This window comes from Haliotis rufescens, unplaced genomic scaffold (genome assembly GCF_023055435.1).
Source record: "Haliotis rufescens isolate VD_foot unplaced genomic scaffold, xgHalRufe1.0.p SCAF_20, whole genome shotgun sequence".
NCBI lineage: Eukaryota > Metazoa > Mollusca > Gastropoda > Lepetellida > Haliotidae > Haliotis > Haliotis rufescens.
In genome coordinates, this window is record NW_025963891.1 from 19,149,769 (window position 1) to 19,438,126 (window position 288,358).

Here is a 288,358-nt window from a genome sequence, read left to right on the forward strand (position 1 = left end):
CAGTGGTAAACATCTCAAACCTGCATCACTTCAGGCTTTCCTCACACATCAAATTGACATGCTGTAACGTAACTGAAATACTGTTAAAGCGACGTTAAACCCAAACTCACTCACTCATTTTGTTTAATCCTTGTTAATAGAGTCTGTGACTTTTTTCCACTTGTCCAAAGCCCAGGTCAAGTAAAATTGCTTTTGGTCCTGTGAGTTTAACTAGGAAAGGTTCATCATTAACCAGGGCAGTCGGGTAGCCTAGTGGTTAAAGTGTTCGCTCGTCACGCCGAAGACCTGGGTTCGATTCTACATTCTGTACATGGGTACAATGTGTGATGCCCATTTCTGGTGTCCCCCGCTGTGATATTGCTTGAATATTGCTAAAAGCGGCGTAAAACCATACTCACTCACTCATGCATGAACCATGTTAACCCGTGACATCTACTGAAAATGTAGAAAATAATGTTGAAAGATTTGGGCTCGTAGACTCAAAGGTCTTTTTGGCTGTTAATATAACCGTAACTTTTACTTTTTTGGAAGAAATGTTTTGATACTGTTAACAATCAACTAAGGATTCAAAATAAAACTGAGAGTCATCTAAAGATTCTGCTGTACATTTGCCTAATTGGCAGACTGCTCATTGAAATGTGGACTTTATTTTTTCAGATGGATAAATAACATTTCATCATTCAATATTTAATAATACTATATTTAATATCCTGATATTAAAACCCTTGCTGAATTTGAATATCCTGATTGTGATGAAATTGATAATTTAAAATGACCATGCTTGTCGTAAGAAGTGACTCACGGGATCGGGTGGTCAGGCTCACTGACTTGGTTGATGCATGTCATCGCATCCCAATTGCACAGATCGATGCTCATGATGTCAATCACCTGATTGTCTGATCCAGACTTGATTATTTACAGACCGCCGTCATATAGCGGTAATATTGATGAGTGCGGCATTAAACAACAAAAAAACAAAAAAACAAACATTGTTGAATAATGATTAGATGAATATCTGCTGATCGTGGAGTCATGGCCTTCAGTGTATTTATGGGCAGTTGTGATAGCTTGATACATTTAATTACCTGTCATAATAATATTTATGGATATGTAGCTATTTTTATTTTGTCAATTCATGATCTGCCACCATAACCATATGATTGTTATCATTATTACTTTACTGTTGGATTTATTGTGACTTTCAGTGTTAACATGATCAGGGGGCGGTCGGGTAGCCTAGTGGTTAAAGCGTTCGCTCGTCACGCCGAAGACCCCGGGTCGAATCCCGACATAGGTACAATGTGTGAAGCCCATTTCTGGTGTCCCCCGCCGTGATATTGCTGGAATATTGCTAAAAGCGGCGTAAAACCAAACTCACTCACTCACTCACTAACATGATCAGTCAGAATCATGAAAACACCTTCAAGACATGGGGACAAAATGAAGTTTGAAGTTTGTGTCTGAAGTATTAATTGCAGAAAACTTTTGAAGGTGATGTCTTGAAAAGTATGTTAGAGTGAAATAGAAATACAGAACTTAATCATGCTGAGTTTCGAACATGAGTATCAAGGAGGTGATGTGATTCTGTTCATGACATTGATATACTTTGGACTCTTTTATGACTGATGTTTGGAAAGATTATTCCACATTTGTGAAATGTCAGGTCAGCTGTTTAAAAACCTAGTTTAACCGAGTTAAAAAAGAGGCTGACCGATACAGCTTTAGCCTGTGGTCAAGTTCTGTCGGAAGTGTAAGCTGAGCTAAAGGACTGAATGGACTGGTGAGATTAGTTTTAGGATTGTATGATATTTTGCAGTTATTCCAATTTGTGAAAAAATATTTGAACATGCCCCTCCACACCCCACCCCACCCACTATTGTGTTAAATTTAGGTGACACCCCAATCTTTTGCTGTCATTTTGTCATGACACATCCTTCCCCAATCCCACCAGCCCATGACCAGTCCCTAATAGCCATCTATGGTAACACTAACGTTGACTGAAAGTGATGCAGAGAGCTTTGCTAGGGCAAGTAGACTCCTATGTTCTGGGCAGACTACATTATCATTTGTATTACGGTATTTTTCCAGTGAACATCAGTAGAAGATTGATAAACATCCATGGTTTGCTTATGATAAGTTATTGGGCAACCAGTACACAACGTGTACCAGGCAGGGCTCAATTTAAGGAACTGATTTCACTTGCACCAGGTGCATTGTGACACGAAAACCTAGTAGCACCAGATAAAACCAGGTTGCACCCCGTCCCATAAATTTACATGATTTGAAATATAGACATGACAGATGCATAAACTTGTCTAATTAAATAATATCTCAGATCTTGGTTCGATAACGTTAAGTCCAAGAAATCATGACAAATTACACATAACACAAGGATAGGTGATGTAGTTTGGTACATGAAGCTTGGAGGTATTGAGTATGTTAAAAGGTTGCTGTTCAGGGGTAGAAACTAATATATTTTGTCCACTAGTCCTTATAATGATAACATGTAGCAAGACCCTTGAAAATGGCAAATTTCTACTAGTCCTTATGATACCTTAACTATTGGGCAGTTTGGCAAGGACTACAGGACTAGTGCCAATTTCTAACACTGCTGTTGTGTGGAAGAGTGTCACAGACAAATTTAATTATTTATTCTTGCACTTGGTGTATTTAGACATAAATATTAGGCTGCACTTTTCAATAATAGGTTTCTCTGGTGCATGTTCTATATAGTTGAATTGAGCCCTGCCAGGTATAGTAACAGTAACCATGGTAACAGTATGGCATACCTGTGTTACTTATGTTTTATATTCTCATCCTGCTCCATTCATCACATCATCAGTTGTCTTGGTGTGGTTTTATACAATATATGTTCTCTGAGGACACGACTGATTGGTTTAAATCAAAGTTACGACCATGGTCACAGGCTGTTGGAATTTATTGGAAAAGAAATATCTTCATAATATATATGTATTCAAGAAGTGATTTGACTTTCGTCTGTTGTACAGAAAGGTTGGATTTACTTTTACAACTGGGTGTGGTCCATAAGATATTGTGTCACCTCAGAAATGAGGTATTTTTCATCATCTTGTATTGTTGTATCAGTACACACAGACACGACCACTGGGTTGAGCTTGAGGTAAGAGCTTTTAGGAGTCCTATAAAATGTGTAAACTCTGTAATATTGTATTTTATGGTGGTTGCTATGGCTACTGATCATCTTGAAATGAAAACTGTTCTAATTCAAAGGTAACTTGTGTTTATCTGCATGGTTTTAGTTTTTCATTATGGTTGGGAAGAACATTTCCATTAAATTGTTGTTAAGTTTTGAAAATCTTTGATGTGGTGGCTTCATGCTTCTCACAAGAATAAATATAAAACTAATTATGTTTTATTCTTTGTCATTTATATGTGACATGAAAGTTACTACATTCAAGTTTGATGTCGGAACGTCACAAGTAAACTGATCGGATCAAGGGACACAACTCTTGTCAAAGTATTAATCAGAATGTTTCCGAGGTGGAGAGCAAACTACTAAATAATCGTGTTCTCATTTTATAACCGTGAAGTTTTGAAACAAATTGTTTGTTTTGTCTATTGAAAGGCTGTATTGGAGAAACAAAAAGGACTGAGATTTAAAGAGAAAAAGCATCTGCTTTGCATGGCCAGATTACCTTACTTCCTCTGAGATCTGTATCCATCAGTCTCGACTTTGAACCATGAAGTCATGACGACACAGAAATAGCGACTTCGACAAGCCCATTTTGGAACTAACTAAAGTTCAAGGACTTTAGGTCTGTGCTGGCGTAAATCGTACGTTTTTAATAGGCTACCTTCGTACATGTTAAGGAGGGAATATAGCTTAAACCAATCATGTGAAGTATTGAAGTGCGCCTGTGCATCATCGGGCATCTCCAGTTGTCAAACAATCCAATCACAGTTCACAGGTCACGTTTCTGTATTTTTTCTTGATTGACGTTACCAAACTGAATATGGAAATCGAAGCGTACGTAAAATACCTGCGTGAATCCATGCCATTTGAGGTGATATGGGGTTTACGTCGCGTTGAAGATTATTGCACAGTATGCGTGCCCAATCCGGTCTAATGCCGGTTTTATAGTTCTGCTCTACTTAGGTACCATGCTGCAGTTAACATGGATACCACACACGCAGTATAGGGACTCAGAGCCGACCAGTTTTTATCCCCTTACTGCCAAGAGCCGGCCAGGGTAACAAGTAAATGTTTTAACGTGGTTTGGTATGACGCAGCCGGAGATCGAACCAACGTCCTTCCGCTCTCCTGGCAGGTGCCCAATCCATTAGACCACGGAGACCAGGTCAGACCGAACCCGTGTTAATAAGGTTGCCCAGGACAGCCACATACTGTGGTGAAGTGAGGTGAAATGGGGTTTAACGTCGCGTCCAAGATTATTGCACTTATATAGCGACGTGCATGCACGTGTATGTGTGGCTGCTTGTACTAGTCTGGACTGATGCCGATTTATAGTGCTAGCCCACTGAGATACCATGCCGCAGTTTAACATGAATACCCCACTCAGACACAGTATACTGACTCCGAGCCGACCAGTCCTTGTTTTAGCCCCTTAATGCCGAGCGCTAGACAGGGTAACAACAAGTACATACTGTTATGTCATTCAGGATAAATGTGTACTACTGCAGCATGCTCTTAACAGCAGCAATTCCAGGATTGCGAAGGATGTCTGATCAGACAGTGTGAACCGCAGGTTAGGCAGGTCTCCGAGTCAAGCGGCCAGTCAGAGGTTTTGTCTTGACCCAACAATATCGATAACTGTCGGTGGTGATCAGAGTATGGGCTAACCAACGACGGGGAACTGTGTGGTTCGGTGTCATGGTCTATGCTGCATCAAACTCACGAGAGAGTAAAGGTGTACCAAAATGGCCATGGACGTTTTCCCGCCAACTGCATAGTGGAGTTCGACGGAATTGGCGATGGGAGCGTAATGGTGGGAGCGTAATGGTGTGGGCGGTTATCTCCAACACTGGTAGAACAAATCTGGTGCAGCTGAACGTTGTTCCCATTATGAATCATGCTAACGTCATCCTTCACGACGACAATGTTTGACGCCATAGAGCAAGAAGAACAGCAGAATCCCTACGGAACCACAATGTACATGTCCTCGCGTGGCCCTCTCAATCACCAGATTGCGACAGCAATATCTCAACCACAGACACTGCAATAGCCCGTACACTCACTACAGGCCGAGTGGGCTAACATTCCCCGTCAATACTCTCAATGACCCAAGGGCGGTCGGGTAGCCTAGAGGTTAAAGCGTTCGCTCATCACGCCGAAGACTCGGGTTCGATTCCAGACATGGGTGCAATGTGTGAAGCCCATTTCTGATGTCCCCAGCCGTGATATCGATTTTGCTTGAATATTGCTAAAAGCGGCCTACTATCAGATTCACTCACTAACTCACTCTCATTGACCCCAGCCGTTGTCTAGTGGTAGAGCGTCCGCTTGGATAGCAGAATGTCGGGGCTTCGATGCTGGCCGCGTCATACCAAAATACGTCAAAAGATGGTACTTGTTGTTACCCTGTCTCGCGCTCAACATTTAGGGGCTAAAACAAGGCCTCGGAACTTACTGTGTCTGATTTGGCTATCCATGTTAAACTTAACTGGGCATGATGATATCTCAGTGGGCTAGGACTTTAAAATCAGTATTAGCCTGGACTAGTACAAGCAGCCACACAACCACACACGTGCATGCACGTCGCTATATAAGTGAAATGATTTTGGACGCGACGTAAAACCCAATTTCACCTCACCAATACTCTCATTTCGTCCACAGGTGGTGCCAGTAGTGGGGCGGTTAGGGCTGGATTTTAGTCAAAATTGTGCACTTTGGGTTAAAAGCACCAAACTTCGCACACTTATACATTGAACCATTCCGAACATTTCTGGATATTGATCCACCTCAGCAGCGCCCCCTGGTGGCTGAAAATCCAAGCTGGCCGCCAATTCGGCTGAAGTCTCTACTGATGTCAATCTATGCTCAATGTATCATAAATATCTGGTCAAATTCAGTAATTTATTGAGGGTAAGTTAAAAGAATGATGTATATAATTAAAATTCATTATGCGACGCCCTCTTGTGGCGACGGAAATCCAAGATGGCCGCCAAAATGACTTAATTTTCAGAAATTGTCAAATATCTGTTAACAAGAACAATATTATTTGTTCAATTTAATTCAATTTGGCCTTAAAACAATTAAACAAAATGTTTGACTGAATGTTTTAGCTTTTGGTAATACAATTCTTTTACCTGAAATTACGTTTAAATATTACACATTGTTCTTTATTAACTAATGAAAAAAGAACATGGAATGATGAATACATAGATCCATTTAATTATGTTTGACAATGTTGACAAAGTGTCTAGAATGATTGAAGAATTTGAATACGTCAGAGGGAATAAAGAAAATGACAAACATCATGAACCAGCAGCAGCTATACAGAGGACATTTGCAAAGGAAGTTTCATCACTTGTAAATGACATAAACAACATGGAATATCCTTTCAGTGAGGACAGTGGTGATCTGTTGACGCTAGATACCAGGACATTGTGGAATCTGATGTAGTGGAGACGATCAGAAACGGATGCAAAGTAGGCCGGGAGCATTTTGAAAGCTTTGAGCGGTTTGTCATTCTAATGTATGACAGAACTAGTGTGATTTGGAACGTCAATGAAGCCAGACAACATCTGTTTTCAAGAAGATCTAGGCCAATTGAAAACATTCCTCCCACACAGGCAGCTCTAAAACAGCACACGATGCGTGCAACTTTTCAGGGTGGACATGTATGGGGTCAGGTGCTTGATAAGTCCCCCACATTGCCGAGTCCTGCCAACTGGGGATGGAAGAGGACATGTAGTAACACATGGATTCTCCACTGGACAACACTTGGTCAGACACAAGGGCGGTGTTATGAACTTATACACTGCACCTGTAGGAAGTCTTGCACTTGCCTTTGTAAATGCTACAAAGCCGGACTCAAGTGCACTGCTCTGTGCCACTGTGAAGGGAACTGTTTCTGTAATTGAATTATGGAACTGTGAACAGATGCATTGAACTGATATTCTTGGTCATATCTGATATAAGTAAGTTTGATATCATATGTTTGGGTTCATGGAAATAATATCAATAGTACTTACACATACATTCCATATAAGATTTGAATCCATTTCTACATGATTATGTGCATTTCATAGCAAGGATATATACATAGTCAGTTTCTCTTATCATATATATCTTGGATGATCTAATATAATGGAAATAGTTCACATGCAATTCATTAGTGAAAATATACCTTCTTTAAATTGTTTTCTGAAACATTGCATTTGTAGATACTAGGAAGAATATTTCTTATATTTTGAGCCATAATACTAATAGATCATAAGAGAGTACAGATATAGGTTCTTATACTGCTATTTAAAATGTGTTTTTCGACGTTTTATCAACTTATCCAAGGCCAAAAAGCAAAATGTGAATTAAAGTATTTCAATGTACGCAGTAGAAATGGACAATTTCTGAAAATTAAGTCATTTTGGCGGCCATCTTGTATTTCCGTCACCATCAGGGGGCGCCCCATAATGGATTTAAGTTAGATACCCGCAATGAATTACTGAATTTGACCAGATATTTATGACACATTCAACATAGATTGACATCAGTTGAGACTTCAGCCGAGTTGGCGGCCATCTTGGATTTTCAGCCACCAGGGGGCGCTGCTGAGGTGGATCCATATCCAGAAATGTTCGGAAGTTTGGTGCTTTTAACCCAAAGTGCACAATTTTTGCCTTAACCGCCCAACTACAGGCAGTACTTGATGATAATGGTGGACCTTTGAGGTTGACATTTGCCATTTTCTGTGTAACGTCTTGATACTAGACACGTCAAGTTTTCGCATTTGCAGTAAACTTCCCACTATGAAATCTGGTTATGTAGCCGGATACAATTCCAAAGAAGTTACTTCAGGTAAGTTTAAGTACTCCAGTTATCATAAGAAGTGAGTTAACACGCGATCCATTGAACCGCACATAAAATATGGCACTCGTCTCCAGAAATACAAGGCAAAAGACTCTGGACTCTTCGGGACAGTTAATGACCACATCTATTATAGCCGTGTATTTGATTAAACGTAGCTTACCCATAAGCTGCTTATTGCGAGTGAAGCACATCTGACCTAAACTGAACTATATTAAAATAATGATTCCTGACAATGTAAACAGGTTTGGCTTGGCAATCGCGGTTCGGTCATTCCACCGCGGCACTGATGTTGGTTGTACAACTGTTGGTTATACAAGTGTTGGTCACATGCCGACGGAAGTATGGTTGTTGTCGCGGACTCCGAGATGTAAAGCTGGGGTGGCCTAAAGCCACACACCGTCGCAGCGGTGACTCAGCATAACACCACTGCCACAGGCTAATTTGCATATCACGTGACCGGACTTTTCTCTTGTTTGTAAACAAACGCGCTTTTTCAGAAATCAGTTTAGAACGGACTAATGCAAGCATTTGGGGGCGCTTTACATATTGTTTTGCATAACTATATAGATATGCTACTACAACTGCGACAGTGAGTTGCATGACAATATATATTTATGCATCAAAGTGACCGTGTCGCTAGCTCTCCGTTGGGCTTCGATGACAGCACGTGGAGCCGTACAACCAATGTAAACATAGGATAACTACGCAAAAAGAAGTAGATTTTTACGTATTTGCATACTTTCTCAATGAAAGTTAACCATTCTTTGACATTTGTTTTTGAAAATGTGTAGACTTGTCAAACATGAAACGGATGAAAAGCATATGCAATATCTTGAATGGACTGTGAAAGATGTGACGAATCGTCACATGGCGCTGGCCTGTGGCAGAGGTACTATGCTGGCTGGCTGCCGGCCACATGGAACTCTGGGTAGGAGAGTGGCCTAAAGCGTCAGCTCGCTTTGCGGGTTGCGTGTTGGACAGGTTACGCTGGTCGTGGGTTCGAATCTCAGATTCATCTCGAATGTGATCTGTGCGCATTGTTTTCACCAAAGCGGAAACGGCTCGAACCGTGACACTTTAAGCTTCTCTCCCACACTGAACTGACACCCCGTAATATACTAAACATGGTGCCGTTGTACAAAACAACCTTAGCGCTGTGACTGTCGTAAGTCTATTTAAGGTATGCTAAGATCGCTTTGTACAAAGGCACCGTAGGATGGCAGGGTGTTTCTTTTATCAACAAAATACATACGGAGTATTTGCTGTGAAACTTTAGAATCAATATATTTTTATATACAATATTTTGACATGACAAATGCTTCTCCGTTACGATGTGTGACTTGTCTATCGTGAAGATTCCGAATGTGCCATTGATGTGTTTGCCAACCCAATTTGGAACGCTTGATGCCAAGCCTCTATAAGAGGTATTCAGCCTCTATAAGAGGTATTCCGGCCGCCGCAATGCAGTCCGCTGGATGCCATCAAATGTTTACCTGATACACGGATGCCAATATTTTAATGTTGAAATATAGTTTTCGTCTCTTTTCTTGCAGACAGTGACAAATAAATAGCATATTTTGCCCAAAGCTTGTGTGTACACATTGTCATGCATTCTGTGTGAAAATCCCAGTCTGATTTACTTGTACCAGCTGTGAACACCGACATGACTCTTAAATTTATGCATAGATCTTAAATTGGAAGCCAAGACAAATTAATTGGTATGCCGAATGCCAAAAACCCTTTGATTAATGACATGCCCCTCCCCCCTCCACCCCCCACGCACTCTGAGAAACGCTCCTACGTGTTCAAAGTGGCGTTAACCGAGACTCGCCCGTTCCCCCCTGAAAAAGGTTTGATCCTCATCGCTTTCCTTTGCTTTGCACACACAACTTTATTTGAAATATACGCAGTCATCACATTGTATAAACATCTTATTTTAGCTATTTGACTATTGGAAACACCAAGAAATGGCATCACACATTTGTCTTCATGTCAAGTGGCCACGCTCGCCCGTTCCTTACAATTAGTTCTCCTCCTACAGGCGATAAACGCGTATTACACTTCTCAACAATGACTTCGTGCCACAGCAAACACCGTTGCCTGGCAACGTGCAATAGAAGTAGCAGTCCCAACCAATTGTACTATATTCATACTTTTTTTATTCTTTATATGTAAGGCGGGAGACACGAAGGGTATCTAAGAGTTGTTTCCGACAAGCCAGCGGCGAGTTAATGTCCCTGGAGGCTCTATAGAGTTGCTGTATCTGCCCGGCAATTCTTGGTCTCACTCTTAATGTCATGAGTGTCTGCAGTAGTGTTGGTACTATTTGACATATGACACTTTCTGCGGTAGGTTATTACTTCTTGATAAACGCCACTTTATCATGTAACAATTCAGCTTTTGATTTCGCTAGGGGCATATATTGTTTCAGTCACTGTTTTCTCCGAGAGGCGACGATCGATTTGTTCCAGAACACGTTTTTGCAAGACAGTCAGTATGTCAAGCAAAACAATATTTTCTTTTGTTTGTTTGTTGTTTAACGCCGCACTCCGCAATATTCAAGCGATATGACGGCGGTCTGTAACTAATCGAGTCTGGACAAGACAATCCAGCGATTGACACCATGACCATCGATTCAAGCAATTGTTAGACATGATGAATCACTCACTGTAAACATGCATTTAACTTTGTATCCAGCTGTAACTCCCCCAGAGCTATGTATACTACTTAAAAGAAGTTATTACTATTAGCTATTACTTCATACCCAATCCTTCATGTCATAGCAGATCAACTGGTGTAATATGAAAGAATCAAGTGTTCTTTAACTTCTTTTTGAGTAGAATAAATATTTGGCGAAGCTTGACAAAGACATGCACTCAATCAGTTCAGCTGATGCATTCAGCTCAGTTCTATGGCGCCATGTTGCATCTGTGTGGTCACATGGTACAGTGACATTGTACAGCTCCAGGTCCGACACACTGATTTGTACTGCTGGGAGGTTTGTGTCGCCATATTATGGTCATACCAAGTAGTTAGCGTAAACCTCGGACGTAAACTAAATATCTAAGAGATCGTGTGGTTATTATATCTCATGTCTGTCTTGCCTGTCACATGGTGTGATCCATGTGTGCCTAGCCGTGTGTTACCAGATCACAAGTAACCAATGTTTGTATAGCTGTGTTACTTGATCCTCAGTAACTCATGTTAGTCTAGCAGTGTTATATGATTCTCAGTAACTCATGTTTGTCTAGCCGTGTGTTATTTGATCCTTAGTAACCCATGTTTGTCTAGCCGTGTGTTACTAGATCCTCAGTAACTCATGTTAGTCTGGCAGTGTTACTTGATCCTCAGTAACCCATGTTTGTCTAGCCGTGTGTTATTTGATCCTCAGTAACCCATGTTTGTCTAGCCGTGTGTTACTAGATCCTCAGTAACCCATGTTTGTCTAGCAGTGTTATTTGATCCTCAGTAACTCATGTTTGTCTAGCCGTGTGTTACTAGATCCTCAGTAACCCATGTTTGTCTAGCCGTGTGTTATATGATTCTCAGTAACTCATGTTTGTCTAGCCGTGTGTTATATGATCCTCAGTAACCCATGTTTGTCTAGCCGTGTGTTATATGATCCTCAGTAACCCATGTTTGTCTAGCCGTGTGTTATATGATCCTCAGTAACCCATGTTTGTCTAGCCGTGTGTTATATGATCCTCAGTAACCCATGTTTGTCTAGCCGTGTGTTACTAGATCCTCAGTAACCCATGTTTGTCTAGCAGTGTTATTTGATCCTCAGTAACTCATGTTTGTCTAGCCGTGTGTTACTAGATCCTCAGTAACTCATGTTTGTCTAGCCGTGTGTTATATGATTCTCAGTAACTCATGTTTGTCTAGCCGTGTGTTATATGATCCTCAGTAACCCATGTTTGTCTAGCCGTGTGTTACTAGATCCTCAGTAACTCATGTTAGTCTGGCAGTGTTACTTGATCCTCAGTAACCCATGTTTGTCTAGCCGTGTGTTATTTGATCCTCAGTAACCCATGTTTGTCTAGCCGTGTGTTACTAGATCCTCAGTAACCCATGTTTGTCTAGCAGTGTTATTTGATCCTCAGTAACTCATGTTTGTCTAGCCGTGTGTTATATGATCCTCAGTAACCCATGTTTGTCTAGCCGTGTGTTACTAGATCCTCAGTAACCCATGTTTGTCTAGCAGTGTTATTTGATCCTCAGTAACTCATGTTTGTCTAGCCGTGTGTTACTAGATCCTCAGTAACTCATGTTTGTCTAGCCGTGTGTTATATGATTCTCAGTAACTCATGTTTGTCTAGCCGTGTGTTATATGATCCTCAGTAACCCATGTTTGTCTAGCCGTGTGTTACTAGATCCTCAGTAACTCATGTTAGTCTGGCAGTGTTACTTGATCCTCAGTAACCCATGTTTGTCTAGCCGTGTGTTATTTGATCCTCAGTAACCCATGTTTGTCTAGCCGTGTGTTACTAGATCCTCAGTAACCCATGTTTGTCTAGCAGTGTTATTTGATCCTCAGTAACTCATGTTTGTCTAGCCGTGTGTTATATGATCATCAGTAACCCATGTTTGTCTAGCCGTGTGTTACTTGATCCTCAGTAACCCATGTTTGTCTAGCCGTGTGTTACTTGATCCTCAGTAACCCATGTTTGTCTAGCCGTGTGTTATATGATTCTCAGTAACTCATGTTTGTCTAGCCGTGTGTTATTTGATCCTCAGTAACACATGTTTGTCTAGCCGTGTGTTATATGATCCTCAGTAACTCATGTTAGTCTAGCAGTGTTATTTGATCCTCAGTAACTCATGTTTGTCTAGCCGTGTGTTACTTGATCCTCAGTAACCCATGTTTGTCTAGCCGTGTGTTATTTGATCCTTAGTAACCCATGTTTGTCTAGCCGTGTGTTACTTGATCCTCAGTAACCCATGTTTGTCTAGCCGTGTGTTATATGATTCTCAGTAACCCATGTTTGTCTAGCCGTGTGTTACTTGATCCTCAGTAACCCATGTTTGTCTAGCCGTGTGTTATATGATTCTCAGTAACTCATGTTTGTCTAGCCGTGTGTTACTTGATCCTCAGTAACCCATGTTTGTCTAGCCGTGTGTTATTTGATCCTCAGTAACCCATGTTTGTCTAGCCGTGTGTTACTTGATCCTCAGTAACCCATGTTTGTCTAGCCGTGTGTTATATGATTCTCAGTAACCCATGTTTGTCTAGCCGTGTGTTACTTGATCCTCAGTAACCCATGTTTGTCTAGCCGTGTGTTACTTGATCCTCAGTAACCCATGTTTGTCTAGCCGTGTGTTATTTGATCCTCAGTAACCCATGTTTGTCTAGCCGTGTGTTACTTGATCCTCAGTAACCCATGTTTGTCTAGCCGTGTGTTATATGATTCTCAGTAACCCATGTTTGTCTAGCCGTGTGTTACTTGATCCTCAGTAACCCATGTTTGTCTAGCCGTGTGTTATTTGATCCTCAGTAACTCATGTTTGTGTCTAGCCGTGTGTTATTTGACCCTCAGCAACCCATGTTTGTCTAGCCGTGTGTTATTTGACCCTCAGTAACTCATGTTTGGCTAGCCGTGTGTTACTAGATCCCAAGTAACCCATGTTTGTCTAGCCGTGTGTTACTAGATCCCAAGTCACCAATGTTTGTCTAGCAGTGTGTCACTAGATCCTCAGTAACCCATGTCTGTCTAGCCATGTGTTACCAGATCCCAAGTCACCATTGTTTGTCTAGCAGTGTTTTACTAAGTCCTCAGTAACCCATGTTTGTCTAGTAGTGTGTTACTAGATCCAAAGTAACCCGTGTTTGTCTAGTAGAATGTTACTAGATCCCATTTACCCCATGTTTGGCTAGCAGTGTGTTACTAGATCCCAAGTCACCCATGTTTGTCTGGCTGTGTGTTACCAGATCCTCAGTAACCAATGTCTGTCTAGCCGTGTTACTAGATCCTCAGTAACCCATGTTTGTCTAGCAGCAAGCAAGGAGATGATATCATATACGTCTTTCTCCATATGAAACCATATCAGGAATCGAACCAAGGCCTTCAGCATGACGAACAAAGGCACTCCCATCCGAGCTACCCCGACGCCTTTACTTTATTCTGATCTGTAGACAAACTGACAATAATAGATCTTACGAAAATACATATTTTAATCCATTAAGTACATGCAATATATCACAATTTGAACAAATAGTGTAGCTGCTATGGCGATCGCTCACGTATTAAGCCAGCAAATTACGTTAGAAGCCCATAACAGGTCGGCATGTTTGCAGCTATCAAATATTTACGATAAAGTCAATTGTCATTAATGTCATCCTGCGCGGACAACAGAGCGTGTGTCATCCACCCTTATCAAGGATATTATTATATCTGTATCATATGACACATACCCTGGACCCATTCGCTAACATACCTTTGATTTGAGTCGGTTTCGAAGTACACGGCCCCAAAATTCAATTACACAGGAGAAATCTGTGGAAAGTTAATGACGGGAGGGAGGGATATAATGACGTCACATCCCATGGTAAACGGTGAGGTGAGGTGAAATGGGGTTTAACGTCGCGTCCAAGATTATTGCATTTACATAACGACGTGCATGCACGTGTGTGTGTGTGTGTGTGTGTGTGTGTGTGTGTGTGTGTGTGTGTGTGTGTGTGTGCTTGTACTAGTCCGGATTGATGCCGAGCGCCAGACAGGGTATCAATAAGTACCCTCTTTTAACGCCTTTTAGTATGAGCTCCAGACAGGGTAACAACAAGTACCATCTTTTAACGTCTTTTGGTATGACGCGGCCGGTGCTCTACCACTAGACCACGGAGGCGGTCCCATGGTAAATGGACAAGGGCATGTGTCATAAAGGTATAGGATATATATAATAATATACTTGATGGGTGGATGAGTGCTGCAGGGCATCTTAAATCCAGCACTGCTAACACAAGGCTTCAGAACATTTGATCCTCAATAAGACACACATGTAGTTTATGAGCCGCGGTCTGAAGCAATTTAGCAACCGCGCTGCGCCTGTAACATCCTCGGCACACAAGGGTATCTGATCCACTGCCCGTTTCATGCTCTAGCCATAAGTACATAGACAGGCGCTTTTGTTTCTGAAACATAAGTGTCTGGAACTACAGACGATCGCCTGGAGCAAGAAGATGAGAGCCAACATCATTTCTTTTTTCAGTGATTGGAGGTTACGATAATCTTAACGCAAGCACATCATATACTACCCACTTGCGATAGGGATTCTAAACTATTTCATAGTAGGAATACCCCAACCAAACGTTGAGCGATATATACACCTGGGTTACGAGGATGCGATTGGGGTGATGTATGACAAACTATTGCGTTCCTGACATACGGCCATCCATTCGCGACAGCCACGCCATTGCCAACAACCGAACAGATTAAGAACAGAGACAAATGGTGGTGACTTGCCAGTCATTACATCACATGGCATTATTGCAGGTGACACGTCGGAACCCGAAGGTTTCTTTACACTGCTGTCGGAAATGACTTGACAGAAAGCTATATATAATAGGGTTTGCAATATTGTTTACGTAAGGGCTGTTGTACGCCAGTTCATATAATTTCCTTTCCCATGATTCATAAACACGTTTGTTTGTCTGGATCGCCCGTATCAATAACAAAATTAGGTGCGGCAAATAGCTGACGATGAAAACCATGGTGACAATGAAAAATATTTTCGTGACATGTTCACTCGGCGCGAATGACCTTTTCTCGCCCTGTTCGTCCAAAATACGGTCGTCAAAACTGCGGCGTTTCTCAGTCTGAACACGAAGCTTCTTGCAGATCATGGTGTAGAAGACGATGAGGAATATAAGTATCAGAGCGAAGGCGGCAAACAGAGACACATTTAAAGCTATGGCAGAAGGCGAGGCCTTCAGCTCCTCTTCCGCTCGGCACACGGTCAGGTTGATGAGACGATTGTTCCAGTTGAGCTCAATGGTCTGTGGCCCGGTCACCATAGTGGTCAAGGAACTAACGCTAAGGGCCACAGTAATGGCTATTGCACACAGGATTCTTGCTAAACGGGGCTCTATTGCTCGACCAAGAGGTTGGCATATCTTCCTGTATCGTTCAACAGCTATCAGAAGCAGGACTGTTCCGGAGGACACGCTTGTGGCGTATGCAAAGTAATGGGCGGTTTTGCACGCCGTGAACATGTCGATTGATGAAAGGTTAGGAACCGTTTTAACCACAACGTCGATCGGCATCGTCACAACGCAGCTCATCAGATCCAGAACTGCCAGAACCTTCACAAAGAACGAGAACGTGGTTGGTTTACACTTAAAGTGTTGAATACAGAACACAAGGGTATTTCCGAGAATCCCAATCGTCATAAACAGACTTACAACAACTCCATTGAAAAATCGTGGATTTTGCTTCAAGCTAGTGTACACCATTGTGGTGTTGATGTCCGTAGGGCTTAACGTTGTGTACGTGTCGTTCACAGAGTTGTCCATCTTGTGTAGTGCTAGAGCGCCGACGGGTGTGATTGTCTCGCCACTCACTGACATCGTTGATACAGTACCATCCATCTTAATGTGACTCCTTGGTTATATACTATCATCCTCAGTGTCCTGGATGCATGGATGCGTCTGAAATACACAAATACAACGTCATGCAGATGATAATGATTTTCATAGCTTCATTGTGAACATTATTTTTCTATTCCTAAAAGCACTAATTACAAACAATACAGATGACAACCTCTGAACATCCACGCAACAGGAATGTAATGTGCTCGAGTTGCTGAGTATAAAGCCATCCTATGTATAGAAAGGCTTTCATGACACTTACGACAATCCAACCGGAGTAGAATAGGTCTTCAGCAAACTCGCTTGTCGTAAAAGGCGACTATGCTCGTCGTAAGAGGCGACTAACGGGATCGGGTGGTCAGGCACGCTGACTTGGTTGATGCATGTAATCGTATCCCGGTGCTCATGATGTTAATCACTAGATTGTCTGGTCCAAACTCGATTATTTACAGACCGCCGTCATATAGCTGGAATATTGCTGAGCGCGGCGTTAAACAACAAACAAACGAACAAACGAACACCAATGCACAATAGACTTCTGAAATTACTAGGTGATTTTGGGTTAACGCCGCTTTGAACAGTGTTTTTAGTACCACGGCGTGTCAGCTTGATGAGGGCGTAAACCCCGGAGAGATACGTAATAGTTATCAAAACCTTGAGGTTCGAGTTATATGACAGTCGTGTACGTGCAAAATTGTTCGCGGAAGTGTACAAGGCCCGTACTCGAGTGTCCATCCAACTTGAACCTCAAGGTCCATGGGAGTAACTATTTTACACAATGGCTGGGAAGAATAACCTTTCATGTTCATCTGTTGGAGCATATGAATGAATACCTGGGTACATAATCGGGGCGAACCGGGATTCGAACCCACAATCATAGGTTTCTGGCGTGCCCAAGGGACGCAACTCTGCACAGCGAATCGCGGCGTTGAGCCACCCGTACTGAAATGAACCTTTAGAGAACGCTACTTATGGTAAACACACTGAGCTCTGTATTGATGCTTGGGGCTGTATAGATTTATGGATTTATAGTTATGTAAGTACCTTACAATATACATTAAATTCAATAACTTTATAACATTGATTTGGTTTCAGCCTACACAATTCAAACCTTCACAAGTGGATTTGGAGTTCACCAAGCTTACACACACTAATACCAAATGCCAGACACTGCAAACAAACAGTTTTTGACTGTAGACGTAGTTTTAGTGCGTAAGGATTAATAAATCAAGCGACAGGTCAGTCTATGCACATTAGTTCCGCCTGTAGCAGGCTCTCGCGGTCTTGGAACGTCCGAGCACGACATAGCAGGAGCAGGTTACTGTAGGCATTAAGGACGCGTGTAAGTGTGTGGCTGTCGCAAACCCCATACTTCAACAATACTTGTCGTAGAGCTACCATTTTCTTGTACAACTGGGCTGCCTTCTACACAATACACTTATCAATGCTTGTCGTAGAGCTACCATTGCCTTGTACAACTGGGCTGCCTTCTACACAATACGCTTCTCAATGCTTGTCGTAGAGCTACCATTGCCTTGTACAACTGGGCTGCCTTCTACACAATACGCTTCTCAATGCTTGTCGTAGAGCTACCATTTCCTTGTACAACTGGGCTGCCTTCTACACAATACGCTTCTCAATGCTTGTCGTAGAGCTACCATTTCCTTGTACAACTTGGCTGCCTTCTACACAATACGCTTCTAAATGCTTGCCGTAGAGCTACCATTGCCTTGTACAACTGTGCTGCCTTCTACACAATACGCTTCTCAATGCTCGTCGTAGAGCTACCATTTCCTTGTAAAACTTGGCTGCCTTCTACACTACGATACAGACATACTAGCTACAGCCGTGTAAGTGACGCAGTAAGATCTCTTAGGCAAATCGACTGCGGACACGAGACTTTCGCATTCGTTAAACATAGAGTTTCCAGGTGTTCTGTATTGTTTAATAGGCAATACTTGGAAGTTGACGGATGACAAAGTAGACAAATTTTATGGATAACAACTTTTTTAATTACTGTAAAGGCGACGTGTGGGTATAGAACCTTATACCGTGATCTCGCAAGACAGGTCCTATGCTCTTGTCTGACAACGGTTTAAAGATCTATAACAATACGTCGCCTGTACAATACGCACTATTCTTAATTTGACAGATGAGTATTTATTTGACAACGTACCATATAGTATTTAAGAAACTATGAACAATAATTGGCATGTGCCTGTTTGATCATATGTGAGTAACTAAGACTAATCCAGCCTTTGAGGTATGTGGTCAAATGCTAGTCAACACGTCCATTCACCTTATTGTGAGTGATAGGTATGAAACCTCTGAAAACGAACGCCGGAGTAAGAACCTGTTTGCAGGGCATTTCAAAGGAAATATCTTCCTTCTAACCAATGTCCATGTCAAATCTTGAGTCACAACAGCCACAGGGGTAAATTACTTGATAGGCATGACTTATAGGTTGTCGGATGACAAAGTAGACACAATTTATGAATTACGACTTTTTTAATTCCTGTAAAGGCGGCGTTTCGGTATAGATCCTTATACCGTTGTCAATAAAGGCAGGGGAGTTGGGGTAGTTTAGTGGTTAAACCGTTCCATCTTCACACCGAAGGCCAAGATTAATGACGTTACCAGACATCCCACGCCGTTGTATTGCTGGCATGCTGATAAAACCAGCACAAAAACACACTCACTCACTCACAGCGACCACATATAAAGTCATTTCTCAGACAGAACTAAGTAATAACTCCTATATAGGAATATTATCAATGAAATATAAACACGGTCCAGACAGAGACCATTAGGTGTACACATGTTGGAAATCCTAAATCAATATTTTGAGAATTTGTTCCGGTAAATATACAAAACACATTACTGTGCCGTACCATAACAATACTAAGCCGCCCACACAGGTCCTATAGTAACATGACATTAGGTGACCACACATTGAAATCGTGAATAGATATGTTGACGCATTTGTGTCGGGTAAATATATAAAACGTATATTACAGTACCGTGTCAAAGCAGCATTTAACGCCACCCACACGAGTCTATACATGAAGGTATACCGTATACAGGATCTCAATGAAGTCCCATCACGCCATGACGCACAGCTAAGCGGGTTATCTGGATCTGGTAAATTATTGTGTTTATATTAATGCAATTGTAAATGCCCTGTTTATATCGATTTTTGACATACTAAACCGGACCTTTTCAGAAAAAAACAGTCTGCCCCGGATAAATATAAAACGTAAACGCAAGATAATTATCAGTCTCAATTATCTGCCGAAGCAGATTCCAGTGGGCGTAAAAGGCATAGCGTGAACATTATCCTGACTTACCCTATGTTCGAACAGGTAAGATGGCATTGCTGATATTTCAAGTGAGTGTGAGTGAATATGGTTTTACGCCGCTTTTAGCAATATTCCAGCAATATCACGGCGGGGGACACCAGAAATGGGCTTCACACATTGTACCCATGTCGGGAATCGAACCCGGGTCTTCGGCGTGACGAGCGAACGCTTTAACCACTAGGCTACCCGACCGCCCCCGATATTTCAAGAGATGGGTGAATCAAAACTCAAATTCTGCTTCACAACAGTAGGTAATGTCTTCAACAATAAAATTCAGCTACGTTCCGAAAAAAAAACACTTATCGATTAAAGGCGTGACCTCCTTTGTCTCGTCTGTAAACTTCTGCTGCTCTCGAGTGACGTCACCTATTTTCGAACATCTGATTGGTTTGGCATTTTAGCGGGGTTTTCATGAATGAACACACGCAGAATGCACAACATAATTCTTGCAGGTCTTCATTACAACTTAAAAATAATTGAATGTTTGAAACCTATTAACAAAATATGAATATTTGTCAAATTAAGTGTTCACACTATTCTACTCTTCCTCTTCATCATGACACGGGCATCAATGTCTGAATGATGACGGACTGTTCTGAGAGGTGTACAGTACTTCACATGAACTCAATGTTGACAGGCCGAACGTGTTCTTAAGTCGCCAACTTTGATGACGTCACGCCTCTCGTTATAATGAGACAAATCAATATCATATACGGCTGTTCGAAAATAGGGTATTCGACCTTATATGAATGGATCACTGGAAATCAGTGATGACACCATGTGTTCGCGAAAACTAAATAAAAATATCTTGTGTTTTGGCCTTAAAAGTCACTGAAAAAGCTTTTATATCCTTTCACAAGAATGTTTGTGTATATTAAAATACCTATATTTCGAGCAAATGTTATACTGAAGGGCATCCGTCTACACAAGAAAAGACCCTGGTGTCTTCTAATCTTTCATCATTCTCTAACAGCAATTGTATTTCAGGGTTATTGTCTCTGTCCTGTGATCATCGGCTCTGCGTCTACGGTTGCCTATTTAACCAAATTTATAGCCAACTACAAAGTCATTGCTTGTCTTTCAACCGCGGAAATTGAAGTGATTGAGTCGCTACTTTCAGCAAGTGTAGTGCCTTTAATCTGTCAGTGCCAAGATACCTTTGGGGACAGTTCTTTCTGCCTGTCTGGCATGGCTATAAAAGCTGATCGCAAGGTCAAAGCCTCGATTTAATGGCATCTGCGGTACAGTCAACATAACATGTTCTCAACAACCCTGCCTGTCTTTTAACTCACTCGAGTACTGAGTCACAGTTTACTTATTATTCAGTCATATTGTATTTCTGTCAAAAGTTCTTTGACATAATTGTTAATTCGCCCTTCTCCTTCCTGATTGCCTTAATAATGGCAGCAGAGTACAGACAGAATCTGTACCGGACTAGACGGTGAGTCACCGAATTTCTATATTCTACTGTAAGAACGTCGTTCTTAAAGAACACATACGTTTAAACGAATCCATTCTTCAAAGGATTGATTCGTGTTTACACATGGGCTAATTTATCAGGTTCATGTACTTTTAGCACTTTCCTGCACACATCCACAGTCGTATATCTTTGTGGTCATGAAGACAGGGAGTGAGGTTGGTTTTATGCCGCTTTGAACATTATTTCAGATTGATTACCGTGTCAGCTTCATGCGGGATTACAGCCCGAAGTGATGCAGGTTTTAGACGTTTATCACTTTGGTGAAACCCACGAGCACGGGTATGGTGCTGACACACTTGAAACATTATCAGGGCGAATCATGAAGATAAGAACAAACAAGTCGCCCGGGAAACCAGTACAGCTGACCCCGACCATCTGAAGTGGGCAGCCCGCGGAGCCTGAAGTTTAACCTGAAGCAAATATCGCCAAAACGTTGTCGTATGTTTGTTGTTTAACGTCGCACTCAGCAGTATTCCAGATATATGAAGGCGGTCTGTAAATAATCGAGTCTGGACCGGACAATCCAGCAATTGACATTATGAGCATCGGTCTACGCAAATGGGATACGATGACATGCTTCAACCAAGTCCGTAACCACCCGAACCCGTTATGTCAAGCATGGGTTGCTGAAGACCAATTGTAACCCGGATCATCATCACCCAAAAGTTTGTAGCTAACCAGAATGATATAAACAGTTCACTGATTTGTTATATTTTTTTCATTAGAATGACTTAATTAATTTATCTGATGCATTGGAAGAAGAATCTAATTTGAAAAAACCCATTAGAACCATGACTAAAATGTATCGTATTCAGTGATCGCTCTTGAATTCACTTCCCTTACTAAATTGGAATTGAATCCTTGACATATCAGTTCTTGTTTGCGTATCTCTAAATGCAGTGATTAATTGCGCGAGTTCAGGATCTACGTCCTCCCATCTGTTCCAGGGATGTTCTGATGAAGGTGTTCGGGTTACGACAAACCGCATTTCCCCAAAGACAAATACTGCAACCAGATCTCGCACCGTCTTGCATGACTGCAAAAATGCATGAATATTCAGCTTGGACATTCTTTTTAGGAAGCAATTCCTATTCACCTGACATGTGCGAAATTAAACACGCGTGATGCATTTGAAGGAGACACGCTTGCAGTGCTTTCGACAAAGTACATGAAATGGGTTTGGGAAACGAGACAATCTCCGCGGAAGCCTCCTTAGTGTACCCGTGACTAACTGGAACTTCCTTTGTGTTTCGGTCTTCTATCAGTTAATATGAGTGAGGAGTTACCTGTCTCTGGGCACATGTGTATCCATGTGATTAATTTTTTTCATCCAAAACTGGGGTGCGTTGCAAAGTGCCAATCGCTTGCAAGCGATGTACAGCGATTCGCCAGTGCGCTAACTTTCAGCCGCTTGCAAGCGAAACATTAGCTAGCTGAGGTCGCTTCGTTCTCAAACCAAAATGTCGGCTGACATTGACAGCGGAACAGGAAATTCTTGATTGGATCAACGAGAAAATGAGCAAAGGCAGCTAACACCCCACCATCACCAGTCTGCTCCACATCTTCAAAGTAGTCATAATTTTCATCAGCTAGCCATCGAGCCTCTTCTATTACGTTCTTCATTGCGCCGCTATTTTGAAAGAGTGCGCAAGCACTTCGAATTGTTGCAGAACCCAGGATGAGCGATTAATTTGCTTTCTCTAAGCGATTCGTGGCTTGCACCGCGCCCCTGACTCCAGCAAGAGATATCGCTTCGGTGAGATCATTGAAATTGCATCACAATGCTTTGCAGACCTTGGTCACTATTGGTCCATGAGCCATGCCCAATGCCCCAAAATTTTATAGAGCGGTACCACCTTGGGTGGCAAAATCTCAGTATGATATTTTGAAAGTCATATATCCATAGATGAAAAAAACCTTTGAAAGCAATCCGGGACTCACAGCTTAGTGGTAGTAATCACCACATAAAGGGGAGTCGAATCCACGGGACCAGATTTCAGGGTAGGGGAAACCAGAAAGTGGAATAACTTTACCAGCAATAGTCATATGGTGAATTATGACCACTCAAAATGTTGGTAACCTGATGCTCTACATGTTGGTATGTAATATAGGACTAATACAGTAAAAATGTAGGTCACCAGAGGTCAAAAGGTCACAACATTTGACCTCAGCTTAAAATATTACCACCTGTCAGAAAATAAACTGCACATACCACTACAATGGGATTTTCTTAACCCAAATGGGCTATGATTGAAGCCAAGAAGTACTCAAGTCTGTTAAAAGTCTGAAAAATTGAAATTTATTATCTTTTGTGGTGTGGTAAAGAACGATTTTTGATGCATTTTATGACAAATGTCGTTTTGCGCTAAAGATTTGTATGAAGATGGACTTCTTGAAATATGTCATTATGTTTTGATAAAACAATACTCCTATTGCTAATAGTCATGTCCTATATGTATTTAGATGATGGTAAAGTTACATTTTGATGCAATATGGTTACCACTAATCCAAGAAGAATGACATCTAGTACCATATATGAACTAGGTTTCAACCTGAATATATTACAAAATATAACCCAAAAGGAAGCATCTGGACCTTTATTCTGCAAAAGAAAAGACAAACTTAATGTTTTCAACTAAAGTTGAGTTTTGAGACAATGACTGCTCGCTTTCGATGACCCCCTTATAAGAACAAGAACAGGGATGTGAGCAAGAAGCATTATGTGAGCATAGAATTATTTTTCTATAGCAAAACAGTTGCTAATATTTAACTCTACTTAACATATAGGAAAGTTTAAATGATCAAATGCACATTTTCCGAGTCACATTACTAAAGATTCTTGAAAAGGAATCCAAGCAGTGTCGTCTGCCTTATAAGGGATATAACTCTCATCTATCGTTTTTCAAAAGGGAGCAGTTAATGTTTTTGGAGTCGCTGATGAAGGGAATTTCAATCGCTCTGGCTATACACTAAGCCTGGAAAGACGCAACAGCCAAATTTAGTGCTGCTGCTGCTTCAACAGACTGTTTCGTGCGACCTTGACCAAACATATACTCAAATTGAAGAGTATCCATATGATACCTGATGAGAAAAGCAAACCTTCGGATTATCCTGACAAACATTGACTGAGCTAGTCAGAGAAAACCAGAAGTTGAAGGAAAAGCTCCTAGCTGCCAAGCAAGACACTTCTCATTTTGATAAAATGATGATGAATGTATTTGTTATGCTTAGAAATGAAGTCAAGGGATAAGATGTTACAATGCCTTGGCCAACAGTATCAACAGAAATGAAAAATGCATCTGCCTACATTCCTGCATCATTAAACCTCTTCTTGAAAACGCTTTTAACTTGAGACAATGACACATCAATTTTGGTATCAGACCATATTCGCAGACTATAGAGTAGAACATTGTTATGGCAAAATGTGTGTCAAGGTGAAACCCCTAAAACAAATCCTGCTGCCATATGTTGCAAAGTTACTCACTGGGTGTGTGGAACTAATTCGCACTCTGAACCGAATTGTACATGGCGTTTCATACTCCCAAAGTGAAGAGATTGACACATCAGTCTGTCTTCATAAATTGTCACTGAGCGAAGAAAGTGTTACACAGGATGCATACAACCAAATGTTCAAGTAACATTGGCGTTTGATAACATCGACTGACTTGAAGAGACACTACGTTGAGGAGAGACATCACACTAAGTGACTTGAATCGACGTGCAGCAAAAGGTGAGTGGTCCACAGCATTTGAAGGATGGACTGAATGAACCAACACAGAAGCATGGAACTATCAAGGTTGTCAAGTCGCAGCTTCCTCTCTACAATGCTTGTGTATGAGCTGGTCCGCCACCTGATTACATTGAAGTAGACGATATGGAACTGAAACAGGAAGTGAACAAGGAAACCCTACTATGGATGATAACTCGGATGATGCTGGATGATAAATAAAATCTCACCTGAGTGTCTTTTGATATCAAATAGACCAAGACTCGTTGATAAAAGTGGAAAAAAACGTTTTCCCACTTTTATCAACTCGTGTTGATATATTTGATATCAAAAGACACTCGCTGGAGATTCTCTATATATTAGCACCACATGTCTGTTTTGTTTGTTTGTTGTTTAAGGACGCACTCAGAAATATTCCAGGTATATGACGTCGATTTGTAAAAAAATGACATCACGGATCTCCATGCGGGTTCATCTGCCGGTCGAAATATGGAAGAATGTCACTACTCAAGCATATGTCTTAAAGTACTTAAGAATTAACACAATACTGATCTTCATTTAAACACTAAGTATTCCGATCAACTACACCAGTGAGTACACACATTGTACCCATGTGGGGAATCGAACCCGGGTCTTCGGCGTGACGAGCGAACGCTTAAACCACTATAATTATTTGTTACTTAAGTAACTACACTATCCGTCCCACACTGAGGCAACCCGTTTCACCTCAGTGTTTGAGTTGACAGGATGCCTAGTGGGATGCTTTTTCACAGAAGTCGGAAATAGTTTTCGGACTGTACCAGACAACCAATGTTCGAAGGTATGAGCACCGACCCAACATAACAACATTACACACAAACAATTAAATCACAGTCCAAATCCTGTTTCACACCCATACAAAAAGCCCATACAGTGGGTCAAGATGGTGTTACTGTAGACGCCCCATTAGCCTTGGATACAGGAGTACAGGTATGTGTAACCTGTAAAATACAGCTGAGGGCAGAACCTTTGAAGGCTGCACCCATTACTCAGAAGCTAACGTCACTTAACTCAGCTCTCAATGTTTCCAGATGGTGTCAGTGTCGTTACTGATTTCTAAAATCTCTGATTTATAGATAGGAGTATACGAGTGGACATGAGGCAGCTCCTTGATTGTGTCAAACTGTCTGACCAAACCCAGACCTCTTCACGAGTCCGCTGGAAGCCCCCACGCTGCGCCTAATGTACAGTGTATTTAATGAACGCCTTTGGTGAAATGTCCGAGCTTGTCCCTTCCCATTAGATAAACGCAAGGTGAATAATTCCTCGCACACTTTCGTGTGTGTGTGTGTGTGTGTGTGTGTGTGTGTGTGTGTGTGTGTGTGTGTGTCCTTTGGTAGGTTGCAAGAAAGAAAGAGAATCATTCAGAAAAGTTGGGGCAACATGGGAACATTTATTTCCATTCCTATTGGATCATAATTAGAAACTCTGTGCCACTTTCTTCTTCTTAATTCCGACCCTGTAGCATGGACGACTAGGATGCCAAGAACACAACCCCTTTAATAAAGACAATTACATATTTAACATCTACAACTGCAGCATAGACGAGGGCCCCCTTAACACCAACTCAGCAGCACAGCGAACCAGGTAGAAAACAAAAACTAGAACGCACCAACATCTTGCTTCCAGTTTTCATTTTCAATCTTGATTCCTTATTTAGTATTCAGGGGCGGTTGGGTAGCCTAGTGCTTGAAGCGTTCGCTCATCACGCCGAAGACCCGGGTTCGATTCCCGACATGGGTACAATGTGTGAAGCCCATTTCTGGTGTCCCCCGCCGTGATATGGCTGGAATATTGCTAAAAGCGGCGTAAAACCATACTCACTATTCAGTATTCACTATGGATGAACTACAGTTAACCTTACAGTATCATTGATGGACTAAGGAAACAATATAAATATAGTTCATGTTTTTTTAGACCAGAGATGCACATTCTGCAGCGCACATTGACAGACGAGCCTGACGGACGATCCATGGTCCTCTGTTGTTATACGCGGAACAGCTGAAAATAGCCATGCCCGGATAAGGGGCGCGGTTACCTAGACTAATTGGGTCTACAACACTAGTTGGGTATCCAAACAGTTAAAACAATCGGTGATTGATTCGTAGCTTCAGTGCTTCAATGCAGCTATCATAATTGCTCAAGGTTCATGGAGTGCATTCATCACAATGGCATACAACCCTCTACACCTGGATGACCTGGATAATGATGCCTTGCCGTGGCTGATATACGAGTGCTTTACCATAGAGACCCTTTCATCTACCTCCACCAACAGTGTATTCATGTAGCCACTGCACTGCACTGCACAGCACAGCACGAAGACAATGGTTCACTGTTGACATGTAGTGACCATAGGCGGATCCAGAGGTGTGTATGTGTGTGTGTGTGCGTGTGCGTGTGTGCGTGTGCGTGTGTGTGTGTGTGTGTGTGTGTGTGTGTGTGTGTGTGTGTGTGTGTGTGTGTGTGCCCTTTTAAAACCAAATGTAGCATCTTGCCGGCAGTAAAATTACCTTAGAGGGGATGTTGATAATTTGGACCCCTCCCTTTAAAAACAATGCTGGGTCCGCCCTTGGCGATGCTCACTCTACAGAACGGATGGTGGACCCCCCCCCCCCCCCCCCCCCCCCCCAACCCTTTTGAAACGAAATGTAGTACATGATCCTGTAGGCAGTAGATTTATTCGATGATTTGGACCCCTCCCTTTTAAAATTGCTTGATCCGCCCTTGACGATCCCCGCTCTACACAACAAGAGGACAATGGTTCACTAGTGATCTACACACCAAGCAGACCATCATTGTACCACATACAGTGAAATCCTATTAGTCAGGACCCTGCCATCCGGACCCCTCCTCATAAACCTTTACCGTTGGCACCGGTACTGTTCGGATTAAAGAGGTTTCACTGTAGTTGTGTCTCAACGTTGCCATGTGTAGTGTTACCACAGTGCCCCACCCAGTAAAGATCCGGGTTAGAATTGGTTTTCAACACCAATGCATATCGTAAGAAGCGACCAACAGGATCGGGTGGTCAAGATCGAGACTTGGTTGATGTATGTCATCGTATTCCAATTGCGTAGACCGAGGTTCGTGTCAATCACTGCAATGTCAAGGCCAGATTGGATTAATTAATTACTGACCGCTGGAATATTGCTGAGTGCTGGTTAAGCAACAATAAAGCAAAACCTCTGCACCATCGACTGTCACACTCTAATTACACAGTGAGCGCAAGCACATTAATGATTGACATTTCTGTTATTGCCATGACAGAGAGTCACTGTCTAAGCTATACGTTGTTGCCGAGGCATGGAGACTACAGGTTATTCTATACGATGATGGTGCTTCATGTTGAATACACTTCAGTTGACATACATTTCTTATAACAACACACAAGATGAATAGACATTGGACATATATGTATATTTATCAGTAATGTATATAATATATATATGTTGACTCAAAGAAATTGAATATAATCATTGCATTGTACTTTTATTTGATGAATAATGTAAAAGCATGTTGAACTAGATATGGATTTTGTAAGCGTGAGTGTGAACCTTGAATCAGAGCCAGGATCAGTTGGCGATGGTGTTGATATATAGTCTCTGTAGAGAGCAGCCTTTCAGGCCGTGTTGGAACATACATCAACATCCACGCATACATTTTCGCGTCCTTTGTTAACAAGACCCGAGCACAAGATGGCCGCGTTAACCAATTGGGACAGGTAATATGTATGCCACATCGTCATATAGACTACTCTACCCCACATTGTTACTCTACCCATCCCTACTCTACCCATCCCTACTCCGTCCTACTCTACCCTTCCCATCCCTACTCCACCCTACTCTACCCATCCCTACTCCATCCTACTCTACGCTACTCATCCCTACCTCACCCTACCCTTCCCATTCCTACTCCACCCTACTCTACCCTTCCCATCCCTACTCCACTCACCTTTCCCATCCCTACTCCACCCTACCCATCCCTACTCCACCCTTCCCATCCCTACTCCACCCTACCCTTCCCATCCCTACTCCACCCTACCCATCCCTACTCCACCCTTCCCATCCCTACTCCACCCTACTCTACCCTTCCCATCCCTACTCCACCCTACCCTACCCATCCCTACTCCACCCTTCCCATCCCTACTCCACCCTACCCATCCCTACTCCACCCTGCCCATCCCTACTCCACCCTACTCTACCCTTCCCATCCCTACTCCACCCTACCCTACCCATCCCTACTCCACCCTTCCCATCCCTACTCCACCCTACCCATCCCTACTCCACCCTACCCTACGCTACCCATCCCTACTCCACCCTTCCCATCCCTACTCCACCCTACCCTTCCCATCCCTACCCATCCCTACTCCACCCTACCCTACGCTACCCATCCCTACTCCACCCTACCCTTCCCATCCCTACTCCACCCTACCCTACGCTACCCATCCCTACTCCATCCTACTCTACGCCACCCATCCCTACTCCACCCTAAACATCCCTACTCCATCCTACTCTACGCCAACCTTCCCTGCTCCACCCTACCCATCCCTACTCCACCCCACTCTACGCAACCCATCCCTATTTCACCCATCCCTACTCCCCTCTACCCATCCCTACCCAATGAACAACTCAATCCAAACACACCCCAAGCAAGTTGGCATGCCATTCATTTTAACGTCATTGAAGTATAACCTGTTTCTTTACCACGTCAATCAATGTGTCACTAATCTCCTGCATTACACAGTAATACACTCAATAAACATAACTGCAACTCTGAATACGACAGTACCACAAACACACACGACATCTTAACATACTATACCGTATTTACGTCCCTCGATAACGCCATACAGACAGTACAACTATATTACCTTACTGCAGTAATTCCGGTACACCATCATACAGCTGAAAATCCTCATCACAATAACAAAACCAAACACGCTGCCAATTAATTCTTAATACGACGGCACGAGGGATAGTCCGACCACGTCAATGATATCAAACGTGACATTTACTTACCTAGTACATACAGACGTACCCTCCACACGACATCGTCGCCGGTGTAAGATCCATCACAACGTATGTCCGACAGCGGCAGATCCTCACCGATCAATGAGCTGTGGACCAAGAAGACAGAGGTTATGTTATAGACTGCTTCATCACGACTTCATGGAGACAGGACCCCCGTCACATGCCACTGGATGTTTCAACAGCTTAACACTCATCCATTACAGCCCGGATCGATTTGCCATGTGTATTCATTCAATGGATATGCTTCTCATTATCATGACGGCAAGTTTTAGTTCATACTACATCGTAACATGTTTGTTATTGCTGGTTCTTTAAAACAAATACATCATGTCAAATCCAAGCGTTTCATTCGTCACTTAACAATTTCAGTACGCTTAGTTTCGCCTGCATGAGGTATTTTTCACAACTTTTCAAATTAGTTAAGAGTTAACTTTTCAGCAAAAAATAAGGAAAGTTAAAACCTGCGAAACCTCTCAGAATGCGAGATAAATTGGTAAAAAGGCACTTCCTCCAACTGAATATTGACAAATCTGATAATGACGTGATTTAGGGATTGGTCGTGTTTCCCCAAAGTAATGACATTGGGAGGCACATGTGTTTCACCCCAAGATTAAGACTTAGGTCCTTTATTGATTGTGGGAAGCTCTGTACGGAAGCTGGCAGGAAACATTTATGTCTTGAAAGTTGCTAACATTCCTGGACCAATGCTTAAAGCACATTCATCCAACGTGTAATTGGCGTTAATGACTTTGGGAACATACATTAATGGCTGATTTCACAAATCGTCTTGTCGTCAAGTTGTACGAATAGTTTATGAAGCAATAATAAAACACGCTGTCTTGATTATGATTACTAATACAGTAATTGGTGGAGTCCGAATCGTGCAATTTGGCAACGTTTTATTTCTGATTAAACGTTAATGGGGGCTTTATGATGAAGTTGATTTCCTTTCAAGAAAGGTGATAAACATTTCTTTTCAACAACAGAACGGCTTGTAGGTTTTGTTTGGAAGATATCTAACGAAATAAACAGGTCATTAAAATAGAATCGTAGGGTAAAATTCATCGCTGTCGTGGGAATGATTGTAGCAGGAGAGAGTGTCACGATGGGGGACATCAAGAACGGGTCTCACACATTGTACCCATGTGTTTGTTTGATTGTTATTTAATGCCGCACTCAGCAATATTCCTCTGTACTCATGTGAGGTTTCGAACCAGTGTGTTCGGTGCGACGAACGGAAGACCACTAAGCTATCCCAACACCCGATTGAAATGAGTGATTGAGTGAGGATGGTTTTACGCCGCTTTTAGCAATATTCCAGCAATATCACGGCGGGGGACACCAGAAATGGGCTTCACACATTGTACCCATGTCGGGAATCGAACCCGGGTCTTCGGCGTGACGAGCGAACGCTTTAACCACTAGGCTACCCGACCGCCCCCGATTTAAATGAGGAACAGTTTACATTGCAGACAGTATGTCATCGTTCCCTAATGCGTGGACCGTTGGTCTTGGGTCAACCACTTGTTTGTCTTGATCTTCATATCGTCATGAAGCAGTCATCCTGATAACTGTCGTAAAACATCAATTTTCCCATATACAGAGTAGCGTCCCTTAATCGTGCAAGGATCCTACAAAAATGGGTTGGAATCCCAGAATCGCCCTGATTATGGTTAGAACCAAAGTGGTAAACGAGCTGCATCACCTCGGGTTTACCATGACCATTAAGCGGACACGCTGTGATTACAGAAATACTGTTCAAAGAGGCGTTAACCTCAACTGATGTAATCACTCAAATCGTGTGGGCATCGACCACGGTCGTTGAGTTACGATGACATATAATTTCAACCAGGTCAAACTGTGACTCACCCTATATGGTCCATTATCAAGTGATGTTATGTTCAATAGCAACTGACATCCGATACTCGTTTTGATTTCTTTTACTCAAGCAGGAAGCACGCCGAACTTGACACGTTCGTCAAAACAACTCACCATTAGCAATCATAGTTTGTCATAAAGGTAAAACAATAAGCTAAAAGGTTTTGATTTGGATAAGCATGGCCATTATCCATTCATTTAATAAAATGCTTTATATATTTCACACATCGCGACCCTCCGGCATATACACTAAGCTACAAGAAAATTTATGAACCGATTTAAAAGAAACAGTTGGCAATACGAGACGATTCTTAACATGCAGGTTTAATTTCTGCAAAACAATGATTTTCCTAAGTATAACGTACGTTTGACATTTGTATTCCGACACTACCGCCTCCGTGGTCTAGTGGTAGAGCATACGCACCGAAAGCGGGAGGTCGGGGGTTCGAAACCCGGCCGCGGCATACCAAAAGACATAAAAGATGGTACTTGTTGTTACCCTGTCTGGCGCTCGGCATTAAGGGGCAAAAACAAGGACTGGTCGGCTCGGAGTCAGAATACTGTGTCTGAGTGGGTATTCATGTTCAACTGCGGCATGGTATCTCAGTTGGCTAGCATTATAAATCGGCATCCGTCCGGACTAGTACAAGCAGCCACACACATACACACACACACACACACACACACACGTGCATGTACGTCGCTATGTACGTGCAATAATCTTGGACGCGACGTTAAACCCGATTTCACCTCACCCTACCTCACCTTTATTCCGACAAAGATAGATCACAAATACAGATAGATAGAATCAAATGTCGCGCAGACGTCTTGCACGGCAAAACAACAAGGCAAGTACAATTGTATGTTGACATAAGCAGATAATTACGGTTTGTCTGACCTGTCGGAACTTCCTCATGGAACCTGACACACTGAGTAGCAGCTTCTATCGTAATGCCCTATACGATGACAACTTCCGGGTCTCTGCCGGCCCTGACGTCAAGAACTAGAGAACGTACAACCTGGGGCAAGACATCCTAGACAATTACTTCCCATTTCCAGGTTTGTTGTCGGAAAAAGCAACGGACGTTGCCGAGACAATCAAAGTACAGGGCCATTTGAATATGACGTCTATCCCACAGAATAACCAGTCTCGATTTTCCACCATCACTGATTCCATTGGGCGTATGACATGCTTCAGCCAAGTCAGCGAGCCTGACCACACCAAAGGCGACTAACGGGATCGGGTGGTCAGCCCGCTGACTTGGTTGGTGTTTGTCATCGATACCAATTGCGTGGATCGATGCCCATGATGTCAATCTCTGGATTGTCTGTTCCAGACTCGATTATTTCCAGACCGGCGTCATATAGCTGGAATATTGCTGAGTGTGGCGTTAAACAACAAACAAACAACCAACCAACCAAACAAACCATTGGGCGTAAAAGCAACAGAGGGGTGAAAATTATATGAATGGAACACTGAAAACTAGTTGACCTCAGGTGTTCGTGAAAAGGGCAAGCATATTCCTGCCCTGGTGTCCTCCAATAACGCAGACCGCTTGCAGTCACAATTATAATGGTCAGGTGCACAACCAATCTCTTGCCTCTTACCTGTTGCAATTATAATGGTATGATCCACTCACAGAATTAAAAAAGTTTCGCTTGAGATTTTTACATTTGTTGACCATTATATAGAAAAGGCATTAGTCCTAATACACTGAATGCATACCCTAGTATACATACATTCTGTATACATGTGTACAATTCATCCTAATTTAAGTATATGTTCCCAGGCATCGAGACACTCAACCAGAGTTTTCGGGCCATTTCTCAACTGTTCCTTTAGTTTGAACAGTCGGGTTTCAGTCTCTTTCCAATAGTCAACTTTCCCTCCATGTCGAGCAATATTCCAGCAGCTCCAGCCATTTCACAACTTTTGAGATATAATCAAGCATGCTCTTTCTACCAAGATTTCAAAGAGCGTCAAACGAATTTTGCTCAGAAGTTGTTTGATCAAGGTTACAGTAAAGCTTTCAAAAAGTGCTATGGTGGACATATGGAGGACATTTCCTAATTTGACGCATCAGGGACAAAAATGATGTCCATGCAATTTCCCTATTTTAACTTGTACCATATCTTCCTCCATTTTTTTTTCAGCGAACAATTTACTTGCCTGTGCATGTGTTTGTGACTGGTGCCACCGGTGGCGCAGGATACGCTAACCTTTTCATAATCACCTGGTATCATCATTTAATAGTGATTCATAAACACATGCTCATGATATAGTCGGAATCGTACAATCGACTCTTTGTAGTATTTCAATTGGATATAGAACGCTCGCTTTTGTTGTTTTATTTGTATTCTATATTCCTGAAAAGGGGCAGCTCTAAAGTCTGATTGACTTTGGCTCTTTCTGATATCTCTATCTTCTTGATGTGTTCCACAAATCTGTACACGTCTGTACGCTACTGCTGCATGGAACGGTTCGGTCTTGAATGGAAGCCTTCCAGAACCGTCCTTGGTCCAATAGTAGAGTGGTGGTTCCAGATGTTCATTGTAATGCGAGCGTCATCATCTACCCACGTTGATACGACATTGGGGGGCACGGGTGGCCCAGTCGTCTAAGGCACCGCGATTCGCTGTGCAGAGTTGCGTCCCTTGGGCACGCCAGAAACCTATGATTGTGGGTTCGAATCCCGGTTCGCCCTAATTATGTTTCTAGGTTTGTCAGCACCATACCCGTGCTCGTGGGTTTCACCGAAGTGGTAAACGTCTAAGACCTGCATCACTTCGGACTTTCCTCCCACATTAAGCTGTCACGCCGTGATATAACTGGAATACTGTTAAAAGCGGCGTTAAACCCAACTCACTCACTCACTCACTGATACGACATTGTCGTTCATGGTGTCATTTATGAGAAGCCAGTAGATGTTTGAGTTGCCAGGCTAAGCTATTCGAAAGCTGGGATTGTCTATTAAATAATTGGGTGAGACAAGCATCTGTTATTTAATCAACTTTACTTCTTGGTCTGCCTTATCAGCTCTGCATTTTGGGAGGTCTGCGTTATGGCAGGGAACTGTTGAAATAATAGCATGTCCAAATTCGGATTTCGTCAGTGAGTGAATATTGTTTGATGGCACTATCAGCAATAAGCCAGCTTTATCACGGCGAACTGTAAATAATAGAGTTCACACGAAGAAGACAAACCAATGGTTGATATTAAGTACAACGTCCAATGTGTGGGGATACGATGACAAGCAGCCATCCAAGATTTCGTAAAAAAGGTAATAGTTAAATAATGAAGTGAGGAAATGTAAACGTCAAAGCCAGAGACCAAACATCCGACGAAACACACGCCATTAGGCGCCAAAGGCAAAACAGCTGACCACCGAAAATCAGCGATGTCACCAGGTGCTCGCGTAAAGGCCAACATTTCCTGTCCCAGCGGCAGAATCCGGCATCAAAACAATCCTCGTTAAAAAGTCTGTGTTTGTTGCACGACATCGCATACAAACGAGACCAACCAGCATACTCCATGACGTTTCCAACGACTACAAAACGACAATTTTCTTGAAAAACCACCATGACCTATTTTCTGCATTATATGACGTCAAGGATCTATCTCACAAACGATATTACACACTTAAGAAACTTTTTAGCACTAACACACCCTATTGAAGAAACGCTTTTCAGAATAAATATCATTTCGCATATTGGCTACACGAATACCAGTGCTATGTGCTGGTCACACGACGTTTCTGTGTGATAGCGCGGTAACAATATCATATTCGCAAGATCCGCTTCAGCAAATCATAAAGCATAAGTTGTGATAAAATCATGTCATAATGTTATTATCTAAAAAATCATCAGGTTTCCGATGGTTCTGTGGATAGTAAAATGTAATACACACATTTTACACAGCATGCAGACCATTAAAACCATTCACTCAGTCTACCTGTAATGTTCCAGGCGTCAATACATTTATCCTCCAGGGTTCCGTCTGGGTCTATGAGTAAACACAGCAAGGTTCTGACTAACCTTGTTAATGCTGGCGTATGGGTACTGAAGGGATGGATTTAATACAGGTGCTTTAAATTCATGCAGGCAACTCGACTGATGCTGCAAGGAACTACAGTCCTAGACATTTCATCTACCAAGCAAACCGGGATCAGGCTGGCAATTTACGTCAAATAATCCCGAAAGACTGTGTTCAGCTGGTGGGACGTGGAAGGAGTGTTATAGAGGCGATAGTGTTGATGCTATATTTATCAACTTCTTTATTTATTAATGTACAGCTGCCATATGGAACAGCTAGCATTGTGGAAAATGCTTCAAACGATGAAGCACATGTCAAATGTATTTGACAACCATGTTTACATTTTCTAGTCATCTGTTAGACTTGACATTTTCACTTGTGGCTAAGCCATTCTCAGGTCAATGGATGAGAAAAACATGTAACTGACAAGACGACATCAATATCCTCTATTCGCTATAAACTAGACAACGATATACTAAGTTTTACAAGTGACATAACAAAGACGATGCCTCCTGTTTGCAGGTTTACAGGAATAGATTGATTGATTGATTGTTGTTTAACGCCGCACTCAGCCATATTCCAGCTTTATGACAGCGGTCTGTAAATAATCGTGTTTGGACCAGACAACCATGTGATTGACATCATGAGCATCGATCCACCTAATTGGGATACGTTGACATGCATCAACCAAGTCAGCGAGCCTGATCACCCGATCCCGTTAGTCGCCTCTTATGACAAGCATAGTCGCCTTTCACGGCAAGCATGGGTTGCTGAAGACGTATTCTACCCCGGATCTTCTCGGGTCTCAGGAATAGGTGTTCTGTCGGGTTCCCTCAGAATGATGTTTACATGAGTTCTGTAAGGCAACCACTCCACCCTCCTACACTAGGTCAATGGACTTGATGCTCATAGAAACGTGTTGTGCTTGTATACACCCGTGTGTTATAACATCCCAGCTTTGTATATGGGTCGTATATGTACTGGGCGTACTCTTACTCAGGTTGTATTCAGGTTGTATTCAAGTTGTGTTATTGGTGTTTTTGCATATTCATATTGGACTGTATGGGAATAAATAGAAACATGTTAATAAAACGTATCTTTCATCTTTGTCAGGAGAGAGTAACTATATCTCCAGTGAGGGAACATGTTATGTTTCATTAATGGGGAAGTATAAACTCTGACATTGAGATGAGGTAAGGTCCTTTAACAATATTTTATGAGGAGTTTGAATAATTTAACAGGCATTATTGTCAATGTAGGATTGCCCCCCCCCCCCCCAAAAAAAAAAAAAAAAATTAAAAAAAGAAGAAAATATATATTTTTAAAAATAATAACATATGCTGTTAAAGACAAACTGCGTTCTTTAGGACATTTTATATTATATTTTAAGTCATTGATGTTTGTATTGAAAAAAGTTAAAAATTCAGACTAATACAAAGACACTGAATGAACGTGCGACACAGATTACTTGAAATGTAAAAATAATAAAAATAAAATATGCTGTCAAAGACAAACTGCGTTCTTTAGGATATTTTATATCATATTTTTAAGTCATTGTTGTTATTATTGAAAATAGTTCAAAATTCAGACTAATACAAAGACACTGAATGAACGTGCGACACAAATTACTTGAAATGTAAAAAAAATAAAAATAAAATATGCTGTCAAAGACAAACTGCGTTCTTTAGGATATTTTATATCATATTTTTAAGTCATTGATGTTTGTATTGAAAGATGTTCAAAATTCAGACTAATACAAAGACATGGATTGAACGTGCGACACAAATTACTTGAAATGTAATGTTTTAGAAATGTAGTTAATTGAACACTTTCGTTAAATTTGGACATGCTGGGTTTAATTTTTCCCCAGCAAGTCATTGACTGACCAAACACCTAATGTTTTTTTCAATCTCACAAACACGTAAACCCCAAATGTGTTCAATACCTGTTAAGGACGATGTCCCGTTATGAGGCGCTACCTTCCATGGACAGGTATTGATTTATAGCATGAGTAGCTTTATCAGGAATCTAAGAGGATTTCCATTTTCGATTACTCTTGTAAAACATTTTTGGGACTAATTTGAGTTTGATGAGAACGATTTACAAACGTTTTTACTGTCGAACGAAAAGTAATAAATAGCATTCCATCTAGCAGTTGTCACGAGGACGGTAAACATCTGACATAGCTTCGAGGGCTGAAGTCTTTATCCTTTGTAAATGTGACACACTTTAATCTCCTTTGTTGCAAAATGTTAGCTATCAGATTTTTATGATCTTGAAAACGTCGCGTCCAAGATTATTGCACTTATATAGCGACGTGCATGCATGTGTGTGTGTGGCTGCTTGTACTAGTCCGGACTGATGCCGATTTATAGTGCTAGCTGACTGAGATACCTTCCGCAGTTTAACATGAATACCCCATTGAGACACAGTATACTGACACCGAGCCGACCAGTCCTTGTTTTAGCCCCTTAATGCCGAGCGCCAGACAGGGTAACAACAAGTACCATCTTTTAACGTCTTTTGGTATGACGCGGCCGGGGATCGAACCCCGGACCTTCCGCTCTCCGGGCGGACGCTCTACCACTAGATCACGGAGGCGGTCTCTTGAAAATTAGATAGTGCACAAAGTAATAAATGTAGGAATGTTTCAAAGTATTTTCCAGGTTTAATCGCTGCTCTCCTAAATAAAAACGATAAAACCCTTTCCACATTCATAAGAAATGTCATGAGCATGTGTTTATGAATCAACACTATCAAATAGTGATGATGCAAGGTGTTCGCAAAAAGGTGCAGCGGTTATGTTCCCTTACCGATGTGAAACCACAAACTGTCCTACTGGTGTGCATGAACATAGGCGCAGAATAGCCACATCACCATATCATCTTCCTGTCCACCTATTTAAATGTCCCAGCTACGTGTCTGCTTACCTACGTAAGGATTTGTTGATTGGAAAGCTTGTTCTTTCACACCGCTGACCCACCAATATGAAGTTTCTTCTTCCTGACACATTTACAAGATATTTGTAACGGTAAACCTACCCACCTAAAATCATGAATATGACCAGATTGGAACACATCAAGTTTATATCAGCGTATGGTTTGTGTCTATGGTGACTGAGCTCCCAATTATTCAACAATTATTCACCGAATTCAAGCCTGAACGAGAAAGCCATGAAGATGATCAGACATCTGGAAGACCATTCGAAGTCATCACTGATTAAATGATTGCTTGAATAGAGGTCTTGATGATGCAGTATCGACGTATTAATATAGAAGAAACAGCCAAAGAGTGTACAATCTGTCAACGGTAATTCATGAGTATTTTGGAATGTTAAGGGAATAAGGCGGGTCGTAAACTCCGAGGAATGGATCATGAGGATCAATCTTTCATGCACGGCTTGTCACAGGTGATGAGACAAGGAATCACCACTGACATCCTGAATCCAAACAGGGTACAGGTGATGAGACAAGGATTCGCCACTGACATCCTGAATCCCAATAGGTTACAGGTGATGAGACAAGGAATCACCACTGACATCCTGAATCCCAACAGCGTTCTATGCAGTGGAAGCACCATGCGTCCCACCGACAAAGACGTTCCGTTGGCAGGCTCGATGTTGGCAAATGTTTTCTTGCATCCAACAGGAAGTTTGTTTGTTTGTTTGTTGTTTAACGCCGCACTCGACAATATTCCAGCTATATGACGGCAGTCTGTAAAATAATCGAGTCTGGACCAGACAATCCAGTGATTGACATCATGAGCATCGATCCACGCAATTGGGATTGATGACATGCATCAGTCAAGTCAGCGAGCCTGACCACCCGATCCAGTTAGTTGCCTCTTACGGCAAGCAGAGTCGCCTTTTACGACAAGCATAGTCGCCTCTTACGACAAGCATAGTCTTATGCCTGACAGTATTGCCTGCTGATCAAGCTATCAAAGAAAAACGGAGATGAATGTTGACAGGTGGAGTACTGCTTCTCCTTCACAACGCACCAGTGCACAACTCGAGGATTGCTCAAGCTGCCATCTGAATCTGTGGTGCCGAGCACCTTAACCACTCACACAACAGTCTAGGCCTGTTACTTTCCGTTACGAAAATTGAAAGCATACTTTCGTGGTAACCGGTTTGAAGATGATGGAAGTCTTAAGGTCTCAACATAAGGGTGTTTCATGGACCAGTCAGAATACAGTTTTGCTGATGTAAGTATCTTTAAGGTGAAATAGGCCAAAAACTTTCAGTTTGAGGTGATTATATTGAAAAGTGGTGCAGACATATATGGACTAGGTAACCTCCTTTGACGTGGCCTGTTCCTTGTGTCTTCTACTTCTGTGCCCTACTTCACATTCGTTCGCCTACCGATGTTTCCTTTCTGCTACTCAGCCTACATTATTGTTATCACCTACCTGGGTGTTCCACAACACACACCCTCTGTGCGTCCCCGAGTTACTTGTGCTCCCTTCACATGTAATCACCTACCCGGGTGTCCTTCTTTCTAAGAATCAGCCTACATTACTGTTCCACAACAAGACGTCCTCTATGCGCATCCCCTAGCGAAATATCCTCCTTTGACATGTAACCACCTGCCTCGATGTCCTTCTTTCTACAAGACAGCCTACACTATTGTCCCGAGTTCCATGTCCATCACCGTCAATCCTCTCACCGTTTGCTGCGATGACCCCTATCTCTTTAGTCCCGCATTTCCCCAACACCCAGCTAACCTTCAACCTTCTAACATGCCTATGTACCGCCCCGTCTATACCTGAATCAGTTACCATTATCTACAATTCCTCAGTAACAGGCATTAGCCATCCTGAGTGCCTTGGTCAGGACGTACGACATGGCACCAGACTATCCGTGTCCATGGAACCCCATGTCAGAGACTGGAATCAGTCAACGACTGAATTAACATTGAAATCTAATTTGTGGGTGGCTGTGGATACTCTTAGTCTCACTGAAACATTCCACACCTAGTTTATGCCAAGCTTGTCATCAGAAAACGCGATATAATTAAATCAACAAGAGAAAGGTTGACATCAACGTAACTGGCCTGTCTGCATCTGACACATGATTGCTACATTCCATGCAGGGTCCTACATATGAATAATTAACAAGCTCCTGCGCATGCGTTATGAGAATCGCGTATCTTTATATTAGATTGAAATTATTTACATAAACATGTAAAATTAGAAGTTGTAAAGTTTCCGGAAAGAGCAGGCTGAAGGTTATATTTCATTATATTTGTCTCTGGTGCTGAGAAGACATGTAAATTAAATCTTGTCACTGCGGCTCATGCCTAACTCCCCAGTGATATTTACAACGTGTTGAGGCGTAATGAAGATTTATATATTTTGTGTATAATGCCTATAAGTCTGTGTCCGAGAAAGAGCAAACCTATTTGTATAATTGGTGCAAACGGCACTGATAAAACGAAGGACGCATAGAGAGTACCAATAACGTGAAGCTTTCCTTTTCAATCTGATGTCGCGCCAAGTTTTAGTCAGAAGCATCCAATTAGTTCTCAGCGAGAAATCGGAAAGCCTGTATAATTAGCACGACCTTCATTTGTCGAACTAGAATATATTGATGTATACGCTTTCAGGAATCAAATAAACAAAGTTCTTTACACGTTAAGCAGTTTGTATTCCAAGCACACAATCGCGTCAGTGGGCCTGTAGTTACTATGTGGCAAGATTAGCATGTCTGAATACGCCCTGACTCCTTGTTAATTATTGAAACATCCTTAATTCCATCCACTCCACTGAAGACCACACATGTCATTAAGACAGCTTTAAGTAACGACTACATCAGTCTTAAGTGACACTGATGTAACGACATCTCCCAAAACGACACGACTGCAGCATACCCAATAATCTTCACAGATCGTCTTGCCCTCGGCCGTGGTTAACATCCTCTTAGGTTGATGGGTCACCAGTGGTTTAGACGTCCCCTGGGACCTGGCAATCACTGAGACCATGCTGTCTGTGACGGCTGGAGTTACCACCAGTTGCTCTGACGGAACCACGTGTGTTTCAGGGAGACATCGTCGTTGCGGTGCTCCACATAGTTCCTCCTATTCTTTTGAGTAGTTGAGAGGAGATGGGAGGATGTATATGCGGGTTGTGTCGTGGCAGTTATATAACTGTACATTTTGTACATGTTTCCACGAGATTATGAAACAGTGTCCTGCGTAAGTGTGCTGACCATGTTTTCAACATAATTCCTAAACACCGCCTCCGTGGTCTTGTGGTAGGGCGTCCATCCGGAAAGCGGGGGGTTCGGGGTTCGATCTCCGGCCGCGTCATACCAAAAGACGTTAAAAGATGGTACTTGTTGTTACCCTGTCTGGCGCTCGGCATTAAGGGGCTAAAAATAGGACTTGTCAACTCGGAGTCAGTATAATGTGTCTAAATACAAATTGCAAACAACCTGAAGCTGAATCAGTTATACGGACTTGCGCTTCCTTATGGATACGAGAATATGATATACACCATACCAAATTACCACGTAAAGTTATTAACGTTAAGATTGTTTTAAGGCTGGACTTGAAGACAGTTCTTGTTCATGCGTATGTAAAACTGCCACTTTTTGCATTTAGTATGTAATTCATACATGTTGGTTGTTCAAGTAGATGTATAACGTATACTCATTATTTGTATTGTTGTGAAAGAGGAACAAACAGGCGGGCAAGAGAAATTATACACTTGGAAATTGGATTTGACCAAAAGTCAAACGTTATCAAACCGTTACTTGGCTAAAAACAGTCGCCGAAACACTCCAAAACACAACCAGGATAGCATATAAAATACATCACCATCGGACCCGTGAAGATCCGGGATAGAATAGGTCTTCAGCAACCCATGCTTGCTGTAAAAGGCGACTATGCTTGTCGTAAGAGGCGACTAACGGGATCGGGTGGTCAGGCTCGCTGACTTGGTTGATGCATGAGATCAATCCTAATTGCGTGGATCGATGCTCATGATGTCAATCACTGGATTATCTCGTCCAGACTCGATTATTTGCAGACCGCCGTCATATAGAGGAAATATTGCAGACAACCAACCAACCAACCAACCAACCAACCAACCAACCAACCATCAACCAATCACCATCGAATAACCATTTCTTGTTCATTTATAGCCATCATCCAAGATGGTGTAACCTTTCTTTTGACGGCAGTGTACATGAAACGGTTATTGAGGAGACACATATAAAGGTTGGTGAAAATAGACAATTGTATTTACCACTTTGTTTCATCTTCTGACACAAAAGGAAACAGCAGGCCTTGACGTCATGTCGGGATACTTCAGGTACAGTTCCTGGAACAATACAGTCCCAGGAAACGACATTATAGAGAAGCAATGTCGTTATAGCGAGTGACTGGATAATGTAAGTAACTGAGCGAATGGACGACCATACACGTGGTGTACTTGAGTTAAAAGGCGCTATCTGTTCTGGCCTTGTACCTATCCGATGCCCACGGTAATTACATTTCACACCCAGAACGACGAGGGAATTAGTGCCCGTATTTCCTCTCTGGGTACAACACACACGTTCCATAATATATGAATGTACCAACTTTAACAATGCTTAACAATCACCTATATGCTGGAACGTTCAGTCTTTGTCATGAATGTACTACCTTTATAGGTGAATGTGTGTATAAACGGGACACTGAAGTATTGAAAGATAACCCCATTTAGATGTCCGACACCTGTCTAAACCAACAATGTAAAGATTCCAGTTCAAAGAACGGAAGGAAATCCCCTCATGTTGAAGCACGCTCTGGTTCGTTGTTTGTCTTGAGTTACATCCAAACACGTACCTTTAAAACTCTGATGCAAAGCCGTGACCAGACATCTTGTTTGTTTTCGACACAAAGGATGAAGGAGCAATCCCTTCACGCAACTAAATCTCACCTCCCGTCACGCGGGATCAGCCATGTCACCCGAGTAGGCAACTTTCCCGATACTATCTGCCTCCTTGTCAGAGGCCAGTATTACTGCTAGAACGTATAATCAACTGACGTCCGTTCTTGTTATGCAATTCCGTTCAGCTATGACTCTATAGCTATAAGGTCTTAATATAACTATACTGTGTCTGATACTGCAGTAATCTAGGCTTGCCAAACATTATGGACTTGCATACGTTGTATTTTATATATTTGTTTCAGGGTCTGTATGATAGACAAGAGGGATTGGCTGAACACTCATTTACAAGAGCCCCTCCCCAATGCTGTAGGAAGACAAAATAACGAAACTTGGCAATTGTAATCAGCTAAATTTGTTGAAAGAATAACATTTGAATGCAGGTAATCCACAGTGATGATTCAGACTTGTACAGCTATGGTTCATCAGACTTAAACATCATTGTTGAGATTTAAGATTCCTGATTGAGACTGCTACAGTCACAGTTCCAGAGTGAATGTTCAGACATGGTTCAGACAAGAATCTGGACATGGAGCAGTGTGAATCTGGACATGGAGCAGAGTGAATCCGGACATGGAGCAGGGTGAACCTGGACATGGAGCAGAGTGAATCTGGACATGGAGTAGTGTGAATCTGGACATGGAGCAGTGTGAATCTGGACATGGAGCAGAGTGAATCTGGACATGGATCAGAGTGAATCTGGACATGGAGCAGGGTGAACCTGGACATGGAGCAGTGTGAATCCGGACATGGAGCAATGTGAATCTGGACATGGAGTAGTGTGAATCCGGACATGGAGCAGTGTGAATCCGGACATGGAGCTGTGTGAATCTGGACATGGAGTAGTGTGAATCTGGACATGGAGCAGGTTGAATCCGGACATGGAGTAGTGTGAATCTGGACATGGAGCAGTGTGAATCTGGACATGGAGCAGAGTGAATCTGGACATGGAGCAGTGTGAACCCGGACATGGAGCAGTGTGGACCTGGACATGGAGCAGTGTGGACCTGGACATGGAGCAGTGTGGACCTGGACATGGAACAGTGTGAACCCGGACATGGAGCTGTGTGAATCTGGACATGGAGCAGTGTGAATCTGGACATGGAGCAGTGTGGACCTGGACATGGAGCAGGGTGAACCTGGACATGGAGCAGTGTGGACCCGGATATGGAGCAGTGTGAATCTGGACATGGAGCTGTGTGAATCTGGACATGGAGCTGTGTGAATCTGGACATGGAGCAGTGTGAATCTGGACATGGAGCTGTGTGAATCTGGACATGGAGCAGTGTGGACCTGGACCTGGAGCTGTGTGAATCTGGACATGGAGCAGTGTGAATCTGGACATGGAGCAGTGTGGACCCGGATATGGAGCAGTGTGAATCTGGACATGGAGCAGAGTGAACCTGGACATGGAGCAGTGTGAACCTGGACATGGAGCAGTGTGAATCTGGACATGGAGCAGTGTGAATCTGGACATGGAACAGTGTGAACCCGGACATGGAGCTGTGTGAATCTGGACATGGAGCAGTGTGAATCTGGACATGGAGCTGTGTGAATCTGGACATGGAGCAGTGTGAATCTGGACATGGAGCAGTGTGAATCTGGACATGGAGCAGTGTGGACCTGGACATGGAACAGTGTGAACCCGGACATGGAGCTGTGTGAACCTGGACATGGAGTAGTGTGAATCTGGACATGGAGCAGTGTGAATCTGGACATGGAGCTGTGTGAATCTGGACATGGAGCAGTGTGAATCTGGACATGGAGCAGTGTGGACCTGGACATGGAACAGTGTGAACCCGGACATGGAGCTGTGTGAATCTGGACATGGAGCAGTGTGAATCTGGACATGGAGCTGTGTGAATCTGGACATGGAGCAGTGTGAATCTGGACATGGAGCTGTGTGAATCTGGACATGGAGCTGTGTGAATCTGGACATGGAGCCGTGTGAATCTGGACATGGAGCTGTGTGAATCTGGACATGGAGCAGTGTGAATCTGGACATGGAGCAGTGTGGACCCGGATATGGAGCAGTGTGAATCTGGACATGGAGCAGAGTGAACCTGGACATGGAGCAGTGTGAACCTGGACATGGAGCAGTGTGAATCTGGACATGGAGCAGAGTGAACCTGGACATGGAGCAGTGTGAACCTGGACATGGAGCAGTGTGAATCTGGACATGGAGCAGTGTGGACCTGGACATGGAACAGTGTGAACCCGGACATGGAGCTGTGTGAATCTGGACATGGAGCAGTGTGAATCTGGACATGGAGCAGTGTGAATCTGGACATGGAGCAGTGTGAACCTGGACATGGAGCAGTGTGAATCTGGACATGGAGCAGTGTGAATCTGGACATGGAGCAGTGTGAATCTGGACATGGAGCAGTGTGAATCTGGACATGGAGCAGTGTGAATCTGGACATGGAGCTGTGTGAATCTGGACATGGAGCAGTGTGAATCTGGACATGTCTCTTTATGTACCTCTGGCTATGAGTTGGTTAATGAGTCGAATGTTAATCAATCGATAACGGAACGATAACAAATTTATATTCATCATATAAAATTTGGTATTATGCATTACCCTTGGTAAAATAAATCGTATGATACGTCAAAGCATGCATATATAATGTTACAGTAAGAAGCTTAAGCTCATTACCAAAATGGCTTAAAAGACCCCAAAAGAAACATTAGCGAAATGAGATGTGATGGACAAAAACACACAATCGCATGACACTGAGCCATCCAACCTCTGAAGCTGATACAAAATCTGGAGCTCCCGGGGAACACAGATACGAAGTTGGATGATTGCAAATTGCACGGCACAGTTTCACATTTACTCCCTCCCTTCAGAAAACTATTACAAAAGCTCGATTCAATCTGGATCAGATTCAAACAAAAACACTTATTGATTCATGTGATAGAATCTGCCATAAAACGCTATCCTTGCCCCTTCTGATGCGGACAGTTGCAGGATCGCAATTTTTAATACCGTTGGCATGGTGAGAGTCGTATGGGAATTTTGGACAAAAAACTGAATTTCTAAACACAGTGGCAAGATTTGCAGGAACATTGGCGGGTCAGCAACTCCAACTCCGAGTATTATTCCTGACATCGGATCACGTAACGGTATTGGTACTATTGATGATCTGTGTGGGCGTCAGTTATGATTGGGTGGCTCTTTCCTCATTTACCGTTATCGAGTTGGACATTTGACATCGACCTATAACCTAGCGAATTATTAATTCATGTGTCATTTGACAGTAATAATCAGTCTAGTGTTGAAGTAAAATAATTTTATTGCAATGGCCGGAAGCCATAGTATCTGAATTATTCGTATACCAGGAATAATATGATTACACAATGACATTTAGAAAGTGGTCAAATGTAACAAATGTTATATTTGGGATAACGAATGTGTGTTCGAATCCCGGATGGGACTCAACCATAAAAAGTACAAGAATTTGTACTTTACTAAGAAAGTTTTATCCCAAATATATATATTTGAACAGGAATAATGTATGTTCTAATATCTTGAAATTAAAGTTGCTAATTTTACTACTTATTATATGACCATAAGCGTATCACTTTTGTAATATTATTGCCGGTTAAGTTTTACGTATTGAACAATTTGACGTGTAACCGTTTGAGGCTTCCCGCGGTTTTGCTATTTCGATCGCGAAAACAATATGTTGATCCATAATAGTCAAACAGCCAGACATGGGGCATTTATGATATACGTATCCATTCAATGTCTTATTTTGGTTTACTATAAATAACGATGCATTGATGTGACGATCAGCTCACACACGATTTCACCGAAACTAATGTCAACAATATTGAATCAATTTTTGAATAAAATAGATTACAAACATAAGAGCATATGTACACTGACATTGTTTTTTTTTATAACCAGTGAGTGAAATAACAGGGTTAAATTGTACTTCAGTACCGATTTGTTGACATGCTCTTTCCTGTGTTACGTGTTCACGACGGCGGTCTGTGAGTAATCGAGTCTGGACCAGGCAATCCAGTGAGTGATATCATGAGCATCGATTCACACAATTTGGATATGATGACAATCATCAACCAAGTCAGCGAGCCTGACCACCCGATCACGTTAGTCGCCTCTTCTGACAAGCATAGTCGCCGTTTACACATCCCACAAGTCCAGAACCATCCCTTATGGTTGAGCAGTGCATAGGTGGCCAAGTCGTCTGAAGCGCCGCGATTCGCTGTGCAGAGCTGCGTCCCTTGCATACCAGAAACCTATGATCTGGGTTCAGATCCCGGTTCGCCTCGATTGTCTTTCCAGGTTTGTCAGCACCATACCCGTGACTCGTGGGTTTCACAAAAGTGGAGAACGTATGAGACCTACATAACTCCGGGACTTCCTCCCACCTGAAGCTGGCACGACGTGATATAACTGGAATACTGACTTTTACCCTTTCAAATAGATACCCGTTTCAGATGTTAATTTAAAAAGTAAATATAAAACGTCAACGCCAGAGAATAACCAGTCCCGATTATCCAACCAAACAGTCTCCATAGGGCGTAAAAGGCAAAATAGCGGTGAAAATGATAAGAATAGATCGCTGAAAATCAATGATGACACTAGCGAAATATTTCCTATTTGTGTTTCTTTGTTCATATTCAAACAAATGTACACTTACTGTTGGCAGATTTTATATCATGAGTAAAAACATGTCCATCAATCCATCTGAAATGCAATTTGAAAACATTATGTCAATATGAAACTTACCGCTTACTTCGCCTCTGTCTTATTATCAACCTCTCCACGTTTCTCGAGCTGTCACTGAACCACACACCTATCCTCTCAACTTTTCCCCACTATGTTCTAAGAAACCAGGAAACTTTTAGAACATGCGGGAACGTGTTGGTTGTACGACAGTGTACATTCAAGAGCCGTCATGCAAAACGAATCAAACGAGGACACATTCAAAAGGAAGCGTCTCCAGATATCTGTCTCCGCCAGAACGAAGAAGTCCAACAAATCAGCAAGCTTCTAAAGTTGATGTGGGAGGACAGTTAGTCATGTTCATGACGAGTAACCAAGCTGAATTAGGTTGACGCATCCGTACACCTCCGTCATGATGAAATACTAACGATTTTCAGAACCGACTCGCAAGACCCTTCAAGATTTGATTTAAAGTATAAACAAATCATCACAGCATTAACGAGAGGTTACATTTGCCAGCAAGTAGGTTTGGAAGCCCACGACAAGACAACTTTCATGTGGAACTGACTGAGATACCGCGGCTGTGTTTATGGCAGATACAAACAGGCTTTCCAATATAATGCAAGCGAGCCATGTGTCTGCATCACTGACGCATAGTGATGGTGGCACCAGGTTCACGCGTGATTCACATAGTGTGGAGATTGAATAGGCCAGTCTTGGTGGTCCATATGCCCTCTTTAAATTACCACCTGTATAAAGATGTTTGAAGAGTCGACCCATGATACACGTACCACTTGAACGCTTCATTGTTTGATGAATGTTGCATTTGACCGTAGCTTAGGGGGGCGTTTCGGCCCATAGAGGGGGCATTTCAGTACATTCACATCGTATACGAGGTCGTGGGCTCAAGATACAGGGGTTAAATACATTACAAGACCTCGAGGGTCATATCCGAATTACATCTGATTGGTTTAATGCATGTTCACCTTCATTATAAAGTTAGGTGTTTTGAGTCCATGGTGTTGGATTTCTGATTTCACTGTCTTATCATACGAAAAAGGATGTTTTGACTTAATGGCTCCTGCTCAAATCAGGTTTAATTATCATGCGCTTGGGTCATTAGGTGCTATTTGATTTATCTCTGAGTAATATTTAAAGCTACTTCGCTCTTTGTTTACTGGAGACAATCGGCGTCTGTTGCAATCCTCCAAAGTATATTCTGGCCACGTATCAGCGTTTGATGCTGTTTTCGAATGTCTATTCTGGCCACTTAGCAGGGTCTGTTGCCGTCCCCGAATGTCTATTCTGGCCACGTATCAGCGTCTGTTGCGGTCCCCGAATGTCTATTCTGGCCACGTATCAGCGTCTGTGCCGTCACTGAATGTCTATTCTGGCCACGTATCAGCGTCTGTTGCCGTCACTGAATGTCTATTCTGGCCACGTATCAGCGTCTGTTGCCGTCACTGAATGTCTATTCTGGCCACGTATCAGCGTATGTTGCGGTCCCCGAATGTCTATTCTGGCCACGTATCAGCGTCTGTTGCGGTCCCCGAATGTCTATTCTGGCCACGTATCAGCGTCTGTGCCGTCACTGAATGTCTATTCTGGCCACGTATCAGCGTATGTTGCCGTCACTGAATGTCTATTCTGGCCACGTATCAGCGTCTGTTGCCGTCACTGAATGTCTATTCTGGCCACGTATCAGCGTATGTTGCGGTCCCCGAATGTCTATTCTGGCCACGTATCAGCGTCTGTTGCGGTCCCCGAATGTCTATTCTGGCCACGTATCAGCGTCTGTGCCGTCACTGAATGTCTATTCTGGCCACGTATCAGCGTATGTTGCCGTCACTGAATGTCTATTCTGGCCACGTATCAACGTCTGTTGCCGTCACTGAATGTCTATTCTGGCCACGTATCAGCGTATGTTGCGGTCCCCGAATGTCTATTCTGGCCACGTATCAGCTTCTGTTGCCGTCACCGAAGCTCTATTCTGACCACTATCAGCTTCTATTGCGGTCACCGAAGGTCTATTCGGGACACGTATCAGCGTCTGTGGCCGTCCCCGAATGTCTATTCTGGACACTCATCAGCTTCTATTGCGGTCCCTGAATGTCTATTCTGGCCACTATCAGCTTCTATTGCGGTCACCGAATGTCTATTCTGGGAACATATCAACGTCTGTTGCAGTCCCCGAAGGTCTATTCTGACCACTATCAGCGTCTGTTGCCGTCACCGAAGCTCTATTCTGACCACTATCAGCTTCTATTGCGGTCAACGAATGTCTATTCGGGACACGTATCCGTCCGTCGTCCGTCGTTGCCAACTAACACGATCAAGATATATCACCATCGTTGCGTTATAAAGGAGCAACAAGCAGACTGTATGAATTCATCGAAATTGAAGATATCACAAATCGAACTTCATAAAGTGCCCATACATGTCCAGTGATGACCTCACATCAGTTACTGTTTAACATTTAACCCTTGTTTGACATGCAATAAATCATCAAAATGTGATCAATGATTGGGTAAATACTCCCCATGGCGTCCCCGACATCGACTTCAGCTTGTGGGGCACTATACACACACCATGCCCAAGCTATAACGCTGATTGCAGTGGTAATTCAACATACTGTAACAGATTACCTCGTTACCGTCAATATACACCCGCCATGAAGACAAGAGAATCACTCGATGTGCAGGAGCAAGCAGCCGCAGATTGAAAGTGCTATCACGTTTGATAAGAAACGTTGATAAAGTGAGAAGGGTACTCTGGTATTAGTTGGATCCAATGAAGTTGATGGGAGAATTGTTTTTAGTGCAAGTCCACAAGGCACCCCGAGGGCAGCGGTGTTGGTCACTGATTTACAATAATCAGGAATCGATCTCGGAACCTTCATGCGCGGGGGCAATTATCATTAACAAGTTGGCGGAATTCACAGACCACTTCGAGATATTACTCCCAAAATAGACGGTACTATGAGTCTGAGAGATAAGAGTGCAATATCTAATACTCACACTTTCTCGATTCTCCTGCGCATTCTTGAATACTGTTTCTAGTAGTCGAATGCATGGGAAAGTCATAATCATCGAAATAAGCAAATAACGGTTTGGCGAAATCCATGTCGTCGGTCCAATGAAACAACATTGAAACTGAATAAAGATCCTCGCACTTCGTGAATATCCCATTACCCGCGATGTTATTTCCTGAATTCAGTGACGTGATACAAAAGTTGACACAATTTATAGATAACAACTTCATTAATTACTGTAAAGGCAACGTTTTAATTAAAGAAGTGGTTAACCATAAATTGTGTCTACTTTGTCTTCCGTCAACTTCTAAGTAATACCTATCAAACAATTCAACATGATACCACTTGAAAGAGAATTAAACCGTGAAACAGATCACAAATTATTGAATTTGTTAAACATGCCAAACTACAACTACGTACGAGTATGTGCAATAGATACTTGTTGGTACATGCGTAGGATAACAAAGAAGGAATCCAATCCCACCAAATCAACATGATATATAATCCTCTGTACTTTTATAATTTAAACAACATCCCTTCCAACAGCTGCATACCGTTCCATACATTACTTGGAATTGAATAAATCAACACACAGTCTTTCTTCAGGCAGTGTTTAACTTCAATGCGAAAATGTAATTGTTTACGAGCTAAAACACACATCACTTGTGAGACAGCTGTCGCTGTTCTGAATACACCCTTCAGTGTTTTATTTGTGGATTGCGTGTACATCGATCTGTTAAAAGCTCACGTCTTACCATTTGATGTATACGTTTGTAGTAAATGATTAGGGAGTCAAGACCTCAAACATTGAAGCAATATTGATAGATCGAGTTCGGGCTTAGAGACAAAGTAATAGTATTATTTACTGTAAACAGGTTTAGTTGTCAGAAATATTGCCTTAATGAGAAAGAAAGTGCACGTTCTGTCTGTTCTAGCAATGTGTTGCTTAAACTGAACATGAAAATGCCATGTGAAGTTTACTGAAAAAACAAAATGCGAAATGTTGGACGTCTTCACTGATAACATCTTTGTAAACTTTGGGGGTAAGACATTCAGGCAAGAAGGCGACATCCACATTGGCACCAATGGTGCCCCTCTTCGTGCTGATCTGTTTCTTATTGCATATGAATCGGAAGTTCTGCTCGTCTTGGCAAAGTCAAAACTAGGCAATCTGACCAAGAAAGTTCACTTAAGCTTCAGGTACATCGATGATCTCATATCGTTCAATAACCATCAAATAGCCAATTTCTTTCCACGGATTTATCGACCTGAACCAGAAAAAAAGGTGACCAGTGGGACCGCCCAGTCTGTTTCACATTTAGATTTGTGCATAAAGATTCAGAGTGACACAAGAATGTATCACAAGGGAGGTCTTCAACTTTCTAATAGTCAACTTATTTTTTCCCTTTATGTCAGCAATATTCCTGCAGCTCCAGCCTTTGGTAACATTTCGCAACTTCTGGGTACAATCGAGCATGCTCTTTCAGACAAGATTTCAAATAGCGTCATACGATTCTTGCTCAGAAGTTGTTTGATCATAATAAGGTTACAACATTCAAGGCCTCAGTAAAGTTTTTGAAATACTTTAGAGTAGACATGTGGAGATCATTTCAAAATTTGACATTCCAGTGATAACAATGATGTTCGATGCAATTTCCTATTTTGACTTGTACCATATGTTCCCTTGTTTTTTTCACGTGAACAACTGATTTTCCTTTGCATGTGTTTGTGACGGGTGGCACCGGTGTGGCAGGATACGCTCACCTTATCGCGAACACCTGGTGTCATCACTTTTTGATAGTGATTCATAAACACGTGCTCAAGATATTTTCGGAATCGTACAAAGGACTTTGTTGCATTGTCGCTCTTTGAATAATTTTACCAAAGGGCGACAATGCGACACAGCAACAAATGTCTCTTCTAGGATTCCATAGTTAAAGGCGCCATTGTCGTTATGCGATGAAATATGAGCTTTACTGAGGAGACCAAAGAAACAAGAGACCGGACATGCAATATATCAATTCATCGTGTTGATTTATTTTTTGGTAAATGTGTTTTTATTAACGAAGCTTGTTTTCAAATTGGTAAAGCTTGAACCGAAGTTTGCCTTACAACAGTTTGTGTTATTATTAAGTTGTATGTTGCAGTGTATACCGTCAACACCAGTTAGTCATTAATTACGGTTTCTGTCATAGCTGCACTCAATTGTTAACAGGTAGAATAACATTTATTCCATGAAATAAGGATTGAATATCATCTAATTAAATATTGGGTGGGTGAAATAGGATTTAACGTCACGTTAAAGATAATTAACTTATATAGCGACGTACATGCACCTGTCTGTGCGCGCGCCTGTGCTAGTCCGGAGTAATCCCGGTTTTAAAGTGCTTTCCCACTGAGATAACATGCCAACAATGTGTCAGTGCGTGTGCGTTTGCGTGTGTGCGTGCGCTAGTACTAGTCCGGACTAATACTTATCATATACCGTGCCATAGTTTAACATGGATACCCCACTCTGACACAACATATTGACCAGTCCTTGTTTTGTCCCCTCAATGCCAAGCTACAGGTAGGGTGACGACAACTCTCTCTCATGGGGGTAAGAAGGGGAAAGCAATGAGATTGGAATTGTCTAACAAAATATGCCCAAGGGCATGTAAGAGATAGTATACATACAACACAAGTTTGTGATTAGTGAGTGAGTGAGTGAGTATGGTTTTACGCCGCTTTTAGCAATATTCCAGCAATATCACGGCGGGGGACACCAGAAATGGGCTTCACACATTGTACCCATGTCGGGAATCGAACCCGGGTCTTCGGCGTGACGAGCTAACGCTTTAACCACTAGGCTACCCGACCGCCCCAGTTTGTGATTAAAAAAACTTGTGTCATAGCACGCCCGTCTTTTTACGTGAATGACATCAACCCAAGTTAGTCATTCAAAACAGTTTCTAAGTAAGGTACAGAATCTCGTACTTTGGGGGGTTAAAGTGTGCTGGCGATTAGGTGACTCACTCTGTCAGTGTGGGTTCGAATCCCGGACGGGACTCAACCCCCAAAAAGTACGAGAATCTGTACTTTACTAAGAAAGCGTTATCCCAAATATAACATTTGTTACATTTGACCACTTTCTTAAATGGCATTGTGTATTCATTCAAAACAGGTCTGTAACTATAAACGCCATAACCATTGAGACCAAAAGAACATGAGAAACTCGTGATAGAACAAACAAACATGATCGTCTTCATGCTATCTACTTATTCTAGGTACCTCCGTGTAACAGACCCAAGGACTGCAGACGGTCGAACCCTGAATCCACAGGTGACTCAATTAAGACACAAAGAAAGCCTGCCTACCTTTTACAACTCGCCCGCGCCGCTCCCCGACTACTAATATGATATTGTAACGGTTACTGTTTGTTGGAATAAAAGCCGGATTCTATCGTCTGCTCGTTAATTGGCAGACGATATCACACTTCTCGAGGCCACGCGCTCTACGAGATTACCACGTGACGTAAATAAGCGGAACAGCAGGGTGGAGTTCATAAGTGCATGTTGATCCCAAGGGCCAGTTCACCTTGAAGAGTCTTAGGCTAATTGGGATTTACTTACAAAAACAGGGATTTGAATGATATTTGTGACAGGATTTTAGGAACTAACAAGTTGTAAGTGTGGCATATGTTCATGTGTAGTGTGGAGACATTCACCCCTAAACCTAAAGTGTACATAAAAATATAGCTAAGAAAATGTACTTTTTCTAATGTAATGTAGGATTCGACAAAAATATACATGTCAGTCTTTTAATAAATATTTCTATTTATTTTCAATTTCTTACAAACACTTTTGAAAATATCAACAGTTTCATAAAAAAACATAATATCACCATTAACGTTTTCAAACCATTTTCAACCATTACCTTGAAACGTTCAATCTGCCTTGACCGACATCCCATTCTATGTTATTTGTACGTTGTGTTCTGTCTGTTTATGAGGTTCTAATTTGGATAATTGGTCGGCTCTTGTGTTGGTTTTGGTGCAGCTTGTGGTACTTGTATAATGATAAACGTATATCATATATCGTCCCATAGTTAATAACAATCCTATACTTTATTTGTATTTCATATACGAAAATAAACAAATTGGTGATGATAACGTCACCATGACTAACGTTCTACTAATTAATCCACAATGCAGAATCATTAGAGGAGAGGCAGAAGGGTAGTGGATCAGCACTGACCAACACGGACCAGCACGGACTAACACGGACCAGCACATACCAGTACGGACTAACACGGACAAGCACCGACCAACACGGACCAGAACTGATCGTGATCATGCATGAAGACTCCATTGCACTTCCCATATACATGCATTTTATCAAGTATTTTGTTTGCCGCACTCAGCAATATTCCAGCTATATAGCGTCGGTCTGTAAATAATCGTGTCTGGACCACACAATCCAGTGATTGGCATCATGAGCATCGATGACATGCATCAACCAAAACAGTGAGTCTGACCACCCGATCCCGTTAGTTGCCTCTTACGACAAGCATAGTCGCCTTTTACCTCAAGAATTGGTTCCTGAAGACTGATTCCACCCCGGTCTTTCACGGGTCTGGTGTATTTGTATTTATCTTGAGCACTTGAATGTTACCCGTGAAGATCCTGGTTAGAATTGTTCTTCAGGAACCCTTGCTGTTGGTAAGAGGTAATAAAAGAGACTAAGTTGTCAGGATCGCTTTCTTGGTTGATGGATGTCATCGTATCTTAATTGATTACCGCAAGCCTCAGGCTGTCAATCACTGGATTGTCGTTCTCGAAACTCGATTATTCACTGACCGACTTCATTATATAGCAGAAATATTGCGGCGTTAAGCATCAAAGAAAAAGGGTTAACTTGTGTTCGAAATCCCACACCTGTTTTATTTTTCAAAATGCTGTATCCGCGATTTGATGTCTTCTGAACTTTGATGTTTTAACCATTGGCATCATACCAGCTTCCTACTCTAGGAGACGTGCCTGCTGTCATCTTCATCGCGAAGCCACTCACTCACCTTATGGAACACTTCTCATCATCTCTATTTGATAGTGATTCATACACTCATGCTCATTATCTTGCCGAATCGTGCAACGGATGCTGCTTTTATTTCTGATGATTATGGAAAGGCTTTTTACGTTTTTTCATATTGTGGTATTAAAATCAACATCAAACAACAAACTCTAGAAATACTTAAGGAAAGCTAGTCATGATTGTATCATTATATTACGTCACATAATGATCAAGCCAGTATCTTGGGGTATTGAACCCCCGGAGCTTAGGCATTTAGTCTCGCTGCTGGTTAATCGCCATAGTAAAGATGATTCAATTTGGAAAGTTCCTCCTTTTAGATTTTGTTGGAACTTTGATATGATATTAAGGGGGGCTTGTTAAATATGGATCAACGAAAACATTCTGTTGCAATTTGTGGTTGGTCTATTGTTGTTTTGACCGGAATGGTAGTGCCTTCTATTGTTTAGCATTCCTGCTGTACACATCTGAAACTGATGTGTGTGTATTGTTGGCAGGGTTTGAGGAGCGGTTGAGTGGCCCTCTGGTCCCATCATAACGACAGCAGGGTCGAGCCTCGCCATAGGTGTAGGAGGTGTGGTAGCATGGTGTTCCCGTGTGATGGCATGGGATGGGTTTTGAGTTCGATGTGGTAGCGATTGTGAGTGTCAGTGGGATTTGGGTTGTCAGTGTGGGTGTGGGTGTGGGTGTGGGTGTGGGTGTGGAATTTTGGTTTGGTTGTGGGGGTTGGTATGGTTGTGGAAGTTGGTGTGGTTGTGGGGACTGGTGGGGTATATGGGGTTTGTGTGGTGTTTGGTTGTCAGTGTGGGTGTGCAATTTTGGTTTGGTTGTGGGGGTTGGTATGGTTGTGGGGGTTGGTATGGTTGTGGGGACTGGTGTGGTATTGGGGGTTTGTGTGGTGTTTGATTGTCAGTGTGGGTGAGGGTGTGGGTGTGGGTGTGGGTGTGGGTGTGCAATTTTGGTGTTGTTGTCGGGGTGGTCGTGGTCTTGGGTATGGGTGTGGTGTGGGGAGGTCGTGGTCTTGGGTATGGGTGTGGTGTGGTGCGGGGAGATCGTGGTCATGGGTGTGGTGTGGTGTGGGGAAATCGTGGTCTTGGGTATGGGTGTGGTGTGGTGTGGGGAGGTCGTGGTCTTGGGTATGGGTGTGGTGTGGTGTGGGGAGGTCGTGGTCTTGCTTTTGGGTGTGGTGTGGTGTGGGGAGATCGTGGTCTTGGGTATGGGTGTGGTGTGGTGCGGGGAGATCGTGGTCTTGCTTTTGGGTGTGGTGCGGGGAGGTCGTGGTCTTGCTTTTGGGTGTGGTGTGGTGCGGGGAGATCGTGGTCTTGGGTATGGGTGTGGTGTGGTGCGGGGAGATCGTGGTCTTGCTTTTGGGTGTGGTGTGGTGCGGGGAGATCGTGGTCTTGGGTATGGGTGTGGTGTGGTGCGGGGAGATTGTGGTCTTGCTTTTGGGTGTGGTGTGGTGTGGTGTGGTGTGGGGAGGTCGTGGTCTTGGGTATGGGTGTGGTGTGGTGCGGGGAGATCGTGGTCTTGCTTTTGGGTGTGGTGTGGTGCGGGGAGGTCGTGGTCTTGGGTATGGGTGTGGTGTGGTGCGGGGAGATCGTGGTCTTGCTTTTGGGTGTGGTGTGGTGTGGTGTGGGGAGGTCGTGGTCTTGGGTATGGGTGTGGTGTGGTGCGGGGAGATCGTGGTCTTGCTATTGGGTGTGGTGTGGTGCGGGGAGGTCGTGGTCTTGGGTATGGGTGTGGTGTGGTGTGGGGAGGTCGTGGTCTTGGGTATGGGTGTGGTGCGGGGAGATCGTGGTCTTGGGTATGGGTGTGGTGTGGTGTGGGGAGGTCGTGGTCTTGGGTATGGGTGTGGTGTGGTGTGGGGAGGTCGTGGTCTTGCTTTTGGGTGTGGTGTGGTGCGGGGAGATCGTGGTCTTGGGTATGGGTGTGGTTTGGTGTGGGGAGGTCGTGGTCTTGGGTATGGGTGTGGTGTGGTGTGGGGAGGTCGTGGTCTTGGGTATGGGTGTGGTGTGGTGTGGGGAGGTCGTGGTCTTGGGTATGGGTGTGGTGTGGTGTGGGGAGGTCGTGGTCTTGGGTATGGGTGTGGTGCGGGGAGATCGTGGTCTTGGGTATGGGTGTGGTGTGGTGTGGGGAGGTCGTGGTCTTGGGTATGGGTGTGGTGTGGTGTGGTGTGGGGAGGTCGTGGTCTTGGGTATGGGTGTGGTGTGGTGCGGGGAGGTCGTGGTCTTGGGTATGGGTGTGGTGCGGGGAGATCGTGGTCTTGGGTATGGGTGTGGTGTGGTGCGGGGAGATCGTGGTCTTGCTTTTGGGTGTGGTGTGGTGTGGGGAGGTCGTGGTCTTGGGTATGGGTGTGGTGTGGTGTGGGGAGGTCGTGGTCTTGGGTATGGGTGTGGTTTGGTGTGGGGAGGTCGTGGTCTTGGGTATGGGTGTGGTGCGGGGAGATCGTGGTCTTGGGTATGGGTGTGGTGTGGTGTGGGGAGGTCGTGGTCTTGGGTATGGGTGTGGTGTGGTGTGGTGCGGGGAGGTCGTGGTCTTGGGTATGGGTGTGGTGTGGTGTGGGGAGGTCGTGGTCTTGCTTTTGGGTGTGGTGTGGTGCGGGGAGATCGTGGTCTTGGGTATGGGTGTGGTGTGGTGTGGGGAGGTCGTGGTCTTGGGTATGGGTGTGGTGTGGTGTGGGGAGATCGTGGTCTTAGGTATGGGTGTGGTGTGGTGCGGGGAGATCGTGGTCTTGCTTTTGGGTGTGGTGTGGTGCGGGGAGATCGTGGTCTTGGGTATGGGTGTGGTGTGGTGCGGGGAGATCGTGGTCTTGGGTATGGGTGTGGTGTGGTGCGGGGAGATCGTGGTCTTGGGTATGGGTGTGGTGTGGTGTGGGGAGATCGTGGTCTTGGGTATGGGTGTGGTGTGGTGCGGGGAGATCGTGGTCTTGGGTATGGGTGTGGTGTGGTGTGGGGAGGTCGTGGTCTTGGGTATGGGTGTGGTGTGGTGCGGGGAGGTCGCGGTGTGGGTATGGCTGAAGTTATGTATCACATCACCTCCCACCCCCATGAACCGTACCCTGCTTCCTGTTCCGTATTTGTACAGTCGTCGTCAAACACACAGAGAGCTGCGTTCCTTCAGATTACTGATGCATTTATCTCCAGTTCATTCGGAGACAAAATAGGTATGTGTTTCCTGAAACGCAATGAATGAATACCTACAAAAGATCCGGGTTCACTGACACATCCGGGCATGCCACCTGTCCAGCTCACTTCTGCAGTCAGGGCAGTTTGTTACTGACATAGTGTCCCAGCATATAACCCATATCTTCAATCATTGAATACAGTCAGTCCGCCGTCAGCTGTACACGTATTAGGGTTGGAAATGCTTTATTCAGCCAGGACCAGAAATCATTGTATCGATTCTAAGCCAATATAAGATAGCTACGCGATAAATCGCAAAGAACGATAAAGAACGAAGCGTGGTTTATTTCACGATAAAACGTTATTCTATCATGACGTCATTTCTGAAGATTCGAGCATGCGCTCGCAACTTGATGACGTCGTATATATGACGACGTTACTTGAGAGGGGAGTGTCTAGCGAGTAGTTTCCCATAGATGTAGTTGGGCAACGCAGATAAAAGCGAAGGCCGAACCATCGCATCCAAAAGCAGGAGAGATATGACAATCTCTATTGGAGAAATGATACAGGTAATCGACGTGAGGATTGTGAGAATATGCGGGAAATACCCACCTGTGCACAAAATGGACTTGTCCGACGTTGCCGAAATCGGATTCTATTGAGGGAGTCATTGATTATTCTTCCTGCAATGTTTTATTGTACGATGAACAACTCCCACTCGTCGTTTATTTCTTAAATAACATGGTATTAGTGTCGAAAATAAACGAGTTAAAGTTTACAACGCCGCGATAATTCAGTCATATCACGGCGAGTCGTCAACGAAGTAGGGGCGATGATGTTGCCTAGTGGTTAAAGCGTTCGCTCGTCACGCCGAAGACCCGGGTTCGATTCGCCAAACCGGTACAATGTGCCAAGCCAATTTCTGGCGTCCCCCGTCGTGATATTGCTGGAATATTTCTAAAAGAGGCGTAAAAAGGGCAAGCACACTCGTCCACGACGTCGAGAAACAACTGCACAAAATCAGGTGTGCCATACATTGTAACAATCTATCGACTGCCATGGTGTACTGGGGACCTTAACATCTCATGTGATTACGTTGATTCCTTGGTCGTACGTTCATTTATGCAACTTGAGCCAAACCAGTTACTAGTAATTACATTTTGTTTATACACCCCGTTATTTTCCATTTCCACGTAATAATTTTCTTCAATAAAAATATTTTGATTTACCTCAGAAAAATAATTGATTATTTTCGGTGTAAACACTCGTCATGCTACCCTCCACCATTGGTATATAACTAGGGAAATATCTAAAACATCGCGTAACAAAACACAGGTGCGGTATAGCGATACCAATTTTGAACGGTGTCGTGAAGCCATACCTGTCAAATGAAGCCCCGTGGTGCTAGTTTCGTTTCGATGGCTAATCAACACTTAACAGCGTCAATGACGTGAGAAGAATAGTTTCAATCAGGTCCAGACTTAATGTGGGCGAGAGAAAGTGTAAACAAGTTACATAACCCCTGCCGAAACACTATTTGACTGAAATTCTGTCTTGTACCACGTTTTGTTCCCCATATGTGGGAACCGTACACATATACGTGACAGTCTCTGGATGGACATTATAGACTGTAGTCCTGTAGAAGTGAGCGTGGGGTCTCCACAGTAAAAATGACTGTGATCTGTGTGTTCTCTGCTCTCGTGCAGACCTCCACTTCCTCTGCCAGAAGATAGATACAATAAACTATGCAAAGACTGTAATACAGCACCTTTCAGCATTCGCATCAACTCCTGAACTTTAAAACATGTATCTAGTCCTCTAAATATTTTTCCATACCTTGCCCTGCATATTGTACTCTCCTTTGGAGGAATAAAAACTTATATATGACAGCGGTACAGCGTCTCGTGCACACACCTACCTGACCCCATAGAGCTTATATACTGAAGTGAAGATCGCGAGATGCCCTGACTATCGAACAGGCTTGACTTGCCGAAAATTTCCATTTTTCAGACAGAACGTAAAAACCCGTCTTCCCGAGTTAACCGAGTGTAAAAGATCATCAAGATCAGTCACACATACTATATGTCGTCAAGGTATGTGGGTATAGCTCCCCAGAATCTCATATTTGTTATCAGAGTTGATTATAATAGGGATCTAAGCCCCGTTCCAAAAAGCGATCTTAGCAGTAAGATGCTCGTAAGCCTAGGATGTTATAGTATGGCAGTTACGATCAAATTCGTGCTAAGATCACTTTGTGGAACGGAGCCTAGGTGTTCAGACTTCGTCTTAATGCCAGTAGATCTGTGAAGATCTGGGGTAGAAAAGGTCTTCAGCAACCCATACTTGCCGTGAAAGGCCACTATGCTTGTCGTAAGAGGCGACTCACGGAATAGGGTGGTCAGACTCGCTGACTTGGTTGATCCATGTCATCGCATCCCAGTTGCGTGGATCGATGCTAATAATGTCAATCTCTCCAGACTCTATTAGTTACAGACCACCGTAATATGACTGGAATATATTGCTGAGTGAGGCGGTCTGCAGTCTCCCACCCCACCCCCACCCCCCCCCCACCCCCCACCCCCACCCCCACCACCACCCCCACACACCCCCATCCCCCGTTTTCGTGTACGCTTAAGGTATCATCAAACCGAAGGGCATTTACACTGCATGGATTGTAGACTAGCTTAATGTCGACAAGTTCACGCAGATAAACAACCTCTTTAATACAATTGAGGCGACCTTTCCGTGTATATTCTAACACATTCAAGCAAGTGATGTAATTGTCCCCGATTGTAGTTATGAAGTTGTTTATTCATTAATTCTAAATAAACTCTATGCCATCAACGACGTTACCACTGCAGGAACTAGAGACCAACTTTATGTCATCAAGCATGATCCTTGGAGTAAATAAAAGCGACAAAACCCTTTCCATAATCATAAGAAAGTTCTGATAAAAGCAGAGTCGACTATACGATTCTGACTATATCATGAACATGTGTTTATTAATCACTATCAAACAGTAATGATACCAGGTGTTCGCGAAAAGGTGTGCGTATCTTGCCTCACCACAGACACCCTTCACAAACACATGCAAATGCAAGTCAATTTTTCACCTGAAAAAAACACGGGAACATATGATACAAGTCAAAAAAGGAAATGCATCGGGCATAATCTTTTGTCACAAATAAAGAATTCTTCCAATATCCACGCCAATGATACTGTTCATGAAACACTCATGACGCTAATGTATTTTGACAATTTGAAGCCGAAATACCATGAAATGGGAGATAATCACCGATTTTGCTCTCTGTCCATTATAATAATAATCATCCCATCGTGGGTCAACACAGCCCGTGGTTGTCGTAATGAAAAACGTGTCCATTAGGTATATGAGAAAACAATATGGACATGCGCCTAAACAGAAGTTGCTGTCACTGAACGGGAGATGCATTCATACCTCCATCATGGAAGCACATTAACGGAGTCAGTGCGGAGGTAATTATAGAGAGCAACGGGAAGACTCTATTGTGACAATATTTTATAAAACCCGGTCTTACCAATATTATATTGACTTTCACCAGTGCCACTCTGCCAAAGTAAGATCTACTTATAGCATGAGATTAATACCCCTGGGCTGTACTAGTCAGGGACTCCTCCATCCTTATTAGGAGTGACGTCAGGTTGGCCAATCGCTGAACCAGATAATGTAATGTCGACATCTGATTGATTTTATCTTTATTGTGTTTTATTAAAGGATTTGTCTGCTAAGGGGTAATCAGAAAGCCAACGAGGTGTAATCTGTATGATATTGCCGTACTAATGTAATTTAAAATCATATATTGGACTGAGGGTATTTCTTAGGAGGCACAGTAATTAACAAATAACCTGAAAACATGTATTATTTATGGTTCGGAAAAAAAGATGTATTACAAAGTTGTATCATTTTGGGGAAAAGTGAAAGCTTTTCATATTATTTATATTATTTATATTATTCATATTATTTATATCATGTATATTATTTATATGCAACAGAACATAACAACCTTGCTGAGAAAAGAAGTTTTTGCTAAATAGAAAATAGGTTAAATATCCAATTCACAAAATATTCTTTCAATGTAAACAAATGTCGGACAAATACTACATGATTTCCAATACCACTATATTTATCCAAAGAATTGTGCGCTGAGAATATTGAAACTACCTCTATCCATCAACACAGACATGGACGTCACACGGGACAGAAATTACACTTTCACTAACCTCTCCATGAAAATATAACTTAATAAAATCCCAACATTTTTTGTTCTGTCTGTTTTTTATTCCAAAGAATGTATTGCACACCGATTGGGGACATGATGTTTCATCAATATTTGATGGGGACTCGGTGTCTATAATTAACACTGTACTATATTCAGTTGCTGGTCATTCTACAACAGACTTGAAGCTAAATTTGATACAATGTATTACTCATTAGGTAATAAAAACTGAGCAGGTTTTAGCAAGCCATTTGTGTCGTTTATTATTATATTGACATTTAAATATTTATGCGTTTGTCAACACTTGGGGCAACGTAGAATGATCGATTCATACCTCGGAAACATTATTGTCTACCACAGGCCTGGTTCCATGACGGGTCTTGTCCCTGGAGGTAGGTGGTTGAAGTCTGTTTGGCAGTGGGATTAGCTGGTACAATTTCCAATATCATGTAACGCTTCCTATTACAGCATCACAGTGTTCAGCTCCACCAGGAATCCAACATAAATACGAGGGCTGGTCAAAATGTTCTGAGCCAAACAAACAAAACAAACAATTGTGAAGGTGTTTTTAATTTTATTTCTCAACATAATCTCACTGTTTTTCAATACACTTCTCGTGTCGATAGTGAAGCTTTTCAATTCCATTCAGGAAACAGTTTTCTGAAGCAACCGTGAAAAACCCATTTACGGCAGCTTTGAGGCTATTGTTGTCATCATAGCGCTTTCCACGAAGGTGTTGTTTCTGTTTAGGAAACAGGTGGAACTCACTCGGTGCCATGTTGGCATGAGGAAGTTCTTCGAACCCACATTGTCGCACAGCAGCCTTTGCAAGTCTAGAGGTGTGAGGAGAGGCATTGTCATGATAACATAGAACTACAGCAGTCAGCATTCCTCGCCGCTTTTCTTTGATAGAATCTCTCAGGCGATGAAGCAAATCAGCATAGTAGGCACCGGTAATCACCTTTTGACTTTCTAAGTAATCAATAAAGATCACATCCTTTGCATCACAGATTACAATGGGCATAACTTTCTTCACTGATCTTGAAGACTTGAATTTCTTTGGTGCCGGAGAAGTGGAATTTTGCTATTCCATGGATGGACGTTTTGACTCGGGATAGATCCATGTTTCATCACCCGTTAGTAATCTCTTCTTGATTTTGACGAAATCCTCATCAATTAGCGCTAAACGTTCTCTGGCAATGTCAGCTCTGGACACCAAACGAGCAGATATCTTATTCATCTGTAAATGTTCATGAATAATAGTTCCAATGGATCAGTGGCTTAGACATGTGTTTTCCTTAAGCTCAGCAATGATAATATGTCTACTTGATAGTATAAGTTTTTCTATCTCCTTGATTGAATCTTCACTGATGGAAGTTGAGGGACGTCCAGACCTAGGGTCATCATCAAGGCTTGTTCTCCCAGCCTTAAACATAGCTGCCCAATGTTTCACAGTGGAAGAGCTCGGGCACTTCTCCCCATACACTTGTGACATGCGGTCCTGAATTTTTGGGGAGTACTTTTCTCTAAAGTCAAAAACTTGATGAGTGCTCGGTACTCGTTCTTTTCCATTTCTTTGTCCATTTGGACTCCAATCATGTTCAAGTGGCCGTCACTAATATACATATGGCCTAAACAGACCAAATGCACTTACAATGAACAACTCAAACAATGTACTACATTGACTAGTTCACTTTGATATGGCCCATAGTTGAAAGCTAGTCAGACTTTGAACTTTTGACCAGCCCTCGTAATATGGCAATAAGAATGGAACCATTTTGATTAACAGCAGTTCAATAGCCTGGACAACTGATTTAATATTATTAACACTTGTGTAGTAACAGACAGTTGGTCTGATACTATTTTTAATCATCATTGAGATGGTGGATTAGTTTACGACGCTTTAAATATTATTTCAATCGTGCCATGGCGTGTCATTTTAATGGTGAGAAATGTATCACAGGTCACAGAAACCACTCATGGTCAGCGGATCCTGGCACAGTTAAGGGTCGCAACTCTACACAGGGATGTATTGAGCTTTAGACTCCTGGATAACTCTTGGTAATAGGTCATTGACAGCTGGATCAGATACCACAAGGAAGGTGTTCGGCCTCTGTGAAAAGCCAGATCAAAGAACTATATATCCTTGTTGTCGTCCAAAGCCTCTACTGAGATTGTCCTGAATACCTCCGTACAGCAACCAGATCTCAAAGCCAGATAACATTCTTGTTATCATCCAAAGCCTCTGCTGAGACTGTCGTGAATGCCTCCGCACAGCTACCAGATCTCAGAGCCAGATAACATCCTTGTTTCAATTCAAGGGCTCTCCTGAGATTGTCGTGAGGTAACCCACTGCCGCTAGAACAGTTCCATAGTACTACACCTACGTGGAACCATAGCCATGTTAAAAAAGCTTGGTGATTCCGGGAAATGCCAGGATTTCAGGATCAGTTCCTGAATGGTTATTTTCATCCACCTTATAAGGACAATGGTTCTGTGGATATGAATTAGACAATACACTGCCTCGTGGTATTTACTGACAGTTTGGTAAAGCTCATATCGTGCCATTATTCCGGCGCTTGTCCTTTGATCTCGGACGTGCAATATGTACCTTTCTTGAAGTGGTTACCTTCTGTGAACTTTCAATTCAGCACCGAAATCGGCAAACCTCCCAAACAAATTGAAAATGGGGGAAAGCGCCCAAAATTCGTCACCACTCCTAAGATAGGGGTGGTGTGTACCATGCATTCAGTCATCAAAAACTGACTTCAGAATCATATCGTATTATCCATTGGTTAATGGTTATCGTTATCGTTTACGCAGTGAACTTCATCACAGCGTTAGGGGTATATATCTGTGTACATATGAGTAAATGTGCCATTGGGATTGAAATTATGCGAGGGACAGGATATGTTTTGGTCACTGCTACAAAACACAGTTTTTCGGTGAAAGGACAATCCTGCAATTAAAGTTATTTCTCTTTACACTTTTTCAGGACACCCAGCATATTTAGCTGACGATTTTTTAAAAGTTTTATTTTTATGTTTTCCATTTGTTTCTGGACAACCCACGCCTTGATATGAAATGGCTCGCCTTTAAACTAAATGTCAAACTGTATGTCTGGTATCAAGCCAACATGCAACACTTATATTTACTGTAAGATTCATATCCTTGTCCCTAAGGCTTTGACCCGTGAAGATCCAGGGTAGAATAGATCTTCAGCAACCCATGCTTGCCGTTAAAAGGCGACTATGCTTGTCGTAAAAGGCGACTAACAGGATCGGGTGGTCAGGCTCGCTGACTTGGTTGATGCATGTCATCGTATCCCAGTATCCCAGATCGATGCTCATGATGTCAATCGATTGATTGTCTGGTCCCGACTCAATTATTTACAGACCGCCGTCATATAGCTGGAATATTGCTGAGTGCGGCGTTAAACAACAACAAAAACAACAACATAAGGCTATACGCTATTGGCTTATATTTTCACGCGAAATACAATGGAACACAATGCCAGTTTTGAATGTTCACCAGCATAATGCAAACATTAGCACCAACTGCACTTCGCCTTAAACAGTCCGGCGACAGAACAACTCAATGGTGGATAACAATTTTCAACGTATCCAAAACAAAAGAATCCTAATGTCAAAACCCCAGGACGAAACACACTCACCTCTGCACCAACCTGGGGAACACAGTATTGAAACAACCAATGGCTTCATCCTCGCTTACCCACTGTAATATATCTCAATGTTACTATGCTGAACACCCTGGACCAATTCATTGCCATTTCTTCCTATTGAGCCCAACGTTAAAATAAATGTCAAATCAAATTACTCTCACGAGCGAAACAAATTCTGTGCTAAGTTAGTGATAGGAGCAGTGGAGGTGGATAAATCAGTTCTTTAATGAAGGTATCGTGGCGAATGGGTCTAGGATATCTATTATAATAGAGTGGACACTATTACACTGAATTATACAATACGTTATGTAATTTTTATTAGTTTTCGTTACTCCATGTGTGCGGTTAGATCCAAATCTTCCTCACAATGGCTATTACTTGTTCAAAACGGGAAGGTCAGACAGCCTGTTATGTTCTTGATGGCTTTTATATTCAAGGATTATATAAGACATTCGAAATGATAGATTAACTGAAGCATTTACCATATAGTATGGATGAAGTACTGCTCCACCATTACACATGATAGCTATTTGTTCTTAATGATACTATAAACTTACCATGATTACGGAGATTGGACAGACTATAGACTCGACAGTAAATCACCTCCATTGAATATCTTGCTAATGCATATGGAACATTCTATGGAATAACACTTAAAGAAGCGCTTGTCAATCTTGGATGCTGACCTACTGAAAAATATGCTGATGCGGAATAGTTGTTGTTTCAATTTGTAAAAGCACAGCTGGTGGTTTGGTGATGTTATTTCCCATGTGCAAGCGTCTGACATTGGACAGCGGCCTTTACGAACAGTTGTAGCATGGAACGTAGCATGGCTAATTTACTAGATCTACTTACTAGATTAGTGACTTTTCGTATGGCAGTCATGAAAGCATTTCGCCATTTATTAGGAATGATCGTGACATATATGATTATTTAATACACAAACGTCTTAGGCCTTTATTGTCCCGATGTGCAGTTTAAAACCGTAATTAATGATGCTTGTAAAAATAAGTTTTCTTCATTCGGACATGTCTGCTTAAGGGGCATTAAATCATCAAGGATTAAGTCCTTATGACATAAGGACTTAATCCTTGAGGTTTTAATGTTGTATACAATGTTGGCGTCGTGGTTCAAGCGTTCGCTCGCCACGCCGAAGACCCGGGGTGGATTCACTCACCCTTATTTAAACCATTCGACACGCTGGACGATGCTTCTTCTAAGTTGGATATTACAGTAAACCATTGAACCATTATGTGATCTCCGACCTTCCGTGTAAAATTACTTCAAGACAATACTACCGATTGGACTGTCCTATTTAGGTTCAGTATATTTTTTTCGCAAAGGTCAATGTTGTATCTCGGTATAAAGATTATTAAAGTCGAAAACAAATTATAGACCAGTTTTAAAAACAGCATTTTCTTGAGTTTCAACAATTCAATAGTTGTAATTATCCTTTGACGACACTTAGGCTACACCGTTCATGAGCAATGAGTCAAATGTTTGATTTCGTGAAATTAAAGATCTTTTTCATGCGTGTGTCCTTTCAGTTTCATTCGACAAAAGTCCATTTGATATGAACTAGCAACCGGCGGAGTCGTACCACTTCATATTCAATAACAGGTTCCCGTTTTTAGATGTCATTTTTATTCTGACTACTTGACAACCAATGCCGTGCAGAAAATAACGTATTTTCAAATGTTTCTTTTCAGAACATCAATACTTGTAAATAGTGAAGAAATAATTAACACTTGGCGCCATAAACACCTCCTTTTCTTTTGACCACTTTCTCGAATGATTTTCTCAAGAAGAAAATGACAGGATTGAAATAAATTGATTTATTACACATTCAAATATATACATTAAGTCCAAGATTGAAGAAGTTGATTTTACATAATGGGCAAGAACAACGTAATTGTTGTTTGAGGGCGTTTGGCTGATTGCTGTGAAAGTTTTTCTGTAGTCGTTATTTTCCTGTAATTTCAACGAAATTATACGCGTACAAAACATCAAACATCGAATAGCAAAGGAGTATTCTGAATGTATGATTACTATTTGACAAGTAGAAACAATTTCCATCCAATGTGAATTTCGTGATGAAGGTTCACATATCCAGATTGTTGGTTTTGGTGAAAATTGATAAAAATGTGTACTATGAAAGCTTAATATACTCGATATCGTTCGAATTGGTGTGACTTTAATTGTACTGATATAAGGCCTACATCCATATAATTTTCATATACATGTTCATCACACTTGCGTCTCCAGGACTTGCCATATATGAAAGTAAAGACAGGGAAGTTGTCATGACAACACGCTCAGGATGCCGTCACCTAAAGATGTAATGTAAAAGGAAATCGGCGGGGATATTCCTGACGTATGACATTATGGGGAGATACATTATTGGTTTGAAATATTTATTCTTAAACTTCAAGCAATGACAATATCATGGACATTGTGCCAAGTGAAGGAATAACACATTTCGTTGTGAAAACAGTTTAGTATGAAAAACCGAAGTATTTTAGTATTAATGTATTATTTGCAACATTACACAGAATCAGATACCGATGCACTATTATGTCTGATTTTATTAATTATTAATTTATAAATAGAATAACAAGCTTGTAGCTGGATTTGACATAATGCATTTAGTTACAGTAACAGCAGCAGCAGCAGCAGCAGCATGAAACTGTTTCCAGCTCAGCGTGGTCATTGGCATTAGTAGGATATTCATAGGTTCTTTCACTTCGATGACAAAGCATTCCCCATCCGGGCTTTGCATGGTGATTAAAATGAAAGGAAAGTGTTCGTATAATAGCTTTCAAATCAGAAATGTTATATCCCATGTTATGGTTGTAGAAGGTTGGATTCAGTGTTCCTCGATCTAAATCCATTCATTTGACTATGTTTTAGTATTTGTGTTGTGTGACAGACAATATAGTAGGCCTTAACGTTAACAATATACTTCAATAATGTATTGGTAAAATAAGAGTGAGTGAGTATGGTTTTACGCCGCTTTTAGCAATATTCCAGCAATATCACAGCGGGGGACACCAGACATGGGCTTCACACATTGTACCCCAGTCGGGAATCGAACCCGGGTCTTCGGCGTGACGAGCAAACGCTTTAACCACTAGGCTACCCCACCACCACGGTAAAATAGGATTTAAAACTGTTAAATGATCCTAAACAACGGTTCTGCAATTATGTTTTCTGGAAAATTCCGAGGGCGTTCCAGGAATGTGGAAGTTGTCCGAAAGTGTTAACGTCATTTCTTGAATAGTCTAGTGTTAAACGTCTAAAAGGTCGTTCTTGCGCTTATGAACGTCAGTTTTTCGCTCACTGGCCTCTCCCCAATGAAAAGTTGTAAATGGTGTAAACTTCACATTGAAAAAAAACCCAAAACTTTTAAACGGCTAGTACGACGTCACTGATGGGATACGTCGTGCATGGAAAGCGGCTGTAGTGCCTCAATTGTATGCCAACTAACCCTAGAACGGACACAGCTTTGTGAAAGGGACATGTCACGATGTAAGTGGATGTGCCAATGCAGCTGGCTGCTACAGTGAGTGAGTGAGTATGGTTTTGCGCCGCTTTTAGCAATATTCCAGCAATATCACAGCGGGGGACACCAGAAATGGGCTTCACACATTGTACCCATGTCGGGAATCGAACCCGGGTCTTCGGCGTGACGAGCGAACGCTTTAACCACAAGGCTACCCGACCGCCCCTGGCTGCTACAAGAGGTTGGATGAATAGTCCACTCACGTTAAGATGGCCGACAGCCGTCGTCCTACGGTTTCCATACGGCAGCATAAGATTCTAATAGCTTTCAGCACCTTGACATGTCATACAGTCAAATTATGATCAAGGACGCAACCACGAAACATGAAATTTGTTAGACGTCCTTCCCGGTGAGGATACGTTTTGATATTCACAAAGCTTCTTGCTATGAAGTAAGATACAGTGAACTCATGCATTGCGTCCTTCTCTCTGTGATTGCGGGTTGGTTGACAAGGGAACTGATAGGTTTTAATGAATACAGTCTGATCTGCTCTTTGATGTTAACTGAGACGATTGTTCATCAAAAGATCAAGAGAAACAGACAGTATTGCATTCGGAGTACAGTGTCTATTTCTTCACTTCATTTCAGATCGTGAACAGTGAGATCAGAGTATTAACACTTCCACGCGAAATCTTTATGATCAGCAATACCTTCCATTAGCTGGGAAGGGCAACAATTACGATCAAACTGATGGCTGTCAGTTTGACTTGGTCTTCACTTGTGTGGGTACCTCACGTTCCTTACCACACATGGGGAGTTTTTAGAAATGTAATTACTACAGAGCTGGGAATCTTAGTAATTAAACGTTGAGAGAAGAAACAACAATGAACCCTTTTCCTCTACCAGAAGGTGTCATTTTACTTCTTGGCTTAACTTATAATTCTTTTAATTTCATAGTAATTTTAAAATTTACTATCGTGGCACTATTTATAGCCTGGAATATATTTGAATTATTGATAACGATCGTGTGGTACACTTGTGTAGTAATCAAATGATCTCAGATGAAATCTTTTTGGTCATTCTTCCTCTATAAATCTTGATAGAAATGTGAATAAAAGAAGCAAAACCCTTTCAAATTTATAATAAATCTCTGCTAAAAGCCGAGGCCGTCTCCACATACACCACACCACACTACATACACACACACGCCGCACTCTGCAAATATTCCAGCTATATGATGGCGGTCTGTAATTAATCGAGTCTGGACCAGACAATCCAGTGATTGACATCATGAGCATCGATCTACGTAATTTGGATACGATGACAAACATCAACCAAGTCAGCGAGCCTGACTATCCGATCCGAACAAGCATAGTCGCCTTTTAAGGCAAGAAAGGGTTGCGGAAGATCTATTCTAACCCGGATCTTCACGGGTGCATAATAATATGTGGAAAGCAACATGATGAAGGTTATTTATTTTTCATGAAATCACACTATTTCAAAAGCTTTTACAATTGTTTGAAATAAGACCTTCCCTAACCACCATTTGACTTTTGTGGCCAGATTCATTGCAATAGAGTAGACTGCATCAGGTCGCTGACACATTATCTGTATGCAGCAAATATTGACACCGGAAGTGAATCGGGAAATGCACTCAGGTCCGTCATCAGGTCACGATCGGGGATATCCGGTATTTAGTGTTGGCCAGAAATAGCGTGTTCTACAAACAAAAATTAGGATGTAATTTTGACAGTTTATTATGTCCTGTCATAGTTTCTTCATTGTCCAAATAAATCTTGACAATGACGACTTTGAGGTGAAGAGTTGAAGTTATTGATTTCGACTTCTTTATTGTGAGACTTTCAATACAAAGTGTCACCGTGCTGCGCGGGTTCTCTCTTATCAAGCAAGTTTTTTAATAGAATATTAAGCAAGTCTTATTCAACAAAGGTACTAGCCGAAAGCACACAAGGAAAGAATGATAATTGCCACAACACATTTTAATTTGCCGGTGAACATAAATCTTAACATTACTACGTATCTTAACGTGACCTTATGAAAATGTTTCAGACATGGTTTCTTCTTTGTTTTATATAACAAAAATTTTCATGTGTCTCGGGGGTCACGGGTGCCCCAGTCGTCTAAGGCGCCGCGATTCGCTGTGCAGAGTTGCGTCCCTTGGGCACGCCAGAAACCTATGATTGTGTTTTCAAATCCCGGTTCGCCCGGATTATGTTTCTAGGTGCTCGTGGGTTTCACTGAACTGGTAAACGTCTGAGACCTGCATCACTTCGGGCTTTCCTCACACATTAAGCTGACACGTCGCGATATAACTGCGTTAAAGTCACTCACTCATGTGCCTCGTTTTGATAATAATTTCACATGATAATACCAAACATATATATATAACCTGATATAACCAGGTGATGGGAATGCTAATAGCATACAATGTAGGTGCAAGGTGTATGTAGAATATTCCTGTTAACGTTTCAAATGGTCGACCTGCTCTACCATTAACAGTGAGTGAGTGAGTTGGGTTTAACGCCGCTTGTAACATTATTCCAGTTATATCACGGCGGTCTACCATTAACAGACGGCTTGACGATAATATCAAGCTAAAATGATTTCTGTGTTAACACCATCAGCAAACAAGCAATAGCAATTACCAGAAGTTATTTGTTCTGTGATTATGTGGTCAAGGACGATGACGAACGGTCAAGGCCGTTACTAACGGAATATGCCGATCACGACTGCGCGTCCTTCGCTTCTCATAAATCAGTAACAATTGAATCACTCAGTTCTCTAAACCTTGTCAGACATTGGTCCAAACTAATGTTTATGATTATCTAATGGTTTTCTTGAAACACACGTAGTTGCAGCCCATGCAGTTTTATTGCAATCAATACACCATGTAATCAAATCAATAAAAGCAATATTCTACCTGCCCTGGGGCAACGTTAGAGGCCTGTAACGACTGTGTCGTTAATGATGTTGCCACCTAGCACTAATCACATATGGGTCTGTATGAGTGTAGATTGTTCAACAACAAAGGAGGCTTTTCCAATCACCAAATATGCACAATAGACTGAATCAGTCAAACGTTTTCATTTGTAGATATGATACTACCCCAATACTGATAGGATCTGGATTTAAAGCTTAATGTCATTTTTTTATATTTTATTGGAATTACATGTATATTTCATCAGAATGGTATAAAATTTCGCTATGCAGGAACACCATATGTTTGGGAACATAATCATTGGAATCAATGATTGTTGACAATCAAGGTGTCCCCCCCCCCCCCCCCCCCCTCAATTGGGTTACTGGTTCTTTAATTTGAACATGTATGGTATAGAAAAGATTAAATGATACATCTCTTCAGAAAACAATAACAATTTTTCGACGGAGGCTAGAGCCATGTCGATTATACTGTAATAATTCCAGAAAGATGCGGTAAGTCTCATGTGTTTTTGTTCACGTTTATTAATTTGCAAGAGGCTTTCTTCTTTTGAACAAAGATGATCACAAAGGTGAATAACGCGCTGATCACGCACAGACCCGCCATGCGGATTGTAATTATCCACAGAAAGATGACACTTGTAGGAGAAGACGTCAAAAACGTTTTAACTTCGCCACTCCAGAAGCTGGGTATTCGGGAGATTCTCCCATGACCTGTACACCTTATAATCAAAGCCAGGAGGACAAACGCAGGTTAAAGGAAAACGCGAAAACTTTCCAAATTGCTTTGAAAGACCATCAGAATCAATCTTCGAAAACAGAACTTGAGGAAATATTGTTTTGATGCAAAATATGACGTGTGCGATAATACTATCTGCATATTTTAAATGGACAAATCGACGATAAATGGCTTCAACAAGTAATGATTTATCATTTAATTCTGTCCGTACTTAATAGGATTTGTGCAACAAATTCCTCGGGGATACACGGGACCACTTCAAGGCAATGATGTATGAGTGTTGGTAATCCAGAAGTCGGTATATGTTCGTGATCGACATTCATGTTTGATATCAGAATCCGTGACCTCATGTCATTTTCAGAACTCTGGTTTCCCGTCGGCCATTGATACTGAGATGGGTATAGTTTAGCGTCTAATGGCATAATGATATAAGCGGAAAGATGGACCACCTCGAGCTGTGATGCCTTTATCTCCAGTAGTGGTGTTTTCAGGCTGAGTGGGACGGGCAGCACTAATGAAATTATTCACAAGGCTAATGGGTGAACGGACGTGTCTGGGCTTTCTACTTCAAACCAGCTGGCATTTTTTCTTACAAATCTCAAGAAATTAGAACGGTGGGATATGGGTGCCTTGGGAACCTCCACAGAGAGGATCATTACTATGAAGATGAATGACAGAGTTGCCGAGTAGAGAATTTGATGCCGACTGACTTTGGTATTGGTGTTTCAGAACACGTTTCCTTATACTTCCGTAGGTTTACAAAGGGTTTTGTTAGTCTTCTTATTAACGATGATGGTAACAAGGACTTTAGTCATCAGTTGAGTTGTGAAGGTAGGGAAATCAGATCTTTCGTACTGAGGGTTAGTGAGAATCAGCAACTAACACAACCCAGGTGTTATCACATCCAATACATCGCCACCCTGATCGGTGGACAAGTGGGACAACGATTGTCAGGACACCATTACTGATGTTTAATTCAAATCTGATCTGAAATTGAAACAAACATGGTATATGTTGACCTAACTTGGGTCATACTCACAGATCTACACCCAACAAACTACACAACAAAATGGAAGCCATCAGCTTGGTAATTGTACATTTAAGAATTAATGTTGAATGATGACACGAAATGTGTCTTAATAGTGATACTTCGCCGTCTTATTTCGATTTGTTCCTGTGGAAGATCCAGAGACAGCTCTGGCCCATGATATGACTACTGCCCTACAAATCATATCATCCCAGCATATAGCCACTCCATCACCGCCAGACGGGTCTTCCCATGTACATCTGCGATGCAGCGAAAACACAACCACGCAACCTTCACTGGTTCCTGTTTGGCGTGAAGAATGATGTATTGCTCACTAGAGAGCGTATGGTGTACGAAAAACCTTTGGGACAAAAATGCAACAAAGCCCTTTCCATATTCATAAGAAACCTCAGTACGATTCCGAATACATTATGAACACGTGTAGATGAATCTCTATCAAATGGTGATGATACCAGGTTTTCGCGGTAATGGTGAGCATGTCCTTTCCCCCCTTTCTCCACCCCACTGTGGCTACCGTCACAAACACATAAAAAGGCAAGTCAATTATTCACCTAAAAATCCCCGGAAACATATATAGTACAAGTCAAAATTAAAATAGGGGGCATAATTTTGGTGACTCATAGGTTCGTCACAGTCAACATATATCAACGGGTTATGCACACGGATAGCTGCAAATATGCAAACACTGAAATTGTGAAAAGCACTTTCACGTTTCGCATATATCAGGTGCGAGGGACGGTCTTCATCAGTACTTGTCATCGACTGCTCGCTGTGACATTGGAAGAACGGCCGCCATCGAGGAACACAATTGTACATCAATATTAACTGATAGATTTGCTGCACTTCGTGCGGTATTTGCTTCCAACCTTTGTAGCTTTTGTTCACATAACGACCAGGTGTCAGCATGTTGTCATGTTGGTTTGACATTTCGGAAAAATGAATCACAACCTCTCGCATCCCCATTGTATTGTTACCGTAGTGTTGTCAACCTTGACCGCTTGTAATTGAATATCACAGTTTCTCAGGAAATGACACCATTGGTGTTGCTTTGTTCATGAATAAACAATGACCCTTCTCAAGGTCGCTCATGACAACAGTTTTGATGACTTGGAATTGAATTTATCGTGAAGGGACACATGTTAAATTTGAAATATTGCAATTATTTTTATATATTGTATATAGGAAACAGGTGCAACAAATGGCATTTATTCCGAAGTGCGATTGTATCGATCATTAGGAAAATGGCAATCCCAACAGGGTCATAGGCTAAAATTAGATTCGTGGGAATACATCTATAAAAGAATACGTAACTGCATATCATACTTTTGGCGAAACCGCATTATAAGTGGTTCATATTGGGAAAAGGAGGTCTCCCGCTTATTTCGATCGGGAGCTATCGCCGTTGTTTTCGTATCTGCGAAAAATGGCGTCGATCACGCTGAACGTTGTCGTTAGTCCAACTATTAATTGGCCATCTTATCCTTAAAGTAAACCGTAATCGTAATTAAATGTTTTAATACATTATATATTTATCTTTCCATCCTTAGCTTGCAGTAAATTAAATACGGTACTTGCAAATGAAACTAATTACTCGTAGATATTAGTTTTCGCCAAATGTGGGCCCACTCTATTTTCTGAATAGAGAAGACTGCAGGTGGGCCTACGTCTTAGTAAGTCGATATCTGTCATTTGTTGAGTGTCATATGCACATCTTCTTCGGTGGGTTTTGTGCATTGTTCTCAAATGCGGGCCGACTTTCCCCCGTCATATATGGTGATCAAACCAAGTGGGCCACATTTGTATTGGACGGCAGAAAAGCTTCATTAGGTTGGCATAGTGCTGATAATCAATTTCTAAATGTGGGCAGACTTTTTGCCGTCATAGTGATTGCAACGGGAGGGACCAGGTTTATAAATCGCGATGTTCCATTTACTGATAACCAATGTTGGCTTACATTGTTCCAGTCATATGTGGTGATCGAAACAAGTGGGACCACATTTGTGTATCGCTCAGCTTCATTAGGTTGCTTAATTAGTGGCCCCAGTCGTCTAAGGCGCCGCGATTCGCTGTGCAGAGTTGCGTCCCTTGGGCACGCCAGAAACCTATGATTGTGGGTTCGAATCCCGGTTCGCCCCGATTATGTTTCTAGGTTTGTCAGCACCATACCCGTGCTCGTGGGTTTCACCGAAGTGGTAAACGTCTGAGACCTGCAACACTTTGGGCTTTCCTCCCACATTAAGGTGACACGCCGTGATATAACTGGAATACTGTTAAAAGCGGCGTTAAATCCAACTCACTCACTCACTCTTCTTAATTGATTGGAAATGTCTTTATAAATAAACTAGAGTGGCGTTAACAAAGCGATAGGTACACAGTCTTTGAAGTTTGAGTTACGCCATTTGGTATAGCTGATCACTCTCGTTCTGAACTAAAGTCGTGAAGATCTGGGGTAGAATAGGTCTCCAACAACCCTTGCTTGCCGTAAAAGGTGACTATGCCTTTTTACCCCGCTTCAAAGCAAAGAGCTGCACGCTTTTCCCGAGCCACGTGACATGGCGCAATCTGATCTCAGGTCAATCCAGCAACTGTTTTCTATCAATTTGGAATTTATTTGAATTAATTTATAAATGAGTGACGCCGTACAGTAGACAACACACAAAAATCAAATGACAGTAGAATTAACTCCTTTATATTTGTTTAAATCTTTCAAATAGCGTTTCTCAATATAGCGTTTCTTAAAACAGTGGAGTGAGTGAGTTGGGTTTAACGCCGCTTTTAACATTATTTCAGTTATATCACGGCGTGTCAGCTTAATGTGGGAGGAAAGCCCGAAGTGATGCAGGTCTCGGACGTTTACCACGTCGGTGAAACCCACGGGCACGGGTATGGTGCTGACAAACCTAGAAACATAATCGGGGCGAATCAGGGCGAACCGGGATTCGAACCCACAATCATAGGTTTCTGGCGTGCCCAAGGGACACAACACTGCACAGCGAATCGCGGCGCCTTAGACGACTGGACCGACCACCCGTGTCCCCTAAAACAATGGAAAGCATGCACAGTTGCACAACCCGTTAACGGACATCATCGGTGAACAGCGAAATTGGGAGAAATATGCGGCGCGAACAACCACAGCAAATCCTGTACTATAAAATGCCCATATAAAACACATCATCACACTCAATTATACTTACCTCACTTCGAAATGCTAATATTTGCATTTACACACACTCACAGCTGTTATAACACGGTTTTCACAGAATTTCCCAGGGTGAACATTTTCATGATTTTTTAATATAAATAAATTGCATGTGATTCCGTGGCATTACATTGTTACCCAGACAATTGTTTTCCTTTCTCAAGAAATTAGAACGGTGGGATATGGGTGCCTTGGGAACCTCCACAGAGAGGATCATTACTATGAAGATGAATGACAGAGTTGCCGAGTAGAGAATTTGATGCCGACTGACTTTGGTATTGGTGTTTCAGAACACGTTTCCTTATACTTCCGTAGGTTTACAAAGGGTTTTGTTAGTCTTCTTATTAACGATGATGGTAACAAGGACTTTAGTCATCAGTTGAGTTGTGAAGGTAGGGAAATCAGATCTTTCGTACTGAGGGTTAGTGAGAATCAGCAACTAACACAACCCAGGTGTTATCACATCCAATACATCGCCACCCTGATCGGTGGACAAGTGGGACAACGATTGTCAGGACACCATTACTGATGTTTAATTCAAATCTGATCTGAAATTGAAACAAACATGGTATATGTTGACCTAACTTGGGTCATACTCACAGATCTACACCCAACAAACTACACAACAAAATGGAAGCCATCAGCTTGGTAATTGTACATTTAAGAATTAATGTTGAATGATGACACGAAATGTGTCTTAATAGTGATACTTCGCCGTCTTATTTCGATTTGTTCCTGTGGAAGATCCAGAGACAGCTCTGGCCCATGATATGACTACTGCCCTACAAATCATATCATCCCAGCATATAGCCACTCCATCACCGCCAGACGGGTCTTCCCATGTACATCTGCGATGCAGCGAAAACACAACCACGCAACCTTCACTGGTTCCTGTTTGGCGTGAAGAATGATGTATTGCTCACTAGAGAGCGTATGGTGTACGAAAAACCTTTGGGACAAAAATGCAACAAAGCCCTTTCCATATTCATAAGAAACCTCAGTACGATTCCGAATACATTATGAACACGTGTAGATGAATCTCTATCAAATGGTGATGATACCAGGTTTTCGCGGTAATGGTGAGCATGTCCTTTCCCCCCTTTCTCCACCCCCCTGTGGCTCCCGTCACAAACACATACAAAGGCAAGTCAATTATTCACCTAAAAATCCCCGGAAACATATATAGTACAAGTCAAAATTAAAATAGGGGGCATAATTTTGGTGACTCATAGGTTCGTCACAGTCAACATATATCAACGGGTTATGCACACGGATAGCTGCAAATATGCAAACACTGAAATTGTGAAAAGCACTTTCACGTTTCGCATATATCAGGTGCGAGGGACGGTCTTCATCAGTACTTGTCATCGACTGCTCGCTGTGACATTGGAAGAACGGCCGCCATCGAGGAACACAATTGTACATCAATATTAACTGATAGATTTGCTGCACTTCGTGCGGTATTTGCTTCCAACCTTTGTAGCTTTTGTTCACATAACGACCAGGTGTCAGCATGTTGTCATGTTGGTTTGACATTTCGGAAAAATGAATCACAACCTCTCGCATCCCCATTGTATTGTTACCGTAGTGTTGTCAACCTTGACCGCTTGTAATTGAATATCACAGTTTCTCAGGAAATGACACCATTGGTGTTGCTTTGTTCATGAATAAACAATGACCCTTCTCAAGGTCGCTCATGACAACAGTTTTGATGACTTGGAATTGAATTTATCGTGAAGGGACACATGTTAAATTTGAAATATTGCAATTATTTTTATATATTGTATATAGGAAACAGGTGCAACAAATGGCATTTATTCCGAAGTGCGATTGTATCGATCATTAGGAAAATGGCAATCCCAACAGGGTCATAGGCTAAAATTAGATTCGTGGGAATACATCTATAAAAGAATACGTAACTGCATATCATACTTTTGGCGAAACCGCATTATAAGTGGTTCATATTGGGAAAAGGAGGTCTCCCGCTTATTTCGATCGGGAGCTATCGCCGTTGTTTTCGTATCTGCGAAAAATGGCGTCAATCACGCTGAACGTTGTCGTTAGTCCAACTATTAATTGGCCATCTTATCCTTAAAGTAAACCGTAATCGTAATTAAATGTTTTAATACATTATATATTTATCTTTCCATCCTTAGCTTGCAGTAAATTAAATACGGTACTTGCAAATGAAACTAATTACTCGTAGATATTAGTTTTCGCCAAATGTGGGCCCACTCTATTTTCTGAATAGAGAAGACTGCAGGTGGGCCTACGTCTTAGTAAGTCGATATCTGTCATTTGTTGAGTGTCATATGCACATCTTCTTCGGTGGGTTTTGTGCATTGTTCTCAAATGCGGGCCGACTTTCCCCCGTCATATATGGTGATCAAACCAAGTGGGCCACATTTGTATTGGACGGCAGAAAAGCTTCATTAGGTTGGCATAGTGCTGATAATCAATTTCTAAATGTGGGCAGACTTTTTGCCGTCATAGTGATTGCAACGGGAGGGACCAGGTTTATAAATCGCGATGTTCCATTTACTGATAACCAATGTTGGCTTACATTGTTCCAGTCATATGTGGTGATCGAAACAAGTGGGACCACATTTGTGTATCGCTCAGCTTCATTAGGTTGCTTAATTAGTGGCCCCAGTCGTCTAAGGCGCCGCGATTCGCTGTGCAGAGTTGCGTCCCTTGGGCACGCCAGAAACCTATGATTGTGGGTTCGAATCCCGGTTCGCCCCGATTATGTTTCTAGGTTTGTCAGCACCATACCCGTGCTCGTGGGTTTCACCGAAGTGGTAAACGTCTGAGACCTGCAACACTTTGGGCTTTCCTCCCACATTAAGGTGACACGCCGTGATATAACTGGAATACTGTTAAAAGCGGCGTTAAATCCAACTCACTCACTCACTCTTCTTAATTGATTGGAAATGTCTTTATAAATAAACTAGAGTGGCGTTAACAAAGCGATAGGTACACAGTCTTTGAAGTTTGAGTTACGCCATTTGGTATAGCTGATCACTCTCGTTCTGAACTAAAGTCGTGAAGATCTGGGGTAGAATAGGTCTCCAACAACCCTTGCTTGCCGTAAAAGGTGACTATGCCTGTCGTAAGAGGCGACTAACAGAGTCGGGTGGTCTAGCTCGCTGACTTGGTTGATACATGGCATCTTATCCCAATTGCGTGGATCGATGCTCATGATGTCAATCGCTGGATTGTCTGGATCAGACTAGAATATTTACAGGCCGCCGTCATATAGCTGGAATATCGCTGAGTACGGCGTTAAACAACAAACCAAACCAAAACAGTTTTGCAAAAATAGTTAGATCTACTATGCAAGAAACTTACTTCATATTAAATTTGAGAGCCAATACCACTCAATCTACTTTTTCAAGTATAACACATCAATCTAATCATAAAAATCGGTGGCGATATTGACCTGAAAATTAAGTCTACACTTGAATCAAACTCGGACATGAAACAAGCCTGTGACCTTAAACCTTCCCGGGAACTTATGAATATTAATGACCCCACGACCTAGTTTTGCTAGGTGTTAAGTCAAAATTCACCGTTAGTCCCCCCCCCCCCCCCCCCCCTTGGAGGGTAATAAATTTCTCAGCGGGGAAATAAGTCTCTTGTACCTCGCCACGAGCACTACAGGCTGCAGAATAAATCCTTTTTACCCAGCTTCAAAGCAAAGAGCTGCACGCTTTTCCCGAGCCACGTGACATAGCACAATCTGATCTCAGGTCAATCCAGCAACTGTTTTCTATCAATTTGGAATTTATTTGAATTAATTTATAAATGAGTGACGCCGTACAGTAGACAACACACAAAAATCAAATGACAGTAGAATTAACTCCTTTATATTTGTTTAAATCTTTCAAATAGCGTTTCTCAATATAGCGTTTCTTAAAACAGTGGAGTGAGTGAGTTGGGTTTAACGCCGCTTTTAACATTATTTCAGTTATATCACGGCGTGTCAGCTTAATGTGGGAGGAAAGCCCGAAGTGATGCAGGTCTCGGACGTTTACCACGTCGGTGAAACCCACGGGCACGGGTATGGTGCTGACAAACCTAGAAACATAATCGGGGCGAATCAGGGCGAACCGGGATTCGAACCCACAGTCATAGGTTTCTGGCGTGCCCAAGGGACACAACACTGCACAGCGAATCGCGGCGCCTTAGACGACTGGACCGACCACCCGTGTCCCCTAAAACAATGGAAAGCATGCACAGTTGCACAACCCGTTAACGGACATCATCGGTGAACAGCGAAATTGGGAGAAATATGCGGCGCGAACAACCAAAGCAAATCCTGTACTATAAAATGCCCATAAAAAACACATCATCACACTCAATTATACTTACCTCACTTCGAAATGTTAATATTTGCATTTACACACACTCACAGCTGTTACAAACGGTTTTCACAGAATTTCCCAGGGTGAACATTTTCATGATTTTTTAATATAAATAAATTGCATGTGATTCCGTGGCATTACATTGTAACCCAGACAATTGTTTTCCTTTCCACAAACCCAAAATCATTACTGGACTACTTTCGTAGACTGTGTTGCAATATTGTTCTGAACCATGTCATGGATTCGAATTGTTGTCTACATTGTTTTTGTGTTAATGCTTAAATAAGCTGAGTGTTTGTTTGTTTGATGTTTAACGCCGCACTCAGCAATATACCAGCTACATGACGGCGGTCTGTAAATAATCGAGTCGGGACCAGACTCGGTCTACACAATTGGTATCGATGGCAGGCATCAACCAAGTCAGCGAGCCTGACCACCCGATCCCGTTAGTCGCATCTTTCGACAAGCACAGTCGCCTTTTACGGCAAGCATGGGTTGCGGAAGACTTCACGGGTCGTTAAATAAGCAATCCGTGAAGTTTATTGTTGTTGACTTATGTATAAGAAGTGACTTCAACATGTTTCAAGCGCATTTACAATGTGCATATCGGTGTTTACGTTTGTAACTTCAGAAACGCAAAGAAATCTCATGTCCAATTACGCACCGCACGAATGTCCACTCTGGTTTATTTCTATGATTATTAATATAAACTCTATTTGTAATAAAGTGTTTTTCCATCGATAACAAACATACAAATATGAAACGGCAACGCCAGACAGTAATGGTCACTCTCGATTATCTGCCCAAACAGATTCTCTTGTTCGTAAAAGGCAAAATAGTGGTGAAAATTATATGAAGGGTATCACTGTAAATCCGTGATGACTCCAGGTGTTCCAAAAAGGGTTAGCATGTCCTGCTCTACCGGTAGCATCAGCCACTCACATTATTTGCATAAAAAGGTAAGTGTTTGTTAGCAGCCTAATGCCACGCAGCAGTGCTCTTTAGACAGACAGGATGTCTCGGAAGCACTTCCGGTACTGACTATTACTACTTTGGAAGCACTTCCGGTACTGACTATTGATACTTTGGAAGCACTTCCGGTACTGACTTTTGATACTTTGGAAGCACTTCCGGTACTGACAATTGATACCTCGATCATATATTAAAGATCATGGCAACTCTCGGAAACTCTCGGCAACTCTCGGTCAACACACTATCCCACCTCGGGGTGGTCTCAACGACCATCTTACACATCTTGGCACATCATGTATCATGCAACTCCATTTTCAAAAATATTTGTTTGTTCCTTATTCTGTAAAGACTGTAGTTTATATTTTATGCAATAATTCGAGTCGTGTTAGTATGGACATCTTTCAAACATAAACACATTGCGTCAGTCGTGTTAGTTTTGATATCTTTGAAACACAAACACATTGCGTGCACGTATAGAGACGTGTAATACGATATTCGTTGGTAATAACAGCTTGTACTGACAAATTAATTAATATCATGTTACTAGGACAGTGGTTAATCAATTAGCTGGTTTATACCGTCAAAAATAATCAATGTAAACAACTGTTACAGAGTATCACCAACTACCAAAACGACTTACAAATAGTAATTATGGTTTCAACCTTCGATCCATCTAGCTTCGACATACGCCCAATACAATATGTCACCATCCAGTGTAACTATGCTACAGGCAATGACATTGATTGTCTAACATAGTAAATCATCTGCTACATAGGCAGTAGTACACGAATGTATCGTGTCTTGCGCCAGACAATTCCTAACGTTTTGGCGGGCTGGGAGCGTTGACATATGGAACAACACATTCAATTTTAACTATTCCAAATATATATTTCAGCCCCTGAATAGAACAACAATCACATCAATTGCTTGATAAAGGTGTCAGATTGTCTACAATAATCCATTATTGTAATAAGGAAGGTGTTATCCACAAGAACTTGCCCTTGTTCATCACATCAAGTTCTGAATGTCACTCAAAGAAACAATCGTATCGAAATGCCCCCCCCCCCAAAAAAAACCAAAAAAACAAAACAAAAACAACCAACAACAAAAAAACCCAAAAAAAACCCAAAACAAACAAAACAAAAACAAAACAACAACAACAAAAAACAAAACAAAAACACACACAAAACAAACAAACAAAAACAACAACAAAAATTCCCCCAAGCTTGTCCCCAACACAACCAGCTTTGGAAGACTAAACAATACTATTGACCGCTGCCTGTAACAGTACAAGTGTGTAAATCTTATTCCGGTGTGAAAAATTTTTGAGTCATCAGCAGGCTGATTTCATAGTGTAATTACTAGTCTACATGTTACGAACATCCAAGGCTCGTCGCATCGTCACCAAACTCTCCTCTGTAAAGCTATGCACAATGCTTGGCTGATCAGAGAGGTGTGTTAAATTTCAATATTGCGGAATTAACGCTACAAATTCAATATCATCACTTACCAGTTGGATCCGAGCAGATACATAAAACCTTCGATCTCGACAATGTCCGTTTTACTGTTAGAGTGCGGGACAGCTGGCGTAGTAATAAGCGCTGCCTGGCTCACTGACATCGATTTTAACCCTTCCGGGTGCACGAGCTCTCATAGTCCATGGTTCAGTCAGGTTCTTAGCCCACAATTCGTGCAACTAGTTTTCGTTTGTTTTGTCAAATGTTTCTGCACGTTTTTTGTATTACGTGGCCTACATTGTTTTTTGTGAAAAAAATGTGTTGGTAGAAAAATAGAAGAAGAAAGAGAATTTAGATTATTTGTTTAAAAAAAATAAATGTTTTAATATGTTGTAATACGTGTTATGTTAGTTTAGCTTGTCTCACTGATTAATCCACCGCAGCCTATCGTCTTACAGAATAGGTTCCGGCAACCCATACTTATTTTAAATAGACGCATTAATTAAACGGTTGGTCAACCTCGGTGACCTGGTTGATTGCATGTCATCGTATCCCAATTGTGTGGATGGATGCTCATGATGTCAAGCACTGGATTGCCTGGTCCAGACTCGATTATTTGCAGATCGCCGTCATATAATTGGAATATTGCTGAGTGCGGCGTTAAACAACATGCAAACAAAACAAAGTCTTGACACACCACACTCTTTGAAGATGATTCTGATGCATGCATAAGGTTTAATAATAACATATTATTATGATTAAGACTGAGAGTGAGGCGTTAACCAACATGCAAAACTTGTTTATCCATTTGTATACACATTTGTTTATAGTGGAAACGGAAGTCTGCATATAATAGCGCGTTCATGTTATATTGTGTTAGCGTAATGTTTGTTAAGTCTTTACAACAGTTGATGACCTGATTTCAGATGAGTTGGCTGATTCTGAGTAGCAACGGAAATGTAACAGATATGTAATGTAGTGATGGTATACTAGACTAAGTGATCTACGTGTCATTTGTCACGTGGATGAAGTCAGTTTTTCCCGTATGTATTTACAGTGAAACCTCGCTGACCCGATGTACTTCATCTCGATTATCGGTTAACACGATATAAGGTGATTGCCCAGGCAGATTCTTTTGGGGAACCATGGTTTCATATCAGATTAGTACACCGCTCGTATCGTCCTTCGGATAACTCGATATATATATGTTCAAAGTGTTGTAGATTCATTTCAAAATGAAATTATTCTGATTGCCGGATATATGTCTGCTCTGATCTGCGAGGTGAGGTGAGGTGATGTTTAACGCGGACTTTGAACAGTGCTTCAAAATAACGCAAGACGTTGCCATTTGGTGAAACCCATGAACACAATTGCAATTCGGACTGAACAATGGTAATTCACGTTTGAAGCAATTCATTAAAAATCAACAAAATCAACGTCCTAATACCAACCCCCCCCCCCCCCCCCCCCCCCATAATATATGACGAGTCCCTATTATTATTTCAAACAATCGGTTGACGACTACATAATAACACAAAGACAATGGCCGTGGTTCACACATAGCCGTAACTACAACGTTAGGACCAAGATTGGAAGCGGATACCATGCTCTTGAGCAAAACCCCCTTTTAACAAACAATAACTGGTTTGCTTGATCCAGACTCGATTATACATGTCACAGGAAGTTGTAAAATAAGTGTCTGTGATTCCTTGGTCCACTCATACCAATCACAGCACACCCAGTGCTTCAACGTTGTAGTTTGACATTCGAGGGGCAAGCGTTGCTCATCGCTGGATCAATGGTCTTTGTAGGTTTATTATGCTGCCAACTGGGGTACGTTGGCGGACGAACACAAAATTGACTGAATGACGATAGCGTGCATCGATTGGAATTAATTACAGAACCAGGGATTCCCATTGCCTCTGTTCTTATTCTAATTGATGAAACTACCGAATCCGTTAAACAATGAATGGTTTAGGGTGTTACAGTTGGCATCCACATCGTTGTATATTTCAAGGCTCACGTCACGATCTGGGTGAGAATTGGTCTTCAGCAATCCGTGATTGCCGCAAGAAGCGACTAACGGGATCGGGTGGTCAGGCTCGGTGACTTGGTTGATACATGCCATCGTATCCCACGATCTATGCTCATGATGTCAATCCCTGGACTATCTGGTCCAGACTCGATTATTTGCAGATCGCTGTCATAGAGCTCGAATAGTGCTGAGTGCGGCGTTAAACTAGAATAAGACTTTAACAAACAAATACACTCTTCAAAAAAAAGAAACGCAATACAGATATTTTTGGCCATAAAAGCAAAATTAGCGGACCAAGAGGTGCAAAATGAAGAGGTTTAATGTGTTATAATGTCAGTGACAAATTTCCCGGATCAAAATGATCACAACAAGGACATGCAAACCATTAGTCGGGAAACAAGTCCGATTCGGAAAAAACGCACCCAGTGCATTAACAAAAGGGGCATGGATTGCCCGGCATCTGCGTCAATCGAACAGTGACAGTTCAACAACATGCCAAGATTAATAGAAGTGCAAAGAAACATACTCATAGGTCCGTTGCAGGCAGGGGAGTCCCGATCAGCTGTAGCCAGGGTTTTCAATGTAAAGCCCATCACCATCACTTAAGGCTATGGGATCGGCCAAGGTCGGGACGACCAAGAGTAACCATCGGAATCGGAAGGTCAGACAGTCACTTCATCAGTCGCAGATGTAAATGATAGGTTTGGGCATAATAAGATAAAATTCCGAAAACAGACCAGAATATGGTTGAGCTACAATCCGAAAGAACGCTCTGACAGAGCGACGCCATGCAGGTAATGATGAATAATATACTCTGTAATCAAATTTTCTGGTTGGCGCTTGAACAGTTTCGGCTCAATTGAGGGATGAATGAATACACACACTCTCGACCGCTCCACAATCTCGTTTATCCAACACAAACAATTTATTTGCATTATAGCTTTTGAATTTTGGTCTGCGGCTATTCTTCAGGGGCGAAACCACCATTGTATCAGAAAAGTAGTTGCTTACACCTTAAAAAAAAGCGCAATTTTTTGTACACCTAAACAAAGCACATTTTTTAAAAAATAAGTAAACCTCAATTTAACATCCATACAGTAAATTATTAATTCAAACTTTTCACGGTCGAACATGATATCTATTGTCTAAATTATTTTCATTATAATGATAGGCCGGTGGTATGGGGGTGGCGGGACACCAAGACAGCTCGTGAGCTTGGACGCTTCGTGCCCTCGTAGAATTGGTTTTGCTTACACTTAAAGTTACCCTAGTTGCACCCCTGTTCTACACTTAGGGGCATAAAAAGTCAAGGCTAATTTACCTTGACAAACTGGGAAAATGGTAACTGCTTCTACCTTAACATGAAATTTATCAGCATAATCAATGTATTATAGTCGGTGTTCAAACAAACACTTACTTTTTCATGCAAATTGTGCGAGTGGCGGGTGCTACCGGTATACCGGGGTATGACTGGCTTACTCTCTTCGTCGACCGCCTCCGTGGTCTAGTGGTAGAGCGTCCGCCCAGAGAGCGGAAGGTTCGGGGTTCCAAAAGACGTTAAAAGATGGTACTTGTTGTTACCCTGTCTGGCGCTCGGCATTAAGGGGCTAAAACAAGACTGGTCGGCTCGGTGTCGGTATACTGTGTCTGAGTGGGGTATTCATGGTAAACTGCGGCATGGTATCTCAGTGAGCTAGCTCTCCGGACTAGTACAAGCAGCCACACAAACACATACACGTACATGCACGTCGCTATATAAGTGCAATAATCTTGGACGCGACGTTAAACCCCATTTCACCTCACCTCACTACTCTCTTCGTCAACACCTAGTGTAATCACTGATTTTCAGTTATCCATTCATATAATTTTTTACGTTTTCTATCTTGCACACCCAATGCACTCTGTTTCGGCGGATAATCGAAGCTGGTTGTACTGTGGCGTTGGCGATTTATTTTCCTGTCAGTGATGTCATTAAAACAAGCAAGACGTAGCACGTTTTCGCAGTATTCACTGCAGTAGAGTTCGTGTATACATGATGCCTGCATTCGATCAGTAAATAAAGATTTGTAAAGACACTCAGGACCCCAAACTGAAAAAAACTGCAGTGGGTAATCATATATGCACAGTGTCGTTTTACTGTTGAGATTTGGAAGTTTGTAATGTTCGTATTTGTATGCAAGCAACTCAACGTCTGAGACCTGTATCCCTTCAGACTTTCCGCTCACATTAAGTCGTGATTTAACTGGAATACTGTTCAAAGCGGCGTTAAACTCAACTCGCTCTAGTTGCGCCAGTTTTTAATGTTTCCAAGGATGTATTACAATTTGTATCTGCTTCTTTATACAATGCAAAATATTGGAGTGGTACAGAAGTTTGAGTCGCTGCTTCTCGTTGTGCAGAGTTACGTCCCTTATCAGTACAAGGATACTAGATTCGCCCCGATTATGATCCTTGGTCTGTCAGCGCCTTTCGCCTACATATTGGCTACGCCGAAGTGATACATATTTGACCAGCGTCACTCTGGGTTTTCCTTCAAACCATGACCCCGACATGCCATGATGAAAGTCGCCCGTGCAGTTGAAATCTTGTTCATAATGACGTTTAATCCAACACACTCACAGTCATCCTTCAAACTCAAGGTGTGTGTGCATGTGTGTATGTCTGTGTATCTGTATGTGTGTGTGTGTGTGTATGTGTGTCTGTATGTGTATGTGTATATGTGCCCGTGTAGCTGTGTATGAGTGTGTGTCGGTATGTCTGTATGTCTGTGTGTGTGCGTGTGTATGTGTCTGTGTGTGTGTATGTCTGTGTATATGTGCCTGTGTAGCTATGTGTGTGTCTGTATGTGTGCATGTCTGTGTCTCTGTGTCCATGTGTGCGCGTGTGTATGTCTGTGTAGCTCTGTGTGTGCGTATATCTATATGTGTGCGCGTGTGTGTATGTCCGTGTTTATGTGTCTGTGTAGCTGCGTGTGTGTGTGTGCGTGTGCGTGTGCGTGTGTATGTCTGTATGTGTGCGTATGTGTTTGTCTGTGTCTGTGTATATGTGTCTGTGTAGCTCTCTGTGTGCGTGTGTCTCCAGGAACGATCTTGGCAGATTTGGTTTTGAGCACTCTGCCAGACTATTTGACCAAATAACAAGCTTTAAGCTTTTGAGGTAGTTCACCAACTATTCCCTTGAGTACCAAAATCTACTTGGGTTATAGGTATCGATATAGACAAATATGATATGGTGCTTAATAGTCATAGATTAATGCATTGGGACAATACGACCACTGACGCCAGACAAATTTGGGACTGTCTCATTATATGACTTCTCATTTGTCTGCGGGAGTTTACAGGCAGATAAGCCTATTATCTCGCTATCTGCTAAGACGTCGGCAACCAGGTCGAAGATTCTCATATTAGTCTGGATATGACAGAAATGTTGATTTCAAATGGTGAGAAATAACATTATGTATGCTGAAACGTCTGATTTATTGTTAATATGTTCATATAGTAACGGTTGTGTGTAAGAGATCGGAGATATACGTACTGGATTAAAGGAATCGAGGCTGTCTATGTCGAATGTCTATACAATAAGTTTATATATTTCTCCTGTAAACTGAACTTGCCGATCCACGGCAACGTAAAATATTAATTTAGAAGAAGTATCGAAAACGTATAATATTAATTTGGAAGGAGAAGAAGAAGAAGAAATATATTTTATTTTTGTGTCACATGTTGTACAATACAAGACAGGACAAGTTCAAACGAATAAAATAGTCCAACATTCGCCTCAAGGCCTGCGAGACAATATAAAAACATTAGGTTAAATATAGACAAAAAAAGAAACTTTTTAAGTTTTAAAAGTTTAGGATTACACTTAGACTTCACCATTCACCAACATTACATGAATAAGAACTACATGTACGTACCTAGGGTGGGTCTTCAGCAACTAACGGGATCGGGTGGTCAGGCTCGCTGATTTGGTTGATGCAGGTCATCGTATCCCCATTACGTAGATCGATGCTCATAATGTCAATCACTGGATTGTTTGGCCCAGACTCGAATATTTGCAGACCTCCGTCATTTAGCTGGTACAATGCGGAGTAATACAACATACATTTATTTAGCTGTAAGACTTAAGTCAAGATGGTCATGAAACCGTAAGTCTAGGTACTTATGTGCGTGACTATAATCAATAATATCAAACTTCGCATAGACTCATCATTTATAATAACCTTTACAAGATCATTAACATAAATTGCAAGAGCGTCGGGGACAAAAACATCCTTGACGAACACCTGATTGTACCTGAAATATATATGTATAACTATCCATGATGCAAACACGCGACAAAGATTATTACACGGGTGTCTCTGCCAGATACCTTTTATTTTTCAAATCGAAACGTATCGACGATCGAAAGCGAGTTAGATGTTTTGATACATCGAGTTGTAAGGTAAATGATATATGCCATGGTACGAATGCAGTAATCTGTTTCTTACACACCCTAAAATCGTACCATTTTAGCAGGCATATTTTGTTTTGTTTTCTAATGATCGCAGACGCGCATTAATACCTAACACAAAGGTGAACCTCTGGATTATCAAGGCAATGATGATAATGCAAACAAGATGAAATCTAAAAACATTTGTGTAACACTCTAGGGACATAAAGTTTCGACATAGACGTCGTGGAATTCGACCGAAGCACGAGAAACGTATCAGTGAATCACAATCAGGAAAGTAGGCCGTCATAATCTGACCTTAGGTCATCACCATGGAATAGCCAATAATAACCTGAATTTCAACCTCACACATATGTTACCATATACAAGTTATCTCAAATGGGTTTCTCGTGTAAGAACATGACCTGTGTTCTCATACATAAACTGAACTGCATAAAAGTACATTAACACCAAGCTTCTATAGTGTATACCATAGTCAGCCCCGTATGCTACAGTATAGCCAGGGTTGTTCGACACGTTGACTTCGACTTGAGTCACTGTCTCCCAATGCTACATACCTTGTCCAACTGTGGCTGACCATTATGTTTTATAAATATAAGCGACAAGAAGTTTCCATTCCAGAAACCTGGAGTCGAATTACGATTCCGACTATATCATGAGCATGTGTTTGTGAGTCACTATCAAATTGTGATGATGCCAACGTCAGCCTGTGTTAAAGTATGGGAGTTAAGATCATTGTAGCGCTAAGATCGTTTGAATGAGCGAGCGAGCAACTTTATCAAATTGAATGCATAAAACAAAGACTGTATTGGCTGCATTGTGTCACTTTTAAAAGTCAACTGATCTTTAATACTTTCTCGATGTCAGAAATAGTCTCTGTGTTCTGTGGAAATGAACGTGTAATTTTACCTCGTATGTACCTCTTCTGTCGAACGTAAGGGTCCCTACCAAAATCTACACCCGTGAAAATCCGGGCTACCCATGCTTGCCGCAAAAGGCGACTATGCTTGTCGGAAGAGGCGACTAACGGGATCGGGTGGTCAGGCTCGCTGACTTGATTGATGCATGTCATCGATCCCAAATGCGTGGATCATATTAATTACTGGATTGTCTTGTCAAGACTCGATTATTTAAAGACCGCCGTCATATAGCTGGAATATTGCTGAGTGCGGTGTTAAACAACCAACCAAAATCTAAGTCGTCTCCCCTTTCGTGCCCAGCAGGAATGATCGGATATACTGTCTGGGAAATTAGAACTCCATCAGTTCAGACATTAAGCACTTCGAACTTCGAACTGTTTTTGCACAGATTTTCAAAAGAAGGATTGCCATCGTCCATTAGTATTATTCTGTAACGTGTAATCCTATCTACCGCCTGTGTGGTTTGTGTGTGTGTGTGTGTGTGTGTGTGTGTGTGTGTGCGCGTGCGCGTGCGCGTGCGCGTGCGTGCGTGTGTGGTATATCTGAAATCATAATGTGTATCAATAGGGACAACCATACGGCAAGTGCTGTCACTTTGGGTTCGATGTGTTAAGTTTTGACGTTGATTAAAGAGCAGATCTGAAGACAGATAGCCCACAGTGAATATCAAGATTTGGGAACATGATTTGTTTTAGTAATGCGTATTTATGAAACCGTTAACGCAACCTGTTATCTCTGCAACAGTATATCCCCTTCCCAACCAGAAGGCGCGAAACTGCATCCATCGCTGGTCTTCATCAGAGCCACATCCTCAGGGATACAGCTGCTTCATCCTCTCTGTTTTATGCACCATCGTCAAATGTCATCGGTACCGCCGAGACCTCTTATCCAGAGTTCCCTTCCCGGTTGTGTGGTAATCAGCTCGTTCCCGTAACTGCCATTTCATCCAATAATCCGCTGTGCTTCATGTTATCATAACTCTCTTCCTCGGCATTTTAGTTTTATCATCTTATGTCAATATGGACTGCCAGCCAACGACACGGCTATCAATATCTGACACTCCCTATAGGCAGCTACGTGAAGATGTCCACACGATTACATCATGCCATCTATTGTTTCAGAGGCTGCTCGATGTACACGATAGGAATGATCGAGAGCTGCAAGGTGCGGTTATGTAATCTTTCTGTCAACATTCATATCGTGTAATAATGCACTAATTTGATATCGACGTTGAAGACAAACAACCAGTTCCATATCTACTAACACGGGAAGGAGGTGGGGGCCGTGAGTTATACATTGGGCAATCAACTTGAAGGTGGTCATTTGCGTTTGTGTCGACAGCGCCTACGTATTACAAGACTAATAGCGGTAAAATGGGATATTGCGACTAAGTTCATGTATTGAGCTCGAGGAGGGAGTGTCTTTTGGAAACACATGAACACGCTCACAATAATTGATCTTGTGATTGTGCATATTCATGTCGGGATGACCTTGTGCTCGTGTCGTCTGGGGGTCTGTTTAAATACAGAACAGGACACCGATGAATTTGAATCAGAGAATTAGTGTGGAAGTAATTTGCAGCGATCGTGATGCTTATATGGAGCATCTTCTGGTTATGTACGCCATATATTACACAGCGCATTCTAATTTTTATCACAGAGTTTCAAATCAGTGAATATAAAACAACATATTCACTCTTTCCACCATCGCATCGAACAGAGTCCAAACTAAAAGTTGTTTAGAACTTTTTTGCAATCTGATATCTCAATATCTTGTCAAAATGTATGGAGATCAAACAGAAACCAATAAAAAAACGTGATATACAATGCAAATTGGACATTTCCAGCTTCAAAGTGATGACAGTTTATTTCCTTTCCTCCAATCGGAAAATGGCCCATACTGTGTTTCAGAAATCTGAGATATTACTTACATTACTTGATCCGTAAAATGTCTGTTTTCGGTGCGAAAAATCGATAAATTGCTGTCGGCAATGACAGATGTTTGTGTGAAAATAATTCCCTCGTCGCAGCATGCCATCAAATGTTCAATCAGCGTACAGGTTTGACAGTAGAAGAGTATTTTCCTACACTTAAACAAGAGATAATTCACAAAAAGAGTACTATTAATGACACCACTGACAGATGCAATGCCCATGCCATTGTATGCATTTGAACGAAATTAAATATATTTGTGCAAAATATCTTATGACAATAAATACGACTGTCATGAAGAGGGTTTGTGGAATCTGCAGCTATTCAGCTATTCAGCAAATACACAAAGACATCGGCGTAAATTTGGCACTGAGTGTTATCAGTGTTGCAGAGAAGATTAGTATCTACGGGAATTGCCAGGTACTTAAACATTTATGTGGCCAATTAGTAAACCCGCTTCTACTGAAACAGTATTTATTTGTTAAGGGTCGCATGCTTGATAACGCTTGACTGGATAATAATTACGTATTGGGTGTCTGGGCGTTAGTCGCTCTGACATAGGAGAAACATGGCTGTCATGATGACGTTAAATGGTGTAAGTGAGACTGTGTGAGTCATCATCCGATGTTTGGTGTTACTGTCGGTAATATAGTCACTCTTTCAACCTATGATTTTATATATTGTTATTCATTCACCATTACAAATTTTAAAAGTTCAAGAACATTTACGGTCACTTTTAGATTTTTTAATTCTGCACAGGCTTAATTCCCATACACGAGCAATATCAAGAAAAAAATAATTGTATTTAACATTTTGGATCACAATGTATTTCACCACAGTGCTATGTTTTATAGCTAAATATTTAGGGGGTGATTCTTACACAGTCAACACGTACTTGTACTGACAATAACCAAATCCGTGATCTTAATGAATCCACTATTCCCACAAAAGAATTAACAGTAGTCATATCCCAATGGGAAGTATAGGGACCCTGGAGCATATATTTTGTGCAATCATCCCATTTATCGATTCTCAATTACTGCTCAGCCTTAGCATCACCAGGACCTGCTCACCTTCTTTTCATCTCGAACCGCCTCCGTGGTCTAGTGGTAGGGCGGAAGGTCCGGGGTTCGATCCCCGGTCGCGTTATATCAAAATACGTAAAAAGATGGTACTTGTTGTTACCCTGTCTGGCGCCCGGCATTAAAGGGCTTAAACAAGGACTGGTCGGCTCGGAGTCAGTATACTGTGTCTGAGTGGGGTATTCATGTTCAACTGCAGCATGGTATCTGTGAGCTAGCACTATAAATCAGCATCAGTCCGGACTAGTACAAGCAGCCACACAAACACATACACGTACATGCACGTCGCTATATAAGTGCAATAATCTTGGACGCGACGTTAAACCCCACTTCACCACCATCACTCTTTTCATCTCGGAAACGTAAGCAGCTTGGTAATTCCTTTACACTCGATGTTTTTTTTGTAGAGTTGCTTACATGGAACCATACACATAACTTTTTATCCGTTAGTATGTTAGCCTAGTCGGGGTTACCCGCGAGTTAATTATAGTCGACAGCTGTTAAATTGTGTGATCATTAAAACAAATATGTGTTTTCAATGAAGAGCAAAGATACCTGTACATTTAATCGCGCTATTTAAATTAAATGTGGAACCTTACGCGCAGCACATTACGATTGTGTTGTTTGAAGACGTCAATAAAGATAATTACAACAAACTAGAAGAATTAATTACATCAGTTTTAATTGCGGTTGTTAGATTAAAGGAGAATTCCAATAATAACTAAAATATTCGGCTTATATCTTGACTGCTTCATTTGTGTTTGGTTGGAGAAAAGTTACATGTGGATGAATATTAGTTGAACAGATGTAACCAAACTTTTAAAAGAAACTTTATCTTTGTTTCACATGTGTACATACGAAATACTTTTTTAAATAATTATGAAAATACTATAAAAACATTCCTAATAGTTACTCATTACACTAAACAGCTCTGTCCTAGACTGGTTTACCAGCCCGAGAGCTCTTGCGCTCGTCGCCTGCAGCCGCTCGGAGCCGAAGGGCGGAGTACCAGTACAGGAGTAAACATATTACCATTTGGGAGGTAACGCTCATTAGAAGTATGGTTCATGGTTAAAAATAACAAACGCACTCACAACGTCGTGGGTTTCAATTTTAACAATATCTGCATGTCTCAATTTATCAACTTCATTATTCAATAATATTACAACTATGTAGCTATTACTTTTAAAAGGAAAAAAAATATTAATATCTTTACCACTGTAGATATATCAATGTCAACAGTATCATGTATGTCACTTTGATTGCGTCAACCTCATACCTCTTGAAACAGTTCCTTGAAAACAGTAACAAATGTTTCAGGACGTCATTGTTGTGAAAACATATTACTTAGGGAAGAGAATATATGGATGTCAACTTCTTTATTATGAGGAACACAGCGTTTCGGAGTATATGCTTACTCCTTCATCAGGTGTATAAATGCCATGAGACAGAGAGCATATATACATCTACATGTAAGGACAACCAAATTAATAAGATAACAAAAGGTGGAAGATAACTGTGGCCAAGTCATGTTTTAAGTATTTGTACATATAAGTTACATATTTTAGATGTTTCATTTTAGCTTTAAACTTTACATACAGTACCCTACAAACACTAAAAAAACTTTAGAGTTATAGTAGAAACTAACTAAGGGTAGAAACTAACAAGGGAAGCTAACAGATGATTGGCGCTGATAGGAGATTAGCAATAGACAATGGAAGCCAACACTTTGCAGTAATTAGCGCTGATGGTATGGAAGCCAGTACTTACGTTATCATAGATAAGTAATAGGTAATGGACACTGGGCAACGTTGTTTTCTACGTTCATATGACATGAATATTTAAAATTAAATGTGCCATAATGATATTCTCATTCCTAATTCTGAAGGTATGACATGCAGATTACAAATACTTTTAACTTATGGGTTGCACATGTGCGTTTTATGACAGTTTATGGGTACTTCCATCAGTAGGTGGATATATATGCATTGCTTCAACTTTTCTTTGCGCCTTGTCCAACCTCTTGAATATATAAGTTATGTTGTTATTTTTTGTCGCAGGAGAGCCAATCAAGGTCAGTAGTTGGTGAAAACTTTGAAACAACTGTAAAATCGAACATAGACTGTCGCATTAGTGCTGGTAATAATAGGCTAATGGTGTTTAGTGTAGGAGTACTGTTATTGACCATATCGTTTGCAGGCCTGCCAAAGACAACCAGCTGAGATCGAGCGAGCAAACTATGGAATATGTACACACAAGTAGAAATTGTCACAACAATTTTAAAGATACAATCCCCATAAAGTTTGCATCGTAATGATAAAGAACCAGACACGTTTTCAATGGCGCCAAACACAGTGAATCTCGCAGAAGATTTGGACCGAACTGGAAACAGCTCCATGCATGCCTATTGTCGTCATCATATCCGATGCAATGAAGCGCCAGGGAGTTATCTCTCTTTTCTTATTGATCAACGCGTCAAATAATAAGGATTTTATGCATGGATGTCGGATGGGTAGACGTTTTCGACCATGATTCGTCAACTTTCTCATATCCAGTGGTGTAAACATCACCACCCATTGTTTTTGTGTTCAATATTTCCATGTATCTTTAATCACAGAAATACTTTCATAGTTCTTCTACAGACGTGAAGGTTATCTACGCTGAACATTAGGGGCCTATGGCAACCAAGAACCTTTCGATGTCACATTGTGTTTGCTTGTTGTCTAATGCTGCACTCAGCAATATAGATTTCTATCGTCGAATCATACGTTTTCGGGCGGCCATGTTTATCGCGAGTACAATAACGAGGGTCGTGGTGTCACACAGACATTGTAAATACTCAGGTGATGGCTTGATTTTAAGATTATGTTGTCTTTGTTCTTGTGACTAGCGAGAAAACTATGTATGTTTGTTAAAATTAAGCGTCAGAAACCCCATTTAACACGTAGATATCAGCTATATATGACGGCGGTCTGTTCATTAATCGAGTCTAGCCCAGACAATCCACTGATTGACAACATGAGCATCGATCTACGCAATCGGGATACGAAGACATGCACTGACGCTTGCAATATTCCAGCTATATGAAGGCGTCATAGATCTACGAATAATTGCGTTAGAATCAGAAAACCCAATGATTGATGTTATGAGCAACGATCCACGCTAGTCCGATGTCAGTCGTGATACGTAGTGACAGAGCTAAACGGTAAAAAACCCATCCTACAGTGTGTATCCATATTACTTATTGTATAAGTTTAGTGTGAACAGTTCCATATAATTCTTTAAGAACGAACATGCAACTTTGATAAACAGAACTATCACGACAAAATGAGCACTTGCGTCGTCTGCATTGTCCATGCTGGCATTGACAAACGAAGGTTTTCATTGGTGGATCACGGAGGGTTGTTCCCATCTCGACCAATCACACATCAAGACTGCGTAAGCGGAAGTGTTATAATATGGCGGTCTGCTGTGAACCATGGTGAGCTTGACATGTGAATAAGACTTGCACTATGTCTATCTGTAACTTTCTGCGATGTCCAGAAATTTTGTAGCATTTCCTGTGTAACTGTTTGGAGAAACGGATTGAAAATAATACAGATTTGGGTCCGGAACCCACGTTCCCCGAAATATTAGCAAGGTCGAATCACACAATTTTATCAGCAGTCGTGATTCGTGGTGTGAATGGTGTTTACAAAATGACACAATGAATGAGAAAAATGACAGCGTGCAACGTCAGATGAGAATTGATGCTCGCATTTGAACGTGATTTAGTATATGTCCCAATATTCTCTTCTATGGCATATCTGTGCTCCACAACGACGAAATAATTATGAATCTTTCACCCAATAAGTCTCTCATTGGGATCGCACATAAACACACACCCAAAAAAACCAACACACACAAACACACCTAACGTTAGTTAGGGCACGACCAAGAAGCCAAAACGCGGAACGAAATTAGGATATGTATTTTTGTTAGATCTAGTTTGGTATCGTTTCTGTATGCTGATCATGCTGATATGGTCGACAGAAACTAATATCAGATTATCACGTAATTTTGACCTTTAAGTCGACCCAACGAATAGCGATTTCTAAAAGTAAAAAACAATAACATACACTAAGATTTTCGATTTGTGTTCATGTATGGTGCACTACTTGTATGTAACAAAATAATAAGAATGAGGACGAAAAACATTTCAAGGAGTGAGATTTGAACTAGACTAAATTGAAGTTAATTCACAAAAAGTATTTTGCATTCATAATCACCAAAGTTGCCAACATCAGGGATCGTGACATTATATCTATCTTTGATGACCAGTAAATGATGAGTTGCGTACACTCATCACCATGGCACTGATGAGCAATGCAACCCACTAGGGTACAGGGGCATGACTGCACTGCTGCTGCTCTGTGACATGTACAGAAGGATAAGTTTTACAATTTTACTCAGCATTTTCATATGAATCTAGCTCTGAACTAATCATGCTAAGGTAATATTTACTAATCATCTGTGTACAGTGCATTTCAGGGTAGTTGATGAATATCATATTTTGATATTTCAGCCTATTCTTGCAAATATAAAACCAATTTGCAATATGGTTCTTCCTACTGTACATTCTGGCGAGCCTCAAATATATATATATATATTCATACCTATTCATGCTATAAGTTATAAGCATTATCAAATGATTATAAGCATGATGATGATGAATTATAGTATGCCTCTTGCGATGTTTGATAAGAGGTTCACACCTTGAGTGAGTGAGTAAGTTGGGTTTAACGCCGCTTTTAACAGTATTCCAGTTATATCACGGTGTGTCAGCTTCATGTGGGAGGAAAGCCCGAAGTGATGCAGGTCTCAGATGTTTACCACTTTGGTGAAACCCACAAGCTCGGGTATGGTGCTGACAAAATTTGAAACATAATCTGGGCGATCCGGTATTCGAATCCACAATCATAGGTTTCTGGCGTGCCCAAGGGACGCAACTCTGCACAGAGAATCGTGGCGCCTTAGACGACTGGGCCACCCGTGCCCCCTCACACCTAGACCTGTTACATCTGATCAATTCCAATTGATATCGGTAATAGTATCTACACATTGTTATGTTTCAGGATCCCCTTGATGTAGAAGGAAGTCCAAGGGTGACCAATGGTTATACAACAGAAGACGCACTGTTTGTCCTGTGTCAAGAGCTACAAAGAGAGATCGACAAATATGACTGCCAAAAAAGGGATTGGCTAAAACTCTTACGCAGTTTTGTGCACACAAATGTTCAGTCGCTGTACCACTGGACAACGGCAGTCTGTGCAGTTTTACTAGCATGTGTTCTCATAGCTACTTATGCTATTCATATCAATATTAGGTAGGTCCTTCTTCCTTTGTCACATACTTATTACCTACATGAAACAATATAGATTTGTATGGGTAAAAACAAGTTGCTTGAATGTTCTTGAACCTGGAATGAGAAGTTATATGTTATATAAAAACATAGTGAATGTAGATATTCCTGTGATCAGGTTGGTCTATATGGAAATAACTAGCAGTGAAACCATGTCAACTTGATTTCCTTGGGATCATGAACAATTCATCAAGACATCTGAATATGCTGAAGGTCTAGTCAAGCATAATGCTTATCTAAGAGGCTTCTGTTGGGACCTATTGTTCTGTCTATAGCCTCAGAATGTTTCATTTTTCATTAGTCCAGAAATATCTTCAATATTTCAGAGATATGCATGGTCAGAAATCTAGTGAAAATCTAGGTGACTAGTTTTCTCCAAAAATCTAGTTATTTTTCATAAGCCAATAGTCCGAAATGAGCTGGATTGTTGGATAAGACCAATGGACATTGGTGTCTACCCATGTATGTCTACACTAGGGCTGCAACAAATACACTATGAGGTGAATACGATTCATATCACGAATACGAATATTTATTCACTAGTGTCTGCTCAAATACCACAATGACCGTAGACCACAATACTGTCAAATTATATATATGAGTGTTGTCTTTAAAGAAATCTCTGCATATAATATGTTCTTAGGGATATTTTTAGGTACAGGGTATGTAGATGCACATGACTGCATATTCATAAATATTCGATTCTAGTGACCACGAATAACGAATTCAATTCATAAATGGATACGTTTCGATTCACCGAATACGCGAGTGAATCGTAACAGCCCTAGTCTACACATATATTAAAGATTGTGGACATTAAATATAAGAGTGACTCTTTAATACCAAGGGTTTTGCGAATAAGACTGCCTTGACAAATTACTTCCTTTCTGTAGACACCAGATCACCATGACACAAAACTTCCTTTCTGTAGACACCAGAGCCAATAAGACCACCATGACTTCCTTTTTGTAGACTCCACAGTGAAGCCTGTCAGTGTTGGCATGCCTAATCTTCTTCTGGCTTCACAGTCTGTTTGGGTGTGAGCTTTTTGTAACAAAACACTCCAGGACACTCCCTTGTTTTTGTTAAAAACTGGTGTGTTTACAGTGTACATCCAATCAATGTACTGGTAGTTAAGACTCTTGTGTCTTGTTTGCAAAATGAGAATTCTATTGTGACATACAAAATGTTTGGGTCTAGGGCTGGGACGGGTAACTCAGGTACTTGGGTCAGGTGGGTACTGAGAAGGACCTGGGTACCCACAGGACTACCCAGACCCGTGGTTAGTCATGTCATATTTTGTTTAATGACAAAAATGATCTAGAGTTATATGGCTACACTACAAGTCACTAATGTTTGCATTTCTTTCTGACTATGCACCCATTCTTGGGATCATGAACAATTCATCAAGACATCTGAATATGCTGAAGGTCTAGTCAAGCATAATGCTTATCTAAGAGGCTTCTGTTGGGACCTATTGTTCTGTCTATAGCCTCAGAATGTTTCATTTTTCATTAGTCCAGAAATATCTTCAATATTTCAGAGATATGCATGGTCAGAAATCTAGTGAAAATCTAGGTGACTAGTTTTCTCCAAAAATCTAGTTATTTTTCATAAGCCAATAGTCCGAAATGAGCTGGATTGTTGGATAAGACCAATGGACATTGGTGTCTACCCATGTATGTCTACACTAGGGCTGCAACAAATACACTATGAGGTGAATACGATTCATATCACGAATACGAATATTTATTCACTAGTGTCTGCTCAAATACCACAATGACCGTAGACCACAATACTGTCAAATTATATATATGAGTGTTGTCTTTAAAGAAATCTCTGCATATAATATGTTCTTAGGGATATTTTTAGGTACAGGGTATGTAGATGCACATGACTGCATATTCATAAATATTCGATTCTAGTGACCACGAATAACGAATTCAATTCATAAATGGATACGTTTCGATTCACCGAATACGCGAGTGAATCGTAACAGCCCTAGTCTACACATATATTAAAGATTGTGGACATTAAATATAAGAGTGACTCTTTAATACCAAGGGTTTTGCGAATAAGACTGCCTTGACAAATTACTTCCTTTCTGTAGACACCAGATCACCATGACACAAAACTTCCTTTCTGTAGACACCAGAGCCAATAAGACCACCATGACTTCCTTTTTGTAGACACCACAGTGAAGCCTGTCAGTGTTGGCATGCCTAATCTTCTTCTGGCTTCACAGTCTGTTTGGGTGTGAGCTTTTTGTAACAAAACACTCCAGGACACTCCCTTGTTTTTGTTAAAAACTGGTGTGTTTACAGTGTACATCCAATCAATGTACTGGTAGTTAAGACTCTTGTGTCTTGTTTGCAAAATGAGAATTCTATTGTGACATACAAAATGTTTAGGTCTAGGGCTGGGACGGGTAACTCAGGTACTTGGGTCAGGTGGGTACTGAGAAGGACCTGGGTACCCACAGGACTACCCAGACCCGTGGTTAGTCATGTCATATTTTGTTTAATGACAAAAATGATCTAGAGTTATATGGCTACACTACAAGTCACTAATGTTTGCATTTCTTTCTGACTATGCACCCATTCTTTCTGGCTTTTCTATGTTAGAATAAGGATAAAACTTCAGTGTATCTATGACCAGTTTGTTCATAGCTACGGTCAAACTATTCCCAATCGGACATTTTGTACCTATCTCATGAGGCCTACAGCAGGTATCGGGGTAGGGTCGGGTAATAGGGGGCAGGGTACCCGGTAGTAAGTTTAGACTCACCCTATTTAGGTCAGATGTTACTTTCGGTCTTCAAGTCTTTGAGGGGGCGGTCGGGTAGCCTAGTGGTTAAAGCGTTCGCTCGTCAAGCTGAAACCCGGGTTCGATTCCCTACATGGGTACAATGTGTGAAGCCCATTTCTAGTGTCCCCTGTTGTGATATTGCTGAATATTGCTAAAAGCGGCGTAAAACCATACTCACTCACTCACTCAAGTCTTTAAGTATCACTTGATGGCTACCATTAATAGAGTTCGAGTTAAAAAGACTTCATTGTAATGAAATGCATTACTGTATAATATCACTTACCATCAGATATTAATAAGAACAGGAAGAAATATAGCATCACATTATTATTTTGCTATTTACACCTTCCTTGGAGATTAACACTACAGCACAATCTGTTCTCAAACCTTTAATCTGCATTATTTTGATGGTGTTCTTATGAGTTTTGCTTCACAATATTGTCTTTAGCATGTTATAATTATTTGAAAAAATAACTTCTAATTGGAAAATAATTGATCACAAATACATGACTCCTTTGTTGGAAACTGTTGGAAAGTGACAGCAACAATTTAGTGTTGGAATTGATAAATCCACACACCCCCAGTCATTCGTAATGCTAGTGCTTGGCTAATGTTCATCGGAGATTTAATGAATTAAGTCAGAATCAGGTCCACTTGAGTGAAAATGAGTAAACAAAGGGAGGTAACTTGTGTCACTTTATTTCCCCAATTACTTTCATGCTAATCTCTCGTTTTTAACTGTGAATGTATACTGTTTCAGCAATCCGTTTGGCATGTGTACATGGTGGCTAGTATTGGCATTCTTCCTAGTGTTGGCTGTCGTATTCAACTCTGCCCTCAATATTTGCTGTGTTCTGATGACTCGCAGGGAGTACAGTGACATCATTAAGAGAGTCCTGAAGAAGTTATGGGGTGAGGAACATTACGTGTTTTCATCATTTAACTTCTCATGCTTTTGCCAACTCTTTTATGACCTCGACTGGATTTTCAACCATGTGATAATGACAGGCAAACTGATATAACAGCTTTATTTTGCCCAAACTATTGGGAATAGTTTCCTTAAATTAAGTGGTAATTAACTATTTAGTATTGCATTGTATTAATATAAAACTATGTGTTAAAGCTGTTTTTTTGTCCTCATCTTGTTAATGAAGTGAGGCGAGGTGAAATGGGGTTTGCTGTCGTGTCCAAGATTATTGTACTTATATTGCATGCACGTATGTGTGTGTTTGGCTGCTTGTACTAGTCCGGACTGATGCCGATTTATAGTGCTAGCCCACTGAGATACCTTACTGCAGTTTAACATGAATACCCCACTCAGACACAGTATTCTGACTCTGAGCTGACCAGTCCTTGTTTTAGCCCTAAATGCTGAGCACCAGTCAGGGTAACAACAAGTACCATCTTTTAACATCCTGTGGTATGACGCGGCCGGGTATTGAACCCCGGACCTTCCGCCCTCTGGGCAGATGCTCTACCACTAGACCACGGAGATGGTCCTTTTTGAAGTAAATTATAAACTGGCTGGGACTTTTGACAGGCTTTTACTTCAGACATATTGCTGAGACCCGTGAAGATTCCGGGGTAGAATTGGTCTTCAGCAACCCATACTTACCGTAAAAGGCGACTATGCTTGTCGTAAAAGGCGACTAACGTGATGGGGTGGTCGATGCTCATGATGTCAATCACTGGATTGTCTGGTCCAGACTCGATTATTTTACAGACCGCCGTCATATAGCTGGAATATTGCTGAGTGCGGCGTTAAACAACAAACAAACAAACAAACATATTGCTGAGTAACAAGATAGTTCCTTGTGTTAGTATTATTGTTATATCATACATAATCAGGGACTAGTTGGAGCTCAGGACTTGTTGGAAGTAAACTAAATGTATCTCCACCTGCAGTAATAAACCTAGGATTTTTTTAAGGTGGACCCTTGGGCCCAAAGACCTTGAAAATTGTTGGCCTTTCCATGAATGTTGGGGGGCATGCAGGGTTTTACCTTGACTTACAGAAGTAGGGGTTCCCAAATAATTAATTGTAAGGGTCCCTACAGGCAATATGGGGGTCCTGTAAAGTAATGAAATGGTGTTGTGTACTGTTTGTTTTGATAATTACTTTAGAGCCTCGAAACAGGACAAAAGCGTCTGGTCCTATTAGCCAGAATAACACGAAACTGAGGCATTTCATTGATCATTAGAAAGGCTATTAATCAATAAAAAAGACAAACTTCAAACCAAAAACATATTTGAAATCCGGAAGTTCACTTAAAACTTGTAATCAGTTTTAAATGGAACAATAGCTATGCGCCCTCGGGGCCCACGACATCTAGTTTTGATGTGTAAATTATAACAATAATGCATCAATACTGTGGTAATGCAGCCCAGATCAAGCCCTGCACCTGTATGTTCAGTCACTATTCACAACATTTCTTGATATTCCTCTGCATGCTCCATAACTCAATCATTAAGTCTTGGTATTGTTGGACCCTAAGATGGACCATTTTCCACTATTTTTATCATGTTTTATGCAGAGCTACTGATAAATACCCCCCCAAAATATTCAAAACCAATTACTTTCAATTAACTTGCGTACAGAGACACATGCATTAAATGAAAAACTCAAATGTATAAAGACAGAATGCGCAAATACCCAATGAAGCTTTTTCAGCATGTGTACAAAGGAGCTAATTTCCGAGACACAATTACGAGCTAATTTATTTTCCAAGTCAAGCCTCTATATTTAGAACAGTTATATACATTGAAAACATAATGCATGTCATCGTATCCCAATTGAGAGTGAATCAGTGCTCATTATGTTAATCACTAGATTGTGCGGTTCAGTCTCAATTATTTACAGACCGCCGTCACATAGCTGGAATGTTGCAGTGTGCAGCATTAAATGACAAACAAATAATCAGAATCAGTCTTACATGTCTTGTATTGCTTGACAAGCTTTCTGACAACTATCTCCATGATCTGTTCCTTGTTCAGACTGTAGGAAGATAACAGAATGGAACGCTTCCAACTACCCCAACAGCACATCCCCCTTGACCCCCTGTGTGTCCCTGCAGTGGACGCTGCGAGATGGGGAGCGGGTCAACCTACCACAGCCACTCCTGGTCATCGGGGACATCATCCTGCTGCGGCCAGGGCAGGTGGCGCCGGGCAAGTGTCGAGAGCTGGAGGTAACTCAAGATAGTTGAATCATCAGTGTTGTAGATAAAGGCCAGCAGCTGCACTAAAGTGACGTGTAGTTCCAGCAATTCAACGAGTAAATGTGTCAATGACATACATATACATTTTCTTGATAACATAGCAATCAAGTCTATGAAATTAGAATGTCCAGGTATCAAGACAGTCGATCCATTCTTTTGAAGAATCAATCTTATTAAAATCAGATTTTAGCGTTAGCTGTCGCGAAACAAAGATCTGAGGACATCCATTTCTGGTCATGTCAGAACGACCCAGAGTGGAATGTGATATTCAGAATGTGTTTTCTAATCGTGCAGCCTTAAAAAGGTTAATATGGGGTATTCCAAATGATGGTTACGGGCTATGCGACTGATTCCGTCAAAATCATCGTCTGTCTCTCACTGCAATGGGATGAACATTTTACATGGAAGAGACTTTCCATAGCCCGATCACAGGGTTTCGGCTTGACGAGCGATCTATTAGACATTCCAGAATTTTCTTTTGTTCAATTATCAAATTTTGAATTTTGTTAAAATTTATTTTTCAAAGTATTGTCTGAAATGGAAGTTGCCAGTTACAAACTAGTGCCATAGAGTTTGGGAAAACTTCTTCCTGATTAGGTAATGTCAACTTTTGTTAATCATTTCATTGGTCGGTCAGAGTTTGTGAATGGTCTTTCTGCTGTGACCTGAAATAGGATGTCCTCAGATCTTTGTGTAGCAGTAACGACTAGCTAGAACTATGATCTGGTTTTAATGAGATATACGAAGAATATGATGTACAAGGATGATGATAATCAGGGAAAAGGGAGATAACTTTTGTGATGATATTTTTGATAGAGATAAGAGGTTTCATTTCCATGAAGGCTGTTACTGTAACTAGTGAAGTTTATCAACAATATCAACTATATTTATTTTCTGATTTATTATTCTGAATTAAGTAGGTGGTGATGCTTGTTTGTTTGTTGTTTAATGCCCCACTCAGCAATATTCCAGCTATATGACGTCAGTCTATATAATTGAGTCTGGATCACACAATCCAGTGATTGACATTATGAGCATCGATCCACGCAATTGGGATATGATGACATGCATCAACCAAGACAGCGAGCCTGACCACCCGATCCCGTCAGTCGCCTCTTATGACATGCAAAGTCACCTTTTACAGCAAGCATGGGTTGCGGAAGACCTATTCTACCCCGGATCTTCACCGGTCACAGGACATATAGCTGGTCGTGATAAAACATTGATGTTGTTGGTATCAATAACCAAATGTTGTATGTTACACATACTGTTGTTGTGGCAGGAGAGTGATGACGCCCAGGAGTTGGTGCTGATGGCGGGAGAGGTGTACTCCCCGGAGATAGAAGGGGTCAGCGATTCCCTGGCAGGCCCCCAGGGTAGGGTGCCTCTTCAGACAAGGAAGTTTCTCTTGCTAGAGACGCCTTTCCTGCAAAATATCAGGTAAGGGTGCGTTCAAGTAAAGAGAGTGCCATAGAAAGTTGCTGAAAATGTTTGTATTTTACAATGTCGATGAACAAGGTCAATGAACATTATGAGCTTCCAGATTTGTTGGTCTTATTGAAAATTTAATGCCAAGAATTTCATTGGGAACTGGCATCGTCAGCTGGAAGTGTCAGATATTAAAATGACCACGAAATAAATTTGATTTGGAAGCGACAGTGTATTCTTGAGGTTGCATCATTCCTGCTCATCAAGTACTCAATAACATCTGCAGATCTGAAACCACTTAATGTTTCCCCCCAAACTATGTCAATATGTTCATCTATTGTGATCTTCTTGTGCAGGGATATTCTTGGGGATGACATTTCTAGACCAGTGAGTATTCTGGACAATGAACGCCATCTGCTGGTTCAAGTGTGGCTGGAGAGGAGGATAATACCGCTGGTCCTGGTGTGTATTATATCATTTATAACAATTTTTTCCACGATCAGTGAAAGATTGATATTTTCTACTTTGTGTACCATTATTGCTTTTATGAAAGCAGATATTTGTCAGCATGGTCCGTGATCTATGCAGTACTTTTGTTTGTTTGTTGTTGTTTAAAGCCGCACTCAGCAATATTCAAGCTATGTGACGGCGGTCTGTAAATAATCAAGTTTGGACAAGACAATCCAGTGATTGACATCATGAGCATCGATCTAGTAATTGGGATGCGATGACATGCATTAACCAAGTCAGCGAGCCTGACCCCCCTATCCTGTTAGTTGCCTCTTCCGGCAAGCATAGTTTGTTCACTGGTCCCATGCAGTACTGATATCATTGGTAATAATTTGGTCATGTCATGTACTTCACTCTTAGATTGTAATCTGTAATCTCCTTCAGTGACTCTGTAGGTGATTAAATTCCTTGTTGATTATGTAAGTCTTGTCTTCTAGCCTGGTGCTCCTTATTCTCAGAGAACTTATCATATATGCCACCAGACTTAAAGGGAGCCTTACCTTGCTAAACCCAATGACAGTGTTACTGTTTTTGTTTTTATAAATGTCAAATACAGATTCAAATTTTGTCAAGTTTTTTTTGCTGGAGTTGAACTCTGATTTCAGTGGCCATTTTGTAAAGTGAGATTACCGTATTCTTGCAGTATGCAGTAAACAACTTTCATGTATGATGGCCAGTCTTGTGACTCCTTTGTGTCGCTGGTATGCACAAAGAAGCAGACAGAATATTTCAGTTCAGAAGTTCAATCATTTTTCTTCAAATGTTTACCATTGACCCTTTTAAGCAGAGTAGATGAGCCTTTCAATGTTATCCCTCACTCTAAAGTTGTTTTGTGGGAGGTATAGGAACAGGCTTCATCTGTTCGTCACACTTTATCGCCCACATATAATGTGGGGGGATATAGTCATCATCTGGTATGTCTGGTTGTCCGTCTGTCTGTATTTCATTTCCGGAGCATAACTTGAACACTGTAAAAGTTTTTTCATCCAAATATGTATTAACCAGAGGTTGAAGTTATTTTGGGGACGGGGATTTGTCATCTTCTGATAACTCTCGTTTCCTAAACATAGCTCATCACATATTGAAAACAGGGTAGGGTTTGTTTCCGGAGCATTGCTCATAAACGGTTCAAATTATTTCTTACCCTGCTAAGACTGTCTGCAATTTCCTATTTGTTCTACTTGTTCCAGAATCCCATAACACAGCACCCAAATACTCCCCTACCGGAAGCCACCACCACGCATGCTCCCCTCATGCCATGTAACTTCCCCTTCCTACTTGTTGCCCCACCTTGGCCAATCAGGTTTATGGTTGGCTCTCGAATCCTTTTGTTGTGTGACTCTCCGTCCTTTCACGTTTGCTCAATTGTGTTTTCTTATTATTTTAGAGGTGTGCATATGTTTTAGGGGTATTGGCCTTTTTTTACGTACATGAATTAGAGTGGTAGGTCTTCAGTCGGCCACATGTTTGGAGATGTGCATGAGTCACACACTCGTTCGCTCAAATATCTTCTCACACATTTTCCACTTTTTTCTTCAAGCGTGGACATGTTTTGCATCTTCCCTAACCAAGAGCGTTATCTGATTATAAAAGTTTTCCAGTTTTCACCCTCACCGAACTCACTGGAATTTCTGGGCTTGATACTAGCACTACCAGTGGCTATTAAGATTTATGTCCCTTCTATGCACTCCTTTTGACTAATCAGATTCCACCTTTCGTATCATTTGCATTTGCTTCAAACAAAATGGCGGCACACAGTCAAGTCGATTATGATCAATGATCAAGATCTGTATTGTAATAAAGCGGGTCTTACCTCGCGAAGTGCATGAAATCATATGAGCACTTAGATTAAAAACTTGAAAAGATACCCAGTTGACGGTACACATCCTTTGTAAATCGTGCAGTCGACCAACATCTGCAAGTTGAAATCCATATTGTTTACGAACCAGATGTCAATTTCTTTACACAATTTTGATTGGACTGTGTATCATGATGTATAGACTTGATAGTCCAGCCAAAATATAACTCCATAATTCCAGTCTAGATCGGCAAGGGTGGAAACTGGACTGTTACAGGTAGTTAACTCCCTTGCCTGGGGAATATTTTGTAACCGGACAGCGAGGATCATTGCTCATATCTGTCACTGGATTGTATGGTCCAGACTGGGTTATTTAAAGGTCAGCATCATATAGATGGAATATTACTGAGTGCGGCACTAAACAGCGAAGAAACAAACCTTATCACCTTGGTCAAAATGTAATATTGGAAATTAGTATTGCCTTTAGACCTGGAGATTTGGGGAAGCAACAAATGCGTTTACATACTGTCTTATGTTTCTGTTGTCTGGTTGCAGGTTATAATGACGCTGACCAATGTGTTGAGATTGACGTACCAGGAAAACCACGTTGGCCACTGGTCAGAGATGCTGTTCATTCTCCTGGTAGGTGGCTGTGTGTTGTAATGGTCACATTGACTTCATAACTTCGGTTTGCCCCGATTATGTTTCTAGGTTTGGCAGCATCATACCTGTGCTCGTGGGTTCACCGAAGTGGTAAACGTCTGAGACCTGCATCACTTCGGGCTTTCCTCCCATATTCAGCTGACATGCTGTGATATAACTGGTATACTGTTAAAAGCAGCCTTAAATCCAACTTACTCACTGGAATATTGTTAAAAGCCTTGTTGACCTGTGAAGATCCGGGTTAGAATAGGTCTTCAGCAACCCATGCAAGCCGTAAAAAGCGACTATGCTTGTAAGAGGCGACTAGCGGAATCAGGTAGTCAGACCTGCTGACATGGTTGATGCATGTCATCGTATCCCAATTGCGTGGATCGATGCTCATGACAATAATCACTGGATTGTCTGGTCCAGACTCGATTATTTACAGACCGCCATCATATAGCTGTAATATTGTTGAGTGCGGCGTTAAACAACAAACCAACCAATCATATGAACGTGATAAAGGGGTGTATTAAGGTGGAGCTTGTTTTTGGTGCAAATTCGACATATTAGCTGTGTAGGGATACCAGGGACTCACATAGCATTTAAGGTTTCCATTGCAGGCAAATTGGGAAAAAAGGGTATTTTGTCCAGTAATAGGATGGTTTTAACTTTTCTTATTCATATCTATTTTGGCTTTGCAATCATTTCAGTAATTAAAGAAATAATTTAGTCCGACAACTGACTGTTTATTTGCAGATCCACAGCTTGCTGCCCCTGCTGACTCTTGTGTTCCCCATCATGTGGGTTCTTATCAACATCTATGGCCAAGCAAGGATATTCTCCGTCTTTGAAGTAGCTAGGAGATTTAAGGTACCGGTAGTTTACTGTATTTTGCCCTCAGTAACATATTTGAAGTTGTGGGGAATATGTGTTAGAATTGGTCCCCAGCAACCTTTGCTGCTTGTTAACGGTTGGATTTGGTGACTGGGTTGATAGCATGTCACTGTGTCCCGATGGTTGAATGGTTGCGCGTAATATCAATCACTGGATTATCTAGTCAAAACTTGATGCTTTACAGGCTGTCAACTAGAATTTTGCAGAGTGTGGCGTTAAATAACAAATACACAAACAAGCTTTGGAATTATACGGTTCTTGAGTGATACAGCTCCTATTGTGTATTGTCATCAGGATCATTGGATGGCAACATGGCACACTCTTAGGAAACATGCAGAAGAAGTGTCATTTGTAGGTTTTCTCAGGTCACCCTTCAACAAAATGTTTATGTACAGTGTTTTGTACAGTCTAGACAAGGTAATAGTCATTATGATAGACTGGGAGAAAATGAGTAAAGGGAGATCACTCTGCCTGCTCTATAGATTCGCAGTAGTGGTGTACATGTCCAGCAAGAGAGAAGTTTGTCAGCAATATATTAAGAATAAGTTTGATAACAAGACAGAATATTAATGTTTTGAAGATGGCCCCCAAACTTAATTTAATACAAACTGATCCATTTTATAAAGTAAAAAACCCTGAAAAATATTGGAATTTATATATTTTTGGTTTATTTTATCATTGTTTGTAACTCAATGAACTCAAGTCAGTTCTTTCACAGACAGCTTGTTTAATCATTAACACACCAAAAAACTGTAAACAACATGATGAAATTATTGGCAACACCGCAACAATGTGATACAAGCCCAACCCATTCAATTATCAACCAATCTGTAAAAAGTAGTCTGCTAGTATATGCCTAATTATGTTTTGGTTTATGATGTTTGTGGAAACATAAAAGCAAAAATAATTGCTTGGTTAGCCAATAAAATGCCCTGGAATCTCTTGTTATTTATTTATTGATAAAATAAACCAAAACTCTTTATGTCATGTACATAGACGAGTACAATTTTATGCAGTGTTCACACCAGTATTTACATTTTATACTTCACAATTAGGATATGATTTAACCTGCTAACACACCCTAGTAATATGCAGTCAGTGATAGGACATGTGGTGTCAACTCGATAGGGGGGGCACGGGTGGGTCGTCTAAGGCGCCACGATTCGCTGTGCAGAGATGCGTCCCTTGGGAGCGCCAGAAACCTATGATTGTGGGTTCGAATCCCGGTTCGCCCCGATTATGTTTCTAGGTTTGTCAGCACCATACCCATGCTCGTGGGTTTCAGCGAAGTGGTAAACGTCTGACACCTGCATCACTTAGGGCTTTACTCCCATATTAAGCTGACACGCGGTGATAGAACTGGAATACTGTTAAAAGCGGCATAAAAAAAGTCCAGTTCCCACCCTTGCTGATCTAGGCTGGAATTTCCAGGCTTGATCGTAGCGCCACCAATGTCCATTACGAGTTATGGCCCTTCTATGTCCTATCTATTGACCAATCAGATTCCATATCTCATATCACTTGCATTTGCTTCAAACAAAATGACGGTGCCCAGTCAAAACGATCTGATCGATAATCAAGGTATATATTGTAACAAAAGAGGTGTTACCCCACGAAGTGCATCAAATCATGTGAACAACTTGGTTAAATGCATGAAAGAATTTGCAAAATAGCTGTCGACCCCCAGTTGGCAGTACACATGCTTTGCAAATCCTGCAGTCGACCAAAATCTGCATGTTGAAATCCATGTTGTTTATGAACTGGATGTCTAATTTGTTACGCGATTTTTATTGTATTATGCATCGACTTGTAATTTCATATTGCAGCCTAGTTCAGAAACTGGAATTTTATAGTCAGTTTCAATTAACTCCCTTGCCTGGGGAAGATGCCATTCATTGGCTTCATGGAGAATTATGTTTTGCATACTTATCTAGTCACGATGGTCAATGTTAATAGAATTTTAGATTTACAATGTTTACATCCTATTCTATTCAAGTTGCTTTATTTTGGGATACAATGAGATGCATCAACCAAGTCCGCGAGCCTGATACCTGATCCCGTTTGTCACCTTTCACGACAAGCATAGTCGCCTCTTATGGCAAGCATGAGTTGTTGAAGATCTTTTCTAACCCGCACTTCATGGCTCATTTGCACAAGTATTCCCATTTGAATATTCTGATTCCAGCAAGCGGTGGATGAGAGTTTTGACAGTATGAGCACCATCTCTGTGGACGAGGCTCGGGTGGACATGTCAGGGCAGTTGGTGTTCCGCTGGTTCAGGGAACTGTTCACTGGAACGGCTCCTGTTGTGTCCAGACAGGCTAACGTACTCCATGTGCTGGGCAGTGTGACGGTCAGTTCATTAGTCTTTGTCAGTACAAGTACCATGAGTAGCATTGATTAAAGAATTGATGCTGGCACACCTGACGTGCATTTGTGGTTAATGTCCAAGTTCTTCCAAAGAACTTAGTCCAGGGCCCACTTGCTCAAACGATCTTAGCGCTAAGATGATCGTAACTGCCATACTTTAGCATTGGCTTACAATAGTCTTAGTTATGATCACTTTGTGCAAGTGGGGCCAGAAGTTTCCATGATTTGCTATCACCCCATACAATGACATTCAGACATGTTATAACACATGTTGTCCACCTGACCCGAGGGGTCATGGGTTGATGTACTCTCTCTGTTAGTTTATCATATGTTACTACAATAAACTAACATAGAGGGTGCTTCAACTCGTGTCACCCGAGGTGGACAACAAATTTATCATACCACACATCTAATTTATCACAGGTTTATCTTTATGTCTTATGCATGCATTCTTTGGTCCAATTGATAAGAATACTGGTACAGTGTTCCCTCGCTACAGCGCTCTTCAATATAGGACCGCCTCCATGGTCTAGTGTTAGGCCGCGTCATTCCAAATGACGTTAAAAGATGGTACTTGTTGTTACCCTGTCTGGCTCTCGGCATAAAGGGGCTAAAACAAGGACTGGTCGGCTCGGAGTCGGTATACTGTGTCTGAGTTGGGTATTCATGTTAAACTGCGGCATGGTATCTCAATGAGCTAGCACTATAAATCGGCATCAGTCCGGACTAGTACAAGCAGCCACACAAACACACACACGTATATGCACGTCGCTATATAAGTGCAATAATCTTGGACGCGACGTTAAACCCCATTTCACCTCACCTCACCTCTTCAGTATAAAGTAAACTCGGTTATAGTGCACTGTAAAGCATGGCTCTCAAAATTTACTTACATTTGTAACAAACTCAAGTTTTCAAATGACACAATGTTTTCTCACATCTCAAACAATATTATCAGCTGATCACCGCGATCAAGTAACACTAGAAATACCAGTCAATAAATCAGAACTGAAGTACGCAATTTAATCCTATTTTTATAAAATCTGGTTATAAAAAAAATAATTCATTGTTTATCTGGACTAATGCAATATATTTTATTAATTTTATTCAAAATTTCATTCAAATTTCATATTTTTTTTACCAAGTTTGTTATACCTGTTTATTCATGTGAATTCTCTGAAGGGATACGAGGTGTTTTTTTGACTGCGCATATTAATACTCGCTAAAATTTGTTTACACTTTGAATAATTAGTATGAATAGAACCTCTATTCTAATCTTTTTTGAAACTCTGAAACGTGCAACGTAGATCGTGTTAGGTAGGCAGAGCATGTATGCTGTTTTGTTGATCATCTGCGAGATACAACTCCACCTCGGTTAAACCGCTGATCATCTATAAAGCTCATCAATTATTTGACCCTGAAGGTCGCGTTGTAGCGAGGGATTTATCAACTTTGTTCATTTTACACATTTATTGAAAAGAAGCAGATGACAGAAAACAAAGTCCCCCCCTTAACTTATATCATGGCTTGTACAGGTGACTTGTATTTCACAGATAACAGGACCAATAAAGAGGGAGAGGCATTAATGCTTAGTGTAACATAATTGCTTGGAATGCAATGTTAATATTCATTGTTAAAATACTTCTGAATTCAGGAAAATAAGAACTTAGAAAAAAATCCCAATTTAAACAAAGTATCGATTCTTTTTCTTTGTTTTCCCCATTTTGCCAGGCAAGGGCAATTAGTTAGGAATACTTGGTAAATCCTGATTCATTAATAAATTCTTGTAACAATCTCCTGTATTCCTAATTGAATGTTTCTATTCCAGTCTCTGTGCTGTGTAGACAAGAAGGGTATCTTGTCCTGGCCAAACCCTTCAGCTGAGAAAATATTTTTCTTCACGCCTGGACACCGCAAGAAGGTGTCCCGCACGAGTGACATTGCCGTGATCGCACAGACTCCCCTGACAGACACTGTATTCAGTGACATCCCCGAGGAAGAGGCCATCAAGAAGAAGAAAGATTCTGGCCGGAGGTCGAGCCACTCTTCAGGTAATTATGATGGTATGAACATTTTCACTCTTCACCACTGTTAGCTGTTGGCACTCCTACAGATCTTGTGGACAGCACATCAATGGTGTTTGCTGGTTTTGAATACAATGTGAGATCTTGCTGATTGTGTGTCATTATGTTACTTTGTGTTTGCCTAGTCGAGAATCTATCTGTGAAACAGCTTTACTCACTCCCTGAAAGTATTTCATATTCCGTTGGGTTACAAAGCAAATTTTATCATGTTTATCTGTTTGAAAATTGTTTTGGTGTTACCATGGTTACTGATGACATGATAACTATGAAAGTACAATATATGCTTCCTTACGCCATGTACAAATATTAAGATGTCATTATCTTGAAGTGTTAGAAATTGGCGCTTGTCCTCTAGTCCTTACCGAACTGCCCAAAAGTTAAGGTGTCCTTAATTGACTAATTGAATTTTGCCCTTTTTAAGGGTTTTGCTATATGTTATCATTATAAGGACTAGTGGGGTAAAACTGTTAGTTTCTATTGCTCTCTGGGAGTATCATTGTGAGAGATATTTACAGTACAGTAATCAAAATGAAGGAGGAAAGTCAAGGTGTCCTTGTCTTAACCCTGATGGTCCCTAGATTCAAGCACCATTGGAGACCACGTCAAGGATGCAGGATTCCCCTCAATTGTGAACATTGCAGTGTAAACAAATGATCCAAGAGTAAATACAGGTTGTGTGTTTGTACACTCACCACTGTTGCTCAGACTGTTTGATAGTGTTTGGATCACTTAATAACCGATTTTTATTTACAAATAATTACTTTTGACGTGCAGCCTTGGTCCAGTCAGACCACATCAGGGGTCAGGTCCTGGGTCCTTTTTGCATATTGACCTGGCAATCATTCACTTATACCGAAAATCACTTTAAAGTTTAGGAATCCTCTAAGCCAACCTCTGTTTCATTACGGTAACTTAGCTGCGAATCGTGAAATGTCAGTACCAGACGCCATCATGTTTTCTAGCAGACGATTCAATATTCATCACACGACATGTCAATACTGATCATGTAACGAATCACTATTCGAGGTCAGTGTCAGTCACATGATTTTGAGGTCAACATTCAAATGTGTTGTTTTGTCACATGGTACAAATTAACCAATGGAATTGCAAGATGCTTAATAGAGATGTAATAATACCATATGATGGGTGATTGACTTTAAATTAATCACAGTTTTGACCTTGAATTACTGAAAATATCGTAAGAAATAAATCTCAAAGAACTTTTCTCATATCATGAATATTCATAGTTATGAATTTGCTCAATATAGCTGCCTATTTAGATCGTATCACGATATGGGTTGTTGAAGGTTTGTTTCATCATGTACAGGTATACTCTCCCCAAAAAGTAGGGGTTATTTGAAGACAACAGTTGATTACAGAAATACAAGGAGGTATTGTGTGACGGTAAAGGATGGATAAGAAGGGGGAAGGACTCGGTGAAACATGACAATCAACAGATCTTGTTGACAGTGTATTTTAAGGGTGCAAACAACCAAAAGTGATGACAGGTGTGTGTAGTATAAATATGAATGTTGGTCAAACCTATGTTTATTGGGCATGGCTTGGTCCGAATCAGTCTCCCATTGAAAGTTTGAGGGAATCTTGCCACTCCTCTTGCAGTGCCTGGCCCAGTTTGTCTAACGTAGCAAATGGCCCTTGGCCCTCCCGATCATGTTCCAGACATAGTGTTTGAGAGTAAGGTCAGGACTCATGGCTGCCCAGGGGCATTCCTTGTGCAGAGTTGCGTCCCTTGGACACGCCAGAAACCTATGGTCAGTAACACAAGCAAACTGACCAGGGCCCACTTGCACAAAACCATCTTAGTACTAAGATTATCGAAAGTCAATGTTAAGTATGCGAGCTACAATCATCTTAGCACTAAGATTGTTTTGTGCAAGTGGGCCCTGGTCAGTTTGCTTGTGTTACTCACAATGTGTAGTGGATTACATTATTGCCAGTGTGGGCTGTTGACTGACTTTACTGATTCTGGGATTCATCATGGAGAATCTTCTCATTTCCCATTGTTCTGTTCTATTCACGTAAGCAAAAAACATAACCTAAGACATTGTATGAGAAACACACTGATTGTGATTATAACTCTCTGATAAGATACACATATTGAGGATCCAGCTTTGTCTCACACAGACATATGTGATGATCTGAACATGCCTTTCACTGATGAGGAAGTCATTATGAGTTTGTGACCCATGAAGATCTGGGGTAGAATTAGCGGTGGGACGATACACTGATACATCGGTGAATCACGATTTTTTACTTCTCGATACAAGTATCCATCACAGTCGCACACTAAGTAAAAAATATCAATTCTGATCTTAAATGTTTGCTTTAATAACTGTTCCACTAAACACTAACCAGTAGTGCATGTTTATAATGAAAACATAAATTATTTCATTTGTTGTGCCATACTTGACACTACCAACTGTAAATCGTCAGCGTGCCAGGTATTTGGCCATCCTGTCTTTGAAAAAGATGGTTTAGGCACCACAGATGAGAGCACATGCAAGTATCGTGATACCTATCGGATCTTGAGCAACCCATGCTTGCTGTACAAGGCGACGATGCTTGTCGTAAGAGGAGACTAACGGGATCGGCTGGTCAGATTCACTGACTTGGTTGATGCATGTCATCATATCCCAATTGCCTGGATTGATGCTCATGATGTCAATCACTGGATTGTCTGATCCAGACTTGATTATTTAAACACCGCCTTCATGTAGCTGGAATATTGCTGAGTGCGGTGTTAACCAACAAACAAACAAACAATCTTATGAGTTTGCACAATTTAAAAAATAATAAATCTCCTGGGCCTAACAGTATTGCAAATGAGTTTATGAAATCAACAGGACATTGAATTGCACCTATTTTAAAAGAATCCTTCACGCTGCAGTTTTTCCTGAGGAGTGGGGAAAGAACATAATGTATCCTATATTCAAGGGAGGTAATAAGGATGACCCAGACAATTACAGGGGTAATCTCTCATTGACACTTGATGTAAGATGTTGACTCCTGGTGTGACAATAACAGTATCTTTAGTGAAACACAAGCAGGTTTTGTACCAGGATATTCACCATATACCAAATACTTACTCTTCAAGCAACTGTGCACAAATACATTTCAAAGACAAAGGGTATATTTTACTGCATCTTTATTGACTTTTCAAAGGCTTTCAACATAGTAAACCATTCCATTCTTTTTAGTCAAGTGGGAATAAATGGGAACTTTCCATGAATAATAGCATCGATGTGTTCAAATGAAGGATGGTCTTTCTTATTATTTCACCTGTAATGTCGGCACCCGTCAGGGATGTATTTTGAGCCCAAAACTTTTTATTATGTTTTTAAATGAACTCACAGTGATGTTGGATAAAAATGGTGGTCAAGCCATATTTATCAGTAGTGAGATTCCACATATATTTGCATTACTATATGCAGACGATGTATTGTCTGTAGTAGACAGTGCTTTATGGTTGCAAAAGAAAATAAATGATCTCGAAAATATCTGTGTATCCGCTGGAATGGAAGTCAATTTACACAAAACTAAACTTATTGTGTTTCGACGAGGTGGAATATTGAAAAGCTACAAAAAATATTATTTAGAAAAGAAAAATTGAAATTGTGAATTGTTATAAATATTTAGGAACAGTTTTCACCCCCAAGTTGTAGTGGAGTAAGAGTACTAAGACTTTCAGTAGTCTAACAGCTCAAGCAAACAAATCAGATTCATCAGCTTATATCAAAAGGAAAATTGGTACCTATCATTTCAAGATGCCTTTAAGATATTTTACAGAGTTGTCGTTCCGATCTTGTGTTACAGATGTGAAGTTTGGGAAACATCATACAACAAATTAATTGCAATTGTCCAAATATCCTTCTGTAAACAGTATCTTCATCTGTCAAGCCGTAGACCCGTGAAGATCAGGGGTAGAATAGGTCTTCAGCAACCCATTCTTGCGGTAAAAGGCGACTGTGCTTGTTGTAAGAGGCATCTAATGGGATTGGGTGGGCAGGTTCGCTGGCTTGGTTGATGCATGTCATCGTATCCCAATTGCGCTGAACGATGCTCGTGATATCAATCACTGGATTGTCTTGTCCAGACTGGATTATTTACAGACCGCTGTCGTACAGCTGGAATATTACTGAGTGTGGCGTTAAACAACAAGCAAACAAACAAAGAAAAGACAAGAGCAGCAACATACCTCATCTTGACTCTCACAGATTACCATGTCACGCCTTCTTTATTCTAAAATCACTTGAGGGGCGGTCGGGTAGCCTAGTGGTTAAAGCGTTCGCTCGTCACACCGAAGACCCGGGTTCGATTCCCGACATGGGTACAATGTGTGAAGCCCATTTCTGGTGTTCCCCGCCGTGATATTGCTTGAATATTGCTAAAAGCGGCGTAAAACCATACTCACTCACTCACTCACTAAAATCACTTGATGAGTTGGGAAGAGGGACATGGGCTATATCAATTAAAAACATTTTGTTCAGCTTAGGTTTGGGGTGATATAACATTATTTCTAAATGAATATCAGTAAAGACTGTCTGATAACCTGTATCAAAACTGGCATTCTTCAATGGAATTATCTTCACAATGAAATCACTATGTCCACTCATTATTTAACAAATGACATTCCACATTACATTACATTAAGATATATATTTTCTGTTTAAATGTGGAACTGTTACACTCCCCATAATGAATGGTTTTGCTATTTCTATTTGTTCAAAAACTATAAATATATTGAAGATGAATACCATGTGATATTTATTTGTGAACAATATGCCACTATAAGAAGAAAGTTTCTTACACACCTGTGGGTGAGAAACCCATTTGAGATAACTGGTATCAAACATAGGTGTGAGATTGAATTCCAGGCCTGTGATTGGCTACTCCATGGTAATGACCTGAGGTCAAATGATGACGGACTACTTTCCTGAGTGTAAGTCATTCATAAGTTGCTCGTGCTTCAGTTGAATGTTCACCTACGTCTGTATTGAATAACAGGACCGTGTAATTAATAATAATAATAAACAACTTATCTCGTCTACGAGTTTGTTTGTTATTATTATCAGTTACATTATCTGTTGTTATGTCAACGTTATTGGTTTTTAGAGTGTAAACCACCTGGATGCCACAGCGACACATATGTCCCTTCTCTTCAACCCTCACTTCGAAGTTGAATAAAATTCATAATACATCACGCAAACTAGTACACTTCACAGTTTTGAATTCTCTCTTCTGTTTATCATTTACTGTCACTTAAGGCAAAGCAAAATTACTGAAAGTGACTTCTTTAGATTAGGTACATCATAAATCTCGCCAAATCATAATTAAGGGTGTTATTAACTGTGTGTTTAGCAGTCTAAATATCAGATATTTACTCGAATAATTGAAGTAGGAAAAATAGCATATTAGTGATCACGGTTATCAAATAACTAATGATAATTCTGAAACGTCGGTGATAAGCCTAGACTCGTTTAGAATGTTTTGGAAAATAAGCATACACGAAAGTGTACGTTCCACCATATTGGATTGTGTTTACAAAATGCCAGTTATGAGACGCCTATTCAATCAGGTATATTTCAAACTCAGCTTCTATAAATGCATCCCTGAATTCCTCATACATTTTAGAAACAAATGACACATGGTCTTTGTCACCAATGCAAATTATCTAGATGAAATCATGCGAAATAAATTAGAGGTTAAAACGAACACTGTGCTCGGAAAACTGTACTTGCTGAAATGTAAACAAAAAATTCAGATTTTACACTGTGTAGCATTTTTAGAGGTACTTTTGTCTAATTGTTGCATATATTGGCTCGATCACACGTTTGAGAATATTCATGGGAAGAGTATCGTTGCACTAAGTGTGTAATTTCAAATATATACATTACAATGATGTGGTAAATTCAACAGAAACCATAAAATTGTCTGTCCTGTGTGACGCCATGACTGACGCTAAATCACGCACAACGACGACGGTAGTTATCTGCATTTCTGACTAATTCTCTTTGTTACATTGGAAAACATGGTAAACAAATAACAGTATGAAGACTGTCAGAATTATTCTGATTACTTGCGTGACACATTTATACGATCTTTCAATCAACGAAAATCCTCCTCTTGAAATCCCGCGTATTGTTGTCAGTGAACACGCCATTTTGTAAAAGTCGGTCACCGGTAGTGATGTCATACGGAAGTAAACATTGTTGTACATATTTGGTAATTTCTTTGAGGTGTAAACTTTTAACTCGGCATCCAGCGTGTTCTTTGTTTTTGTCTAGTTGCATTATCGATATTGTCTTGATAATCCGCAGCTATGGAGGAAACCTTTTTGTGTAGGGTCACATTATCTATGAGTAGTGAGTAGTACATAGGATGTCAGTTATGACAGTGGTGTTATGTATTAATGCGCTGCTGCAATCATGAGAATAGACAAAATGCATCGATTCGATGCTAAAACGGTGAGATTTTAGGGTGTGTAAGAAACAGATTCCTGCACTCGTGCCTGTCAGATACCATTGTCTTACAACTCGTTGTTACAAAGCATACGTTTTGAAACAACTCGTTGTAAGATCAATGGTATCTAACAGACACTCATGTAGTAATCTCTATATCTCTCGCCATTGATACTACAGCTTCTAAAATGGCACATAAGATATGGTATGTGTTTTAACGTACAATAAAACACTGCAGGGAGAATAAATCATGCAGTGTTTTATTGTACAAAAAACAACGTCCACGAGTCATTTATTTCTTATTTGAGATATCAACATTATGTACAGCCTCTGGAAGGATGTAACTAAAATGTTCAAGCTCTAAAAATATTTACCTGTATTTTAATAAAAATAATGAATCTCTCAATAGAATCTGACCTTGGCAATGTCGGACAAGTTCATTCTATGCACAGATGGGTATTTCCTGCATATTCTCACAATCCTCCCTTTACTTACTTGTACCTTTTCTCCAAATAACGATTGTCATATCTCTCCTGCTTTTGGATACAATCGTTCGGCCACTGTGTTTTTCTGCGTTGCCCAGCTACATCTGTGGGAAACAACTCACTAGACACTCCCGTCAAAAATAATGTTGTCCAATATTAGACGTCATTAAGTCGTGAGCGCATGTTCAAATCTCCAGAAGTGACATCATGATAGAACAATGTTTTAATCATGAAATGAACCATGCTTTGTTCTTCGTTGTTCTTTGCGATTTATTATGTAGCTATCTTATATTACTTAAAAAGGCTTAGAAAACCCCCAGACATTTTGTCAAATGAACATTGTCAAGGGGTATAACTCTTTTCATCATCACCAGCGTGGTGTCCTTGCACAAATGATAATACATGTATACAGTAAACAGCGTTTATAACGAAAACGCTTATAAGGAAATGACCGATATAACAAACTTATTTTTTAGTCCTGGACATTTGTTGTATATATGCTCATAACAAACTACGGTTATTACAAACTAAAATTTTTAGTCCCTTTGAGTTTGTTATACGCGTGAGTTTACTGTATATTTTCAACACGTACATATTGTGTGGCAAATTCCCTGTCTCAAAGGAGACCCATGGAAGAAAACATCTTTGTTCTGTTTCGTCTTTTAATGTGTTAATTATCCCCAGTGCCTTAAACTTTACAGTAGGACTGATGACTGACAGGTTATAAATAGTTGGGTGTGATTTTGTGACTGTGTGTGATTGTGCATGTGACTGTGACTGTTTGTGTGATTGAGTGTGTGCGTGTGATTGTGTGTGTGTGACTGTGACTGTGTGATTGAGTGTGTGTGTGCGACTGTGTGATTGAGTGTGTGTGAGACGTGATTGGTGTGTGTGTGTGTGTGTGTGTGTGTGTGTGTGTGTGTGTGAGTGAGAGAGAGAGACTGTGATTGAGTTTGTGTGCGACTGATTGAGTGTGTGTGAGACGTGATTGGTGTGTGATTTTGTGTGGGTGTGATTGGTGTGTGTGTGTGTATGTATGAATGATTGGTGTGTGTGTGTGTATGTGTGTGTGTGTGTGTGTGTGTGTGTGCGTGTGCGTGTGCGTGCGACTGTGATTGAGTGTGTGTGAGACGTGATTGGTGTGTGATTTTGTGTGTGATTGGTGTGTGTGTGTGTATGTATGAATGATTGGTGTGTGTGTGTGTATATATGAATGATTTGTTGTGTGTGTGTGTGTGTGTTCTCTGTCGTGTTAAACAGCAGTGTATCAGGTATTGCTTCATCTTTATTACACCATCACAAAATATCAGTTGCCACAATGTCATTTGATTTATGATTCCCTAAGAATGATGCATTCAGGCAGTTTGCTTGTCAATGCTCAGGCGGAAATGTGGACATAAACGTTTTCCCTGCTTTTCAGTGCAAGGAGTTCAGAATCACATTGAAGTGTTGGATCTCACTCATGATGCAAAGGTAGGAGTCTTTCTTTATTCTTACTGGAATTTGTGTGGTATTATATCCATTTTCCTGCACCCACACAGTTATTAATTCAATCAGGATTAATTCATCATGTTCCTGACCTAGAATACTCACTTAATTCACAGGATTTTGAGGATAGCTGTATACATGCATGCATGCTGTTGAATTATTTTGTCATCACATCCCATCTGCCTATGAAGATCTAATCAAGCATTATACCTTTTAATTAGGATCCAATCAGCTTGTCACAACTTACTTTTAATCGTGTTAGTCCTTATCCTTACCGTAAATCTGGCTTCATTACCTGTGTGCTATTTGTTATTCTTATTGTACGTCTGGCTTCAGCCAATGATCTTAGACTAACATCGAGTCCCAGAAATGAACATATCTTCCAGAAAAAAACCAATTGTTGAATTATCTTGATAAAAATGTAATAAAAAGGAGCCCAGTCTGAGAGAATCTTCATTTTCAGATACTGCAGTAATCTAGACTTGTCAAACATTATAGACTTGCATGGGCTGTATTAGATATATTTGTTTCAGGGTCTGTATGACAGACTACCAATGATCTGTATGGTTCTTGTTATCTGCTACCTGTTGCTGTCACTGTTAATCGGCTGCTTATCACAACATATGTCGCATACCTCTCTTCACCACTGGCCGTCATATAGCTGGAATATTGCTGAGTGCGGCGTTAAACAACAAACCAACCAACCAACCAACCAACCAACCTCTCTTCACTTGGTTGTTGGGTGCTTATTGAAGCAGGATGGCGAATATGGTACAAGATTAACCAATTAACAGGTAGTCTTTATAAGTGCCAAGAACTGAGTACTACCAAAAGTTTACATGACAATCTGCTCCTATGTAAAATTCACATTTTGTCCGAAAGTACAGCCGTCCACTTTGTGATATATCAAAGCTTTTTCCTTTTTTTATACATAATGTTTGCAAAATCATTTCTTTTGATCTTTGCACTAACAGGGATATGTCTAGGGGGTGGTCTTGTGCATTTTGCCCCAAAATTTGAAAACCCTCATTTTCTAAGACAATGGGGCATTTTAACATCATGTAAGTGGGGTGTGTACCTCTGGAATATTTGAAATTTTCAAATAAAGGGCCAATGTCAGAAAATTCCTTAAGTGAGCCCTGCACTAACAAATCAACTAAGTTATACAGCGTTAGAAATTGGCACTAGTCCTATAGTCCTTGCCAAACTGCCCAATGGTAAAGGTATCATAAGGACTAGTAGAAATTTGCCCTTTTTAAGGGTTTTGCTTTATGTTATCATTATAAGGACTAGTGGACAAAAACTGTTAGTTTCTAACCCTGTTATAATGTGGGACAGAGTTGAATAACTGCTGGTGCATGGGGAAAAGATAAGACATATGTTAATGTGATTTCTATTTCTGAGTTATGGAATGAGTAAATCACAAACAACAATATTGATTACAGCATTTATGAAGTATAAGTATAAAGTATAAGTATAAACACACACTGTCATTTAGAAAGTGGTCAAATGTAAAAAATGATATATTTGGGATAACACTTTCTGAGTGAAATACAGATTCTCGTACTTTTTTGGGTTGAGTCCGTCCGGTATTCGAACCCACACTGCCAGAGTGAGGCACCTTATCACCAGCAAAGTCAGCGATCTAACCCACTCAGCCACCGAGGCTTCCACAAAAATAAAAGTCTGACAACTGGTAGTCTAAATCACATAGTTTGTGTACCCCTCTGACAAGTGTAAATTGGCACGGCTGCCATTGCCGAAAGCTATGAACACACACTGCCATTTAGAAAGTGGTCAAATGTAACAAATGTTATATTTAGGATAACACCTTCTGAGTAAAGTACAGATTCTCGTACTTTTTTGTGTGCTGGCGATTAGGTGCCACACTCTGGCAGTGTGGGTTCGAATCCCAGTATGGGACTCAACCCTAAAAAGTACGAGAATCTGTACTTTACTAAGAAAGTGTTATCCCAAATATAACATTTGATGAATCAAAGTAGTTATTCATCTACTCCAATAATGTTCGGTTTCATCAGACTTTTTAACTGACTTTTTCCCACTCAATCTTCGACATCCTCCTTTGAAGATCCGTGTGAGAATTGTTCTAAGGCAACCAAAGTGATTTTCTAAATGACGAGGGTGCTTATTGTGGCAAATATGGTAGTAGTTACAGTATTACATATGCATGAAGTGACTTTGTGTCTCCCTGTGATTATTTGTAGTCCGACCATTATCTACAAGGTTATTGCCGGTTGGTAATGCCTTGATGAAACATTTCTTGGATGGCCCTAAAAAGCAATAAATCAGTGAATCGCCATATTTTACATTTATGGTTTATTTATAAACATATAAATTACAGATTAGAAAATATGTATTTCTTCATCACTTACAGTATACTGACAGTATTATGATAGTGGTTTCTAGTAAGATCGTTGTCATTTAGTTATCAAAATGACATACTGAGGATGACCGTCGAGGATGATGATGTATCGTGGTCAAGGTTGTTTGGGGACGGCCAGGTAGCCTAGTGGTTAAAGCGTTCAATCGTCACGCGAAGACCCAGGTTCGATTCCTGACAATGTGTGAAGCCCATTTCTGGTGTCCCCCGCCATGATATTGCTGAAATATTGCTAAAAGCGGTGTAAAACCATACTCACTCACTCACTCAGGGTTGTTTGATGCTTTACACCAGGTACATATTTGTATGTTCGTGGCTTTTAAATATGAATCTACTGTAGCTGCAGGAGTTACAGTGTTGGAAATTAAGCATGAAAGTCAAAGGGTCCTTGTTCTATCCCTAGATTCACCGCCTCCGTGGGCTTGCGGCATGGTATCTCAGTGTGCTAGCACTATAAAATCGTGATTAGTCTGGACTTGTACAAGCACGCACACACAATCGATATACGATTACAAAAATCTTGAACCGGACGTTAAACCCCATTTTACCCCTCCTATCCCTTGATTCAAATAGTGCTTCAAGGCCCCAATACATGTATATATTAAGAATAAAACAAATAATAAACCGTTTGAAAATGGTGGACTATTCATTTAATAACCAATACAAGTGCCAGTTTGTTGAATTCTTTTAGATGTAAGTTTCTGATGAGTTTTTGTGGTATTACCTAGGACTGTTACGATTCACTCGCGTATTCGGTGAATCGAACCGTATCCATTCATGAATTGAATTCGTTATTCGTGACCAATAGAAATGAATATTTATGAATATGCAGTCATGTTCATTTACATACCCTGTATCTAAAAATATCCATAAGAACATATTATATGCATAGATTTCTTCAAAGACAACACTCTTATAACATTTAATTTGACAGTATTGTGGTCACTGGTCACTGTCGCATTTGAGCAGATACTAGCACCTGGATAAGTGCAGTATATAAATGTATAATATGTTAATAATTAACAAACCATGTCAAATAAGTTGTGTTGCTTTTGTTTCATTGAATATAACAAATAATACATCAACTGCTGACTTGTTATTGTATTCGTGAATTGATATTCGCATTCGTTACCCTATATTCGTGATACAAATTGTATTCGCCTCATAGTGTATTCGTTGCAGCCCTAGTATTACATGTTTATGTTACAGATTTAGATATAGATCTAATTATTGTGAAGCAGTACCAATGTTATGTTTTGGATTAGGTATTGTGGCAAAAAGGTTTCAAATATATTTCAAATTTGGGACATGTAAGCCCTGCCACCAGACATATTTTGGTTGGGTAGCCTAGTGGTTAAAGTGGTTAAAGTGTTCACTTTTCACGCCGAAGACCCGTGTCGATTCCCGACATGGGTACAATGTGTGAAGCCAATTTCAGGTGTCCCCCTCCGTGATATTGGTGGAATATTGTAAAACCATACTCACTCACTCTTTCACTAATATTTTTTAAAAGTTTCTTTTTCAAGTGGACAAATTTGTTAATTAACTGGAATCTCGATTCTCAGAAGTGTGATATTTTTAAGGTAAAAAAATTCTTTCAATAGTGAATAGTTATGCTGTTACTTCAATATTTGACAAGATCTTATCAAGTCTCATTTTCCCAAAGAATATTTTCACAAGTTTGGAATGAGATAAAACTTTAACTTTTCTCACCACAGAATTATCATAAGTGTATTAAATGATGCATAGAATTTCAATTTAAAAAAAAAGTAGTATTAAAATGTAGATGAAAATAATCTGAAGTAAAACCTTCCCAAACCAGGCTCTCAGATTTCTCTTTCCACAGTTTAGTGTTCCCCACCACAAACAGAAAATAAAAAGTTAAGATTGACAGAGTCTGCTCTAATTGACTCTGCCAATAAATAGGTTGTCCAGACTGTAATAGGTTGAACTGCAGGCAGGACTACTGTGCCTCCACATACGTCAGTCGTTGTCCTCACTGTCTAGAGCACGTTGTCCCACATACTCCAACCAACCCAGAAAACTGATATAAATAAACATGAAACGGGCGGGTGAGTCCATTTTATCTCGGTTAGGGGGTTAAGTAGTAGAAAGCTCTGCACCAGATTCACCCAACCTCTGGTTTGAATAATCTCTCCCACATTTGATGTCACTGTGACATATACTAAAGCTTTAAGGAAGGAGTACACTCATTTCAAATCTAAATGGATAAAGCCCGTGACAGTTTAAAAACTGGCACTCAACTTGCTATTTTTTTTGGGTCTGATGTATAAAAGTCGGCTGGATATATTGACTGACATTCTGACCTGTGAGTTGGTTATGACCTGTGGATAAGGTTGCTGTCCTCTGGCGACCTCAGCTGACCCGAGCAAGCAACTAAACAGAGGTAGACAACCTAGAAAAGGGGTCACTGTCTCCTTAATTCACTAGTGCAGAGGCAAAAACAGCCGGCCAGGGGTGAGGGTTCGGCTAACTCCTCACAAGAGTGCTACTTGCCGAGGTTGTGAATAGGACATTGAAAGTAGAGCACTAGGCTGATCGGTAGGGGAAATAGCCTGTTGGTCAAATACTTTCTTGCCTTGGAGATATTGATTAATTTATGGTGTTGACAAAAGACATTGTTATGCTCGCTCAAGAGGTGATTGTGGTTGTTCAGAAATTGATCAGGACATATTTACTTGTATGTTAACAAGGTGTGAAATGAATCTTGGGGAAGGGGGTTAATTGGTTAAGGATGTAGATGATTGAATGGGTATCTGTGTCATGGTATTGATAAACGTTTGAAGGTTTATCATATGTGGTAATAATGTATTAGGACCCTTGAAGATCCGGGTTAGAATAGGTTCTTCAGCAACCCATGATGCTTACCGAAAGAAGCGACTAATGGGATTGGGTGTCAGGCTCACTGAACTGGTTGATGCATGTCCTTGCATCCCAGATGCGTAGATCGATGCTCATGATATCAATCACTGGATTGTCTGGTCTATACTTGATTATTTACAAACCGCTGTCATTTAGCTGGAAAATTGCTGAGTGCGGTGTTAAACAACAAACAAACAAACAATAATGTATTAATACCTTTAGAATGTTTGTTTTGGTGATTGTTAGTTTGTAATGTTCATATTTTGAAATCGAGATGGAATTAAAACATTTCTGTTTGGAATTAGATGATAACGTTTTCATTGTAATTGCATGGTACTAATAATTATGAGATTATTTTGAAAACGATTACTTCGGCTCACCTGGACTGAGAAAAATGAGTTATTTATTCTTTTAAATATTTCACTAAAATGAATTTAATTTTCTGTCAACTTTTGATGCTGTAAATTATGTAAAATTGTTGTTTGTTGACGCAAGTATGTAAACACCTCAACAAGAAACATTTTGAAAAAATTATATAAAAAATAATACTTTAAAACCAACTTTCAAATACGAAAAATGTTTGAAAATTAATTCCAGAACAAAGAAACCCAGAAAGCTAAAAGGTTGTATCCATGAAGACTGTTAAAGGGGAAATGAGAAAACTCTTAACATATTTTGACAGTTTAAGAAAGAAATTAAATTGTCAAAATCTGAAGTTGTTGTTTTCTTGTGTGTATAATCGTGATGATTTTTGTTAAGAAAAGAAGAAGCTAAATTTGCAAAGTAAAAAATTATAACTTTATTGATAAGAACTTGGTATTCATGTATTGATTAACTCCTTCACAAAGAACATAAAAAAGAACCTGTGTTTATGAGAATCATAATGTAAGTCAACATATTCCAATACAATACTAGCCTCACAATGGTTGAAATTGATTTTACTATGTCAGCGAGTCACTTCGTATTAAAAATGATGTGTGTGCTCCAAGGGGAAATTAATTAACTGATTTTCTTTGCACCAAGTAACATAGTTGAATAATGAAACTGGTTCACTTGTGAAATGCAATTCGTTCACATGTTATCACCCACGTATCACCGACTGACATTTACGTAAGGTCATCTTGGTGTGATCGACATTGTTAGTGCAATTGATCAATGGTGTCAATCATTGTGACACTAGAAATGAGAGCAGGTTGTTGTAGGATATCAGATCATTGGGTTAGTCCATTCTGTAACTCTTTTGGAACGTACCATTAGTTGCTGATACTTTCTCTAACCTATCAACAGGGAGAGGTAATGTTGGGGTGGGGAGGGTGGTGGTGTTGAGGTGAGGAGGATAAGGTGTTGAGGTGGGGAGGGTGGTCGTGATAGGATGGGGAGGGTGGTGGTGATGAGGTGGGGAGGGAGAGTGGTGTTGAGGTGGGGAGGGTGTTGGTGATGAGATGGGAGGGTGGTGGTGATGAGGTGGGGAGGGTGTTGGTGATGAGGTGGGGAGGGAGAGTGGTGTTGAGGTGGGGAGGGTGTTGGTGATGAGATGGGAGGGTGGTGGTGATGAGGTGGGAGGGTGGTGGTGATGAGGTGGGGAGGGTGGTGGTGTTGAGGTGGGGAGGGTGTTGGTGATGAGGTGGGGAGGGTGGTGGTGTTGAGGTGGGGAGGGTGGTGGTGTTGAGGTGGGGAGGGTGTTGGTGATGAGATGGGAGGGTGGTGGTGATGAGGTGGGGAGGATGTTGGTGATGAGGTGGGAGGGTGGTGGTGATGAGGTGGGGAGGGTGTTGGTGATGAGGTGGGAGGGTGGTGGTGATGAGGTGGGAGGGTGATGGTGATGAGGTGGGAGGGTGTTGGTGATGAGGTGGGAGGGTGGTGGTGTTGAGGTGGGGAGGGTGTTGGTGATGAGGTGGGGAGGGTGGTGGTGTTGAGGTGGGGAGGGTGGTGGTGTTGAGGTGGGGAGGGTGTTGGTTATGAGGTGGGAGAGTGGTGGTGATGAGGTGGGGAGGATGTTGGTGATGAGGTGGGGAGGGTGGTAGTGTTGAGGTGGGGAGGGTAGTGGTGGTGGTGATGAGGTGGGGAGGGAGGGTGCTGGTGGTGGTGATGAGGTGGAGGGTGGTGGTGGTGATGATGAGGTGGGGATTGTGGTGGTGGTGATGAGGTGAAGGGTGGTGGTGGTGATGAGGTGGGGAGGGAGGGTGGTGGTGATGAGGTGGGGAGGGTGGTGGTGGTGGGGAGGATGGTGGTGATGAGGTAAAGAGAGTGGTGGTGATGAGGTGGGGAAGGCGGTGGTGATGAGGTGGGGAGGATGGTAGTGATAGGATGGGGAGGATGGTGGTGATGAGGTGGGGAGGGAGAGTGGTGGTGTTGAGGTGGAGAGGGAGAGTGGTGGTGATGAGGTGAGAGCGTGGTGGTGGTGATGAGGTGGGTAGGGGGGTGGTGGTGATGAGGTGGGGAGGGTGGTGGTGTTGAGGTGGGGAGGGTGGTGGTGTTGAGGTGGGGAGGGTGTTGGTGATGAGGTGGGAGAGTGGTGGTGATGAGGTGGGGAGGATGTTGGTGATGAGGTGGGGAGGGTGGTAGTGTTGAGGTGGGGAGGGTAGTGGTGGTGGTGATGAGGTGGGGAGGGTGGTAGTGATGAGTGATGAGGTGGGGAGGGTGGTGATGAGGTGGGGAGGGAGGGTGCTGGTGGTGGTGATGAGGTGGAGGGTGGTGGTGGTGATGATGAGGTGGGGATTGTGGTGGTGGTGATGAGGTGAAGGGTGGTGGTGGTGATGAGGTGGGGAGGGAGGGTGGTGGTGATGAGGTGGGGAGGGTGGTGGTGGTGGGGAGGATGGTGGTGATGAGGTAAAGAGAGTGGTGGTGATGAGGTGGGGAAGGCGGTGGTGATGAGGTGGGGAGGATGGTAGTGATAGGATGGGGAGGATGGTGGTGATGAGGTGGGGAGGGAGAGTGGTGGTGTTGAGGTGGAGAGGGAGAGTGGTGGTGATGAGGTGAGAGCGTGGTGGTGGTGATGAGGTGGGTAGGGGGGTGGTGGTGATGAGGTGGGGAGGGAGGATGGTGGTAATGAGGTGAAGAGAGTGGTGATGATGAGGTGGGGAGGATAGTGGTGATGAGGTGGGGAAGAGGGCGATGATGAGGTGGGGAGGGAGGGTGGTGGTGATGAGGTAGGGAGGGAGGGTGGTGGTGATGAGGTGAAAAGAGCGGTGGTGATGAGGTGGAGAGCTTGGTGGTGATGAGGTGGGGAAGGCGGCAATGGTGAGGTGGGGAGGGTGCGTGATGGTGATGAGGTGAAGAGAGCGTTGGTGATGAGGTGGGGAGCGTAGTGGTGGTTTTGGTGATGAGGTGGGGGAGTTGTGGTGATGAGGTGGGGAGGGTGGTGGTGATGAGGTGAAGAGTGGTGGTGATGAGGGGGGGAGGGAGGTTGGTGGTGAAGAGGTAGGGAGGGTGGCGGTGATGAGGTGGGGAGGGTGGGTGGTGGTGATGAGGTGGGGAGGGAGGTTGGTGGTGAAGAGGTAGGGAGGGTGGCGGTGATGAGGTGGGGAGGGTGGGTGGTGGTGATGAGGTGGAGAGCGTGGTGGTGGTTTTGGTGATGAGGTGGGGGAGTTGTGGTGATGAGGTGGGGAGGGTGGTGGTGAAGAGTGGTGGTGATGAGGTGGGGAGGGAGGTTGGTGGTGAAGAGGTAGGGAGGGTGGTGGTGATGAGGTGGGGAGGGTGGTGGTGATGAGGTGAAGAGAATGGTGGTGATGAGGTGGGGAGGGTGGAGGTGGGGAGGGTGGTGGTGATGAGGTGGGGAGGGTGGTGGTGATGAGGTGGGGAAGGAGGGCAGTGGTGATGAGGTTGGGAAGGAGGGCGGTCGTGATGAGGTTGGGAAGGAGGGAGGTCGTGATGAGGTGGTGATGAGTTAGGAGGGCGGTCGTGTTGATGTGGGGAGGAAGGGTGGTGATGATATGGGGAGGAAGGGTGGTGGTGAATAGGCGGGGGTGGTGGTGATGAGGGGGGATTGTGGTGGAGTTGAGGAGGTGGGGGCGAATGATGGGGTGGGGATAGTGGTGGTAGTGGAATGATTGACAAGGATGGTTATGAGGGGCAAGATGATTATGGATCATTGGGTTGGTCCATTTTGGTGAGGAAAATGTATTGGAAGTTACAAAAAGTAGCTGATACGATATGTGTTGTGTATCAACAGGAGTTGGTGAGTGAGTGAGTTAAAATTTAACATCACATAGGCAATATTTCAGCCATATATTGATGAGAGTTTTATGATGAGGATGGATGTGATGAGGATGTGTGGAGGGGAATGATGATGATGATGATGATGATGATGATGATGATGATGATGATGATGATAACAATTTGAACATTTAGAAAGTTATAAAAGATATGCATTCATTACAGAGATAAAGAAAAAAGCTCTGTTTGTATCCAAAACATGATAAAGAATGGTCCAAATTATTTGCTGAGTCAGGATGTCTCTTCCCATCTACAACGGGCCAGTCCAGGTTCATAAACTACCCCTGCAGCAGTAGGAGAACACGGTCACCCCTACAATCTAAAATGGGAATTGTTAAATAAAGAAAGTGTGCCATAAATATGATTGACCCAATAATCTCATTATCGATTTAGACTGTGGGACACTGTCTCCCCTTCCCCTATTCAGAATGGATTCTTCCACTTGGAGGCAAATACAGGTGACAGACAGCAGGGCCCACTTCCAGAATAATGTTGGTTGAGTCCATTTTGTAGAGCGGAAAGTATGTAGTCAGTTGTCATTGAAATGAACTGTTGAAGGACAAATGGTTTTGTATAAGGTGATGAAAGATTAAGCACCAGGCACTGTCTGGCATCGATCTTACCGATGTGATGAATGCTGCATCAAATGTCTGGCTAAGCCTGCCTTGCCTCACCCTGACCTCCCTCACTGAGTGGAAGGTAGAGGAAATGGACTGTCCCCCCCTCCAGTTGATATGTGGGCACAGTTTATTAGGAAGTCGGTCATGTGGGATAGGTTATTTGTGAGCAAGACAATAGTGCAGTCAAACTTAATGCTGAAGTGTTAAGTCTTTGTGTTGGAATTGTATTATTTATATTTGAGTTTATGAGTCATATTTGGGTTAGGTTAGTATGACCCAGGGCAGGTGTCACCTTCTCCATGGTCTAGTGGATGGAACATCTTACCGTCTTTTCCTTTCTCAAAAGTTATTATGTCTCTGTCCTGTTAACTTACTTTGGAAATTTTTAGTCTGAGAGTTGAACATACCCGTTCATTGTTGATGAGTATTATCTACTACAGACTTTCAAACTCATTTGATTTTGAATTTATCTTTCTTAATTGATTTTTGAAGTACAAATGTAATGTCCTACAAATGTGGGGGCACAGGTGGCCCAGTCGTCTAAGGCGCTGCGATTCGCTGTGCAGAGTTGCGTCCCTTGGGCACGCCAGAAACCTATGATTGTGGGTTCGAATCCCGGTTCGCCCCTTTTATGTTTCTAAGTTTGTCAGCACCATACCCGTGCTCGTGGGTTTCACCGAAGTGGTTAATGTCTGAGACCTGCATCACTTCGGGCTTTCCTCCCACATTAAGCTGACACGCCGTGATATAACTGGAATACTGTTAAAAGTGGTGTTAAACCCAACTCACTCACTCACTCACTTATACAAGTGTCAGGGTTGACTCAAGGTAGATTTGTGAGAAAACATTGTGAAATGAGCTGATAAACTATCTAAATTAGAATTGGGAATATTACAATTTTGAAACTACCTTGTTTTAATAAGATAACCTGTTTAATTTTCCCTAAAAGTCTTGAATGGAAAATTTAAAACTGACAATTTTATACTTTTATAAGCATCTGAAAAAAGCAATTGTATATTGAGTAGTCTTGACTTTTCCAACATGCAATATTTATTTAGACAGCATCCTAAGCACTTATCCATAATACAATGAAAATAGTATTCTGACCTCATATTCTGAGGGCTTGTATCATTTAAATCTCCTTACACATTTTTAGGGTTCGCACAGATTTGAAAAGTGCTCGAATTTAACCATGTCTGATGAAAAGTGCTTAATTGTGCCATTTTACCATCATTGTGCTGGAAAAGTACTTGAATTTTATTGACTGTTCTTTAAAAGTGCTGGATTTTAATTAAAATTTGTCTAGCTATAACCATGATAACAAAATTGCTACCAGACATTATTATTGATCAAGTTTTAATGTGTTGTTTACTTCCTGTTGCTTACGGGGCGGTCGGGTAGCCTAGTGGTTAAAGCGTTCGCTTGTCACGCCGAAGACCCGGATTCGATTCCCGACATGGGTACAATGTGTGAAGCCCATTTCTGGTGTCCCCCGCCATAATATTGGTGGAATATTGCTAAAAGCGGCATAAAACCATACTCACTCACTCCTGTTGCTTACAACATGGAAAGAAAGACTGTCTTCTGTCTATTATGGGCTATGTGCGTTAATTCCTTTGAGCATTGTATTTCTGAATATAGTCTAATTAATGTTATCACGATCTGCACTTGAAACTCTAGACTGGTTCCTGCTCCTGCGACAGACCAAGTGTTGGATACAGGCACCAGTCAAATTGGGGAACCAGTTAGATCATGGGGAAGAGTGTTTTTAATTGCGCTTGGGTTTCAAAGTACCAATGGGTGTGCAAAATAAAAGACAGAAACAAGGCATTGCGTTATATCTGTCGGAAGGAAATTTATATATTTGTGTAATGAGGGAAAGAATTGGGCATTGGAGAATAAGGAGAAAAGAGTCCTTAAATACATAGTGTTCACTTGAAAAGTGCTTAAAAGGTGCTTGAAGTTAAGAATCCAACAATCTGTATGAACTCTGATCTTGTGATGCTTTACAGAACAAACATATGAGACATTTGTGGGATGCAGTTTTTTGATAAATGAAGTGTAAATGTAGTGATACACTGTTCGGAACTGTTTCTACCCATGGATGTATTCACCTCTGGTTATGTAACGGATGAACTCAGGTTAAAAAAAAAGGCGCTGTGGGTTAACATACTGAATTTGTGCTAAGTTAATTGAGGATTTCACATATCTTGATAAGTCATCCACGCAGTTTCTATAAGACATGTTAATCTTCAAAACCAAGATTTGGATACCGTATTCGACGTAATGAGCGCCACGCTCTAATAAGCGCCCACGGCAATATTTGTTAATATATTGGCTTGTGAACAATCCCAATTAGCACCCCTTTCGATTGATCAATGTACACAAGACTTATTTATTCGTGTATAATACGAACTCGTGTGTTATATGCACCCTTAATTATGGGCAATTAAATTCTTGAAAAATATATCTGTCGTATATAAACATTTCAGGCTGACAGCATAAACCATGAAATTTATCTTTCAACTCTGTTTTTTTTTTTCTCACCAAAATAATATTCTAATAAGGGCCCCCTATTTCTAAAAGTGAGAGTGCCCTGGGCGCTTGTTATGTCGAATACAGTATTTTATTTTGAAAACTAACTCAGCGATTGAAACAAACCTTTAAGTCCACTCTTCCTTATAGTGATAACATATACCGGTAGTAAAACCCTTACAGATGGCAAAATTCTACAATCAGCGTTAGAAATTGGCACTAGTCCTGTAGTCCTTACCAAACTGCCCAATAGTAAAGGTATCCTAAGGACGAGTAGAAATTGGCCCATTTTAAGGGTTTTGCTATATGTTATCATCATAAGGACTAGTGGACAAAAACTGTTAGTTTCTAACCCTGACAATCCTTATGATTTGTTTGATAGGTATTACTTTGAAGTTGAGGGACGACAATGTAGAGACATTTTATGGATAACAACTTCTTTATTTACTGTAAAGGCGACGTTTCTGTATAGATCCTTTTACTGTTGTCAAGCAAGTCATCAACCAAGTCAGTGGGCCTGACCATCCAATCCCTTCAGTTGCTTCTTACGACAAGGATTTCCTTAGAAACAATAAAAAAGGTTATATGAAATAGGCCGAACAAATGAACAATTGTATTGATCAATATATTTCATTTTGTGATATCTTTTAAAACTATCCACAGTCTTGCATAGTTTAGATAACTATTTAATGTTTTATCTCATTATTAATGTGTTGCTATTGTGTGTAGATAGCAGTGAGTGAGTGAGTGAGTGAGTTTGGTTTTACGAGGCTACCCGACCGCCCCGTGTAGATAGCAAGGCAGAAAGCATTTTTGGACTCATTTTTCTCTATCAGTTTCATCATCCAATAAAGGAATTCATATTGAAGATGGTGTTTGTTAGTTGGTGTGTAGCTGATATGTGACTTGATAAAAAATATTACAAGAAAAAGCAAAAGAAGTCCTCAGGTCTGAGTGAAGGAAGGGCTGTAAAATACCTAGAACCTGACTCACCTGTCATGTTTGTTAAACATGTCATATAATGTATAATATAATATATATAATATGTTTTGTTTTGTTTGTTTGTTTAACGCTCCCAGCAATATTCCAGCTATATGACAGCGGTCTGTAAATAATCATGTCTGAAGATCAATTTTAACCTGGAACTTCACCGGTCTCATGTTTAGTTTTTTGTTTGTTTGTTTGTTGGTTAACGCTTCACTTAGCAATATTCCAGCTATATGATGGCGGTCTGTAAATAATCGAGTCTGGACCAGACAGTCCAGTGATTGACATCATGAACATAGATCCACACAATTGGGACCAATGACATGTATCAACCAAGTCAGCGAGCCTGACCACCCGATCCCGTTAGTCGCCTTTTATGACAAGCATAGTCGCCTTTCAGGCAAGTATGGGTTGCTGAAGACCTATTCTACCTCAGAATCTTCATTGGTCCGGTCTCATGTAATACATGTAATGCCAAACATTTCTTTTCTGGTAAGAAGTACACTCAATGTTCAGGATGCCAGTGGTTGACTTTCTTCAATCTAACAATGAAATCCCCACATGTAATAGGCTTGAAGGCTTTGGGGGCGGTCGGGTAGCCTAGTGGTGTAAGCATTCGCTCGTCACACCAAAGACCCGGGTTCGATTCCCGACATGGGTACAATGTGTGAAGCCCATTTCTGGTGTCCCCGCCGTACTGGAATATTGCTAAAAGCGGCGTAAAACCATACTCATTCACTTACTTGAAGGCTTCATGCATGTGCAATCATGAGACATCAGTAAACTTCTTTGTAATCAAGTGAAACCTGCCACCTGTTGCCAGCCTGAGACCCAAACTACTGCCAGCCATTGACCCCCAAATTTATTGCTGAGAATGCCTTGGAATAGAAGATAGTAGGGCTGGGACTAGTCCAAATTTACTACCTGGGTTGACTTGGTTGATGCATGTTATTGTATCCCAATTGCCTGGATCGATGGTCATGATGTTAATCACTGGAATGTCTGGTCCAGCCTTGACTATTTACAGCCCGACGTCATATAGCTGGAATATTGCTGAGTGCTGCATTAAAACAACAAACAAACAAAAAGCTGTGTGTAGGATAAAACATGTCTGAGGGGTTTTATGAGATTTAAAATCAGAATCTGAGGGTTTTAAATCTCATAAAAAGCCAAGGAGAACTGTTTTATCTAACTTATAAACTACAGAAAGAATTTTTTAACATTTATCATCAATTATATGTTTCAAACATACTTTCTATGAGCCTAAGGAAACGGGAGTAAAATATCTCTTGCTGGTATACAGGTCCTTGAAAAAGAGATTCTTAAAAGCATTGTGATTTATCAGCACCTCTGTAGCCTAGGGCTACGCTTTTAAAGGTTGCAAGTTTGATCCCCGGAAATATAAAGAAAACATTTATCTTTTGATTTCACAAGTGCATTTATAATGCGTCAGATTCCATTCACCAAGTGGATGCTTATAGCGCTACACTATTATTACCCCGGTCAATGGATCAGTAAGCACTCGATTTTCATTCTCAGCTCCCTGGGGAGTATACAACCCAAGCTGCCTGTGAGGCACTAGAAGGTCATTGTGCACATCATTATGTACATTGTGATCAAATGCAAAATAATCTGTATAAGAAACATTCACACACAGTTTACATGTAGAACCAAAAATCGGTCAGTTGTAAAATGACACATTAAATGGTGCTTTTGAGGCTGAGTGAGCTAGTGTTTATTAAAGAATGTGTTGATTGTATAAGGGTGAAATTAACCTTTTGTTTTGTTATGTGTATTGTACAAAAACACCACAAGTTGAGATATATATTAATTTCGTGTGAAATCAAATTACATTGTACAAGTGCATGATAACGTTACATAGGATCTGTCCTTAGCAAGATTGCACTGCCATACGTTTTATATTACATTGTTTCTGCAATATTTAGTTTATGTATATCAAATCATCTGCCTTTTAGAGAATTGTAATTGTTCTGAATGGGATTAGGGGCGGTCGGGTAGCCTAGTGTTTAAAGCGTTCGCTCGTCACGCCGAAGACCCGGGTTCGATTCCCGACATGGGTACAATGTGTGAAGCCCATTTCAGGTGTCCCCCGCTGTGATATTGCTGGAATATTGCTAAAAGCGGTGTAAAACCATACTCACTCACTCACTCTGAATGGGATTACAGTTTTAAAAGAATATATAATATATTATGTTATTCCTGATTATTTTCTTTCATTTCAGACCACATTTGGGCTACATTTTGATGATCCAACATGGAAGAGGCATATGAACTCACTGAAACCCTTGGTACGTTACTTGGAAAATCATTACCGTATTCGACATATTAAGCGCCCCCCGCTCTAATAAGCGCCCACGGCGTTATTTGCTAATATATTGGCTAGTGAATAATCCCAGTTAGCACCCTTTCCGATTGATCAATGTACACAAGACTTATTTATTCGTGTATAATACGCACTCGTTTGTTATATGCACCCTTAATTATGGGCAATTAAATTCTCAAAAATATATCTATCGTGTATAATACACACAGATTCTTCTTTTATATAATTTCAGGCTGTCAGCATAAACCACAAAATTTACAATCTTTCAACCTCGTGTTTAATCTCACCAAAATAATATTCTAATAAGAGCCCCCTATTTCTAATTTTAAGAGCGCCATGGGCACTTTTTACGTCGAATACGGTACTTACATTAGCACATGATAAAGTGTCAGATAGTTGCATCATCCCGATTTGTTTTTTACATCTTTAAATGAGTGATAAAAAAGGAAGAATAATGTTGATGTTTGTTTACTTAACAGAAAAGTCACATGTAGAACTTTAGAAATGAATGTGACCCGTGAAGATTCTGGGGTAGAATAGGTCTTCAGCAACCCATGCTTGCCGTAAAAGGTGACTATGCTTGTCGTAAAAGGCGACTAATGGGATCGGGTGGTCAGGCTCGCTGACTTGGTTAATGCATATCATCGATCCAAATTACGTGGATTGATGCTCATGATATTAATCACTGGATTGTCTGGTCCAGACTCGATTATTTACAGACCGCCGTCATATAGCTGGAATATTGCGTAGTGTGGCGTTAAGCAACAAACCAAACCAAAAGAAATGAATGTATATATTTTATGTTTCCTTTTGTTTTCTCCTTAACTTTGGTATTATAAACTTGTGATATTTCATGATAGCAGCACTCAATTCTCTGTTGTCCCTCTGAAGTTGAGCAGGTTGTGACCCTGCACAGCTTTGATGTCTGTGTTGTGAGCTCACTAGATGAGAATAGAAAACTAATTTCATCTGTACTGGAAAGTTTTTTTCCGCGAAGTCTGTAACAAGAACATGTTTCTGTATCTTAATAAAAGTCTGGGACAGTCTGCCATTTGATTTAAAAAATATATAAAAAGGTCAGATGGAACTTAAAAAAAATGCAGCAGCATTGTTAAAAAGTCTCGAGGCAGAGCCCTTACATAACAAAATCCTATTATTGACAAATGACATGGTCGCTCGTTACCAGCGGACTGACTGGTGACATTTTCCCAGTTTAAGCGTACTGCTGCTGGGCTATTTGCACTGTGGACCTCCAGGACTGAAATGTCATGTCAAGTGCCCTACATATCACGGCAGGTCACATCAACACATGCAGACCCATTATGTGATTACACCAGTGATTAACAATACGGGACTCCTGTGTGTTTGGGTCGTGACCTGTTGGGGACACCAGGACATGGTGTAGCCTCACGACACTCCATGTGGGGAGAACTATAAATACTACAGGAATCTGAGGTCATGTCAAGCAGATCTAGATCACTAGCGGATATGTGATAATGCATTCGCTCTGAAAGCCTGGTTTTTGCTGGGAGAGTCCATTAGTTTCTCTAGTCCAGTCCAAGTAGGTGCTAGGTACGACAGGTTGTGTAGGCTGGCTCTACCTGAGAGGCCTAAGGTTTATGTTAGATTTCGTTCAAGTGAATGTGTGGCAAGGCTAGTGATTATGTGTCTAGTTACCGATAATGGCTTCCTGACTGGCTTTAAACGTCATAGGCTCCATTGTTGTACTTGTGTAGTTGTTGTGAGAAGGTGTGTACATGCACACTTATTTGCTAATTAGATAAAAAATGTTCTACTGAAATATAGTTCTTTGGAAGGTTAAATAATAATACCGTATTCGGCGTAATAGGTGCCCAGGGCGCTCTCAAAATTAGAAATAGGGGGCTCTTATTAGAATATTATTTTGGTGAAAAAAAAAAGAGTTGAAAGATATATTTCGTGGTTTATGCTGACGGCCTGAAATGTTTATGTACGACAGATATATTTTTGCAGAATTTAATTGCCCATAATTGAGGGTGCATATAGCACACGAGTTCGTATTATACGCGTATATATAAGTCTTCTGTACACTGATCAATCGGAAGGGGTGCTAACTGGGATTTTCACTAGCCAATATATTAGCAAATATCACCGTGGGCGTTTATTACATCGAATACGGTAATTCTAAATGAGAACCCTTGAGTAATGGGGAATCCTTGGATGTCCTAATTTCAGAGCTGAAAGGGGTCCATGAATATAGGCTGATTGTTTTATGTTTTTACATAAGGGTATGTAAGAGAGATGAGTCCAATAGTCAGGTAATAGGGATAAGACTGTGAGGACCGCAAGTCTTTCTCCAGTACAGTTATATCGTACAAAAACCACTAGTCTGATGTCAGTTGTTAACTTGAAGTGTCCACCCCTATAATACCTTGGGACCGCTCATATAATACGGGAGTGGGTGTGGGGTTTTATGATATAACATTTATACTTAGTTTTAATATAATAATTCAATCCACAGCAAGTGCTTTTATAAGTTATCATGGTGTAACATTTATACAAATTTTCATATAATTATAGAACAGCAAGTAACATATGTTAGGATCCAGGAAAAATGCAGATACAAAATATTAGTAGTTTCAATTATAGTGATTGAGTGAGTGAGTTGGGTTTAACACCGCTTTTAACAGTATTCCAGTTATATCGCGGCGTGTCAGCTTAATGTGGGAGGAAAGTCCGAAGTGATACAGGTCTCAGACGTTTACCACTTCGGTGAAACCCACGAGCACGGGCATGGTGCTGACAAACCTAGAAACATAATTGGGGCGAACCGGTATTCGAACCCACAATCATAGGTTTCTGGCGTGCCCAAGGGACGCAACTCTGCACAGAGAATCGCGGCACCTTAGAAGACTGGGCCACCTGTGCCCCCAGTTTCAATTATAGCTTTTAGATAGACACTAGCCTATTGTAACAGGAACCCATCTCCCAGATATACAATTTCTGTCTTATTGAAGAGTATGTCTGGGAGATGCATGTGTGTCGCTATATACATAAGTGCAATAATCTTAAGGATGACGTTAAACCCCATTTCACCTCACCTCACATAGATTGATGATATAATAACATCTTTATCACATACTTATTATTTTCAGTGCTGGCATTTCTTTGAGTTGGATTAATATCATAATAACTTCACTGACACTTCTATCTGCAGGAGCTTCCTTATTTGTATGCCATTACAGAGTACATATTCCCATGCTTTACAAACATGAGCAGCTCTTAAAACGGTTATAAAGCTGTCTGTTACTATGACAGTGTCACGTTATTGATTCAGAAGTGTGGTGATTGCTGAACTGGAGTGAGGAGAGCAGCTTCAGATTACAGTACACACGAGGGCATTTAAAGTGCAGATCGGGTCATGACCAGGTTGTGACAGGGTCCCCTTAGTACACACAGGGAGAATCCAGGCCTTGCTGATCACAGCACACAGTGCTGTACTGTTGACTGGGTGCAAGCCACTTGTCTAGAACTCGGTCAAACGGTCATTGTTCTCTTGATGACTTAGATTTATTTGTATGGCATGGTGTTGATATGAGGGTCGGATTGATTACTGAGTAATGGATTGGTGTCGGCCATGATAGTTGTGGAGTGTGAGCTCTGTGTTGGTTGTAGCTGCATCTTCCACACACAGGAAGGACTTCTTTGATAAGCTGCATATTGAATACATGTACTACTGCTGTACGATGTAATGAAGAATTATGAGGAATTATGGATATCTGTCTCTATGTTGTTAATCACGAGCATATGATGATGGACTTACGGCATTCATTCACAGGGACACATTATCCGTATCTTATTCTACATATTACTCAATGGCATTTATAGAGATAATGAAGAAAAAAACTATGATATTTCATCCCTACTGGCTAGCGACCAGTTATTGCAGAGGACCAATTATCGCCAGCGCCCCATTATAGTGTGCACGTGATAGCAAATTATTTTTACTTTTGCTCGTTTTTATTAAAAGCGAGAAATATTTATCCGAAATTGATGAACAAAATGGACTCTTGTGAGGAAGTATATAAAAAAACCCACCATGATCACCTTGCTTGAATACAACTTTAGAAAAGACCCGTGGGTGATGTCACGTGACTAATTCACACGAAAATATAAATCAAACAACACGATGATGCACTTTCAGTTCTGTCATTGCTTGCTATCTGTCTGTCATTTCTTCCCCTATTTGAGCTATATTTCCAAAAATGCATTACCTGTAAATGGCAATGGCATAGGTAAATGGCAATGGACAAGGGGCAAATGGGAGGCTATTTCTATTCCTTTACCTATAAGTTCTAATTATTCGTCTAAGGTGCCGCGATTCTCTGTGCAGAGTTAGTCCCTTGGGCATGCCAGAAACCTATGATTGTGGGTTCAAATCCTGGTTCGCCTCGATTATGTTTTTAGGTTTGTCAGCACCATACCCGTGCTCGTGGGTTTCACCGAAGTGGTAAACGTTCCCCCCCCCCCCCCCGGCCTTCTGTTTACCTATCACTATCAGTGCTAATTACACCTGGCCTCCCTTGTGCCCAATGTCCATTGCCATTTACCTATCAGTGCTAATTTAGTCCTGGCTTCCATTTGTCCATAACTATCAGTGCTAATCACTGTAAAGTGTTGGCCACCATTGTCTATTGCTAATTGCTTTTCAGGGCCAATTATCTGTAAGCTTCCCTTGTTAAGTTTCCACCTTTTGTTATCTTACTACTTTTGTTGTTCTTACATGTACATATATATGCTCTCTGCCTCATATCATTCCTTCACGACCTGTGAAGATCCAGGGTAGAATAAGTCTTCAGCTACCCATCCTTGCCCTAAAAGGCGAATATGCTTGTCGTAAGAGACGACTGACGGGATCGGGTGGTCAGGCTCGCTGACTTGGTTGATGCATGTCATCAATCCCAATTGCGTGGATCGATGCTCATGTTGTCAATCACTGGATTGTCTGGTCCCGACTTGATTATTTACAGACCGCCTTCATATAGCTGGAATATTGCGTAGTGCAGCGTTAAACAACAAACAAACAAAAATTATTCCTTCACCCGATGAAGTAGTCAGCATGAAACTCTGAAACGTTGTGTTCCTCATAATAAAGAAGTTGACATCCATAAATTCTCTTCCTTCTTGCACTTCGTTTAATTGCAATTTTGATGGTAAGACCTCTTAGTGAACGGATGAAGGACCAAAAGTTGTCTGACTGCTGCTTGCCACACATCTCATTTCGTGACACTTTTCTGTAACACCAGTGAATGAAATGGGCTGGTCCATTGCTTGTCCTCATTAATAAATGAACTGGTCCGGGACCTCTGACATGGATTTTCAACCCCTGCTTCCTATTCTCCAGCACTATTCACTCACTCACTTGTCGTGTAACTCCTTCACATACCGTGGCTTGAATTGTGGGAGGATTTATTGGTTAGTTAACTATTGATTAGTAACATGATAGGTTTACAGAGGTTATACTGATTGAGTAAATAAACTCATATTATCACTGGAGGCCTAGTTGTTTAGGTTTGGGTCAGATAAAAAGGTATTGAAATTTGAATGCTTGTAACATCCTGCAAAACTTGTTATCTGACATGTAATTATATTTGGGTGCACTGATGTCAGCGTGGTGTGTTATAGTGCTGTGAAGTGCAGACAGGTAGCAAACAGTGCAGGAAGGTGGTGAATCGGTCTGCCCCACACTGATATGGCAGGAAATCAGGACGTGAAATGAATACGGACTAGTACAGACAGGGTACTCTGTCAGGGCTGAGGTCAGGTTGAAATATTGGAATGAATTGCACTGCACTGGTTCAGGCTGCAAGTTCATCAGACAAGCTGTACCTTGACGTGTCCTCTGTCTGTCTGGGTTGGTCTGGTTTAGGTCTATTAACTGAGTGATTGTAGTTTGTCTGTCAGGTCAGGTGTGCAGTAGATGCTGCTTGCAGTGTATGTATTTGTGCATGTGCAGTTTGAATGCCTCAGAGGTCATGTTGCATTTTGGTGCACTCTTTGCACACAACAGTTTGATTGTTTGTTGTTTAACGCTGCACTCAGCAGTATTCCAGCTATATGACGGCCGTCTGTAAATAATCGGGTCTGTACCAGACAATCCAGTGATTGATATCATGAGCATCGATCCACGCAATAGGGATACGATGACATGCATCAACCAAGTCAGCGAGCCTGACCACCCAATCCTGTGAGTCGCGTCTTACGACAAGCATATTCACCTTTTACGGCTTGCATTGGTTGCTGAAAACCTATTCTACCCGGGATCTTCACAGGTATTTTTACACAACAAAATTAAAGGGGGTCCTGGGGTGATTTTTTTTGCCATAGAATTGGAATCCCTTGAATGTTCAACTTTTAAAATTATGACAATGCCCCCTGACTTTCATGCTTAAAAAAACACAGCGTATATGTTTTACCACAACCGTAAGATGGGATTGTGCGCTCAGGTGCATCGGGACAAAACTTCTTAAATCAAATGACTGTTTCTTACTACAGTTGAAATTGAAATTGTGAATTGAAAACCACATACCGTAGAATATGGGAATGTATTTTTTAATGAAGTGGCATTGTGAAGGGTATGGTTGTATTTGTGACATAAAGCTGAACTGAAGGGTCTTCTGAGCCGCAATGGCAGAAAAGAATCCATTAAGTTGAAGCTTAATGTGAGTGAGTGAGTGAGTGAGTGAGTGTGTGTGTGAGTGTACCACTACTTTGATCAGCCTCCTAGTTGTATGATGTCATGTAAGCTTAATGTGATGAAGGCCTTCAGTGAGTGAGTGAGTGAGTACCACTGCTTTGATCAGCCTCCTAGTTATATGATGTCATGTAAGCTTAATGTGATGAAGGCCTTCAGTGAGTGAGTGAGTGAGTGTACCACTACTTTGATCAGCCTCCTAGTTGTATGATGTCATGTAAGCTTAATGTGATGAAGGCCTTCAGTGAGTGAGTGAGTGAGTACCACTGCTTTGATCAGCCTCCTAGTTATATGATGTCATGTAAGCTTAATGTGATGAAGGCCTTCAGTGAGTGAGTGAGTGAGTGTACCACGGCTTTGATCAGCCTCCTAGTTATATGATGTCATGTAAGCTTAATGTGATGAAGGCCTTCAGTGAGTGAGTGAGTGAGTGAGTGAGTGTACCACTACTTTGATCAGCCTCCTAGTTATATGATGTCATGTAAGCTTAATGTGATGAAGGCCTTCAGTGAGTGAGTGAGTGAGTGAGTGAGTGAGTGTACCACTACTTTGATCAGCCTCCTAGTTGTATGATGTCATGTAAGCTTAATGTGATGAAGGCCTTCAGTGAGTGAGTGAGTGAGTGTACCACTACTTTGATCAGCCTCCTAGTTATATGATGTCATGTAAGCTTAATGTGATGAAGGCCTTCAGTGAGTGAGTGAGTGAGTGAGTGAGTGAGTGAGTGTACCACGGCTTTGATCAGCCTCCTAGTTATATGATGTCATGTAAGCTTAATGTGATGAAGGCCTTCAGTGAGTGAGTGAGTGAGTACCACTGCTTTGATCAGCCTCCTAGTTATATGATGTCATGTAAGCTTAATGTGATGAAGGCCTTCAGTGAGTGAGTGAGTGAGTGTACCACTACTTTGATCAGCCTCCTAGTTATATGATGTCATGTAAGCTTAATGTGATGAAGGCCTTCAGTGAGTGAGTGAGTGAGTGTACCACGGCTTTGATCAGCCTCCTAGTTATATGATGTCATGTAAGCTTAATGTGATGAAGGCCTTCAGTGAGTGAGTGTACCACGGCTTTGATCAGCCTCCTAGTTATATGATGTCATGTAAGCTTAATGTGATGAAGGCCTTGAGTGAGTGAGTGAGTGAGTACCACTGCTTTGATCAGCCTCCTAGTTATATGATGTCATGTAAGCTTAATGTGATGAAGGCCTTCAGTGAGTGAGTGAGTGAGTACCACGGCTTTGATCAGCCTCCTAGTTATATCATGTCATGTGAGCTTAATGTGATGAAGGCCTTCAGTGAGTGAGTGAGTGAGTGAGTGTACCACTACTTTGATCAGCCTCCTAGTTATATGATGTCATGTAAGCTTAATGTGATGAAGGCCTTCAGTGAGTGAGTGAGTGAGTGAGTACCACGGCTTTGATCAGCCTCCTAGTTATATCATGTCATGTGAGCTTAATGTGATTGTTGTCAGTGTCAGTGTATCAGATCTTTGTGTGAAGAATCCTGGAGTGGTTGGTAGGTGTGAAAAAGTAAAAAAACAGTAAAGACATTTCAGATTTCTTTGTTCTTTAAGAGGGAATGACTTAAAATTTAACTTGCATCAGCATTGTTTCATCCATTGAGCAATGAGTGTTCTTCAAGAAGCTCTTTGAATGTCATGTGTGCCGCGTTAATGACACCATTCTCATTTTTCTATGCTCAATTTGTATACAGTGAATATGTAAGTTAGCAGATGGAATAAAAGATGTTGTGTTTTCAAGATCTTGGAACTTTTATCGGGTCAGATCCAGAAACCAATTTTTTTGTAAGAGAAATTCCTTAGTGTCAACATCCATGTCACATTCTTGTCCTAATATAACCTTTCATGTTACTGAAACATTTCACTTATGGATAGTTTTATGTATAGTATTCAAAAGTAGTTGAAGAACACCTGATTCTTTCATATTACTGTATTTGATCTGTCATTTCATGACAGGTTAACTATATGAATATGGGACCCGTGAAGATCCGGGGTAGAATAGGTCTTCAGCAACCCATGCTTGCTGTAAAAGGAGACTATGGTTGTCGTAAGAGGCGACTAACGGGATCAGGTGGTCAGACTAGCTGACTTGGTTGATGCACGTCATCGTATTCTAATTGCATGGATTGATGCTCATGATGTCAATCACTGGATTGTCTGGACCAGCTGACTCGATTATTTACAGACCGCCGTCATATGACTGGAATATTTCTTAGTGCAGCGTTAATCAACAAATAAAAAAATATATGAATATGGAAGATCAAGTGTTTATGAATATGGAAGAATTGGGTGTTCTTTAACTTCTTTTGAGTAGTATATACTCTCAACCTCACCCAGATATTCCCTGATATGAATTTATAATACTTTATGACAGACCTTCATTCCAAAATATTGCAAAATCTAATAAAATTGGATGTTATATATTAATATGTTCAGTTTAGCCAGAGGGGTGTTCGGGTAGCCTAGTGGTTAAGGCGTTCGCTCGTCACGCCGAAGACCCTGGTTCGATTCCCGACATGGGTACGATGTGTGAAGCCTATTTCTGGTGTCCCCTGCCGTGGTATTGTTGGAATATTGCTAAAAGTGGCGTAAAACCATACTCACTCAGGTTAGCCTGAGACCCTAACAGCTCTCTTTCTGTGTTGTATCAACCTGTGATTTCACCTGCACGTCCTTGTTACAGGGCCTGAACATCCTCTTGAACACATGCAACCTGGCCACGGTGGAATGGTACACCCAGTTCAGTGATCACGTCGCCTGTGCCGCACTGGAACATGATGAGACAGTCGCAGTGGTCAACAGACGGTCAGTATCATCTGGAAGCACATGCAGCAAATATGGCAGATAGTCTCCCACAATGTACATAGGTCATGCCTCAAAAAATGTCTTAAACCCAACTTGTCCTGTAGGTATTATTTTGTACTTGACCTGCAATAATTTCTCTTGCCTTGTAACATTTGATACTATTTTCTGTTATTGTAACAATTTTTTTGTAATTCACCTTTGAGTTGAGGATATTTGCGATAGACAGTTCAAAATAATTCAGTCACTGCCATCTGCATTCATCTCCACCCATTCAAAGTCACTCAGCCATGAACATTTTGTTTTCGTTCTTTACAGTCATACTGCTTTTTAAAAATAAATTCTTTTTTTTGCCTGTGTGGTAATCAAATCATGTCAACCTCACCATTCCCGATTAAAAAAAAAACAGCCATTACCCTCGCAAATCATTCACTTTTACTTTGACATGAGTTGCCTACAACAAAAATAATAAATATAATTGCTTCCCTTTAAAAAATAGTTTTGAAATCTGCGCAGATGCACTTTTTGTTTATTTCTTCAACAGAAAGTTGCCAAGTTTGCCATCTATTTATGATATAAGCGACATGTAGTTTGTTATTATTACCACGAATGAATGAAAACATATTTTAGGTTCGAAATTATCCTGCATATATTATTGAAAATGATTAGAGATGAATTGATACGATTGAAATAAATGTAATCGCCCTGGAAGACAAGCGTTTCTTCATTTCTTCTCACCCTGCATATGCTTCCACTCATCAACACGAGTGGATGAGTCAATTTTTCAAGCCCTGTAGGAGCAGGGTAGATATTATCAGCATCTTTGACTGGTAAGGCTAAAAGCCACAATGAAACAGTTAATTATACAGACATAGGGCCATTACTGCCATTAATGCCGTTACAGGTACTACCATTATTATTACCCATGAAGGAAAGTAAAGACACAGGCTGACCGAATCTTAGGATTAGACTAGCTCTCAGTTGTCTTTTGGCAACATTTTCAGTAGATTTTAGTGTTAATATAGGTATGGACTTTTATTATGGATTTTCAAATGAAATATGGTTGTCTAGGAGACAGTTGTATATGGTGAATACAGTTTGTATGTTCTGAGTCTTGGTGAAGACCTTTCAACACTAACAGGATTTATTCATGAAAGACAGATGCTCAATACTTCCTAGTTGCTACTCAGTCTTTTTTTCTGATCAAATATAGCAATATGTTAGTTTCGTAATCTCTGTTAGAGACATCAGCTCAAAATTGGCCTATTACTGGAACAGCTTCACATAACATTTCAACCTATAATCGAGGATACAGTTATTTGCGGCAATACATTCATGTCACGTCACTTTCCTATGGGCTGCTTCACGAATCAGGTGGTCAGGCTCGCTGACTTTGGTTGATGTATGTCATCGTATCCCAATTGCGTGGATCGATGCTCATGATGTCAATCACTGGATTGTCTGGTCCAGACTCGATTATTTACAGACCACCGTCATATAGCTGGAATATTGCGGAGTGCGCTGTTAAACAAACAAACAAACAAACAAACAAACAAACATAATAAAATGGAACAATTGGAATGTCTGGACAATAATGTAATTACTGAAAATAATTTCACCTATGTCCTTGTTCTTATGGGAAATATAACATTATGACAGCTTATAATCATCTGCTTTGTGTGCATGTTTATAAATTGTTTGATAAATACAAGGTGAAAAACATGCTCTCACCCCTCTTTGCAAACCTAAATGTATGTCAGACTGTGTATTTTAATGTGTTACTTCATTGGCACCCTCTCATTTTGTCGGTTTCATAAACACAACTTGTAGACTTTAGCAATTAAGAAAGTTTTAATTGACGAAGATGGTGATGGTATTTTCATCGTGAGACCACATTTTCATAATGAAGGGGTCCTGGTGTCCTTATGGTTTCTGTTACAGTACATTAGTCTAGGATCCTCCCAACTTCTAACATAGGAATGATGACAAGGCCCCCTTGATGTTTATTCTTAATTTTGAACACATCTTTTCTGTTTTCTCTAGGTGTATGTGTGACCTGGCAAAGGAGATTGGCTTCTCTCAGCAGGCCCTCCGTGGCTTCAGTCATGATGAGTGTCTCGGCATGTACAGACAAGTGGTGAGATGTCCCCTACACATATCAAAATGTACCTCACTTCCTCAGGACCTATGGACACAATGGACATGTGATGTTAAAAATAACCTTGCTTCCATAGGCCCTATGGACATGTATCCTAAACTCGTCAATGTACCTTGCTTCCATAGGCCCTGTGGACATGTACCCTAAACTCTGCCAATATACCTTGCTTCCATAGGCCCTGTGGACATGTACCCTAAACTCTGCCAATGTACCTTGCTTCCATAGGCCCTGTGGACATTTACCCTAAACTCATCAATGTACCTTGCTTCCATAGGCCCTGTGGACATTTACCCTAAACTCGTCAGTGTACCTTGCTTCCATAGGCCCTGTGGACATTTACCCTAAACTCATCAATGTACCTTTCTTCCATAGGCCCTGTGGACATTTACCCTAAACTCGTCAATGTACCTTGCTTCCATAGGCCCTGTGGACATTTACCCTAAACTCATCAATGTACCTTGCTTCCATAAGCCCTGTGGACATGTACCCTAAACTCGTCAATGTACCTTGCTTCCATAGGCCCTGTGGACATTTACCCTAAACTCGTCAATGTACCTTGCTTCCATAGGCCCTGTGGACATGTACCCTAAACTCGTCAATGTACCTTGCTTCCATAGGCCCTATGGACATTTACCCTAAACTTGTCAATGTACCTTGCTTCCATAGGCCCTGTGGACATGTACCCTTAACTCTGCCAATGTACCTTGCTTCCATAGGCCCTCTGGACATTTACCCTAAACTCGTCAATGTACCTTGCTTCCATAGGCCCTGTGGACATTTACCCTAAACTCGTCAATGTACCTTGCTTCCATAGGCCCTATGGACATTTACCCTAAACTTGTCAATGTACCTTGCTTTCATAGGCCCTGTGGACATGTACCCTTAACTCTGCCAATGTACCTTGCTTCCATAGGCCCTGTGGACATTTACCCTAAACTCGTCAATGTACCTTGCTTCCATAGGCCCTGTGGACATTTACCCTAAACTCGTCAATGTACCTTGCTTCCATAGGCCCTATGGACATTTACCCTAAACTTGTCAATGTACCTTGCTTTCATAGGCCCTGTGGACATGTACCCTTAACTCTGCCAATGTACCTTGCTTCCATAGGCTCTGTGGACATTTACCCTAAACTCGTCAATGTACCTTGCTTCCATAGGCCCTGTGGAAATGTACCCTAAACTCGTCAATGTACCTTGCTTCCATAGGCCCTGCGGACATTTACCCTAAACTCTGCCAATGTACCTTGCTTCCATAGGCCCTGTGGACATTTACCCTAAACTCGTCCATGTACCTTGCTTCCATAGGCCTTGTGGACATGTACCCTAAACTCGTCAATGTACCTTGCTTCCATAGGCCCTGTGGACATGTACCCTAAACTCGTCAATGTACCTTGCTTCCATAGGCCCTGTGGACATGTACCCTAAACTCGTCAATGTACCTTGCTTCCATAGGCCCTGTGGACATGTACCCTAAACTCGTCAATGTACCTTGCTTCCATAGGCCCTATGGACATTTACCCTAAACTTGTCAATGTACCTTGCTTCCATAGGCCCTGTGGACATGTACCCTAAACTAGTCAATGTATCTTGCTTCCATAGGCCCTGTGGACATTTACCCTAAACTCTGCCAATGTACCTTGCTTCCATAGGCCCTGTGGACATGTACCCTAAACTCGTCAATGTACCTTGCTTCCATAGGCCCTGTGGACATGTACCCTAAACTCGTCAATGTACCTTGCTTCCATAGGCCCTGTGGACATTTACCCAAAACTCTGCCAATGTACCTTGCTTCCATAGGCCCTGTGGACATGTACCCTAAACTCTGCCAATGTACCTTGCTTCCATAGGCCCTGTGGACATTTACCCTAAACTCGTCAATGTACCTTGCTTCCATAGGCCCTGTGGACATGTACCCTAAACTCGTCAATGTACCTTGCTTCCATAGGCCCTGTGGACATTTACCCTAAACTTGTCAATGTACCTTGCTTCCATAGGCCCTGTGGACATTTACCCTAAACTCGTCAATGTACCTTGCTTCCATAGGCCCTGTGGACATTTACCCTAAACTCTGCCAATGTACCTTGCTTCCATAGGCCCTGTGAACATGGTTGGCTGGTTGTTTGTTGCTTAATGCCGCACTCAGCAATATTCCATGTCCACACTACTACAGAAAGAGTTGACATGGGTTTCAGCGTAGTGGGTCATGTTCAGGGACATCGGGGACTGCTGTGTTGAACAATATGCACTGACCATGTCCCACACTACTACAGAAAGAGTTGACATGGGTTTCAGCGTAGTGGGTCATGTTCAGGGACATCGGGGACTGCTGTGTTGAACAATATGCACTGACCATGTCCCACACTACTGCAGAAAGAGTTGACATTGGTTTCAGCGTAGTGGGTCATGTTCAGGGACATCGGGGACTGCTGTGTTGAACAATATGCACTGACCATGTCCCACACTACTGCAGAAAGAGTTGACATGGGTTTCAGCGTAGTGGGTCATGTTCAGGGACATCGGGGACTGCTGTGTTGAACAATATGCACTGACCATGTCCCACACTACTGCAGAAAGAGTTGACATGGGTTTCAGCGTAGTGGGTCATGTTCAGGGACATCGGGGACTGCTGTGTTGAACAATATGCACTGACCATGTCCCACACTACTGCAGAAAGAGTTGACATGGGTTTCAGCGTAGTGGGTCATGTTCAGGGATATCGGGGACTGCTGTGTTGAACAATAACCACTGACCGTGTCCCACACTACTGCATAAAGAGTTGACATTTGGTTGACTTAGGGGTTATAATATGGTAGTTTTCATATCACACCCCATTTTTTGGGTATGATATGAAAACTGCCATATAATAACCCTTTTAACATATACCATAACATCAAATTGTAAAATGTATCCATTCATAAAACATTTCCAAATTCTGTGTATGTCAATATCAACATGTTCACCTTGTTTGGAAGGCATGGGAAAAATAATCCGAGCAGACGATGTACAAATTGACGTAACTCTAAATTCTTACAACTTTGTCTGATATTGATCGCCCATTCAAAATGCATTGACGAAACCATATGAGCCCTCGCAGGTGTGGAACATGGGTCTGGTTATAACACCCCCCGTAATTTGACTGTCTCCATGTTGGCTCTATTGCACATGCAAAATACGACCCATGAAGATCCAGGATAGAATAGGTCTTCAGCAACCCATGCTAGTTGTAAATGGCGACTATACTTGTCTGAGAGGCAACTAACGGGATCGGGTGGTCAGGCTTGCTGACTTGGTTGATGCATGTCATGGTATCCCAATTGTGTGGATTGATGATCATGATATCAATCACTGAATTGTCTGGTCCAGACTTGATTGTATTTACAGACCGCTGTCATATAGCTGAAATATTAAGGAGTGCAGCATTATACAACAGATAGACAAACAAACAAACAAACATTCAAAATACCTCAAATCATTCATGAGTATATGATAAATTACTATATTGCCTGGCCTACTGTTGCAGCCTGATGAGGAGTCTGCCAAGGAGAGGGTGAACCGAGCCAAGTCCTTCATACAACACAAGATCCCAATGCCCAACATGGTATCTGTGGTCACAAGAGATAAAACATCAGGTGGGTTCTCCTCAATTTCTACCTGCGTGAGGTGATGGTACAGTCGTTTTTAGCACAGGTACTACAGAAATGTATCCCAGGTAACATTCTGTATGTACCGATATACCTTAACAAAATCGGAGCACAGAAATATTTCCTGGCTTGGCCTTGAAGTCAGCTGAGACTATTTCACAATGCACCAAACCAGTTCTTTGCAGATTTGAGAAAAATTAATCATGGCAGTACCTGGGTACATTTCTGTGGTACCTGACCCCCCACAACACAAGTGGTGACATGTGATAGTTCACCTACAGGAGCACACCTGGTTTTGTGAACACACAGGTTCTGATGTCATATGTGCAAAGTTCATTCCAGGAGAGAACTCGTCAGGTTTTGCTCTCTGTCTCAGTTATGTTAGCATTAGTGTTGCGATGGTGAGGGTATTTCTCAGTATCTCTGGGTTATTTTTGGAGTCAAGTAACATGGGGATTAACAGTTCACAATGGCAGAACACAACGTTTCAGAGTATATGCTTACTCCTTCATCACCTGAGTAAGCATATACTCCGAAACGTTGTGTTCCTCATAATAAAGAAATTGACATCCATATATTCTCTTCCTTACTGAGGATTAGTTGGTACCTTGACAACATGGCTTTTTGCAATCACGGTTGACGTCTGTTGATATTTGGGTGGGTTAATAATTCAGTGTATTATGTCTCCTCAAGTCTTTGAAAGGCATTCAGAAGGGATACACATAAGGAGCTTCTTTATTATGAGGAACACAACGTTTCGGAGTATATACTTACTCCTTCATCAGGTTAAAGGGGCACAGGTGGCCCAGTCTTCGCTGTGCAGAGTTGCGTCCCTTGGGCACGCCAGAAACCTATGATTGTGGGTTTGAATCCCGGTTTGCCCTGATTATGTTTGTAGGTTTGTCAGCACCATACCCGTGCTCGTGGGTTTCACCGAAGTGGTAGACGTCTGAAACCTGCATCACTTCGGGCTTTCCTCCATCATTAAGCTGACACGCCGTGATATAACTGGAATAATGTTAAAAGCAGCGTTAAACCCAACTCACTCACTCACTCACTCACTCATCAGGTGAACATTTTTCCCTGATGAAGGAGTGAGTATATTCTCCAAAACATTGTGTTCCTCATAATAAAGAAGTTCCTTATGTGTATCACTTCTGAATGCCTTTCATATATTCTCTTCTTTATTATGTCTTCATTCAAATCTGATGAGTGCCCGAGACACTAGCTGAGTTTTAGAAGACACATCACTATTTCCATCTCTCATATCACTCACTTAACACAGAATTTCACTCGCTTATGATCCTTAACTCAATAACCAATCATAATGCCTCTGCTGAACAAGAGGTTGACATAGATCTACACTTGAACTTCTGGCCTCACTCAAGCAAGCCCTCGATAACATTTCATTGAAGTAGAAGAATGTAATAAAACAAAATTTAGCTGGAAAAGATATTTTTGTGAATACAAAGCAGCAACAGAAACTAACAGTTTTAGTCCACTAGTCCTTACAATGACAACATGTAGCAAAACCCTTAAAAATGGCAAATTTCTACTAGTCCTTATGATACCTCAACTATTGAGCAGTTTTGCAAGGACAACAGACTTGGGCCAATTTCTAACGCTGACTAAGACAGGTGGAGGGTAGTCCTAATGATAACATGTGTTTGAGAAGATATATAATAAGGTCAGTCAAGCATTTGTCGTATTGGGGATTATTTCAATCATGGAAGAGCTGTGTAGATGTAATTAGATGGCTATGTATAGCAGCCTATCATTTGAACCAGGACGAGACCAAGCTATGTTAGCGCAGGGAATGGAGATGTTATAAATACACTGTATAACCAAGATGTCTGAAGGTTTAGTGAGCAGGGGCCTGTATCAAGATGTCTGAAGGTTTAGTGAGCAGGTGCCTGTATCAAGATGTCTGAAGGTTTAGTGAGCATATGCCTGTATCAAGATGTCTGAAGGTTTAGTGAGCAGGGGCCTGTATCAAGATGTCTGAAGGTTTAGTGAGCAGATGCCTGTATCAAGATGTCTGAAGGTTTAGTGAGCAGATGCCTGTATCAAGATGTCTGAAGGTTTAGTGAGCAGGTGCCTGTATCAAGATGTCTGAAGGTTTAGTGAGCAGGTGCCTGTATCAAGATGTCTGAAGGTTTAGTGAGCAGGTGCCTGTATCAAGATGTCTGAAGGTTTAGTGAGCATATGCCTGTATCAAGATGTCTGAAGGTTTAGTGAGCAGGGGCCTGTATCAAGATGTCTGAAGGTTTAGTGAGCAGGTGCCTGTATCAAGATGTCTGAAGGTTTAGTGAGCAGATGCCTGTATCAAGATGTCTGAAGGTTTAGTGAGCAGGTGCCTGTATCAAGATGTCTGAAGGTTTAGTGAGCAGGTGCCTGTATCAAGATGTCTGAAGGTTTAGTGAGCAGGTGCCTGTATCAAGATGTCTGAAGGTTTAGTGAGCAGGTGCCTGTATCAAGATGTCTGAAGGTTTAGTGAGCAGGGGTCTATATCAAGATGTCTGAAGGTTTAGTGAGCAGGTGCCTGTATCAAGATGTCTGAAGGTTTAGTGAGCAGGTGCCTGTATCAAGATGTCTGAAGGTTTAGTGAGCAGGTGCCTGTATCAAGATGTCTGGAGGTTTAGTGAGCAGGTGCCTGTATCAAGATGGCTGTAGGTTAAGTGAGCAGGTGCCTGTATCAAGATGTCTGGAGGTTTAGTGAGCAGGTGCCTGTATCAAGATGTCTGAAGGTTTAGTGAGCAGGTGCCTGTATCAAGATGGCTGTAGGTTTAGTGAGCAGGTGCTTGTATCAAGATGTCTGAAGGTTTAGTGAGCAGGTGTCTATATCAAGATGGCCGAAGGTTAAGTGAGCAGGTGCCTGTATCAAGATGTCTGGAGGTTTAGTGAGCAGGTGCCTGTATCAAGATGTCTGAAGGTTTAGTGAGCAGGTGCCTGTATCAAGATGGCTGTAGGTTTAGTGAGCAGGTGCTTGTATCAAGATGTCTGAAGGTTTAGTGAGCAGGTGTCTATATCAAGATGGCCGAAGGTTTAGTGAGCAGGTGCCTTTATCAAAATGTCTGAAGGTTTAGTGAGCAGGTGCCTGTATCAAAATGTCTGAAGGTTTAGTGAGCAGGTGCCTGTATCAAGATGGCCTTAGGTTTAGTGAGCAGATACCAATATCAAGATGTCCGAAGGTTTAGTGAGCAGGTGCCTTTATCAAGATGTCTGAAGGTTTAGTGAGCAGGTGCCTGTATCAAGATGTCTGAAGGTTTAGTGAGCAGGTGCCTTTATCAAGATGTCTGAAGGTTTAGTGAGCAGATACCTATATCAAGATGTCCGAAGGTTTAGTGAGCAGGTGCCTTTATCAAGATGTCTGAAGGTTTAGTGAGCAGATACCTATATCAAGATGTCTGAAGGTTTAGTGAGCAGGTGCCTGTATCAAGATGTCGGAAGGTTTAGTGAGCAGGTGCCTGTATGTCAATGTAATGTTCGTGTTGCAGGCATGTGTCAGCTGTTGACCCAGGGCACAGCGGACATAGTGCTGGACTGCTGCACCGACTACTGGACAGGCAATGATCTGTGTGTCCTCTCTGAGACCGATAAGTAGGTAGTCTGGACATAAGCTGTCCAGTTGTGAATGTCCGTTATGTTTCAGGAGTGATTAACACATTAGGCCAGGCTATCTCTTCTTTCATAACAAATAAACAATAATTGAAAATAATTCGTTTATGCCTATGTTGAATGTCTTTTGCTTGTAAATTTGTCTTTAATTTCAAGATCTGTTTTTAGGGAATTGACCCCATTTCAGCCCAGGAATTTGTTTGCCCCTGCAAAATAATTTCTTTTGACCAGGACGGTCTGTCTGGCCAGTTGTATTCTAGTCAGTCTAAGGGAGACAACTCTAGGGCCAGAGCTTGACTTTCTGCTTCTGTCAGTGAAGCATTGTATGATTTAGTATATTTGATCAAATTCTTTGAGAATGTGCTATCAGGAAAGGGTTATGTCATACGATAATCTACTCGTTTATGATTTTTAAGATTATGAGGATAGTTAAACATGTTTAATTTCAGGAAGAAGATAGTTGACTTCTACCATAGGAACAGCATGGCTGCCTACTGTACAGCGTTCTCCTACCGTCCCCTCGCACAGAACATCTCCCCATTGCTGGAGAGCATGTACATTGAGCTACCTGACAAGTTTGTCCGACTTCTCAACTCTGGCAGACCAAATAGGTACTTATATGTATTATCCTTTTGTATCCCTATCGGGCGGTCGGGTAGCCTAGTGGTTAAAGCATTCGCTTGTCACGCCGAAGACCAGGGTTCGATTCCCGACATGGGTACAATGTGTGAAGCCAATTTCTGGTGTCCCCCGCTGTGATATTGCTGGAATATTGCTAAAAGCGGCGTAAAACAATACTCACTCACTTGTATCCCTATCTTTGGGAGAACGCCTCAGTGGTCTGGTAGATAGAGCATCTGCCAGAAGATGAGAAGGTCGGTGGTTCGATCCCTGGCCGCGTCATACCAAAATATGTAAAAAGATGGTACTTTTTGTCAGCCTGCCTGGTGCTCAGCATTAACGGAATAAAACAAGGACTGGTCGGCTCAGAGTCAGTATACTGTGTCTGAGTGGGGTATTCATGTTAAACTGCGGCATGGTATCTCAGTGAGCTAGCACTATAAATCAGCATCAGTCCGGTCTAGTACAAGCAGCCACACAAACACATACACGTGCATGCACGTCGCTATATAAGTGCAATACTCTTTGACGCGACGTTAAACCCAATTTCACCTCACCTCAGAGTCAGTATATCCATAAACCATTTGCTTGTAACAGGATACATAGAAAACACAGGCAAAACTACAATTATTTACAGTCAATGCCCAAAGTCTCCCTATGGTAATTGATTGATGCCCGGCAGAATGTTGTTTGCGGTATTTGAGAATATGCTGTGTAAATGGTATTTATGTTTCTTTTGTTCTGTGACTGTAGAACATCTGAATGTGAAGATCCGGAGTCCTCTGCTTTGTTGACCAAGTCGTCAAGATCTTTCAGTGTGGACTCGTTGATGGAGAGTGAGAGTGTGTCTTCTATTGACGACGTCCCTGGGTGTCACCAGGCCCAGAGTAACCAGGTCTTCATCGGCATGGTGACGCTGCAGTACCAGGCCCGACAGGTCAGTTGCGAGATACACGTACTGCTTACCTGCAGACATTATTGTGCTTACTTGAATTAGAACTGAACACACAGTATGTTATATTTAGAAGATAAACATACTGTGTTTTAGGTGTAGAGCTAGGTTAACTGTACATATTGTGAATACTCAGCAAGCTAAATTTAACATTATTATATCTACAGGTAACCAAGCTCTCAATTAAAAACACAGTGTTTTAATCTCCATTCTACCATAACTAAATAAAATGCGAAGTTTTTGGTTTTAGCAAATATATTGATTCAAGTGGCATGAGTTGAGTCCAGTGTATTGAGTGGGTTGTTGATCTCAAGTACAGAATCACCACCAATAGCCTTTAAACAAAATATGGTGCTGTATATGCTCAATCACTTTTATTACATCGTAATACTTAACTTGAACATATGACCAGCATTGGAAGCATGTAGCACACAGCCATGAAGTGGGCGCCCTGAAGAAAACTAAGCATACCTTGCAAGGTTTCGCTCTGCACCTCACGTCACTTTTATGACGTCATGTCACTCATGGTGACACAAAAGACATAACATCACAGTCATATGTAGAAAAGCGTGAGATTTCAAGCTCTCAGTTGTCCCCAAAACTTGAAATACATTCTTTTAGTTGATTTATATTGTGTTTTCTGCACAAAATGCATTGCCACCCTCCCTTTGAATATTGTAGTAACTGCAGTATGTATTTTGTAGCCTATAATGGTTCATATGATCATTTCAGAATGGAAAGGATTACTTCTCTGTAAATAGTAGCTTCCATAGTGATACGGATGTATTGCCTGTTTAAATCAGAGAAGGTTTATTCTGATTAGACAATCTCAGATTGACTGATCAGAATCTATTAATTTCCAAGTTTGTGGTAGAATATAACCTAAACAGTGAGTCGGTTGGCTTTAACAACGGTTTATCAGTATTTCAGTTACATATTATGTCGTCTAATACTGCTGTGGCATGCAACATTGGTGCAAGCTTTAATCCTGTCAATTTGTGCTCATGTGGCCTCATTAATCTACAGTGGAACAAGGATATAACGAATACGGATAGAGCAAACGGATACAAAAACTATAAAAATCTCCAATTTATCTCCTATATATTATCATATAAAATTTATGTACATCACAAACTCTCTACAGAGAACTAACGTATTTAGCGAACTGAGAAATCTCACTCAGTGTCAAGTGTCACTGACAATTGGCTGCATGCAATCAGACACAATCAACAAAATTGCGGCGAATCAACACAATCACTGGTAATGATTCAACGTTGTTAAACTAATCTTGTCTGTAAAACAAACAAATTTCATTCAATATTTACATTAATTTCGGTGAAATTGTGTGTGAAGTGATCGGTAGATCGCACAACTCACCGTTATTTACAGGAACCACGGTCATGGATACATATATCATAAATGCCATACTTTGACTCGTTAAAAGTCATATTTGAGGCAGTTTGACCATTAAATGTCAACATAACGTTTTCGCAACGAACAACGTATATAACAAACTAATTTCTCCAGTCCCTTGTAGTTCGTTATATCCATGTTCTACTGTACTTTGTGCATTCAGATTTTTAGACATCTTGGGCCAATAAATGTCATTTAAATGTCCCCAGTCCTGATGTGATTGAATGTAACCTTGTTCTTAGCATGTGTTTGTTATATCTTGCAGGAGATAGTACAGCTTATCGAAAAACTTGAAAATGCTTGCATAAGATTTGTCCACTTCTCCAAGGAGAATGAACTGCGAAGCAGGGTAAATATCGTTACAGTTTCTGTAGTGAAAGAATTCCAGGGTATGCAGATATTCCACTTTGCTGAAGAGATAAGGCTTCAGTTAATGTTTCAACATGCAAATGAAAACCCTAAAAATAAATTATTCTTGAAAGTCAGATGCTTGTGTGACAGTTGCTGTACCAAGCTTTTTTGATGTCTGAGTCTGTGATGAAGCTTAGATAAGTCAAACCTGACCTAACCTAAGATGATGTCTGGAAATTAAGGCTTAAAAAGAGAAAAGAATTGGTTCTCAGGCAGTGACTTTTGAAAATAGAGTGCGTGCGTTTTTAAAAATTTTTTTTACTTGTTCGAACTAGTATGTAACCAAATAAACAGTTGTGTACCATCAAATTTGGAAAGGGCCTCCCTACATAAACAAGCATACAAACTCCTATTGCTGCCATGACCATAACACGAGCAGTGAGCATGTAAAGGGAAGTAACTGTGTGCTATATTGGATCGCATTGTTTTTAAGTATTAGGATTTTTGTATTTTTAAAAAAAATGAAAAAACCCCGAAATATCTGGCAGACTTTATGATGATGGTGGTGCCTGAGAACCTGAGAACTTTTTTAGCCTCATGTAGAACATATATGATGACTAGCTTTCAAATGACTGATTAATTTGGTAAATTGGTTCCAGTACTGTGTAAATAATGTTTACAACTGCTGATGATTTATTTCCTAACAAACTGTGTTTGATGGTAGGTATTTTCAGAGAAGATGGGATTGGAGGCAGGCTGGAACTGCCACATCTCTCTCATGTCACATGACAACTTTAAACTTGAGGGCAACATGTCTGGGCCGGAGTCAGTCTGTCACGGCGATGTCTCCCAGCGACCCTCTCACCATTCCAGCCGCCATTCCACCGACGACCTTGGGCGTGACACAGCTGGGAATGTGACCTCCAAGGCACAGTCTGCAACTGATGCAGTGTGCTCGAGAAGCTTCAGTGCTCCTAGTATCATAAACCTGGAGGAGACCCAGGTGAAGTTTGACGTGGACAACATCTCCATCAAGGAGGATCAGTGTACTGTGACCATCAAGGAGAACTCCCCTGTGGTTGTGTCCGGGGACAAGGAGCTTGATGAGGAGGAGGAAGAGGAGGAGGGAGAAGGGGAGGGGGAGTCGCAACGACTCATGTCACCGAAACGACAGCGGGGCTGGAGTTCCAGTGACGATGATGCTGAGGGAGAGACAGATTTCCAGTCTGACAGCCGCTATACCTCAAGTTACGTGACTGACAACACTGATGATAGTCTCACAGGGGCTCTGGATAATAGGGTGAGTGGCATGCATTGTTACAGAGATTAAACAAGAACATTATACAGGGATGAGAATCTTCTGTGGATCCGCAAATTTTAGTGACCACAAATTTGTTAAAATATGATGGCTTCCCCCATAAACACCCCAAAATTATGGACCACGCTCCATTGCAAAGAAGTTTCAGCTGAAAAGGAAAATATCCATCCTATCTCCCTGATTATAAGGATTCAGCAGCAACTAATTTTGACTGTTATGTATAATCATTTCATGAAATGATGTATGGTCCTAATGTTCACTTTCATGACATGAACAGACTAGGTTAAAGAGAGCACACAGAATGGAGAAATTCTTACACAGATGCCAAAAAGTGGTACTTAACGTAAGAAACTTTCCTTAACTTCGTTGGCAAACATTAATAGTATTTTATGTTGAATTCATGTTATTATGGAAAGCCCCCAAAATATATGGATTGTATCTGCAAGATAGAGGAAGGGAGGTAACCCCAGCTACAGAATTAGTTTTGCTGGTCCTTGAAGTGCATGATTCTTTCTTTCTTGCTTTGATTCTAAGGCCAATACCCCAAAGTTAAGTTAAACAGTAAACTATGTTTATAACGAACACGCTTATAACAAACTTACGGATATAACGAACAGTTTGTTTGGTCCCGGACATTTGTTGTATATTTTTTCATATAAAATTCATGGAAATCATGAACACGCTTGTAATGAAATAACAAATATAGCAAACTCACCTTGTGGTACCTTGTGTACTCTGTCGACGATAATGATTAAGTGTATAACGCACTGTTTATCCCTGAGCTGAGCTGAGCTCCTCAAATCTGCCTATCCGTGGCCAAACGCGGCTGTTCTAAGCGACAATAAACAAATAAAGGCAATTGATTTACTCTTTAAGTACCAACACCTTTGCCCTCAAGATTTTTTATGAATATACATAGTACATGTACACTCTTGTTGTTTATCGAGTAACATGATGTGGTGATGTGACTTGATCCAAGATGTCTGCCGGTCGAAATGTGTATAACGAACAACGGATATAATAAACTACAATAAATGGTCCCTTTGAGTTTGTTATAACCGTAGTTTACTGTACTATCATTACTTGTTAAGGAATCTGATTGTCCCGGTCACTCTCCTGTAAAACTCTATACAAATCGGTTCGCCAGCATGTGCGGGTATTATTACGTCAATACGCTTGATGCGTGTCTGGTTGTCTTGTCAGTTACCATGTGAAAGTATGATGGCAGTCACAAGATAGATCTAACTGTCACAGACAAATATTTCACCGAATATAATTCTTTGTTATGTGTACTCATAGTGTTAATGTGTCGCTAGCATTGTCTATGGTTTTTTACGTGCTGATATGTAGTGGGACACAAACTTCTAAGATCCGGTTCATCCCACAGTTGACACTTGCAAGTCATTATGCCAACCAGTATGTGCATATTTTGTAGTGTTTAGTTAACGGATTTCAGTCTTGTTGCAGGGTATGAAACTTTCCCCAAAATTTCAGCCAGACCACAGGACTGGCTAGCTGAAATACTTGCCAGCCCTGACCAAAACCTGCCTGCCCACTATAATCATATGTTTCTGAGGATAAGCCAACGGGGTTTCTTTTTGGTTACATTTTATCATTCATCTTTACATGTGAATTAATGCTTATCATTGGGAAATATTTAGAATATTTTCACATATGAAATATAACCCGACCATCGGGCAGGGGGATTTGAAAATCTTGCAGCCCGAGTTGAAATCAACCCGTCTCGGACGGTCGGGCAGGCAGGTATTTCGAACACTGCTTGTTGTATCATAAAATCGAAAGAAAGTGGATAAGTTTGGGTTAATGTACTCAAAAACATTTTGAACAAGGTGGTAGAAAATAGTCTTTTGGATGCTTAAAGTTGTTTATGTCTCAATCTCATTATGATCAGAAATTAGTTCTCGTTACGGCTAAACAAAAATATGAGGACATCCCATTACGGGTCTAACAAATTTTGACTGACCAATGGAATGACTGACAAGAAGTCAACATTAGCCAATCAGAGGGAAGCTTTCTCAAGCTTTACGGCACTAGTTTCAAACTGGCAACTACGCTTTGAAACATATTTTGAAAAAGTCTCGATTAAAAATTTGTAAAAGGAAGAAACTAACACTCAGGAATGGCTAATAGACGGCCTAAATTGTATGGACTGAGTCATAAAGCTCAACACTGCTTTATCATTATGAGGAAAAGTGTGCATTATAAACAAGAAAACATGGTATCTGTACTGTCTTTCTTCACTTGATGCAGGCAAAGCTACCAAGAGGTATTGAGAATATCCGCCCCCACCTGGCCAGCACCGACAACGTCCCCCTCCTAGTCAACCTCTTCACGGACTGCACACCTGAAGGTAGGGAAAGTGAGCTGATAGGTTTCCAGGAGTAGGGAGTGAGTGAGTCAGTGAGCAAGTCAGTGATTGAGTTTGATCAAATGCTGCCTTGAACTGTATTTCAGTTGTGTCACAGGGTACTGGTTTTGTATGGGTGGTAAGTCCGACCTGATGCAAGTTTTAGACTTTTATCACTTTGTTGAAACCCATGAGCTCTGATATGGTGGTTACTAACCAGTGATCATTATTTGGGCAAATCCGTGTCACTGGAATTATGGCATGCCTAAGGGACATAACTCTGTGGATAAAGTATGAGAGGGCAGAAATAATATGAGCTAGATATTTCTTCTCACTGGATTAATACTGAAGTCTCTAATGCAATCTTTTTTATGACAGCAACCCAGGAAATGATGAAGATCATGCAGGAGAATGGGGAGGTGGTGCTGTGTATGGGCAGCTGTGCCAACATCCAGAACACTCCTCTCTTCCTGCAGGCAGATTGTAGGTGAGTACAGGTATATAAGAGAGATTGTAGGTGAGTACAGGTGTACTGGAGGAGATTGTAGGTGAGTACACAGGTGTACTGGGGGAGATTGTAGGTGAGTACAAGTGTGGGGGGGAGATTGTAGGTAAGTACACAGGTGTACTGGGGGAGATTGTAGGTGAGTACAGGTATACTGGGGGAGATTGTAGGTGAGTACACAGGTATACTGGGGGAGGTTGTAGGTGAGTACAGGTATACTGGGGAGATAGTAGGTAAGTACACAGGTATACTGGGGGAGATTGTAGGTGAGTACAGGTGTACTGGGGGAGATTGTAGGTGAGTACAGGTATACTGGGGGAGATTGTAGGTGAGTACAGGTATATTAGGTAGATTGTAGGTGAGTACACAGGTGTACTGGGGAGATTGTAGGTGAGTACAGGTATACTGGGGGAGATTGTAGGTGAGTACAGGTGTATTAGGGAGATTGTAGGTGAGTACACAGGTGTACTGGGAGAGATTGTAGGTGAGTACACAGGTGTGGTGGGGAGATTGTAGGTGAATACAGGTGTATTAGGGAGATTGTAGGTGAGTACACAGGTGTACTGGGGAGATTGTAGGTGAGTACACAGGTGTACTGGGGGAGTTTGTTCCCTGAGTACAAGTGTACTGGGGAAATTGTAGGTGAGTACACAGGTGTACTGGGGAGATTGTAGGTGAGTACACAGGTATACTGGGGGAGTTTGTTCCCTGAGTACAGGTATACTGGGGGAGATTGAAGGTGAAATTCTTTTGAAAGCTTTATTAAATTCCTCTCACTGATTTATTGATATGAGTCAATATACATTGTGATCACTTCCAACATAATGATATTATAGTGAAAGCTTCTGTTGTTCATTTGCAGTTTCTCCCTTGAGCCTCTGTACCCACAAGTGTGTGCCAAGCAGCGGGTGATGGTAGAACCATGGGATGAGGACAAGCCGACCCCCATGCAGATAGCAAGTGCCCTGATCAGCATGCCCTGTCCCCTGTCCTTCAGGAGGGACGACAATGTCAGTCTAGTACAACTCATTGCAGAGGTAGGTCACAACCACACCTGACCTCATGATCCATCACAACCCACCTGTGTTAATGATCCATCACAACCCACCTGACCCCACGATCCATCACAACCCACCTTTGTTAATGATCCATCACAACCAACCTGTTACTCATGATCCATCTCAACCTCACCTGAGCTAATGATCCATCACAACCCACCTGTGTTAATGATCCATCACAACCCACCTTTGCTCATGATCCATCTCAACCCACCTGTGCTAAGGATCCATCTCAACTCACCTGTGCTCATGATCCATCTCAACCTCACCTGAGCTAATGATCCATCACAAGTTACCTGTGCTCATGATCCATCTCAACCTCACCTGAGCTAATGATCCATCAAAAGTTACCTGTGCTAATCATCCATCACAACCCACCTGTGTTAATGATCCATCACTACCCACATGTGCTAATGATCCATCTCAACTCACCTGTGCTCATGATCCATCTCAACCTCACCTGAGCTAATGATCCATCACAACCCACCTGTGCTAATCATCCATCTCAATCACACCTGAGCTAATGATCTATCACAACTTACCTGTGCTAATCATCCATCACACCAGAGGTCATGTTCCATCTACAAGTGGTGTCATTTTACACTTTCTTTTCATATTGCCAAAGGGGCGGTCGGGTAGCCTGGTGGTTAAAGCGTTCGCTCGTCACGCCGAAGACCCGGGTTCGATTCCCGACATGGGTACAATGTGTGAAGCCCATTTCTGGTGTCCCCCGCCATGATATTGCTGGAATATTGCTAAAAGCGGCGTAAAACCATACTCACTCACTCACTCACTCACTCACTCATATTGCCAACATTTTGTGAGGTGACTGAAATGTTGTTAAAAGTCACATTGGAGTCTCTCTCTCAGCAATGTTAATAACAAAGTGTGTGTATTTCAGGCCCGTCACTTCACCCAGGCAATGAGGAACTGTTTCTACCTGATGTTGTGTTTCCACCTGTCACTGACCCTGACCCAGGTGCTGGCCAGCATACTGCTGCTGCCCCCCACGTTGGACACCCGCCACCTGCTGTGGCTCCTCCTGGTGGTCATCCCACTCCTCAGCCTTACCCTCATGGGCAACCCCGTTGACCCCCGCATCATGACCATGGCCACTCGCAAGAACAAGGACCATGTCAACGGAGAGGTCAGTCATGTCTTCCTTCCTCTTGTCTTTCTGCAATACAGTTAATAATGTATTTTCACATGATGAATTCGATGTTTGTGTAGAGCTTTGACCACATGTTTCGGCAAGAATGCAGTTTACCTCAAGTTTTTCCAATGCCTTTTTTGTCACTTCACTAAAATAACAGCAGGTAAATATGATATTTAATTACCAAAGTTATACAAAATATCTTGTTGAAATGTGGCCCCGATTGATGTCATTAGTAAGGCTGTCACACATCGTTATGGAACTTCTATTTTCGTGTACTTTTTCGATGTTGACGTCCAATTTCTTTTATGTTTAAGGATTGCTTTGATATTCAAGTTCAAGGTGTAATCATATTAGCCGTTTAAGCGCAAGCAGAATGATTTCTTCTGCTTGGTTTGTGCTTTATCGCCCTACTTTTCAAATAGTGATACTGTCATATGTGGCAATAGCCATATTTTTCAAATAGTGATGGTGTCATATGCGGCAATAGCCCTATTTTTCACATAGTGATGGTGTCATATGCGGCAATATTACTATCATCAATGCATGTGTACCGTGTTTCATGTATGACTAGGCCTTTGACCTCACCCCATGCTTTTTTTAATATTTAATACCTCTGAACCAAATAATTTTAAAAAAGGGCTAATTATAATACTTTCTTAGAAAGCTTGAACATTGAACTGAACGGGCATGCGGTCAAGATATACCAAGGAATTTCGACCGACTATCCATAGTATATCCGTCCTTCTGATTATATTTTGTGTGTGCAACCTATAACTTGAAAACTATTGAATTGATTCTTTTCAAACTTGGTGAACCTTTTCTATGGCAATAAGAGAAGTCCAGTGCGAAGTTTGTTTTAGTAAAAAAATACATTTTTAAACATTTGTGCGACCTATAACTTGAAAAAATACTTAATGGATTCGTTTCAAATTAAGGGAATAGTTTCCATACTAATAAAAGGGGTATAGTGCAAAGTTTAAATTTGATATATGTATTTTCTGAAAGTTTTGAATTTAGAATCATTGTTTTGCTTCAACATTTGAGCGACCTATAACTGGGAAACTGCTTTATGGATTCTTTTACAATTGGGGGTACAGTTTTTATAACAAAAGGAGAGTTGCTGTGCAAAGAGGTGTATTTTCTGAAAAAATAAAATTTTTTCATGTTTTGAACTTAGACGAGTCAAGGTCAGGGGTATAAGTGAGTCCTGCACACTTTTTGCTTGTTTCGTGCTTATTGCTGTGAAATTTCTAACTATAAACATTTCAATTCCACTCAAACCCTAGACATATTTGGCTTACATTATACAACATCAGTGAATTATTGAAAGCAAGGAAATAGGAATTTGTTTTTTGGTTCCAGATGCTTGGGCAGTATATTGTGCAGTTTAGCCTGAGGTTCCTGCCATCTGTGATAGTCCCCCTGCTGTGCTACGGCCTGACTCTGAACTCCTTCTGTCATACGACCCCCAACGTCACATGTGCTGTCTATACATTCAGGTAGGTACTGTGTCCTCCAGGTACTTGTCTAGTCATAGGACCACCACTGTCACATGTGCTGTTGTGCATTCAGGTAGGTCCTGTGTCCTGCAGGTACTTGTCTAGACATAGGACCACCACTGTCACATGTGCTGTTATACATTCAGGTAGGTCCTGTCTCCTGCAGGTACTTGTCTAGTCATAGGACCACCACTGTCACATGTGCTGTTGTACATTCAGGTAGGTACTGTGTCCTGCAGGTACTTGTCTAGTCATAGGACCACCACTGTCACATGTGCTGTTGTACATTCAGGTAGGTCCTGTGTCCTGCAGGTACTTGTCTAGACATAGGACCACCACTGTCACATGTGCTGTTATACATTCAGGTAGGTCCTGTCTCCTGCAGGTACTTGTCTAGTCATAGGACCACCACTGTCACATGTGCTGTTGTACATTCGGGTAGGTACTGTGTCCTGCAGGTACTTGTCTAGTCATAGGACCACCACTGTCACATGTGCTGTTGTACATTCGGGTAGGTACTGTGTCCTGCAGGTACTTGTCTAGTCATAGGACCACCACTGTCACATGTGCTGTTGTACATTCAGGTAGGTCCTGTGTCCTGCAGGTACTTGTCTAGACATAGGACCACCACTGTCACATGTGCTGTTATACATTCAGGTAGGTCCTGTCTCCTGCAGGTACTTGTCTAGTCATAGGACCACCACTGTCACATGTGCTGTTGTACATTCGGGTAGGTACTGGGTCCTGCAGGTACTTGTCTAGTCATAGGACCACCACTGTCACATGTGCTGTTGTACATTCGGGTAGGTACTGTGTCCTGCAGGTACTTGTCTAGACATAGGACCACCACTGTCACATGTGCTGTCTATACATTCAGGTAGGTTCTTTGTCCTGCATGTACTTGTCTAGACATAGGGCCACCACTGTCACATGTGCTGTTGTACATTTAGATAGGTACTGTGTCCTGCAGGTACTTGTCTAGACAAAGGACCACCACTGTCACATGTGCTGTCTATACATTCAGGTAGGTACTGTGTCCTGCAGGTACTTGTCTAGACATAGGACCACCACTGTCACATGTGCTGTTATACATTCAGGTAGGTACTGGGTCCTGCAGGTACTTGTCTAGTTTTAGGACCACCACTGTCACATGTGCTGTCTATACATTCAGGTAGGTACTGTGTCCTGCAGGTACTTGTCTAGTCATAGGACCACCACTGTCACATGTGCTGTCTATACATTCAGGTAGGTACTGGGTCCTGCATGTACTTGTCTAGACATAGGGCCACCACTGTCACATGTGCTTTGTACATTTAGATAGGTACTGTGTCCTGCAGGTACTTGTCTAGACAAAGGACCACCACTGTCACATGTGCTGTTATACATTCAGGTAGGTACTGTGTCCTCCAGGTACTTGTCTAGTCATAGGACCACCACTGTCACATGTGCTGTTATACATTCAGGTAGGTCCTGTCTCCTGCAGGTACTTGTCTAGTCATAGGACCACCACTGTCACATGTGCTGTCTATACATTCAGGTAGGTACTGTGTCCTGCAGGTACTTGTCTAGTCATAGGACCACCACTGTCACATGTGCTGTTGTACATTCAGGTAGGTTCTGTGTCCTGCAGGTACTTGTCTAGTCATAGGACCACCACTGTCACATGTGCTGTTGTACATTCGGGTAGGTAATGGGTCCTGCAGGTACTTGTCGTCTAGTCTAGTCATAGGACCACCACTGTCACATGTGCTGTTGTACATTCGGGTAGGTACTGTGTCCTTCAGGTACTTGTCTAGACATAGGACCACCACTGTCACATGTGCTGTTGTACATTTAGATAGGTGCTGGTCCCTGCAGGTACTTGTCTAGTCATACAGATACATCAAGCTTGTCTACTGATCTGATATGTGTCTCTATTACAGTACAAGCTTCGGGTCTAGTTCTGTGTATTTTTATCTCTCTGTGATTATGTCAGATGTAGCCTTGAGGAACAAAACTAATCTAATGAAAAATTAGGTGATAGAAAAACAAAGTGTGTGGGTGGTCATCCTGTTTATATCCTGCAAATTAGACTTGTGCCCTGAAGCTGTTGGGAAGTGATGATTTCCTGATTGCTGGGAGCCCAGGAAAAATTAATTTCTTTTCCAGGCATAAACCTGGCTGGTACCTTTGATAACCACTCCTTCTGTTCTCAAACTCTGAAGACATGCATAATTTTGACGATTGAATGACAATTTTTGAATGATTGTTAAACCATTTACATGTAATGTGCTTCATTTGTTTCAGTGATGGAGGAAATCAGACTGTTTTTCACAACTGGTATGAAAAATACTCAGGAGGGATAATCCTTGCTCAAAATATACTTCTCTTCCTGCTGGTATTTTACTTTGGTGAGTATAGGATTCCTAAGTGGACATCTTGTTGATGCAGCAGGGATGCATATGCACCTGCTCAGCATGCCAACCGTGCAGAGAATAGGTCTTCAGCAACCCATCATTGCCGTAAAAGGCGACTATGCTTGTCATAAGAGGCGACTAATGGGATCGGGAGGTCAAGCTTGCTGACTTGGTTGATGCATGACATCGTATCCCAATTGCCTGGATCGATGCTCATGATGTCAATCACTGGATTGTCTGGTCCAGACTCGATTATTTACAAACCGCCGTCATATAGCTGGAATATTGCTGAGTGCGGCATTAAACAATAAACAAACAAACAATGCTCAGCATGCTTAGAGGCAGATGTCGATAATAATTCCCAAATTAAATATGTTAATGAAGTTATAACTAATGTTATGGCTTTGTTGAGGTGACTTGTATTTCACTGACAACAGGACCAATAAAGAGGAAGAGGCCTTAATGCTTAGTTTTGCATGATTGCACTGAAAACACAATTAGAATTACATGTCAAAATACCTCAGAATTTAAGAAACTATAAACTAAATTGGACAAAATAACGTTTTCTTACCAATTTGCCTACCAGAATTCTAGACAAATCCATGTCATGATTGTGATGTCACATTAACAAGGAGATGAGATCCATCGGATGTATCTTTATTCTGTTTAATGTAAGGCTGTTTGATTAATATTTTTTGCAGTAAGGCTCAACAGATTATAAACCATTCCATTGCTACAATACCACAAGTAAACCATTCCATCATGACAATACCACAAGTAAACCATTCCATCGCCACAATACCACAAGTAAACCATTCCATTGCTACAATACCACAAGTAAACCATTCCATTGCTACAATACCACAAGTAAACCATTCCATCATGACAATACCACAAGTAAAGCATTCATCGCCACAATACCACAAGTAAACCATTCCGTCATGACAATACCACAAGTAAGCCATTCCATCGCCACAATACCACAATTAAACCATTCCATTGCTACAATACCACAAGTAAACCATTCCATTGCTACAATACCACAAGTAAACCATTCCATCATGACAACACCACAAGTAAAGCATTCATCGCCACAATACCACAAGTAAACCATTCCGTCATGACAATACCACAAGTAAACCATTCCATCGCCACAATACCACAATTAAACCATTCCATTGCATCAATACCACAATTAAGCCATTCCATTGCTACAATACCACAAGTAAACCATTCCATTACATCAATACCACAAGTAAACCATTCCATCATGACAATACAAGTAAACCATTCATCGCCACGGTACAACAATTAAGCCATCCCATCGCAGCAATACCACAAGTAAACCATTCCATCATGACAATACCACAATTAAGCCATTCCATTGCCACAATACCACAATTAAGCCATTCCATTGCCACAATACCACAAGTAAAGCATTCATCGCCACAATACCACAAGTGAACCATTCCGCCATGACAATACCACAAGTAAGCCATTCCATCATGACAATACCACAAGTAAACAATTCTATTGCCACAATACCACAAGTAAACCATTCCATCATGACAATACCACAATTAAGCCATTCCTTGCCACAATACCACAATTAAGCCATTCCATTGCCACAATACCACAAGTAAACCATTCCATTGCATCAATACCACAAGTAAACCATTCCATCATGACAATACCACAAGTAAGCCATTCCATCGCCACAATACCACAAGTAAACCATTCCATCGCCACAATACCACAAGTAAACCATTCCATCGCCACAATACCACAAGTAAGCCATTCCATCATGACAATACCACAAGTAAGCCAATGCCACAATACCACAAGTAAACCATTCCAGCATGACAATACCACAAGTAAACCATTCCATTGCCACAATACCACAATTAAACCATTCCATTGCCACAATACCACAAGTAAACCGTTCCATCGCCACAATACCACAAGTAAGCCATTCCTTGCCACAATACCACAATTAAGCCATTCCATTGCCACAATACCACAAGTAAACCATTCCATTGCATCAATACCACAAGTAAACCATTCCATCATGACAATACCACAAGTAAGCCATTCCATCGCCACAATACCACAAGTAAACCATTCCATCGCCACAATACCACAAGTAAACCATTCCATCGCCACAATACCACAAGTAAGCCATTCCATCATGACAATACCACAAGTAAGCCAATGCCACAATACCACAAGTAAACCATTCCATCATGACAATACCACAAGTAAACCATTCCATTGCCACAATACCACAATTAAACCATTCCATTGCCACAATACCACAAGTAAACCGTTCCATCGCCACAATACCACAAGTAAGCCATTCCATCACCACAATACCACAAGTAAACCATTCCATCGCCACAATACCACAAGTAAACCATTCCATCGCCACAATACCACAAGTAAACCATTCCATCATGACAATACCACAAGTAAACTATTCCATCGCCACAATATCACAAGTAAACCATTCCATCGCTGCAATACCACAAGTAAACCATTCCATCATGACAATACGACAAGTAAACCATTCCATCGCCATAATACCACAAGTAAACTATTCCATCGCCACAATACCACAAGTAAGCCATTCCATCATGACAATACCACAAGTAAACCATTCCATCATGACTACCACAATTAAGCCATCCCATCGCAGCAATACCACAAGTAAACCATTCCATCGCCACAATACCACAAGTAAACCATTCCATTGCCACAATACCACAAGTAAACCATTCCATCATGACAATACCACAAGTAAGCCAATGCCACAATACCACAAGTAAACCATTCCGTCATGACAATACCACAAGTAAACCATTCCATTGCCACAATACCACAATTAAACCATTCCATCGCCACAATACCACAAGTAAACCGTTCCATCGCCACAATACCACAAGTAAGCCATTCCATCACCACAATACCACAAGTAAACCATTCCATCGCCACAATACCACAAGTAAACCATTCCATCGCCACAATACCACAAGTAAACCATTCCATCATGACAATACCACAAGTAAACTATTCCATCGCCACAATATCACAAGTAAACCATTCCATCGCCATAATACCACAAGTAAACCATTCCATCATGACAATACGACAAGTAAACCATTCCATCGCCATAATACCACAAGTAAACTATTCCATCGCCACAATACCACAAGTAAGCCATTCCATCATGACAATACCACAAGTAAACCATTCCATCATGACAGTACCACAATTAAGCCATCCCATCGCAGCAATACCACAAGTAAACCATTCCATCGCCACAATACCACAAGTAAACCATTCCATTGCCACAATACCACAAGTAAACCATTCCATGGCCACAGTACCACAATTAAGCCATCCCATCTCAGCAATACCACAAGTAAACCATTCCATTGCCACAATACCACAAGTAAACCATTCCATGGCCACAGTACCACAAGTAAACCGTATTTAAAAGAAGAGTATGAAAACATTCCTTCCTGTCATGATTGTTGATCAGCTTCAGTACATGTAGATGGGTTGGGTTTGTGTTACTTGTGAATGACCCTGTGCCCCTGTTGTGTTGCAGCCTGCATATCAATGAGCTTCGTCCACTGGTCAGATCATCTCTGGAAGAAGCTTCCATTTACAAATAAACTGTGGTCAATAGTTACACCCACACTGTAAGTATGCATTCCATTTTACTGTCTAATCTGGTATGGTTGTTTCTTCAGATTCTCCAATGGAGCTCAGCATTAATTGTCACAAATCCCGATGAAAGGGATCTTTTGACCACACAGTGACAGGAACCTCATGACCACGTTTTTGCATCTTCCCAAGGCAAGAGTGTTAACTGACTATAAAAGTCCAGTTTCCACCCTTGCCAAACAAGGCTGGTATTATGGAGTTACATTTTGTCTGGACTAATGAGTCTATGCATAGTCCAATCAAAATCGCGCACCGAAATCAAAATCCGGTTCGTAAACTGTTGTGCAGATTTTGATCGATTGCAGGATTTGCAAAGCATGTGCACCGCCAACTCGTTGTTGTTTTTAATCAAGGTGCACACATGATTTGATGCATTTCACGATGAAAGACCTGTTTGATCACAATATAGATCTTGATTATCGATCAGATCGTCTTGACTGGGCATCATTATTTTGTGTGAAGCAAACGCAAGTGATACGAGAGTTAGTATCTGAGTGGTCCATAGGAGAGGCTTAGAAGGGACATAACTGGTAATAGCCACTGGTGGCGCTACGATCGAGCTCAGTAATTCCAGCCTAGTTCGGCAAGGATGAAAACTGGACTTTTAAAGTCAGTTAACTCTCTTGCCTCGGGAAGATGCGTTTTTGTGACTAAAGCTGCTATTCAGGACATTTAGAGAGTATGGTCCCAACAACTTGTCATCAGAGCTGACTAATGGTGATCGGTGGCTCGGCGTTCGAAACTTAACCATGGTCCTTGTCACAACCCAAATGTTAAAAGTTGAAAATTATTTTAGTCTCCCAAATTAAATGCCATTGGAGCAAAAATTACCGTAAGGAGCTCAGGAATCCCTTTAATTATGAACACTGGTGGTTACAATGTGTGACTTGTTTGATCCTGTGCCATGTTACCTCATTGTTTGGGATTGGGGCTCATGGCATGGATATTACTGATCCAGACACAATACTGAGCTGCCCTTTGAAACTGGACTGCTTTAAGGTGTTCTTGGAATTTGACTGCAGCTGCTGCCACCAGTGATTTTTCTGTTGTCTACTACCCAATTATTATTGACATTGGAGATTATTCTAACATGGGCGTCTTCCAAATGGCCCTGGGGAAATCCACCTTCTCGTGGGTGAGTGAGTGAGTGAGTATGGTTTTTATGCCGCTTTTAGCAGTATTCCAGCAATATCAAGGCAAGGGACACCAGAAATGGGCTTCACACATTGTACCCATTTCGGGATTTGAACCCGGGTCTTCGGTGTGACCTTCTCATGGATGAAGTACTACTTTGAAATGGTTTTGGGTAACATTAGTCAAAGGGCAAGGTCAGCATTAATGATGTTCGATGGTCAAATCAATGTCGGTTTCTGTGGCATCTTTACCTCTACAGACATGGAACTATTATATGTTACCATGTATCTTGACAAAACTTACAACATCAAGTGTCAATTGCATTTATGTCAAAAGTCAAGGTCATCTTAGAGGTAACTGTGAAAAGTATTTTTATCATTCTTTCTCTTGAATATTGAGCAAAGATTATTGACGTTAGAGGATTTCCTACAATGGAGATATTCCACATGTATCTTGGTACATGCTGAGAAAATCAAAGGTCAAGGTCATGTGATAGAAAAATCTCTTTTAAAAGTTTGTGGTTTCACTATCTCAAAACATTCATTTAATTATGGTGTATTAGCTTGATGTATTCCTTCTCAAAGATGGGGCCCTGCTTTGAAAAGGTTTTGGTCCAAAAAAGTAAAAGGACACATGGTTAGATCATTGTCAGTTTCTGAGGCATGGTCTCCTCTATAGGTGTAAAACTTTTTATTTGTGTATTTGTTTGTTTGTTGTTTAACACCTCAAGTAATAATCGAGCCTGGACCAGACAATCGCATTTGTGTGTAGCTGTACATATCATACCACACGGTATGTTGGTGGCATGTCGGTCAAAGGCCAAGGTCACATTTGGAGTTTAACATGAAACATGGTTCTATGATGTTAACCATGGTTGTATTTTTACTTGTACAGTCGACCCGTTAAGTCCTGGGGTAGAATAGATCTTCAGCAACCCATGCTTGTTGTTTTAGGCGACTAACGGGATCGGGTGGTCAGGTTCACTGACTTGTTTGATACATGTCAATGTATCCCAATTGCATGGATCAGTGCTCATGATGTCAATCACTGCATTGTCTGGTCCAGACTCGATTGCTTACAGACCGCCATCATGTAGCTGGAATATTGCTAAGTGAGACGATAAACAACAAAACTTGTACAGTCCTTAGACATGGGTACTTGTTGGATCTCTAGTAGTTCTCAATATACACTCAATCTACTCTTTGAAAGTGGCTGTCTGAAGGGCTGATTCTGACTTGGTGTAGTAGATTCTGTACATGGTTCTTCTTTCAGATTACTGGTCCAGATAATATATTTTGTGGGTGATGTCGCAGTGCAATCTCGGAGTGCGGTCAACACTTTGTCACTGTCCAGTGTTCACCCTGCTGTGTGGGCACTGGGGATGGGCTGGCCGGTTGTTATTGTCACTATCAATGAACTAGTCAAGAGAAGGGAGATCAAGTAAGTCAGCCGTGTACAGTAATCTGGGAGATATAATTCCTCCTGTACCCCATCCTTGTTTTATAAGGCTTACAAAAATAAAAGAATTGGTAGTCAGGCAATATATTTCATGGGGAAAATGTTCAACATGGGGAAAATTTAAGGATTTTTTTTTTTGAAAATGGAAATAAAAACAAAACGTGCGGCAGACTTAATGATGATGTGGGCGGTGCCTGAGAACCTAGACTATTATTTTTTTAAGCCTTAGGGAAGCTGTTTTGTGACGCTTCTGACCCAGGCAAGCTCCTTACAATATGTGCTGCCCCCGAGGCAAAGTTCCCCTCTGTGATGGGTGGCCACTACTGTGCTTAGAGTTGGAGCTCGCTACAGCAACTGACCAATATGTTCACAGACAATTGATGACTGTTGTGACGCCGAATACTCTTACCCCAGCTAAATTATTTTCTTTGTCAATTTGAAATTCTGTTCCATTTCAGCTATCATGTAATTGGTATAGTAAGAATGTAAGGGGGAAGTTTTCTGTTAGTCTGCAATCTCGACCCAATCTGATTAAACAAATGCGAAGGTAAATTCATCTGGGAAATCTGGGCAGGCATAGACCTTTTAAAATTCACTATGATGGCATTCCCCAAGACATAAACAGAAATAGTTCCATGAAGATTCAGGGCTAGAATCGGTCTTCAGCAACCCATGCTTGTCATAAGAGGCGACCACCAGGATCGGGTGGTCAGGCTTGCTGAATTGGTTGATGCATGTCATCGTATCCCATTTGAGTGGATCAATATTCATGATGTCAATCACTGATTTGTCTGCTCCAGACTCGATTATTTACAGACTGCCGTCATAAAGCTGGAATATTGCGGCATTAAATAACTAACATACAAACATAAACAAAAATAAAACAGAGACTACCTTTGGGGTGAGAGGGAAAATTTCCAGATTCATGTAATGGCCATGACCACATGCACTGACAGCGATGTTACCAAGACTGTGACAAAGTTGTTAAGATCTGGGAAGGACTTTGTGATCCACAGAACTAAGGGACATAACTCATGGGTTTCACCAAAGTGAGGTGACACTTTTTACTTACCCTGATCAAAGTGGCATTGAGTTCCTGTACTGATTACTGAAACAGTAGAACAAATGACCTGTGAATAGCTCTTTAGGAACCCATGCTTGCCGTAAAAGGCGACTATGCTTGTCGTAAGAGATGACTAGCTGGATCAGGTGATCAGGCTTGTCGACTTGGTTGATGCATGTCATCGTATTCCATTTGCATGGATCAATGCTCATGATGTCAATTACTGTATTGTCTGGTTCAGCCTCGAGTGTTTACAGACCGCAGTCATATAGCTGGAATATGGCTGAGTACGGCGTTTAGCAACAAACAAAGTAGATCAATAGCCTCATCAAGTCAGTTCACTCAGTTCAGATATGAGCGGTGCCAAGGTGCCCTCTTGAGCTGTATATCTCTGTAACAAATGGTCACTGTTTGACTGTCCCAGTTGATGTTCTGCACATGTTTGGGTTAATTAAGAATACATTTTATTTTTCAGATTGGCAGTGCGGCATCAGAAAAGAGCACGGTTAGATTTTGGAACCAAATTAGGAATGAATTCTCCATTTTGATGCAGCTGTATAGGATGCCTTTCTTCTGTGACCACAAACTGCCAAACATCTTTCACTTCTTGTCATTCTGTGTGATGGATTTATTGATGAACAGTATTTATTGTCAACTATTTACACTTTTTATGCATTGTATTTTTTAAGTTTCATTGAAGAATGGGGATAGCTTTGAAAACACTCTGTTACAGGCTTTCTTAGTTGTTTGTAATTTTGGACTTATTTATTTTCATTTAGATGATATTCAATTTTAGACTTGCCTGTACCCTGCATGCCTCGTATATGGAAATGTCTCATTCACCCGCACTAATCAAAGGCAAATAAAATCATTTGGTCACATATGTGTATGTGAAATATTTATGTTACCATCGTATGCTTTTGACAACATATATTTTATATGATAATACGTTCATTTTGTGTAATTTGATTCTTAGTTTGAAGAACAAGAAAATGATTGCATTTCTTTTAAAGACCATTATTATGATCATCAAGCAAAAGAAGTAATATCTGTTTTATTTAAAAGAATGTGAACGCATTTTTCATTGATATGACACGACATTAATTACTTCTTTTTTGTTCTTCATTTTCCATGTTTTTTTCCCATACTGACTTGATCATGTTCAGCTTGTGAGTGTAGGGCTGTTTTTGGTACCCCACTTGTAGTGTGTAAGCACTTGTGTAGACCAGCAACTACTGTACTTGTGTCTACAGGTTTTGACCTAGACCTGCTCAGTTGACAATATTCGGCCCTAATTCTGTAGCCAATGGCAGTAAAAAATCCCAAATTGGAACTACAAATTTCCCACATCCTGTAGTTAAGGTTGAAACCAGTGTCATGGCTTTTTCAAGTTGACTTGTGTTTCATGGATAACAGGACCAACATATGGATCGAAAAGGTGTTTGTGCTTAGTTTTGCACTATTACATTAAGTGCAGTGGTTAACTACCTCCTAATTTGAGAAAATACCCACTTTAAAAAACCTCCCGGTTTTGAAAATAATTTTGAGTTTTTCCCAGTTTACCTGGCAAGGGGGCGGTTGGGTAGCCTGGTGGTTAAAGCGTCGAAGACCCTGGTTCGATTCCCGACATGGGTACAATGTGTGAAGCCCAATTCTGGTGTCCCCTGCCGTGATATTGCTGGAATATTGCTAAAAGCGGCGTAAAACCATACTCACTCACTCACTCACTCACTACCTGGCAGGGGAAGTTAGTTTGGAATACTAGATACATCCCAGGCACATACACGCCCACCATTGTGGGTACACTTTTAAGCTATCTGGTGTACAATGTGCAGTCAAAAATTGCAGTACGAACGCCACTGACTTACAATAGCAAAATGGCCACATCGCAGACTTGTTAATAATTCATGGCATTTATAAAATATTTATTCATTCTTTGATAACTAAGGTTGGTTTTAAGGTGCCAATGATAGTAATTTGATTGTTATTGCTGAAATTAATGGTTTGTGTGTTTTTTTTCTGGCCAGTTCACATAGACTTCAATCAATGTTAATATACGCAATATTGAAGAAATTATGAATATATTTAATGAATTTGAATAAAACTTTTGTCTAGAAATCCACTGAACACTTTTGATACAAACTTGTGTAGTGACAGGACTAGCTGACATACTCCACTATGAACCTGTTGACGTATGTTATCTCCACTGTTTCATGCTGCTGCTTTAACTCTCGGTAAAAACAATGAAAACTGCCCCCACTAAACAGCTGTATTTTTGAGGAGAAAAATGTGTATTGTTATTCAGCTATTAGTAGTTAGTAGTAATAAGCTAGATAGCCTGTGTAGAGAGGACTCCCATTAAGTCAGAACATTTCTTTAAGGACATACCAGTACATTTTTTAAACTTTAAGATAAAAAAAGTTTATCTTATACTACTCAAAAGAAGTTAAGGACCACCTGATTCTGTCATAATACTACAGTTCATCAGTCCGTGATGGCATGCCAGATTAACGATAGTAATATGAGTGAGTGAGTGAGTTAGGTTTAACGCCGCTTTTAACAGTATTCCAGTTATATCGCGGCGTGTCAGCTTAATGTGGGAGGAAAGCCCGAAGTGATGCAGGTCTCAGACGTTAACCACTTCGGTGAAACCCATGAGCACGGGTATGGTGCTGACAAACCTAGAAACATAATCGGGGCGAAGATAGTAATATGAAAGATCAGGTGCTCCTTAACTTCTTTTGAGTGGGATTGATTACCTTGTGACCCGATGAGGTTACAGTGACATGGCTGTAATATAACTGATTGTGCTGACAACAACCTCACACTTTCTCAAATCAATAGCTAATTTAGGACCAGCTAACTATCAATGGAATTTCTATTTATTTTTAAATAGGATTTTATTTTTTTATTATGAGGAAGACAACGTTTCGGAGTATAGGCTTATTCCTTCATCAGGTGAATGACCATCTGATGAAGGAGTAAGCCTATACTCAGAAACGTTGTGTTCCTCATAATAGAGAAGTTGGCATCCATAAATTTTCTTCCTTATATGTATCACTTCTAAATGCTTTTCAAAGATTTTAATTTTGTAGTGAACTGATGTAAATGAGTACCGCCATGTAATGAGGATGTATGTTCTATATAGATGTGAAATGGGTATCTCCGCCTGTCCTGCTTCAGATCCGAGTGTTGGTACCCTGGATGGTATTGTTCTCCCGTATTGATGCCTTGAGAATTTACATTGATGATACAGATCAGGATACACCTACCAATGTATCAGCTCAAGGTTTGAAGGCTGTATCGATTTTGTTAAAAAGGAATAATAATAGCTTTGCAGCAACCCAGCTTGAAGACTACCATGACTACTCAGGCTAGTATTATCTTCCTGCATGTCACAACAGAAGGTGCCAAATCCGGTCTTTTGACTCATTAGAAGTCGCTAGAACATGAATACATGACACTTTTGTTTATGGATAACAACTTCTTTGTTCTTTGTAGCGACGTTTCAGGGCTACTTCTTGCATGACGAATGTGCCTGGAGACATTGTTGAAAAGTTTTGTGTCTAATTATCATCCCAGTGAAACACAAACTGGTTGACAGAAACAGTCTCTAGTTAGCCAGGCCACATAGTAAATGTAGAATTTCATGCAAAACAACAGAAATTAAGCAATTCGATAATGTAATGTAATGTGACTCAAATATTGATCTATGTATTACGACAGCCAGGTTGGTGGCTCTGACTTATGGGAGTCCACTCATTTTTATAATTCATATTATGATATATTCTCCAATACAATGCTCACATGTACTGTTCTTTCAAAGATTGATATATTTCTGAGTGACAATGAACACATTCTACATTTTCATATTACGTGTTGTGCTTATATTTTGAAGATATTGACATACCAGCGTGAAGATTTTTATCCAATTTGATATTTGTATACCGGTAATTCCTCAATATTGTCACATAGTTCTGATTCCTACACTGAGTACCCTGTGCCTTGTGTACCTCCTGTTGTTGTAGGCTACTGTCTGCATCTTCCCGAGGCAAGAGTTAACTGACTGTAACAGTCCAGTTTCCACCCTTGCCGAACTTGGCTGGAATTCCTGGGCTCAATCGTTGTGCCACCTGTGGCTATTACGAGTTATGTCCCTTCCATGCCTATCCTATGGACCAATCAGATTCAACCTCTCGTATCAAAATGGCGGCGCCCAGTCAAGATGATTTGATCGATAATCAAGATCTATATTGTGATAAAACGAGTCTTAGATCGTGAAGTGCATCAAATCACGTGCACTTTGAGTAAAAACATAAGAGATTTAGAAAATATCTGTTGACAATGCGTTGGCGGTGCACATGCTTTGCAAATCCTGCAATCAACCGAAGTCTGCATGACAGTTAACAAACTGGATTTTCATTTCATTGCACGATTTTGATTGGACAATACACTGACTCGTTAGTCCAGTCAAAATGTAACCCCATAATACCAGCCTAGTTCAGCAAGGGTGGAAACTCGACCTTGATAGTTAGTTTACTCACTTGCCTCGGGAACTCGCAATAATGGGATATGCTTCATTCTGTCCTGACGGGTGTAATTTCATAGATCATATTTCCTCCCACAGGGATTCTGGTACGCTAGCATCCTATGCTTGTAAGTGGCGGATTACTGAATAGGGTTGTCAGGCTTGGTGACTTGGTTGAATGTGTGTCAAGGTACCCAGGTGTGAATTGTTGCTCATAATATCAATCACCTGTTTGTCCTGACTTGATTAATAACAGGCTGCTGTCATTGGGCTGGATTATTGCTGGGTGTGGAGTTATACAAAAAAACAAACAACCGATTTCGGTTATCTGGACATCCAGTGAATTGGTACTTTTTGATATTTTGGTTTGTCATATCAACTCTATGATAGTCTTATCATGTATTTGTGTAGTTTTTTGAATAACTTGGAAATGTGAATCAAAAAGTAATTTTTATGAATGAGCTTTTGTTTTCATATTGAATCTCAAACTTAGAATACAGTCATCATTTTTAATCCTATGTTGCAATTGTATTGTGATATGTAGTGTATTGTGAACCAAGTATCCCAGCAGCTATTGTAGTAGGACTCCAGTGTATTGGTTGACCCTTAGTGATGTTACACATGATAGAAAAATTTGTATATTACAGTAAACCAAGTTTATAACGAACACGCTCATAACAAACTGAAGGATATAACGAACTATTATTTTGGTCCCGCCATCTGCTGTATATATATACTTACGACAAACCACGGTTATAACAAGCTAAAATTAGTGGTCCCTTTGAGTTAGTTATAACCGTAGATTTCTGTATGTTCCAAATTCTGAAATGAACCTTTACACCATATCATTCTACGGTGGAACCTGTCATGTAATGTTAGTTAACCTAGTCACTTTCATCAGGGTGATTTAATTTGAAAAAACTATTCAGTCTGTGAAACTTCAAGAAGAAATGCTATGGCAATTTAGGAGAGAGAATTGGTTCTCAGACAGGGTGTTATTGAGTATTGATCAGCATCTTCAGTTTTGTGGCCACAACAGCAGAAATATAATTATAACTTCACCGGAGGACGTCAGAACCCACATATCATTACTGTTGTTTAGAAGTATGGTACAGGTGGGAAACTTTGTCTCATCAAATGTGGAAAGAAGTGTTACGTCAACTTACGTGTATGCAGAGATACCATCCATTATGATTTTGGCATAATAGTTATGATTTTGAGCCTCAAATTACTTTATTATGCTTGTCCTCCCCCAAATTACAGTTTTTTACAATTTGTTTCACGAATTGTTTACATGCTTGAAATATCACGGAGATCAAATTGTTAATGCACCGGTGACACAAAGCAGAGACTATGTTGAATAATGAAAGCTATGCGTCCAGTTCACAAAATGTTAAAATATCAATTACTCTGTGATACGAAGTTTGTTGTTCACAAGTCATAGTATTGATAAATCTTTGCAGGTTCAAACAGGTAACTAATGGTACTGTTAAGGCTTAAAAAAATAAATGAATTAGTTCCCAGGCAATGGCTTTTGAACGGGCAGTGTTTTTTTTACATATTTTTTTAGGTTGTTCAAACTAATATGTAACCAAATACACAGTTGTGTAAATCAACCTGGAAAAGGGCCTCCCTACATAAATGAATTCCTTTATGAGTAGAATACTGGACTCCCAGTTGGACCTGGAATATTTAGGAATTTTTTTGTTTTTATAAAAAATGGAAATATAAGTGAAACATACGTCAACCTTTATGATGATGCGGGCGGTGCCTGAGAACCAAGACTATCATTTTTTTAGACTCACTTAATTCTCTCTTACTCCACTGGTTACTCCAAAGCTACTTTCAGGGTGGCATATCTGTGTATGTCAGAATGTTATTTTGACTTGAAGCAGAAAGGTTTGCTGCAATGCTGATTTACTAATAGGCCATGCCTGGGAACCTCTTTTGTTTCTGAACCTAATAGATAGTCTTTTTCTTGTCTCCTGGACAAGGGAGATTGGATGGAAACGTGCTGAGGTTACACCTGAGATAGTTATTGCTAGGTATTTATGTGGTAATCTTTACTCCTGGAAGTCAACTCATTGCCTCAACAATCTGAGAAAAGGCAATCCCTCTGGCCAGTTTGTCAGTTCATTTTCAAAATTAACTAGGTCACAGATTTGTTTGTTATTGAATGATGTGATGATGTTTTTATGTCTTTTTGATTATGCGTGCATTATTTATCATGTTTATGTGGAATCTTTAGATGCTTATATGTCACACAGAAGCATATCTTTACTGAATTTATGCTACTGTACCATTAAGGTATGTTTGTGTTTTTTGTCTGATCTCATTGTTATGTTATCATTTTGGAATTCCTAGTTAGAAATAGTCACCAGTAATCTATACTTGTCCTAAGAGGTGACTAACTGGATTGGGTGGTCATGCTCGGTGACTTGATTGCGCGTTGTCATACCCTGACGACGTGGTTTCGTTCACAAGATCAGTCACTGGTTTGTCTGGTCCAGACTGATATTTTTAACATGCCACTGTCATGTAGCTGGAATATTGCTGAATGTGGCGTTAAGGAACAAACAAATCATTGTAAAGTTAATCCTGCTTACACAGATCTCTATGATAATGATGAAAATGTTGACTTTGAAGAAGACTTTTCGACATAGGCATCAGCAAAATACTGTTTGTTTCTCTTGACGCTGGTAACCCACAAATGTCTTGTGTGCTCAGTTTTCAACCTTTATAGCATTACAAATAAATGTGCCTACCTGTACACTACAGTGGAATCTGTCTAAACTGCGTATGATAGATAGTTTAATCCTGTGTTGAAAGCTGATTGTAATGATAAATTAAAAACAGTGAAATCGGGACCATTAACTTATTCTGGAACTGACAGATCTGGATTAGTCAGAATCTGTTTTTTTACAGATTCCACTGTATGTGAAACCTGACATCGAAATGCTCAATAGTTTTATGAAAGTTGGTGTTAATTCTTTTGTGATGTATCTGCTTATGAATTCAAAGGAACTGTAGAGTTCTAGGTACAGTTTTGAATAACATCTTCAAATGGCAATCACCAAACATCTTGTACTGTGACGTCATGACTGGGACGTTAATGGATCCCTGCAGCTTGTTTCTCTGGTCTCAGAAATACTCAGCAGTTATCTCCCCTAGCTGAGCCCTGATTTCAGTTTTCCTTTCATCTTCATTTTCAGGAAAAGAACTCATTACTCTTGCACAATTAAAGATAACATATAGGTAAACTTTTTTATATATAAATATTTCCTCTATGCCAAAGGATTCTTTGACCATGAGGCAGATTCTGTGGATAGACAAGTGCATGGTCTCCCGTGTTAGAAACTAGCAGCATAATCCGTTGGTGCCATCCAATTTTTATGATTGTGAAGGTATAAGGTCAAGTTCTTTTTATATGTATTTATCATAATTCAGGGGCATATGTTGGTGTTCTCAGAGACCAATATCCGGCCAACATATCCACAAATGTCCATCAAAATTCCTAAATCATTATTAGAAATTCCTACTTCAAGTCCTAATTCAGCTTTAGAGATATTACCGAGTTGCAAGTTTTATACTTAGTTGCCAATTCTTTGCAAACAGTTTTCCAGAAAATCAATGCAAAGACAAACCCACTAAATTACATCTGATTGCCTTGTTGAATTGGCACTGTAATACCTATTTTGGGACTATAGTAGCTGCAATGATTTAGTGATCAAATATATTACTTTTTGATGAAATCATGAATCAGGGCTTGTGATACCCTACAGCCATAGTGACAGTAATCCGTGAATCTTACATCTTGGAGTTTCCTGAAGTGGACCACACAGTCAATGCCTATATGATATGGCCATTATTTAGGCCCATGAATTAATAGGTGTCACAGCAAATTTCAATCAAGGCATTGAAGCACGAAATTGGTTATCAGCTAACTCAAACTTTATGATTACTTAATAAATCTGAGATATTGTCTCATTTTCACATTGGCAACTTCTAGACTGAACATGGGTACCAGACCATGGAGCACTGTGTCACTTTTATGTAGACGTTTCTCAGTCAATGCTGGATCACCGTCTGCAGCCTGGAGGAACGTTGGGGTTTGGCACGTGCTATCATGTGTGATTGGGAGTTATCAAGGTCCCTCGAAATATCAGCCACAAAATGTTTAAATACTTCTCTGCACATTATTTAAAGCTTAAGGTTTTTCAGTTTCTTATTATAGGTTAAAGGAACACTAAGCACAAAATGACTAGTCTATACACCTATGCAACATCTCTTTCTCTTTACTGCTTTTAGTGGTCGATAAAATTATCAGTTTATCTTAAAGGGCAAGTTCACACGGAAATGAACCTATTTTTCTTGTACCTTTTCCAAATTAAAAGTGTTAACCTAGTAGTGTCATAGACAAAAATATAAAAATATCACAATTAACTAGCATATTTTTTGCATTAAAACGATTTATATTTTTCACATTTACCAGGTGTTCTATTTCCATAACAAAAACACCATGGCTTATGCCCCTTGCAATATGACGTCATTGGTGCCAATTGATAAACATTATGACGTCATCATGCTTTGTTAGAGCGGCTTCATGTGGTGTAGGTACAGGTGTGTGATTCTAGCGTCTCAGATGCCAGCCAGCATAGTGTTATGCTGAGTCACCACTGCGCCGGAGTGTGTTGTAGGCCATGGTACTTGATATCTTTTGCGTTGAGAATAGACAGGGACCCAGTTGAATTGGCACCAATTACATCATAATCTAAGGGGGATAACTCAGGTCTTTTTAGCTCGAAAAACAAAGGCCTCATAACAGCATATCATTTTCACACTATTGTGAGCTTCTTACTTTCACTGTGAAAAAAATGAGTTTATATTTTCAAACACAGATACCAACTAATTCTAAAATTGCGTTTAGTTTAGAAAAAGAAAGAAAGTGATTTTTGCGTGTACACTTCCCCTTTAAATCCCACAAGAACTGCATTGTGGGAGCATCAGCTGCTGCCCACAGTCATGTTCAGTGCTGACCTGATTGTTTCTATAGGGGTAACTAAATTTGTAGAAACACATGGCCAAAGTATTCTTTTCTGCATCCTTTAAAAAGGTGTGTACCTGTATGTATGTTTGGTAATTCCAGCCTAAACATTGCCATCTGAACAAAATATATTATGGAATATTATGGGAATGAGATCATATTCTTTCTCACACTGATGCGCAAATGTGAATAATTAATGTTTACTTTGTGAAATTCCAATTGGAAAGGTTGCATACAAATCTGATCTTGAGCATGTAACAAAGTCATGTGTGCAGGACTCGGACAAGCAATATGATTCTGTATGTATACGCATTGATGCCTTGTTAGTGTTGACATCATAGGGCAGGTCCCGTCATCCCCACCATGCTTATGTTGTGTTCACTTGTCAGTTCATCCTTTATGCTTGTAATTTTACAATCTTGACAGCACTTGTGTTCCTTAGCACCTATCTGTTGATTAGACAGAATGCTCATTACTGTGCAGTGTGTTTTATGTTGTCAGAAAGGTCACCCACCTGGATGTTTGAACAAGGTTAGGGACCGACCATTTGATATTCTGAGGAGGTTTTGCTTTGTTTGTTGTTTAACACTGCTCTCAGCAATATTCCAGCTATATGAAGGCAGTCTGTAAATAATCGAGTCTGGACCAGACAATCCAGTGGTTGACATCATGAGCATCATTCCACGCAATTGGGTTGGTTTGGTTGATGGTTTGTTGTTTAATGCCGCACTCAGCAATGTTCCAGCTATATGACGGCAGTCTGTAAATAATCGTGTCTGGACCAGACAATCCAGTAATTAATATCATGAGTATCGATCACAATTAGGATCAATGACATGCATCAACCAAGTCTGCGAGCCTGACCACCCGATCCCATTAGTTGCCTCTTACGACAAGCATAGGCTCCTTTTGCGGCAAGCATGGGTTGCTGATGACCTATTCTATCCCGGATCTTCACAGGTCTGAGGTGGGGCGATTTTATTGTCCCAGACAATGCTTGAAAAAGATAATTGTGCTTCAGACCGTTTAACAAAATAAATTGACATCCACAATAAAATATTTTGGCTCTTAGTTTTAATTTAAAAACTACCTGGTTTTGCAGATGTAGCTGAAAAAGTCTTAATACCAAATAACAGCAGCCTTCCCACCACCCTGAATATCTTCTGGGGTAGAATAGGTCTTCAGCAACCCATGCTTGCCATAATAGGTGACTATGCTTGTCGTAAAAGGCGACTAACAAGATTAGGTGGTCAGGCTCGCTGACTTGGTTGATGCATGTCATCGATCCCAATTGCGTGGATCGATGCTCATGATATTAATCACTGGATTGTCTGGTCCAGACTCGATTATTTACAGACCGCCATCATATAGCTGGAATATTGCTGAGTGCAGTGTTAAACAACAAACCAACCAACCAACCAACCAAGCCTGAATATCAGATGGTCAGTCCCTTACTTAAACAGTGAAATCCTTTTGATTCTTATGTCCATAGACATGTGTATGGATGTTGACACTGTGGACCAATCTTCCCACAGAGGTGTTGTTTTGAAATGTGTGAAACAGACTTTGAACTTACAGTTGGGAAGGTCAAGAAAAACTAGAGTTTGATGTACACCATAATGGCTTTTTAAACATTGTGTTGGTTAGTTGGTTTAGCAGAGGCAAGTAACTACTAAATCTGTTATCTGCAAGACGTATACTATTTAATCAGTATTAGATATTAACTTTTGTCAAAAGGGTATATTTGTTGTTTGAATTTGACTGATACTCCATACTTCAGTTATTATTGAAAAAGAGTTATTCCAGTTTTTGTTTTCTTTCAACCTTCAGACAAAGAGAAGATGGGGTAAATGAAAATAAATTGGAATCATATATTGCATTTTGGCTGCATGAAATATTAAACGTCAATGCAAGAGAATGACCAGTCCTGATCATTTGCCAAAACAGATTCCACTGGCCTTAAAGGACGAAATAGCTGTGAAAACTGTATGAATAGACCACTGAAGATCCGTAAATGACGCCATATGTTCGCGAAGAGAGTAATCATGTCCTGCCATCCTAAATTCATTTGGGAAAATTATATTGGTGTGACCTTGCCCTAAACAGTTCCCTTGATGATCTCTTCATAATCACCATGGTTCTTGCAGTTTAATTTGTTGATGTAGAGTACTGTGACTGATGACAGATTTGCACTAAACGGAGCCAGTTTCATTCATGTGTACCTCTGTGCAATAGGTTTGAAAATGACTTTGTTCTTGTTAAGATCATGTGTGTGTATGATGTGCAGGAATGATAAAATGATACAATTGTATATTTAGTGACACATTTGTGATTTAAGATTAGTGTATACACCTGTAAGTATTTTTGTGTAAAAGAAACTATCGCCACTCCTTGTCAGCTGGTGTCCTTGTTAAATTTGTGAATAAAATTGTTGATTATATGTTTTGCTATAATGGAATGAGGGATGATGATATTCTTTATAAAATACAACTGGTTTGGAATTGAGTCCTAGATTTATCCTGATACCAGGCATTAAAAACCACACACACACACACACACACACACACACACACGCACACATGCACACACACACTCTTACTATCTCTTTCTCTCTCACACACACTCTTACTATCTTTCTCTCTCTCACACAAACACTCTCTTACTATATATCTCTCTCTCTCACACACACACTCTCTTACTGTCTACTAGTATCTCTCTCACACTCTCTTACTGTCTACTAGTATCTCTCTCACACACTCTCTTACTATCTACTAGTATCTCTCTCACACTCTCTCTTACTATCTACTAGTATCTCTCTCACACTCTCTTACTATCTACTAGTATCTCTCTCACACTCTCTTACTATCTACTAGTATCTCTCTCACACACTCTTACTATCTCTTTCTCTCACACACTCTTACTATCTCTCTCTCTCTCTCAGTTGTAGAATTTCATCACAATATCTTGACCCAAATGTTGTTTCTCCAAAGTTACTCTGATAATCTCCGGGGTCTAGTGGTAGAGCGCCCGGCCTGAGAGAGGAAGGTTGGACGTTCAATCCCGGCCGCATCATACAAAAAACGTTAAAAGGTTGTACATGCTGTTACCCTGACTGGCGCTTGGCATTAAGGGGCTAAAGCAAGGACTGGTCAGCTCAAGTATTCTGTGTCTGAGTGGGGTATTCATGTTAAACTGCGCCATGGTATCCCTGTGGGCTAGCACTATAAATCTAGTAATAGCACGCACACGCACACGCACACACACACACACACACACACACACACACACAGGTGCATGCATGTCGCTAAACATGTTCAATAATCTTGAACGCGACGTTACACCCTATTTCACCTCACCTCAAAGTTCCTCTGAAAGGCAACCCGAAGGCCTACGACGGCAGCAAACGGACTCTTCTTTGCAATCCTTGCTGTTGTAGACAACAGATGGGACACATTCAATACCTTTGCTAAAGCGGACAGCAATTCTTTTGCTTCCAATCGTCCGACGACGTTGTTCGGCTGTGCGCCAGTTAGAAGTGACATGACTTCGCAGTTGGAACAGTTACTCACAGACAACATCGTGCCAACTGAGAACCGTCCCAATTTGTGGGTCCTTTCATGACGTTTCACGTGATCTATCACGTGGATCTCACACGGTGTTCGTGACCCGTGAAGACCAGGGTTCGATTTGATCTTCAGCAATCCATGCTTGTCCTAAGAGGCGACTAACAGGATTGGGTGGTGAGCCTCGCTGACTTGGTTCATGCATGTCATCGTATGCCAATTGTGTGGATAGAGTCTCATTGTGTCAATCACTGGATTGTTTGGTCCAGACTCGATTATTTACAGACCGTCGTCATATCGCTGGTATATTGCCGATTGTGGCGTTAAACAATAAACACGAGGAAGAGAATATATGGATGTCAACTTCTTTATTATGAGGAACACAACGTTCATCTGATGAAGGAGTAAGCATATACTCCGAAACGTTGTGTTCCTCATAATAAAGAAGTTGACATCCATACATTCTCTTATTAATGTGTATCACTTCTAAATGCCTTTCAAAGACTAAAAACATATGGCGTTCGTGTTATGTATTTTTACGTTTGTGTTTTGCAGCATATACATACAATGTTTATCATGGGCCAAGGACACTGCTGTTCCAATATTTACCTGCAACTGGACAAAACAAAATATATGATAAAATCGTACCATAAATACTATTAGCAATGCAATACAATACAAACAACGCTAACATACACTGTGGTCATAAATCTGTCTGTCAAGCCAGTCGAAGCCCACCAGATGTCACAATGAAGTATATTAAGAAATAAATACCAGTTTTTTATACTTGATACTGGGAACCTACTGTATGCACCGACCTATAGGATTGATTCATCCACACATCCAACACTGCCATTCAGGGTTAAATCCTAATATTTATAAATATTCCGTCATATCGTTTTCCAAACAATGTTGGGAGGTTGGGGCATCCTGGTGGTTAAAGGATTCGGTCGTCACGCTGAAGACCCGGGTTCGAATCCACACATTGGTATATTGGTGTTCCGACGCCGTGACATTGCTGGAATATTTTCAAAAGCGTCGTAAAATCATACTCACTCGACTAACATTGTAAGTTAATGAGGAATCACCGCACCCAGAAAATTGATAATTGACTTTTCTTGACTTTTTCAGTGTAATTGGCCCTTAATTAAGATATATTACTGAATTGACCTACCCGTGAAGATTCAGGGTAGAATGGATCTTAAGCAACCCATGCTTGCCGTTAAAGGCAACTATGCTAGTCGTATGAGGCGAATAACGGGATCGTGTGGTCACCCTCGCTGACTTGGTTGACGCATGTCATCGTATCCCAATTGCGTGTCTGGACCAGACTCGATTATTTACAGACCACCGTCATATAGCTGAAATGTTGCTGAGTACGGCGTTAAACAACAAACAAACACAACTGAATTGGCAACACGCATTTGGATTCGTGTCCAAGCATATGGTATGTAATTTTCACTTCCTGAACATATAAAAAATCGCCTAACTCATTAGTGACCAAGTGCGAATGTACATCAAATGTACAATTTTTTTTATAAAAAATGTGAATTTGTCTAACTGAAAATCGAAGAAATGACAAAATGAAAAATGACAGCTCACAAAATACTTCTTTAGATTCATTTTTTTCAAGTGAGAACAATACCCAGTTGTTTCTAAATATAACAGTACTTAGGATTACTAAACAATGAATTCAGATGTTATGAAACTTCGTAGCAATTTTGAAAATGGACGCTAATGTGCAAACGCTTTGATGTGTTTTCGTTTGGACAGGTGACATATTGCATAAATCCATCCTCCTTTGTGGACTATGATATGCTGACAGCGGCTTTCGCCAAATGAATGGCACGTACTACAGCGACAAAGGTCATTGTCCATAAAGTTTTAAAGCTGATGATGCGACGACAAATATCATACCCTTACTCTGCCCTGTCATGCAACTTCAGCTTATGGTTTTATACAATTACATAAACATCGATGTCTTGGTAGTGTTGACGTCATAGGTCAGGTGCCTTGACCACATGCCCTACAAAACGATCTAACAATGTAGAGAATTTTTAAAAGGATGACTTATAAAGTGCAAGATGTCACACCACGGAGAGTACACCTATGTTACAAGCGCATGACAACTCTTTGATCACCCAACTCTTTGTACATTTCAACTTCTTTCTGAAAGCCCCGGGGAGAAGGAAAACTATTAGACGCTTGACGATTAGGCTGTATAAGAAATGTTTCTCGAGCACATATATTTCAACAGTGAGAAGTACGCCTGCTTCATACAACGCGGGGAATTTGAATTTTGTTTTTATTGGCAAATATGATCTTCACGCAGGAACTAACCAGGAACCTGTTCCACAAAGCGATCTTAGTACTAAGTTGGTCGTAACTCCCATACTTCATCATAGGCCTACGATCAACGTAGCACTAAGATCGCTTTGAGGAACAGGGCCCAGATGAGCCAATGCCCAAGAAACGTTTCCTTTTTTAGCCTCAGACATTCAGGAACAACTTGCTGTGCTATGCTGTTAGTTTTCCAGATGGAAACAAATATCATGTTCATCTGTCAAAATTTGAAAAAAAACGAACTAAAAAGTGGTTTTACAATTATTAAATTGGTATTATATTTTTCAGTTGAAGCAGTCATACATTGGTTAAAAATGAAGCTGTTAATGGTAAGATGTCCTTATTGAGGACTTTCAATGCATGTGGACAAAACGTAAATATTCTAGTTAAAAGTTCTTGATACCAAATTAAACCAATCCTCCATGGATGTGGGATGTACGTTATTAAGAGGCTAGTGAAGAAGTTCATTATTTAACGTGTAAGCCTATCTTGGTACAGATGGACTGGGCGAATGTGATCGCTTTATTGTAAAACGTATCCGCTATTGGTTAAGGTGACCTCCCATTTCTACTGGGTATCACATCCTCTCGTGATACCCAGTCTCTGCTAGGTGAATAGAGGCATAAATCGAACATTCCCAAAGGAGGCATCACAGGTTTTATAAGTCGTGTTTCAGTCTAGGACAGGACCGGTGCTCTGGAAACTCTCAAGACCGAAGCTTGCAAGGTAAATGCTACCGCCCGCTGCCTGTGCTGCACAAGTCCACCCGCGTGTGCAGCAGGGGTAGCGGAGAGCGGGACACGGATTACCTTGGTAATCAAAAGGTATTGAATTGGCCAAGGGCAACGGGGAATGTTTTAGACAAATGCAATGATTAAAATTGTCTCAGGTCGGTAAAAACGTTGGGAAAACAGCGTAAGCACGCGGTCGAAGGCAAAGCAAATCGCCGTGCAGCAAGATTGCGCCTGTTATCCGTGCTAAGATCTCTGATCATTTCTTCGGATCCCAGAATTATTATTCTTGGTCTGTCGATACCACACCCTACTCTCGTAGGCAACGTGTAACCAGGGTGTGCAGAATTGAGTCTCATGGTCGTGCCTTGATCCATGAACGATGATACCAGAATATTATCCAATGATTTCTGGCATGTGAACTCAAAATCCCTGCTCCTGGTGGCTTCACCATTGTGTCCCTTATGAAGCTGCCAAGACGTGAAGTAACTGTTAAAACTCAAATACATGAGACGAGATTCTGTAGCCATCCCTCAAATGCTAATTTAAAGGAAGAGAAAATGGTACGCTTCCGACAATACCATGAGCATGTGTTTACGAGTCAATATCAAATAGTGATGATACCAGGTGTTCGCGAACAGGTGACCGTATCTTGATCCTACGGTGGCACCCGTCACAAACACATGCAAACGCAAGGCAACTGTTCACCTAAAACAACACGGGGACAAGTTTCTGGTACAAGGCAAATTTGGGAATTGATTCTGACCTTATTTTGGTCCCTGATGTGTCAAATGTGTCCTCCACATGTCGACCATAAAAGATTTTGAAAGCTTTACTAAGGCCTTGAATGTTGTAACCTTGAATCGTATGACGAAAAAGCATGCTCGATTGAACCTCAAAACTTGTGAAATTTACACACCAGTGCCTGAAGGAATATTGCTCAAAATAAAGAGAAAATTAACTGTTGTAAGGTTGAAGTCATCCCTTGCCAGCCTGTGATTTCCTGTCCTTATCTCAATTCCTATGGGAAATACCAACTCCGTCAGAAATGTTCGCAAGTTCCTCTCAGCAGAAAGAAAATCGTGATGAAATAAGTGTCTTAGAAAATCTGGGTCGAATTAACCATTGTTTCCGCTGCCAATCTTAGTTCCCTATCCTGAATATGAAAACGCCGGAGAATGTCAAGAGTTACGGAAACCCATTTGTCTGGAAGGAATCTCAACGTCCTGACCATACAAGTATTGACTGTGATATACATACTCCATTTTTGAACAATTTTAACAATTTATCTAAAATTGAAAAGACCTTAATACCGGGATTGGCATTTCTTTAATAGCATAAGGCTTTGTGTTCACTGCGCAATTCGAACTGTGACATATGTTGTGTCAATCAATTGACAATATGGGCGCATGCTGCCGAGACTCCTAGATTAAGAAATACGGTTTTATATTCCCCTACTCCCCCTCCGCCAACACACACTTCTTTCCAGCTCATCCCACAGATAGTCCATTGAGTTGAGAACCGGTGTTTCTGGCGACCACGGCAGTGTGTTAATGTTGTGTTCTCTCAGTATAAGACACGTGCTGTGTGGGAACGAATATTGTCAAGATAAAAAAATGCCACATGACTACAGCACCACACAGCCCATGAGAATTCCGGTCAGAATATAGGTCCCCTGTAACCTTTGCTTGTTGTAATAGTCGACTAAACGGATCGGGTTGTCATGCTCGGGGACATGGTTGACTGCATGTCATCGTTTCCCAAATTGCGTAGATCGAATATAGGTACCAAGCAACCGATGATGGTCGTAGGAGGCGATCTTCAACCCCAACAACAGGCCATGTATACCAGGTCATACCCCACCAGCCTTCGTCCCAACAACAAGCCATGTATATCAGGTCATACTCCACCAGCCTTCGTCCCAACAACAAGCCATGTATATCAGGTCATACTCCACCAGCTTCGTCCCAACAACAAGCCATGTATATCAGGTCATACTCCACCAGCCTTCGTCCCAACAACAAGCCATGTATATCAGGTCATACTCCACCAGCCTTCGTCCCAACAACAAGCCATGTATGTCAGGTCATACTCCACCAGCCTTCGTCCCAACAACAAGCCATGTATGTCAGGTCATACTCCACCAGCCTTCGTCCCAACAACAAGCCATGTATGTCAGGTCATACTCCACCAGCCTTCGTCCCAACAACAAGCCACGTATATCAGGTCATACTCCACCAGCCTTCGTCCCAACAACAAGCCATGTATGTCAGGTCATACTCCACCAGCCTTCGTCCCAACAACAGGCCTTGTATGTCAGGTCATAATCCACCAGCCTTCGTCCCAACAACAAGCCATGTATGTCAGGTCATACTCCACCAGCCTTCATCTCAACAACAGGCCCTGTATGTCAGGTCATACTCCACCAGCCTTCGTCCCAACAACAGGCCATGTATGTCAGGTCATACTCCACCAGCCTTCATCCCAACAACAGGCCATGTATGTCAGGCAGGTCATACTCCACCATCCTTCGTCCCAACAACAGGCCATGTATGTCAGGTCATACTCCACCAGCCTTCATCCCAACAACAGGCACATCATGTATATCAGGTCATACTCCACCAGCCTTCGTCCCAACAACAAGCCATGTATGTCAGGTCATACTCCACCAGCCTTCGTCCCAACAACAAGCCATGTATGTCAGGTCATACTCCACCAGCCTTCATCCCAACAACAAGCCATGTATGTCAGGTCATACTCCACCAGCTTTCATCCAAACAACAGGCCATGTATGTCAGGTCATACTCCACCAGCCTTCATCCAAACAACAGGCTATGTATGTCAGGTCATACTCCACCAGCCTTCATCCCAACCACAGGCACATCATGTGTGTCAGGTCATACTCCACCAGCCTTCATCCCAACAATAGGCCATGTATGTCAGGTCATACTCCACCAGCCTTCATCCCAACAACAGGCTATGTATGTCAGGTCATACTCCACCAGCCTTCATCCCAACAACTGGCCATGTATGTCAGGTCATACTCCACCAGCCTTCATCCCAACAACAGGCCATGTATGTCAGGCAGGTCATACTCCACCAGCCTTCGTCCCAACAACTGGCCATGTATGTCAGGTCATACTCCACCAGCCTTCATCCCAACAACAGGCCATGTATGTCAGGCAGGTCATACTCCACCAGCCTTCATCCCAACAACTGGCCATGTATGTCAGGTCATACTCCACCAGCCTTCATCCCAACAACAGGCCATGTATGTCAGGCAGGTCATACTCCACCATCCTTCGTCCCAACAACTGGCCATGTATGTCAGGTCATACTCCACCAGCCTTCGTCCCAACAACAAGCCATGTATGTCAGGTCATACTCCACCAGCCTTCATCCAAACAACAGGCCATGTATGTCAGGTCATACTCCACCAGCCTTCATCCCAACAACAGGCTATGTATGTCAGGTCATACTCCACCAGCCTTCGTCCCAACAACAAGCCATGTATGTCAGGTCATACTCCACCAGCCTTCGTCCCAACAACAAGCCATGTATGTCAGGTCATACTCCACCAGCCTTCTTGCAAACAACAGGCCATGTATGTCAGGTCATACTCCACCAGCCTTCATCCCAACAACAGGCTATGTATGTCAGGTCATACTCCACCAGCCTTCATCCCAACCACAGGCACATCATGTGTGTCAGGTCATACTCCACCAGCCTTCATCCCAACAATAGGCCATGTATGTCAGGTCATACTCCACCAGCCTTCATCCCAACAACAGGCTATGTATGTCAGGTCATACTCCACCAGCCTTCATCCCAACAACAGGCCATGTATGTCAGGCAGGTCATACTCCACCAGCCTTCGTCCCAACAACTGGCCATGTATGTCAGGTCATACTCCACCAGCCTTCATCCCAACAACAGGCCATGTATGTCAGGCAGGTCATACTCCACCAGCCTTCATCCCAACAACTGGCCATATATGTCAGGTCATACTCCACCAGCCTTCATCCCAACAACAGGCCATGTATGTCATGTCATACTCCACCAGCCTTCATCCCATCAACAGGCCATGTATGTCAGGTCATACTCCACCAGCCTTCATCCCAACAACTGGCCATGTATGTCAGGTCATACTCCACCAGCCTTCATCCCAACAACTGGCCATGTATGTCAGGTCATACTCCACCAGCCTTCATCCCAACAACAGGCCATGTATGTCAGGTCATACTCCACCAGCCTTCATCCCAACAACAGGTCATGTATGTCAGGTCATACTCCACCAGCCTTCATCTCAACAACAGGCCCTGTATGTCAGGTCATACTCCACCAGCCTTCATCCCAACAACAGGCCATGTATGTCAGGTCATACTCCACCAGCCTTCATCCCAACAACAGGCCATGTATGTCAGGTCATACTCCACCAGCCTTCATCCCAACAACAGGTCATGTATGTCAGGTCATACTCCACCAGCCTTCATCCCAACAACAGGCCATGTATGTCAGGTCATACTCCACCAGCCTTCATCCCAACAACAGGCCATGTATGTCAGGTCATACTCCACCAGCCTTCATCCCAACAACAGGTCATGTATGTCAGGTCATACTCCACCAGCCTTCATCCCAACAACAGTCCATGTATGTCAGGTCATACTCCACCAGCCTTCATCCCAACAACAGGCCACACATAGACGGCCTTCAACGTGTTATTTTCTTCTTCTAATGCCAAAATATTTCACTCCAGGCCCCAAGGGAGATTCGGAGTGAAACATGTGACATTTTACCTTGCTGACATGTTGTCGACAAGACGAGCGTGAGCCAGAAACAGTATCTCCCACGTAAATGTCAACGCCGACAAGCTCGTGTGAGTTGGGGGAGGTTGGGGGGAGGTTGGGGGAGGTTGGGGGTTCAGTAGTTTTGCAGACCTGAAGGTGCAGGAAGTACGTCATCGTGAGGATCATACACGAGTTTGTATTTCATTTGATGACAATTTTCATGAACAACTAAGTGTTTCTTTCCAACACATCAACACCCATAGCATACGACGGCGGCGGTGACAGTCGAGCCTGACAATCCAGTGATCAGTATCAAGAGCAATGATCCACTCGATCAGGGCACCCGGCACGCCGCCAACCAATCTACAAGTCCGACCTCCCGTTCCAGCAAGTGCCAGTTAGTTTGGTGTGGCAGCTGCATGTAAAGGTAATAGTATAGCATCGCGCATCATGTTGACAAACATCGCGTCATATTTAGTCAATTCCTCTGAATGTCTACCATATAACATTTGGGAATGACGTGACCAGGCCTTTGATGGAGATCTTGATTTAAAAGCTTAACTGTAAGCAAAATGTGTCTGTCCATGAACTTACCAGTATGTTGCATTGGAAAGGCTGCTTTAAGAGAATTCAATCTTTGTGACTGCTGACATGTGCAAGTTCAGAATTCAATCACTGTATCATGTGATCGCGGTTGGATTCAACAAGTACAGTGAGTGAGCGGGTTGGGTTTAACGTCGCTTTTAACATTATTCCAGTTACATCAAGGCGTGTCAGCTTAATGTGGGAGGAAAGCCCGAAGTGATGCAGATCTGAGACATTAACCACTTCGGTGAAACCCACGAGCACGGGTATGGTGCTGAAAAACCTAGAAACATAATCGGGGCGAATCGGGATTCGAACCCACAATCATAGGTTTCTGGCGTGCCCAAGGGACACAACTCTGCACAGCGAATCGCGGCGCCTTAGATTATTGCACGTACATAGCGACATGCGTGCGTGCATGCGTGCATGCGTGCATGCGTGCACGTGTGCGTGCGTGCGCAGTCTAATGCGGATTGTATAGTCCTAGCCCACTGAGATACCATGCCGCAGTTTAACATGAATACAACTGAATACCTACTCCGAACCGACCAGTCCTCTTGCACTTATATAGCGACATGCATGCACGTGTGTGTGGCTGCTTGTACTAGTCCGGACTGATGCCGATTTATAGTGCTAGCACACTGAGATACCATGCCGCAGTTTAACATGAATACCTCACTCAGACACAGTATACTGACTCCGAGCCGACCAGTACTTGTTTTAGCCCCTGAATGCCAAGCGCCAGGCAGGGTAACAAAAAGTAAATCTTTTAACGTCTTTTGGTATGACGCTCTCCGGGCAGACGCTTGACCACTAGTAGTAGAAGGGGTAGTATTGGTGGTGGTTGTAGTGGTAGCGGTGGTAAATGGTGGTGGTAGTGGTAATTGTGGTTGTGGTGGTATTGGTATTGGTATTCGTAGTGCTATCGGTAGTGGTGGTGGTAGTGGTATTGGTATTAGTAGTAGTAGTGGTGGTGGTGATGGTAGTGGTGATGCTAGTGGTAATGCTAGTGGTAGTGGTAGTAGAAGTGGTAGTGGTGGTGGTGGTGGTAATGCTATAGGTAGTGGTAGTGGTAGTGGTAGTGGTAGTGGTGGTGATTTGTTTGTTGTTTAACGCTGCACTCAACAATATTCCAGCTATATGATGGCGGTCTGTAAATAATCGAGTCTGGACCAGACAATCCAGTGATTGACATCATGAGCATAAATCTACGCAATTAGGATACGATGACATCAATTATCCTAATCGGCCAGCCTGGCCACCCGACCCCGTTAGTCGCCTCTTACGACAAGCATAGTCGCCTTTTACAGCAAACATAAGTTACTGAAGACTTATTCTACTTTGGATCTTCACGGGTCAGTTGTGTTGATGTTGGTGGTAGTAGTTGTAGTAGTAGTAGTGATGTTGGTGGTGTTGGTGGTAGTAGTAGTAGTACTAGTTGTAGTAGCAGAAGTAGTGGTGTTGGTGGTAGTAGTAGTAGTAGTAGTAGTAGTGGTGGTAGTGTTTGTGGTAGTAGTAGTAGTGGATAGAGGAACCATACTACCAATAACACCTGTATGAGAGAGACTAGAGTACATTACAGCTTTGGTTGTACATAAACGTCAATGACTGCCTGCACTATGTCCCAGTTTTCATGACACACGATACATGGTTTTGTGTTAGGAGTTAGTTCTCCCAATACTACGGTACACGACTTCTTGTCTCATGACGCCACGTGTCTCTACTACTGACACTTTTAGATCCACACGCATGCTGCCAGACCTATTCTCTTCTTTGTCAAGTCTTTATTCTCTAAATAAGTTTTTTTTGTCAATATTGTGACTACTGATGTCATTTCTGTTGACGTTAATAAGTGGATTGATTTGTCTGGTTTAGTTACGAATCCATTTTCAATCAGTATGTCTTCATTTGGCATAAAAAAAACAACTTTACAGCTTAAACATGCGGCAAAAAACTTGTTAAAGACAAACCGAAAAAGGGGTAACAGAATTGGAATAAACCCATTCTGTTCCAACCAGCTTTCATCCAAAGTCTGTCTGCCCAAATGAAAGTAATGTAGATAAGAAATGTAGTTTGTCCCATTGTCGAGGCCTCAAATAAACTGCTTTCAGCTTCACTTGGATATTTGATGTGTTCAAATGTTATTTATTACGACGTTTATCAGCCATTATTGCTACTACCTTTTAACGTATTGTTGCATTCAACCTGACTTTAAAATCAATGCACGTTTACACGTATTTCATTTCCCCCAGACGGTTCAGAGAAGTAATATCCGTACACTAATTTCATGCAAATCCAATCTGGCGATTAACAATTCGAGATGTCTGAAATTATTCGTTGAGGCCTAGGGGGGTGTACCCTGACGTTGAATGAGTGAGTTGGGTTTAACGCCGCTTTTTTCAGTATTCCAGTTAAATCACGGCGTGTCAGCTTAATGTGGGTGGAAAGCCCGCTCTGACACTGAACAGTGCAAACCGAATATATATTGATGCCCACCTTGGTTAATCAGCTACTCTCGCTGGCCACTACTCTCTGACATTTTGCTCAGGAAAAGTTTTTCCCGAAATTGGTTGAAGCAAATTGCTTTCTGATTCACAATTTCAGTAAAAACATGTGCCATGGTTCACGAATAACATGCACATAAAATGAATCACGTTTGAAGTAATCTCTGCAGTGTTTTCTGGCAATATGTAGCACAAGTAATTAACTCACCTCAATTATTCAATACATATGTACAATTTTAACTTCTTAACTCAAACAACATCTCGATGTATCGTTGTAAACGATGTAATGACATAGACCCGTAGGGTCGTCATTAACAATTTAGTATCAGTACTACGCTTGTCTCGTAATACGGATAATTCGATATACAGTAAATATGGTTATAACTCAACTCAACTAGACTATATATCCTCTATTCTTCATTGAAGGTACGTCACGTTTTCACCCATACACCCCTGATAAACTCATAGCTAGAGGTAACAAGCGAAGTGGAAGACATTACCCATACTGTTCCCGGAGTGTTATATGGCAAGTATAAGGCTTTGTGTGTTACTTCTTTTGGCCCATGACCGCCTCCGTGGTCTAGAGGTAGAGCGTCCGCCCGGAGAGCGGAAGGTCCGGGGTTCGATCCCCGGCCGCGTCATACCAAAAGACGTTAAAAGATGGTACTTGTTGTTACCTTGTCTGGCGCTCGGCATTAAGGGGCTAAAACAAGTACTAGTCGGCTCGGAGTCAGTATACTGTGTCTGAGTGAGGTATTCATGTTAAACTGCGGCATGGTATCTCAGTGTGCTAGCACTATAAATCGGCATCAGTCCGGACTAGTACAAGCAGCCACCCACACGTGCATGCATGTCGCTATATAAGTGCAATAATTCAGGTCGCGACGTTAAACCCAATTTCACCTCACCTCACCTCTGTCGGCACATGGAGCAATAGCCTGCACTCACATGCTAATGCTAAGCAACGAGACACTCAAATAATGCTCTTGAGCTTTGATATCAAACAATGACCTTCATACATAAAGTTGAAATGCCATTAATCATACATTGAAGTCATTCTGACAGTGGTAACATATCACCGCGAGGGTTCCTGTCGATGGTGTTCAGGCTTAGAGAAAAACATTTCATGTTGACTTAGATTAAAAGTTGGTGTAGACCTCTGGGGACCTATGGCTAGACTGACAGACGGAGGCATTGAGATATTCCTCCAGAGACTTTCGTGCCACATTGTTTCTTTAAAATCCCATGACTAGAATATCACGTGATGCTGTGTAACTGTGCACATGCCACAAGTCAAGTAAAGTTAAGTGACGTTGGTCACGGAGAGTAGGTGGATGGGTGATGGTGTTTGGGAGTTCGACTCTTGGGAGTTTTAAGGCTTCAGTTGTGCCCCCAAACTCATGATCCATGGCATGATCAACCACATAACATAGGCTGAAGGAGAACATGTAAATAAAGGGTGTCACGATAAATTGAAATATCGATATATTGCTATTGGTAAGCACTTAAGTCAATAAATCGATTGTTAAATCAGTTTCCGATCAATAGTATCGATTTCAGTTAGGAATATCGATAGTTCCGGTTGCATTTACCATTTCAATAAAATACATGCAATGCTGTTCAAATTTGTTTTTCTTTTGATCAAGAGTGTGAGTAATTTACACATGGTAATGTGGAAGTATGTTTTCTTAAATTATTAGGGTAAAGAAAAAACAAATAAGTCATATTTTAAACTTTACTTTTTATTTGTTGTTATGGTTATCACATTCAAAGGAAACTTCAGTACCAAGGTTTAATTCAACTCTAAAATCCATCTATAATGATACACTGAAAACTGTCGATATTTATCGCAATAGTTGCTTGCATATCAATAGTTATCGCAATAGTTTCTTTCAATATCAATAGTTATCGTAATAGTGATTTCCAGACCAATAGTCAGCCCCAATGTAAATAATGTAAATGTGGGTCAGGTTTAATTTGATATTAATCCCATTTGACCACAACTAGACAGGCTGGGATGTCTAACTGTGTCTGGGGATGCCGAGGGAGGACTACAATTTCACTGTAGACAGCAGATTTAATTTATATTGATGTTCGTGAGGAAATTCATTGGTTTCTGCTAGGACATCTTACATTTGCCTGGAGCTAATTGCCATTTTTTACTTCAACATAATTGTCTGCTCCACTACGGTAGAGAGGAATTAGTTAACTTTACAGGCAGGTAGATAATAGACTTCCAGAAGGGGATGTAAAGAGTTTCGCTCCGAAGGTTCTCTGAAACTGTTTGAAACCAGAAGTTTAACTTTGGGCAAAACTGATGTTGATACCAACATAGTGATGTGAACATGTCACAGGTGAATGTACCAAAAGAGAACCACATTTGAATCATCAGTTTAATTCTGCCAGGTGGGGAACATTTCGAAATCTGCCTGGAGCTAAGGGGCGGACCATTTCATTTCTATTGGAAGGGCCGTTTTTTAAAAAACAAACAAAAAACAAACTACATCCCATAATTTTATGTAAATAAAAAAAAATCAGCCTCCATCTGCTTGTCAATAAAAAGTCTCGACCGAAGTATTGCCATCCTCATCATTACAGAGTATAATCTTTAAGGCATAAGACATAATCTTTTACAGAGAGACATGACCACGAGAGACTGTTTATTAATAATCATTTCAAATCTTTCATTTTACCAATGTTACCAACAAAGATTGTTTGTTCCTCAAAAAGAACAGGACAAATGTCAAAAGACATGAATTAACAACATCATTACAAGTTATGCCATGAGAATCAAGTTGGCCTAAAATGTACCCTATTGCAGTTTGAGATGCATCAGTTGTGAGGATGAAGGGTTTGTTTTGGTCAGGATTTGCAAGGACGGGGGCTGTTGTAAGGGCTTGCTTTAGCTTTTCGAATGCCTGTTGGCAATTGTTGGACCAATCAAAAGACGCGTCTTTTTTCTAAAGGTTGTATGGGGGAGAGGCGATGCCAGAAAAGTTTGCTAAATACGAAGCCAAACCTAAGAAATGATGTACGTCATGGAATTTTTTGACTGAATCTATTTTTGAAGGATCGACATAGATACCATCTTTGCTGAAGATATGCCCAAAGGAGATGACTTGTTTTGTCGCGAAATTACATTTGATTTGTTTTAGAGTGAGTCCTGCTTCTTTGATCTTTGGGAATACTGTCTTGATTTCAAATGTTTCGAAAACGTTATGATGTCATCTACATATATTAATATCTACGCCAATTCATTTCTTTTAGTGCCTCTGAAATGGTTTGCTGGTATGAGCATTTTTGAGGCCAAAAGGGAGACGATGCCATTCAAAAACACCGTCGGATGTGATGAAGGCCGACTTGTGTTTTGTGATGGAGTGGTATTTGCCAAAAGCCACTAGCACAACAGCCTGGTTCCCTGGATATGCTGCGCTGGCGCTACACTGACCCAGGCAATGACTGCACAATGGCCGCCTCCACTAGACGAACAAACATGGCGGACACGACATGTATTTACTATAAAAAAACGCTAGAACGGGTGGTTATATCTTTTTCGTAGCATTTTTATGAATGCTTTTGCAATTTATACGTCACGAGAATAACGTCCATTGTTACTGTTAGTGAAGGAAAACATTATTTAAGCTGTTTCAAGACTCGAAAGTGGTCGTCACATCGGTGAAATTTAAACATTGACACACACCCATTTTCGACAGTGATATTTTCGTTAATATTTCGTGTCAGGTCACTGTTGTCACGAAATCGTAGACATAATACATGGAAATAAATGACCGCGTTAATGAAATACCGTTAGCATCTGTATTTTAGCAAATCTGATGACGCAAATGTCGCCGATTATTTCTCCCATTGTAAAGTGGTGTGTTATTGAACACCCAGCATAATAACTAGATAAAAACAACAAACACTTTTGATCCGTAATAATGGTATTTAATGATTGGTTCTGACATTTGGCCTTTGGATTTTATTCACACGAAAAGCCATTTATTTCGCATTTGTTTTCTCATTACACAATGAAATTAATCACAAATAGATCTAATAATTTTGGAAACATACTGGATTAATTTCAATCTAGTGTTTCTGAACTATGTATGAGCTTGTAAAAATGTCGGGTCTGAATGGGATAATAATGAACATGTTCATAATTTTGAAGTAATTTGGTACAGTGGCATACACATCCATGTGTATTCTATTTGATGCAATATGGCCATCCATTGGGGAATCCGTGTACAGAACAACGTAACGAAGTGTGAATGCCATTATTATTGAAAACTAGCTATGATTATACTCCTCATGTTAGACGAATTATCTGTGTACGAAATTATCTACAAACAAACTACTCGAATAAAAGAAATTAAGTAACATTATTGCTCAAGAATAGGAAAAGAAAACCAATATGATCATGATGGTAATACATAACATTAAAAGTGCACAGAAAATGTAATATTAGAGGATGAAAGCTGGAGACACGTGTACTTTCCACTATTTATTTGTGAACTGTTGAATTAAGGGTGATGCTTACCCGGTACCAATGGAACCAAAGGTTTGGGGGCTTAAAGCCAGTATCCAAGCATATACTGACATCATTTAGAGCATGATATACATGTAGATCTGACAGAAGTAATACATACATGCAATATGATGTCATCATCTATTCAACCCCACCGTCATATAGCTGGAACATTGCTGAGTGCGGCGTTAAACAAAAACAAAACAATGATGAGGTGAAATGGGGTTTAACGTCGCGTCCAAGATTATTGCACATAGATAGCGACGTGCATGCACGTGTGTGTGTTTGCGTGGCTGCTTGTACTAGTCCGGACACATGCCGGTTTTTAGCTCGCTGCTTGTACTAGTCGGGACTGATGCCGATTAAAAGTGCTAGCCCACTGAGATACAATGCCGCAGTTTAACATGATTATCCCACTGAGACACAGTATAGTGACTCCGAGCCGACCAGTCCTTGTTTTAGCACCTTAATGACGCCTATTGCGTGGATCGATGCTCATGATGTCAATCTCTAGATTGTCTGGTCCAGACTCGATTGTTTACAGGCCGGAATAGTGCGGCGTTAAACAACAAACAACAAACAACAATAACAACAACCTTAATACCGAGCGCCAAAGGGCAACAACAACAACATCTTTTAATGTACTTTGGTATAACGCGGCCGGGGATCGAACCCATTACCTTCCGCTCTCCGGGCGGACGCTCTACCGCTAGACCACGGAGGCGGTCTGTTTGCTAAGCGATCACTGACATCACTGAAAGCATTATATATCGATATCGATTGTACGATTGTACAACTTATTTGTAGTCTTGTTTAGTGACGTATACAGAGAAATGAGTCAACGTTGGCTATTTTGTTTCAAAAAGAATGTTAAAATGACAGAAGACGACGCATGACAGAAGTGTCCTTCCGAGACAATGAGGGTTGCTGGTTAGAATAGGTCCAAAACAACCTATACTTGTACACGGCGACTAAATGGTGCTCGACTGATTGTATGACAACGTATCCCGACGACAAAGACGTTTCTTTCAATAGCAAAGATTCGATTTTTTCTCAAGGTCGTTGTCCTTTAGATGGAATTGTTGTTGATTGTGGCGTTACACAAACACACGAACAGGTAGAATATATAGGAACGCTTCAGGCAATTTGACTGAGGGTTTGATATATCGGGATAATAATGTAACAGTTTCACAAGGCCCAACATTCATGTTCTCATTCAGAAACTTTTTGCTCTGAGATCTACATTGGTTGCTGACTTTCTTTAATGTTACACGCGACAGATCAGTACTAGTGTCATGCATATACACATGCATAGTGTCGCAACGTTCGTTCACTGAGGTTATCCATGTCAATGAGGTTAGATGAGGTCAGTGTTATATGTGTAATGATAACCAAATATAATCCAACTGAATGTGGTGATGCGCTCATGTGACCAAGGGGAGCTGTTTTTGTTGAAGGCATTTGGTGTCTCTTCCTGTTTTCCTACACATACATCACCGGCCGCATCTATGATTAAAAAGCAAGAAACGTTGCTGAGTAAAATAGTGACACCAACAACACGTGACGTATTCAATCAATCAATGTTTATTTTACTGAAAAGGCCATAGGCGTACAGTACATATATACATACAGTAGCAATGGGTGCAAGAGGAATTACATATGTCGTAACTCAATATCACATCTATAAAGCAGAGGATCTGTATGGATGGATGATGTATGTATGTATGTATGTATGTATGTATGTATGTATGTATGTATGTATGTATGTATGTATGGATGGATGGATGGATGGATGTATGCCGTATTATAAGTACCTAGTAAATATAGTGCCACAGTTTAAAATGTCAACAAAGATTGTCATGGTTACTTAACGGAAGTGGCTGTCTACATTGATATCTTATTTGATTTGTTGATCTTTGTCTACTCTTTTCTGCGCCGGCTGGTTCTGGAGAATAAAATGACAGCATTCAGTAAATCTATAACTTGAACATTTACTGACGGAAAAAAGTAACTGTGTTTCATATACAATAAAAATAATTGTATTCTGAAATTAGATAATGCATCAATTCAATCTTTCATATTCGTGAAGACGACTTTAATGTCGTGATTCACAATTTGGATGTTTGTGCGTTTGTTGGGTGCATGATAGTAACACTCGTGTGTTTTTAATGTGAACAGCACATAAGAATTGTTGAGATACCAGGGGCTCAAAAACACTTTTCTTTCACCGTAAAAAAACGCTTACGCAATGGCACGGCTTGCTGAAAATAAACGTCTACGCGCCGTGAGTATGCTGCAAACAGGAATGGCGAGATATATAAAGTCGCCGGACATTTTAAAGGTAATAGAAGGTAATTATTCCTGGGCTGAGACCAATTAATGACACAACCGTTCTCAGCCGGTTGAGGGAACAAAACACCCGACCAGGACGTCCAGTGATACGCCCAATTTTGCTTCTACTTCGCCATCAGGCACGCCTTGCTTGGTGTAGACAGCATCTGGGTTTCAGAAGATAAGACTGGGACAGAATACTGATCACCGATGAGTCCAGGTTTCATATGGTCAGCTCTGAGGGTCGTGCAAAGGTCTACGGGCGTCCAAGAGAACGTTTTATCGACGCTTCTGTTACTCAACGTCGTCCGTTTGTGAGGGGATGTGTAATGGTATGGGGTGGCATGACAACATCATGAAAACATAACTTATCATTGTTAATGGCAGTGTGAATGGCATACGCTACCGAGACGACATCGTTCGAGATCACGTTATACCCTTTGTGCTGCAACAGGATAATGACCACATGTTGCACGTGTTGTAACAGAGTTTCTGAGGCCGCAGACCATTGTCCTGCTATGACCGGCTGTTTCTCCAGACCTTTCCCCATAGAACATGTCTGGGATGTCTTATATGAAGCCAAGTTACCTTTTTTGTTAGTGTATACAAACCAACTGATTAGGTGATGTCTGCTGGAAAGGGTTCTGATTCCAACAAAAGAGCAATCTTCCCAAAATGGTTACCGCTTCGCTAAATGTGATTCTCATCGATAATTACGTGCGGAGACCACACGTTGTAATTTTACAAATCAATGTTTGTCAGCTTCCTCTTACACCACATGTATGTTGAGATGACTTTACAAGAAGTCATACCACTTTCACTGATTCAGGTTATATATGGAGAGAGAATATGAAATTGAATTGACGCATCATCTGATCTCAGATAACACATGCAAATTATTGAGAACATAAAACCCTGACCGTACATTGTTTACCCAACAACTCTCGTGCATCCATATGCCGAGAACTAGTTAGCCGAATCTGAAGCTGGTGCTGTCTTAAATCATCGTCAGTTGAAACAGGAAGCAAAAACAGGACCAGATATAACAGTTCCTTTTCATTAACGATACAAAAGTACAAGCGATGTTTTATTTATTCGGCCTTGGAAATAAATCGATTGCTTTGATGAACGCTTCAAAACCTGAGGGATATTAATACTCGTATTAATGTCACGTGCAAGAAAAGTTTATATAAATGTCAACTATAAAAACGTTTATGTAACTGTTAACTATGAAAAAGCTAAACGTCAAAGGACATTTACGTAATTTGAAAAGAAATATTAATTGTTAAACTCCCACAAAGTTTATATATTGCACAACTATAAAAAAACCACTTAACTTCAGAAGCTTTTCAAGAAACACTGCCGTTCTGAATACATTTCAATAATGAAAGATGTTTGATTTGTGTTTTTTAAAACAAAATTACAAATCTAGTTTTTGAATGACATTTAGAAGTGAAATACATAAGGAAGAGAATTTTTGGATGTCACCTTATTTATAATGATATATATATTATTATATTTACCAACATAGATGTCTCCTTTTCTGGCAGGAAAACGATCAACATCGATCTACTAGCCAATGGCGGATCACCTGCAACCGGATCACCTGCAACAGTGGTCACCAATACATTGGAGAAACCCTCAGATTTCTCAACACCAGACTCAAAGAACATCAGACCTCTATCAACAAACGTGAGCTGAAATCCGCTGTTTTCGAACATATCCTCAAGCTCCAAGACCAAACCATAATGTGGGTATACGTAGTCCTGTCTACCAACAAAAACTGGCGACAAAGAAATCTACAAGAAGCCACTGACATCAGGAGACACCAGCCGGCCATGAAACGTGTCCAGGGAACCTATGTGCCCAGTGCTTGGAATTTATTGCTTTGATTATTGTCTGAGCTAATAATCCTTCTGGCTTCCATTTCTCCATTGCCATTTCCATTGCTATCAGCCATCAGTGATAATTACCCCGCCTCTCATTTGCCCTTTGTCCATTACAATCAGTGATAATTAAAGTCCTAGCTTCCAGTTGTCCTATGTGCTATCAACTATCAGCGCTAATTAACTGTTGGCTTCCCTTGTTAAGTTTTCACCTTTGTTATCTTACTACTTTTGTTGTTCTTAAAGGTTCTTTGCTTCATGGCATTTATTCACCTGTTGAATGCGTAGGTATATACTCCGAAACGTTGTGCTTCTCATAAATAAAAATGTTGACATTCATAAATTCTCTTCCTTAAAATTCGAAGTGCATTATTTGCAGCATCTTTATAAGTATCATCAGAGGGTACGATTCTAGTCCACGCAACTTACTGTTGAAATGACTTACAGGTGTAACACCCTGTAGAATGTAGATTGGATGTTCAAAGTCAGTAGATATTGTACATGTTTGGTGATACAACCGCCTTAATGTATGGTTTTAATGTATCAATGCATATGTGGTGACATGCAGCATGCGTTCATCACCAGTGCTGAAAATTGATATGCTAGTTTTAGCATTAATATAATTACCTATCAGGGAGCCATCTACCTCTTGCAGAACAGAACGTTTCTTAAATCAACACTATCTTGGCATGTGGTCCCATAAACGTTTATTTACATTTTGCTCGATTGTACCACCAGTTGTCTTTTTATGGTGGCCAGATAGCATGGTGCAGGCTTACGTTTGCATATGTTGACCAAAATTAATAATTATACAATTCTTTTTACACAGATGATAAAAGTACAACAAACAAGGGGCTTACGTGTATAAAGTCTTCATATATTAAACGATAGAAAATATCAATGCAAGAGAATAAGCAGGCTTGATTATGTGCCGAAACACATTCCATTTGGCCTAAAGGGCAAAATAACTGTAAACAATATATTGTTGGTTGGTTTGTTGTTTAACGCCGCATTCACCAATATTCCAACTATATGACGGCCGTCTGTAAAATAATCGAGTCTGGACCAGACAATCCAGTGATTGATATCATGAGCATCGATCCACGCAATTGGGATCGATGGCATGCATCAACCAAGTCAGCGAGCCTGACCACCTGATCCCGTTAGTCGCCTTTTACGACAAGCATAGTCACCTTTTACGGCAAGCATGGGTTGCTGAAGACCTATTCTACCCCGGAAACTTCACTGGTCTGTAAAAATGACATGAATGGACCACTCAGAAATGGACCATAACAAAAGACAATGTATTCAATGCTGGTTGTTCAGTCTAATCTCACTGTAGTTAAAAAGTGCATTGTACTTGATGTTCCCTCCACAGTCTATGATTGTGGGTTCGAATCCCGGTTTCCCTCTTTCATGTTTCTAGGCTTGTCAGGACCATATCCGTGCACATGGGTTTCACCAAAGTTTGAGACCTGCATCATTTCGGTCTTTCCTCCCAAGCTGACACGATGTGATAAAACTGGAATACTGTTAAAAGCGACGTTAAAGCCAACTCACCGTTCCTCCGATCTCTCTAAAATGGTCTTTTTAACTTTAACTTTAGTTCATCGTATATTGATCGAATGCATTACCGAAGCACATCAATCGTATGCCACAAATTCATTACAAGGGGGCACGCTTTTTGTACATATATGTTTTTCTAGTCAAACAATTTGTTCAATAAACACGATGAGAGGTTCTTTCAAATTCTCCAATGTTTGCATACTATTTACATTTCAACATCAGCGTTGGAGGCTTTCATGTCTGCCTGAGTAGTTTTCGTTCATCAAACATCATTCAAATAATTTCTTCGCAATCACGAACAGGTCTGTTGTCCGACAACGCTTCTGCATTTTAATCTTATTCAAGGCAAATGTGTTACGTTACATGAACAAGTGTCTTATTTCCATTTATTCAAAACATTCCTTGGTGACGACTTCTGCTTCTATTGACATTTAGCTGTTGTGCCCAAGGGAACAGCAGCATTTGAAATTTCCCAATGTCATTTAATACATAGTAGGAATATTTTATTGAACGAATCATTTTTGAAAATGTTTAGTCTTATTTTCATTGAAGCAAATATAGCTACTACACTAGAAACACAATCGGGACGAACCGGAATCAAAAGTTTCTGGCATGTCCAAGAGACGCAACTCTGCACAGCAAATTGCGACGGCTTAGACGACAGGACCACCCATGTCTCCTCGGTTAACTCTAAGTGCTTTTTGACTACATAATGCTTGGCAATGATATGAAAGCGGTCATCTGATAGATGCATTTCAATTTCATTTATCTGGTGATAGGAACCAGATAAGGGCTTGTGTTCCTTGTTGTACTTGCTGCATTTAAGGATAAACATACAAACCAAATCCAATTCTGATGAATGGAAAAATAGGATTTCCTTCCTATAAGCATCTTTGAATACTGTTGAAATCGGCGTTAAATCCAAGTATAGTTATGTAGAACCCCACACTCCTTTGCACATTCGGTGTCCCTATTAAAGATAGGAGATAACGGAAAAGTTATTATGCTTTGCTAATACATGTGTCAAATGTGAACATAAAAAAAAAAAATATTGAAAGATGAATGAAGAAACGTTTTGTTGTAGCACATATAAACAATAATAACAAGTGATAGTGACCAACACCTACGATTAAGAAAGAGTTGGAAGTCGTTTCTCAGACATCAATAATGTTCTACTGACAGACATGGCTTGATGAACTGTCATTCATACATAAAAACGACCAAACCCTCTCCATATAAAATAGTGATGGTACCAGATGCGCGCAAGAAGGTGAGTGTATCCTGCCCCACCGGTGGCTCCGTCACAAACAAATACAAAGGCAAGTCAATTGTTCACCTAAACAATACACGGTAGCATATTGTACAAGTTAAAATACGGAATTGTATCGGACATATTTTTTGTCGTAAACGCCATATATGAAAATGTCCTCGACGTGTCTACCGTAAAACATTGACTGTTGTAACCGTGATCAAACAACTTCTGAGCAAGAATCGTATGACGCTGTTTGAAATCTTTGTAGAAAGAGGATGCTTGATTGTACCTCCAAAGTTGTGAAATGTAGACACCAAGTGCTGGAGCTGTAGGAATATTGCTCGACAAAAAGGAAAAGTTGACAATTGGAAAGTTGAAGTCATCCCTCTTGTCATACAGACTTGTGGAGAGTGTTTTGTCCCTCTGAATCTTTATGCATAGATATAAATATGAACCAGATGAGTCGGCCTCACTGGTTTCCTTTATTTCAAGTTGAGAAGGTGGGCGCATTACTGGAAGGGAATTGGCTATGTGAAGGCAGTGGAACGATGTCAGATCATCGATACCTGAAGCTGAAGTTAAACTCTAATATAAATAGTTTTTAACATTGACAAAGATAAAGAGATAATCATGTTAACATATAATACCATAGTTCCTGTGCTCATTCAGAAGAAAATAAACTTCTGCAACCACATGAACATGAAACGATTTACATTTGTCTAATTCCACCGACTGCATCGCAGCTGTAATATACTTTTCAGCTTAACTCGGATATATGAAGACTTCAATTGCTATTTACTACGGGTTATTTCACTTTGATTGATTATTGAGCTAAGATTACTTATAGTTTTAGCATATTGATACATTCCTTATGATTATACACGTATTTCATTTTCTCCAGACGGTTCAGATGAGTAATATCACGAATTAAATACAAATCCAATCTGACCAGATTAATGATTCGAGATGTCTAAAATTATTCGTTGATGTCTAGAGAGGTAAACCCTGACAACGAACAGTGCAAACCGAATATATATTGATGTCCAAAAAGGTTAAACAGCTACTCTCGATGGTCACTGTTGTGTGACATTTTGTCCAGGAAAAGATTCTACCGAAATTGGTTGAAGAACATTGCTTGCCGATTATGAATTTTGTGGATGCACGCGTTTGATTATCATGCACATACTATGAATAATGTTTAAATTAATTCGAGTGATCATCTCTGCAGTGTTTTCTGGCAATATGTAGCCAAAGTAATTGGTACTAGCTTCAATTACTCCGTACACATGTACAGTAAAACCTTGTTAACTTGAATACCAATGTAATGATATAGTACCGAGAGAGCCGTCATCAACAGTTTGGTGTCAGCACACCCCTTGTTTCGAACTACGGACAAGTCGATTTAGGTTTTTCGAGTTAAAGAGGATTTACTGTATCAAACAATGGAGGCATCAAGACTATTCTGTGTTAAAGGGATGATCTTGTTTGATGTTAAAGAACGACCTTCATAGAAATGACTTTAACCATACGTTGACAGTGGTAACATATCGCCGCGAGGGTCCATGATGATAGTGTAGAGGTTTAGAGAAAAAGCCCATAACATCTACACCTAGATTAAGAGGTCGAAATTAGCCTTGGATGTAGAGCTCTGGGAATCTATAGTACGACTGGCAGAGGGATACACGGAAGCCTTGAAACAGTCTTCTAGAGATTCTTGTGCCACATTGTATCTTCAAATGCCTATGACTAGGATGTCACTTGGTGCTATGTACTGTGCACATGTCACAAGTCGGGCAAAGGTAAGTGAAGTTGGTCTCGGAGAGTAGGTGGATGGAGCGACTCTTGAGAGTTTCTAAGGCTACAGTTGTGCCCCCGGACTTATAATCCATGTCATGATCCACACATAACATAGACTGAAGGAGAACATGTAAATACTGTAAAGGTTCAATCGGGTCAGTTTCAATCTAATGTCAGTCCCATGTGACCAAAACTAGACAGGTGTCCGGGGATGTCGAGGGAGGACTTCAATTTCACTGTACACTAAAGATTTAATGTGTATTGATGTTCGTGAAATTCATTCAATTTGGTTTCTCTCAGGACATGATCACTTCAACACAATTGTCTCCTAGGAATGAGTTAACTTTACAGGCAGACAGATGATAGACTTCCAGAAGGGGATTTAAAGGTTCTTTGAAACTGTTTGAAACTTTGGGCAAAACTGATGTTGATACCCACATAGTGATGTGAACAAGTCACAGTGAATGTACCAAAAGAGAACTACATTTGTTGAATCATCAATTCATATGAGACATGTGGAGAACATTTTGAAATCTGACACATCATTGTAAAACATAGGGGAAAATCTAGGCTTTCTTTTCTCTTGCATTGACAAATTATGTTTAAAGTTTAGTGTGTTAACATTGACTATTTTGTTATGCAAGACTTGCGTTACGGACAACGAAGTAAGAGAAATTAAGATTCTAATGACTTGTTCAACCGCAACGTGATGTACAATTTTGTTGTGCATGGCAGTGGATGATCTATGATTCTTGTTTCCGTCCTTGTTTATAAATATAAAACAAACATCAAGGTCGAGAATAATATATTTAGTAACACTTCTGTTTCCACTTCTAACGCTACTCCTATCTAACGTCGAGGAAGTAACGCGCAGTGTACCACTTTAAGGGTTGTAAAGGTGAGACGCGAAGGTTTTCAAAAAGCCACAAAATCGTTTTCGCTTCAGTCAGACTTATAAGTTTGTTTGAACAAAGAGTAATATCCTGAATTTCGCCTCATTGATTTCGCCACCTGGAATCACACGTGACTCGTAATGTAAAGTGTGTCAGTTAAAGGAGCAAATACCGTTCGAACGGCTCGTCTAATTGATCCTTGAGGATTTTGTTTAGCCTTACATTAGGCAATCCCAGTTGTGAATTTCGGTCTTCACACTTTAACAGCTTTAGAGATTGTGGAGCAATGGGGTATGTTACTTGAAGTAAAGGAGAGAAGGCAGATTTAATCTTGGCGTCTGAACGTCACCCACCAAAACACTGACCACAGCTTGAAGAGTGGTAATTTCCTATCAACTGTACAGTGTTTATCAGTCGTCGCGATCGAAGTCATTCTTGTTTTATGTGTCTTACAGTATGCACATAGAACGGTGTGATTTTATTGGTTAAGTCTCTTTAAGAACCAGACGTCTCATTAGTGTATGTGTAGGTAAATTAGAAAAGTTTGGACGTGTGCTTCTTGTGTTTGGGTGGTAAACGATATTGAAAAATGGAATCAAAAGTCCTCTTTCATAATTTGATTGCTGGAACTAGCTTCAATCATTGCATCCAATACCAGGTACACATAGCTGGGGAGACTTTAGAAGGGTGTAGAAATGGGCATTCCATTTCTTTACAAAGGCGAGCAAGTAGTCTTAGACCTCAACAAGACGCGAAAGTGCTTTCGTGTACATTAATTTCCTTCGAAGAGTTTGCATTATGACCGAGCTCTTTCATCTACTCGCTCCAGGTGATCTAGACTCTTATCCATGCACTGTGTGTAATACGAAGATATCCGCTGCATTGTCAGTGGGTTTTATTGCGTCTTGACCAGTCAGTCTAGTGATCGATATTGTGAGCAACGATCCAGGGTACTATGACACACAAACAACTAAGTCCCACAGCCTGAGAAACCGATCAATAAAGTTTTTTATTATAATCGACATGGTTGTTGAGGACCGGGAATCCCCACGTGGTTTTAGAAACAATTTACGTGAAAAAAACGGGAACGTCTCGCTTAAAGGGACATACTTCTATAATGACAGATCGCCTTTGTGGTCAAGTAGATAAAGCGTCTGCCCGGAAAGTGGAGAGGTCAATGGTTGTGCCTTACACATCGCATGGCATTTCGTTTAGGATTCTCAACTCGCTACGGCTTTGCACACAGGGCATTATTTTCAGGGGAAACATTTTATCATACTATGGAGTGTTAAAGCTTTTTTATTGGCAGTGTGAGATAAAATATGTTGCTCTGTAATTGATATGTGCAATAGCATCTTAATGATTGAAACAGATACTCATTGTTATTCTGATAGCAATTGTCTTGCGCGTGCGAAATTGACAAGGCGCCAGTCGTATCCCATTCTGTCAAGCTCCTCGAGCATTGTGTTCGAGCCACCAGGATTCATTAAAAATGTGTACACATATATTTATCAGTTTAAAGTATTTTAAGTACAAAAGCAGAGTTGGATAAAGCACTTTACAGAGCGGTCTTTGTCCTTTACAGGATATATGGTTGGTTTTAGAGTTAAACCGCACCCGTGGGTATCACCAAATTGGCAAATATCTACGAACTGCATCACTTTGGGACTTCTCCCAACAGTAATCTCAAACGTAACAAATGTTATATTTGGGATAACACTTTCTTAGTAAAGTACAGATTCTCGTTCTTTTTTGGGTTGAGTCCCGTCCGGGATTCGAACCCACACTTGCCAGAGTGAGGCACCTAATCGCCAGCACACAAAGTCAGCGATCTAAGTTAAACCCACTCAGCCACCGAGGCTTCCACAAAAAATGAAAGTCCGACAACTGGTAGCCTAGATCACGTACTTTGAGTACCCCTCTGACAAGTGTAAATTGGCACGGCTCCCATGGCCGAAAGCTATGAAAGCTATGAATACACTATACTTTACTAAGAAAGTGTCATCCCAAATATAACATTTGTTACATTTGACCACTTTCTAAATGGCATTGTGTATTCATAGTAATCTCAAACGTCGTTATATAACCGAAATATTGGCACTCCTCGCTCAATGATGTACTTGAAGCGTTGTTGTCTGTAAGCATAAATTTTATGTATTCCAATTATTTATTCTTTCATCCGTGGAAACAAAGTATTAAAACCGATGGATTTCATTGATAATGATCTACATGTAGCATCGAAAACTAAAGTAATGAGTACTTGCCGTATTTGGTAATATCCCCAGGCAATTTGTACTCAAACACTTTCAGGTTATTGGACACAATAAGAAATGACAGGTGTCATGAACCCAGTCTAACTGACCAATTAGCATCTGACAGTTTTACCCATTTACACCCTCGTTAATTCCATTGTGGCCTCTCGACAGTTCGTGAATTGTGAATCTGGAAAGTGTTATTCACAGGGTACATTGTATGTTGTTTGAATATAGGTTATCAGAGGCGATGGAACAGCCTTGTGGTTAAAGCATTCGCTCGTCACGCCGAAGGCCTGGCTTCGAATCCCCACATGGGTACAATGTGTGAAACCCATTTCTAATGTCCCCATCGTGATATTGCTGGCATATTTCTAACATGCGGCGCAAAACCAAACTCAATCATTGACAAGGCGCCAGTCGTATCCCATTCTGTCATGCTCCTCGAGCACTGTGTTCGAGCCAACGGCTTTCATTAAAAATGTGTACACAGATATTCATCAGTTTAAAGTATTTTCAAGTCCAAAAGCAAAGTTGGATAAAGCACTTAACAGAGCGGTCTTTATCCTTTACAGGATATATGGTTGGTTTTAGAGTTAAACCGCACCCGTGGGTTTCACCAAAGTGGCAAATATCTACGAACTGCATCACTTTGGGACTCAGTCACTTAAGATTATCGGCTTTTCACTTTCTGTGAATTGGAAAACGCATGAGGACTGAGTCTGCCTTGTTTGCCTTGTGATCACTGAGAGCATTATATGTCGATATCGATTGTACATGGTTTTGCTCTCCTTATTTGTAGCCATGTTTGCTGAAGAAAACAGAGAAATGAGTCAACGTTGGGTATTTTGCTCCAAAAATAACATTTAAATTACAGAGCTTGACTCATGACAGTATTGTCCTTCAGATAGAATGAGGGTTGCGGGTTAGAACAGGTCCAAAACAACCTATACTTGTACACGGCGACTAAATGGTGCTCGACTGATTGTATGCCATCGTATCCCGACGACAGGGAGGTTGCTTTCAACATCAAAGATTCCATTTTTTCTCCAGGTCGTTGTCCTTTAGATGTAATTGTTGTTGATTGTGGCGTTACACAAACACACTGACAGATACAATACATCGGAATGTGCAGGCTATTTGGCTATGATAGTTTACAGAAACGTTCCGATTTTTCCTCTGAGATCTATATTGGTTGCTTCCCTTTATTAATCTTGCACACGACAGATCAGTGTCATGCATATTCATATGAAAAGTCACTGTGTCGCAACCAACGTTCACAGAGGTTATCGTGTCAATGAGGATACATGAGGTCAGTGTTATATCTGTAACGATGATGACCAAATATAATCAAACTGAGTGTGGCGATGCGCTCATGTGACCAAGGGGAGCTGAGCTGTTTTTGTTGAAGGCATTTGTTACTTCTTCCCTTTCGTATTTTCCTATACATACATCACCGGCCGCATCTATGATTTAGCAAATTATAAATCATCAGACCGAGGACAATCCTGAACAACGGAGATTTTAAGACTATAGTTTGTTCCAGACTAGTCTGCAAATTGAGTGTAATTGTCTGGTAGTCTTAAACCAAGTAGAAATGCATAAATAAATCTCAGAACGGTACGCTCTTCAGCTTTACCATTGCACCATTTTACAGATATAAAGGGAAGCAACATATATTATCATAACATCCCGATCCCGTTAGTCGCCTCCTACGACAAGCATAATCGCCTTTTAGGGCAAGCATTCATTGCTGAGACGTATTTTACCCCGGATCTTCACGGGGCGAATATAAAATGGTTTCAAAATAAAACAATTCATAATATCCACACAACAAATAATTTTTACAAAATATTGAAAAAAATCAACAGTAACTCGTATGTTTTGTGAATGTGCTCAATATATTCACAGTGTATACGCAATATATTACATTAAGGATATAAAACTTAAAACAAGTATCATTCAATATACCTGGTACAGGGAAATAGTGAACCACGCATTGTGTTGTAAAATGTACTGTTTATTCAATGGCGCACACGATGTAAAATGAAATCGAAAATATGAAGATTAAACAAAATATCTAAAAATAGATCAGGTATACATTGAAAATGTAGATCACAACACGTTTATAGAAATGTCAGTTTTTAGGTCTGCATTACAACCCAACAATGTGAGAAACAGCAAAATCTACAGATTGAAGCCATGATATGGTGCCGTCTTTTTGTCAATATTTTTTGGTTGGCAAGTCGCTCCTCCAGCTGTTCCTTCTTTCTATTCTGTTGTCCGAAAGAGCCACATGGGGTCAGTTGGAGTGAGTGAGTGAGTAAGTGAAATTTAACGTCCCATCGGCATTATTCCCTCCATATCGCGACGAGACCAAGTTTAATATGTTATCTGTGCAAAATAATATTTAAAATCAATTCATGCATACTATATTTAAAAACAATTATGAAACATATTTGAGCATAACAATATAAAACAGTTTTAAAACACGGGCTATAGGCCACCAGTTACCAAAGCAAGGCCACCTCGCTGGGGATCATGGGGACTGACAGTACCTCGGCTTCCTGCATGACACCACAGCAGGATTTACGTCATCACTTTAGCTACTGGTGGTTGTTTATAATACTAGCCAATTTTAAAAATTGTCAGCAATGAGTTGGCTTAAAAACACTGGTTGATGATAGTAACATCGATTATGATAGGATTGTGTGTCACACACGGGGACAATATTTATACGCTACGTTAACCTCCTGGACAGAGCCTTCAATAAAGTCAGTTGGTAATAGCATCACACCAAAATTAAAAACAAGCATTTAATTATTCACATACACATTTAAAATTTATTATATAGACCAATTTCTTTCAAATAGCTGATAATGAGATGCCCGCTGACACGGGAAAAGAGATCTTTCAGATTTACGCTTTGATAATGTGAAACCCTTGCGACTGCAAAGTCCACACAATCAGGCAATAAATACTTGACGGTGAACCTTTCATCACAAGAGATACACTTAGGAGGTTCGTCCTCATCTGTCTTAAGCAGATATTCGTGTGTGAACCGACTGTGGCCAATACGATACATTGGTTATAAGATTGTTGATATACTAAAGGATTAGTTTCTGACTTTTTTAGCTGGGTTAAAGTGAGGTCTATTTCTTGCTTCACCATCTGCCAGGGAGGAGAAGACAGAAGACGGTAAGGTGATATAATATTTAGATCTATAATTTTAGCTGCAGTGATGTGTGGTTGAATTCCGATTCCAAGTGGTGGTTGGTTGGTTGGTTTGTTGTTTAACGCCGCACTCAGCAATATTCAAGCTATATATGACGGCGGTCTGTAAATAATCGAGTCTGGACCAGACAATCCAGTTATTAATAACATGAGCATCGATCCACGCAATTGGGATATGATGACATGCATGAACCAAGTCAGCGAGCCTGACCACCCGATCCCGTTAGTCGCCTTTTACGACAAGCATAGTCGCCTTTTACGGCAAGCATGGGTTGCTGAAGACCTATTCTAACCCGGAATCTTCACGGGTCCCAAGTGGTGGAACCAGGTTTGATAGATTTCGAAACAGGTTTTCATATTGAGGGTGGAAAGCACATGCTGGATTGGATTTATTTGAATGAAATTTAGTAATGTATTGCAGTGAAAGTTTAAAGCGGCGCAGTTCGAGTGAAGGTTCATCGGCCTCAACATACCAACTGTCCACGGGAAAGGTCCTAAAAGCTCCAAGACAGAGCCTTAGGCCTTGATGGTGTATTGTGTCTGACTTTTCTACATTGCTTTTGCAGGCTCCACCATAGACAGTGGGGGTCAGTTGGAGGATCGATGCCTAAGTGAAACTGTTCGGATTTGAATTATGAAATTAATGAAATTAAATACATTGGGGTGACTGGCAGTGACGAACTACCTTGCATGACAGACCGGTACAGACTAGGAATAGCCTTGTATATGGTCGTTATGATAGGGAAATGATTTTTTTCGGAAAACACATAGATTACTTATATATGCTCACATTATGATAAAATATTTGTCAGGTGAAAGCAATTCACATACTGGTAATTTACGTGTCTTGGCTGCATCACATTTCTCATCCTGAGTTAAGGTCACCTATCAAGAGTGAAACAGACTATAGCCTTGAAATCACCGGGCCGTTAATTTTAATCTCTCAAGCCTGCCGGCAAAGTGAGAACAAACCGTCTCCTCGAATCTTCAGCGCCGTCTGGTTCTGGAGAATACAATCACAGCATGCAGTTAATCTATAACTTGAAAGTTTACTGACGGAAAAGAGTAACTGTGCTTCATATAAAAAAAAAAATGATTGTATTCTGAAATTAGATAATGCATCTTTCAATACATATTCATGAAGACATCTCTCTGACTTTAATTTCGTGATTCACAATTTGGATGTTTGCGTGTTTGTTGGGCATGATACTAACACTCGTGAACAGCACATAATGATCGTTTAGATATCAGGTGCTCATTAAACACATTTGTTTAACCGTAAATAACCCTTACGCAATGGCACAACTTGCTGAAAATTAACATCTACGCGCTGTGAATATGCTGCAAACAGGAATGGCGATAAACGAAGTCGCCAGACATTTCAAAGGTAATAGAAGGTAATTATTCCTGGGCTGAGACCAATTAATGACACAACCGTTCTCAGCCGGTTGAGGGAACAACACACCCGGCCCGGACGTCTAGTGATACGCCCAATTTTGCTTCTACGTCGCCATCAGGCACGCCTTGCTTGGTGTAGACAGCATCTGGGATTCAGAAGACAAGACTTGGACAGTATACTATTCACAGATGAGTCCAGGTTTCATATGTTCAGCTCTGATGGTCATGCAAAAGTTGAAGATCAAGATCGTTCAAGATCATGTTGTACCCTTTGTGCAAATGCAGGTACGTAACGTTAAGTTGCAGCACGTCAAGTTGCAGCACGATAATGCCCACATGTTGCACCTGTTGTAACAGACTTTTTTTAGGCAGCATAACATTGCTGTACCGCCACAGCCGGCAGTTTCCTCAGATCTCTTCCCCATTGATCATGTCTGGGATGAAAGTACCGTTACCCTTTTTGTTAGTATAAACAAACCAATGGATTAGGTGATGTCTTCTGGAAAGGGCCGTGATTCCAACAAAAGAACAATTTTCTCCAGATGGTTACCATGTCGCTAAATGTGATTCTCATCGATAATTACGGACCTTTTCAATGTTCTGCGGACATCTATGTTCAAAGAGATCACACGTATTTTTACAAATCAATGTTTGTCAGTTTCCCCTTACACCACATGTATGTTGAGATGACTTTACAAGACGTGATACCAACAGGTCGGGAGACCCGTGAAGATTCCGGGGTAGAATAGGTCTTCAGCAACCCATGCTTGCCGTAAAAGGTGACTATGCTTATCGTTAAAGGCGACTAACGGGATCGGGTGGTCAGGCTCGCTGACTTGGTTCATACATGTCATCGATCCCAATTGCGTGGATCGATGCTCATGATATTAATCACTGGATTGTCTGGTCCAGACTTGATTATTTACAGACCGCCGTCATATAGCTTAAATATTGCTGAGTGCGGCGTTCAACAACAAACCCAACTGGTGTCAATGCCCCTAACTGATAGAATAAACTGGTCCTGTGTGGCTATATAAACATGCGAGTTTTGTCCGTGCGTCGTCTGTACTACTTTTTCGCCTGATGGTGGGTATAAAAAACATGTCAATGTTCATTACGAAAAAAACCTTGTTTCATTCATCAATTCAAAAATGACCTGAAATGTACTTTGTCATCCCCTCCCTCTGTCCACCATGCTATCTCCACTGCCACTTTCTAGATCCTGCTCCTCCTCCTCCATATAATCGCCAGTTTCCGTAAGGAAATTACTCAACGCATTTCTGTTGCGTGTGGTTCTTTTCCACTGGTAGTGGATGTCATCAGTACTCTGTAAATGAAGGTTCTATATAATGAATTGATTTAATGGGTTTCCAAAGGCATATATCATAATACATTATGATGTAAACTACAAATATGTAATTTAAAGAAAATTTTTGACTGAATATTGCCACATTTTAATACGTCTGTATAACCCTTAAAACAAACTGGAATGCTTTTAAGTTTCTTCTAGATGCTTTCCACGTATAGGGCTATCGTCATTTTGGTGGACTTTTCCGACCCTCTGCCTTCTTTTTGCGTAATGAAGATTGTCTTCAGTCTGGGTCTTCCACCTTTTTCTAGAAGATTCTCCTTAATCATTATTTTTCTGAAATGTCACTATTTTCCTAATAAACATACGCAAAAATAATCTGTGTGTGTGTGTGTGTGTGTGTGTGTGTGTGTATGTGTGTGTTTGAGACAGAGAGACAGTGAGAGAGGGAATGGCGTATATATAAATACCTATATTTTCTAGTGTTGTTTTGTTGCAATGATGTGCCACTGCATTATATCGGGATCTAAGACGTGATTTCCGTCCATTCCTTTTGGGTGCGGTGTGCCAAGGGCTTGCCTCTAAATGCTTGCTTTGTCTTAGCCAAGACCTCCATCCTGCTATCTCTTGTGACAGGGAATTGTCAGTGACTGTTTGAAATGGTACTGACAACTCAGCACCAACTGTTTTCATCTGTTATCTGTTATCGGGGTATCAATGGGTCTTAAAGGTATTTCATATGTTGTGATATACTATCAATTTTACCAAGTTTTAATTAATTTAAAACACATAATGTAGGTTTAATGTACCGGAATCATGCATATAGTAATGTTTTCATTTTTTTCCAAATTAAAAAACCGTATTCCAATTAACATTTTTACGATTCTTTTAACGAAACCCGTACATCGATCGCAAACTCTGGTTGCACCAATTTCAACATCGTCTCATGTAAGTACCCAAACTTCTCCTGAACCGCTTCAAACATAACTTTTAGTGTACAGTGTGAAAAGAATGGGGCCCAGAACTGACCCTTGGGGAACCCCACAAGAAAGAACAAAACTATCTGACGTTGCCTCATTGACAGTGACTGACTGACACCGTCCATCTAAGTATGATGTAAACCATTTGAGAGCATTTCCTTCTAGTCCTATCTGATGGTGTAAACAGTCCAAAAGTTTGATGTGGTCTATGGTATCAAATGCTGCAGAAAGATCAAGTAGAACAAGCAAGCTTACGTTACCTCTGTTTGCAGATGTAAGGAGTTCATTGAAGTCTCTAAGTAATGCAGGGCATTGAAGTGTTCGGAAGTCGAATTTTTACTGCCTTCTCAAGCACTTTCGAGATGAAAGGTAGGTTTGATACCGGACGGGACGGTAGTTTTCCAGCAAATTTGGATTCAGACCAGGCTTCTTGAGGAGAGGTTTAACTATAGCTTTCTTGAAACTCTTAGGAACTTCACCTGATGAAAGACTGAGGTTGATAATCTTTGTTATGGCAGGAAGTAGAGTGTCAATGTGATCAATGACGATCTTTGTTGGAATTTGATCTAGTTGACAGAACGTAGGTTTTGAATCAATGATCATTTTCCGGATTTCTAGTTCTGAGAACAGTTTCAAATCCTTCAGAGGTTCATCATTGAAACTGTTTTGCATGTCATGTAGTAGCAGGGGACTGTCACGTAAACAATCTGGAATGACGTTTGTGTGACTGTCATGGTTGGACTTCACATCTAGGTTTTGTCGAATATTTTGTATCTTGTTGACAAAGTAGTTGCTAAAATCACTGGCTAATTGTTTGCTGCTCGCTGATTTTGGCAGATTCTTGTCGGTCTCCTTGCCAATCAAAGAGAAAGTAAACTTATAGAGATTGCCTGGACGACCCACACTGTCCTTGATTTTCTGTAGGCAGTAGGCTGTTTTAGGTACTTATCTGCTGAGTAACGGCATTTCGTGCCGCTTTATAGATCTGTCTATGAACTTCCAATTTTGATTTACGCCACTGACGTTCAGCAATGCGTCTAGGTGCCTTTGCACGTGAAACAGTATCACAATACCAAGGAGCTGCAGGCCTACTAGGAATTTGCTTGTCTACACCTGGTGCATGTAGATCAAGGAGATTAGAAAGAGTGATGTGATAAGACCGACAAATCTCGTCTAGATCATTGGGTGGATCTATCAGTAGACTAGATTCTTTCAAGTCACATGAAAATGCTGATGCATCCATATTCTTGGTGTTGCGACACCGAACGCTGACTTTGATTCGTGAAGGAGCTTTAAGGGACAGCTCAATGAATACCATGTACTGATCAGATATGTGTATATCCCATACTGACACATTGGATATGATGTTACTCTCCCTTCTGGTCACAACCCAGTCAATAATGTGACCAGACTTGTGATTTGGGCTGTCCACATGTTGTTGTAGTCCGTGAGAATTCAATAGCCTGGCTAATTTCTTAACTTCCGCTTTTTCAGTTTGTTCATAATGGACATTAAAGTCTCCAAGAAGAAGTATTTTTTCCTGTTTGTAATTTTCGAACAGAACTGAAAAATCCGCATAAAACTGAGATTGGGGAATTTCATTTCGTTTTGATGGAGGTGGTCTGTATATGCATGCAATCGAATACTGACACTTGCAATTGAGATAGTCCACTCCATCAGTTCGAATGACTGAAAGTTGTGTCCAGTTGAATCAATAACAGATAAATCAATGTGTGATTTATGGACAACTGCAATTGCCGCCACCACCTCCGGATTTACGTGGAAAATGATTAAATGAATACCCGATAGGTGTCATCTCGGCCACTTGGGATTCGTCTCCACGTTCTCTGAGCCATGTTTCGGGGAATACTACCAATCCGAGTTGATAATCCGTCACAGCATCAGCAATATCGATAGCTTTGTTCCGAGACGACTGGGCATTCCACAATGCGACAGTTAAATTTGAAGATTTTCGTATGGGATGCACTCTTATAATATTTGAGAAGTCAATGTCATTCCTAGTATTGCCAGATTGACATGGTCGGTTATATTGTCCATATACAACTTTGATTAGTCTTTCTTTCTTCCTCCCACTTCGAGTGCCTCTCCGCGTTCGCTTACTAACACATATATTTAATTCTCTAAGGCAATATATTATTGAGGGTGGTATCCACTGTTTTACTTCTGAATTGAGAGAAAGAAGGTTTTCTCTAGTGTAGTGTTCAATGCTTGGGGTTTCTTTGTCCTCCTTGACTGTTGGCCAAGGCTGGTTGATTGTCCCCATTGTTCTACACCGGTCCCAAGCTGAGGTGTGATTGCATGTAGCAGTCAAATTTGTAAACTTATGGCTGTAGTTTTCATCATGAATTGAATTTCTTCATATGAAACACACAGAAATGTTCCTGGTCTTCTTAGCTACATGAAAGTCACAAGTGATCACGAAAGATAGCAAAAAAGGGAGAGCTGTGATTTTCTGCTGCCAGGCGGCGCGAGCACACTCTCACACTATATATATAAAATTTGTATCAGATACGAACACTTATTCCCTTCAGCCGTAGTCAGCGACGCTACCAACGGAGCTAAACCTGCATTTGTGAGTTTCTGTAGATTTAAAAAACAGATTGCAATGAATAAAAATATTAACACTTATAGACCGTTGTGTACAAAACGGTAGAGTATAACTTACTTCATTCTTGGTTAAGTATGGTTAAGTTATTCATGTGTAGTTCTTATATTCGATTTATACCACTTCAAATTACCCACAATCCTTGGCCAATGTACCTATAATTGGTATGTGAGACACGTGCTTGACTATTTCTAAACTGTTCCAATTTGGGAAGATTTCTGAAGCTCCTCAGCCATGCATCATCTGTGGGTACACCTGGAGGCATCCACATTTTCACTTTTCTGTTGTGATTCTCCAATTCAAAGTCACCACCTTCACTTTTACTGTGATGACCGGAGGGAGAAATTACCTCACACTGATTAGGATAAGTGACAATTTCTGGTGGGGCTTGTAATCTCATATTTTCATCTCTCAGAATGAGTTCTTGATAGAAGTTGCTATTCATTGCTTAAAAAAAGACTGGAAAATTAATCCCGCGGCTGTGTATCATTGCTTGGCTGTTGTTTCTCCTAACAGCAGAACGATATGTGAATAATGGAATGATGAGTTCTAACCAAAGGCCAGACAGGAATTTGACATGATTTTTATGTTGCTTCAGCCAAGCATGAAATGCAGAGATAGTGCACAAATGTTGCTCCGATGCCTTTGGCAGTAAGAAACTATACAAAGTTCGTCCGTGGAACCATATAGAAATATAAGGAGTATTTCCCAAGACTTGTGGTGGTTGGTGGCTGACTAAGCCATATTGACAGCAGCTGGAGAAAAGAAGCCAAGCAACTTTGCAACATGTTGTAAATATGGTCACCATAGAAATTTGAAAATTGCCCTCACACCATTCATCTCAATGTGTCCTGCCCCAGGTACAACCAGAATATGCTTGAAAAGTTGATGACTGGCATCTACAACAGCATCATCAATGGGGTGATCAATACCACATTGCTTACTCAAACCCTGCAGGCCACTTTTGACAATAGCCTGACAAACTGGACATTTGTACCATTTAGTGAGCATTCTGCATAATCAATTGTAAGGAGAACCACCGCATCCGAGAACTTGGCACATTCTACTGTTACCAAATTCACTATCTGAACATATTTTATTCAGAACAGTTTGAGGAACTTTCATATGATGCAGGATTGACCATGGCTGGATCACCCAAACTAATTTCAGGTTAAATAATTGAATGGCCAGAGGTTACAACATCATCAGGATTATCCATTTTTTTAACAGGAACCACTGGAAAATGAATGTGTACATTCATCAATATTGTCACTGAACAAACCATTTCTACATGTCAAGCTGTTAACAACTATTTCCAACCTGCTTTCCAAGAATGTATCCACTAGTGATGACAATTCATGATGAAACTTCTTACGAGCAAGACCCGTGAAGATAAGTCTTCAGTAACCCATGCTTGCCGTAAAAGGCGACTATGTTTGTCGTAAAAGGCGACTAACGGGATCGGGTGGTCAGGCTCGCTGACGTGGTGATTGCATGTGATCGGTCCCAGTTGATGTCAATCACTGGATTGTCTGGTCAGACTCGATTATTTACAGACCGCCGTCATATAGCTGGAATATTGCTGTGTGCGGCGTTAAACAACAAACAAACAAAATCTAACGAGCAACATCCAAAGCCTGTGCCATATCGTCCAAATTACAAATTTGTAACCAAGCAATAGGTGAAAATTGGGGACAACATTGGATTTCACTGCTGGGGTCAATTATGTACATAATGTTTGTCATGACACTACATTTTGGTCTATGATTTATTGGTACCTGCCAGGATCTACCAATCACTTGGTTCTTATCAAAGAAAACTGTCAAAGAGCCTTTTTAGGGGCTATGAGATGTGCTTCAGGGCCAACCTTGAAGCAGGATGTAAGTGATGGATAGGCACCACAGGTTGAATTAGTTTTTGCTACCAGATATACCAGATATCGGCGTGATGATTGTGGGAAAATAAAGGAATTCAGCACATCTTGCTAACATGATAGTTTTCTTGGAAGATTGAAAAGTGTCGGTATCCTCAACTGTGTGGGAAACTAATGCACATAAGAATGTCAACAAGAGGACATTTCTACTTTTCATCCAGGGTTGAATGTTTAAATTGTCATAAAAACGGGAAGATTTATATTGATCTCAAACTTCTTTTGTGTCATCTGCTAATTGGGAATGAATGTAGCTGCCAAGGTCACGTGACAAACAAGTGAGTTCATACTCCGACAGTTTATCATTTGACAAATCATCCAAAACACTTTGTACGTTTTCATTCAGTTTGTCTGTCTCATAAAATGGAGATTATTTTTTCAGTTGTATAGTTCGCACAGGCAGTGCACAAGTAGGTTGATCTGGGCTGAAGGTACTCTAGCTCTTTTAGTTTCTCTTAAACCTTTTGGCGAGTTTTCTTGATTTAATTAGGTACACTTGGAAGTCTTGATTTTTAGAAAAGATTTCATGCTCGCTGCAACTGCATTTTCTGCCCATGTTGTAATTTTAGGATATATAGCTGTAACATTACAATAAATAGTATTGCAATGTTATATTTTTTAATACTTGTTTTCTTTTATGGCTTATTGTTGGCAACCAAAAGGACATTTGAAAATAATACTCCAAATTTTAAACCCAAGGTAAGCGCCGTAAAACCACGTGTCCAAATTACGAACGCTTCATTCATTTCTGCGAGCAACCACGGTTTCAACGTGGCATGTATTGTCTACCATAGTTTTAGTGGGCGTTGGGACACAATTTTGCCGTGGACAGAGAGAGGGGTTGACATTTCAGGTTATTATTTACTTTCAATGTAGTGTTTTTGACTGATTTAAAGCACAGAATGTGTCCAAATGGCGGAGGGACACTCGGGTTGACAATAACCTGCGCAACAAACGGGGTAATGTTATAACAATCGATGAATGAAAGAAGTTTTTGTAATGAACATTGACATGTTTTTTATACCCACCATCATGCGCCAAGTAGTACAGACAACGCACGGACAAAACTCGCATGTTTTTATAGCAACGCAGGTCCAGTTTATTCTGTCAGTTAGGGGCATTGTCACCAGTTGGGGTTTTTCCCCGACCTGTGCCATGAGAATATGAAATTGAACTGACGCATTACCTGTTCTCAGGTAACACATGCAAATTATTGAGAGCATAAAACCCTGACCCTGACCCCGACCCTTTACCCAACATCCCTCGTGCATGCAGATGCCGAGAATTAGTAAGTCGAATCTGAAGCTGACGCTGTCTTAAATCATCGTCAGCTGATACAGTTAGCAAAAACTGGAACAGATATGAAAGTCCCGTTTCATTAGCGATACAATAGTGCGAGCGCTGTTTTATTCATTTGGCCTTTGAAATATACCGCATGCTTTGATGAACGCGTAAAAAACCTGAGGGATATTAATACTCGTAACTGTTAACTATATAAAAGCTAAACGTCAAAGGACATTATCATTTTTTATTTACGTAATTTGACAAGAAAGAGTATTGTTAATCTTCCACAAAGATAATATATTGCACAACTATAAAGAAACACTGAACTTCAGAAGCTATTCAATAAGCACTGATATTCTGAATACATTTCACAAATGAAAGATGTTTGATTTGTGATTTTTCAGAACAAAATTCTAACAAAATGTTGCTTTTCTAGCAGCATAACCATTAAGACCCATCTACTAGCCAATAGCAGAGGCACCAGCAGCTCAAGTCCCAACCCAGTAGATGTACACACCAGATCCCCTGCAACTGTGGCCACCAATACATTGAAGAAACCCTCAGATGTCTCAACGCCAGACTCAAAGAACATCAAACCTGAGTTGACATCCGCCATTTCTGAACACATCCTCAAGAACCAAGACCATACCATTATGTGGGAAGCCAGCAAAGTCCTGTCTACCAACAACAACTGGTGACACAGAAAACACCAAGAAGCCGCTGACATCAGGAGACACCAGCCGACCATGAAACGTGATCAGGGAGATGCCCAGTGCTTGGGACTTACTGCTTTGATTATTGTCTGAGCTAATAATCCTTCTGGCCTCCATTTCTCCATTGCCATTTCCATTGTTAATACCCATCAGTACTAATTGCCCCCCTGTCCCCCGTTTGCCATTTGCCCATTGTCTATTACCAATCAGTGATATTTTATATAATTACCTATCAGGGAGCCATTTACATGTACCTCTTGGAGATCAGAACGTTTCTTAAATAAACACTATCTCGGCATGTGGTCCCATAAACGTTTATTTAAATTTTGCTCGATTTTACCACCAGTTGTATTTGTATTGACCAGATATCATGATGCAGGCAATAATAGTACGCTTGCATATGTTGACCAAAATTAATAATATATGTATAAAAAAAGAATAAGAGTAACCAGTCTTGATTATCCGCCCAAACAGATTCCATTTGGCCTAAAACAATAATAATATATGAATGGACCACTGAGAAATGGACCACAACAAAAGACAATGTATTCACTGTTGGTTGTTCAGTCAAATATGTCACTGTAGTTGAAAAGTACATTGAACTTGATGCCCCCCCCCCCACACACACACACACACACCACCCCCAGCTTATGATTGTGGGTTCGAATCCCGGTTCGCCCCGATCATGTTTCTAGGCTTGTGAGCACCATACCCGTGCACATTGGTTTCACCGAAGTTTGAGACCTGGATCACTTCGGTCTTTCCTCCCAAGTTGACACGATGTGATAAACTGGAATACTGTTAAAAGCGACGTTAAAGCCAAATCACCGTTCCTCCGATCTCTCTAGAATGGTCTAAAAACTTAATCATATGTTGATCGAGTGCATTACCGAAGCACATCAATCATATGCCAGAAATTCATTACAACTTGGCAAGCTTTTGTACATATATGTTTTCCTAGTCAAACAATTTGTTCAATAAACACGATAAGAGGTTCTTTCAAATTATCCAGTGTTTGCATGTAATTTACATTTCAACATCAGCGTTTGAAGCTTTCATTTCTGTCGTAGTTTCTTTCATCAAACATAATTCAAATATTCTCTCCGCCAACACGAACAGGTATGTTGATCAACAAAGCTTTTGCCTTTTAATCTTATTCAAGGCAAATGTGTTACGTTACATGAACAAGTGTCTTATTTCCATTTATTCAAAAACGATTTCTGCTCCTATAGAATTCAGGGTTGCTGTGCCCTAGGGGAACAGGAGCATTTGAAATTTCCCAATGTCATATAATACATAGTAGGAATGTTTCATTGAACGAATCATTTTGAAAATGTTTAATGGTTGATTTTCATTAAAGAAAATACAGCTTCTACACTAGAAACACAATCGGAACGAACCGGGATAAAATGTTTCTGGCATGTCCAAGGGACGTAACTCTGCACATCGAATTGCGACGCCTCAGACGACAGGGCCAATCGTGCCTCCTCGGTTGAGTCGAAGAGCTTTTGGACTACATAATGCTTGGCAATGATATGAAAGCGGTCATCTGATAGATGTATTTCAATTTCATTTATCTGGTGATCGGAACCAGATAAGGGATTGTGTTCCTTCCTATAAGCATTCTTGAATAGTGTTGAAATCGGCGTTAAATCCATCTCACTCACTCAGTCACTTCTTTATCAATATCAGTATATAGTTACGTAGAACCCCACACTCTTTGGCAAGTTAGGTGTCCCTATTGGAGAAATGTTTTGTTGTAGCACATATATAGTTATAGTGACCAACACGTACGATTAAGTAAGAGTTTGAAGTCGCTACTCACACATCAATAATGCCTTAGCATATTGTTACGTTCCTCATGATTATACACGTATTTCATTTTCTCCAGAAGGTCCAGAGGAGTAATATCCATACACTAATTAAATACAAATCCAATCTGACCCGATTAATGATTCGAGATGTCTAAAATTATTCGTTGATGTCTAGAGAGGTATACCCTGACAACGAACAGTGCAAACTGAAAACATGTTGATGTCCACCTAGGTTAACAGCTGCTTTCGATGGTCACTGTTATGTGACATTTTGTCCAGGAAAAGCTTCTCCCGAAATTGGTTGAAGAAAATTGCTTGGTGGTTATGGATTTTGTGGATGCACAATTTCAGCGAAAGTAGACATGTGGCATGCTTCACGTTTGATTATCATGCACATAATCATGTTTGAATTAATTCGAGTGATCATCTCTGCAGTGATTTCTGCAATATGTAGCAAACGTAATTGGTACTAGCTTCAGTTACTCCGTACACATGTACAGTAAAACCATGTTAACTTGAATACCAATGTAATGATATGGTACCTGGTGAGTCGTCATCAACAGTTTGGTGTCAGTACACTCCTTGTTTCGAACTACGGACAAGTCGATTTAGGTTTTTCGAGTTAAAGAGGATTTACTGTATTAAACACTGGAGGCATTAAGACTATTCTGTGGTAAAGGGATAGTCCGCCCGCGGTTGTTATCTTGGCCATGACGGATTACCTTTTGAAATACATGTACACATGTTCCAGGAGTGTTATATGGCAAGAATAAGGCTTTGTGTGTTACTTCTTTCTGCACCAGGAACAATTGACTACAATCTCATGCTCAGCAACGAGACATTCTAATGAAGCTCTTGAGCTTTGATGTCAAAGAACGACCTTCAAACGAAAATTGAAATGACTTTATACATACGTTGAAAGTGGTAACATATCACCGCGAGGGCCCCTGTTGATAGTGTACAGGCTTAGAGAAAAAACATGACACCTACACCTAGATTAAGAGGTCGAAAATAACCTTGGATGTAGAGCTCTTGGGATCTGTAGCACAACTGGCAGAGGGATACATGTAAGCCTTGAAATAATCCTCTAGAGATTCTCGTGCCACATTGTATCTTCAAATGCCTATGACTAGGATATCACGTCGCGCTGTGTACTGTGCACTTAAGACAAGTCGGGCAAAGGTAAGTGAAGTTGGTCTCGGAGAGTAGGTGGATGGAGCGACTCTTGAGAGTTTCTAAGGCTACAGTTGTGCCCCCAGACTAATGATCCATGTCATGATCCACACATAACATAGACTGAAGGAGAACATGTAAATACTGTAAATGTGGGTCAGGTTTAATTTAATATTAATCCCATGTGACCACAACTAGACAGGCTGTGATGCCTAACTGTGTCCGGGGATGCCGAGGGAGGACTACAATTTCACTGTAGACTGCAGATTTAATTTGTATTAATGTTCGTGAGGAAATTGATTGGTTTCTCTTAGGACATTTAAGAATCTAACATTTGCCTGGAGCTTATTGCCATTTTTCACTTGGACATAACTGTCTGCTCCACAACGGTGGAGAGGAATTAGTTAAATCTACAGGCAGGTAGATGATAGACTTCAAGAAGGGGATGTAAAGCATTACGCTCCAAAGGTTCATGTCACAGTCGCATGGCAGGAATACTGCTGTGCGGCGTCAAGCAATACATACTTACTTCTTTCCATATTGTATGAAGGGTGGCTTTTAACGGTAGGGCACGACCTGATTACTATTTTCGTGAACACCTGGTGTCATCACTGATTTTCAGTAGTCCAATCATATAATTTCCACAGCTATTTTGCCCTTTGCGTTAAATGGAAATTTGTTTCGGCAGAAAATCTAGGCTGTTTTTTTCTCTCCTGCATTTACAATTTATATTTAAAGTTTAGTGTTTTACTGGTGACTATTCTGTTATGCAAGACTTCTGTTACTGGCAACGAAGAAAGGGAAATTAAGATTCTTATGACTTCTTCCACCGCAACATGAAGTACAATTTTGTCTGTGCATGGCAGTGGGTGATCTAACATTCTTGTATCAGTCCTTATTTATATAGACAGAACAAACCTATGTCGAGAATACTATATTTAGTAGCGCTTTTGATAGTGTCTAACGGTACTCCTATCTTACATCGAGGAAGTGAAGCAGGGGTTGTAAAGGTGAAGGCTTGCAAAAAGCCACAGAATCGTTTTCGCTTCAGTCAGACTTTAAGTTTGTTTGAACAAAGAGTAATATCCTGAATTTCGCCTCATTGATTTCGCCACCTAGAATCACACGTGACTCGTTATGTAAAGTGTGTCAGTTAAAGGAGCAAATACCGTTCGAACGGCTCGTCTTATTGATCCTTTAGGAATTTGTTTAGCCTTACATTAGGCAATCCCAGTTGTGAACTTCGGTCTTCACACTTTAACAGCTTGAGAGATTGTGGAGCAATGGGGTATGTTACTTGAAGTAAAGGAGAGAAGGCAGATTTAATCTTGGCGTCTGAACGTCACCCACCAAAACACTGACCACAGCTTGAAGAGTGGTAATTTCCCATCAACTGTACAGTCTTTATCAGTCGATGCGATCCAAGCCATTAGTGTATGTGTGGGTAAATAAGAAGCGTCGGACGTGTGCTTCTTGTGTTTGAGCGGTAAACCATACTGAAAAATAGAATAAAAAGTTCTCTTTAATAATTTGATTGCTGGAACTAGCTTCAATCTTTGCATTCAATACTAGGTACACATAGCTGGGGAAATTTTAGAATGGTGTACAATGGGCATCCCATTTCTTTACAAAGGCGAGCAAGTAGTCTTAGACCTCAACAAGACGCGAAAGTGCTTTCGTGTACATTAATTTCCTACGAAGAGCTGGCATTATGACCGAGCTCTTTCATCCACTTGCTCCAGGAGATCTTAACTCTTTGCTATGCACTGTGTGTAATACAAAGATATCCGCTGCATTGCCAATGAGTTTATTGCGTCTTGACCTGACATTCCAGTGTTCGATATTGTGAGCAACGATCCAGGGTACTATGACACACAAACAACTAAGTCCCACAGCTTCAGAAACCGATCCATAAAGTTGTTTCTTATAATCGACATGGGTTGTCTAGTGGTACCTAGTATGTGGTCTAGTGGATAAAGCGTCTGTCCGGAAAGCGGAGAGGTCAATGGTCGTGCCAATAGATGTTACAAAATGGTACTTGTCAGCCTGCTTAGTGCTCGGCATCAAGGGATGCCTGACACTGAGCATCATTACTCCTGCCTTGCAACGGCTGCATGTAAATAGTTTATGTATATATTTCCGGACATTTAGTAGATGAAGCCGAGAGGATTTTATCCTTTCATGAGCTGAAATCCGAAGCCTTACCCATCGCATGACATCTCGTTTAGGATTCTGCACACAGGGGCAATATTATCAGGGGAAACATTTTATCATACTATGAAGTGTTAATGCTTTTTTTCGGAAGTGTGAGATAAAATATGTCGTTCTGTAATTGATATTTGCAATAGCATCTTAATGATTGAAACAGTTACACATTGTTATTCTGATAGCAATTGTCTTGCGCGTGCGAAATTTAGAAGGCGCCAGTCGTATCCCATTCTGTCATGCTCCTCGAGCATTGAGTTCGAGCCACCGGCTTTCATTAGAAATGTGTACATAGATATTCATCAGTTTAAAGTATTTTTAAGTACAAAAGCAAAGTTGGATAAAGCATTTAACAGAGCGGTCTTTGTCCTTTACAAAATATAAGGTTAGTTTTAGAGTTAAGCCAATCTCATGGGTTTCACCAAAGTCGCAAATATCTACGAACTGCATCAATTTGGGGCTTCTCCCAACAGTAATCTCACACGTCGTTATATAACCGAAATATTGGCACTCCTTGCCCAATGATGTACTTGAAGCGTTGTTGTCTGTTAGACTACATTTTATGTACTCCAATTATGTATTCTTTCAACCATGGAAACTAAGTGTTTAAACCGATGGGTTGCAATGATAATGGTCTACATGGAGCATCGAAAACAAAAGTAAAGAAGTACTTGCCGTATAAGGTAACATCCCCTGGCAATTTGTATTCAAACACTTTCTGGTTATTGGACACAAATGAGAAATGACGTGTGTCATGAACCCCGTCTAACTGGCCAATTGGCATCTGCCAGTTTTACCCATTTACACTCTCGTTAATTCCATTGTGACCCCTCGACAGTTCATCAACAGCGAATCTGGACAATGTTATACACAAGGTACATTGTATGTTGTTTGAATATAAGTTATCAGAGGTGATGGAGCAGTCTAGTGGTTAAAGTATTCGTTCATCACACCGAAGGCCTGGGTTCGATTCCCGAAATGGGTACAATGTTCGGAACCCATTTCTAGTGTCCCCATCGTGATATTGCTGGTATATTTCTAACATGCGGCGCAAAACAATAGTCAGTCACTTCAGGTTATCGGCTTTTCACTTGCTGTGAGGTGAGGTGAAATTGGGTTTAACGTCGCGTCCAAGATTATTGCACTTATATAGCGACGTGCATGCACGTGTATGTGTGTGTTTGTGGCTGCTTGTACTAGTCCGGACTGATGCCGATTTATAGTGCTAGCACACTAAGATACCATGCCGCAGTTTAACATGAATACCCCACTCAGACACAGTATACTGACTCCGAGCCGACCAGTCCTTGTTTTAGCCCCTTAATGCCGAGCGCCAGACAGGGTAACAACAAGTACAATCTTTTTTCCTCTTTTTGTATGACGCGGCCCGGGATCGAACCCTGGACCTTCCGCTCTCCGGGCGGACGCTCTACCACAAGACCACGGAGGCGGTCCACTTGCTGTGAATTTGAAAACGCATGAGGACTGGATGTGCCTTGTTTGCTTTGTGATCACTGAGAGCATTATATATCGATATCGATTGTACATGGTTTAGCTCTCCTGATTTGTAGCCATTTTTGCTGAAGAATACAGAAAAATGAGTCAACGTTGGGTATTTTGCTTCAAAAATAACATTTAAATTACAGAGCTCGACTCATGACAGTATTGTCCTTCAAACAGAATGAGGGTTGCGGGTTAGAATAGATCCCAAACAACCTATACTTGTACACGGCGACTAAATAGTGCTCGACTGATTGTATTCTAACGTATCCCGACGACAAAGACGTTTCTTTCAATAGCAAAGATTCGCTTTATTCTCCAGGTCGTTGCCCTTTGGCTTGAATTGTTGCTGATTGTGGCTTTAAACAAACACACAAACAGATACACTACATCGGAATGTGCAGGCAATATGGCTGACGGTGTGATAATTCGGGATCATGATGTAAAAGTTTCACAGGGCTCACCATAAATGTCCTCCACATTTCATACATTTTCAATACACTTTCTCAGTGATCCGCCAACAGATACCTTTCCATGCTAGTTTACAGAAACATTCAGAAACTTTGATTTTTCCTCTGAGATCTATATTGGTTGCTTCCCTTCATTAATCTTGCACAAGACTGATCAGTGTCATGCATATTCACATGCATAGTCATTGTGTCGCAACTTTCGTTCACAGAGGTTATCGTGTCAATGAGGTTAGATGAGGTCAAGGTTATATGTGTAATGATAACCAAATATAATCCAACTGAATGTGGTGATGCGCTCATGTGACCAGGGAGAGCTGTTTTTGTTGAAGGCATTTGTTGCCTCTTCGCTTTCGTATTTTCCTATACATACATCACCGGCCGCATCTATGATTTAAAAGCAAAAACGTTGTTGAGTAAAATAGTGACACCTACAACACTTGACGCATTACAAATACCAAGTAAAACTAGTGCCACTGCAAATATATGACTTTGATACTGTGAAGGTACAGTTTAAAATGTCAACAAAGATTGTCATGGTTACTCAACGGAAGTTGCTGTCCGCATTGATATCTTATTAGATTCGTTGATCGTCTTGGTATATTCGAATCTTCCGCGCCATCTGGAGAATAAAATGACAGTATTCAGTAAATCCATGGCTTAAAACTTCATATTAATTAAGTTCAAAAACAAAATTGTATTCTGAAATTAGATAATACACATATACATGAAGACATCTCAACGAGTTTTAGGTCGTGATTCGCAGTTTGCACGTACATGTTTGTGTGTTTGTTGCAAGCTAGATACTCACACACGTGGTTTGTGAACGTGAACAGCAGACACGGAATTTTTAGCTGTCAGGTGCTCACAAAAACACTTTTCTTTAACCGTAAATAACGCTTACGCAATGGCACGACTTTTAAGCGCCATGGGTATGCTGCAAACTTGAAAGTTACAAAACGATTCGGAAGTTACCGTCTCTTTGGAGACGACATCTACAGCAGGACAACACTCATGTCTTGCCACGGCCGGTCGTCCACATGTCACGTCACGTAAACACAACAGCCACATTCGGTTGGTGCACCTATGGGGTAGATACCAAACTTCCATACGCTCACTTTTGCTTCCACGTCACCATCAAGCACTCCTAGCTTGGTGTAGACAGCACCTGAGGTTCAGACGACAAGACTGATACAGTATGCTGTTCACAGATGAGTCCAGATTCTTGCTTGACTCAACGGCGTCAGTTTAGGACCGAAAGTGTAATGGTATGGGGTGGCATCACAACTAATGTGAGAACGCAACTCATCATTGGTTATGGCAATGTGAATGATGTACGCTACCGGGACGACCTCGTTCGTGATCATTGTTGCAATTTGTGCAAATACCGGGACTTGTCACGTTATAGCAGGATAATTCCCTCTCAGATGTTGCCTGTACTGTACTGGCCGGCTTTCAATGCTCTGAGGACGTGGACCTACAAAAACGGAGACCACACGTGGTATTTTTACAAATCACGCTTGTCAGTGCTTGGATTCATCTTATACCACATGCATGTTGAAATTACCTTTCAAGATATGATTCCACTTTATCATCAAAAACTGGCTCCCACAGGGGATATCACTTGTGTGAGATCAAGCGATATCTACATTGTAGATATCGCTGCAATGAAATTGCATCACAATGCTTTGCAGACCATTGTGACATCATTGTTACCATGACGTCACAATCAAATGACATCACTCATGGCTCTGCTGCTGCAGCTGTTAACAGTACTTTTTTACACTTAAGACACTGCTTATTACTGTCTTCAAACTGAAAAAAGTTGGAAGAATGATGTTGGATGATAAATAAAATCTCACCCCCGTGTCTTTTGAGATCAAATATATCGGCACTCGTTGATAAAAATGAAAAAAATCCTCGGCAAGCCTCGGACTATTTCCACTTTTATCAACTCGTGTTGATATATTTGATATCAAAAGACACTTGGGTGAGATTCTCTATTTCACTGATTCCGTTATATAATGTTATACAAAGAGAATATACAATTGAATTGACGCATTATCTGATCTCAGGTAACACATGCACATCATTGTTCTGTACATTGTTTACCCAACCGCCATTGTGCATGGAGATGTCGAGGAGCAGTAAGTCGAATCAGAAACTTTCTTTCTTTCCTAAATAATCTGAAACAGGAAGCAAAAACAGGACCAAATATAAAAGTCCTTTTTCATTTGCGATACATAAGTGCGAGCGCCGTTTAATTCATTTGGCCTTTGAAATAAATCGATTGCTTTGACGAACGCATCAAAATCTATGGGATATAAATACTTGTATCAACGTCACGTGACAGAAATGCTTAAAAAAGAGAGTTATATAACTGTTATATTCTGATAAAAAGGTAAACTTCAATGAACATTATTATTTGCATTTACGTAATTAGAAAAGCAAGAGTAATTGTTAATCACAACTATAAAGAACCACTTAAGAAATTCAGAAGCTATTCAATAAGCACTGCCATTTTGAAGATTTATGTTTTCATAAACGAAACGTTTGATATGTGAATTTCTTAGAACAAAATTCGAAATGCATTATTTACAGCGTCTTCCTTTATCATAAAGATAATTATACGATTCTAATCCACGCAACCTACTGTTTACATGACCTTATAGGTGGAACATCCTGCTAAAGTAGTGTGTATGTTCCAAGTCATAGTTTATGTTTGGTGAAACAGCCTCCTGATAAAAAGGTTAGTGCTAATGTTCCCTGTACACCTGCTAAGAACCAGCTTTTGTGTTCGATGCAATTCTCTATTTTTCACTTGTACCATTATGATCCCGTGTTTTTAGGTAAACAATTGATTCGCCTTTGCATGCGTTTGTGACGGATGCCATCGATGGAGCGAACACCTGGTATCATCACTATTTGAAAGAGATTCATAAACACATGCTCATGATATAGGCGGAATCGTACAATCGACAATTTCTAATGTGAATATGGAAAGGGTTTTAATGTATCAATCCATATGTGGTGAACATGCTTTCATCTTCATTTCTGAAGATATTATAGTTTTAGCATGTTGTTCATGAATCTTATGAAATAACAAATTCAAGATATTACAATGCTTTCCCTGTTGGTTGTTCAGTCGAACCTCACTGCAGTTGTACATGTAAAGTACAATGTACTTGTGTGTTCCCTCCTCAAGCACAACATCAGGCGGTTACATAGGTACAGCCTTCTCCATGTCTCTAGCAACGTCACGGGGCTGGATGGTTTTAGAGCTGTAGAAACCATTTCTTGATCACTTGTACTTGTAGATCCTGCAAACACCTGCAGTCATACTTGACTGAGACCTGCATCACTTCGGGCTTTTCTCCCATATTTTTTATTTGTTTGTTTGTTGTTTAACGCCGTACTCCACAATATCCCAGCTATATGACGGCGGTCTTTCAATAATCGAATGTGGATCGGACAATCCAGTGATTGATATCACGAGCATCGATCCACGCAATTGGGATATGATGGACATGCATCAACTAAGTCAGCGAGCCTGACCACCTGACCCCGTTAGTCGCCTTTTACGACAAGCATGGGTTGCTGAAGAACAATTCTAACCCAGATCTTCAAGGGTCCCTCCAACATTAAGCTGACAAGCTGTGATATTACTAGAATACTGTTAAAAGCAGCGTTGAAGCCAACTCACTTACACTGTTGGACGAAAACCGTCTACCGTACCGTTTCCCCTATATCGGTAACAGTTAACTTAAAATGGTCTTTTCATTTTAACTTTAGTTTATCGTATATTGATCGAATGCATTACCGAAGCACATCAATCGTATGCCACGAATTCATGACAACTGGGCACGCTTTTATACGTGTTTATCTGGTCAAACAATTTGTTCAATAAACACGATAAGAGGTTCTTTCAAATCCTCCAGTGTTTGCATAAAATTTACATTTCGACATTAGCGTTTGAAACCTCCACGTCTGACGTCTATTACCTTCCATTAAACATAATTCAAATACTAGTATTTTCTCCGCCACCACGAACAGGTCTGTTGTTTGTGTCGTCAACGCGGCTGCCTTTTAATCTTATTCAAGGCAAATGTGTTACGTTACATGAACACGTGTCTTATTTCCATTTATTCAAAACATTCCTGGGTAACGATTTCTGCTCCTATAGAATTCAGGGTTGTTGTGCCCTCGGGGAACAGGAGCATTTGACATTCCCCAATGTCATATAATACATCGGATGTTTCATTGAACTAATCATTTTTGAAAATGTTTAATGCTGCTTTTATTATAAATTATATAGCCAATGCACTAGGTTATAACTGGTCACTAAAGATCGACCTTTTCTTAAAATATGATGTAGAGTCCGGGCAGCATATATAGAATAGAATATAACGCAGTAGATGTGTATAGATGTATAAGTTTTAATGTTCTGATTCCCGTCGAGATCCCAGGTTGAGGTTTAGCATCGCGTTCAAGATTATTCCATATTAAGAGTGAAGTGCACGCACGCATGTGTGCGTGTCTGTGTGAGTGTTTAAATCCTTTTTAGCATCCTGGAATACTGTTGGAGCAGCGTTAAATCCGATTCACTCACTCACGTCTATAAGCATACTTACAAAGTTAAGGAGAACCTGGTTATATTGAAAGGTTTGTCAGCAGCATACCTGTGCACGTAGGTTTCACAAAAGTGGGAATTAAATGTCTGAGGCCTGCCTCACTTCGGAGTTTCCTCTTGAATCAAGCTCACACGCCATAATGTAACTGGAATACTATTCAAAGCTTCGGTAAACGAAACTCGTTTACCTACACTCCTTGGCAAACTACAGGCTGGCTGACTTGGTCGAAGCATGTCATCGATTCCAATTGCGTGGATCGATGCTCGTGATATATATCACTGAATTGTCTGGTCCAGACTCGATTATTTACAGACCGCCGTCATATAGCTGGAAAAATGCTGCGTAAAACAAACCAACCAACCAACCTTGGCAAGATAGGTGTCCCTTTTTGAGATCGGAAATCATTCAAAGTTTGATTAAATTTAAGAATTATTGAAAAAGGGATGAGGAGTTTACGGAGAATCAATTACGCATTGCATATGTAATGTTAACCCTTATGTAAACTGTCAACTTGAAAAAAAGATGAATTAAGGATAGTTTTGTTGTAGCACATAAAAAATATGTATTGGCACAGTAACACAAGTCACAGTGACATGCACGTAAGATTTAACAAGCTTTGGAAGACATCAATAATGTTCTGAAAGTGCAGTAACAAGGTCTGCCTTGATGATCTTTGGCATTTGTTGAAGCATCTTGCACAATGTTAGTACATTATTCACTTTCTTCGCGACCAACTCCAAACTTCTTTTTTGTCCAGAACACAGACGGTGGCATGATTAAATAACGTAGCTTAAGATTCCAGTAACATGAAAGCCCTAGTCGTGAGTGCATGAACGTATGTCCATCCCTGACGTCCACTGTGAATAGTGCATTGTGAATAGATCTTCAGTGATCGAGTGCAGCGGCTTTACCAAAACTTTAACTGCTAAAAAAATCCAACTGGTTCACTTACACAACTAAAAATGTGTAGGTTTCTGTTTTCCGGAAACCTTCCGACTTTGAATCCGGCCCGGATACCTTTCGTAAACATTCCGAAAACCTTCCAAAAAATTGTCATATTTTTTGTTCATTTAGAAAGGTGAAACACATACAAAATATTTGAAACTTACCAAGAAAATATAAGATTGCTGAAGGTATCCGGAATGTTTCCGGCAGGTATCCGGACACACTTTTTTTCTTGCCTTGTTTCTAGTAAATAATGTTAGTCTGGGCATATCAGATAGCTGTTGTTATATTCTGTGTTACTTCAGTTGTAAATATCCCCCTAAGGCAGAGATCTATTGGTATGTACTTTTAGAGAAGATAACTTTTCAATTTCATATATTGTTCTTTTAGATGTTAAGTGTATTTAATGAACAAACATCAGTTGTAGTATTAAATTTCATGCTCAGATTTACAGTTTGAAAAAAAGAAAAAAAATAGTCATCAACTATGTGCTCATTTGGGTCTCCGGCCCTTGTGAGATGATAATAAGAGTATTTGTAACGGTACAAGTACTTGTTATATCTGGACATACTAGATTCATTCAAGTCTGCCCAACCCTAAGGGTGACATGTACCGATTTCTAAGGCCACTTATGATGGCCTTAGGCAGAATAATATGTAACAATGAAAATATGGCATATGCTACTCATTGAAATTATGTCACTGTGACATGTAACCACTGCTCATATACGTGTATTCAAAGTAATATAACAAGTAGATGCTTAACACTTCATAAATTTCTCCAGAAATAGGCATTTTAGTGACAATGGAAGAAATACGTTATAAATAACCTTCACTATTGCTTTGACCTTACACGTCAATCCTTCATGAGTTATCACTTTTGAGTGTATAACCTTGAGTGTGAATTTGACTTTCAATACCTTTATATAGAACATTTCAATGAGCTATCCATCACATTTTGTGGAATTTAACGTTAAATTGACAAAAATATGAAAATGATATAACCACTATATGTATAAGAGTTACCAAGACTTTAGCAGAAAAAGGCAATTCAGAGAAAAATATAGTATATGTAGGTCACGTACGACCTTTATCCAACTTCGACCCTTCCCAAAAGAAGAGTTAGGCCACAAACAAACTTTTTGTCTGGCTATGACTTTGACCTTTGACATAACAGATGAAGGTGTCACCAGACTTTCACTGAGCTAAGGAAACATATGTTATTCCTGAGCTGCCCAAGCAATGCATGGTTTCATAAGATAAGTGTGGCTATCAAACTGAGACAAACTCATGAAACATCCCCATTTACACAGCAGGCTAATGAAACATAAACAACAAACAAATTATCAACTTCTTTTATTCATAAATGCTTGTATCAGACATTGAACAGTGTTCACATGATGGTTCCTGATGCAGTATGCAATTTCCTCCTCATTTTCAATACTCATAACAGAGCGTGATAACTGTTCTCTTGAAAGCACCTACGGACAACGCTCACCAGTTCAGAGTTACTTTCCCGTAAATCTCCTTTTCCTTCTATATTGCCATGGAAGAACAGGAACCAGGATGAGGGGAGGCCAGATGGGCTCTATCCCTGCTGCATTGTGTTAGTAGATTTGTGAATTTTCCATTTGGTCTTTGGGTCCACATTGAAGGACAATAGGTCCTATTTATCATTCCTTTCAAGGTTTTACCACATGACTCAAGACAACAATTTCTTGGACGTCCTTGAAGGGTCCCACTCCAGCGTGGCATTGGTTGGTCTTCTCCCAAGAGCCAGACCAGCCTTTGTGAGTGTTTCCCAGTACCACTTGGCATACAACTTCTCGGTCGGCCTCCGCTGAATTAACAAGATCCTCCCCATGGCTGTCTGCCAATCACCTCTGATATCTGGAGGGGTGCACTTTCTGTTAAGGACTCCCCCGTCTTGTCTCCCTCAATCTGAAGTACTCATCCAGGGATCTCAAGCGGAACTTCAGTTTCTGCAGAATTAAAGATTGTAGCAATCAAAAAGAATTGTTGCCACATGTACTTACAGATAGAAGGCAGCAAATTCACTTAAGTTATCAGAAGTGAGTCTTGTTATATACCAAACATTTAAGACAAATATTTTTTTATGTTGATGAGTTGAAACAATCATTAAATGACATCTCTTAAAATAGGTTCCTAGCAACATATGCTTGCCATACAAGCCAAATTAATAGATCAGATAGTTAGTAGATCGCATAATCGAGGCGAACCTGGATTCGAACTCATGACCATAGGTTTCTGCTATGCCATATGAACATGATGACACAAACAAAATAATTTCAAAATATTTATAAATCACTGCTGCTCTTCTCTTGTTCCTCATTGCTTTTCTACTGTGGTCTTCTTTCTTTCCATTGATTCTGCGCAGATGACTGTCTCTTTTATTCACCCAGACATTCTACGAACATAGTTAGCATTTACATTACAGAAATGTCCAAACTGTACACGTTGTACATTTGAATCAATTGAACTCCAGAACTGACTCCAGTTGTAATTCAGATTTAGAATTGCCCTTATTAAAAAGAAATTACGTCCAATATTCAGAGATAACATTTATCCTTATATAAACAAATGTCAAAACAATTTTCGACAACAAAGTCAGGGTCATTCAGCACATACTTTGCATAGGGAATCCCTTGTTCAACAATGCAAAAAGATCCTCACCAAGGTTAAAGTCATTCCATGAATTATTGCTAAATATTGTTGAAACGCAGACTAATGCAATGCAGTATTTACTTATAAGTTAAATACACCGACATAAACAACAAACACCATTGTACTTGATTATTATTTTCAAAATCAATAAAAAAAGTGTCACATATTGAATAAGTGGGTACATTAGTGCCACAGTTTGACAAGAATTGTTTTCACCTATGCTAGTCCTAGATTGACAGAAGATTGGTTGATATTATGTCATGTATACCCGACGAGGTAGATCATTGATAAGAATACCGGCGGGGTGTCTGGAATAGAATTGATGGAAACTTAATTTATCGGGTGGTCAGACTCAGTTGTCATTATACCCTGAGGGCATGGATCTTTACTGATAATAACAATCACTAGATTGTCTGGTTCGGGCTAAGTTATTTACAGGCCGCCATCACAGAGCTGGAATATTGTAAGTGTGATGTTTCACATAGCATTGACATATACCATGTTGAATGAAGTTTGAAATTATCACACACAAAAATACTCACTCAGTACTCATCCTCCTTGAGGATGTCAGTGAACCTCCCCACAGCGCTCAACATGCTGAAACAGAAAACAGCTAACTTGTCTTATTCCTTTCAAAGTGTCAGTGTGAACTTGTTAAAGATTGATAAGCTGTCATTATTCATTGTAATCCATATCTCACTTGCTTGAAAAAGAATGTCAACACAAGTATGGGTTCTTTTTGCTAGTTACATGTCATGCATTCCAATGTACAGTTATGTGACTTTTGATACTCCAGTGTATTGTTCGTGAAAACAATTCAAACGAACTAAACATCCATGCTAGTCACATCCATGCATTAGAACATAAAATTAGAACGTTTAATCAAGTCTTTGATAGGCATTTAGAAGTTGGAAGAACATGAAGACATAACTTATTATGGATAAAAACCTCAAACTTGTTTGTAAGGATACTCTTTGCCAATGTTTTCTTTCGTGAAGACAGCAAATGTAAGATCCATGCTTCGATCATCCCCCCCGAAACACAGTTGCCATTTTGAAGTCGGAAATACATGCATAAAAAAATGCAACGTTTAATGACAAAAACTTCACTTTTGTTTGCAACTTTTCATGGCTATTTCTTGCCCACTCATCATTTACTCGATAAAGGGTCTATAGTAAAACTGACATGTTTTATGTCTTCAGAAAAAGGAAAAAAAGAGGCAAAATGATAGTTATAATACAATGACCTTGTAACGAAAATTTGTACTTGCATTATTGATATGCTGGTCTTAAGATGTACTGTTTGTCTGTTTGAAGGTGAGTAACAGTAACATGGTATCTTGCTTAAAAAAGCTTGGCAACCAAACTATGGAACTTACATGGAACATGTACCAGAAGGGTCTACTTATTCCTAAACTGACGGGAGAAAGACGTGTTACAAAACACAATATAATATCTTCTGAAAAGTCTACAAAGTTATTCAAAACAGTATAGTCTCATTTTGAGGGCAGATCACGTTTTATGTGTACACAATTTTTAATAATTGTCACAGATAATGACGTCACAGGCACAATTATGAAGGCTAGGTCAAGTGTTCAATATTATTGTTGGCACTGGACGAAGTGCCTGCTTGATATATCCTTGTCTGAGATTGGCTTCGTAAATGATATGTTAAGAGGTCACAACGGATTACTCACATAGAACATAAGATTAGAACGTTTAATCAAGTCTTTGATAAGCATTTAGAAGTTGGAAGAACATGAAGACATAACTTATTATGGATAACAACCTCAAAATTGTTTGTAACGACGTAACAGGTCAACTCTTTGCCAATGTTTTCTTTCGTGAAGACAGCAAATGTAACATCCATGCTAGAGATAGGTTTCGATCATCCCCCCAAAACACAGTTGCCATTTTGCAGTCGGAAATACATGCATGACAAAAAATTCACTTTTGTTTGCAATTGTTCATGGCTATTTCTTGTCCATTCATCATTCACTCGATGAAAGGTCGAAAGTAAGCCTGAACTGTTTCATGTCGCTGGAAACAGTAACACAGCGCAAGAAAGGCGAAGATTTTTGTACTTGTATTATTGGAGTACTGGTCTTAAAATGTGCTGCTTGTCTGTTTGAATGTGAGTAACTGTAACACAAGTATAGTCATAAAAAGCATGACAACCAAACTGTGTGTCCACTAATTCCCTAAAGGAAAGGGGGAAAGGGGTAAGTAATGATACAAAACACAACATAGTATCTTTCTGAAGATATTCAAAGCTATTCAAAACAAAATAGTTTCATTTTAAAGGCACATCATTACATAATATTTACACAGGCATAATTGTGAAGGTGGAGTCAAGTGTTCAATATTCCAGCAAGTAGTTAGTCTCCTCACACACAATGAATTGATCTTGAAGAGATGGAATCACACTGATCAGTCAATAACGCGTGGACCCGTGAAGATCCGGGGTAGAATTGATCTTCAGCAACCCATGCTTGCCGGAACAGGCGACTATGCTTGTTGTAAGATGCGACTAACGGGATCGGGTGGTCAGGCTCGCTGATTTGGTTGATGCATGTCATCGACCCCAATTGCATAGATCGATGCTCATGGTATCAATCACTGGATTGTCTGGTCCAGACTCGATTATTTACAGACCGCCGTCATATAGCTGGAATATTGCTAAGTGCGACGTTAAACAACAAACAAACAAAACAATAACGCGCGTGTCCTCCATTTGCACGTAAACATGGGACCTGTGAAGATTCCGGGGTAGAATAGGTCTTCAGCAACCCATGCTTGCCGTCAAAGGTGACTATGCTTGTCGTAAGAGGCGACTAACGGGGTCGGGTGGTCAGGCTCGCTGATTTGGTTGATGCATGTCATCGATCCCAATTGCATAGATCGATGCTCATGGTATCAATCACTGGATTGTCTGGTCCAGACTCGATTATTTACAGACCGCCGTCATGTAGCTGGAATATTACTAAGTGCGGCGTTAAATAACAAACAAACAAAACAATAACGCGCGTGTCCTCCATTTGCACGTAAACATGGTATAACATAGTCAAACTTAGAGTTCTACTCCTCAACCAGTGTTAGAGCAAGGCCTTATATTGTGTGTGGAGGAACTGGTCACTTCTGATCTGGCGATCCAGAAAAGCTCACGGATGATCTTTGGAGGACATGTCGGGAGATTTTGGCGGCCAGAACAAAACGTTGAGGTGTTTGTCGTGCAGAAAATTGGTCGTAAACTTTGCCGTGTGGTCTGACGTTGTCTTGTTGGAGCAGGGTGTCGATCAGGAAAACGACCAAATCTGGTATCGACGTTACTACAGATTACTCCAGGACGCAACCTCCACAATATGGCTTGACCTCCTGGGCACAGCAACGTGAAACTTCGTTGGCGGTGTAATCTGATGCTTCTCCCATCAGTCCTGAAGGCGGAACCGATTCTCATCAGAAAAGAAAACTCTTTGGCAGCTCCGACACTTTGGCATCGACGTCTCTGACGTTGATGTTGGCATCTTAGGGATATCCCACGGAATATCTCCAATCCGAATACCATGCAGTCTAAATCTGCAAGAAATTGTCCTTCTGCTGACTGTGCGAACAAGGGTGTTTGCAGCTAAAGCTTTTCCTGGGGTGCAAAACCCTCAGGTAGCAGTTCTCGTTGGCCCTGGTTACGGGTGGTCTGCCACCCCTGGGCTGGTACTGCCAGTTTCTTTTCAGTCAGGTGATTGTGATGCGCACGCAGCCTAAGGTTGTATCCACATTGCTCTTGGTACCTACCATATCTGAATGATGGCTCTTTCTCTTTGCTGAGGTGATAATCTTTTCATGATTGTGTTAAGGTAAATTCCGGTGGTAAATGTCGAGGTTACAGTGATTTTATACCCTAATGCCCATTGTAGGTGAATTATATATCGTTTAAAAACATTTATTACAACATTCATGGACTTGGTGAAGACATTATTCTTTTATGGTAGACATGTGGAGGACATTTCCAAATTTGACGCATCAGTGAGACAAATGATATCCGATACACTGCCTTATTTTCACCTTTTCGTGAACACCTGTTTGAGAGTGATTCGTAAACACATTGTACAGTCGGACTCTGCTTTGCCTTCTTATGATTATGGGAAGTTTGTGGCAACCTGGTTTGACTGTATGTTACTGTTTCAGTAACTTTAGTGTTTGTTTGCTATGCACTTTATGCATTGTGGCATCACATCGACCGTTAAAAGTATGTAATTGACAATTTGATATACTGTCTCTGTGAGCGTGCGTTTCTGATGTATTTATAAAAATAAATCCCAACCCTCTGCCCCTCCAAATTATCAAATGGTCGGTGATCACTAAATAAGTTCACGTTGCGCAAATAAAGATCGTTCTTAACATGAACATGTATTTTTAGCTTCATATTTTAGTAATTAAATTGATATTTATAACGACTGTTTTCCTTGCCTGATAACATCAGCCAGCATTGCTACTATCTTCAACTTATTGTTACATTCCTCATGATTTTGAAACCAATGTATGTATACATGTATTTCATTTCCTCCAGATTATTGGGGTAAGAATATCCGTACACTAGTTACATTTAAATACATTCCAGCGATTAATGATTCGAGATGTCTACAATTATTCATTGATGTCCAGAGGGAGCTACTCTGACACTGAATAGTGCAAATATATATATTGATGTCCACCTAGTTAATCAGCTACTCTCGCTGGTCACTGCTATCTGACATGTTGTCCAGGAAAAGCTCCTCCAGAAATTGGTTGAAGCAAGCGAAGGTACACATGTGCCATGCTTTACGTTTGAACATCATGCACATAATATCAATCACGTTTGAAGTACTTCGAGTGAACATCTCTGCAATGTTTTTTGGCAATATGAAGCTAACGTAAATAGAACTAGCTTCAATTAATTGTATTGACTGTATCAAACACAGGAGGCATCGAGACTATTCTGTGTTTAAGTGTTATCTTGACCATGACGGATTACCTTTTCGAGTGTATGTAAAACAAGATGTACGAGGCTCAAGCGTTTCCTTTGAAATTAACCTATCAACGTGTGGCTATTACGTTCTTGTCAAATAAGTGCCTCTATTAATGGATATAGGGTATAATTTGAAGTCAGACATTCCAGGAAACATATCCTCTATTCTGACATAAGGGAACCCATATATCCCTGATGCACTCAGAGCTAGAGGTAAATAACGAGACACTCTAATGAAGATCTTGAGCTTTGATGTCAAAGAACGACCTTTATACGAAAACTGAAATGACTTTATTCATACATTGAAGTCACTCCGAGACTGGTAACATATCGCCGCGAGGGTCCATGGTCCGGGAGGGAGGACTTCTATTACACGGCGCATTGCAGATTTAATTTGTATTGATGTTCGTGAGGAAATTCATTGGTTTCTATTAGGACATGTAAGAATCTTACATTTTGCCTGGAGCTAATTGCCATTTTTCACTTCGACATAACTGTCTGCTCCTCTCCGGTTCAGGGGAAGTAGCAGGCAGTAGGATAATAGACTTCCTGAAGGGGATGTAAAACATTACGCTCTGACAGTTATCTGAAAGTGTTTGAAACGACAAGTTTAACTTTGGGCTAAACTGATGTTGATACCCACATAGTGTTGTGAACATGACACAGCGAATCTATCCAAAGATAACCACATTTGCTGAATCGTCAAATCAGTGGAGGACAATCCCAAATTTGACGCATCAGTGACAAAAATGATGTCTGATGTGATTCCTTATTTTGGCTTGTTCTATATGTTTCCGTGTTTTTTTTATAGCCCAAATCACACTGAATAATTAATATATTCATTCTCTCATTGCTGTATGAATTAAACGTTTTCATTCAGCACAGTGAATGTGAATATAGTTGAATTAGTTATGTCGTAATATTTTGTGAGATATTCACCAATTAGTTGTGTCACATGTGAGATGCCCCACTTAACTGCCTATTGTTTTAGCAATCACGACGCTCGGGTGAATTCGCTTTGTTGAGTTTACTTGGGGGGCCTATTACAAATACCAAGTTAAAAAAGTACTACTGCAAATATATATCATTTTAATGAGATGGCAACAATTTAAAATGTCAACAAAGATAGTCATCTTTTCGGAACTTGCTGTCCGCATTGATATCTTATTATATCTGTTAATTTTAAATTGTGTTGATTTTTGTACTCTAACCTTATCCTTGGCTAGTTCTAGCGATTCTGGGAGGAACATATCTCGAGAAAAACATTATTTGCATCATCGTCTCTATCTATTCGAATCTTCTGCGCCTACTGAAGCTGGTTCTGTAGAATAAAATGAAAACATTCAGTAATCCATACCATGAAAACATACTTACGGAAAAAAGTAACTGTGCTTCATATAAAGTTAAATAAAAATAACTGTATTCTGAAATTAGGTAATGCATCTTTCAATACATATTCATAAAAGACATCTCCCCAACTTTAAGGTCGTGACTCAAAATTTAGATGTTTGCGTGTTTGTTGGGAGCATGACATTAACACTCGTGTTTGTTGAATGTGAACAGCAAATAATGATTGTGTAGTTATCAGGTGCTCATTAACACTTTTGTTTAACTGCAATTAACCCTTACGCAATGGCACGGCTACGCGCCGTGAGTATGCTGCAAACAGGAATGGCGATAAATGAAGTCGCCAGACATTTTAAAGGTACTAGAAGGTAATTATTCCTGGGTTGAGACCAATTAATGACACAACCGTTCTCAACCGGTTGAGGGAACAAAACACCCGGCCCGGACGTCCAGTGGTACACCCGATTTTGCTTCTATTTCGCCATCAGGCACGCCTAGCTTGGTGTAGACAGTATCTGGGATTCAGAAGACAAGACTTGGACAGTATACTATTCACAGATGAGTCCAGGTTTCATATGGTCTTGCAAAGTTCTCAAGGCGTCAAAGATACCTAACGTCACGTTGCAGCAGGATAATGCCCACATGATGCACGTGTTGTAACAGACTTTCTGAGGCAGCATAACATTGCCGCACTGCTATGACCGGCTTTTTCTCCAGACCTTTTCCGCATAGAACATGTCTGAGATGAGATACACTAACGCCTACAACATGTCCCAGGATGTTTTCAATCATCAATGATTCTGGTGTCTTCAATTCTCCGCTGCTGCCTCGCCTGTAACAACGCAAATGGTGGTCACACTCGTTATTGGCATTGCTAACAGTCATTGTTAATCTCTCGGGTCTCATACTGGCTTATTTTACAAGGTATCCGATTAGTCAACGAATTTGTTATTATTAAACTTTGATCACACGAATATTGCGTTCTTATTTTCAATAGTAAAACATTTTCGCCACTTTCTATGAAGCATAGTTCCTTTAGTATATACATAGCAATGGATCAGGTAATGTCTTCTGTAAAGGGTTATGGTTCCAACAAAAGAACAAGTATCTCCACATGCAATACCCTCTTTAGACTTGAACCATTATGTTGCCGTGAATATTAGGTGAACAATTAACTTGCCTGTGCATGTGCTTGTGACGGGTACCACCGGTGGAGCATGATACGCTAACCTTCTCGCAAACATCTGGTATCATCACTATTTGACAGTGAGTGAGTGAGTATGGTTTTACGCCGCTTTTAGCAATATTCCAGCAATATCACGGCGGGGGACACCAGAAATGGGCTTCACACATTGTACCCATGTCGGGAATCGAACCCGGGTCTTCGGCGTGACGAGCGAACGCTTTAACCACTAGGCTACCCGACCGCCCCTATTTGACAGTGATTCATAAACACATGCTCACGGAATCGTACCATTGTCTCTTGCTTTAGCAGAGATTCCTGATGAATATGGAAATAGTTTTAATATATCAATGCATATATGGTGACATGTTACATGCTTTCATCTTCATTACTGAAGATTGATATACTCGTTTAAGCTTTCCTATACTTACCTCTCCAGGGAGTCATCTTCCCTCTGCATAACAGAACGTCTCTTAAAGCAACATTTATTTGGTTATTATAAAAGGAAATACATAGTTCGTAAAAGGTATAACAGACGAGGGGTCTCAAATATAGAGTCTTCCCATAGAATAGTGCTAATACTGTACATTAACCAAGACTGATAATTTAAAAAAACCTTTTTTGCACAGATGATAAGAAGTACAACAGGAAAGGAGCCTGGTTAGTCGTCCTGTATTGAACGCAACAGAGTACCATTTTACTGTAACTGAAAAATAATCGAAGCTTAAGTTTGAAGGTTGTGTATGATTCTCATGAAATAACAAAATACAAAGAGTGACAATGTTTTCCTTGTTGGTTGTTCAGTCGAATCTCACTGCAGTTGTACATGTAAAGTACATTGTACTTGTGTGTTCTCTCCTTAAGCACAAGATCAGGCGGTTACATAGGTACAGCCTTCTCCGTGCCTCTAGCAACGTCACGGGGGCGGATGTTTTAGGAGCTGTAGCAACCTTCACTTTCTCACGTGTACTTGTATATCCCGGCTACAGTCATAATGGACTAATTGTACACACATGGTTTGTGTTCAGTGAGTGAGTGAGTTGGTTTTAACGCCGCTTTTAACAGTATTCCAGTTACATCACGGCGTGTCAGCTTAATTTTGGGAGGAAAGCCCGAAGTGATGCAGGTCTCGGACGTTTACTACTTCAGTGAAACCCACGAGCACGGGTATGGTGCTGACAAACCTAGAAACATAATCGGGGCGAACCGGGATTCGAACCCACAATTATAGGTTTCTGGCGTGCCCAAAGGACGCAACTCTGCATAGCGAATCACGGCGCCTTGGACGACTGGGCCACACGTGCCCACGGGTGTGTTCAGGAAACAAGTTCTGAGCGAATGTGGGCAATGATTATATCAACGATTCAAATAACCTACATGTGTAGTACTATCACCCGCTCTTTTACAGCTCAAGTGCCCCAGTTGTCTTGTGCAGAATTGCTGTCCTTTGGCCATGCCAAAAACCTATAATTGTGATGTGCAGCATACCCGTGCTCCTGGGTTTCACCAAAGTGGTAGACGTTTGAGACCTGCATCACTTCGGATTTTCCTCCCACATTAAGCTGAAAGGCTGGCATATAACTGGATTAATGTTGAAATCAGCGTTAAACCCAACTCACTCACCTCTTTTACACGAATACCGTCTACCGTACCGTTCCCCCGATCTAGGTAACGATTAACTAAATAGGTCTTGCTAACTTTAACTATAATTTATCGAAAATTGATCGAATGCATCACCGAAACACATCAATCATATGCCAGAAATCCATGTTACAACTTAGCACACTTTTCTATATATGTTTTTCTTGTCAAATAATTTGTTCAATAAACACGATAAGAGGTTCTTTCAATTTTTCCAGTGTTTGCATACAATTTAATTTTAATCAGCGTTTGAAGCTTTCATATCTCCCTGAGTATTTTCTTTTATCAAACATCATTCAAATAATTTCTTTGCAATCACGAACAGGTCTGTTGATCGACAATGCTTTTGCCTTTTAATCTCATTCAAGGCAAATATGTTGTGTTATATAAACAAGTGTGTTACTACCATTTATCATAATATGTCACAGTGACCTACACGTAAGATTTAACAAACATTAGAAGTCGCTACTAAGACATCAATAATGTTTTGTAATAAGGTCTGCCTTGTTGATCTTTGTCATTTGTTAAACTCACATCGTAATGTACAATGTCAGCATTTTATATTAACATAATAACACAAGTCTCAGTGACCTAGATTAAGATTTAACAAGCGTCGCCACTCAGACATTAGTTAAGTCTGCCTTGTTGATCTATGCCATTTGTTGAACCATCTCACACAAAGAAAGTAAATTCTTCGTTTTCTTCTTGACAAGTTCTAAACTTCTTGTTGTTGTCCTTCACAATGTGGTCAGTATACAGACGGTGGCATGATGAAAGACTGCCTTAGATTCCAGCTACTTGAAATCCCCAGTGAATGAACGTACGTCAGTCCCTGACGTCCACTGTTCGAGACATTGTGAATGGATCTTCAGTGAGAGAGCGCAGCGGCTTTACAAAAACTTTAACTGCTTTCACTTTTGGGTTCTTATTGCGATTTACATGTAACAGTTCTTCCAATGTATTTACATGTATATGTGATCTTAAAGTTTATCTCACTCACTCCACTCCGCACTATTGTGCGTGAAACAAATTCAAACGAATGGAACTAGAATGTTTAATCAAGTCTTTGATAGGCATTTAAAAGTTGGAAGAACGTGAAGACATAACTTATTATGGATATAAACCTCAAGATTGTTTGTAACGACGTCTCAGGAAACTCCTTGCCAATGTTTTCGTTCGTGACGACAGTTCCAACAGACGTAACACCCCATGCTAGAGATGGACTTCGATCAAACTACGATCAAACACAATAATACAATGACCTTGTAACGAAGATTTGCATTATTGATATTGTGTTCTGAAGATGTGCTGTTTGTCTGTTTGAAAGTGAGTAACAGTAACATAGTATCTTGCATAAAAAAGCTTGGCAACCAAACTATGGAACTTACATGGAACATGTACCAGAAGGGTCCACTAATTCCCAAACTGACGGAAGAAAGACGTGTTACAAAACACAACATAGTATCTTCTGAAAAGTCTACAAAGTTATTCAAAACAGTATAGTTTCATATGGAGGGCTGATCACGTTTTATGTGTACAGAATCTTTACAAATAATTGTCACAGATAATGACGTCACAGGCACAATTATGAAGGCTGGGTCAAGTGTTCAATATTCAAGCAAGTAGTCAATGTCCTACAAAATAACGTCATCCTGAAGAGATGGAGGTCTGCTGGAATCGCTATTCCTCAACCAGTGCAAGACCTTGAAGGAACTGGTTTTCTCTGATCTGGCGATCCAGGGTACCTCACGGATGCTCTTTAGGGGACATGTCGGGAGATCTTGGCGGCCAGGGCAAGACGTTGGTGTGTTTGTCGTGTAGTAACACTTGCCTTGTGCGATCTGTCGTTGTCTTGTTGGAACAGGGTGTCTTGTTGGCACTGGACGAAGTGCCTGCTGGATATATCGTTGTCTGAGATTGGCTTCGAACATGACCAGATATGTTAAAACGTCACCACGGATTTCCCCGGGACGCAACTTCCATCATATGTGAATATATGACACTTTTGTTTATGGAGAGCCTCATCAAGTGAATGCTGAATGAGTGCATAGAGTTTATACATATAACAAGTGATTTCTTCAGGTGTATAAGCATTAAATATACAAAAACAGAGACCAGATATTCGTTCTTGTCAAATTCCTTTATGTACACTAGATCTTTCGACGCACAACGGCTCTTCGCGTGTAATACAAACTTAAAGGTACATTGAAGACATAGGCAACACAGAACTGCAGTATTTGTGACGTCATAATACCGATATACAGTAACCCGTGCTGTAGGTGACATGATATCATATGTATATATCAACTCTTACTTAGCATTCACCTCATAAAGGAGTAAGACGTTGCTCTGAAGCGTCGTGACAAAGAATAAAAGAAGTTGCTATAGATAAAAAAAGTGTCATGTATTCATGTTCTTCTATCTTCTAAACACATATCAAAGACTCCATCATGTTGCAAATAACAACGTGACCCCCGTTCCCCTCGTCGGCGGTATACTCTTGATGATTCTCCCCATCCTGAAGGTGACGCCAATTCCAATGAGAAAAAGAAACCCTTTTGAATGTGATCTAACCAGTTAATACCATGCACATTATTAAAACTGTATGTAATACATACGTGTGGGTTTGATAACACATTTACCAAAATATAGAATACGAAAACCAATGTCGTTTCATATAAAGACATTACACGCAACATGGCGGCGTGGATTTCCAACTTTGTGAGTGTATTTTTCGCATTGTTTTCAAGATAACAAAGCCGTGTTTTCAAGTTCCTTTATGTCAAACGAATCATGTTTTCAAAAGATATTCGAATCATAATCTGCCGACTTGGTGGCTGAACAACACTGACGCACAGTTCATTATGTTCAAATTGTTTTCGACAGTCTGAATTCCCACGAGGCTTGGCATCAATATGACGGTTAATCCTCCATAATCCTCCATATGAACGGTTAATCCTCCATACATCCATATTGCATTAGCAAGTTGTGGTTTTCTTTGGTTTGTATCGAAACAATAACACGTCGTGGACTATTTACAAGACTTTCCCCAAAAACATAAGGAATCTCCACGAGAGTCCATTGTACAATTGCGACTTTATCATGAGCATGTGTTTATGAATCACTGTCAGTCAGCGAGGATACCGGGTGAAACGGGGAGCACATCCTGTCCCAACGATGGCTCATGTCACGAACAAGCAAGTCAATTGTTCACCTGAAAAGACACGTAAACATATAGTTCAAGTCAAAATAGGGAACTGCATCGGACATGGTCTTTGTGACCAATGACTTTGTGTACCATGCAATACACAGGGTCCATTTGTGATAATGTAGTTTGATTCCTTTAATTGATGATTCGGGTAAATGTGAGTATTTATTGGCAACTTAAGTGTATTTCGATACAGCATGAGGTAATTTTAAAGTGAGAGTTTACATAGAACACATTTAAAAACGAAAATCAACACTCGTAGTTGATGCATGATGCACGGTCGTAGGGATTTATATGGCGATGGTTGAAACAGAAAAAGAAGGAGATTGTTAGATAATATTGAAGAAATTGTGAGAGTTCACAAGAAATGATGTGTAAAGTCATTTACCTCTAAGGAGGGAGAAATGCAAGTCGATATGAATGCTATATTTATAGATTAGTTGTCTAAAGACAAATAACAAATTTGAGGCATCCTTATGGTCAGCAAACAGTTTATGCTACCCGCTTCAAAAGAAAGACATTTTAAATTATGTTTAAATATATGTGATAATGTTGTGTGAATATCCCCTTACTCCCTTGAATAACGTCCTTTGCCAAATTATATATCTGACACGCGATGAACAATGATTATAATTATTTATCATCATTTAAAATGTCTACGTTGGTCTTTGAAGTATAAACAGTTTAACATTAACAAAAGCAAAACCATTTTCATTGTGTTTTATTGTTTCGGTGGAATCCAACTACAACGGGGCGGTCGGGTAGCCTGGTGGTTAAAGTGTTTGCTCGTCACGCCGAAGACTCGGGTTCGATTCCCGACAAGGGTTCATTGTGTGAAGCTCATTACTGGTGTCCCCCGCCTTAATATTGCTGGAATATTGCTGGAATATTGCTAAAGGCGGCGTAAAACCATTCTCACTCACTCCAATTTAAACGAAGCGCACTTTCAGTGTAAGGTGTCTCATAAAGTACTAGCATTATATGAACGTGTTCAAAATCGAGCTCTACACGTGACGGTTTCCTGATTCACGTGTTTTAGGGTAGGTCAACGTAGAGCTAGGTTACGTGATTGGTGCAGCCATTGGCAAGACATGCCCAATTTCATCCTTCTTTGACATGACCCTTTTTTGCAACACACTGATTGTTTGTGATATGTTGTCAATAAATACGAGCGATAAAAACACATTTTCTTAACCATACGAAATTCCTTCTAAAAGCAGAGTCAACTATACGATTCTACTATGTAATCTCTCGTAATCATGTGTTTGAATGTGAATCACTATCAAATTGTGATGATACCAGGTGTTCGCCAAAAGGTGAGCACACTCTGCCCCACTGTTGGCACCCGTCACAAACACATACAAAGGCAAGTCAATTATTCACCTAAAACACAAGATCATATGGTACAAGTAAAAAAAGGGAACTGTATCGGGCATCAATTTCGTCACTGACTTTTTAAATTTGGAAATGTTTTCCACATATCTACAATAAACCTTTTGTAACCTGGACAATGTTTGGATCGGACATCTCCTTTCTCACCCATCCACAAACTTTGGAACGACATCTAAACTTGTCTAAACATCCCTTACTACGGCAAAGTAGACGAAACTGTTTTATGGATAACAACTTCTTTATAATATTTTAATTGCCACCTAAAACTGAAATTGTTATCCATAAATAGTTTTGTCTAATTTGTCATCCATCATTGCATGTACAAGTAGACCATAATGTGACATAACTGTGTACAATAACGTTTGTTTTGCGCCTCTTTTTGAGCCATGTACCAGCTACACTATAAGGGTAACGCCATTTTTCAGGGCATTATCATTTGCAGAAGCCCGAGTTCTTCCATTAACCGCCAGACGAAGGAGGGCAGTTGAAAAGACCGAGGGCTCCTGCAAATGATAATGCCCTGAAAAATAGCGTTACCGTTATTATAGCTAAAATGGTTAGAATTTGTTATCAATTAAATAAACAATATCGGTTTTGAAACATTTAGTGCAATCACCACGGTTTTCACTGACCCACTTTGACAATTATGGAAACGTCATAGAACAAAGCAGATGACGTCACTATTGAACGTGACGTCTCCTTTCCCTATCCCAATGACGTCCCATAACAACGGGCGTGAAAATGGCTCGTCGTCAAGCAACATGAGGGCATTATCAAGTTACAGTGGCCCGCTCATTACTGATAACATGCGGGCGGTTTAATGATAATTCTATCCATTTTAGCTATAACAGGGCACAGTACACCAGGAATGGGCTTCAAACACATGATCCAAAGTGGCGAGTAGAACACTGGTCTCAGACGTGACAGGCCATCGCACCTCCCTCACTTCCCACAGTGATTCCATTATTCTGACGCTTAGTGTATCTACACAAATATACGTATTGAACACACAACAGCATGTATCACAGTTTGTACTTTTTATACCATGCAACGTGGAAAAAGTAAAGATGAATGTCCCCATAAGTGGCACAAAGTCAAACTAATCCCGGCATATGCTCAACAGACACTGCTCCCTGTGGCAGTGACGTGTGTTCCTTGTCGCCCTTTACAACGCCTTATGTAATGCGGAAGTAAATACTGTTTGAAAAACCCACAAGCGTCAAGAATGAGCTGCAATCACAAGAGATATACGAGAAGTAGGAAAAACGAACTACACTCGGCATTTGAAATATATGCAAATCATTTGTATATGTTTCTGTTTTGCGAGTTTACAAGCTGTGAATTCCCTGTGAATTGAACATCATCAAACGCTATAGACGGTAAGGTACAATGTACTGTTGCAGTAAGATATTTTGGTGGAATGTTTTCCCGGCCTTAAAGGAACCAAAAGAAACATCGTTGGTTGATGTTTTGGGAGGATTTACACTGTGATGCATTTACTAAATAAAGATAGTGATATTTGCTTTTCATGTTTTACAAACGAATCAGAGATATCTCGAATCAGAAAATATCTCTCAATTCTCTTGCGTTTGAAATCTGTTGAGATTTATTTACACGATTCATCACGTATTACAATTTTGTACAGAATGTTTATTTCTGTGTATATTTTCAGGATTAATGGCTGTAAATTTCAAATTCTCGGTTAAGATATCCAGGAAATAATTTGATATCTATCTTGTCCACTTTAAATGTTATGAAAATAGTACTTTGTAAAGATATATGTTACTTTAAACTTAATTAGAGACCTACTCTCGTTTAATGGCGACATACTTTCAGACATTGGTGCCCCATTATAGACCAATGCATAAGGTTGAATCCAAACAGGAGTACCTCCATCATTTTAATAAACAAATAAAAGCTCGCAATGATTTCATCCAATTTATTACCTATTAAATGTCGCGCCAGTGTCTCCAGCACCGACGCGTTCCACAACGAAGTGTGCAGATTTGTACATTGCTCCGGTCTCTTGGCGTCACTGAAAGTAAAGTCTGTGTATTGCTTTAATAGATATTTCTAATATTTAACTAAAACCCCGGACGTAATTTCCATGACTAGAACTAAAACTGCTGTAAACGCTCTCTACACAATAAAAACGATCAGGCGTATATATCAGGGGAGTGAAATTATTGGATATTTTCCTTCATCGCACACGTGGCAAGTCCAGAGAACCAGCCATGGTATTACATATCATCCGTACAACGTTTAGATGTATGACTATCTTGTGCACATGTTCTCGATGTATTTCTGATGCTCGATATCATTAACACATGCTCAATTAAATGTTTACGAGTTGAGTTGGTACGTACTGCGTAATGAGTCGGTGAGTTTTAACCTCTTTAATTTCAACAGTATTCCAGTTATATCACGGCGTGTCGGCTTAATGTGGGAGGAAATCCTGAAGTGATGCAGGTCTCAGACGTTTTCTCCACGTTGGTGAAACCCACGAGCACGGGTACGGTGTTAGAAACATAACAGAAACCTAGAAACATAATGGAACCCGTGAAGATGCAGGTGAGAATAAGTCTTCAGCAACCCTCGCTTGTCGTAAGAGACGACTAACGGGATCGGATGGTCAGACTCGCTGACGCCTGTAATCGTATCCCATCGCATCACTGGATTGTTTTGTCCAGACTGGAATATTTACATGTAGCTGGAACATTGCTGAGTGTGATGTTAAACAACAAAGACGCAAACCAGGAACATGATGGGGGCGAACCGAGATTCGAACAATGATAATACGTTTCTGGCTTGTCCAAGGGATGCAACTCTGCAAAACGAATGGCGGCGCCTTAGAAGACGGAGCCACCCGTACCCACAATAGATATTGACCACCGAGTCTTAGATCATTCATTATTTGTTTTACACCATATGATCACGCCTGTAACGTATATATGAGATATGTTGCTTGCTTTTTGACCCGTAAACTATTATAAACATTCTAAAATATACCCAGTCGAGGTTTGTGGGTACAAACAAAGGGAAAAGGCTCCCCCGGGGAACATGGGGGAAACAAGGCCACATGCGAGGCTTTAAGGAAACAGTATCCTTGTATTAGACCAAGGTGAGGTGAGGTGAAATGGGGTTTAACGTCGCGTCCAAGATTATTGCACTTATAAAGCAACGTGCATGCACGTGTGTGTGTGTGTGTGTGTGCGTGCGTGCGTGCGTGCGTGCGTGCGTGCGTGCGTGTGCGCGCGTGTGTGTGTGTGTGTGTGTGTGTGTGTGTGTAGCTGCTTTTACTAGTCCGGACTGATGCCGATTTATAGTGCGAGCCCACTGAGATACCATGCCGCAGTTTAACACGAATAACCCACTCAGAAACAGTATACTGACTCCGAGTCATCCTTGTTTTAGCCCTTTAATGCCGAGCGCCAGACAGGGTAACAACCATCTGTTCACGTCTTTTGGTATGCCGGGGCGGACGCTCTACCACTAGACCACGGAGGCGGTCTTGTTTTAGGCCAAGGAACAAAGATTCATTGCATATGTTCATTTATATCAGTATATGCCACCATGACATTTATTGAACATCTCAGATCACATCCATTGATCATCATTAGTTTAGAAGAGAAAGTGATATTGCTCACTTTTCTGGATTATGTGACAAATCAGGGCACGTGTGAAGCCAGCAAACTGCTGCTATGGATTTAAATGGAAACTTTAGATACAGGAACTGGAACGTATAGCGTCATTCCACTTAAAACAAACATTACTCGTGGTCAAAGATGTCAACGAACTCGAGCACCGAAATTCATCGTGGGAACGCATGTACGCAAGATACTCAAGCTTTCACGCCGCTTTTAGCAATATTCCAGCATTATCACGGCGAGGGACATCAAAAATGGCCTTCATACATGTTAACCATGTCGGGAATCGAACCCGGGTCTTCCGCGTGACGAGCGAACGCTTTAACCACTACTGACTAGACTACCCGACCGCCCCCTAGATAATCAAACATGGACGCACAAATTTTGTAATTTCATGGATGTCTCTTGTAACGAACCCAAATTTTGCTCCTTTCGAATGTTAGTGTACAAGCAGGAAAGTCTGCGGTTATTTTTACTCCTTTAAATTCGAATGCAGTTTTGTTGTGTGTAGAGAGTCTTAAAGGGTTAAAAAAATCAAAACAATAACGTTGCTGATTTTAATACTTCAGCGCATTCTTAGTCACAAATGACGAAATCGTCCTTTAAACGAAAAACCCGCCACTTTGGTAAAAACACGATCCCGGTGTTTGACGCTTTGTGCAATTTAATTTTTTAAATCGCATTATGGGGCTTTTTCTGGGGCTTGTCTGCTTGTCGTTTTGCTAATGTCACTTTCACCTAAAGTAGCCTTGGAAAAGATATCTTAAGTTGTGAAGATATCGTAACCAGAATTCCATTCGCCTGATATGGTTGATGGAATGGATACAATGAAACGTATGTTCATGACGTGCATATCGTACAACCCAGATGTAGGACGCCACAATGAATATGCTGGGTTCGGATACAAGAGTTAGGAAATGTATGATTAAGTGGAATAAACTCCTAAGACGGCACCCGCCACGCAAATATTGGCGAGTCTTCGGAGTTTATCCTGGTGATGTTGTATTGATCACTTAACTGTGTTTCCAACGAATAGAATCCTCATATCATCTGAATCGGCATGTGTTATGCGTTGAGAAGTGTGGTCGTTTCTCATTACACAAAAGATCTGAAGTAGATTTAACATGAAAGATATTTTATGATTCAGTCTTAGAGGTGATCATACAAAATGTCAAACAAATTAATTTATTCAAGAATGATTGATTAAAGTTTATCACCGCTTCGTTTACACTGACGTATAGATGAAGCAGCTTAATATCGGATAAAAAGGCATCAGTCACCTGGTACGATGTAGTCGACGCAAGGGCTATTGGTGAAACCAACGAGCATGGAAAAAATGTCATTCGAAATCACGACCAGCGTAGTGTACATACTACTGATCTGAGAGGGGGCACGGGTGGCCAAGTCGTCTAAGGCGCCGCGATTCGCTGTGCAGAGTTGCCTATGATTGTGGGTTCGAATCCCGGTTCGCCCCGATTATGTTTCTAGGTTTGTCAGCACCCTACCCGTGCTCGTTGGTTTCACCGAAGTGGTAAACGTCTGAGACCTGCATCTCTTCGGGCTTTCCTCCCACATTAAGCTGACACGCCGCGATATAACTGGAATACTGTTAAAAGCGGCGTTAAACCCAACTCACTCACTCACTCACTGATCTGAGAGGCTTACATGAATTCAAGTATTTAAAAGACGCATCTGATTTACTTATTTGACTTACTGAATTGACTTGGTTATTTAGAAGTACTTATTTTATCGATAATACACGTCACCTCAGTTTGTACTGAGTAAGTGAGTGAGTGAGTGAGTGAGTGAGTGAGTTTGGTTTAACGCCGCCTTGTTGAATCACAGCATGTCAGCTGAATGTTGGACGAAAGTCTTATACTAAGTGTGGCAGATCTCAGACATTTAACACTTTGATGAAGCCTATGCGCACGGACGGGTAAAGTGCTGACAAACCTTGAAATCGGGGCCGAACTAACGATCATAGGTTGCCAAGGGACTCAACTCTGCACAGGTTCACAGCGCCTTTGACGCCCGGACCATCCGTGTCCCCAGCTTGTTTTTGCTTTTGAAGTGATAGTTTAATTCAATTCAGTAAGAGAAGTAGAGTTTAGATTCAATCAATCTAGCAGTGACAGTAAGTGATAAACCGTTTCGTTTCTAGTAGTCAATGCTGACAGTAATGCATTAAGCATCTGCATGTTTTTATTGCAAATGGTTTAAGAAGTTAAACTAATGAACGAGCGCGTTATATTGATTTGATGTGTTTTTCAAAGTTATCACAGAAACGAATGCCTCAACGAACAATTACATTCTTTAAGTTGTTGATACACTGGTTCTGCAATGTCTTTCATAAACATATGCGCTCATATTATTACCGGCAACAACCTTCAGTCACTATCTGTCATACATAGACAAATATGAATATGATCACATACTTTGGCTCCAGTGGACAAGAACATTGTTTGTGATTGCTTAACGTCGCTGTCCGCCTACATCACGACGACTTGTAAATGCTCGAGTCACCACCAGACAAACCAGTGATTGATATTGTGGGCAATGTCCAGTGCCTTCAAGTGCAATAACATGCATCATCCAAATCACCGAGCATGACCACCGAGCCTGACCGCCGAGCCTGACCGACCGACCCTTTAAAGGGGAAGTGTACACGCAAAAATCACTTTCTTTCTTTTTCTAAACAAAACGCAATTTTAGAATTAATTAGTATCTGTGTTTGAAAATATACACTCATTTTTTTCACAGTGAAAGTAGGAAGCTCACAATAGTGTGAAAATGATATGCCGTTATGAGGCCTTCGTTTTTCGAGCTAAACAGGCCTGAGTTATCCCCCTTAGATTATGACGTAATTGGTGCCAATGTAACTGGGTTCCTGTCTATTCTCAACGCAAAAGATATCAAGTACCAGTTTGCGGTAAAACAACATGGCCTACGACACACTCCGGCGCAGTGGTGACTCAGCATAACACTATGCTGGCTGGCATCTGAGACGCTAGAATCACACACCTAGACCTACACCACGTGAAGCGGCTCTAACAAAGCATGATGACGTCATAATGTTTATCAATTGGCACCAATGACGTCATATTGCAAGGGGCATAAGCCATGGTGTTTTTGTTGTGGAAATAGAACACTTGGTAAATGTGAAAAATATAAATCGTTTTAATGCGAAAAATATGTTAATTAATTGTGATATTTTTATATTTTTGTCTATGACACTTCTAGGTTAACACTTTTAATGTGGAAAAAGTACAAGAAAAATAGGTTCATTTCCGTGTGAACTTGCCCTTTCAGCCAAAAGAGCCAACTTGGGAGATTGCACGAGCACAATGCGCGAAGTGTTTCTAACTTTGTACAATTTATAGATTATTAAACTGTGTTTTGATAAATGCCTTGAATGCATTTCAGATATAAGGAAATATGTATGGTCCTCCATATACAGTTACAGGTACATACATCAAGTTTATGTGGTGTTTCTTCGCGTAAACATATCATAACCCCTTTGATTTTAGTATCACGGTAGAGGCCTCATAGTGAATTGAATGCATCATCTTCAAAATAAACAGGAATGTAACATGTGTCTAATACATGTAATGTATATACATTTGTTTAAATTTGTTTGTTTGTTGTTGTTCAGCAATTTTCCAACTATATGACGCCGGTCTGTCAATAATCGAGTCTGGACCAGACAATCCAGTGATTGACATCATGAGCATCGAGCTACGCAATTGGGATACAATGACAATGGACTTAGTACCAGTGCGGTGACATTATATAAGTGGCATCATGGGTTTAACGTCTTTTTGAACAGTATATTCGCCGTAGTCGTTGGTGTTCTGTCAGATACTTTATGAACTGACCGTCTGCGTGTCCACACCATTTAATGACCCCGTGTCGAGTTCTCCCGGCGCACACTGCACGCGGCACACTGTATACTACATGTGATATACTGCATATTGCACTTGATATATAACTATATAGTGATAAATATTTAATTGATATCGCAGCATGTCAGCTGAATGTGGGGCTAAAGGCCGAAGCGATGCATGTATCAGGCGTCTATTATTACCACGGTTAATGACAAACCAAGAAACACAATCGGATCGAATCTGTGATTCGATTGCCCGGTAATAGATTTCTGGGTTCGTGAAAGACACGCAACTCCGCACAGCGCCGAGACCTCGTGCTACAAGTGACATTAATGCTAGTATGTATAACGATGATTCATTCTTGCAGGCAATAACAGGACTATACGTATAACTTTACGGCTTTGGACACTATACTCTCCGCATAGTCCAGAAGGTCAATATAATCTGGCTACGTTTTACATGCCCACCATTAACATTGGACAAGAAAACATAAGTTATTGTAACAGAAGAAAACATAAATCCCATACGCAACTATTCCGCAACATGCAATGTAAGCTTCTTATTGATATTATTGAACGTTCTTGTGACTAAAAAAATGTTTTACGAGACTATATGGACCTCATATCCAAGGCAATTGTGATATTGAAAAAGAGGAAGTTCGACAGAGGTGCAATATGTATTGTCCAAACGTAATGGAAAGTTGCAAATTTAATCGACCAGATCTACTGATACTTATAATTAGTTTACCGTAAATAGATATCGTAACTCGACCCTACATACACATGCCAGGTCTTATTTTCATAAAGACACGATCACTCTTGATGAAGAATAAATACGACAAAACAAGTTCCATGATCCTAGAAATCCTTCTGTTGAAAGCAGATTCCGTTGTACAATTCCGACTATATTACAACGGGTCCAACAAACGCCAAACGCCACCATTGCCTTTATTACATTAAAGTCATAAACAGAATCGTTATTGTATTGTTATGTTTGTATTTCTTAAACATTCCACGTCATACAACGTTTCATAAGAGTGTATGTATACCCCTAACATATTGGCGTCCTTGATTGACATCCAACTCCTACAGACTCACTGTGAATTCAACAACCATTAGCGAGGTATAATTGCTAAATGACTATATAAACAAATTACATAAATGTAGACGAGATTGAGTTCATTTCAAGAAAGAAAATGTTTTCAGAAGAAATCGTTTGAAGGGACCGCCAAGCTTCCAGTTTGTTGAACCCATTTAATATTTTTGTTGGATAAGAAAACATCTAACGGCTTGCATTATTACACGTATACACTGCCTCGCTTGCAGAGGCTCCCCAAGATTGTCAATAGCTGCACACTATATTATCTAATCATAAACCGCTTCAGCTACAATCAACAAGAAGTGTTTGAGAAAAAGGATTACTATAGATCGTATGGATTTGTGAAAAAGTTGATTAACTCTTGTTATATTCACAACCTCCTCTGGGTTCTGTCGATTACCCGATGGTATTGGTAACCTTTGAAATTCCTACTTTTTTATATATGAAGTGAAATTCAGGATTGCAGACTTTAAACATAATTGACTTCGAAAGCACACAAGGCGTAAACGGCATGGAGTTTGTTCAAGAGCTCTTTCACGTTTCACGTTTTCCATCTCCTTTAGAACTACTGGCCTTATACAGACTAAGTAACGGAAGTCAAATTTTGCATATGCTCTTTCCCGTTTGCTGAACCATTTCCATGTATGGTCCTTGTGTTATAACTATATGCAACTATATGTAATATGTAATGAGTGTATATGTAATGTGTAATGAGTGTATAGTGGTGGGGATTTGGGGTGTGTGTGAACGTGTACTAAACATTTGTTTTAAAGAGACATGTTTCACATTTAGATTTATGCCTAAAAGTTCAGAGTGACAAAACCCGTGAAGATTCCGGAGTAGAATAGATCTTCAGCAACACATGCTTGCCGTAAAAGGTGACTAAGCTTGTCGTAAAAGGCGACTAACGGGATCGGGGTGTCAGGCTCGCTGACTTGGTTGAGGCATGTCATCGATCCCAATTGCGTTGAGCGATGCTCATGATATTAATCACTGGATTGTCTGGTCCAGACTCGATTATTTACAGACCGCCGTTACATAGCTGGAATATTACTGAGTGCGGCGTTAAACAACAAACCAAACAATAACTAATGAGGATGCACAAGGCTGGATGACAAGAGGGATAACTTCAACTTTTTCAAAAGCCAACTTTCCCTTTATGCCTAGTTCCAGCTTTTAATGCCTAGTAGACGTTTCACAAAATTCTTTACTTGGTACCAGCCCACTGAGATACCATGCTGCAGTTAAAAATGGATACCCCACTCAGACCCAGTATACTTGTAATGACTAGGTCTGACTTGCTGGGGATTTGACCACCGATCTTCCCCTCTCTGGCCAGACGCTCTTTCCACTGGACACATGCTTATGAAGTAGTCGGAATCGTACAATGGACTTTGTTATTAGCAGAGATTTCATTTTAAGTAAATTGTGTGAGTGGCAGGACAATCATCATGCTTACCCTTTCCGCAAACACCTGGTGTCATCACTGACTTTCAGTGATCCATTCGTATAATTTTCACCGCTATTTTGCCACTTACGCCCCATGGATAATCGAGACTGATTATTCTCTGGCGTTGACGTTTCATGAGTTTTTTTATGATTGTGTTTTGTTTGTTCTTACTTACTAGGCTGCAGGGTATTCAGTAATCATCTCCAACAATAATCATTTAGGTATCATTTGTGCAATCACAAACAAGGCATTTTCTCAAACAGTTCACCGCCTATCAACTTTGTTATTTGTCCAAATGACCAACGTGTGAGAACATATAGCCATATTTTGTGCTCAACTGGTAATTCATTTTGATTCCATATGCACATACGCTGTGCGTCGTCTCCAAAATGTCCCCATCTACATGTGAGCCATGTTAACAAGATTTCAAATCGTTTTGACCTTAACGTATTTTATTTGATATCAAATTTGTAGTAACATTACTTTAAACGGAATCGTTCCATTGTTACAGAATTTCAGTATGGGCGCCTTTCCCTTTCGACTATTTCGTATAAACTACACCGGAAACAGATGTTGCGATTGCAATTGTTTTTTGAAAAGATCAGCCTATGGGAAGATGGGTGAAAATTACTTTGACCCTTTTGGTCTGGTGTTTAGAAGAAAATATAGCCTCTTCTTGCCTGAGATAAAAAAACCTTCTCACCTTCCTGACAAGTTAATCACCACCTACTTTAAACTGAAATCGGAATTCCTTTGCCCTTCGTTAAAAATATACAATGGAAGCAGTCGATCGGAAGACACCTGCACGGTAGGAACGTTTAGATACACAAAGTAACACACCGCACCTTCAGCATGTGGGTAATAACTATTGTTCTATCAGGAATTAAATCATGGACCCAGAACCTGTTAAAGGTTATCAATATTGTTTTGTTCGTGGATAGAGGAAAATAGTTGGATTCTTAGTAACCTTACCTAATAACCAAAAGCAAAATTTGATATCACACTATCAATTTAAACTTTCAATGAATATGTCTAAGTCCAATATTTGTTTTCTGCCTCCTTCTGACCCCTCCCCCCATCTACCCCGATGTTTGTCATTATTCAACAGTGTTGACTGAACACATGATTGTGTTATAGTTCGAACCGCACAATGGACACGACTCTACCTTAAGTAGAGACTCTCGCTTTTATTCAAATAATATTATAAATATATATCGTATTACAAAATAATCATGCTTTGGTTTGCGCAAAAATTATTAATTTAAGTGTTGTAGAAAACTACTTTGTTGTCGCTTTGTGCAATAATTACTGCATACCATGCACAAGTCCTAGAAAACCGAGGATTGATACTCAAACTTATACTTTGTAATACGAAGGTCATGAAAACCAAAGTATTTAGGTGGGAACCGTGATGAGCTTTGCGACAGTTTTGGTTCAAGATACGGTTATCCTGTTTCAAAACAAACCAAAGTGTCACATTTGCAGTCGTAGACGTTGTCAGAAGGTTCTAATTCGGTGCGAAAGGTACGTACAGAAACAAGCAAAGCATTTCGCAATGCAGTTTGTTTCTAGCACAGATTTCTTATGATTATGAAACGAGGTTTGTCGCTTTTATGAAACACAGAGCTAAGTTGTCTATCTGTTGTAAGAACTAATTTACCACCTTTATACGTTGAAATGTTGAAATAGACTCGGAATAAGTGTGCTGCAGGTTTACACCATCAAGTTTGTACCATCGGAACGTGGCTAATAAGATATGGTGCACGATTTCATATACATAGCTGGTAAAATTGGTTACATCAGATTTCACCTTGTGAGAGAATTTGAGATGACCCACGCGTACATCGGACTTTCAGTACTGCCATCTGCCCACAGTGAGTGAGTATGGTGGACACCGCCTTTAACATCACTGCAGCAATATCACGTCGGGAGAACCAGACATGGACGTCACATATTGAACCCATCGGTATCATTGGGGAACGCTTTAACTACTAAGCTAGCCCAGCACCTCTAATTATCCCAGACGTCTCAGGAGATGTACATGTAAATAACTGTTCTTGTTTAAATCAATCGCTAAAAGACTGTGCATTACAATTCAATATACTTTTACCAACTGACATCACAGTGCACCTTGTAACTTAAGCATTGCTATTATTCAACCGAACAGAATCATCGAGATGGAGAAAAGAAATGAGTTAAAGATGAATGAGTGGGTGGCTAAAGCAGCTTTGGGTTCAAGATGAAAGGAGAATGTTATAACGCCATGGTAACTGTGCGCTCACAGAAACTTTCCCCTGCAAAGAATACATAGAATGTTGCTTCATATCACTGGTCAGTATTACTGATGCTCGCAGTGTTTAGAAAAGAAACTGTTCTTACACAGACTGCAAGACTATGTATTATCAATTATAATTGGACTTTATGCCTTTCAGAAAGATGCAACCATAGTCATTTAATGTGTCCTCAAATCATATGTAATCTCATGAAACAGTTAACTGTGTAATGTAATGTTTTACAATATATATGTATAAATATTCCTACATCCCTTCAAGAAAGAGGGGGCACGGGTGGCCAAGTCATCTTAGACGCCGCGATTCGCTGTGCAGAGTTGCGTACCTTCGGCATGCCAGACAATTATTATTGTGGGTTCGAATCCCGTTTCGCAAAGATTTTTTTTCTAGGTTTGTCAGCACCATACACGTGCTCGTGGGTTTCACCGAAATGGTAAAGGTCTGAGACTTGCATCACTTCGGGATTTCCTCCCACATTAAGCTGCAATAATGTTAAAAGCAGCGTTAAACCCAACTCACTCACTCACTCAAGAAAGAGTTCAAGTTTTCTGGTGGTAGAATGATGCGGGAGAACATGGTAGGTTTTTTTTCCGATGTTTTTCGAAAACTGTATTTTTATCATACCGAAGGTCAATTAATTAAAGGTCTCTTTATACAACATGTTATACACTTGAATGAAATGTGATTAACATTCGCGTCATTTTGCGACAGTTTTCAATCAGTTGTGATACATTGTAACTCCTTCCGCTTCTATTCACATGTCCCATGTTTCAGGCATATCAAAAGGCTGCTGTCCATTTTAAATTCAGTGGTGTACGGTTTATTAACAATGTATTCAAGATAGTCTGAGGCATACATGGTGGTTATACTTGATACATGAAGCATTAGGCACAGTGTGGCGTTTTGAGTGATTAATTTTAAAGTTAAAGGTCAAACGTGCACTTGGATTGCGAGTCTGGAGGTGTTAAGATGGATGGAGGAGGCCGGGACTGGTCACCCTGTACATGACATTGATAAAGATTATAATAGGCACTTCAACTGAAGCCGTTTCAGAGGGGAGGCAAATATCAGCACTTGTAACTATTTCGGAACAACGTGTTTATAAAGGTATAAGAGAAACGTGTGATTAGACCTATATCCGACCGTAAGGCAAGGACTAGGCTATATTTAGAGTGCTTTTTGTCGTATTAATTTTTTAAAATACCCGTAAGAAAAGTTCGAGTAAGCTGTAACGTAAACGGTGATTGTGAAGATACATTCGTTACGAGGCGGAGGTACACGCACATTCACATGCACGTTGGTGATTCTCCAGCCAGACCATCAACCTTAAGCATTCACACTCTATAATAGGATATACGTGGCATCCTCATATTGCATACAGATCAATTTTCCCATAAATCATGTCGTTTTAATTAAACGCAATCACAAAAGGGAATGACATCCGATTCATCAGCATATATATGTATACATAACCAAAAGTATGCGAAGAATGTTGCCATGTCCTAAATCTGTATTGTAGGACTAGGGATGCAGCTTCACATGAAAGGGATTATAAAATGTATGAATAGAAGATCAGCGTAACATTCTGTCTATAGGAATCAAAATTCAAATCAAGAGTCATATAAAATGATAGGCATTTCACTTTGACCTTGAAAAATGGAAAACATATGATGGACTTAAAATATAAAAATGCTTTTCTATTGATAAACGAGTGTGTCAGTTAATGATTTTAACACCGCTTTTGTACAGTATTCGAGTTATATGACGTCGTGTCAGCGTTGAAAGCCCGAGTATCGAGTAACCTGTGTTGGTGTCGTCATATCACTCAAACCCTCGCGTATTTCTAATGTCACGCCTGGATGACTTGAAATCATGTGCCGAATCTTAAAAATACCTTTTGAAACCACTCACATTCAAAACGATGTTCGAACAGGTGATTGCCAGTCTGGAAGTGGAATTTTTTTTCTAAAACCGGTAAATCAGACCAATTTGATAGCTAGAATCCGTTTAGATTTGAATACAAAGAGCGCGAATCTGCCTGATACGCCGTCTACATCAATGGATGCAAATGACCTACTTATAAAGTGCTACTAGAGACAAAACGTATTTCTATTACCGTTTACAAACTTCTATTGGCGAAGTATAATTCATTTGAAATATATATCCTCCTTGATATACAATAAATAATTTCATGTAATCAGGTGGTGACCCCTATTTCGAGCACAAGTTATATATTTGGTAGTGATTCACAGAAGCTCATGATACAATCGGAATCGTACAATCGACTCTGCTTGTGGTAGAGATTTTTTTTATAAATATGGAAAGGGGTTTTGTCGCTTTTATTTACTTAACTTCTAAAGTTATTTGCTTTAGATAATGAGTACAACTTGATATCATTGCCACGGAAATGAAAAAAATAACAAAATTGAACTCTTTGATTTTATGTCATCTTTGTAACCTTAAAAGTATCTTCGTATTTTTTTTAAGGTCGGCTTTCCATTTTTGTGTAAAAAACATATTTCAGTAATATTGATTCAGTTCGATTGAATAATTGTATTATCTGCAGTGAAATTGACAGTTTTATCATGTGCACATTGATTTTATCCTTCTTTAAATGAAATTACACAGTCGAGGTTAAAATGTTTACGTAAGAAAAGCTGTGTTTTCAACGGTCTATTTCTTATTGTATTGAACACACAAAATAAATGTGCCCTTGGTGAGGTTTCAAGACAGGAATTGGAATCTAATTGCATATGGATGGAAAATATTGTGAAAAACGAGTTTTGATAATTGACTATTTGACACTTTTGAAATAAATGTATAAAGTTAAGAATTAGTCATAGTGGGTTGCACTCAAATGGATAACGTCGAAACCATGAATCATTTCGGACTTTTCTTTACCATTAAGCTAACTGATATTGGCGTTACATTTTAAACCAAACACACTAAATAATGCAGATCTGGTGATCCACAGTGGCCCCTTAGCATATCACCTCGTTTCATTGAGGTCCTGCATGGATCTATCATTCACAAAAGCAAAACAGCCGGGTGGTAGATAAAAAGGAATGTTACAATTTTGTCATGTGCGTTCTTCCATCGTTTGGTGTGGGTTTAGACTTCAGAGACGTATTAATTATAAAGCACAGGTTATTACACGTTTTCTCACTGTATTCCGTTCAAGTAACAGCTGAGGAAGAGAATTTATGGATGCCAACTTCTTTATTATGAGGATCACAACGTTTGGGAGTATATGTATTTATTTTGTTGTTCTAACAGGAACATATATTCTCTCTATGTTTTTCTGCCTCATATCATTCATTCACCTCATGAAGGAGTAATATAAGTATATATTCCGAAACGTTGTGTTCCTCATAATATAGTAGTTGACATCCATAAACTCTCTAACTTATGTGTATCACTTCTAAATGCCTTTCAAAGACTTCAGTACTATCCGAATTTTGCAACTGCTCGATGCTATTTCCAAATGGATCACTATTACTATCAAGTAAATCTTTTCTTGAGAAAACGTTTCACATTTCGTTTTAAGTTTCTACATGACATCATACTTCTTTCAATTGCCATATAAACATGTTTGTCTACAGTAGTCACTGAATATTTACCCGGACGAATTCAGTGAACATATAGTTAAAGATGTACTAATATAGGGGCACGCACCAATAACTATTCAATGAATAAACGCTCCATTTCAAAAGCCAGTTTGCCAATTTGTCGCATTTTGCCAGGTTTTATCATGCATTAATCTACTGAAAATATGGCAAGAACTCACAAGAACCAGCCTTTAAAAATATAACTGAAAAACTGAAACTGAAACTGAAACCTGAGTAAATGCACTATGATCGACATATCGACAGAACAACACTCCACTTTACCTACTGCTACTGTTCAGGAGATAGTTATATCCTCTGTACACAAAAAAGCTTTTGTAATTGCAGTCGGATCGCAATTCATTATGAATAAGAACGCCAGGGGTTAGAATGCCACGTTGGGTAAATCAAGATTGGAACCTAAAATAGCATCCTTCTTCTCACGGCGCATTGGGCAATAATCAGCACGTTGTTTTACATTACATGTTTGTGTGTTCATATTTCCTTTACGTTACAAATACATCAAATGGCATATCTTAATTTCACATGTTTATTTTATATCTCTATTAGCTATTACTCGTGCAACATCAAAGAAAATCGATTTTGTAAGGGAAAACGTCCTGATCTGATCGTTCCATAATGGTCAAATAGCCAATTCCGTCCAATGATTTACCAAACAGAACAGGAAATATAAGACCAGTGAAACCTCCTCATATGTATAATATTCAAAACTATGCATACAGAATAATAAAAAAACTATCCACATGATTGTGTGACAAGAGGGATGTGGACTCAACTTTCTGTTTGCTGTATTCACGCAACTCCAGCCTTTGACTATACAATCTACGAACAATTCAAGCATCATACGACTCTTGCTCAGTGTGTCTTTTATCAGGGTTACAGCATTCTGGGTCTCAGTAAAGCTTCCAAAAAGTTTTCTGGTTAATTTTTGGAGGACATTGTCAGATTTGACGCACCAGCGATAAAAATGATGTCTATTGTAATTTCATATTTTGACTTGTACTTCGTTTGACTTGTACCATATGTTCCTGGTATGTCCCTGGCACGATCCTAGTATATTCCTGGTATCGTCACTATTTGAAAGACTCTTTGGGTACATTTGTTAACATGATACCTATAACAAAAGAATATATATATATATATAGATCATAAAGGTTGTATTATATATATATATATATATATATATATATATATATATATATATATATATATATATATATATATATATATATATATATATATAATACAACCTTTATGATCACCAGGTAATACACAGGTAATCCAGCAGCTTATATATTCTTTTGATATAGGTTCGAGTTGGCCACCAACAGAAGAAGATAATGTAAGTGGTTCAGAATAAACATACGTAGGTGATTTCCGTCTGTGTGAGGTCGGGAGTTGAATTTTATGTAGAATCCGTAGTGTAGTCATTTGGCTAAACCTGGCAACATTACACTCGAGTTCATTATCATAATGCAGCTTATTCAAAACATTACACTTCAGACAGCATGAAACATTCAAGTCTCATTCTAGGTTAAATACATTACATGTTTCCACGTTGATTGAATCTATCTTCAAACCCAAGAGCCATACTTCCTATTAATACATTTTCAACTTAATTTTATGTAAAGGCTTACAATATTCCTTTATTTTCACAACAACTAATGCATACTATCATTGCATTATTCTCTTACATTGAGTCATCTTTGCACAGCTACAAACATATGTCGTTTGCCAGAAATTTCTTTTCTTAAGTGCTTACATGTCTACAGGCGTAGAATGTAGTTTGTACTTTGTTCTAAACTTGAATATGAACGTCTCTAAATTTTATGTTATCCATCACATGTACCATCTGTTTCTGCATAATTGCAGCCTTTGCCGAAATGGACTCATAAAGAAGTGGCCATAGTTAGCGAGTAGAATGCACATCTTACTTGAGTTCGGTTCTTATCGACAAAAAAGTTCCCTTTGGTGTTGAATAGATAGTTTTCTTCTTTGTCTGGCATGTTTGTGATATTAACAGGTTTTATTATCACGCATAGATAAAAAAGTGACAGAAATTCTAACTGAGCATAACTGCAACATATGGCACAACTTATCAATGGAGGATCTATCATTTCTTTCAACTCACTTGAGAATAGGTGGTATTACCAACTCATTCATCAAGATCAAGAATCTGAGACACTTGATCATGTTAAGTATTGAGAAAGCTGTCATACCAGAAACATATAATCGATGGAGGGACACCCATTTCCCTAAAGTTTCAGTTCTTTGGTCCTTGTGGTTTTAGGGATGCAAAGACGTTTTCAAATAAAGTGGGCTTTAAATTTGTCCATGCTAGTTACAATTGTCTGGTTGTCTGACAAGTTATTTGAGCATACACACCCAGGCGCAGTAGTTTGTATAGACATTATGAGAATGTAAGTCAAATATTAATCCATGTACAGGTTTATAAGGGAAACCAGAATTCGGTTCGTTAATTGTTATTCGAGACTGATAATACGAATAACGAAATAGTTCTAACGTTTACCAGTATGTTTATGCCGAAGGTGATGACCTCAATGATGCCTATCGTTGTTCCAAATTTCTCTAAGAGCGTTGTGAAAAATATTGGTGAAAATATATGTTGGAGGATGGAAAAGATATATGCTGGAGACTTTCAAGTCTAGAATCAATGATATGGAACCTTTTTCCAGAAATATTTTAGAGGAAGTTTACCCTGAAGTTAGTGATGCTGTCAAAATGCTTGTTATCAACAATGCAGCACACTGTATGAACAATAATTCGCCAATATAATTCGTATGTTGTTTTTATGGACACGAGTGTAGACAAGCCAAACTGGTTGCTAGAGCCAGTTTAAGACGCTATCGAAAAGATAAACCTTCACATAATAGAAGTTCCTCGTGAGAAACAAATTTAAAAGCATATATAGACGTTGTGAAAGAGAATTTCATCAAAACAAAATTCTAAAGCTGGAAGCAACGAAAAATAATTCATCTCAAATTTCGAAAGAAATCAGAAAAATATGTGAAGGAGCAAAGTCCACAATTGATATAAGTAACCGTATGTGGTTTGGCCATTTAGCTTTTGACAATGTGGAGTTACCTAAGATAGATTTACAGTGCCAGAGTAGTACTCGGTGTAGATAAAGACATATATGAATCCCCTATTGTTGAAGAGTTAAAATGTAAACAAATCACCGGGAATCAATAATGTTCTTGCTGAAAGTATCAAAAGCGGAGAGAAGATAATGATTCCTGTCTTAAAAGCTCTTTTTGATAAACTATTTTACTGTTAGCATTTTTCCAGACTGAAGCAATTATTGTTCCCTTACACATTCAAGGTGATCCAGATAATTACAGAGGTGCATTGTGAAATTGTATACATGTATCTTAATGAAACATGTGACTAATAACATTTAATATCAGTTAAAACCTGTGTAAGATGTATTCATGACGTAAATGACTTCTTCAACTGCCCATCTGGTCTTAAGCAGGGATGTATGCTAAGCCTAATATTCTTCTCATTTTTCATAACGAACTCTCAGTTGATATTCTTGCGAATGGCATTCACGGTGTACAACTTTATGTTACATATTTTCAAGCTTCTTTTCGCTCACGATGTGTTTTAGTAACAGATACAACTTGTCGTCTTCAGTGTCAACTGAATATATTAGAAACGTATGCCGATTAATGGGGCCCTATGGTGAACTTTGATAAAAAAATGTATTGAATTTGTCTTCAGGAGATAAAAGGGCGCTGACTGAATTGAAAGTAAATATGAGGAAGCTGGGGTACGCATTCCCCAGAGGGTTATCAAAACTATTTGATTGCCAGACACAATCAATATTACTATAATCTGCGGAGGTAGGGAGTGTTGAGAGATGTGATTGTATAGACAAGGTGCATTTACTTGCTTGTAAAAAGACCCGTGATGATTCCGGGGTAGAATAGGTCTTCAGCAACCCATGCTTGCCATTAAAGGCGACTATGCTTGTCGTAAAAGGCGACTAACGGGATCGGATGGTCAGGCTCGCTGACATGGTTGATGAATGTCATCGATCCCAATTGCGTGGATCGATGCTCATGATGTCAATCACTGGATTGTCTGGTCCAGACTCGATTATTTTACAGACCGCCGTCATATAGCTAAAATATTGCTGAGTGCGGCGTTAAACAACACACAAACAAAAGAGCTTGTAAAGAAATCTTAGAGATGGACCACATTATATTGTGCATGCGGTCGATTTTCCACTTACATTAATGCTTCTATGAAAAGTAACAAATATTGGTTAATTTTTTTATCAATGCACGAAGCATGTTAATGTTAATTCGGTATATGAAACATGGGCATCCGAAATATCTCACTTGCATAATTGCTTAGGAATAGCATTGTTATCACAGACAACTAGTAATCATCATACATATTTCCTTGAACTGTTTCGAGAATTTGCTATTGATTTGTTTTATCAAAACTGGAAACCGACTCTTGATATATAATTTGTATGTAGAATTTAGGAGTATGTTAGCGCTTGAGAATTATCTCACTGTAATGCAAGAAGTAAAATATAGAAATATAGTTAAATCTAGAGCGGGGATCTTAAAGTTGAAACATAACAAAGGTAAATTACAAAATATACATGTACATTTCAAAACTGTTCAGGTACAATTGAATATGCCTTTTCTTCAAAGATTCCAAAGAATTTCATACAAGTGGTTCACACAACATTCAAGGCTATTGTAAAGCTTTCAGAACCTTTTATGGTTGACATGTGGTGGACGTTTCCAAATTTGACGCAGAAGTGAAACTAATTATATCCGATGCAATGCCCTAGTTTCACCTGTTACATAATTATGTTCCCGTGTCTGTTTCCGGTGGAGAATTTGTTTGCCTTTGCACGTGTTTGTTACGGGTGCCACCGTAGGAGCATTATACGCTCATCTTTCGCGAACACCTTGTATAACTATTTGATAGTGATTCGGAATCGTACAATGGAATCTGCTTTTTTCAATGCATATTTCATATGATTATGGAAATGATTTCGAAGGATGAGATGTTTATTGATTATTCACATGTAACATGTTCGATACTTTATCTTCAAATATTTTGTTTCATACAGTGGTAAAATATATTATCTTCAAACACAAAAATTCAACACCCCCAAATATCAATGTATTAAAATGCAAAAACATCAACATAAGACATCCCAACCAATCCATATAACTCAATAAAACTCAACATTAGAAGTTCTACCAACCCATCATATATTACACAAACCTTATCTCGACTGCCTTAAAGTGTTAAAATGGACCTATTGAAGATATCACAAATATGAAGTACTTAGTAGTATTTGCATTTAACCTTTTGTCTATATTGCAACGTCATAGTATTTTTAATGTTTTGAAGATATAATACTTCCTAAGCTGTACAGTGGACCGTACAGTTTGTTGGTTTGGTCTGAAGAAACTTAAAGTGATTTACTATTACATTATATACATAAATTGTGGTAGAATAACCAAATAATATATTCAAATATATACTAGGTGCTATTACAAACAAATGTTTAATAGATGTGTATATACATGAGAAAGGCGGACGATGAACATGCAAAATTTCATCATAAATATTGTCGCTTTAGTTCCGAAGAAGCTATTTCAAGGTTTAGGGAGCCATAAAGCGATCAACAGGTGGTGAGTTCCAGTCCTAGATTCGCCCCGATTTTGTCATCGATATGTCAGCACCATATCGTTTCACAAGTGATAAATATCAACTTTCTTGTTTTGATTTTACTGTTTGTGAATATGTATATATTGTACCAGATTATACATTTCACTCTCAGGAAAGGAAATAAATCACAAGAGTGTCTTCTATCCCATGACAAGCCACGTCTTGAAATTGATTCCCACAGTTTTTCATCACTACACCGATAGGATCTAATGCATTTCTGCTGCGTCGTCAAATACGCTTTCTGCCCAAAGAAAGTAAATATATTGCTGAATTTATGTCTTGTTTTATATCTATGTCTTGCGTTAATAACCTATACATTTGAAACATAGGAAACTAAAACTAACTTAATTAATATGTCCCCTGTCATTACATTAAACCTTCGGAACATAGAATTATGTTGCTCTTTAGTGTTTTTTGTCATATCTAATTATAATATTGTTAATTATTGCTTCATAGTGTTTAATCATTTTGATGACATGAACTATGTTGTAATTTTCTGCACAAGCTATCTTATTCTAAGATTCGGGAGTATCTAATTTGGGATGAATGATGTTTGTTTCCATGTAATTTTGTCCAAAGATCTTGGCTATTTTGACAGAGTTGGCAGTCAAGATTCATTTGGTGATGATTAGATGCCAGAATGTAGAATAAATCATGTAACGTACAATGGTAAGTTCCCTTTACTCAAAACTTAAGTTGAGTATATAAAATTTGTTTTACACTATCTTTCATGGATACTAGTATTCATTCGGTGTCTTCCAAACATAAGATATAAGCTGAGTGTAATGCAGATATTGCTCAACATGTTTATTGATTATGGTATGCGCGAATTTAAAAAAAACCCATTTCAATGCCTGTTTCCATGTATATGAACATGTACTCACTTACGACAAATACAACTTCTGTCTCGTTCATGGTATTTCCATTCGCATTACGGCTAACATTGTGTTCAGTATATATTTAATAAAATTTCGCGACATCAGGGTTTTCTAAAACTAATAAACTAAGTCGATAAGAGGATGTAAAACGCTTCTCTGCTGAGATGTTGTATGGTATCAGATCACTCTCCAACCAGGGTCCCTTGCGGTCAACTTTGTACCTCTGCCACAAGCCAGCGAAATGTGGCGATTCAGCGCATATTACACAGTTCATACAACAAATTACAATATGTTTTTTTATCTGTTCACCT

General features: G+C 40.6%; 3 protein-coding genes across 4 annotated transcripts; 1 reads left to right on the top strand and 2 right to left on the bottom strand.

Annotated features, from left to right (window-relative positions):
- Positions 1 to 15,242: 15,242 nt before the first annotated feature.
- Positions 15,243 to 86,316, bottom strand: LOC124130090 (galanin receptor 2a-like). 2 transcript variants are annotated; one of them, XM_048400920.1, is made up of 4 exons: positions 86,240 to 86,316; positions 43,408 to 43,482; positions 30,237 to 30,334; positions 15,243 to 16,673 (listed from the first exon to the last, which is right to left on the bottom strand). In XM_048400920.1, exon 4 carries the CDS (start codon positions 16,611 to 16,613, stop codon positions 15,501 to 15,503), a length of 1,113 nt encoding a protein of 370 aa, XP_048256877.1. In that variant the 5' UTR covers positions 16,614 to 16,673; positions 30,237 to 30,334; positions 43,408 to 43,482; positions 86,240 to 86,316; the 3' UTR covers positions 15,243 to 15,500. The 2 variants fall into 2 exon arrangements, with proteins under 2 accessions (XP_048256877.1, XP_048256878.1); XM_048400921.1 differs by lacking the exons at positions 43,408 to 43,482; positions 86,240 to 86,316 and adding an exon at positions 48,851 to 49,099.
- LOC124140199 (mucin-2-like) lies at positions 57,794 to 59,932 on the bottom strand. Its single transcript, XM_048401031.1, has one exon. It carries the CDS (start codon positions 59,930 to 59,932, stop codon positions 57,794 to 57,796), a length of 2,139 nt encoding a protein of 712 aa, XP_048256988.1.
- Positions 86,317 to 100,049: 13,733 nt separating the features above from the next.
- Positions 100,050 to 186,350, top strand: LOC124137387 (transmembrane protein 94-like). Its single transcript, XM_048400922.1, has 29 exons — positions 100,050 to 100,087; positions 101,721 to 101,971; positions 105,576 to 105,727; positions 107,810 to 108,003; positions 109,316 to 109,473; positions 109,818 to 109,923; positions 112,325 to 112,411; positions 113,171 to 113,284; positions 115,494 to 115,661; positions 117,507 to 117,729; positions 126,147 to 126,199; positions 142,099 to 142,164; positions 151,636 to 151,757; positions 153,798 to 153,891; positions 157,435 to 157,543; positions 161,053 to 161,155; positions 161,623 to 161,784; positions 162,548 to 162,731; positions 164,425 to 164,508; positions 165,235 to 165,810; positions 168,100 to 168,199; positions 168,575 to 168,683; positions 169,564 to 169,738; positions 170,661 to 170,906; positions 172,278 to 172,414; positions 174,701 to 174,804; positions 178,421 to 178,514; positions 180,946 to 181,113; positions 182,670 to 186,350. The coding sequence occupies exons 1-29, from the start codon at positions 100,085 to 100,087 to the stop codon at positions 182,740 to 182,742; spliced, it is 4,215 nt and encodes a 1,404-aa protein (XP_048256879.1). The 5' UTR covers positions 100,050 to 100,084; the 3' UTR covers positions 182,743 to 186,350.
- Positions 186,351 to 288,358: the final 102,008 nt, after the last annotated feature.

What these genes read in the sequence shown, in the direction of transcription:
- LOC124130090 (XM_048400920.1), bottom strand. Translation starts at nt 16,613, where the DNA reads ATGGATGGTACTGTATCAACGATGTCAGTGAGTGGCGAGACAATCACA.
- LOC124140199 (XM_048401031.1), bottom strand. Translation starts at nt 59,932, where the DNA reads ATGGGGGTGGGAGGTGATGTGATACATAACTTCAGCCATACCCACACC.
- LOC124137387 (XM_048400922.1), top strand. An exon ending in CACAAGAGATAAAACATCAG is followed by an intron (nt 157,544 to 161,052) that starts GTGGGTTCTCCT and finishes TTCGTGTTGCAG; the next exon opens with GCATGTGTCAGCTGTTGACC. An exon ending in CCTGCTGGTATTTTACTTTG is followed by an intron (nt 174,805 to 178,420) that starts GTGAGTATAGGA and finishes GTTGTGTTGCAG; the next exon opens with CCTGCATATCAATGAGCTTC.